Source organism: Ischnura elegans, chromosome 2 (genome assembly GCF_921293095.1).
Source record: "Ischnura elegans chromosome 2, ioIscEleg1.1, whole genome shotgun sequence".
Taxonomy (NCBI): Eukaryota; Metazoa; Arthropoda; class Insecta; order Odonata; family Coenagrionidae; genus Ischnura; species Ischnura elegans.
Window position 1 is genome coordinate 112,217,148 of NC_060247.1, and position 232,809 is coordinate 112,449,956.

The 232,809-nt window shown below is 40.1% G+C and overlaps 5 protein-coding genes across 7 annotated transcripts; 3 read left to right on the top strand and 2 right to left on the bottom strand.

Annotated features, from left to right (window-relative positions):
* The first annotated feature begins 18,897 nt into the window (after positions 1 to 18,897).
* On the top strand, positions 18,898 to 44,350 carry LOC124154419 (protein stoned-A). 3 transcript variants are annotated; one of them, XM_046528126.1, is made up of 2 exons: positions 18,898 to 19,161; positions 41,165 to 44,350. In XM_046528126.1, the coding sequence occupies exon 2, from the start codon at positions 41,200 to 41,202 to the stop codon at positions 44,248 to 44,250; it is 3,051 nt and encodes a 1,016-aa protein (XP_046384082.1). In that variant the 5' UTR covers positions 18,898 to 19,161; positions 41,165 to 41,199; the 3' UTR covers positions 44,251 to 44,350. The 3 variants fall into 3 exon arrangements, with proteins under 3 accessions (XP_046384082.1, XP_046384080.1, XP_046384081.1); XM_046528124.1 differs by having other exon boundaries at positions 18,899 to 19,153; XM_046528125.1 differs by lacking the exon at positions 18,898 to 19,161 and adding an exon at positions 19,168 to 19,339.
* Positions 44,351 to 44,381: 31 nt separating this feature from the next.
* LOC124154418 (protein stoned-B) lies at positions 44,382 to 82,030 on the top strand. The gene is made up of 13 exons (XM_046528123.1): positions 44,382 to 45,858; positions 47,709 to 47,895; positions 50,918 to 51,120; positions 52,939 to 53,143; positions 56,115 to 56,248; positions 59,316 to 59,542; positions 61,721 to 61,955; positions 64,994 to 65,162; positions 67,115 to 67,229; positions 69,549 to 69,715; positions 71,074 to 71,225; positions 74,863 to 75,092; positions 79,853 to 82,030. The coding sequence occupies exons 1-13, from the start codon at positions 44,388 to 44,390 to the stop codon at positions 79,976 to 79,978; spliced, it is 3,621 nt and encodes a 1,206-aa protein (XP_046384079.1). The 5' UTR covers positions 44,382 to 44,387; the 3' UTR covers positions 79,979 to 82,030.
* A 7,059-nt stretch (positions 82,031 to 89,089) lies between these two features.
* Positions 89,090 to 135,928, top strand: LOC124154420 (neurotactin-like). The gene is made up of 7 exons (XM_046528127.1): positions 89,090 to 89,330; positions 108,265 to 108,391; positions 111,957 to 112,083; positions 116,064 to 116,247; positions 129,220 to 129,636; positions 130,460 to 130,941; positions 134,273 to 135,928. Exons 2-7 carry the CDS (start codon positions 108,266 to 108,268, stop codon positions 134,875 to 134,877), a joined length of 1,941 nt encoding a protein of 646 aa, XP_046384083.1. The 5' UTR covers positions 89,090 to 89,330; position 108,265; the 3' UTR covers positions 134,878 to 135,928.
* A 2,075-nt stretch (positions 135,929 to 138,003) lies between these two features.
* Positions 138,004 to 178,426, bottom strand: LOC124154421. Its single transcript, XM_046528128.1, has 6 exons — positions 178,363 to 178,426; positions 159,095 to 159,192; positions 149,938 to 150,193; positions 144,548 to 144,747; positions 139,309 to 139,808; positions 138,004 to 138,525 (listed from the first exon to the last, which is right to left on the bottom strand). The coding sequence occupies exons 2-6, from the start codon at positions 159,186 to 159,188 to the stop codon at positions 138,169 to 138,171; spliced, it is 1,407 nt and encodes a 468-aa protein (XP_046384084.1). The 5' UTR covers positions 159,189 to 159,192; positions 178,363 to 178,426; the 3' UTR covers positions 138,004 to 138,168.
* A 22,017-nt stretch (positions 178,427 to 200,443) lies between these two features.
* LOC124174120 (helix-loop-helix protein 1) lies at positions 200,444 to 222,419 on the bottom strand. Its single transcript, XM_046553246.1, has 3 exons — positions 222,371 to 222,419; positions 208,835 to 208,942; positions 200,444 to 201,800 (listed from the first exon to the last, which is right to left on the bottom strand). Exons 2-3 carry the CDS (start codon positions 208,915 to 208,917, stop codon positions 201,533 to 201,535), a joined length of 351 nt encoding a protein of 116 aa, XP_046409202.1. The 5' UTR covers positions 208,918 to 208,942; positions 222,371 to 222,419; the 3' UTR covers positions 200,444 to 201,532.
* Between the last annotated feature and the right edge of the window lie 10,390 nt (positions 222,420 to 232,809).

Below are 232,809 nucleotides of genomic sequence, written 5' to 3' on the forward strand. Positions count from 1 at the left end.
ATGAGAACAATATAAAAAACAATGATATACAATATTTTTACATAAATAAATGTTGCGATAGTTTTTTACAATAATATAATTTTTTTAAATTTATAAATAAGATCAGAATACACAAATATTTTTGACATATTTATTGCTCATATTTATTGATATTACGTTACTATAAGCTATTGCCAAACCTAGTTACCATTAATTTTTGCCAAGGTTTTCAATGGCTGTTTTTTATTACAATAGTTAATTGATTTAGATATGTGAACCATTTCTTTGAAAAGTCTTTTTCTCAAATTAACCTCATGACCTAAAATTCCGGCGTTGTCAAAATCAAAAACATGGCCATTGCTTATGCTATGGCTTATGCTTGTGCAAAGCTAAGGTATGTCAAAATTTTTTGTGTAATCTGTTCTTATTTATATATGGAGCCAACAGGCATTCTCAAACACAGAACACCTGACATTGGGTATGGCTGTCGTGGATTTTTCAACACAAACGACCGGACATTGGCTCTGGCCAATGCGAGGAAAAGGAAGTGACCACTAAAGTGGCAATTGTCTGATGCATTCAGGCCCGGCCTGAGACCCAACTTGGCAGCGAGTACTAAGGGCCACTCCTCGTCAATTAAGCCCGACCCTCCCACACATTTATGATTATCCTCACTGCAGGACTCCGTTGCGTTAGTGATTTTTTTAAACGAAATTTTGCCATTAAAAATGACAAAATTCAGGAGTTTTAGCCTTATTACCTTGTATTTACTGTTCTTTTAAAATTCCACCATGCTTAAAAAAATGTTAGTAATTCTTTTAGAGGAGTAAACTATAGAATATCAAATAAAATGTTTGGTTGAAAAAACACTGGTAAAGCAATAAGTTTACCCCAGATTCGTGCTATGATAGGGTTAGAAGTTGTAGTCTTGTGGTGGGGGTAAGGGAAGGACCCCGTTGAGCTGGGTCCCAACTCTGAGGGATGAAAATACCAGCGTAACTCCAACCTTAAAAAAGAGCTCTGTACAGAGAGGTTTAAAATATTCTCATGCTAATTGTAGGAGGAAAACATTTGCCAATTGTAGAAGCTGGCAGGAAAGGATTAACTAGGCTTAGCAACGGATTCTCATCAGTTTCAACAGTTATTGTTTCACAGCTAAGTGGTAACATAGGTAATTAATCTGTAAAACTACAGATAACTTTGGCAAATTTTTGCAGTGGGACACATAACAAAGCATCAGCTAGACCCATTTTGCCTGTGCTGTGGTACTCTATGGTGTAATTCTAATTACTCAACATGGCTGCCCTGCGCTGCAGTCGTAGAGCAGTCACCTTTGAACTAACCCTATCTTGGGTAAACAAAATTTCAAAGTTGCATCATCAGTCAATAGAATTAATATCCTGCCCCACTAGAACTTATTTTCCCTCAGGGCCACTGTTCCCATGCCAACAGGTGAGGCATCACAGACAAGGACAATGTTTTTTTGGGATCAAAAGGTACCAGCACAACTGATGAGGGTAAGTTGATACTTTGCCAATTGGTCTGTCCAAGAGGGGTGGATGTGGTGACTGCCTTTTTCCTCATCCAGGACATAGAGCCAGTGGCGCCGACTCCATGGGGCCTGAGTGGGTCCGAGCCCTTGCAAAAATTTATTTTCGGGTGCAGAGCCCCAATAATTATAGAAAATTAAATAATTTGAATCCATGGCAATTTATTCTTTTAATGATAGTTTAGGATTTATTTAAATATGATTTCAGTATTTTCAGAGCTACATATTAACTCCTCCGTAATAGTCTATAAGCATAATTATTACTGTAAATTAAATTAGCTTTTTACCAAAATACCATGATTGTGTTTATGTTTTGTTTCTTTTTTTAAAGCCATAAAATGTGCCAGGCTTGTTGAGTTTTCCGAAGTGTCGAGATATCGAGAGTCAAGTTTTCGGGGTTCTAATGTTAATCATATGACTCTTCTAAAATGCTTCAAAAAAATTTAAAATCTCTATTTTTCATGTACAGTATTGAAAATTTCCCCGGGCAAGACCCGCGGTATGGCCTGCGGCCCCCCAAATATTTTTATAAGTCAGCACCCCTGCATTAGCCAAAGGTTGCCCTAAATTTTGAAAAAAGGAAGGTAAGAAAGTCATGATACAATTCTTTAGCACAGCGAAGTGAAGCGGGGGTACACTGAAGAGCTGCAGTGCTATACTTTTCAAGCATCAATCGCCCTCGCACCTATCTCTGTCCCTCTGTACTGCCTGCCGTTGATGGCGTTCTCCGGCTTGCTGTCATGGTATTGCCTCACTACTGGGTGGCTACCAGCCACTGGCTAGTGCTGAACTCTCCATGAGACACCATGTGGTCAAGGTTAGCTCTTCTATTCTAATTAAAGCTGCTGAACATGAATGAGAGAATCCAAACAAGTAGGGATTTGCTAGCCTCAGCGATGACTAGCCTTCCCAAATCGCATGTTTGTGTTTAGCAGAGTGGTTGTGCAAGGTTGGGCATGGGGAGTGGAAATACTACTGAAAGAGATTCTCCAAAAGGAGTGAATCCATGGCTCGGATTTGATATTTTTATGTAATTTCTTTGGCAACAAATGGAACACCTGCCTTCATACCTTTATTTAAATTGTTTTCTGAATTTTTGTAGGTCTTCTCAACACATATATTTGACTTTGAATTAGTGATTCGAAGTGAGTCAAATTCAGAGATAACCAGATTTTTGCCCATGAACTAAATGTCCATCAGAGCATCTTATGCCAACTCTTAATTCATGCCTTGGAAGGCACTTAAAAGATAGTGGACCAAAATTATTAATGGAGATGGGGCAAGAAGATACGCATGGAAGGAATTATTATTATCATTATATCATATATATTACCGATCAAGGTAGGTTTCCATGGAGTATTCAAGAAGTGATTTAGGAGCCTCCCTTTCCTTCCAGCACTGCCTTCTTTAATTCACTGTAAGGCTTACTCCCTTTCAATTTATCTAAAAATCCTATTCTTTTTCTTCCCCTCCCTCGTTTCCCTAACATTCTACCCTATAAAACCATTTTCAACATCCCATCCCCGCTAAGTACTCCCTCCATCCATACCTTCTGTCTCCTCCGTACCTCATCTAAAAGCTGCCTCTCATCACCCATCATGTCAAGCACTTCATCGTTCCTTTTCCTCTCTGTCCATTTCACCCTATTCAATCATCTCTATACCCAGATCTCGAATACTTCCAATCTTCTCTCGTCTTCTTTCCTCAGTGTCCACGTTTCCACACTGTAGAGAGCTACACCCCAAATCAAACTCTTCACGAACCTTTTCTTTAAACTCTTACATAATGATCCTCTCAGAAGCTCCTTACTGTTCATGAACGCCTCCTTTGCTAGTGCAATTCGCTTCCTGATGTCCTTGCAAAATGTGTCCGTTTTCTCTAATGTGCTGCCCAAATAGTTAAATTGCTCTACTTGCTCAAGTTTTTCCCCACCCACTTTTATCTTGAGTCTCACATTCCTCGCTCGCGATACTTTACAAAATCACATTACCTTAGTCTTCTTGTGATTAATCCTCATCCCATATTCCTCGCACTGCTCGTCTAACGCATCCACTAGAGCCTGTAGTCTCCTCGCTGACTGGCTAATCAGCACCTGATCATCTGCGAACCATACCAATTTCAACATCATTCCCCCCACTTTCACTCCAGCTTCCAACTCGTCCCACGCTTCTCTTACCATCTCCTCAGCGTATGCGTTAAAAAGCAGCGGCGATAGAGGACAGCCTTGCCTCACTCCTTAGCCAATACCTACCCAGATTCTCCGTCTGCTACCCTCACTTGTGCGGTCTGGGCCATACACAGATTACAAATCAGTCGCCTATCCCTCCAATCTACACCTATTCGTTTCAGAATATCCATTAACTTTACCCAGTTCGCCCTATCAAATGCTTTTTCTAAATCCACGAAACAGGAATACACATTCCAGTTGTATTCTTGGTTCCTCTCCATGAGGGACCTTATTACTGCAATTGCATCATGAGTTGACTTCCCTTTTCTGAAACCAAATTGATCTTCGCCCAAATACTCATTTGCCCTTGTCTCCATTTGTCTGTTCAATATCCTCAGGACCACTTTTGCCGCATGTGATATTAGGCTGATAGTTCTATAATCTCCGCATTCCACAGTATTCTTCTTTTTTGTAAGCGGAATTAAAACCGTCTTCACGAAATCATCCGGCCAACATCACTCCTCATAGATCCTGCGCACTAGTTCAAAAAACCTTTTCTTACTACCCTTCCCTAGATTCTTCAGACGCTCACACGGGATATTGTCCACGCCTACTGCTTATATACCTTTCATATCACGAAGTGCTCTCTCTATTTCTGAATCTAATATCCCCGGCCCAAGATTATCCTCCTCCACTGCACTTTTTTGCTCTACAGTCAATCTCTCTGGTCTGTTCATTTGGACATACAGATCCTCCACTTATTCCTTCCATCTACTCTGTCCCTCTTCTCGCTCGGTTAGCATCCTCAAATCTTTAGCCTTAATTTTAGACATGGCTTGTCCTGTTTTGCCGCCTGATAGCGACTTAACTTTGGCATACAACGCGCCAACTTCTCCATCCTTCTGGAACTTTTCCATTTCCATACACCATCTTTTCCACCAAGCCTCCCTCACCCTCTTAGTTTCACACCACAATCGATTATTTACTAGTTCCCTATGTATTCTTTTGCCCAGCTCTGTGTCTGCATTCTTCCACTTCCTTCTCTCCTCCATTTCGTTTACCATTTCCCCCATAACCCAAGGCTTCTTTATCCTTCTGCTGTCAAGATAGCTAATTGACTTCTCCGCTGCTTTCAGTATTCCTTTTGTCATATTATCCCACCCTTATTCTACAGTTTGTGTATTTTCAATCTCGTGGATACCATTTTCCACTAATTCCTGATATTCTCTCCTCATATTTCCCTTCAGCGCTTCTACATTTCATTTCCTCACCCTCCTGCCTGTCATGAGTCTTTTGAATCTTACGTTGCATTTCATAAGTACTACTTTGTGGTCTGAATCCGCATCTGCAGCTGGAGAGCTGCGCGAGTTTTTTACACTATTCATAAACCTCTGTCTTACCATAATGTAGTCTATTTGATATCTCCCCACATCCCCTGGACTTTTCCATGTGTACCTTCGCCCTTTATGATGATTGAACCACGTGTTTGTGATGAATAACTTGTTTCTCCTGCAAAATTCTGCTGCTTTCTCTCCTCGGTTGTTCCGAATTCCTAATCCAAATTCTCCTATTTCGTTTCCATCCTTCCCTTCTCCAACTGAAGCGTTCCAGTCCCCCATCACTACCAGATTTTTCCTACCCGGGGTTTCCCTAATTATTTCCTCGAGCTGTTCATACACCTCATCAACTTCTTCCTCCCTATGATTGCTAGTGGGCATGTAAACTTGGACCACCACAAGGTTGGTAGGCCGTGCCTCAATTTCTACCGCCAGAATCCTATCGCTTACCTGGTCTATACCTACCACACGCTTACCCATCTTACCGTTTAATACTAAAGCTACCCCTCGTTGAATTTCCTCCCCACCACTACATATATATAACCCTAAAAACCATCACTCCAGTATCCCCCCATCCCTTCACCTCACCTTGCATAATACTATGAAATCCATCCTCTCTTTATCCATTTCCCTTTTGATATCTAACCTTTCTAACCTCCCTGCCCTCATCATAGTCCTCACATTCCACATCCCTACATTTATATAGCCAATTTCTTCTTCTCCATCTTCTTGATTTTCTTATCTTCTGTCTTCATTGCTGCTGCTGCTGCTGATGATGATAAGTCTCTGCAAGGATTTTGCACGTTGACGACCCCAAGGACCTTGCCGACCTCGCTGCCGTGACTAACACCCGCCGTTTGCAGACGGGTCCCTGTCGATGAGATTTCGAGGCTCATGTGGTTGTACTCCATGTTTTCAGGGAAGAGATAGTTGGTCGGGTTTCCTACTTCCATTCCAACGGTGTTTTCACGTGACACCATCACATGGACTACCTTTCGTCTGGTTTCTACCTTTTAACCTATCGTGCATAGGTGGCCCTACTGGGAATAATTTAGAATTTATCCTGCCAGTGCAGCTCTAGGGGTCATAGGAACGCACAAGCGTTTCCACCGTAACATGGTTGTAGCCCAAGAGAAAGGATGGAGGGAATGAGAAGACCAAATTGCTTTGGATAGTTACCTAGTGACCATACTCCATTGATGATTTCTGATTGTTCTCTGTGTTTGTTCCAGGAAAATTTTGATTATCTGCATGTTGACCAATCAGTAACCTGAGAAAAATGGAGAAATAAATTTGCAATGAGATCACCGGAATAGGATAGGCGAAGGGAGAAAATATTGAAAATATATGCTTGCATTTTTTATATTATTTTTTTTGTAATTTCTATTTTGTATCTTAGATACAATATATGTCAGAATTTGGTATCATGTAACTAAAATATATTAAAGGAAGTATTTTGTAATTAAAAATTAATTTAAAATCAAAATATATGTTTGGTACCAATTTAGATCCAACATCAGGCCAAAAAGAATAAATGTTGTATGTATTTTGATATCAAGAATCTTAATTTAATACTGGTATAAATCCAAGCGAAATCTCCTCATTCAAAATCTAACATTTAACACATGCATGAAGCATGATATAAGAGAAAATTTCTGATATGATTTGATTGAAATTTATCTAACCAGATTTTGACTTGATTAGGACTAGATCACCTCCTGCTCCTGCAAATGCTGAATTTTCCATTTTTTGTGGTGAATGAATTTCATTTAGGGGAGAGTGGGGCAAAACCGACTGGGCGGGTCAAACCGACCCCTTTAAAATCACCTGGTATTTTTTGCTTTCAAGCAGCAATATTATAAATTAGTTGAAGTGGCCGCCAATACCAGCAGATAGAGCTTGTTTCCGTTTTCGTAGTGGCTGCCGTTTAGTTTCTGTGAATTTTTAAAATTTTATACAGTTTTCTTAAGAATTTTTATTACGTTTGTTTTGGATCTGACAGCTATGACGCCGATCTGATTCACCAACGGTAAGTTGATGTGATAATTTAGTGTTTTTAGCTGTGTTTTAAGCCCGTGTAGCCGAGTAGTTGATTATAGATACGCTTGTATTGCCATATTTCTGATGTTGTGTGTCGAGGGGCAAAACCGTCACCGGATAGTGGGGCAGGACCGACAGAGATTGGATACTCTTAAAGATAGGGATGACTGTAACGAAGGAGACGAGGAGGCTTGCAAATTTTGCATTTAGTTGTATTCCAGTTCCAAGAATAAAGTGGGTTGAATACAATTTTTGAACTGCAAAGGATGGGCTCACAAGGCGTGTTCAAATTGTGAAGAAGAAGATGACAATGTCATTTGCGATTTATGTACGTAAGCTCATATCCAACCTCACATATTGTTAATTTACTATTTCATGTTGAGAAATATCACACACGTGTTAAAAGAATGTTTGTAAAATAAATCTTTCAAAATTGTGCAATAAAGGTTTTGTAAATGCAAATTCAATGGGTGTCTGTTTTGTCCCACATATGGGGCAAAATCATCATTTTGTCAATGGTTGAAAAAAAATCATAAATACATATGATTACTATCATAAAATGCATTTACATTAATATTCTACACCCTATATGTAAAAATGCTACTATTAACCACATTTAAAAGAATATTAGCAATAGAAGTATCAAGTTTTAAATGAAAAAAGGTTAACCGGTCGGTTTTGCCCCACTTTCCCCTACATACATGATCAGGTAAAAAAATTGTGCAAGATCATTCATCGTGTGAAAGGGACTTTAGATCTTCGGTGACCAATAAGAATTATTATGCTATTGCTTTTAATATTTCTGGGTCTAAACTCTTTTCATTGACATGTGGTATGATATACCCACTTCCAATAAGCTATGCTATTAACATTACAACATAATAGTGCACTGAGGATGGCAGTAGAAGATAAAAAAGTATGATGATCATGTGCATTAGGGTGGGCCGAAAAAAGGTTTTATTTCCTGATCAAATTTGCCCTATGCGGGAAAGTTGCGAAATGATACAAGGATCTCGCACACAAATTTTTTTTCAAATCGGATAATATTAACCACTGCCGCCCGAGCTCTAAAGTTTAAAATTTTGCGAAAAATCAGGCTGATTTCAGAATCAAACGGCTATGAAGAAGAATTTTATGGAAATATGGGATGATGGATAATATTAAAGAGTGGATACATGTTTATAGTTTATGAAAATGAAATTTGAAGTTTTTCTGACAAAATCTATGGTTAAAAAAATGTCTATGAATTAACAACAAAATTAGAGTATAGACCACCCGCACAACACAACTCATTTTTGCCTACATTTCTAACACTCCATTTTGGGGGCTAAATTGCAGGTAAAGTAATATTTATTTCGATTGAATTTCATTTCTTATCAAATAAGTCATCATATGGTAGTAAATAATCCCACAAAAAGTAATAATAAGGTAAATTATTTGAAATTAACATCAATCATAATGACGAATAACGTACCTGTGGAGCTATTTTCAACAAGAAATTCAGCCAAGGCTGAAAAAAAACAGAACCTGAACACCAAGCATTTCACTAAGCAGCTCTCTGCTAGTTTCGTAAAGAAACTACCCAGAACTCACCACGAGGAAGAGGCTACCATCGAGTTCCACCCGTGTCCCCCCCAGCCAACCTTCCAAAGGATTACGGGAGGATTGACGCAATGGTTAGAATAGAGGGAAAGCGTACCAGGTGTGGAGTGGAGTGCGTGATATTTGTTTCACCCGAAAATTTCATGGGTAATGATTTTCCCACTTATGAAGAGATGATGAAAATGTTTTTGTACTCTCGGTACATTGAAGAAGAAAGTTAAAATACCATTATTTCTCTGTCGGGAATCGCGGAGACAGTGGCTTATGCCATTGAAGGCATTTGGCATAGATTCTCTATCCCAGTTGTTGGATATAGGCAAATTGTTTGACAAATTATTCAACATCATGGAAATAATCGCAATATTCTTCGATCTGTCAACAAGAATGCTTTCATTGATCTGAAGCAAGACTTTCTTCGTCACGCACGTCAGCTTTTTGATGTTGCGGCATGTAAATTGCTTTAGTGGGACTGATTCTGTTTGTGATATTCTTTCGAAAATGCCTTGTTTAGAATGGGAATTCCCTAAGGGCAGAGAATTGGCAGGAAAATGAAGATAGGCGCCATCGATGTGCAGGAGACCAAAAATAGGAAGACGAGGCTTTGCAGGTTGGAAGGAAAAAAGGAACACCCGAATGTTCCACCCCATTTTGTCATAATACTTCTGTTCGGAAGACTCAGGTGATGAAATGACATTGAACGGAGAGTTATGTGATGCAAGTGAAGGAGAAGATTTCATGGAAAAAGGTTAGTGTAAGTAATTTGAAATTGCCAAGATTTGCATCATCCTGTGAATAATTCTGCATGTCAAACCATACCTCTGCAGCACTTGCATCTGCGCACCTAATAGATATCTGGTTGGTTACTCAAGGAGTCAATGTACTTTTTGTTGACAAGAACAAAGTTAGAAGGGAAAGAGAAAGATTGCGCAAATCTCTTCGGAGGAACGTGGGAACTGTTAAACTGCAAGCGCTTTACTTCGACGAGAGGAGAGAGACTGCTTTCGTTTATAGTCAATCAAAGTGAAAAACAATAGGTGAAGAGCATGTAACTCTCGTTCAAGAGCCCGGTTCACGCTACTTATGGCATGTCACCCCATGTGTCATCAAAGCTATTGGCCTCTAAGATTCCATAACGAATTTTCTAGGGGAGGAAATGATCATTATCGATGGACTACAAGCAATTGTGTGCGATGGAACTGAGGTTAACACCGGAAGCCATGCCGGAGTAATCAGGAAAATGGAAATGGCCCTAAGAAGACCTTTGCATTGGTTTGTTTACCTGCTTCATTGCAATGAACTATCGTTCAGAACCGTCAAAAGAACTGATGACCCTGGCAAAATTTGTTATCGAAGTTTACGCTCCAATGCGGTTTTCACTAAAATTGAGACAATATTGAACAGAAGTCCCGAAGCATATTATGAACATGATTCTTCTTATGAAATATATAGATAGAGACATCAAATTACGCCGCTACTCTATGATTTAGGGAAATGTAATTTTGCTCACCCAGAGAATATTCCGCTTGCAATGTTAGCCGATGAACGCAGACAAATTCGTGCGATGGCCATCACAAATACATTGTAATCGAGAGAAACTCAACAGGAGAAATTGAGGAAATTCGAATTTTCCAAAGCTAACCGTCGATGGAGTGAAGAGTTCTCGGGATCGCCACCGAGTCAGGAACTCCATATCCGCCGACGTTTCGATGTCCGACTCGGTCGTCGTCCTCAGGGCTGTGAAGTGTTCATTATCAGCCCTGAGGACGACGGCCGAGTCAGACATCGAAACGTCGGCAGATATGGAGTTCCTGACCCGGTGGCGATCCCGAGAACTCTTCACTCAGTCCATTCGCCGGGAAAGCACAAAATCTTTCTAAACTTCGATGCTCAAAATTATATTGACTTGGTTGACTGTGAACCAATTGAGGTAAATCAACCACGAATAGTAGCTGGGATGACAAACAAAAACTTGGAAGACCTTGTTACGGAAAGATCTGCATTGAAGTACCTTTTCCCTGCCATACACAAGCAGTTGAAAGGATGGTACAAATGATAATGTTTGCATCAAAATCCGTGTGCAGTATAGAACGCAGGCATGGCTGCTAGGAAACTAGCAGAGAGCTGCTTAGTGAAATGCTTGGTGTTCAGGTTCTGTTTTTTTTCAGCCTTGGCTGAATTTCTTGTTGAAAATAGCTCCACAGGTACGTTATTCGTCATTATGATTGATGTTAATTTCAAATAATTTACCTTATTATTACTTTTTGTGGGATTATTTACTACCATATGATGACTTATTTGATAAGAAATGAAATTCAATCGAAATAAATATTACTTTACCTGCAATTTAGCCCCCAAAATGGAGTGTTAGAAATGTAGGCAAAAATGAGTTGTGTTGTGCGGGTGGTCTATACTCTAATTTTGTTGTTAATTCATAGACATTTTTTTAACCATAGATTTTGTCAGAAAAACTTCAAATTTCATTTTCATAAACTATAAACATGTATCCACTCTTTAATATTATCCATCATCCCATATTTCCATAAAATTCTTCTTCATAGCCGTTTGATTCTGAAATCAGCCTGATTTTTCGCAAAATTTTAAACTTTAGAGCTCGGGCGGCAGTGGTTAATATTATCCGATTTGAAAAAAAATTTGTGTGCGAGATCCTTGTATCATTTCGCAACTTTCCCGCATAGGGCAAATTTGATCAGGAAATAAAACCTTTTTTCGGCCCACCCTAATGTGCATTTCATTTTTCAGCATATAAAAATGCATATTTATTTGTAACTGCTCAATTATGTTATTTCTGCCCAATTATGATATAACTTTGTACCTAGGGAACAAACACATATCTTTAATACATAGAATAGCAATCCAAAATTTGGGTCATTTAAGGGTACCTACCTGACACAGTAGCACTGTCCTGATTTTGGACAGATTTAGGAATGCTATTTTCTGATGATCACCTTAAAGTCGTGATATCAATTGGTTCAATTTTCACTTCAAGCTTAGGTAGTAAGACTTCACAACCATAGTGAGTCAGCAAATAAGCCTGGTGGTACTAAATTGGCAAAAAGAGATGGATTGTTTAAATATTTGTTGTGTGTAAATCGATTGACTATCGGGAGGTTCGTCGAAGACGCATCAAGGGAACGGAGTGATGACTTAAGGAGACAAGTACAGTGGCACCAACTCCATGGGGCCTGAGAGGGCCCGAGCACCCTCAAAAATTCGCTATGGGTGTGAGGAAAAATTGTGTCAGGAATGTCGATTTTCCCTGGAGTGTCCATATATCAAGACTCGAGTTATCAGGGTTCTTTTGTTGATCATATGACTCTTCTAAAATGCTTAAAAAATTTAAACTCACTACTTACAATATATCATGGGGCAAGATCCCCGGTTAGGCCCCCCCTGCCCAATATTTTTTGTTAATCCGCACCCCTGGACAAGTAGTATACTCTATGACATGCCTTATTCCGCTGCGCAAACCAACTGCCACCTCCTCCATGCGCCTCTCGTCCATGCAACCATCGTCCACTTCGTGTATGCTGACCCATCACCAGTACCTTCCCACCCCCACCCCTTGAGGTGAGCAGTCACTCCAACCATGGGATTGCGAGTCAGCAACAGCGAGCGTTGAACGGAAGTTGGCGAGAGGTGGGGAAAATGCAGAGCAGTCATCACGTGTTCTATATGAAGAATACGGATTTTGCAAGAATGAAAGTTAGATGTGAGAGTTTCAGATACAGTACACACCCGATTATTGATGGGGAGAGAGGGCACGAATAATCGAAAAACACGGATAATCCAAACTTTCACCTTAATTACTTTTTATTTTCCTGGCCGCGATCTTTTTAGTGGCGATTACGCGATTGTTAACTTTCATTTTAATGTGCGGTAATGTTCATCATTCACGCAAAACAAAAAATATGTTATTATATAGTTATTCTGTTATTTAAGAGTGCTTCCCGGACTCGTTGAGATCTTTCTTCGCCAGTGCGCGATCTTTTTAGCGGCGATAACGTGGTTGCACTCGTATTATTAATGCTCCATGTAAGACCTGGTTTCGAAAACTATGCATCTGTGGCTGTGTGATCACGGATACAGAAAAGTGGTTTGCTCCAATGCTTCAAAACCACTGCTCGACGTCGGAAACTAAATTGTCAGGCACCACGCTACGTCATTGCGTCTTGCACAAGTTGCCCGGGTTGTAACTGCTGCGCGACGTGTATCCGTGATCAAGGAGCGCGGTCGCGCACTGCGAGGCTTGGAAAACAGGAACTCGGTGCTCCCGTGAATGCAGCTAGGGCGAAAATGGAAAGGAGACTTCGCTGATTTCCACAGATTTATTTCGTCCGTATGACATGTTTCGAACCGTAGAGGTCATTATCAAGTACAAAAAGGCAGCCAGAGCGTGATCGCATCCGTTTTACAAAGGGAATTCTAACAAAAATAATAAGCCCGGTGTATCCTAGCTTTAATGCCGTAATTCCGATGATTTTGCCTCTGATTTTTTTAATAAAGATCTTGGAAGAAATTGAGCGAGTGCGAAAATCATACACGGATAATTCGCAAGACCGGATATACCGCAGCCGGAAAATCGGGAGTCTGCTGTATTAATATGGATGGACTCCGTTTCCATTAGAATTATTATCACTGAAAATACCGATTCAAATATATGTCACTCATTTGGCAAAAATCATTGAAAATGGGAAAAAATGACAAAAAAGAAAGTTTTAATTTTCATTTAAATGATAAATTCAATTCGAGACTCGAACTATTAAATCATACATAATTCTTGATAGAACTCTTTGGTTCATTTCTTTGAAAAAGTAGTCATTAAGTCATGATTTTAGTGCTTCTGAATCGACGCAGTATCCAGCACATAAATATTTTCCACGCAAGTGAAATACATATCAGAGAATCGCAAAATCGATGAGTAATAAATTTTAACTTTCAGAGCAATGAAGAATTTGATTTTTCGTCTACAAATCAATGCATAATATATAAAAATATTTTTGTCATTGGAGTGCAATAAAATTTACAGAAACACGATTATAGTCCAAAAAAATTATTTTCAGAATAATGCACATACTAGGGGGTATGAATAGAATTCGGATTTTTTCTGTGATTTAATAGCTAAATTATAAAGAAAAAACTTTTTCATGCGCGTGAAATAAATATCAGAGGAACACGACATTAATGTGGACGAATTTTAAACTATCGGGAGGATTTAAAAGTCGGTGGATTGAATTGAATTACGTTTTTTGTTTACGAATTAATAGCTTACTAATCTACAAATTAATAGTCTTACGAAATTTATCTCAGGATTGAAATAAATATCAGAGGCACACTGCACCTGCGCAGAATTGTTTTTAACACTCAGAAGAATACCGAATCCTCGGTGGAATAAAGAGAAATCGATTTTTTGTCTGTGTTCATGCTGATATAAGTCATTCATTAGCATTTTTCTGTCGATTGAATTAATACTAGACAGAATGAATTATGAAGCAAACAAATTCTTATCTCTTGGAAGAAAAGATACCCTGTGGTGTGGATAAAGTTTTTTCTGCGGATTCATATCTTAGATGTACATAAAAAATAATTCATACCAGCGAAATACATATAACGGAATCACAAACACGAAGAGGAGTTTTTTTTTATTTTCTCATTAATCCTGATACCTACTCGAAGGCCTGAATAGAATTCTTTTTTAGTGAAAAAAATTAATAGTTTAGTTACGCATAAAAATTTTTCATTCGGCCGAATTAAATTTAGAAAAAACCGAAATAGCGTGCGGATTTATTTTCATTTTCAGAAGAATGTATAATCGGTAGCTTGAATAGAAGTGGGTTTCTTGTGTGCGAATATATAGCATATTTATAAATTGAATCGTGCATTACCAAAACGTAGTATATTCCAAAATTGGAAAATATTTTTTTCTCATACTAAAACATGTTCTATATAAGAATAGAATTTTTTTTAATAGAAGATACAATTCCTACTTAAAAAATTTTAATCTGCTATTTAACTACTTAATAATAAATTTTATTCTTTACAAAATATGTTTTTTTTTCTGAAAATTTTTACTTTTGGCTCTTACAATGTTTAGAAAATGCACGATTCAATTATCATTTTTCATACGAGCTAAATATATTTCAAAGAAACTTAATCTAATAATAAATAATAATTGAGTCTTCGAATAAGAAATACATACTTTTTCATTCGAGATAACAAATTTCTGACGAATACGATACCCTTTCCGATTAATTTAAAAAGAAATCCAAAATAACGGATTGTCGGCGATTGGAAGACAATTTGAAATTTGGTGTGCAAATGTTACGCTTCAGAGGAAAGGACGTCTGGTTATTTGAATGGACTTTGGAATTTTGTCTGCGAACTGATGCCTTAATTATAAATAAACATTTTTTATGCGAACGTAAAAAATATCAGAGGAGCCCGACCATGGTTATGAATAATCTTTGACTAACGGTGGGGTTTCAGTAGTTTAAAGATAATTCAGGATATTTATGTGGACGAGTGGTCGAATATGAAAAACACAAATTTTAAATACGAGAAAAAATATACATCAGAGGACAATTATAATGATGCGGCATCACTTTTTAATGTTTAGGTAATGGATTTTCTAAGAGCTCGCAAAGAAACTTAAAACACATAATGGAAATAATTTAACTACTTTACTTTTATTATTTTATATATTCATCCGCCCCCTTTTTAAATTTTACGAGGACACTGATTTCCGAATAAATTCCTGTGATCCTCCTGAAAGATTGGAACATTTAAATCAAACGCCGACCTTATTTGACTTCTTACGTTTTATATTAATCTTTTAACTACTCACACCAATGAGTCGTTTTAATCCTTGAGCCAACATTTCTACGAATAGTATATCATGTATGATATGATATCATATATTATGTGATATAATATTACTCTAGAGCCAATCTTTCTGTTACTTAGGGTAGTTACGAAAGAGTGACTCACCGTCAATGTTAATCCTTAATTCTAACAGGAGCCTGACGTATATTTGAGATCTCAGTTAAAATAATATGCCCGCAATTAAAAAATATACTGTGACAACTTGCAACTTTTATTTATCCTTTTAACAATACTTCTCTCATTTAACTTGCTTTTCTTTACCATCAAACAATATTTATTTGAATTCAGCCAAAAAATTGTACTTTGAATAAAGCTTGCATGTTTCTTATGCTCTCTTCAAAAAATATTTTTTATTCAGTGGGCACTTAACACTCCAAACTAAAGCTTTATGACTAATAAATCGATGAATATGGCGAAGAAATACATGTTTTATAACACGATTGAGAAGATTGGAGTTACTTGGCTTTGTGTCGATGCTTGAAATAATATATCAGTGCACAAAAAGTCTGGAATAGAATCCGTTGCGATGGTTCTGAGTCTGTCCGATGGTTGATCCATGTCCAAAATAAATGACTGGAGACCTATCAAAAAAGTAAAAAATTGAAACCTTCATAGGCCAAGATTGCAATTTAGACCAGAGGAATGCATTCTACTACAAATATCGCACTAATTACATAAAAACATAATAATTACATACATTAGTGCTTCTTGATGTGAAACGCTTTTTTGCAATTGTTCTATTGCCATGCCATTTTACTTGCTATTAGATTCGATTGAAGGCTGGTACGGTTGCGATACGGTTACGGTCTTATACATAATCTAAAACAACATTCGTAGCCACTCCTGCATTGTGACACTATAAGTTTCATGATATATTTTTGGAAAGAGCAAGAAATTGATGTTCAAGGTGGATATTCATTTGATATTACTAATTATCGTGAGGAAGTCCCAAGAAAAGTAGAAGAGAAGCCTCGAGAAAACATTGATAAGAAGACTGAACAACCTAAGCGGCCACATGGTGGCTTGATGAAGACAATCGTCGAGAAACAAGTAGATGAGGAAAAGGAAGACCTCGAAAAGAAAGTATGGAACAGGTAAAGAAGGATGTAAAATGAGAAGAAATACATAGGTGTGAAAAGATTGCGTGATATGAAAATGGATTGGAGAGCTACGTCGAACCAATCTTAGGATTATTGACCAGTGATGACGTGATCTTATCTTATGATGATGTGTAAAGTATTTAGCGAATAGGAAAAACTCTGCGAGCGAAAGGAAATCATTATACTCAAGGAAATGGCTAGTTAATGAGTACTTCGTAGGGCTGGGCGAGACTCTCGACCACCCGAGAGTCTCGACGGTCGAGGCGAGACTTCATTTCTCGGCATTGTTGGGACGAAACTCGAGAAATCTCGACAACCGTTGATACTCCTGGGTCATAGCAAAAAATAAAACAATTTCTATTTTAGACACTGAAAATACATTTACAAAAAGATTATTTAAAGACATGGTACATATTTCCAAACCAAAAATAGTTGTAATAAAAGATCGACATTGGCAATTTAAGCATTTGTTATTATTTAATTAACCAAAATTTTCTGGTAATCATGAACCTCAGTTACCATAAATAGACATTACAAAAAGGTAAGTAAAAATTATATAGACATAGGCTATCGTATCTTTTTTTGTTTATTTACAACTGAATGTTTCTTTTTATTATATTGCTATAATAAGAAACATTGATATAGCCCTTAAAATGTGTATGAATCATAATCATATGCTCATTTTCATATTAAGCCCTGATGATTGTTTGTAAATAAATGGTAACGTCGGAAAAATTTCAATTTAAAGACCTACTTTCCAAGATTCAAATTTAATATAAAATATAGAGGTCAGGAAAAGGAAATAAAAAAATTCAAAATCTCTTGTTGGGAACTCTATTAGCATCATGCGCACACATTTAAAAAATTGGATGCAGAGGGTAAATCATTAAATAAAATATTTTTATTGTGTGAATAAATCTGTAATAGTCGTAAGGAATACCTTAGTAAACTCTATTATCGACTGATTGCGGCATTCATAGGAAATTCGCGCCTTGCCCGGGAGTCTCGACGGGTATCGAGAAGTCTCGAAGGGGCGAGACTTCTCGAATCTCGTCAAGACTCTTGACCCAGGCGAGGCTCTCACCGCGCCGAGTCTCGTCCCGACAATGACGAGAAATCAAATCCTTCGAGACGAGACTCTCGCACAGCACTAGTAATTCGTCACTGGTGAAGGCGTGAGATTAATGGGTATAGTTTTGCTTTAATGCGGTAAGCCATTTTCGTCGTTGCCACGACTATTACAATAGAGTATTCTTCAGTCGGCCACTACGTGTTTTGTCAACCTCCGCGCGTTTAATCGGGTTTAAAAAAGTCACCACTCGCGTCGCTGATGGGCAGATCGATCCGAATTTCACTGAGAAATGAGAAATAATAAGAACTGCAGACCACAATTTCTCTTCCCAATGATATAGCATACCAAATTCATAACTTTAAGTTATTCCTTGCGAATGCAAAAACTAGGTTGCAAATAATGGCAATAAATCGACTTATCGGCACTAATCGAACATTGTAGACATATTTGGAAATCGATTAAAATAAGCCCAAAGTGACAAAAAATATCAAGATGATAAAATAAAATAAACTTTTTCGGATCTTACCGCGTGGTACAGGTTATCTCCCGGCGTTTCGCAACCACTGCCGGTCTTCAAAGGTGATTGAGCTGCTACCACTTTAGGTTGAAATATATACTTTTCAAGTCGGTGTGTTAGTATATTTAATGACCTATAAAGTTGAAAAGTATATATGCATTTCAACTCACACCCGCAGATGGATGCAGCTCAATCAAATTTAAAGAAGCGACCAGCAGGGGTCGCGAGAAGTCGCGAGATAACTTGTAGGTACCTAATAGGCGGTAAGACCAGAAAAAGTTAATGTCATTTTATCAACCATGAACCGCGAAAGCTTTAATGAAGAAATATAGAGCATCTTAAGGATCGAATGGGTCCTCCCCGTGGTACTACCCTTGATTGTTACATTGTATTGAATTTTGCGCCGATAATATCGAATAGATTCCAATAATCGATTATTGGATTCCATTCGATATCTCGCAAACATAGCGGGGTGCCTGGGGAGGGGTAAGAGCCGACAATAGCGATGCCAACGACGTCTTCAAGAACTCGCGCGAGAGATACAGAGAGCATCGATTCCTCCGCCCCCTCACACAGAGAGCTAGTGCGGGGGCTGGCCGGGGCGCGGCGCCACCGTCACCCCTTCGCGGCATGTAGCCAGATCGATGAGGGACCCATCGATTGGCGGCAGCGGCGAGATTGACGCGCGCTCTGGCGGCAGTTGACGGAACGAAGCGCGGCCGAGAGGGTGTTCGCCGTGCCAGAGATGCGCGTGACTCAGCCTACGAGTGACTAGTGAGGACTGCGGTGACCTGCAATTGGCTGGTGCGGGGGCCACCGGATGGTGCTGGCGGCCGCCGGGTGCTCGCGCTGGGACCATGGTGCACCCGCCCCGCCTGCAGTGGACCACGGTGAGTGAGTGAGTGTCGTGCCCGCGGCCATCTTGCCGCCCGCGATTCCTACTTTCGGGCGAATTTCGTGGGGCGGGGAGGCCCAGGACGGTTTCGGTTTGCCATCGCACGGAGCCGGGTTCGAATCCGCGAGAAGCCTCTGCACATCCCACCAATCCCCGGCCCAGGATAATGGCCCAAAGAAAGGTACCAGTCCCCCCCACACGATGAGTATGCATTGTACGCATGCCTGTAGCCACTTTCAGTTTTAGGGAAAGCTTTACCCTTTTCCTGTTAAGCCAACCCTCGGGTTAGAACGCAGAGATGAAATAGTATTTCACCCCACCCCTCACGAAGATGACCTTTGACCCCATTGCCATCTAGTGAACCTATTGGCAAGCATTTCCTCGAGCGTTAATCGCGGCGCTCTCCGTAACCGATGAAACCTAATGCCCTGCATCGAGAATCGATCCTCAGACCTTTCCGGGTCACTTCGCCCACTGGCGGAGTTGGATGCGCCCGAGAGTCTGGCAGTGCGAAAGACGCCTATGTTTCGCCGGCCGCCAACATCGCAGGCGCATCCCAGCCACCCTCATCCGAAGAGTGGCTCTCGTTTCTCCCTCTTCACGTCAACTTTTCGTTTCATCGCTGAACTATCGACTAAACGTCCCTCGCGTTACCGGCGTTCGAGTCCTTCCCTCTGCCCGAGGCTGTTTTCAGTTTCCCTAGACCACCGTAGGCTTTAAATGGAGGAATTTCGCATTCGAAGGTGCGAATTGGATGCTCTTCCGTTCGCCTAGAGCGCTCCCATCCCACGGGGCGCATTTAGGTGCGTTCCACTCGCGGCGCCACGATCGGCATTGGAGAGAAAAAAAGGCGAATCGAAATCTACAGATTGCACCACGAATATTGCAATAGAGGATTTGACCTCTATTGCAATATTCTTAATAATTTTGCTGTTCCGCCTCCAATTGGCCTCAAGATGACTTGTCACCCAGCGCGCATTGAAATGGGTTTACAAAAGTCCCCCGTTGCGTCAATGACGGTTACAGCGATCCGAATGTCACGAAGAGAGAAGCTATTATTAGTGTTGTTGACGGAAATGTATATTCGTGATAATGTGATCCATCCGTTTCCAAACTTCCCAGTGGTTATCCGCGCGATTATAAATATTATATTGCAGTTTTTTTTAGAATAAATGGATCCCTCCTCTTTCATCACAGCGTTGCGGATATTTTTAAATACCAATTAAAATGCGCCCAAAATGGTAACATAAATCAAGCTTCTGCGGGATGAACTGAAGCCACCTCTATGTAATCCCCTTGGATCCCACAATCTCTAGCTTGTACGTGATGACAGGTCTCTTTCTACTGCTTGTTATGCGACTGGCATTCTGGATTTGGCGGAATTCTTTTCTGAATCTAAATGCGAGTTCCACTTTCCGTGCATTCCGGTCAAATCAAGCGATACAGTTCTTTGAGATGATCGCGTTATGATATAAATAGCTGTGACGCCTTTCAAATGCTAGATATACATGACACCCAGCGAGCCACCTTAATGGTGTTTGGGTGGATAAATGTGTTCAAGAGGAAGCATTACTCCTTCTCGACCGATCTTTTACGGCAAGATTGTGCGCCCAAAGCTTATTCTATCACCATGGTATATTCAGGATATAGATATCACCGTTTTCAACATTTATATTTAACACAAGTATTTAAAACAAATGGGTTGCGAAAAAATGAAAAATCTAAGTTATTAAACGAAAAATACTGACAACGGTCATCTTTGTATGCACTGAAAAGTTAAAAATCTTAGCATAAGTTCTAGGCACGTAATTCGTCACAAAAACTGCATCCCCTTAAGCAATATCAACCAGCCATGCATTATACTCATTTTAAAATAATAGGCACTACGCCAAAGATTGGTTCATACCCACGGCAGACTTTTAAATCACTACGCGGACAAAATCCTAATGAAGCAATTGAACTGATGGCCGGACTAAGATTGTGCAAAAACATGATCGACCCCAGAGCATACTGGGCATCTTATTCATAAATATTAGTATAAATTAAAAAAAAACTAAAACAGAGCCTAGCGCAATACCATACTTTACTTTCCGGTTAGTTTATCTTATCGATTATTATCAATCGAGGGAAAGACAAAGTTTTGGATCCCTACGTGATTTTTACTTCACATACATAAGTGAGGCTTATCAATATGACCTCTTCGTTGCCTGAAAATATTTCTTCAACTTATTTCAATTTCCTTCAATATTGCTTCAACTTATTAAAAATATCGATTTTGAGATTTGAAAGGTTAGCTAGAGAGGTTCATCCTAGATGTTCTATTTAGCTCTAAACCTAGTTGTTCTATTTAGCTCTAAATCTAGTTGTTTGAATAATCATACCGATCTAGCTGATAGGTACCTTTCTGAACTTCGCTAAAAGAGCTCAAAATTGATAAGACAACCTTGTAAGGATCCCTAACACAGTTTGCTTTCTGTAAATGAATTTTCACGAACGAATCGTACTTGGTTTCTCCGACGTTAACACCACAAATATCAAAAATTGTTTGCAAAATTTCTAATGTTCGAATAGTCTGAACCGATTCTCACGAATGTTTTTTTTTCTGGTTACTGCAAGTAAATAATTAGTCATTCTATCCCCGCGGCATACACTATCCTGTGGTAGTTGCACTAATGGTTGCCTTCCTTATTTCAAACATTCTTGATCACGCATTTATCTTAATTTAACTCTAGGTAACACATCCCTAGACCACTTAGCAATTTCTTCTAAGCGGTCGTCTAGCTGTACCTAGTTTTCCTTACACAAGCTGATATTTCTGACACTGCGCATTCTACGAATGGTATGGCATGGTATTTGGAGTAATAGCTGCATTCATTTGCGTAATAAGAGAAGGAAGGATGGAATTAAATCCAGCATCGGCGTAGGCCTACTCTTATGGGAAGGCATCAAGGAGACCACGGCTTAACGTCACTTCCGATGGACGGAGTCCTGTACTTGAATAGCCCCCCAAAAGCTCTAAAGCAGAGATTAGGAGAAAAATATCTGCTACCACAAGGATAAAAAACCGAACACAGGGGGTAGATAGCCAGCACTCAATTCAACACAGCAATTCGATCCCAGCCTTCCTTAAATAACCAAAGTGTAATGACCACCGACATTACCGTATATACAAAGGACAAAATAGTGGTCTCATGGCACTTCTTTGCGGAACACTTGATGTAATACCGACGTCATCAGAACCAAAACCAACCAGCATTGACATTGTCACTCGCTGGCTCTAATCCAGCTAGTTATGCAAGCATCGAATCCTAACGGTTTTAATTCCCTGATTAATTTTTATAGTCTTTAAATAATTTATCGAACGCGTCATTAAGGTCATGGAAAACGTCACTTATTTACACGTTTTCCTCGTCGGCCACCAAAATATAACAAATAATGCTAACTTTGTCTCACGGGATCCACCATTTCTGAAACCATGCTGTGATATTATGAGGGCTATCGAGCTTTCTTATAGTCGAGTTTGCAGTTAGAATGTGTTCTAGAATTTTGCATGAGGCAAGCGAGCGATTCATAGGTACATAATTATAATTATACTTGCAAAGCTTCCTTGAAAAAAAGTCTTTCAAATATCGTTGTTACGTTTCTCCTTTAATGAACTTGTAGATTTCTGCCGTCGATCTATAAAATAATGCGCAAAAATAATGAGCTTGTTCCGGAGATAGATCCTCGAAAACGCGCTTTATATCGGGGTCCTAAAGCACGGCTAATATCTTTAGGTCCGGAGGACTCAATCTAGTTGATTTTTAATACATATTTTGAAAACATCTTAAAAAGATAGTGCGTAGCATGATTCATCAAAATAATTGGTTTACCAATATGATACTACTATCCAAATTGTTCGTGAATACGGTTTTAGCAGTAAGTTCAGCAAGTTGCATTCGTCCAAAACTTTTAGCGATTAATTGGCATTCTGCCTCATTTTTAATAAACTAACCATTGACCCATTTCCTTTTGTCTCTCTAACGTATGACCAAATGACTCTGCTCTCTAGTGGCAATTTTTTATCAAAAATCATATGAAAGAGTTCTTTTCGCCTGCGATGCGATCTCCAACTGCGATGATTCTATCATTTTACGAGAAAGTTCAATAATATGCGGCATGAAAGCCACTTGCAGTTGAACCAATAGTCGAACTAAGTGCATGAAAAAATATTATTGACCTCTAAGAATGCTGGGTAACTTATGCATCTATATGAATATGAAATTTACAAAGTTTCAACACTGCCTGACGCAAAACCATATTCTAATTTGTGGCGAATTTTTTTTATTACTATTATTTTGATTCTTATCATTCGAGGGAAAGATAAAGTTTTGAATCTCTACCTTAGGAAGCTCTTCAGTGAGATTTAATTCTACTGTAATAAGTGGCTCCCCTAAAAATAATTTCGACGTTGTCTGACAATATTTAACAACGGTAATTTACAACATCGATTCTCGGTTTTTAAACAGTATTAGCTAAAATCAGTGGCCGCAGGGGAATATGAATGGAGAGAAGGCCAAAACTGTATTTTATTAGGTAAAATCTTAAATCGTAAATAAAATGGATATTTTATGCCAAATATAATTTATTTATATCTAATTGACGTATAAATATTTGGTCATCATGGACCAAACGATTATTGTCTCGGCGCGCTCGCGAATCGTTTCGAGAAGACAATTCCATATCCCAGTCCTCTTTTTGCCGAGTCATCCCACATTGCAGCCGCTTACCGCTCAGTTGATGATAATTTTATGGGCTATCAATATCGTCGACGGTTCGTCCGCTATCCCACCGTCTTCTCATATGCCAAATGCTTCCAAAACACCGTTGAAACGATCGTCGCCCACCATCGCACGCCCGGCACGCGAAATATTCTTGTTTCGTACACGGCAGTTGCACTTCGGAGTAGGAATAGTGACGTCAGTGGGAAGTTGTGTGGAAGGGGGGGAGGACGATTACGTCAGCGGCAGTTTGCGAGGTTGTGGAACTGAGAGGAGGAGGGGGGGTTGCGGTGACGTCAGAGACGCACGCCAGGCACGCGAAGTGCCCTTGCCTCGGACACGGCAGTTGTACCCCGGAGAGAATAGTGACGAGTGACGTCAGAGGGGAGCTCTTAGGGCAGAGGAGCTTGGAGAGGGGGTAAGGTGACGTCAGAGACGCACGACCGGCACGCGAAAGCCCTAGTCTCGGACACTTCAGTTGCTTGCCGGAGAGAATAGTGACGAGTGACGTCAGAGGGAAGCTGTAGAGGTTGGGGCAGTTTGTCAAGTGAAGGAATTCAGGGGATGTTACGGTGACGTCAAAGGTGCATGCCAGGCACGCGAAATGCCTTAGCCTCGGACACTGCAGTTGCATGTCGGAGAGAACCGTGAAGAGTGACATCAGCGGCAATTTGTGACGTGGAGCACAGTGACGTCAGAGACAGTTTCAACCAACTCTTCATCGCCGTGATCGTCGATGTCAACACGGTCCCGGTGCCCAGTGACGGTGAGATTGTGAGCATAAAGTCGAGGAGACCACGCAGAAGAAGCCCTAGTCCGTCTGGGAGAAGCAAGATTAATGTTGCCACTTCGCGCGCATTCTTGTCAGTAATTTAAACCGTCTGCAGCGTAGCGATTCGTGCAGAGCGACACTTTAAAGTCTCAAAATTTGCAACACAGCATTCCTGCATCTGAATTATAGCATTGGAAAGATATAAATTCGATAGATGGCACCATTGCAAACATAAAATTCAGTTAACAACGGAAAAAATCGTTTCAGGCTTGATTTTGTGGAATATTGCCATGATAAAAACAGAAATGGTAATTTCCACGCTATTTAATTTAACAAATAGCGACCGACCATTGTTTCAAAAATTTGTGTCATTTTCAAGGTGTCTTTGACCTTGAAAATGACGCAAAGTGTTGAAACCATGGTCGGTCGTATTGTGTTAAATTAAATAGTGTGGAAATTATCATTTGTGTTTTTAACACGGATTCGGTGAATAATCCCAGTTATAGCTTATTTACCAGTGAGATTCAGATCCTCTGGCCGTCAGCGACGAAAGTAAGCGATTAAATGCGCGGTTAGCGCCAACCCGTTTGATACCGACCAGCGAGTCCTCTAGTATAATATTCATGTTTGGTGAGCAGGAAAGGTTGCCAATAGCATGCGTTCGCTGTAATGGAGGCGATATACCGCGAGGTGAATTCCCTTGGGAATAAATTGGATCGGCCACGTTCATTCTATCACAGCAAATGAGAGACTACGGCATACCGTCGCTCTTTCGTGGATTACTCGGATGGTCTAGTGGGAAGAAGTCCAGCGTGCCATCCGACTTTGGAGAAACCCTCGGCGATTCCCTTCACCCGAGTTTTTGCAGCTTTCATACGATTGCGCTTGGAGTCACGTAAAGTGTGTGTCATTCATCTACATCTACATAATACCATGCGAGCCTCCTCTAGGGTGTTTGGCTGGGGGTGATCAATCACCAGCATGCAGCATGCAATTGGACTCCAACATGCACACCACACGTCACACATACTAACAAATTATACTACTATATGCTGTTAGAAATAATAATAAAATTAAGAAACATGCATTAAGCTTTACATAGGTTAGTTGGCTACACCACAAGTCATGCAATCTATTTATGAGTTCTATCGCTGCCGTTATAATCTCTTATTGATCGTGGAAAAAATGACATTCTGAATCTGTCTGTTCTACAATCTATCTCTCTTATTTTATTTATATGATCTGATCTTCCGTAGTATGTTGGCGTCCGCAAGATGTGGTCAACTTCGTCAGAAAAGACACTGCTTTTGAATTTATCTAAAAGGTTTAGTCTATTTTTCAATCTACGGTCCAACAGAGATTCCCATCCGAGTTTATCTAAGAGGTCAGTTACACTAACAAGACTATCGTAACGACCTTTCACATACCTGGCAGCTCTTCTTTGCACGCGTTCTAACTCTATTATTAAGCCTTTTTCGTTGAGTTACGCTGACCCACACTTTCACTGCCATTCAAGGAAGCTATAATGCCATTACCGATAAGTATTTGTCATATTATTCAGATAATCGGGAACATATTATTTCACCTCCAGGGAAAAGGATTTTTAGAGCGAAATGCGCGTTTCATAAAAAAACTTCTACGAGCGAGCAAAAATCGTTATTCAGCTTATACGCGATTTAGGCTGCGTGTCGCTACAGAATCGGAGGCTATATGCTTGGCTAGATTGTGTTAGCTAATAAGAACTGATATATTTCATTAATCTATCACGGAGACTATCACCTAAGAAGCTCTTAATAGCTCTTAATTTCTAGGTCAGACAATTGATATTTTGACGCTCGGATAGGTAGAGAAATATGTTTTTTCCCAGATCAATAGAGAGCTTCAATTAATTACAGGTTGCCAAGGAGATAGTAAATACATTGAAGGCGCTGTATTCGGGTTTTAAGCGTGATCAGAATTCCGCCATCTTGGTTTGATCATTTTCGGACTTAGTCTCAAACAGTGTACATATATAATCAAGTATTCTATTCCTTATATCGCCTCTGCTCTATGAAATTAAAATGCAGCCATTACTTCTTGATTGTCGTTGGAGATTTCCGATCGTTCGTGATACTACTGTGTATATTAAACTGTATAAATAGTCAATTCGTGGTGTTGTGAACATACTTTCATAACATTATTGCGACCGGTCCGCTATCGCAAGATTTCCATTGGCTGTAGTCTTATTAATTACCAGTAGAAGTGCAAGGGAATGGTTCTCTTACACTTGTAACGTGTTATTTTCGGCTAAGCTAGTTGCACAGCGGAACCGTGGTGATTGACAATGATTTTTCCTCGGGAAAAGATATTCGAGGCATATTTTTACGAAGCCTTCCCATAATGATAGAAAAGAGGTTTACTTTATTCTTTTGCGAAAGGTTATTTTAACGTAACAACGATCATGACCGAATATTTCACCAAATAGGAAGCATAGACCCTTATGGGATTATCAATGTTTTGGTCAAAGTAGGCGTGGATTATCCTACCCAAGCACCCCTATTCCTGCCACACAGCGCTCAACGCTCGGGACCAGTTATGCCCCCTCCAGTATATATACAGCCTCCTTGCAGGCAGCAAAGGCATTTCCTTAACTTTTTTCATTCTCTTGACGCAGCTCTCCACTTCTCTCTCTTGTCAGCTAAGCTTCTCGTATTTTCATATTTCTTCTATTTTACATATTTGGCTTTAGCTCTCAGTAGCCCACTCAAGGTCTTTCTTTGCCTTTCTTCCCATCCACATGTCCTTCTACGATTGTCTTCAGCAGCCCGCCATGTCTCATTACGCGGCCGATTACGTTATCCCGTTTTCTACTTAAGGATTTAGGCGGCTTCTCTTTTCTCCCACTCTTCTTAGGATTTCCTCATTGCTCACTCGTTCGAACCATTTTATATTCATCATTCGTCTAAGGCACAAATTTTTCTAACCAACGACAGAGGCAGGGAAGTACATTCCATACTTCTATCGATGCCTAAGCCTCGCTCCCGTGTAGAAACACGTTCCTTGTGTCGAATCTGATGAGTTGTTTCCTCACTTTTATGCTTGTATTTTCAGTTGTACTTAGATTCTTATTTCTATAAAAAGTCTTCTTCACCTGTGCTATTCTGCTGACTGTTTCTTTCTTGCATCGTCCGTCGTTTGGTGATTCGGATTCCTTGGTGACAAAACTCTTACGCCTGTTCAAACTTTTGCCTTCCTAGATTAATGCTTGTCAAATCCTCCTCTCTTCTACTGCATACTTTGCTTCAGACCATTTTAGTTTTCTTCTTGTTGATTTTAGAAACCCTGCTTCTGTCGACGTTTAAGCCACTCCCTCATCTATAAAAAAGCTGCACATGTAACATTAGATGAATTGTATCGTTAAATATATCTTTGTATTATTGGCTGTGAGGAGATTCTTCTGTATGCAGTATGTCCTATTCGCCTACATCATCTTACTGACTATTTCTTAATTGCTTCGTGAAGCAATGATTTCTCGATTTCTTAGGCATAATAACTTTTGCAACATTCTATCTTTATTTTCTTCCCCATATATCTTCCAGGGTTAATGTTGACCCTGGTCTCCTCGCCTATGCTGCATTCTAGTATCTTATTTTTCTTTTCGTTAATTTCCAGTTGATATCTGGAAATTATCCTTTCCACATTTACAAGTGTCTTCTTAGTATCCTGCTTTATTTAGGCTATGTCGTCCTCGAATCGCAACTCACTAATTCTAATCCCACCACTCAGGCCTTCTCGTCTAGGAGTAAGAGGAGAATTTCGTGGGAAAATCATTTGGGGAGAGGGAGGGGGGAATTATATACGACATTCACTTGTTACTTTCTCACTTTCTTTTCTCATTTCTGCCTTCAATTTTCGATCTTCTTATAATCGTATTGAAAGTAATGATAAAATTTCAGCGATTTTTAATATTTTTGAAAGAACGGCTATGGTTAAATCGTTGAAAACAAAGAGACCCGCATTTTATATTTTCCATATCCTTCGCCTACTTCTAGAGATATTCGCCACGAAAAATCTACATCTACATACTACCCAATAGGCCACCTAAAAGGCGTGTGGCAGGCGCTGTTCGGACACCAGCCATTTGCACATAAAAAGGAAATGCTGTGACGAAATTACGACTGGAATTTATTAAAGTCCTTTATGGTTCGGGTAAAAAGGAATTCGCATATATATCCGTTCGGCAAAGCATCCCTCTTAATGTATCGCTTCTGTTGGACCTGGAAATACAGTGTGGCTCTAATATTATGTTCTCCGTGTGGATCTTAAAGATATCCATTCTCAATTGTTCAAACAATCTCAGCCTATCGCGCAGCCTTCGAGTCCCCAGCGGCTCTCAGCCTAATTTGCTTAACATTTGGGTAACGCTGTCTGTACGCCCGTAGCAGTTTTGACGAACCACGAAGCCTTCCTTTGTATTTTATTCAGTTCGCGGATTAAGTCTTTCTGCACCGGATCCCATACGCTCGCAGCATATGCAAGGTGCAGGTCAGACGAGTGCGAAATAGCACCTTTCTTTTACTTTCTCACCCGAAAATCTTTCCACAGTACGCTTGACGAATCGATGGCCGTAAGAGATTCATGACGTCATGAACTCTTGCTAAGCTGTTCAACGCTTCTCCGTTACTCCTCGAACTCGCGCATCGGCCGCACGTGGTTCATTGTTGTTTCCTCTGTTGTAAGCAAGAAGGTTGGAATATACTGGAAACGCTGTTTCCAAGTTTTTAGCATGGTTAAATTTCCGCCATCTTGGATTGACAAGTTTTGGACTTGGTCTCTGTCCGATATTTTGAGGTGGCTTAGTTTTGTTCTGAAAATGCACTATATTAAGTGAAAAATGCTACCATTAGTATTTCGCCGGTGATTGTCATCGGATTTTCTCATCATTCGCGATACTTCTATTAATGTATAAACTCTGTGTCTGTGAGCCACTTTACTGGTGGGGATATCCATGAAAATATATAAATTTGTACACAATTGTTAGATTTCCGTTGGATATAATAAAATTAAATACCAGTATAAGTGCAGGTAAGAGACTAGTTTACACTCGTAAATGTTTATTTCAGCTGAGCTGGTTGTAGAACGTACCGTGGTGATTGATGATAATTTTTCCCAGGGAAAAGAAATTTGAGTCATAACTTCGCGAACCCAACCATTGAAGTAAGGAAAATGGTCTACATTGCTCGAACCATGATTTATTTGAATTTATTAACGAGTTATGACCAAAAATTTCACCAAATAGTAAGCATTAATTTCTACGGCATTGTCAATGTTTTGGTCAAACTTAGCGTGGTTAATCCTATCCAAGCACATCATTCCTGCCACACTGCCCTCCACGCTCTGAGCCAGGGGTGCCCATCCAGATATTTACAACCTCCTTGGTTGTAAGCGATTACTTTCCTCCATGAAAAGTTCTCACCGATGAAATTAATGAACGATGACCACAATGTGACGTCACGAACTCACTATTAGTGGGCGGAAACTTTCACGTCATTTCATTTGAAAATTATGACAAAATGGCCGATCGAAGAAAATTTGCTCTTTCGTCACACCTGAGAAGTATTTCTCTTCCATCAACCGGATAGTTTTCATGCACTGCGATTTTTGGTCAGAGTGAACGACCGTATTCCTTGCATGCCTTTATAGAATAGATTCCTTGCAGATTTATAGAATATTCGTCAAGTTGCTATTATGAATATTATTTCACTATCAAGTTTTTTTTATAACAACTCAAGTCTTTGGGGTGCATTCCAGAACGTTTATCTAGTCTTGATCCTGACTCAGGCTACACCCGGTTGCCATGTTAGTATTACGAGACCTCATTCAAGTCCCAAAGGTCGCTCATACTACGCAAGTTGCCTAGTTGAGTCCCAACTACAATTAAGTCGCCTGGTCGCAATATGTCCGCTATTATGGCCTCATTTTTTAAACTGAAATTTATCTCGTAAAAAACATTAAAGTATAATAACGTACTCCAGTTAAGCTGTTTTATTATGAGCGGGAGACCAAGAGTGACTATAGGTTAGGTAGATTCATTACTTTTTAAGTTTAAATACTGAAATTACCACAACACAAAAGCTGAAATGAGCGGAGTTGAAGCTAGTATGGAATATATTAACACTAACTCAAACTCTGATACATATGCAGCATGTTTGTCTAAGGGAGCGAGGCATGGACGATGACAGGTGCAGAAAGAGTGAACATTCGAAGCGTGGTGCTACCGAAAATGGTGAAGAAGAAGTAAAATGGATCGACCAAGTAAGTGATGAGGAAGTGTTAGGAAGAGTGGGAGAAAAGAGAAGTCTCCTGAAAACTGAATGAGAAAACGGAAAAACTTAGTTAGCTACAGTGTGAGGCATGTTGGACTGATGAAAAGAACCGTGGAAGGACAGGTGAAAGGGAAGAAGGGCGAGGGAAAACTCCGAACGAGTTACATAGGACAGATTATAGAGGATGTAAAAGAGAAGAAATTTATCACAATGAAAAGGCTTGGAGATAGGAGAAGCATTCGAATTGCTGTTCGTTTTCTATTACTAAGTAATAAATTTATTCGCATGGTAGCATGTTCGTGTGTTTAGCACTTCCCTAGTTTCTAGTCTGACCGCGTATCGTTGTCCTGAGTGCTCGGCGTTGTCCGGCAAGCGAGCGCGTTTCTGATCAAGACTTGCATGAGTGCTGCATGCCTGGTGTAGAATCACCCCTTGCCAAACACCTTGGTAGTGGCTTGCACGTTACTCCGTAGATGTAGATAGGAGAGTAGATACAGAGCCGGTTTAACCTGTAAGCAGAGTACGTGGACACGAAGGTCGCCAAGCAAAAGGGAGCGCCTAAGCGCTAAGTAAAATATTTTACATTGTTTTTTAAGCTCTAAAAATATCACATTCAATATATAAGAGCAAGCTTGTTTTAAATTCACACTGATATTTGAGTATTGACCCTTATTATTAAAGCATTAGTATTTATTTTAAAAGGTTCTCGAGATAATCCCTGCAACCTCTCCGGCTATTTTTGAGGGGGGTGGCGGAATGTTGTTCGCTTACACTAGAAAAATGTCTAGAACTGGCCCTGAGTAGAAATGAGAGCGGAATGGAGAACTTCGTCAAACGAATCTTAGGCGCTTCTTCAAACAAAACTTAGCCGAGATTCGAACCCGGATCTCCCGATTGCCGGTCAGGTGTGTTAGCCAGTTACACCACCAAGCCATTTTCTCAGAGCGAACTTCGGGATGGGTTTTGCCGAACAAGATGTTGACGTCACAAGTCCACACTGTGGCACATCAGAGGCTTAGTAGGCACGACCCTCGCCACATGTGCCACAGTGTGGACTTGTGACGTCAACATCTTGTTCGGTAAAACCCATCCCGAAGTTCGCTCTGAGAAAAAAGAATCTTAGGATTGTTGACTTATGATGGCGAAGAACTGAAACTCAACTTGAAATCTGGAAAGCCGATGTTGAGTGAGGTCTCAAACTTGTGTCAAGTTCTTGAATGATGTCTTCGGTCTCCTCAAAACCATTTAACTAACCCTCTACTTCCTCCTAACTCTGAAAATTCATTGTGGTTAAATCCTTCGATGCTTCCTTCCTCTCTCTCCATCCAATCCCTTCCCTCTCTTCTAGTGATCTCAACATCACCCAAGCTTCACTCTTTCGCGATCTTTCGCACGCATATAACCGCGATCAAAGATTAGATCGCGGGGGGTGGGAGGGGTTGGAGGGGTTGTTAGAAAAATGTCCATTTACCCTTGATTTACGCTTTTCAAACTTTTTAAGTTTAACTGCTGGCAAATGATGAATATCCTTTGTATGAATCATTCCATTAGATACCAAATCAATATTAAAGCGAATTGCAACGAGATCTTTGATGCAATACAATGCTGAGAGAAGATATCTTTCGTTTGAAAAATAACCACACACCTTAATTTGCGCTTTTTAAATGTTTTAAGTTGAACTGCGGGCAAATGATGAATATCCTTTATACAAATCATTACATTAGATGCCAAATCAATATCGAAGCGATTTGCAACAAGATCTTTGATGCAATTTAAATCTGAGAGAAGATATCTTTGGTTTGAAAAATAACTACGCAACTTAATTTGCGCTCTTTTAAACGCTGTAAATTTAACTAAATGTACTTGATATATAGTTCTTGGACACTCATATCATAAGCTGTGTTGAGCGATGGCTGACAAGGCTCACGCACACAGGAGGCAACTTCCAGAGCAATCAAACAACTTACTCGTAGGTTTTCACGTTACACGAGAGCAGTCCTGTGGTTTTTCCAACAATGCGCGACAGCCATCTTCTTTTATTTTGCCAGGCGAAACGTAATCGAAACGAAAATGGAATTTGCTAAAATGAAAGGCAGGAATAAGTTTGTTATTCCACATAAAATGTATTAAATTAGGGCCCGAGGATAATTTTATGAGTTTAATCCGATAGGAAATAAATTTTATGAGGAATAAATGAATGGAAAAGCGATCGATTTCATTTATGCAAAATGGGATTCTTCATCTTGGCCGTGCTCACGGCTAGTTACCCTATCCTTGACGAGTCAGGGCTGCTCGTTCATAGAAGGGTCATAAAACCACTCTCTTCTTTTCAATATCTTTGCGATTCCTCCTCGTTTCTTTAAACGTCCAGCATCTGATTAACGGGTAATCAGTGCTTAACATCAGCGTGGCCGTTAGGATCCTGAATATCAACCAATTCTGCATTCCACGAATATTACAACACGGGGTCCTCCTGTCAGAATAGGAGAGAGTTTAGAAAGTGGCTAGTGGACCCCGACGCCTAATAGCCAAAGGGGATTAGAGAAAGAAGATCGGGTTCTCCTGTCAGCCTTAGATGAGCTTTCGCCCACGGCGTTTATAAATGGGTTTTCAAAAGTCGCCTCTCACAACGCTGACGGCAAGAGTAATCCGCATTTCACGCAGAGAAAAGTTATTATTAGGGCTGTTTTAATGGAAAATTACATTCCTGATAATGTGACCTATCAAATTTAGAACTTTTCAATGATATAATATCACGATTTAAAATCCCTCTCACCTCGTCGCCGCGTTGCGGTCATTTTTGGAAACTTATTAAAAATACGTCCAAATTGGCAAAAGAAAATCACGAGAGCAGTCCTGTGGTTTTTCCAACAATGCGCGACACCCATCTTCTTTTATTTTGTCAGACGAAACGTAATCGAAACGAAAATGGAATATGCTAAAATGAAAGGTGTCTGATCACTACCACAAAACGTGTGAAAACATGAAAATCAATGAGAGGAGAATGTTACGATTTTGCTGATTACTCGACCCTCGATCTGAATAGGCTTCTGTGAAAGAATAATATTCCTATTGAAGATATTAGTTGTAAGAAAAAGTCCATTTACCTTTAATTTACGCTTTTTAAACATTTTAAGTATATGGTTAATTGATAAAGATCGTTTGGAGAATCACCCCAAAATATACCAAGTCTTATCGATATCGAAGCGAATTGCAACTGATGCCGATCATTGATGCCGATGGAAAACATCGCTTGCATGAAAAATAACCATTCACCCTAATGTACGCTTTGTAAACGTTTAACTACATATACTTGATGCATAGCTTTTGGACACATCATTTCATTAGCAGGGGCGTGTTAAGCGATGGGTAACAATATATTTAGAGACCCACAGCGAATGTTAATGAAAAACGGGGGAAAACTTCATACTGCAGTAAAACTCGCTTATAACGATCATGCACGTAATAAAATTCAGCCTATAACGAGGTGAGATTCCGAACTCTCGACTTTACTACGATCGTCAATGTTGATTCCGCCGATTGTAGAGTTTGGATGATACGAAATCCCCGCTATTACGAACTATTCTTTGTTACCAAAAGGAATTATTTCCTCTTTTATAAAGAAATTAAGGCCATCTACGCTACAAAACCGTTCCTTACCTCATCATGAGTTTTTCTCACGCGTGGCCATTAATGCATAGTTCTTCCCACTGTTGTAGCCAGGAATTTCGTTCGGGGAGGGGGGGGGGGGGTCGAAAACTAGGGGGGAAAATTTTTGAAAAACAGGATACTAAGTAATGGTTTTAAAACTAATTTTAACACTTTTCATAATCAAAAAAACTTCATTTGTTAAGAAATATTTTGTAAATTCAAGATTTGTTAATATTTCGTTTCCTTTTATGAAGGAAAATAATTGTGTTTTTATGTTTCGGGGGGGGGGGGGGGGGCCCCCCGGTCCCTCCTGGCTACGCCACTGGTTCTACCGTTGATCTAAAAATCTTTCCCTTTACAGCTGTATGATGGAAAGGGCGGGATGATGGTTAATTTTTACGCATCGGTGGCTTAAATAAAGACGATTTACGGAGTATTAGCCAGAAATTATGTGATGTATAGAGCGAAATCATTTAGGTATTACTTACGGATATAACGAAATCCCATTTATAAAAAAATAGTAGCATGTCCCCTGAAATCCATTACAAGCGAGTTTTACTCTATATGGTTCCCATACTCCGTTCATTCAACTGATAGGCGCGCCCGAGGCAATGGCAACGCACTCCTTGCATTGCAAGTGTGGCAGGCGAGCGCATTAATGGAGACGAGGATGTGGGTCAGGGGGGGAAGGGTGCAGTGGCGCCGCGGCGCGGGGCGGCGGGGAAGCAGGGCTCATGCCTTTCCCCCTCTGTCAGCTGTCGGATGTTACGCCGATCGATCTGCGACGTTCAACCTACGCAGACGAGGCCTCAGTTCGTCCCTTAAAAAGATTTATTTTTGTTGCCCCTTCGGGCGCATTTTAATCGGTTTTCACGTACTATGCCCGCAGCACAGCGATAAATACATTTACTCTCAATATTAAACATAATATTAGGGATGGTCGGATCGGAAACCTCGGATCCAAATATCCGCGGATATTTCCCTTCATCGGATACATCGGATCCAAAGTCGCGGAAGACATCGGATCTGGATCCGAAATTTTAAATAATAGCTTCAGTGAATGCAACGCCCCATAAGGGTGGAAAGAGTTCCGATTCTCTCTTCTAATGTGCCGTCGTATACGATTCTTGTCCTCCGTCACTGGTCAGTGGTTTATTCGAAGATTTTTCATATTTTCATATCCAAACCCAAGCGTAGCAGTTTAGGTCCTGAGCATGTAAAGATGTTTAAAAAAAACAACTTGAAAGCCTATGAAAATGATTTTTAATTTATAAAAATATTTAATTGTGTCTGAAAATCTAAAAAGAAATCATTCGATTGTACGTACCCAGAGTAAACTTCAATAATTACTTCGTTTAATTGCAGGAATTTGAAAATGAATTTGGATCCGAAAATATCCGATCCAAAAGATCCGGCTCCGAAAATCAAGGATCCGATCCGAATCCGGATCCGAAAAAAATCCTGGATCCGTCCATTCCTACACAATATTACAGAAAAATCTTTACTGTCATTCCGTCTAGGCTCCGTTAATACTGCACCTTCAGTGATAAATGAGGTATCATTTTAAACATTTAATCACCGGCTTCTAAGAACAAAATAAAATCTCAATTTCAAATTTCACTATTTACCCATTAATTCGACTTAAAAGATTCGATTTTTCCATATCAATTACTCACTCGAGGTGTATCGACTCCACACATTTTATTATTCTAAACTTCAAAAAAATAAGGTTTTAAACCCGTTAAACCCATAACAAAAACAAATAAACCTGCCATAAGTAAGCAAAAATATTTCAAATAAAATCTAAACATGAAGAATGTTTAACGTTCTCTAAAAGAGACGTCGTGTTTGAGGAACTTAAAATATAAACTTGTTACCAAAAATTGCAGACGGCAACATTGTTACTATGTTGCCAATGAAGGAGTTTGTAAATTGCGTGTCATTATTCAGTAACAGAAGTCATGATATTGTATGTCATGTATTGTATTCATATGTTTAGTATATTTTTGCAAGAAAATGAGCATAAAGAAAGTACTTTATAATACACCTTCTTCTACACTTAAAACCCAATTATACCGTTTCCTGAACATACTTATTCCCTGATAGCGTGACTATACGAAGTTTTCGCACGGTCTACCTAGTATACTATGCTATACTCGCAACGTAAGGAATAGTATTGATTCAGTGTCTTGGAGTATAGGCCATAGAGAATTTTAAGTGCAAATTTTTGCCAAAGTTTCAGTGCATATACTATTCACCTTCATCAGGAAAAATTTATCAAAATTGATGGGTAACTGTGCACTTTATTTGCTTAGTTACTATCAATAAACAAATCCAAATCGTAGCAAAAAAAGTTATGTCAAAATTCTAGTCTCTTCTTTGTCATTAATTTGAAACTGAATTCTTTTTTATTTTATCATTGTAAAAAAACGTCCTTATAACATTTTATGTTCTTTAAGTATCAAAATCGTGTATTCAAATTCATTCATAACCCTGATGGAGGTGTATAAATATGATTCTATATCAGTAATTGAAATACATATCATCGCTTTCTCCGAGCCTTAAATATGGTAACGTTCTAAGATGATATTCTCCGCGTCGTTTTGAATGATATCTTTATTTAGCAGCTCAAGCTCTCCAAGCTTGGCACGTGTCCTACATGGCTGCTAGCGACTCGTAGGTGAATAGGCTGAGTATAGCTTTCTGTTCTCTCGTGGCAGTTTTTGACGAATCGCTCAGCTTTAAATCCTTTTTCCAGGATGTAAAACAATACGTTCTCAATAATCTAAAAATAATTATTAATGCTCATCGGTAAAAACGCGGTATCATTGCCCTGAACGGCAGTAAAAGCGCGCGACAACATATCTCAAACTTAATAGTCGTAAATAAGTGTGGGGGGGCGATATTAACCAAAGGTAAACTTTTGTCATGAGTGGATTTTTTTTTCATGTCTGTGGAAATTTTGATGGAAGAGAGATGCTCTCAAAACCTCAGCCAAGAGAAGCTACGGGAAGGGTTTCACTTATTATTAAGAAATTTGGGCTCATGTAAAATCTAAATAATCAATCAATCGACCAGGATAATTAATCGTTGCGATGGATGAAAGCTTGCATTTGATTTACATAAAAATAATAAGGCTTTATTTCATATAAATAAGTAATTCATATTTTTCATTTAATATGTTTATGGAGAACACTGTCGTGATGCTCTATTGGAAGCCCACTAAAATCATAAAATTGCTCTAAAAATCATTGAAAAAATTCCAATTTGAGAGATGTAAGAAATTGGTTAATATTTCATTTACATATATATATATATAACATTATCTTGCCTATGATCAATGTACTCTCTCAAGTAATTACTGCCGGGAGATTTGTACGGGGGGCTTGTTTACCAACGGAATATTTTACTCGAGAGAAATTCATCCTGCCATGTGATAAAACTGAGAGCAATGGTTGCGAACCCTTGGGATAATAATGAAGTGATTTCCCTGTTGCGTGGCATATTATATTAAAACATCGGTTTAAGCTTTTTTTATCATGTCCGTACTATAATGTGTCACACTGTACCGACCACTATGGTCTCCACCTTCAGACACCTACGGAGAATGGCTAACGCCCTCTAACCTAGGTATTGAGTGGTAAAATAAATGTCAGACTCTTGTCGCTGATTCGGGGCATTATCACAGTATTCGGTGTCGTTTAAATGACCTACCTTACCCAAGGTTTGAACAATACCACGTCTGAATGCCACTGCATTTTGACAATGACTGCTTATTCCACGAAAATAAACTCGCTTATTTTGCAGCTAATCCGCTAGAGCTCGTTCCAACATCCGCAATCCGGTGAATACACACGATGGCTTCAAGCTCAGCCGCGAACCTCCTTTTCTTTAGTTGATGTTAAAAATCACACTCAATGCAAATAATAGTGATTTAAAGTTAAGAATGTGAAGAAAATACACGTGGGAACTCGGGTGGGACTGGTAAGGTAACTTTAAAATCGGCTGGTAAATCGTTAATTTTTGTGTTCTTCAAGCATTTGAAGAATTGAATATAGCTTAAGTGCTAAGTCATTAGGATCTGGGAACTCAAAGTGGAATATTTCTAGAAGATAAAAACTTTTCAACTTGACGTGACTAGGGTACCCTGGTGTACACACCTGGGTAAAAATGAATTACGTGCATATTTTAAGTAACTTGCTGGGCATTTTTTGTATTGTATAAGAAATGTATTGCTAAGTTTTATTCAAAAGCATAAAAATAACAATTTTCAGTTCTTTATAAATGTGTCACTTGAGTTATCCCTTTACTCTTGGAAAATAAACGGGCGCGATACTAAGAAAATTAAGCATCATGATAATTGCATTGATAATTAAGTCCCTTATTCAATTGCTCCATTAATTCATATTTTTCATTTAATTAATTCCCTAAAATCCCTCGATTGCATCCCTAAATCTAGCAAAACACGCTGAAAAATGAATATAATAGGTGTCACAACCATTATCAATCAGAAAACATGTCAATAAAGGCTAACTTTGAAAGACATTAACAAAACATAACGCAGCGCCGCTGCGGAGCCGTAAATCCAACGACGTAACTGAATTCGTAAATCCATATGAGGTTTGCTCATATTTCTCATTTCATTAATTCTCTAAAATTCCTCGATTGCTCCTTCGCCAAAATATTCCTATAGGAAATCCCACATTTACACAATATGTCCCCTGATGCTCAGCTGCATTATCTTTCCTCCTAGAACCTCCATTATCTTAGATGAAAAATTACATTTAAATATTCCAGCCTCGGCAACTGACTGCTCTGAACTGCTTTTCCTGTTCACCTTTAGCTTAAAAACTCGATCCACCCTCTCGTACTCCCCACTCCATATGCTTGTTCCCGAGGTATCTCTCATCAGACACTCACCTTCATATCGCTCTCATCTCCCTTAAATTCACTCCCTCATTCTATCGATCCATTTTATTTGTCACGTAACAAATTAGCCTCACAAGCTAAGTCCCATATGACAGAAAATTAAATGTTTCCTTTCTCCTCAGGTTTGGAGCCAAAAATATCTTATTTTTAGAGTCCTATTTCACATTTTTCTAAATATTTAGGTATTGCAGTGCAAATTGGCACTACTGCTGTACGTGAAGAATCTATTAACAATTCTTCGTTAAAACTTTCGCGGGTGCTCGTCATTATAAATAAAAACTTTTGGGCTATGTCGCCGCGTCAATTCTTGGGTGGCCCCAACGTTTCCCGACCGATGCTGGTCGCTTTTTCAAGGGATTATGAAGAGTTGGGAATTTAGAATCTTTTATACAGGTACCTGTGTCAGGTGGTGGGGGGAGGGGAGCGGGAGGTTGGAGGAATGGGTTGCCGATTGTTTTTTGTCACTACGGGTAGCCAAGTACGGCTAATTTTAATGCCGGTGTCCCTGTTGAAGTTGTTCTTTTCTTCTTTGGATATTTCAATGGCTTCTCTGACGAGTCTCTGTTTAAACCTGTCTAAATCTATCAACACTTCGAAGACCAAGCCCGAGTGTACCGCGGGACGTGTACTTCCTATCAGGGACCCCAGCCCCAGTAGAGCTCGGGCAGTAATTTTAATTTCGAGGAAAGAATATTATATGATTTTTCTCGGACCCTAACTACGTAGCCTTATTCTGTAGGTATCTTTCCTTCTTGTATGGAAGGTACTGCCATTTAGCAGCTCCTAAATATACTTCCTTCTAAATGTAATGGATTTGATTTTTTTTAAACATAAAAAATCAGGGTTTCACACAACCTTCAAATGAAAATACCACGGGCTACAAAGTGTTGAATGAATAATTTAATGGATGAGGCCGATAATTTGTAATAATTCCGTACTTTAAACATGGAAAATAAAACAAATTTGTACTTTACGCAAGTTTATATATAATCCGATCTATTTCAACGACTAAGCGCATTTTTTAATGGGAGTAGTCAAGTCAGGATATTTAGAAAGCTGTGTGGAAATATACTTTTGGCATTACTTAGTTGAACTCCATGAATTACATATGATTAAATAATCACTTTAATAACGAAAAACTTCTTTGATCCTGCTTACTTTTTAAATAACAAGTGGTGGGTTTAAATTTAAATATTAATCAATGCACAAAAATGTTATGGTTAATTAAGTGATCATTTACTTAATAGCATAGAAATGTTTCAATAGCCATGTAAAATGATTGAAATAAATTCGATTGAATGCTTAAAATAAAATACTTTCGTTCAGATTAGGCTAATGTCAACCCCAGGTTTTTCTCTTGTCGAGTGACAATGAGCGACATATTGAAATTTATTAATCATGTAAAAAACCTAATACAGATTAAAAATTAGAAAAATAAAAAAAAGCATTAACTGGAATTGATTTTGTTTCCATTTACACCATGTTCAAAACCGCATTATACTTTTATGATAAGCTTGTACATTGAAAATAGTAGGAATAATGTGGCAACAGCAGACAACTGAAATCTCCCTCTTTCTTTCTTTTCCCAGAGGACTAGCGACCGAGGACCGCGCCAGGGCGGAATATGCACAAGATAAAAAAAGGCATCAAGAAGAAGATCAAGTCGAAGAAAGGCCACAAGGAGGAAGACGACCTCTTCGATCCCGCTGAGCTCGAAAAGTACCGCCGCGAGAAGGCGGAGCGGGAGGCGGCGGCTGCAGCGGCTGCAGAGGAGGCTGCCGAAGAGTGTGGAGGAGAGCAGCGGGAGGACGAGGAGGGAGGAGCAGGGGAGCATCAGGAAGGGGCAGGAGACGACGAGTGGCAGAGGTTCAAGGCCCTAACCGCGGGCGTCGACTCCATCCTCAAGAAGACACAGGGAGACCTCGACCGCATCAAATCAACCAGCTACTTCCAGAGGAAACCCCCAGGATGCAGCAGCAGTAGCGGTAGCGGAGGAGAACAGCGGAAGTCAGAGAAATCCGCACCACCACCCAGACCTCAAGCCCCAAAGTCCAAGCGGTGGGTCGGCTTCGAGGAAGGAGCACCTATAGACGAACCGCCGCCTCCGGAGCCAGAGGAGGAAGCGCCACAAGCCGAAGAAGCTGCCCCCGAGGAAGCCCCCGAGGAGGAGGCAGCCCCTCAGGAGGAACCAGAGGAGGAGGAGGAGCCGGAGGAGGAAGAGGACATCTTCGATACTTCGTACGTGGACGTGGTCGCGAGCGGAGAGGTTAAGCTCGCATACATCCCTGAGAGTCCGACAGAGGAGTACGGGGCGACAGAAGAAGACCCCTTCGACACCTCAATCGCGGAGGGGTTGATAAAAGAGCCGGAGAACAAGCCGTCGAGGCCCGTGGTCAGCTTGGGCTGCGCCGTTGAGGTTCTCACGGGGAGGGTAGACCGCTCTCAGGTACCCTTGCCGCAGTCTTCCACGGTCAAGAAGCGAAGGGTCGCGAGAAGGCCTCAAGACGTTGACCTATTCATTGTCGACGACGACGAAGGGCCGCGAGACCAGGCAGAAGGTGGAGCCCAGGAGGAGGAGGATTCGGCTCCCAAGGACCCGTTCGGGGCCCTCGACGAAGAGGTACCGGACATCACTCCGGTGGGTGGGGCGCAGATCATAGTGCCGCCTTCGACTGAGGACAGCAGAGTCAAGGAAGACGTGCTCAAGGACGGTGGCCTTAACGACGGGGGTCTCAAGGACTTGGTTGCAGAGTTCGACGTCATCGGAGGAGAGACTGTTGACGAAGAACTCGTAGAGAAGAAGGAAGAAGAGGAGGAAGAGGACGACGAATTCGCTGCCCTCGCGGTAGAGTCCGCAAAGAAGGCCCCCATCACTCCGTTGGTAGAGGAAGAGGATCCGTTTGACACATCGGTCGCCGCAGGGGTGCTTGCGGAGCACGGGGGAGCCCCCACTGATCTACTTGCTGACGCTGACGGCTGGGAAGACTTCGATCAGGACCGTGCCAAGGGCCCATCCCGGCCGCCGCCAAGGCCACCTCCAATCGTAGTCCCGACTCCAGTAGCAGCCCCACCAGCTCAGGAGGAGCCGGACCCATTCGACACTTCCTTCGCCGAGACAGCGGCTGCACCCGGCAAAGCCGAACTGCGCTTCATCGAGAGTGAGATCCTCGGATCAGCAGAAGAAAACTTCGGCACAGCTGAAAAGGGCTTCGGCGCAGCGGACGACGGCTTCGGCGTAGCGGAAAAGGTCTTAAGCGCAGCGGACGAGGCCTTCGGCGCAGCGAACGAGGACTTGAGCGAAGTTAAGTCGTCAGTAACCATCCACATATCGCTCCCGCAAGAGGAGCAGGGGGCCGAAGAGGTATTGGGCGAAGGGCTAACAGAGCGGCGAGAGCAGCTGCCGGACCTTTTTGACGAATTAGCGGACGCCCCTTCAACACTGCAACTTGCACACAGGGATCTGCTGGGCGGAAGCTCCACCGATCTTTCACAGCTAGGCCAGGATCCCATCACTCCAGACGAGCCGGTGGAAGAGGAGGACGTGCTCGAATACTACATAGACCCCTTCGATACGTCTATCGTTGACCCTAGGATAGCACCAGGTAAGGCGGAGCTCAAGATTTTGGAAAAGGAGTTACTAGGTGAGACAGAGGCAGTAGAAGAGCCGGCTACCATCAAAAGAACTATCAGCGATCCGGACTTCGACCCGAGGGGAGAGGAAGACGTAGCGGCGGATATAATACCGGCCGTAAACCCGTTGGAAGTGCACGGAGCCGACTCGGCGGCGGATACGGTACCGGTATTTGACCCGTTAGCTGTTCCCAGCGTCGAATCAGCCACCTCTCCGTCAACGCAACCAGACCTGCTGTCCAGTGGCGAAGCGGAAGCGGAATTTGCAAAGCCCTTGACGCCGTTAGCGGGTGGGACTGAAGCAGAGCTCGCGAAGTCTTTGACGCCACCTACGGACGACGCGGCTGTCGACCCCTTCGACACATCCTTCGCCGAGAACATCCTGCCCGGCAAAGCGGAACTGAAAATCATCGAGAGCGAGTTGTGCGCTCAGCCGACTATCGCACGCAGCCTCTCAGACCCTGACTTTGACCCGAGGGGCGAAGAGGAGTTGCGGCAGCACACCGAGCCCCGCATTACGCCACCTAGCTCCCTTCCACTGCAGCAGGTGGCTAATCCTGCTCCGGCCGATCTCCTTGCCGTAGACGAGGACGCTGCCGAGGCGGGAAAACCTCTGTCGCCGGCGCGGGAGTGTGTAGTGGACGACCCGTTCGACACTTCGACTGTGTCCGTTAGCGTACTGCAGCCGGGACGGGCAGAACTTAAGGCGCTGGAGAGCGAGCTTATCGGTGAGCAAGCTGAAAACCCTGTCACTGCCCACATCCTGGTGACAAAATTACCGGTGCAGCATCCGTTAGCACAGATACCGACACAGCTGCCTTTAGCGCAGGTGCCGACGCAGCAACCGTTAGCGCAGGCGACGACGCCTCCAGACCTACTGCACCTGGCAGGAGCAGCATCAGAGGGGCCGAAGCCACTCACGCCGCTCGTCGAGAACCTCCCGGACGAGTTCGCCATCGACCCGTTCGATACATCAATCGCTGAGGGAATTGGGCCAGGTAAGACGGAATTAAAGCTGCTGGAGACGGAGCTCATAGGTCAATAAAACCGTACACATTGCTGATGGAAAATATTCCGCCATGAAGGCACATTAAGCATCAACAATTTTTAGCAAGCACATTTCGTTCCGACAAAAGATATATTCAGTTTCAAATCAATAACCAGAGCGTGCCTCTTACAAAAATGGCGGGCGCAAATCCATTCCTGAGCGACTTCGCCAGTGACTACGGCAACGCCGCGGAAGCGGACGTTGCCGTCTCCCAAATGGGGGTCAACCCGTTCCTCAGCGACGGGGGCGACTTTGGCATGGGCGAAGGAGCCGGCGAGAACCCGTTTCTGAGCGGAGGAGGAGACGAGGACCCTGGAGCCTTTCTCGGCGGCGGGACAAACCCCTTCGCCAGTGACTTCGGTGGTGACGAAGGCGACCTCCTGGCGACGGGAGCGGAGCAGGAGGCGACAAACGCTGCCTACCAGGATATATTCGGGAGCGGCGCCCCGGAAGAGGAGGAGTTGCCCCCGCACCCTGTTGCTGCTCCCGAAAGGCCTCCGGCACCACCACATCCGGCGCCACCACATCCGGCTCCTCCACATCCGACACCTCCACATCCGGCGCCTCCGCACCAGGGGCCCCCGCACCCGCCCCCTCCGCGGCCTCCGCCCGCGCACCATCCACCTCCGGCAAGGCCTCCGGTACCCGAGCACCACGACCCCTTCCATCAGCAGCCCGAGGCGGACCTTCTCGGCGCTGACGATGATGACGAGGCAACCTCCGCGGAGACGTCGCAGATCATGTCGTCGGGCCCAGGTCGCCCGCCGCCGCCCCGCCCCGCGCCGCCCTCACGCGAGACGCAGGCGCTCATCCTGAGCGTGACGGGCGCCATGGAGGCCACATCCTCGCACCTCCTGGACCGTCTACGTGCCACCAAAACGCCCTCACCCACGCCCATTCGGGACCTGCACTCGCCTTCTCCAGATCCCTCGCCCTTCCTGCTGACCGACGACGAGCCACGGGAGGAGGACGGCGACCTGCTGGGCGAAGTCTGCGAGCCGGCGCAGGTTTCCATGCCACAGGCCGAGTCGGCGCAGGCTGAGTCGATGCAAGACTCGTCGGCGCAGGGTGACGCCGACTTTCTGGACATCTTCGGCGGAGGCGGCGAGGCTCCACCAAAGCCGGCGCCCGCCTCCAAGACCAACGCTGACTTGATGGCCCTATTCGAGGCTCCCCCTCCGCCTCCCCCGGTAGAAGTTTCTGCTCCCGAAGAAGAGCAGCCCCAACCCTCCCTGCTCCAAGAGACGGCGCCGCCTGTGGTCACTCATCAAGAAGTCTCCGCGGACTTCTTGATGGGAGACTTCGGCGAGGTCAGTGGAGGACAGCCTGGTCCACCGCCGCCCACGCCAGCAGCCGGGGTCACCGCCCCCGAAAACGTGGACTTCCTGTCGGAGAGCCCCAATGTGGAAGCACCAATTACAGCCGTGACAGCGGTACCCGTCGCTGCCGAGGTAGGCGGCGGCGAGAGCGACTTTGACGCCTTCGCAGCCAAGTTCGAAAGCGCGGCCAAAGAGGAGGAGGGGGAAGGCGGCGGAGGTGCCGGGGACCCTTTCGATCCATTCGCCGCGGGAGCAGGGGGCACCGCAGGAGGTGCGGCAGACGACGGTGAGTTCACTTCTGCTTGAAAATCTATAATCCTATAATTGAATGGTGAGGAAAAGTTGTCATTGACAAATCCATTCAAAATCCGGTTAAAAAGCTGAACAAAACGACCAATTCTGATATCTTCCTATAAAGTGCGATATATTTACACATCCAAAGTAATTCGGGGATATTTTGCCAAATGTTGAATAAATTATATGTGGACACTACTTTTTTAAGTGGCTGAAAAAATATAACCTTAAAAATACGAAAGCTCGGGTCGAATGCATGCTTAAGATGTTAAATATTACCCTTAGTCTGACTTTATAAGACCAACTCAGACAGAGGTCACCAGATTTACCTGCGCTGACCAAGAACGAAGCACCATCAATGACATTAACGCGTATTGAAGTTCCCGAAGTAATTCAGTGTAATATAAACTCTCGGAGTTTATCGGATCACATGTAAAACTTGCAACCGCAGTTATATCGGAAAAACGGGCAGAAAAAATGAAACCAGTATAGAAGAAAATAAACAGGCTATTAGATTGAGGTATGTTTATCTCTAAGCCATCGCTGAAAATGCTGCCAAAGGACATGTGTTTGACATGGAAAAAATATAAAATGTTAGCAAAAGAAAAAACTTGAAAAGCCATCTGATGAGGTAGCCCATTAAAATCTCAAAACACGCTACTTCGCTTCATTCCTAAAATTCCTTTCAAAATTCTTTTGCCTGAATTGATAAAACAATTCTGCCTTTTAAGAGAGGAAGTAAAATCTGAAATTTTCCCGGCTTATGATGTTGATGAATTGTTGTCGGTTCAGCCGGGTCATGGCCGAGTCGTTCATTGAAACGTCTGCAACAATGGAGAATGAGAAAAGTCTGCAAACTCACAAGCAATACATAACATTAGCCTCATCCACAGGTGTCAGTTTTTTCCAATAGTTCCCGAGTCGAACATTTCCAATACAATTCAATGGTATAAAAAAACAATTAATATTCTGATTTGCATGTTACTAATCCCTGTTTGAGAAAATATTCACAGAGATTGCATGATGTGCAAGAGCAAAATTAAATGTTTTTTCAATCGATATTGTAATCTTACTGATAATTTTTGAAAATATTTATTTGTAATTGTGATAAATTACAAATTTGAAAGCGTAATTTTAATTGAGGCCGGTTATATTTTTTCAAAACTTTTCCCATCACTGATAAGGACTATAAGGGACGACTAGCACTAATGTGCTCTCCGTTAGACATGAAGACGTGCATTTTGTGACCGTAGCATGCATTTTCGTGTATGAACCATACATGAAAATAAGATTTTGTTTCATCCATAAAGGTATATATCAAAATATTAAAATTCTTGTCACCAGCATGAAAAGAAGCTCACAGAAATAAATTTTTGTCGTTTACTCTACACAAAATATCATCATGTAAAAGAGGAAAATAAATGTTACGTAAAATTTAACAAAAATAGAAAACATTATGCTGCAAGCTCAAAAGAGCTGGTATAAAAAGAGTAAAATAATAATTCTATCTCGTTTGAATTCTTTGATGATATCATGTTCTCACGTGACGTAAATCATAGTACCTATTCAACTAATCGTAGATCTCATGAATGGCTTAAGTATCACTTTTTTGAATCACTTAAAAATCTATCACTTATGCTGTCACTCTTAGGGACGGCCAAAATCACGGGGCGATTCAGGATTTACAGTTTACAGTACAATTTAGACTCACAAAATAAAAGCATTGGTGTAAATAACCTTCACATGTCTTCGTAACAACATACCCTAATTGCTTGAGCGCAAAACTTTGGTCCATTCCGCAGGATACTAATTTATTTAACCTTTCTCCTCATTGGGAAGCAGCTTGGGGATCTTCAGGAGTGGGCGACGGTGGTGCCGCGACCGGTTTCGGCGGCGAAGAGGACCAGTTCGACGCATTCCTGTCCATGAAAGAGGCCCCTGCGCCAGCACCACCTCCGCCGATGCGGATGACCCGAGCGGAATCGGCGGACTCCGACGACGGTGGTCCCGACTTCTCAATATTTATCAGGTAACACGCCTCACTCAGGGACGCAGCAAGGAATTAAAGCTAGGGGGGGTTTAAGCGCAACTAGGCCTGGGGTGTGTGGTGTACCCGCCTTATATATAGCGCCTAGATATAGCGGGAGGTGCGGGGGCCTTCCCCCAGAATTTATTTCAAGATAAATGGTTCAAAATGGTGAGTTTTATGGCTTTCTGAGGGATATTTTATTAATTATTACACTCTCCTGTAAGCATATTAGGTAATCAAATGAGGTAAAATGGATTAAACTTAAAAGTTTCTCTGAGCTCTGGGGGGGGGGGGTTTATCCCCCAAACCCCCCCCCCCTCGCTGTGCTACTGGCCTCACTCACTCGTCTAATTGTGCTTGCTGCATATACGAAGGAGGTTATTTTTCAACCTTCGATAGCTCAGCATAACCACCATACAAGCGGCAGGTGGGTACTCCGCAGATAGGGCGATTGCGCGTCCTCTGCACTACACGCACAAGTCATTTCTGACCGTCTGTTAGTTATTTTAAGGTTAGTCGCAATCTCATTAACGACACTGCCTCATTTGATTCTCCCGCCAAGTGTGTACCACGGAGAGACACCCAGAAAATTCGCCGAATGGCTTCAGCATTGACATGACCCCTTCAGTGAAGTTTTCTCGGGTTTCGCTCCGGGTCAGGTCCTCCATTTCTCCTTCCAACGCTTCGACGGACAACTCGTCCATCATCTTCAGGGATTTAGGAATCCAATGAAGCATTGGATTCCTGAATGCCTGCTTCATCGCAATTGTTCGCCGGTAAAAAACCAAAAATTATACATGCCCTCTTCACCTTCATGCCAATAAAAGGAAAATTTTATTTAATGCTATGTGGCTAGACGATGAAACAGTGAGAATGATTACGTCCATTCCCATTCAAAACAAAAGAAGAGACATGCTGACTTCTGGAAGTGACCTGATCCATGACAACGACTGTCATCTCAGCGCTGATGCAGCCCAACTGCTCCTTGCGAAATTTCAATGCGACATTTTCGATCACCCGCCGTGCAATGCCGACCTAGTGCCGGGGTACTTCCATCTTTACGCTTTAATGTAAATCTGGATTTGAGGGAAGGGTTTTCAAACGGGCGATGAGCTTCAAGACGAAGGCATGATTCATTGGAAGTCATTTGCGGCAACATTCCATGAAGATAATATAGTAAAGCTCGTCCATAGGCACGACCAATTCCTCAATCGCCGAGGTGATTATGTCGAAAGGTCACCACAAGTGTGCTCAATATGTAGCTATGAAATAATTTTAATCTCTCCCTTCGTCTTCTTATCATGATCCATCATATGTTGAAAAAAAACGGTCGTCGTATTTTCACTTATGGTGGTTAACAGGCATCGTAAATACACGGTAATTATATAAGAATCCATGATGAAAACGTAAATAGTAATTTTCACGCTATTTGATTTAACACTCAATTACCGACCATGGTTACGACACTTCGTGTCATTTTCAAGGTGTCGAAACCATGGTCGGTCGTTGAGTGTTAAATTAAATAGTGTGGAAATTACCATTTGCGTTTTTATCATGGATATAATATTCCACAAAATCAAGCCTCAAACGATTTTATATATCATGTATGAATGATGCGATTTCAATAATTCATCGGAAGATTGTAGAGATTGGGTTGCTGAGATTTTTCAGAGGCTGACCGATCCCTACTTGAGTACCTTGATGAGGGCACTTGATGTGCGACACTCCGTCCGTCTGATGGGACGTTAAGCCGTGGTCCCCTTGGCGCCTTCCGTTAGGAATAGGCTAATTTGCACGCCGAGGTTTCTCTTTTGCCAAGCGACTGTGGGAGCAAAAATTGAAACTTAGTAATTATAAGACAAAGTAATTGAGAACACGAGTTTGAAATATTACAAAAATATGTATTGTAAGTAATTCTGCTTTTACCTCAACCATGTTCAAAACCTCACCATTCTATTACGATAACCCTGTATAGTAAAAGCGCTGACACTACACAAACACACGTCTTGCATACCAAAGTAATATGATATATTTTCCCCTCTGCGGCCCTTTTTAGTGACGGATTATTTGCGTATAACTTCATTCACTCACTCACAGTCAGTGATTAAACCTGAAGGATGTTTTCATAGGTGAGGGTAGAGTTCACCTTGAACTGAGCCACAGGCATATAAGACTCTCACATTCAGGGTCGGGGTGAGGCAGTTCCTTTCCTTGGGCCACCGCGGACTTCTAGGATTTTGTTTGGGGGTGTCTAAGGGCTTCGCGCGGAGTTTCAACCCGTGGCCCTTCAATCAGCTGCCAAGCGGCGTAAATCTTATGCTACTGATTCATAAAAAGTTACTGGAAATTTTACAAAATTGCTCACTAGTACTAATCTACGCTAATACACACTAATCACATAATTATCCGGTATTTGCGGAAAATTTTAATTTACTCATGCGTTAGAGTTCCACCAGTTCAAGCCTGAAACAACTATATGCCGTTGAAATTTCCTGAATGAGCAGAAAATTAAAAATTTTCAAAAATTTTCTATATCCCAAATATAAAAAAATTGGCTTGGCTTAAATAAGGATTATTATTAATTCCCTATCTAACGAAGGAGACTTTCCGAATTTAGGCATTTTAATGTGTGATTATTAAGAGATGTTTCCCTGAGCTCTGTGCCTTAAGCATGCATTGGTAACCTCAGACGATGTAAAACTCCTATCTACTCGTATAGAAACTAGGTCCATGTGACGTCACGTGGAGTGGAATCGTATGGGCGCCAATCTGGCCTTTTTCAAATGAGGTTAAAATTGACCATTATAAAATTCGTCTAAATTGGGATATATGCAACCAAATAATTTGTATATTGTGAATACACTAATGGTGGGTAACGAATCGCAATCCTCTCCTTGTTTTTTGATGAAGGAAACAACCCTAGTCAGATGATAGACCCGCAGCATATTTCTCGTTGATATGATATTTGCAAGAACACTAGGATTTCTTCTCAATTGCCTCCTCATCAATGCTTCCTCGGTAGGCCAAAAGCACAAGGAGAGGACGGCGCCGTGAGCACAGGGAACGAGTTCGAGCCGGCGCCAGTGCTGGCGCCTCCTCCGCGCAGCCCGGAAGTGCCCGCCTCCCGCTTCAACCCGTTCGACAAGAGCGGTGGCCTCCTCGCGGGCGTCCCGGCGCCGGACGCAGACGTTTCGCCCGCGATCGACGCCACAACCCCGCCCACAGGTATGCATCTGAAGATCTCCTCATTTACCTGTCTTTTTTGGTGACGGGTTAGGGCATACAATAGTAAAAAAATAAAATATGTGTTTACAAAAACAACGTTTTTATCGCGAGCTGTAAACAACACTGCAATTTTTCAGCGTGGAATTGTTCACATATACAACAACAATGAAGAATTTGACTTTTCAAAATTTACATTTTAAATATCCTACCTAATCTGTCTCCTCTTTTTGCTTCAGCTCTTTCTTCTTCATTTGCTAGTAAATTTTCGTTCAGTCAATGTAGCAATGAACTTAAGTGTAAACAAATTTGTTGCTATGACTCTCTATCATTGCCGTTACTTTAAATGATCGCAGCAAAGTCTGAATAGCAATCGAGATACAGTTAAAATATTAATGAAAATGTTAGGATATTGCATTATCATCTGGTTCCGAGTGATCCTGAAAATTTCAGCTTGATAGCTAATCGGAAAGTGGGTTAAAATTGAGTTGCAAGATTTTACCCGGACAAGCTGACAAACAACAAAGGGAGTTTATAAAAACATTATGAAATGAACCCTTATCAAAATTAGCTTGTGTCTCATATTCGATAATTTTACTCATTAAATTTTATTATTAAATAAAAAAAATTCAAATTGAAATTAAAATGAATCTCTTAGGAGAGAAATTATTTTCAAGCAATAGTACTTGCACATACGAGCACTATTAATGGAAATGAGTGGAATTAGGCTAAACAGCAATGCAGATGGGTTGATGGTCATTTTTAATGAATTGATCAAAACTTTCATCATAACTGTCATTCCAATTGGTTGTCTACTTCTGAATTCTGGAAAAGGTTGTTTTCTAGGAAGAGGGATTCTGGTATTTTAATCTCGACTCCGTAAAACATTCATTACTTTTTTAAATACGACATTTAAAAGTTCCTGATATGGCAATATTAAAAATACCAGAATACGTCTTCTTATAAAACAGCCTTTTCGAGAAAACAGGAGTCGAATCTTAATCGGAATAACAGATATGATCTCGTCATGAAGAGGATGCATATCTCCTCCCTGACGAGTCTTTTTTGGTAACGGATTACTTGCATCATACTGACTTAAAATATATGCTTTCATCTTTATTTTATAGGGACATGTCAAAGAGACCGTTCAAAATATGCCTGTGTCTCAAATTCGGTAATTTTACTCATTAACTCTACAATGTTTTCTCTTATACATATTTTTAGATTTGAGATACAGACAAATAATGATTAGTGTTTGCTCCACTTAATCCGAAATTTTAAAGATGATGACATAAAGATTACGCTGGTGATTCGACACCAAATAAAGACCGATCGATAGAATGGGGGAACATTCTCTGTTATAGAATGAAAGAAAAAGACAAACTGTTGGCCATTTAAATTTGTGTATTCCTGCATTTTGCGCTGGTGAGTACGAACGCGATGAAACTGGTCGCAGAAATTTATATATGCTATGACAGCATTGCTATTTTTCTTAAGGTATACATTTCAGCATTAAGTAAATGAACGAAGTCCCACAGCAAAACATTTATTTTACGATTTATCAAAATAAGAGGCGAAAATTCCAAATGCAATAGCAAACAAAAAGCTCTAAAATAACAAATAATGACGAAAACATATTTCCCTACGAAGGCTCCTCATTTTAGCTTACTTCTCCGAGAAATTCGGATTGTTCTGCTGTTATGGACGCGACTGCCGACTTCTGTAAACGTCTATTAAGTGCACGGAGGATGACCACACATCGGAAAATCCCCCATTGTTATATTCGTGTGTGTTAATCATTCCCTCTCTCCCATCGTGAAGGAACGCCGTGGGGCGAAGTCCTGCCGCCCGCGGGCGGAGAGCCGGGTCTGCAGCGCAGCGAGTCGCAGGAGACTCCGCCCACGCCGCTCTTCGACGAGGACGTGTCGCAGCCGCTAGAGGACTTCCCGCGGACGATCCACGACGAGACGACCGGATGGGAGATGCAGCTGCGGCAGCCCAACAAGAAGAAGATCACGGGGCAGAGGTGGGTTATATATATATATTCTTCGCGAATCCAATGGCTGATGTTGACAGCACAATTATCGATGCAAAGATGGTTTAATCGGCCATGCGTATCACGAATGAATGAATGCGAATTAAGGACTGGTTTAGGTATTACCATGAGAAAGTATTCCCCTGGATGGAGAATTGAACCACGGATCTTTGTAACATTTTGCACTTTCCCGGCTAACAATATGCATAAACTCTTCTCGGCATAACGCGCGGGTAAGATTTTGTAAGAGCGCCGACGTCTCGGATACCGACTCGTTGCCCATTCTCACGGCTACCCGAAACGTCGGCGCTCTTACAAAATCTTACCCTCGCGGTATCCCAAGAAGAGTTGATACTAGGGACGGACGGATCCAGGATTTTTCTCGGATCCGGATTCGGATCGGATCCTCGATTTTCGGAGCCGGATATTTCGGATCGGATATTTTCGGAACCAAATGCATTTTCAAATTCCTGACGCTGAGATTCCCCCGATGAATGTTCAATCTCTTGGAAAGAGTCACGCTATAAGCCAGTCGTATTTTGCCTTTTTTTATTTTCCACGACTGAAATTCTCCTACGTAACCTCTGCGAGAGCTTTCAAATAAAACTTCATGAGTGGGACAAGAATCGTATGCGACGGCGCTTCGAAGCTATTATTCAAATTTCGGATCCAGATCCGATGTCTTCCGCGACTTTGGATCCGATGTATCCAATGAAAGGCAATATCCGCGGGTATTTGGATCCGAGGTATCCGATCCGACCATCCCTAGTTGATACACGACGGATCTTTGGTTTTTCCGGATCATTGTACTATCCAGGTTCCTGAATGTCCATGGCAATTCTACCGAGGCTCATGTAGATGTTAGGTCCTCGCGGTCCATCAAGGATGACTACGCGAGAGAGAAAGGACTTCAAAGAAGCCACAACCGGTTCAGAGCCTCAAACCCGCGCTTAAGCCGCGCATAGGAGTATGTGTCATATTTCGAAGCCTGCCGCGTGAACGGCGGTGAAATATTCACGAATTGCGATGAGAAAAAACGACGACTGATGCTTAACAATTAAAACTTAAGGATGGCATTGATGATTCAAGTTTCCGAGCTCATAAAATTCATTAATTTTGGCCTACATCCTTTATCTGACGGCACGAAATCCTTAATTTCCGATCAAGTAATGAATCGCATGTGCTTTAAGTACTGGCTCGTCTGCAGGAATACCTTACGACGGGTACGTGCGTCAGAAGTTGCGTGAAGTTAAAATTGAAAAAATTAAGATTTTAGTTGAGCGTTAAAATTCAGATTATCTCAGAGAAGCATGCTATTTATAATGCAACGTATGGCGAAATTTCTGATTCGGGAAGATGTAAACATGTTTTTGGTGACCCCGGACGATCCTTCAGAAAGCACAAGTACCGAATGCTATTTCGCCATAACGTCATCGATTAAGTCAGCTGTAGTATCTTCTGAACATTGATAATATTACACACACATATAAAAGTGATGATCGAGAAAACTCCAGCCCATAGTCCTATAAGTTTATGTCTATTCCGAGAAAAATTCCATGAAGCATAGCTGCATCTGCGGATTTAGGGGAGGAGGGACGTGGGAACATGTCCCCCACAGACGCTTAAAATAAATAGACAACATTTTTATACGGTTATCATTACGTTCAATTTGTTTTGTGCATTACGGAGCCTCAATCATTTAATACCATATTTATAACTTTTATATTATAATAAACAGAATATTTCGTACAGTAATTGCTGTACGTTGTTTTTTATCTCAAATGTAAGAAGACGGTTTGACTGTCAGACCCTTGTGCCCCCCCTAGAAAAAATTCTGAATCCGCCCTTGCAAAGCTACAAGATCGGTCATATATCTCGATATTCTGAATGCTTAACAATTATTTAAGTTCTAGGATATAATACCATTTCACTCACACAATAACACTTCATTACACTCCAGCAAGATTTCAGATTTCATACCACGGGACGCGATTAGCAGTCTTCTCTCACGATATATCCAAGTTCGATGAAGAAATTGCCTAAATTGAGGGCATTTTTATTCCTATAGAGAACCTTTTCTTCACTTCTTATAAAAATCAAGTATTCTTCAATGTTAAAAATTCTTACTAAGAGCAGGTGCGGGAAGGATTATGGAGTCGCGTTTAATTCCGATATGAGTCAATTTCAACAGAGCTACGAATCGACTGCTAACCGTTCAATTTTGTGTAAGTTAGGTAGAAATACTCCTTGCCAGACACCTGGAGGTGATTCACTCTAGGATATTATGAAGGTGTTGTTGCAAATTTAGTAGGAGAATGTCCTCACCATTTTTTTTCTGCGGTGCCTTTTTTCATTTTAATCTTAAAATTTTTAAAAGTTAAATCCCTCTGAAAAGTCCAGCACCCAGTTTTCTTTCCAATGTTAATCTCCTATGATAGCAATCAGAAAATTCCAATTACCACCGTCAGTTATTTTACAGGTGTAAGCCACAGCAGTTCTTGAAGTATGTGTAGATTATATTTTCATATATGCTAGTGCCAACAGCCTTTGCACGCTAAGTATGCGATCAAATTCAATAAGTAACTGGATAAACAAAATCGCATTACAATTTATTTCAAAATATCAAGAATATCAGGCAATTGCAAATCTTACAAATGCGAGCAAATTATTTAAATAGTCACCTTTATAAAACTGCAAATATTTTTTAACTAACAGTTTGTAAGCAGTATTTTACCAAACTATTTTGTGTATCCATTTATTTAAAATGAGACTTTTGATATCGATGTTGATCTTTTTCTTTTTTGTGACTGTGCAAACAAAGGATATCATGTCCTGGAACTCATATACCTTAATGAAGTCTTGCGCCTCTGTAAGCATGAACTTGGTGAACGCTTTGATCTTACAATTAGTGCAACGGGAAATTCACTACAGCATGACATCGAATCTCTTAATCGCTCCGCAGGTTCTGGAAGAAGGTGTTTGTGAAGCTGGTAACCCAGGGAGACAACCCCGTGCTTCAGCTGTACAACACAAAGGACGACAAGGACCCGTTTCAGGAGCTTCCACTGCAACCGTGCTACTCTGTGTCCGACATAAGTGAGTGCATCAAACGCCTCAAACTCATTTAAACGCGGCAATACGATTTCTTGTTCACTACAGAGATTTTTACAGGTATTGTCTGGTGGAATTATGGCATATTATTAAATTTAAAGCTACTGTCAATTTTCCACAAAAACAAACTTTTTCACTTCACTACCTGTTTCAATACAATTTTTGTCGTATTTAAATAAATAAAATATTGTAGCACTTTTCCACAAAATCTTTTACTGCGTACAACGCATTTCGGCCCACATATCCATCATCTGGTACTAGACGCAGCAAAAAATTTGAAAATCACCTTTATACCTTTGAGAGGAGGAGGGGGGATTGGGGAGGATTTGACATGTTTGAAGAAGGGGGTGGGAACAGGCATACAGAGTGGAGACAGTGGGAAAAGATCTCTCCACTCTATACGCCTGTTCCCACCCCCTTCTTCAAACATGCCTTCCCCAACCCCTTTCCTCAAAGGCATAAAGGTGATTTTCAAATTTTTTGCAGTGCCTTTTACCAGATGATGGCTCTGTGAGTCGAAACGAAATTTTGTGGAAAAAGGCTACAATATTTTATTTATTTAAATATGTCTTACTTCCAATTGAAGCCTGAATCTGTTGAACGTATTTTGTGTCGTCTTCAGGAGAAGTCTTCCAAAAGCATTTCGTATAAGTATTTTGGAGGAGAGACATACATGGGAGAGGTTGAGGAGATAGAGATGGGTTGAATGATGGGTAATTGTTTGCGGGATGGAAATAGAGGACCAATATGTCGGGGAAGATGGAGAAAGCGTAAATATAGCGACAGTGTCCATCATCATCATCATCATTATCATTAGTCAAAAATCCTAAGGTTGGTCTGACGCAGCTCTCCACTTCTCTCTCCTATCCGCTAACCTTTTTATGGCGACTTACTTGTTCTCTTTTACATCTTTTGTAACCTGTCGTACGTAACTCATTCGGGGCCGTCCCTTGCCCTTCTTCCCTTCCACCTGTCCTTCTACGATTATCTACCGATTTGATCGATATATTTTTCTTCCTCATAGGAAAATCTACTAAAATTGGTAGCATATTAATTGCGTAAGCTTGGTTTCGTTAGTAGTAGGACCTGCCCGCCTTTGTGACGGTGCAGGATTCCTCGTCCCCTCCCCTTCTTCCCCGTCCTACCCCTGGAGGCGTCGTCGGGCTCCCATCGCGGCGGCGCCTCCTTTCCTTGTTCCTTCCCGTCCTTCCCCTTCTGGTGGCAGAGGAAAAAAGCTAATCGCTTATAGTCCCTGCCCCAGGAGTGTATCCCGCGAACCCGACCCAAGGGTTTCGTTCCTATTGTCCTTCTACGATTGTCTTCATCAGGCCGTCGTGCCTCAAAAAAGGCCAACTAAGTTGTCCCGTCTTCAGCTTAGGTTTTTAGGTATATAATAATATAAAATATTGGTTTAATGCAGATTCATCTCTCCTATCCGCCATACACTTCATACCTATTGCAACATATTTCTTCTCTTTCACATCCTCTATAATTCATTCCATGCCATCCCTTGCCCTTCTTCCCTTCCACCTGTCCTTCTATGATTGTTTTCGTGAGACCATCATGCCTCATATTGCGGGCGACTGTTGTCCCATCTTCTCCTCAAAATTTTTAGATTTCTCTTTTCACCCACTCTTCTTAGCACTTCCTCGTTACTTACACGGTCAATCAATTTCATCTTCATCATTCTTCGGAAGCACCAGATTTCGAATGCTTCCACTCTTGACTTCTCTGCTGCTGTCAACGTCTAAGCCCCGCTTCCATAGAGAAACATACTCCAAAAGGGTTTAAAATAAACACAACGTTAAAAAAAACTCATGACATTCCGGCCATCGGACCAAGGTGTTATTGAGCTGGCATGGAAAGTCAGTTAACCCATTATAACCCAATGTTTTCTCTAAGTAATTTCAAAAAAAGTATACATTTTCAGCACTACTCAGGAAAAATTAAAATTGCGTGTTCTTTTGTGCTGTAGAGTTTAATGGCGAAATATGCAGCTGCCACAATAATTATGATTGAGTAGATAATTTTCACAATTTAAAATGAGAAGTCTTGGAGTTAAATTTCTCCCATAAGTAGCTCGGGGTTAGAAAGGTTGTATCCCCATGATTAGCCATGCGTTTTGAGTATATAAGTAACTCAGGGTATTTATAAGAAATGTTTTGAGAAGTAGACAGCTGAAGATAATATAAAATACATTTAGGCCGGTCGTGAAGTTAAATTACAGAATATGTGGACATTTAGTGGTAACATGTAATTTTCTAATTTCTTATTCACATGGAATTGACGGACACTTGGATCCTATACCACATCTGCTCATATCAAAATTTCCGAATTGCAGAGATTTGAGCGTTTATTCTATCCTGGCATGGATTTGAGCCTGTTTTGCTCAAAGCTTTTTGCGCAAGGCATGCGCTGAAATTTTCATTTATATTTTTATGTATTAAACACTGCATGGAAGTTGCATCGATAGTATAGCAAAATTCATATAAAACTTGCCTTGGAAATAAATTTTTGAGAGAAATATCTAGTTTAAAGTTACTATGTAAGATGTTTCTATATACTGGTGGATAAATAATACCTATATTTTGTACACTTATTTTTAACTCATCTTATTTTATAGAAAAATGTGTGTCAATTGCAATATGAAGATATAGGTTATTGCCCTAAGGAAATTGCGAATTGCTGAAGTCACGTTTAGAATACTTTAGCTAAGAATAATGAGCCTAACGCCAGAAAAATTATCTATAACAATTTATCTTCTGATGGTAAAAAATAAAAGATAGTTGGCAAACAACAGAAAGAGTATCTCGCTAAATATACTCACCAAACAATTGAGAGCTTCACCTGCTTTGGGAAAGTTTTTATGTTTGTGTTCGCTCGAATTTCATCAAGGCAAGGAATTGAAAACTTTTGGTTCTATGCGAAGAAAGAATCTTTTGGAAAGATTTCGCTTTGCAAAGAACGGTTTGGTCATTTTGAAGGTGGCGAGCTCATATGGAGTCAATTTTCCATAAAATGCAGCCAAACTGAAGGCGATTGATCATTTCAGGTGCCCAGCAATACGATGCTTACGGGAAGATCTTCACGGTGAAACTGCAGTATGTGTTCTACAAGGAGCGGCCGGGCGTGAGGCCGGGACAAGTGACGAAAGCGGAGCGCATAACGAACAAGCTGAGTCAGTTCGCGGCCTACGCCATCCAGGGCGACTACCAGGGGGTCAAAGAGTTTGGAAGCGACCTCAAGAAACTCGGCCTGCCCGTGGAACACGCGCCACAAGTACGTAAACAACCCCCACCCCCTCAATACCCTTCGCATGACTGTTAAGGTCGTTTTTACGCGGGGCCAGTGGCGTAGCGAGGGTTAGGGTTAGGGTCCGGGGGGTCCGGACCTCCCCCCCTCGAAATATAAAAACACAATTACTTCGCTTCATAATTGAAAAAAAAGATTGAAAAATTATAAATTTACAAGATAATTCTTTGGAAAATAGAGTTTTTTTCGATTATGGAAAGTGTTATAACCCTCAAATTGGTACCCTTTTTTAGCAAGGGGGAGGGTCCGGGGGTCCGGAAAACCCCCCTCGAAACATAAAAACACAATTACTTTGATTCATAATTGAAAACAAAATATTGAAAAATTATGAATTTACAAGATAATTCTTTGGAAAATGGAGTTTTTTCGATTATGAAAAGTGTTAAAACCTTCAAATTGGTACCCGTTTTAGCAAGGGAAAGATCCGGGGGGTCCCACTCCTCACGCCCCACACCCGAAACATAAAAACACAATTTCTATGCTTCATAAAAAAAAACAAAATATTGAAAAATCATGAATTTAGAATAACATTCTTTAAGAAATTAAGTTTTTTCCATTATGACAAGTCTTAAAATTAGTTTAAAACTCTCTTATTATTACTCTGATTTTTTTATTCCCCCCCCCCCCCCCCCCCTAGTTTTGGACTCCCCCGAACGAAATTCCTGGCTACCCCACAGCCGTCAGTCACACTAGCATCAATAACACTATGAAACTAATTGCAGGTTCACAAAAGATTTTTTCGAAAATGTTGTTTTTTTATTGGGTTATTTCACTTCCTAGCAGCTTCAGCCAAAAAACATATCTATTTTCCAAAATAAAAGGACCCTCATATTACCCAAAGGTTCGCCACCACAATAACCATTCTCCAACATCGCAATAAAATATCTAAAAGTGCTACTTTCACTTGGTTTGTTACACCCTACCCACCGCCTATTGGCATCCGACATCAAATTTCTTCACTGCATAATGAATTGGTCCTTCAGATGCATTAATATCCTCCCATTCTTTTCACTCCACATTCCAGCCCGCATGACCCCGCAGTATAGAAACTTTACATCAGTCCAAATTCTTGCTATCAATTTCGAAGGGCCTTAGCGCTGTTTTTAGTGTTAGATGAATAAATAAATCTCTTCCTCATCTAACCCTCTCCGATCCTTTTCCTTCCTCATCCACTCCCTCCGTGACTTCTTGGGTATTCCTCCTTGGAGGGGGCAGCTGCCCCCCCCTCGAAGCGAATAAAGTTTAGTTAAAAACGAAAGTTTTGAACAAAATTTCTTTCAAAGAAAAATGATATTATTATAATACGGGGAACTAAAATAATACCATCATTTTTCAAGCAAATAATTATGTAAACTAATGAAATGTTGTCATAATTTTCTTAAAATTAAATAATTTATAAATATATTAATTAATAAAATAAATTAATTAATTTTCTTAAAAAATGTGTGGAGAAAGATATTGTGAGCTATATTGGGTTGTTTGAGTGTATACTTGCTTTAGAGAATGTTTTAACGCTGGAAGAAAATTTTGGTTCAGTTTTTTGAAAGAGTCAAGATCATACGTCATGTCCGTGGACAGGTAAAAATTATTCAGAGTAAAATCTTTCATTAATTACAATTAAGATATCTTTTGCAGCTATAAATTGCAAGTTCAGTGTGCTAAGGATAGTGTCCTAACTTATTGTAAGTCCCAACTATAACTTAATTTAGAGAATATCATCATGTCTGTGGACATTATTTCCGTGGAAGTCATGTCCGTGGACATTATGTTCGTGAAAACTTCAGTTCATGGTTATGACAGATAGTAAAGGACATGAAGATACCTACACTATGACTAGTCACAGAATTTCCAATGACAAATTTAAAAACATTTTCTCGTGAGTAATCCCAATATTCCTCTTCTGCTACGACCATGGACATATACATCATATCCGTAGACAGAAAAAAAGTAAAAATAAAAAAGTATACATTACTAACGATCTCTAACACTTTCGTCATTAGATAGTATGATTTACAAACTGTAATTACACAATTTTGGTTCTCACTGAACAAAAATTAATTTTTTAAATTTGCATTCAGAAAATGTACGTATTTTTAGAGATTGACCCTTTAGCGCGATGATCTTGACGAAGTACTCCTCACACAGATTTCTCAGCTGCTGAAACTGGGCTCGATGTGCTACGAGGACCTCAAAGTGTTCAGCATGGTGGTGGAGGAGGCTCTGTTCAAGCTGTCGGCACACAGGGACCGGGCGCTCAACTACAAGACGGACGAGGTGCAGATCACGGCCGTGGACGAACTCTACGTGGAGCAGAACAACGAGAGTCACGTCACGCGACAGATAGCACGCGTGCGCGTCTTCTTCCTCGGATTCCTTGCAGGTAACGCTCACTTCCCCCTGCAAGCCGCCTCGTTTACTCTCAGGTCCGGTTTTATAACGTCTCTTTAGAGTTAAACGGAACGTGACTGACCTATATAGTCTATGTCGTCTTAAGCTCAACTTTGTGGAAGTTCTTTTTGAGCAAACGAAAAGAAAAAAAATTGGTACTTTTCCATCAATTTATTTTCACGGTACTACTAGTTACGACGCAATGGCGCCATCTCCAGGTACAAGTCAGAAAACATAATATTAGAGCCACACTATATTTCCCGGTCCGATCGAAGCGACAAATTAAGAGAGATGTTTTGCCGAACGGATAGAAATGGGAATTCATTATTCCCCGAACCATAAAGGACTTTAATAAACGCTAATCCCAACTTCTTTAGAGCACTTCATTTTTTATGAGTAAACGGCTGGTGTCCTAACATCCCCTGACACACGCCTTTTAGGCGGCTTGCGGGGTATAATGAAGATGTAGATGTAGAAGTCAGGTTGTACCTAAAGATGACGCCGCTGCGTCCTAGTAGTAGTAGTAGTACCGTGAAAGTAAATTGGTGGAAAAGTACAACATTTTTCTTTTCGTTTACTCATGACTAACCTCTTCAAGCCCTATGTCCCCTATTGTGTGCATAAAACAGCCATTTTTCTTTGTCTTCTATCAGCATGTTTGGTAGGCAATTTGTAGTAAAATACAGAACAAATTAAATTGATGGCGATTCAACTTCGTGAAAGTACATTTCAACCGAATTTAAGCCTTAGACTCTCAAGGTGCCGATATCTTAACCTAGTGTTTAATCCCATGTGAAAAATTTTGTTTATAATATGTTGAGTTAGTTTCACTTTTATTCTGGAGATCATAAAAATTATTATCACCCCTGATGAAATGGTATTTCTTCTACAGTACTTAGTGTTTTATAATAAAAAAGAATATGTTTATGTAACGCTTGACGCGTTCTTGAATTGCGTTTCAGCTTTCTGTGAGATCGAAAGGGTTAAACACAAAATTTGCACTTTTCTAAGCATTTTTATTAACCTCGGTTGGTTGCATTGCCTTACCCGAGAGGCATTGTGGTGGAAGACTCCTGAGTTTGAGGAGGTGTATCATCCAAACGAAGCAATCACTTTCAATGCAACAAAAATCTTACAAAATAAAATTTATTTTACGTTTGATCATTTACTTTAAAAATCTTCGGCTTCATATTACTTCCTATACTAATTTTTTTCACAAAATTGCACCCGTTTCTTACGTAAATCAAGTTTCCCAAATTTGAGCCCCTGGAATTCCTGTAGTTTTCGTTCCAATAACTTGCAATTTCGATATAAGAAAACCAGATATAACAGTTTCAGGGACAACATTTTTTATACCACTAAAATTGATGTATTGGTTGTGAACAACGCAAATCTCTGCTAAATTTGAAACTAATTGGTCAATTGAAAATTGCTTGTAGATGTAAATGGTTACTTACCGATTGAAAAGTACCGTACGTGGTTCAATTTCTATATTGCTACCATCAAAAATAGCTCAACAACCACTCATCTGCAAGAAAAATGAATTAGGCCTTCTCGTAACCCCCACTTGAGTCTTTTCACTCACCAAATTTTAGCAACAGTGCTAACTTTGATAGTCTGTAGGGTAGAGTGCCTGAAAGGATTCTAAGAATCGCCGGTATTCGAAAATTTCTTCACTATGACAACCACGGGTGTAAGCTTTTTAAGTAAGTTTTGCAATATATACCGGCGTTTAAGTACTTTAACGACATTTCCAGAGCTAGATAGTAAAAAAAATTGCCTGCAGTCTGACGTAGAATCCTTAGACGTGCTGAAATGGCCCCTCAGAGCTATAATTTCCTTTAATATTAATAGGGGTAGCACGGTGATCGGGAGCAGTGTCCTGCACTAGTCAGAAAAATAAATATTAAATATTTTCATTTGATGGACGTGTCGAAATTATTTATTTTTCTTTGAATTACAGGGTGCCACTATTTTTGTTAGAAAAGTAAGATTTTGTGCTTTACAAATGTCACGTTTACGTATCATGGGAGCAAAGGGCAAAATTTTGGATGACAAGTTTGTTAAGGCTTGACCAAAACCTCAAAAGCTAAAAAGAAAGATGAATATAAGAGAATAAAAAAATTAAATATATCTTTTTTTATCTGCCTCCTCCTCAGTGGCTGATAGGTTGTTTTCTAAACAAAAAGGAGTAATAAATAAAATTTTACTGCAGAATTGCTGAAAGCAATGTGAAATTTGATGCATTTTCGCGCATTGTGATCAATAAACATGACCCAAAGTTAAAGGGTTTAGCGATCCTAGCAATAAAGCTAGCCATACTTTTATGGAAGAGGAGGTGTAATTGGATGATACATCTGCCCTTGAGGGTACGAGTGTCTTTTACGTATAATCATAGTATAGAACATAAATATACAAGTTGTGCCTGTGAAATAACTCCCGAACTTCAGTTCACAACTCTTTAAATTTAGAGTTCATTTTTAATAAATCCACTGATTTAACACCTTTTGCCATTTATATATATTTAATGCTAAACAGATATATTTAGGATGTGACGATATGATACGTTGCACTTTTCCATATAACTCTTTATTTCAAAGGAGTCAACACGTTTCACTACCCTGCAGTATCATCAGTACTTCTGTGTCCTCCTTTGTCTTCAAGAGTCCTGTTGATGATGAATGAAACATGTTTACTCCTTTGCAATTGTGTAGAAGTATTTGTGTAGAAAAGTGCAAAGTATCATTACTTCTTATCCTAGAATGGATTTCCACATTGTATCAACCTCTCCCATTCATTTCGTTATATACTTATAGAATGTGGTGTATTTTAAACCTGCCGCGTGAACAACGGTGGAATTCACACTAATTGCCACGGGAGAGAGGAACTTGGATAGCGTAGTGACTCAGAAAGCTTAAGGTTCTTGGTGCCAGTCTTGGTTCAGTCCCAGATTTTTTCCCATAGCCAATTATTGTGTATTTTTCCAATGATGTCGCTATTCTAATGTGATAATTATTTTATACCCTATAGGCATGCCAGATATCGAGCTAGGAGTCAACGATATGGTCAGACAGGGTAAAGAAGTTGTGGGACGCCATGATATTATCCCCGTTGTCACGGAAGAGTGGATTCGGTTGGAGAATGTGGAGTTTCACAGCTGCGTGGAAACCACGGAATACGAAACGACGAGAAGTATCAAGTAAGTGAAAACGCCAAACCAAGACTTAGAACAAAAGGGGTTATTTCACTTCAAATGGACAGGATATTTCATCAGCGGCCACTTTATGACATGTCTAAGAGGTTCATTTCCAATATCTTTGCGAATGAGAGGCTAGCCCAAGCTTTTTTTGAGGGGGGGGGGTGAGGGCGGATGGCACGTGACTTCCTGAAAACCAATCAAATCGCGATAGGCGGAGCCTTGCCTCTGGGAAATTCAGTCGCTTTCAGACCTCCGTGGTGTACGTTTCACATGGAAGCTAGCTGTGTTGCCAAGTGGGGAGGCGGTTTTTAACACAGTTTTTTGTTTCCATTCTCTGATAAAGTCTTTTTAAGAAACGTGGCAACGCCCGCCTCTCTTTCTCCTAATCCTTAGTGTCGGAGGTCCCACCTCCTGCCGCGACGACGCTCGAAATATTCCGAGCGTGCACGACTGGGTCAGTCGCAACGATATTTGAAAAGGATCATAGCAACCAAGGAGACAACATGGAGGAGATCCCAGAATGTCTTGAAGCTTGATTTATGTTGTCACTTTGGTCGCATTTAAGCCGTTTTTCAGGGATGTTCGCAGTGCGGCGCTGAGTGCAGAACGATCCATTTATTCTCACAGTTTGCAATAGAGTATTTGTATTAGAATGGAATTGAAAAGTTATGAGTTTGATGGATCACACCATCAATAATGCATAAATTTCGGTCAACAGCCCTAATAGGGTAGTTTCCTTCATCAAAGAAAACAAAAGGCATTGATTGCGATTCGTTACCCACCATTAGTGTATTCATAATACACAAATTATTTGGTTTTTGAAATACCGGTTTAGACGAATGGCAAGGGTCAAATTTTATCCTCATTTGAAAAAGGCCAGATTGGCGCCCATGCGATTCCACTCCACGTGACGTCACAGGGACCTAGTTTCTACACGAGAGGATAGGAGTTATGCATTGTCAGAGGCTACCAATGCATGCATGAGTCACAGAGCTCAGGGAAACATGTCTTAATAATCACCTATTAAAACTGGCTAAGGTCGGAAAGTTTTCTTCGTTTGATAAGGTATTAATAAACCTTTTTTAAGCCATGCGCTACCAGACAGGAAGGTACTCAGCTACCCGTTAGCATCCTGCGTCCTATCAGCGCTCAGAGCCTCGATCAAGGTCACCTACCAGGCGGGAGGGGAAACCAGAAATGCGTCGCACGGACTTTTTTCCTTCATTCCCACTTACGCGTCGCGTTTTCGCGCGCTTGAAATTTTTCACTTTTCATTTGATCGCGAAAAATAGATATCGTCATTTAAAAATCTAAAAGCGTGAAATACGTACTCCAGGAGTAATAATCTTTCGATTTAGGCAATAAAAAAATAATAGGAAACCACCCTATTGTTGCCTATTCATCCGTGAAATTCGGATCGCTCTGCCCGTCAGTGACGCTAGTACCGAATTTTGTTAACCCATTTCTATGCACGGTGAGTAACAATACATCTAAAGTCCTACTGGAGAATCTTCTATTGGAATATTCGTGCAAAATACCTTTTACTCCTGCCAAACCCTAGTTAGATACTGATAAAAATATCTGTGATTGTGCTGATAAAAATATCTGTGATAAAAATAATTGAGCTGATGGAATAGCTTCTAAGTAAAATTAAGATCTGGTTGGGCATGCGCCTAACCACAGAAAAACATTATCCCTTGATTGGCGATAATATTCGTATTGATGATTGAAAGTGCTCGTTTCTATGTGTTGCATAAACCGAATGTAAAATGTGCTACTCAAAACATTCTTGTGCATGATCTAACAGAACTAATATCAATTCACTGATAATAAGAGTTTGAATCTGCCTTACACAAATAACAAGGGCGTGATATTTAACTGAATTGTTGTTTCTAATGCATCCTGCTTTCTGCTTTACTAATTACACCTCGTTGTTTACCTAACCTGTGAAGATTCAAGCCACCAGATGCATGCTATATTGAGCTGATGCGCTTCAGGGTGCGTCCGCCAAAGAACAGAGAGTTGCCGCTTCAACTTAAAGTGACAACATGCACGACCGGCAACAAGGTAATCGAACTTATTCATCGAATCTTCCTACCAGACACTGAACTCAAAACAATCAGTTGGGGGATCAGATCTCTGTGGGGGCCCGGGGGGGGGGGGCGGGTAAAGGGGCTATAGCCCCTCCCCATTGGGTCAAAACAAGCACTAGATAAAATAGAACTGAACTCAAAACAATAAGTGATGGATTTATGGGGGGGCTAAGAGGGCTATAGCTCCCACCAACATACACTAGATAAAATCGAAATGTGTGTAGTTTGCCTATTTGCTCAAGAAGTATTAAGATTTCACGGTAAATTTACCTGCGAATTAAAATACGAATTAGTTTTAAAGTTAGGGCTTATTTTGAAGGATCTGCAACTAACAAAACGACCTACTACAAGTGCTTGGTTATGTCTTTTTTATCATAGCATAAGCCTAAAACCATCGTTTTTAAGTCTTGAAAATCCCAAATTTCCAAAATCACCAAAACAACCTTTTGACTTGGGAGGACTTCCCCAGACCTCCAATTTGCCCACGCCCCTTGGTCCAAGCCTAGATCCGCCACTGAAAACAATGGAATTGGAAAGAAACAATTTTGTATCAACTAAATGTGAAATATGTTACTTACAACATGTTTGTGCATGATTTTACGGAACTGATGTCTATTAGCTGTTACCATGGATTTAAATTTGAATGCAAGAGCATTGGAAAGAAAGATTTGATGTTTTCCTGCCGAACAGACTGAATGAGTATTTCTCAGGTTTTCAGTCAGGTTAGAGCGCACATTTTCTCTCATGTTTCGGGGTCCGATACATTCCTCGACACCAGGAAATGATGCAGGTGCTTGACCGTGACCGGAATACAAGTTTAAATAAACGGTCGTGGAACCAGCATCGTTCCCTGATGACTAAGAACGCGTCGGACCTCGAAACGTAGGGGAAAATGGACTCTCTCACTCGGCTGGAAACCCAAGAAAATCTTATTCAATTTAATGCCATGCACCGCGGACGGGAGCGGTCGAACCCAGGATGAAGGTCGTTCGGGCTCTCCAAACTTGGCCGACTCCCATGTGTTCTACATGTGGGTAAATGCAGAAGATACGATAGAAAGAATTCTGCATTACGAGGTAAAAAAAACAGTCACAAGGGATCCAAGTAATGTATATTCTAAGTCATAATCTCATCTTAATTATACGATTTGAGAAAAAATCAAAGTTGCACGATTTCCAATGTATTCAATTGGAGCTCAGTGCTAGAGGTCCCTCTCAAGATGGCCGGATGCGCAATTTCCTGGCTCCACTTTGGGAGGTTGTATCAGCGTTCTATTGTTTGGAGTTCAGTGTTGTCAGCACACGCTTCTCGAGTTTAGTTTCGCTTTGGTAGCCTCATTCATCACCTTATTTCATGCAAACCAGGAAATGGCAGCGGATTAAGGTCTGTCAAAACATACCGCTGATGATTCTACCAACTCAAAGCTAAACTCGGGATGTAGATCCACCAAATCCCTATCGGGAATGCCATAAATAATTATTATCAAATTTGATACATACCAAATAATATAAATCAATTAACACTCTAAATTAAAGATTTCTTTAGCCGCATGATGTCCTTCTCCTCCCAAAAATGAATATTCTTACTACTAATGAATGAGGCTGTTCCCCATCATTTGTATCCACAATCAAGGAGATACATGAGATCTAACTAGATTCAATGGTCACTAGCTTAGCTGCTTGCCAGTAACTCTCCGGCTAACAGCATGAAATATCGTCAAAATAACAAAACTAATTAACTCACATGTCTATGCTCCTTTGTAGCAGTAATATTTACCAGTGTTTTTCTGTGTGGACAATTATGTGTAAGAAGACCTCATTTGGCCTCTTGGGAAAACAATGTCGAAGATATAACATTTTCCTGTCGAAAATAGTAACGTCCACGTAACGTACACGTTTTCTTTTCCTAATAATGCACAGGTAGCGTATACAAAGCGTGAACCATTCTTACTCTGTTATTTTTATAACAAGGACGACACGACAATGTACGTCCCGTTCACGATTCGTGCCTATCTCGCGTACAGTTCCATTGTTGCCATTCTCATATGCTTAATATGGGCCAATCTATGTTTCCTGCACACTCTATAAGCTTCGTGTGTTTCTGGAGTATTCTTGTGATCAACGTCTGTTATGAGGTCACATGCTGTGTGCTTCATGTAGTACATCAAAAAGAGTTCAATAAGGGTACGTTGCAATTTTCGGCAGGGTATGTTTCTCATGGAAGATGATTAGCTCTGAAGTTAGGGGCAATACCGAGTTATTAACTGCTGATTCCCTGTTATCTGTCTCCGCAGATCGAGATAAAAGGCGACATCTTGGTGCCAGGGTTCGCCAGCCGGAAGCTCGGCCAAGTTCCGTGCGAGGATGTGGCCGTTCGCTTCCCCATCCCTGAGTGCTGGATCTACCTGTTCAGGGTGGAGAAGCACTTCCGATACGGCTCCGTCAAGTCAGCCCATAGGAGGTGAGTAGTCATTTCCTTACAGCACGATCTCATCGCCATATTCATCATCATAGGTCAACAATCGTGAAATATTTTGGAGTATTTCACCACTTCGCTCTCCCATCTGCTAACTTTTTCATACTGACGCATTTCGATGGCTAAGTTCTGACAACACGTATCTCAAAATTTAGCCGGTTTGAGACGGGTATCTTAAAAAAAAGTGTAATGACATTTAAAAAAATAAAATTGAAGCAAAAAAACAACTCTTAATTTGCAAATGTATGCTTCTTTTTCAGTTTTATGAATTTTTGGTTTTTAATTTCGGTGTACAATTAAAAATATAAATCTTTTCTTTTGCTCTCCTGAAAAGTTGCTATTATTGAGATACTTGTTGTTAGAACTTAGCCATCGATTTCTTCTCTTGTGCATCCCTAATAACTTGTCGTATGTCACTCACTCGGGACCGTTCCTTACCCTTCTTCCCTTCCACTTCTCCTTTGGCATGCCTCTTCATTGGGCCACTATGCCACATTATGTGGTAGTGTAAGTTATCCCGCCTTCTTCTTAGCGGTTTTAAAAGAACTATCTCTTTTTTCTTACTCTGTTTAGTTCTTCCTCATTACCTAATTAAACGATCCATTTTACCTTCATCATTCCTCGACAGTGGCGCATTTCAAATGCGTACACTGTTGATGTTTCTGCCACTGTCAACTTGTCAGCACCACCATTCAGTTTTCAGCGGCGGACAGCGGTGTGTTCCTATCCTTTCCTACTTTATCCACCAAATTCGCTTCCGTATTTCGAACATATTTTCCCATTCGGAGCGTGATATATTGTCTTGAGAACGCCTCTTGAATGCACAAGGCAAAATAAGACCCCCCTTCCCGTAATTTTTAGAAAAATTTAAAAGATGGTCATTTTTAATGTGGCTCTCCGATGAAAATATTTTATTTCACCATTTTAGAAACAATGCCTAAAAAAATTACAATTTCCTAAAAGCCATTTGTTCACCTATATCTGACCTCAAATGCATTATCGCCGAGACATATATCATACTAGGAAACCACGTAAATACCACGGAACAACATTAGATTCTGATCTCGCTACCATCCACTGTAGCTATAAGGCTACGGGCTCTGCATCTCCAAAATATCTCACTCTATTACTAAAGAAAGAGCTAAAGTCACATAGGCAACGTATCTAAATATCTTCAAAATCATAAATAGAAAGTTTTCTGGGCAGCTATGGGTTAATCCGCTTCTGCCTGAGCAGTGAGCAAAACGTCATCCTTAACTTGAATAAAAATGCGGCACTCAGCGCCCGCAATCGGATTGGAATTTCTAAACGCGTCGTTAACATTCAAATCTGTTTTCTTTCAGGACGGGCAAGATCAAAGGCATTGAACGTCTGCTTGGCGCCGTGGAGACGCCGGAGACTTCACTGATCGAGGTGACTTCGGGCCAGGCCAAATACGAGCACCAGCACAGGGCCATCGTGTGGCGGATGAGCCGACTGCCCAAAGAGGGACAAGGCAAGTTATTATTACCTACGACTCAAGCGTATGCGCATTGGTGCGGCAAGGCCATCATTCCGCCAACCCAAGAAAAAAAGATTTCATTTATAATTATTTATATTTACTCCATAGGTGATTACATTCTTTTAGAATAAATAATTCGGAGCTCTTGGCAGCTTCTAAGGAACCTGTATTGAGACTGCCTCCCGTAAATAAACGATTGAAATTGCATGTATTGTCATAAAAGTACTTAAATATTCCGACATAAACGGTGATATGTGACATTGATAATAGTGGGTTATCCCACTGAAACGTCTGCCAAAAATATTGTGAGGTCTCTCTTTCGGTGCCTCTATGTTTTAAAATCTTGTTATTTAATTGTGTATATGTCATCGCTAGGAGCATTTTATTTTGTCAAGATTCTTTATATTTAAAGATTCTTCAAGATTTTTTAATAAACAAAATGACCATTTTATTCGCGCCTCTGGCGCGGTCATTCAGTGAGATATTTATGCCAGTTTGTGAAGAAATAAAATACATGTGTATTTTATTTTACTATATATCAAACTATGTTATTTTAATGCTAATCATGGTTTATTAAAACTTGGAACCTAATTTGAGTTGCAAATATAATGCAAAAGTTCGAACCGTATTGGTAACGTTTCCCACGATCAGATGACTAAAATTGCGTTGATATCACCAACCGTCAGCTAATTTTATCCTGAAACCATCATCACAGCTTTCAAAGCAATGTTAGAAATATAACCTCAAGAATTTTATACTCAATTCATGTTCAATGCGTGGAGTTTTTCAAAGCGGTGTTCTTTTCCATTTAGCCTCCATCGCCCCATAATCTATTCCTGCATCAATAACTTTGAATCTAAAACTGCCTCGTCTAATTCATGATTCCAATTCAAAGTATATAACGGTCAAAGCTAGCTACTAAAAAATTATCCGTCATCAACATTCGTAGTTCTAAAAACCTTATATTCAAAGTTTAGAACTTTTCATATATTTATTTTTCAAAATTTCAACAAAAAATCCTAAGCCCTGATAATGGAGTTCATTTAACTCCGGAGCTCGAAGTTTGGAAGGTAACCACCCACTTGCCACTATCTACAACGGCTACTCTTGTGGGTAGGCAACACGCAGTGTTGGTTACTCTCCAGTGTTGAGTGCTCTCCTGGAGGGTAGGCAACGCCGTGGTCTTGTCAACTTCAGTAAACAACTCTGCATTCAAGGGAGGTTGGCCTGCAATATGATTTGTACGCTTGGTCTGCCTTCGGGTTCCAAACGATTATCGATCAAAATGAAACTAGATTTCAATTACCTCCCGCCTCCAACTACCTAAAACAATATTTTATTCTTCTTAATGTGCCGTCTTCTCATAGAAGGTTGTCTGTCATGATGACTATCCTCAGTCTTTACTTGGCTTATTGGAGCAGTTGTTAGTTAGTACAGTTGTGCTATTATGTTAAATTGTTCAACAAGGACGTGCGTCTTTTTCCCTCCTCCTTCCCTTTTAGAATACCAAATCTTCCCTTTTAGAATAACTTAAACAATATTATTCCTCTCATAATATCTTCTAAGTATCGTAGTTTTCATATTTTATTGGTTTCAGGATCTTTTAATGAATTTTTTTTCATCATGATAACTACCTAACTCATTACTAACTTTGTGGTATTCCATTATAACTTTTCTTGGATATTAACTTAACGTAATAGTTAACTTCCAAGAAAACTTATCATCATAATACTTTAATGAACTAAAATATTGCTATTGACTTTGAGATATATTGCTAGAGATGCGTTGAGATCGCGGGACAACTTCCAACTCGGTAAATGGCGGAAGTCAAACTGAACGAGATACGGTTACTTATCAATGGCCTATGCAGCCAATTATGGCGAACCAATCAAATGTGCGCGAAACGGCAACATATATAACGCTATTAAACGGGTTGGAGAAAAATTGTGTCGCGAAGTTTTAAGTGATGAATTAGCTGATGCCACAAGGAATTAAAATTATTGATGATGGTAGGTCAAAAACGCATAATTTTTAAGCAATAGAAACTTTGAGCCAAGCGCTCCTATTGGTCATGAGTTTGCCCTGTCGCCAAATACCTTGGATACATCGCGAGCAGTCAAAGCCAGGGATGGCAATTGTAACTAAACGAAAGTCAAAACCACTAAAATTTCAATAATTTCGTTCCTGGGATCGAAATGTTGTAACGAAACGGATTTAAACTCGGGGAGCTTTACTCAGGGTCGACATGAAATCGGAGTCAAAACTACTTTGGGTCGAAACTAAACTAAAGCTCTGGGACGAAAAGTGGCGCCGACTCCATGGAGCCGGAGGGGGCCCGAGCCCCCTCAAAAATTCCTTATGGGTGTGAGGAAAAAATTTGCCAGGCTTGTCGATTTTCCCGGAGTGTCTAGATATCGAGATTCGAGTTATCAGGGTTCTAATGTTGATCATGTGACTCTTCTGAAATGCTTAAAAAAATTAAAACTCACTACTTATACTAATTCCCGCGGAAAGATCCCCGATTTCCCCCCCCCCCCCAAATATTTTTTGTAAGTCGGCATTCCTGGGGACGAGTCGAGACGCAGATAACGTTTCGCACCGGAGGGACCACGTGCTTCACCTTCGAACGGTTTAATTATGACCCACACACCGAGTACGAAGTATGATTCAATGAAGTAGAGGATCGGCCTACCGCCATTAGATGAATGGGGCACTCGTATTTTTAGCACTAACAGGAGAACGGTGAACGCAAACTGGCCATTCGATTTTTAAGCTCAATGTTTTAACCTCTCCACACGTATGTCAAACGTAATGGGTCGAACCGGTCGAAACTATTCCCTCCTGTCCCTCTCCACTCAACTTTTGGGATCGAAACGTACCTATGAGCAGCGAAGTTCCGATTAATTAAGTTTCGTTCCAGGGAGTAAAGTTTCGTCCCGGGTCGAAACTGAACTCCTTGATGATTTTAATTCCGTGCGGGAACGAAACTAAACTTAGGCCTCGTATTTTCGTTTCCCTCTGGATCTAAACGAAACATTTTCGTATCGTTTCACTTGCCATCACTGGTCAAAGCATTCGAATTCAAGAGTTGTCCAGAGCATCCGGCAACAGGGCAAACTCGCGGCCAATCGGCGCGATTGGTTAAAAGTTTCAGTAGTTTCAAAATGGTTCGTTCTACCTAAAAAAATAAAACATTAGTAATCTTGGTTCCAACTGACACCAGCTATCATCTAGCGATTCGATCGTTGGATTATTCTTCCTCATAGAATAATTCTCTAGTATCGCTGGCACAGAAATGGTTTTCCAGGTTTCGCTGATCGTAGGACCCGCCCGCCTTTGTGACGGTGCGGGATTCCTCGCCCCATCCCTTCCTTCCCTATCCCGTCTCAGGACGCGTCGTCGGGCTCCTATCGCGGCGGCGCCTCCTTCCTTTTTCCTTCCTGTCCTCCCTCTTCTGCGAAGCAGAGGTGATAAGCAAACGCTTCCAGACCTCGGCACAGGAGAGTACCCTAGCGAGCCCGCCCTAGGGTTTCGTATCCACTGACACCAGCTATCCAGGGTTAAAATTCCGTGAAACAAGTTTTCTCTATCGTGCATATTTCATCGTGATCAATAATTATTTTCTCCGCAGGGGCGTACACGACGCATCAGTTCGTCTGCCGGCTGGCTTTGACGTCGTACGACCAGATGCCGGAGAAATTGGATCCGTACGTGTACGTCGAGTTCACGATGCCCGCCACGCAAGTGTCGCACACTACCATCCGGTCCGTGTCCGTTTCCGGTGGAGACAATGACCCCCCGGAGAAGTACGTCCGCTACCTGGCGAGGCACGAGTACCGCGTGGAAGTTGAGCACACTCAGGTGAGCCCACTTCAAATTTTAACTACTTAAATCACAAGCAAGGGCGGATCCAGGATTTTTTCTGAGGGGAGGAGGGGCACAAGAGTCTGACAGTCAAACCGTCTTCTCATTTTTGAGATTAAAAACAATATACAACAAGTACTGTACGAAATATTCTCTTTATTTCAATATGGAAATATGAGTAAGGTACACATATATACAGGGGCGCAGCTAGGAATTAAGGCTAGGGGGGATTTTAGGCGAAACTAAACTTGGTGTGTGTGGTATACCTGCCAGGATAAGCGAGAGGTGTGGGAGACCTCCCCTGGAAATTTTTTAAGATAAATGGTTCAAAATGGTGAGTTTTATGGCTTTCTGAGGAATATTTTATTAATCCTTACACTCGATTCTATAAGTATATTAATCAAATGAAGTAAAAGTGATTAAACTTAAAAGTGTCTCTGAGATCTGGGGGGGGGGGGGTTTATCCCACAAAACCCCCACCCTCGCTGTGCCACTGCATATATATAACGACAGTTCCCCTTTCCTGCTTGGGCGATTTTTTTTTTCTAGCGCTGACTAGGGAATGACCAATGACCGGAAAATCTGTCTCCTTGACTTGGGCTCAAGGCTTAAATGATTGAGAATCTGTGATACACCAAACGAAACGAACGTAATGATAACCGTATTGAAAAACTTGTCAATATTTTAAGTGTCTGGGGTGGAGGGGTCATGCCCCCATCTCCCTCCCCCCAAATCCACTTGTAATCACAAGTGCTTGCATACATTAGGTATTAAATTATTCCATGATGCACTGAGGCCTTAACCTTATAGAATTCCATTTTAAGTTAGGAAAAATAACATCAATGCTAACTACAACTCGACCTTTAATCATTAAGTAGTTTCTATACACTATAATTTTCAAGACAAGACTATCGTTCCAACACTTGTCTTGAAAATTATAAAGTGTACTGAAATTAGTCGGTGATTAATGGTTAAGTTGCAAAAAGCAAAGTTGTTATTTTTCCAAACTTAAATTGTTCCATTAATGATTTTTTAAATTAACACTTTGAATTCCATGTATGGGTTGCGTGAAACCCAGAGTGTTTGTTCTTTTTCTACCAAATCCAGTACATTTAGGAGTAAGTTAATTTAGGAGCTTTTAAATGGCATCACCTTCCATACAGGAAGACCAGATAGCTGATGAAAGAGGCTAATTAGGTAGAGGCAAGAGAAAAATGCTAGGAATTTTTTTCCACAGAATCAAACATGATAGCCCGAGATCTACTTGGGCCCTAGGCCTTGGGCTTCTCAGGCTAGGCCATCTCATCCCTAGGCCTTGGGCTTCAAAGTGTTAAGCCACTTCCAAATTGTATAAGACTCGAATTCATATCTCCATGAAACATCAATAAGATAACAAGTAAGGAACACACTTCACATGGGTTCAGGTTGACTAGAGTGATAAGAGCTTTGAATAGATTTTTTGTACAGACTAGATTTATGTGGTGGCTAAAGTGATAGCTTCACACCCAATGAGCCTGGGTTCAAATCCTGGCAAAAATTGGAAGTCTCCCAAAAAAGGCTAGGAGACTATAGACCAAGGACAAACGATTCAGGATACAAGAGGCAATGAGTGGTGATGAAACTGTCATTGGATGAAGAGAAAATGGGAGATGCAACCGTTGAATTTTATACCATACATGTGCCCTGGTGTCTCTGGCTGGCATTCATAGATCAGTGGCCGATTAAGGGGGTTAGCCATTGGCCTTTCCCCCTCAAAATTTCTGGAAAAAGCTGTAAATATAGTATTCTTGGAGGGGGATTTCAAATGAAAGTTTTTGTATCACCAGCTTAATCAACAATGGTGAAAATTATGGGATGAATATATCTGATATAAACTTGTCCACTGACATACATTAGATGTCAGACCCATTATCATTGAGAGGCATTTTATACATTGAGAGGCATTTTATACCACCAAGGTGCCATGGAGAGTAATGACCTGCCTTCCCCCTTGGACAATTCTGTATGTATGTGGTTCCGGCAATGATTTTGAATGTACTTTACTGAAATAGCGGAGTTTTCCTTAGCAACAATGCTTGGCACCAATACAACGACTATCTTCTCTGGGATACCAATGCATTTATTAGAGTCCAGTATAAGAGTCAGCTATCTTCGAAGGATGCTCTATTACTAAATGATGAATACTCTGTCACTAAAAGTATGTAAAGACTGCCAATTACTTTGTATGATGTGGTGTTTGGGGATGGTCAACAACAGCTCAGGTAATAAGTGCCATGTGGGAATGGTGGGTAAAATTTGTGGAGTGGAGAGAAACTTGGAGTCACAATTAGCCTGCTCTCGACAAAACACCTAAAGGGGACCTAAAGCTTAACATCCCATCCAACAGATGGAATGCTGCCCTAGAAGTGCCCTCCTCTAAGCACTCAAGGAGGGATCAGGAAGATAATCAAAACTTGAAGCTTGTATCTAGTGGAAGGGCTCCATATTATCAATAACAGATACTTTTCTACTTCCTCAAAATATTTATAAAAATTTCTATGACCGGTTTCGGCTGTTATAAATATTTTATTTATTTGATAATGGTGTAACTGCCGAAACTGGTCATAGAAATTTAAAAAAAATATTTTGTGAAAGTAAAAAAGTGTCTGTTATTGATAATAAGATCAGGAAGTATCAGAAAAACCTTCCCCACCACTAGGATTTGAGCCTGAACCAACTGAGTCGGAAGCCTTCACTCTAGAAATCACACCGACCTGATCCCCTCCATTTTTTTTCACTTAAGTACAGGATAAGTATAGTTATCACTTAAGTAAGAATGAATTTGAAGATCTGATGCCAACAGCAATTACTATAATGCCTGAACTGTGAACTTGGATGCGTTGCTGACGATTATTTTGAGTGGTAAATCCATGCCTCCTCCGAAACATGTCACAGCACAATAGGGGATGAGTGATTAGTCTGCTTTGTCATTAGTTTGCAGCTTTATGAAGCTTAGCATAAGGCCCCAAATCAATGGATGTCTACGTGGAAGAGGATTGAAATGAGAAGGTACTCTCAGCCTTGGAGAAGCTCTTTGTGAGAAACATTTTATGCACAAAGGCCCCTAACACTAGAGTTGAATCTTTTGAGCCAGTTTAAGTGTACCATATCCATACATCAAAATCGGCTTTGCTCCGGCTATCAAATAAAATCTAGTCTAAGCCATTTTGCTGCAAATTCTGTGTGTAAATGTCAAAAAACATTTTTCTAATGTGTATCATATACAATTAAACATGTTGAAAGAAACAAATTTGTACTTTTCGCAGCTTGTGGAAATATCTGCGCAGAGGTTAAAAGGAAGTTTCTTCCAACATGTTTAACATGCAGAAGTTCCATGAAGTCTCGCCTTCATTAATATCATTGAAAGAATACATTGCTAAATTCAAATTCTTTAATTTTCTTTAATTATTGGGGCACCGCCTCCCAAACAAATTTTTGCGGGGGCTCGGGCCCTCTCAACCCACTATTTGAGAATATAAAACATAACCTGATGATTTTTGAAATGGTTATTTTAGAAGTATTTTATATTTCAGCACAATTTCAATGAGCAACTTAAATAAATAGATAATAGAACCATACTACATTGTTAAATTTTATAAGCTGTGAAATTCTCACTCAACAAATTATTTTTCCTAGTGATATTGCTATTTTTGTAAACTTTTATCTAGTTTTTAGGGGGCAGAATAGGATCAAAATCTATTTTCGTGCATGCAATTTCCTGAAATTTTCTGGGGGAGGACCCCTGAATCCCACGTTAAAGAGGGCCCCAAATCACCCCTGATCACCCCTACCCAGAGCCTATTTCATCCTTGACTAGTAGCCTCACTAATCCTTTTTCCTAATTGAGGAATGACAGAGAAAAATTTTTAGAATGCTACATTATTCAAGTCTCATCAGTTCATTTTTATTTTTTAGTTTTCATTTTAAGTCTACAGCCTAAAAGACATACTGCGTCTAATTTTTTTTATTTAAATTAATTTTTTGATATTTAAGGGTGGATTTATTTTCTCAATCCCCATCAAGAAGCTTTCGTTCCATGCTACTCGTGGCACGGAAAATATTTTCCAACTGTAGGTACCGGTAGGAAAGGATTAAAGGCAGTGCTGTAGTTGGGCTGGTACGGCGTACCCCCTAAAATCCAAATCCATTACTATAAGCGTACCAGTAACAAATGTAAAAAATAGCCTTACTGCAAATTGTCCAATGGGTTTCAGAAAGAAATATCGGAAATGATTGTTTACTTGTTCAGAGCTATCTTGTGGCACAACTTGGAATGAATAAAAGAGTTGGAGTTTGAAATTTCAATCACAGCTGGATGTATAATACACGTTCAGCTGTTGGCAATTTTTGGTAAGCCTCACCAAAATTTTTTCCAACTACAGCACTGGTTAAAGGTGCAGTGGATTTGGATGACCTGACTAAATTGCCCTAGAAAATCTATGCTTAGTACAAAGGAGGATACAGGTCACAAAATGAGCAAGTCATGGATACTTAAGGGATACTGATTTAATGCACCATCACAGACACAACAAGTTACATTATAACAACTGAAACCAGAAGTCTTCCGACCACATATGTACAACGTTGCCAACTCACACAAACCACACTCATGCTAGCCAACCCACTAGATTGGCTACAACAATTATCGCTGGCTGGCACAGCCTGTAATCACTTATTGATAAAATGATTTACACCTTGACGTTTTATTTATCCCACAGGGCACTGGGCCAGGAGCATACGTGACAGCTACATTGACAGCGCCAAAGGCACCAGAGCCTGTCGCAGAAGAGGAAAAGCCGGACGATGTATCGGCCAAGGACTCGGACAGTGATTCATCCAGCTAATGAAGAGGACTGTGAAACAAGAGACTGCTCTAGTAGTTATCCCTAGCTTTTCCTTGTACATAATTGGAAAGATGCAAGCTTCTCTAAGAGGTAGCTGAGAGAGTCTGAGGCCAAAGCAAACCTAGTATATATGTATATTTCTGATGGACTACCAGTTGCAAACAGAGAAAACGATTTGAAATGATAAACACAGTCTGTAAATCAATGTAAGATAAAAATTGAGTGTTGTGTGATGTAACTGCCTTCCACTGGTGGAAGAGAATTTGTTTATATGGGAGTAAAAAAAAAATCACACTCTGAATCTCAATGAAGAGCAGGTGTGTATACCACAGTAAGAAGTTCCTGAAAAGTCTAGAGAGAATATATAAGTATCACACAAAACCAATGTGTGCATAATATAAATGCCCTTGGGTGATGTTGCTACTGCTAAAAACTTTCATATGATGCTGGCAACTTATTATCATCCTTCGCCTTCTTCATATAGTGATTTCATACAAGCTGGAGCTGCATTTATTCAAATCATATCCATTGTATGTAGTGAGTAAAATCATCTGCATACAATTTTACTTAAATCCAATGCTGTAAAATAAAAAAAATGAAAAATGTGTCAATATGAACGTCTGATTTGATGGACTAATTGGCTGTGCTAATGTTGAAGTAATTGTTACATTAGAACATTTATCACTTTAAAGCTTCACATTAAATGGTCTCTAAAAGACAGATGAGGTAGTTCAAAACATTTCTCCGAATGTAGTAAGAATTGTAAGTACTTTAAGATGTCTGTTGAATTTTGTTTGGAGGGGTGAGCTATATTAAAACCGATATATCGGAACCCCATTATTTTTCCACCTGCTCAGATATGAGAGGCAGGTGGCATGCAGCAATATACCAAAGACAAACGGAGAGTAAATATGTCCAAACAAAAGTAATGAGGGAGTGCATGTTATGATTGGCTGAGAGGAGTGCTTGCGGGTTGCGTGTAGTTGTTATATATATATATAAATATACAGGTGTACATAAAATACACAAAATTTATCATGTGTTGAGATGTTTGGAGAGAAGTAATTTTAATGTACATAATAATTGATGAAATTGTTTTTATTATTTAAGAATGTTGCCATTGAACATGTATAAATGAGTATTAGATCCATATGAAACTAGGGATATGCACAGGAATTTAAAAAAACACATTGTAACACTGCTACATGTCAATGTTTGTTGTATGTACTTGAAGCGAAAATGCTCAAGTCCCTCGGGCGAGTGCAATCTAGTCAAAAAGTGTGACGACTCAATGGAATACATTGGTCAAAACATTTTGTATATAATACCTACATTGAATAACATGAATGTTGTGTAGTAAAGAATGTACCAGATATTATTAATACAATCTAGTAAATGGCTGATTGTATAAAAGGGCCACACACAAAAAAAAATGCGAGACAATACTTAGTGCTGTGTTGTAAAAACTGGAGGGGTGAACGCTGTGAAAATCATAGCTAGGCATCCGTTTTAAACATTTATTTATTTTGCAAACACTAGAGGAGTAGATTGGCCATATTTTTTTGTTGAATCAGCCAGGTATTATCAAGTATATTGATATGAAAAGTTGTACAGTTTCATTTCATTTGATTCATTTTTCTCAAAAAAAAATCCCATGCTGTAGACAAATTGTAGATAAGAATAGATAAAAATGGATTAAACAAAGGTACATAATAAGAGATGTTACATAGGAACTACAGGCAAACAAATAGAATTCAGAGAACCTCAATGTAGAATTAGGGTTGCCAAACGAGAATGATGCTAATTTTGATGGTTGGCAATCCAGGGTAAATAAGTATTTTTTTGTTTAAATGTGGTGGTGTTATGTGTTCCGTAACAATGGGTGAAATGTTATAAAATATAATTCATGTGAAGAGACCAATCAGAATGGGGATGAAACACTCCCTTGACTACTGTATGTAAAACAAAAGTTTACTCTGTGTACAGCATCTATTCTTTTGTGCAATAAATGTGTGACATAATTATTTGAGCAAATAAACTTGCATAAAATAATTTTTTGTTACAATTTTGTAACTAAATTTTGCCACCGCCGTAAAAGAATATAGTGGAGTAAATGCCACCCTAAGCTAGTTTGTGAATGGCCTCCAATGCATTGCAGTCGATAGCTCTTGGTAAGATTATTACGATAGGACCTCTAAGCATGTTAAAACGTATATACGTTGTTATACAATATTGTTCTACCAGTTTATAATTGCCCGTTGAGGAAATGTACTTTGGCTCACACAAATACTACGTACTGAACATAAAGGCATTACACAGTAATTAGTATGTGGGAAGTATGATAAATTAAAACCTATTGCTCAAGTAACATTCAAATAGATATTTATCCATTAGATATTCCAGTTGATCCAGAAAATGTCCAAAAGATATCCGTAAGATATCGAAAATTCTCATACATATTTAGATAACTACAGTCAGAAAGAAACATTGAAAACCCGAACAATCAAGTACATCAATTTAATCCAGTCAACAAGAGCTTTTTAGAGGAAAAAATTCAACTTAGTCAAAAATTTTGACACAGCATTTAATTTTCACTGTTTCTTGTGCATCCAAGCCTCATGACTGACCTGTTAAAACTCCTTACTTCAGTGGGGCAAGCAGTGCTCTAACCCCACAAATGTGGCTATTCTTCAATAATAATATTACAGTCCAAAATGGTAATATGTCAATGGCAGATAAAAGAAGAGGGCAAAGAGTGGTGGCCACTCCCTCATAATTTCTGGAAAATTTGAAAAGTTGGCGATTATTACGGAGGCTCTACAATTGAAGTTTTTGCTTCACCAGCTTAGCAAACAAGGTTTTAAAACCAGCAGTTGGAGCTTCTAAATATTCACCTAAAATACCTACAGCTATCTATGAATTGAAATACCCTGGAATTACTTGAGGGAAAAGTAAAATAATTTTTATTCACACTGAAAGAAATTATTATAAAAAACATAAATAATGGTGGAAAATTGCATTGGTTTCTTTCAATATGGATAAATTCCACTCCATCACTCGAAGAGGTACTTCTGATTTTGACTTTTATTTTTCTTGGGCAATCTGTCTCAATTACAAGACATGAGGCTCAGCTCCGAGTGATAACCATCCTTCTCCTGCGTTCCTGTGTGACAGTTATGACACGAATTAATGTAAAATTCAAAACACTGCTTGCAAAAGTGCATTAATAGAAATAGGAAAAATTCAGAATAAATTAGAGGAGAATAAGGATTATCAAAGTCTTTATTTCACCTGCTTAGCAAACAATGCTTTAAAATGGCAGGTGGGGCACCTGAATGTGACCATCATCAATGACATCCAGAGGCTATCAATTAATTAAAATCCCATTCCATTACTGGAGTGAAAAGCAAAACAACTCTTCTTCGACTGTCTTGGCCAATTACGAGGCTAGAGAGTAAGCATGATCATCCCATTTCTGTGTTCCAGTGTCACAATTATGGCACAAACTCATGAAAAATGCAACACTTCATGCATAAGTGCATCATTGTAAACGGAGTAGAGAAAGAAATATAAGAGAAAAGTCAAGATTATTCAAGGATATATGATGCACCTCAAGCAAAAATAATTTTCTTGGCGAAAGTAAACATAAGACTTCATTTTACGAACGATGCTCAAGCTAATAATCACACAATATATTTTCATGAGACCCACAGGACATAGAAATGGGTTGTTGGGTTGTATGGAGAGTTAGCTTCACAGAAAGGTGTGGCTTATTTCTTTTTAGTTTTTTTTCGGATTCTTAATTTTAAGCCACTAAATATGTGCTATGGGTAGTAGAATAGATATGCTAAAAAAATGGGATCATCGTATGACTTTAAGAGGTTGCTCAAGTGCACTAAATACAATAACAATTAATTTTCTCAAATTGAGCAAATGAAAACATTTTTAGTGCCACAGGGATATATATAGCCTTTTGCTACATGGCCAAAAATTGCCACCAGCCCATACTTTGGCCGGAGCATTGACTGTATATGGGAGTTGTATACGTTTAATACGAGTTCATGGGAGTAATGAAATATAGCTTACGACATTTCCATGCTTGTATTAATGTCTCCATCGAAAATAGTGAAAGAAGGTAGGTACCCATTTAAAAAATGCTTCCAAATCCATAAATCCATTGGCCAGTTTCAAGGAACTATAAAATTGACTGTATCCACTTAATTAGAATTACCGATAACATTTATATAATTTATGCAGTACCATTATATTTATCATAGGCTTATAATATAGGTAAACTTTCAAATAAGATTCACTTAATATCAGATACAATCAAATATAAGAAAGGAAAGGTTCATTCCCAATAAATTGTTCAAAGATTGTCCAAAAAATAAACAATACAATTCGTAAAGTATATGCTTTTCAATATCTAATTCAGTCTTACAAGATAAAGAATTTTTATTTACTATCGCATTAATAATCTTAAATACCATTGAGTTTCTTGGAATATTAATTGTTAAAACAAAATTTGAAATAACGATAAAAGTACTGAAAATATAAGAAAAAACTTTTTTTAAATCCAGAATAAGCAGATAAAAAACAATGGAAATAAACCTTTGCATCAAATAAATACTATTACAAAAGCGATATTAATTTTGGCCAGCTTTTTTTGGTTTGGTATCACTGTGCGCTGGTTTCTCGTGAACCAGACTCATGCTAACCTCCCCCAGAGCCTCCCTGGCCAAAGGCCAAGGAAGCAATTTCTTGTCAACAGCAATGCAAAATGTCCATCATTCTGAAATCATGGAGAGTGGTGCAGCTAGTGGGGACTTTGGAGGATAACCCAGCTGTACATAAATCTTTTATCCATGGTATCATAATAAGCCACCAACTACTCTCTAAGTTTTAAAACATGGAACAGGAATTGTGAAACAAACCATTCTTCCTATTGGACAGCTTTCCGGGGAGGCATTGGAAGCCCGACACAAAGTACACAAGATGATATTGTACAAAACATACCAGGAAAGTTTCTAGGGTTGCCACAAATAAACACTTTTCCATAAGCTTCTGCTTACATCAGATCTCTTTATTTCTTTAAACAATTCTGATGATTGGCGAAAATATTTTAGGTATGAGTAGTCTTTATCCTCTATCTCAGATTAGGATTTAAAGTGGCACGCCTTTGTTTTTGAGCAATTCGAAATAAATATATTTGTTAATGGCAGGACCGGCCCTAGCAGGTGCGGGGCTAGGGGCGAACCTTCAGTGCGGGGCCCTTCACCTAAAATATTAAACTCTATACCCCTTCTACAAACTCGAGCATTTTGAATCCCTACCACTCTCTGGCTAAGTATGTGTTCCCCTCCCAAATTCAGACTTCGTAATTACGCCGTTATGATACCATCACGCAGTTGAGTTCAAATTAGTATAATACAAATAAAATTTATAATTATATTTATTCATAAAATTATAACGTAAAATTAACATAAAAACACTCGTTGTTATCACTCACACGACACAGTACTGTACTGACAAACGCAATTGCACAATAAAAATTACTGCATTATTATTCCTTTTTCATAATATTATTTTTTGTCTAGCACAGACTTAACAATACAGTAATAGGTAGTTGAAATTGCGTTTTCAAAACTATCGTATATTTTAATTTTTTTTCACGGACGCCGGGCCCCCCAAAGCGCGGGGCCCGGGGCGGTCGCCCTGATCGCCCCGCCGTAAGGCGGCCCTGGTTAATGGTATTAGTCTTTATTATTACGCTTCAATGACCAAAATTTAAGACTGAAAAGACCCAGAAGTAATTTTCAATCGTCACTTATCTTATGGAAAGCTATTAGATAGATTAAATGTTGTTAATATAAGAAGCAATTCTATCCTTTCTTTCATAGGCGGATCTAGAGGGGGGGGAAGTCACGGGGGCACCCCCAGACCCTTAAAAAATATGGAAGATTTTAATAAAGTCCCATTATCATTGCGTTCGTTTTGCATTACGAGGTATCCTTGTGCCCCCCCAGAACAAAATCCTGGATACGGCCTTGCTTGTGCCCCCCAGAAAGAAATCCTGGATACGGCCTTGCTTGTGCCCCCCAGAAAGAGATCCTGGATCCGCCCCTGCTTCCTTTGATATTCACGTATCAAATGGGTCGAAATTCTCCTGTAAACTATGCTTCCTGCGTCACTTTTTCTTATTTATATTTTTTAGTGCTCTCCCAAACAATATTGTGGACTACATCATTCTAAATAAGTTTCGTTGTGTCCTTAAATTATAAAATTCGTAAAAGTTTCCTTAATTTAGCAATACTTAAGACTACAGCGATTTTTGGCCAGATTTTTTCGATTTTAGCCCACTGTGCGGCGTGTCTTGCCAGCAGGGACGATCTGGAGTGAATGGGGGCCCTCGGATGGGGCTCATGTTGGGGCCGGAAAATTTTAGGAAATTGCATGCCCTGAAATGGATTTTGAAGTTTTTCGGGTTCTTAAAAAAAACTATATAAAAATAGTAATTTCGTCATAAAAAATACTCTAAAAAATGAGAATTTCACAGATTGTGAAATTTAATAATAGAAATCTAAATACACCTCTAAAATATGCTTTTCAAATAGCCCTTTCAAAACAGAATCAGATTCTCCTTATTTTTCTGATTCCATTTATTTTTATTTATTTTTAGACGACGTTTATTCTGCGATTATGTTGCAAATAAAGCAAATTAATGAAAATTTATAATTTTATGATTGCAATAAAATCATAGGTGCAAGTAATCCGATTCTTTATCAATTACACATGTTATATACGCATCACGATAGACGAGCGTTGTGGGGGCCCCCTAAGGCCGGTGCCCTCGGCGATCGCCCACCAGCCGACCTGGCCAGACCGCCCCTGCTTGTCAGTTAGCAATTTCTTTGGTCCAATCAAGAGCTCAGAGAGTAATTTTCCTTAGTCTGCGCTGATTTGAAGTTCACACACTGCGAGCCCAGGTTCAACTCCTGGCGGTGGCAGAGAACTCAGAACTATGGTTACCAGATCCTTGCGTGAGTGTTGTGTGGAGGACACTTCAAGTGAAACACTCCGTCCGTTAGATAGGACGTTAATCAGTGATCCCCTCGGCGTCTTTCGAGAAGAGAAGGGTGATTCCGAAGCCGGATTTTTTCCCAGCCTTCCTTCCCTTACCTTGCAGCTGTCTGTCGCCTCCTACAAATACTATGCCATACATAGATGACGTTTTTTTGTCGTACGTTTCTCATGACAACAACGCTAAGATTGGTTTTACCCAGCTCTCAATTCCTCTCTCATATCCGCTAGTCTTTTCACAGACGTATTTCTTCTCTTTTACATCCTACAAAACTCTTTGTAACATTCATTCGGGGCCATCCCTTGCCCTTTTCCCCTTCCACTTGTCCTCGTAGATTGTCTTCGTCAGGCCAACAAAGTTTTCCTGTGTTCTCGACAAGGTTTTCAGAAGACTTCTATTTTCTCCTACTCATCTTAGCAAGGGTGTACCCAGGATAAAAACTAGGTGGGGTAAAGCTATGGTTGTTCAAGTTATAGGTAAGATTTAAGCATGGAAAAGGTGAATGAAATCAACATTTTAAGGAAACTGTAACAGCCCTTTATTAGTTTTTAAAATTATTTGCTTGAAAAAATATTATTTTCCTCAAAGATGTTTGCGATTTTTGCTTCTATGGCTGCCCCCTCCTGCCCCTCGCTGGGTACGCCCATGGATAGACCACCACCCTAAAGCCTCAGACAAATAAAAAAATTATTTATAACTAATGCCTATTTTTGGCATGTAATAACTGCATCATTTGCTTACAGTTAAATTTTGAGTGACAAATGGTGTAAAATGTATTTCCAGGCGAGTCATTTTTCAAAAATTTTCCCGGAGCCCCCGTTTCCCCGGGGGGGGGGGGGGTCCCCTCCCTCGCCCCTCCATCCCCCAAAAGTAAATTCATATTTACGCAACTGATTTTAACTGCCCTTCTACGATTGTTTTCATCAGGCCAACATGTCTCATAATGTAGCCAACAAAGTTTTCTTGTGTTCTCCTCAAGGTTTTTATAAGATTTCTACATTCTCCCACTCTTCTTAGCACTTCCCCATTCCTCAGTCGGTCGATCCATTTTATCTTCATCATTCTCCGGCAGCACCACATTTCGAATGCTTCCACTCTTGACTTCTCTGCTGCTGTCATCGTCCAAGCTCGCTTCCATTGAGATAAATGCTCCTTACGTAGCACATGATGAATTGTCTCCTCTTTTTCTATGCTAGTACTCTCAGCTGTAATTAGATTCTTTTTTCGTAGAAAGCCCTTTTCGCATGTGTCACATTTCTATCCTGCTTCGCCCATCGTTGGTAATTCGACTTCATAGTTAACCAAAATCTTTCATCTCTTAAAGCTTTTATTTTTCTAGTTTATTGCTTGCCCAGGTTTCCTCTCTTCCGCTGCATACTAATACCGTTGTCTTATTTTTATTTATTTTAGAATCCCTGCTACTGTCAACGCCTAGGTTTCGCTCCCATAACAAAAATAAGCTCCATATGAAACATCAGATGAATGGTTTCCTTCATTGGCGGATCTAGGGGGGGGGGCACGTGCTCCCCCCAGAACCTTAAAAAATATGGATGATTTTAATAAAGTCCCATCATCATTGCGTTCGTTTTGTATTACGAGGTACCCTTGAGCCCCTCCAGAACAAAATCCTGGACACGGCCTTGTTTGTGCCCCCCCCCCCCCCTCCCCCAGAAAGAAATCCTGGATCCGCCCCTGGTTTCCTTATCTCTTATTCTCAGCTGCAAAAATATTCTTCTTTTCGTATAGAGCCCTATAAAGGATTAATAAGGAACGCCCATTGGTGGAAGATATATAATATCGTAACATTGCACCTGCCGTGGTAAGTAGGCGTTGGTACATGACTCTTTCATGACGAGGTTAGACTGCGAGCAGACGGATAAAATCGTATTCCGGCATTTGTTGCGACGGAGCGGTAACGGAGGGTGCGGTAAGGGGGTGCAAGAGCGCTCCCTCCACACCTCCCCCTTTTGAAAAAGGGTGAAAATAGATTCGACGCAGGCGCCCCAAGCGGCGAGAGGGGAGAACGCGCAGTCGCGGACCGGGGGTCCGCTTGGCGTCGCTGGAGAGTGTGGTGCGGCGGCCGCACCCAGCGCGGCACAGCAGGGCGATCCCAGCGGTGAGTGTGACCCTGAAGGAGAGCGAGCTGGTCGCATTGATTGAAGAGAGGGCGCGTTCGGAAGTGACTGACCGGTGCTCAACAGCCGGCCAATGCAGGTGGCGCCAAGCGGCCATCGGGAGAATCACCTCCTCATCACATCATATAATAAATAGGTACATTCTTAAGTAATTCGGACAACATCTCCTTATTCTAGCAATATTTCTCTATTTCCGTAGGACTGGGGAAAGAACAGAGAAGGTTGTTCAAATAAAGGCAGCAGGGAAGTTACTTTTTGTGGCGTTGAGTGAGTTCATCAAGGGATTTCTCTCTTATTTGGGGTGTGTTTACGACTCCCGAAGGCGTTGCCAAGTTCAACGAAAGACAAGACGGCAGGCCGCGCATCCTTCAAAGACAGTTGCTAAAACAAAGGCAGCAGAGAAGTTACTTTTTACGACGTTGAGTGAGTTCATTGTGGGACTGCGCTCTCATTTCGGGTGTGTTTACGGCTTCCGAAGGCGTTGCCAAGTTCAACGAAGGACAAGATGGCAGGCCGCGCATCCTCTCGCTCTCACGAGAACCCAGCGCTTGCTTCACTTGCATTTACATTTAGTAGGAACGCAATGCGTGGTGTCCTTTGCGTTTACACGCCCGGTCGCCATTAAACAACTGAATTCATTACATTCGGGAAGGTATGGATTTTCTGCTGAATCAATTAAAGCCATTAAAGCTGAATTCAACCGCTCACTCTGGTGAGTAAAAGCAACAGTTGGCAATCCGAGCTGTCTACTGAAACAGTTGGTGTCACCAGCTGTCAACCTATCCATTCGGTAATTAAGAAGAATCTGTCACGAAGAAAATGAATCTTATGCCACAGTCGCAGTGAGAAACAAAAGCGACTCGTGCGGAATATTTAATGTAGCTATAAATTTTGGGGGTTCCGGTAAATTTCCAAATGGCCTCGTTTTGTTTGTGGTACGGTATGGCAGTGGCGTAACTAGGAATATGCTTTGGGGGGGGGGGGGGGTGAGAGGGTAGTGGGGGCAACCCCCCTTGGAAACGGGGATTTAAGGAAAAAGTTTGAAAAATAACATTAAAATTTAACTTTAAGCAGGCGCAGTTAGTATGTATCAATTCCAGACAAGAAATTTAAATTATTTTTTGATTTCTCTGAGGCTTTGGGGGGGATACATCCCCTCATCCCCCCATAGTTACGCCACTGCGGTATGGTATTTGAAGGAGGCGACCGACAGCTAAGGTTATTGGCGCCTTTACACAATGGTAGAGAAACTTGGCCTCGGCATCAGCATGTTCTTAACGAAAGGGGTCAAAGGGATCACGGCTAAGCGTCCCATCCGACGGACGGAGTGCTGTACTTGAGGTGCCCTCAATATAGTAGTGTAGCAAGGGTCAGGCAGCCTCTGAGAATCTCCGCCACTGCCGGGATTTTAACCCGGACCCACAGGGTGGGAAGAAAATAATCAACTCATCATAGCAACGCCTTCCCCAAAGTATTCTGTTCACAAGTTGACGTACATCGTTCATTTGCGCGGAAAGTAATTTGGGCTTAAATAAGCCGAGGTGTTGGAAACAGCGGGAAAACTTCCGCTTCGCATTGCTTGTGACAGGGGACTGCATAGCGGCCCAATTCCATCCCACAGAAGGTTGATTTCTGTTGCCTCTTCGATCGCATTTTAATCGGCTTTCAAGTATGTCCGCAGCGCTGTAATGAGTGCAATGTGATTCACTTTTTTCCAAAATTTTGCAGTAAAATGTTCGTAATTTCACGTAAAAGCATTGAAGAGTTATGAATTTGATAAATAACATCATCATGTACAGAGGTGTCACGCCGTTCCGGCACTGGTTAACAAACGACATTATAGTAAAACAACACTTTTATCAATTTTTTTGCCTCAAAGTTTCAATGTATATTTTCGGAGCCAAAACAAAGCATTTTTAATGACATTTAAATCATAATTTGTCATAAAAAAAACATGCTGAGTAACTAAAACATACTAGGCAACGCCTTCTAAAAAAATTAAGTAAAATGCGTTCCGGCACTGCTAATTTTGCCATGACGTCACTGATCATGTATATAAATTTAGAATGACACCCCTAATTATACCTTATTTCCCCGCAGTGGCGTATCTAGGATAGGGACAATACGTGGGGGTTAACCTCGAAGCAGTAGTGGGGTCCAAACAAAATTACCTTTCTATCTAGTGTAAATCGGATACCCAAGGGGGAGGGGCTGTAGCCTCCTTAGATCCGCCACTGTTTCCCCGTGAAACTCGGATCAATTTGTTGCTAAGCGACGCAAGTGACGACTTCTATAAACCCATTTAAATGCGCGGTGGTTGACAACACACTTAGAGGCCGACTTGAGGACCCTCTATCGTAATATTCGTGGCTTGTGAATTCGCTATCAACTATCTACGTTCAAATTAAAAGTAAGTCAATTTTAAAGGAAGCCAAATTAAATTGAAATTTGTGACGTAGTGAAAGGGCTCTATGATAGCAATCATGGGTCCTTGTAAGTTCCACTGTTTATTTAAATCACAGAACGACCGGTTTCAGCTGTCGAGAAAACATCAGGTACAAGACCTCATCACGAATAATGACCTAATGGTCAGTAGCCCTTATGAGGTCTGTGGAGAGATAACGTTGGCCATTTTAAAGTCTTGAAGTTACCGTAAACGTCTCTGCTGTTGACCTTAATCCGCCTTTTTATTTGAAAATATCTCCATCCTATCGTTAGGAATGGAGTTATAATTTATGCATATTTTATGGTTAATATTCAGCGCTAATATTGATTTTTCGACTTTCTTATTATCATTCCGTATTCTACGAGAGAAAGTAAAGGGGACTGATGAAACTGTCCGCTAATCTTTTCACACCCACATATTTCTTCTATTTCACATCTTTCTTTACCTGTTCCATATATTTCATTCGATGTCTTCCTTTTCCGTTCTTGCCTTCCACTTTTCACTCGACGATTGTCTTCATCATGTCTCAAGATATGGCCCATAAGGTGGTTCCGCCTTATTATTATCAATGTTTTCATGAGGCCTCTCTTCTCTCCCACTCTTCTTGGGACTTCCTCGTTAATAACTCGGTCGATCAATTTGATCCTCATCATTTTTCTGTATCACCCAGTAGCGGATACAGAAAAAACTCAAGGGGGCCGCAAAAGCTATCTTGAGCTACCTTTACTTTTATCGTAATGAAAAATGATCAGTTCACATGTGAAGTTAAAGAAAGATTTATTTAAACTGATTATATATAAGACAATGCCATATTATGATATGAAAATGTTACAATCGTGGTTCTGCAATGTTAGGAAATGCGAGCGGACCCGCATGAGGGGGGGGCGCCCCCCAAATGCATCCGCCAATGGTAGCACCACGTTACGAAGGCCTCCACCCTTGATTTCTCCGGAGCTGTCATTGTCCAGAAAACTTGATACTTGAGAAATTTTATGCAACTGCTTCCTTAATAATTGCGGTCAAATTGCTACGGCGCACCTACTCGTGGGAGTGAATAGGGTGGTTTCCTATTATTTTTTATTGCCTAAATGGAGAGAATATTACTCCTGGAGTACGTATTTCACGCTTTTAGATTTTTAAATGGCATGCATACATTAGTTATAAAGCTACAGTACAAGTAATCTAATCTATATATGAGTTCTACCGCTGCCGTTATAGTCTCTTATTGATCGTGGAAAAAAAGACTGCCACCAAATTTCTTTGAAGAAACGTTTGACAGAAGCCGATCTTGCGAAAAATGTGGCGGATTTTGGTAACAGGGTCTATGGAGACCAAACAATAATAACCATGCCAGTTTCGGTAAAAACCAACGATGGCTTTAAACTTTATCACTACTCGAACGAAACTCGAAGCTTATTTTATAAAATCTATGATTTTCCGATGCGTTCGATTAGACAAAAATTAATATACTAGAAAAGGCAACCCGGATTCCATCAAAACCACTGTGGATGGTATTAATAGAAAGGCAACAGACGAAGTCATGGCAAGACATGGAGTTGGGAAAAATTCGAACCTATCGTGGGGAACACTTATAAGGAATAATAGCCCTGGTGAAGTTAGGATTCGTCAAGTGTCTCGTGGGAAGATTTTTGGATGGGGAAGTAAAAGATGATGCTATTTCGCACTCGTCCGACCACATCTTGAATATGCAGCGAGCGTATGGGATCTGTTGGAGATAGACTTAATCCGTGGACTGAATAACATACCACGGAAAGCTACGCGATTCGTGAAAAACTGCTATGGGCGTAGGTACAGATAGCGTTATTTAAATATTAAACGAATTAGGCTGGGAGCCGCAGGAGAATCGGAGGTTGCGCGCTAGGCTTGTATTGCTTGAACAATTGAGAATAGATATCTTTAAGAACGACACGATGATTATCGTACTAGAGCCCCACTATATATCCAGGTCCGACAGAAGCGATAAATTAAGAGGTATTTTGCCGAGCGTATTATATGGAAATTCGTTTTTACCCCGAACCATAAAGGACTCGAATAAATGTTAGTTATTTTGTTTGAGCTTTTACTTTTTAAATGTAAACGGCTAGTGTCCTAACACCCCCTGCCACACGCCTTTTTAGGCGGTTTGCAGTGTCGTATGTAGATGTAGATGAAAGCACCCCCCGAAGAAAAGATCTAACCACGTGGCTGTGATGAGCAAAGGTGTCATGGTGCCGCAACACCTTTCCGGCACTGGTTAACAATAATACACAATAGTCAAGTGACACCTTAGTCAATTTTGTTGCCTCTAAATTTCTAATTTATGCATTCCTAACCAAAACAAAAAAATTTGTAATGAAACGTAAATAATGACTGGTAATAAAAAAAACGGAGTAACATTTCACTTCTAAAGAAAGTTAAGGAAAGAGCGTTCCGTCACTGCTAATTTTTCCATGACGTCACTGGTGATGAGACATGAGTGGATGGAGGGAAGGATGTTGCACGAATTAAAGATGCCGAAGTTAGGAGAGAGAGAGAGAGCGAGAGAGCGAGAGCGAGTTGAAGTGCAGAGGGCGAAGCAAGCACTCGTGGATGAAAGTCGGTTTAGGAAAGGGCCGCCTGCTAGAGCAACAAGTGGGGGAACAGTATAGAAAGAGAGTTTACTCTCACTTGCTTCCGACGACGCTGCCGACATCTATCGGAGGCCATGATGGTTCAAGTAGGGAGGAGAATGACCTTTGACATTACCTCATTCATTCCTAGTAGTAGATAGTATTAATTTGGGTCCTGGATACGTCGACGGCTACGGTCATTGGGCATCACTCAGTTCTTTGAATCGGATTAGAAATTGGTTGCTGATAAGGAAGCATTGTGAGAAGGGTTATTTTATGCCATTCGCTACCCGAATGAAAGCTTAAATATTCGAAATTTGGCCGTTCTGTTAATACGCGTGGAGTTTAAATTTGCCATGCGGTTCGCGGATGATCGAGCGTTCGGCGTAAGGGTCTGCAATCCCTCATTTTTACAATAGATTACCGGTGCAAGGATTTTTAAATGAGAATTATTCACAAGGAAACTGAAGTAACGCGGTTTCGTAAGCCATTTCAAGAACAACCTTCCATTATTTCATAGAATACTCGCACTAAAACAAATGGTTTTACGTGAAATATATTTAAAATGTCAATCATTTAGATATTTTCATTTTTATCGTTTTTTTACAATTTTGCTTTAAAATGGCAATTATAACAATATTTTGGTAACACTTTTGAATTATTTGAAAACGAAGAAGAAAAATACTCGTCGAAAATGTGTGTTTGCATTACTTCTCGACAAATGTAGCGTCGAAAATTTGGTGTTCGCCAAAAACAGCCGCTTAGGAAATATTCGTCATAAAGCTGGTTCTTCTATTTTCACAAAGCATGGGAAGTTGTATTTTTTATTTGAGGAGGAAAGCACGTTTAACACTGTCATTAAGATACGAGAGATCAGGGGTCAACTCCAGTCAAAGTTGGTGGGGGATGTAGTCGAGACTAGGAGCGTCGAAAATGCCCGAATAGGGGAAAAATCGTACCGTATCGAAAACTTTTTGATGTGGTATAGCCTAGCCTAACTAACAACCCTCTAAAACCCCCGATCCCTAGGTGAGTGGAGGTCTGGGCCCCGCAAACGTGAAAAAGTTTTTCGGATATCATGAAAAACTTGAAATCTGCGAACTTAAGTGAAAGAATACAATAGTGCGGAATTAAACTATTTGTAATTTTCAACTTAAACAGTCCTCGTCATGAAATCGATCGATTTGACTTTCACAGAATGAAAATTCATGCATTTCACGTTTTTTAATACCTGTGTAATTTACAAAGGTTTTACAGTCCTTTAAAAATACAACTTCCACTGAGAAAATAATGAAAATCTTAATCATCTTTTCTGCAGAATTTGTATTTTACGAGAGACAGGGGATGTAAATTCGGATTTTTTTAATTTTATTAAAATGTTTTTAAATCTACGTTTAAAGATAAATTAATTTATAGATAACCGAAAAGTGCATGACTTATTGATAGAAAAAGACCTACTGCGAATCGTTAAAGTACTCGGCATGACCTAAGGTCATATCGGTACGATTACAGGGGAAAGTAAATGATTTTTCCCTTTATTAAATATTACGCTATTTTCGTATTCTTTGGTGAATCTGTGAAGGTTTAACTGTGGTTATTCCGCGGTCTTTACCTACAGTTAATTTTATTGCATATGACAGTGTTCATACGTCTTTATCACATATCAGTGTTCAACAGTTGTCCTTTCACGGAAACGTGGCCTCCTATGCGCAACCTTACCTTTTCAATACACTAGTTATATATTTATTTAGCAATTAAGAGAGTTATTATTCACAAACAGTGAGGTACCATATTTCAGAAGAACATATGCTAAGTATTCGTGAAAAATGACGTATATCTACTTGGAAGTGGTACTCTACCAACTTCGCAAGGTGCATTTGTCTGTTAGGGCGACGACACCGTTGTGCGAATATTTTCTGCCCGATATAAGAGAAGGCAAAGTGCAACTGCTAAAGTCGTCAATATTTGCGGAACAAACCGCAGTAAACCTTGGCCTGAAACTAGAAAAAAAACTATACCTGTTCCACCGACATAAATATTTCATTTAACTATCACTACATCGCAATCTCTTTATAAACTGTTCCGAATATGAGCTACCAGATTAATATCCTTTATGTTTTACATTTATTTTTATAAATTTCTGTTTCGTAATCAAACGGAGACTATAGATACACCAATATTCATCACCTCTTCCATGCATAATACCTCGTAAAGCCGAGGGATACCTAACTTAGTGGACAAAGTTATGCCAAAAAAATGTTTAGAAACATTCTTGTTAATTCTCGTTAAGTCGATATAATATCATTCTACTTAATACCTATCCCTCTAGACGAGGAAGTGTTTTTTTTTACTCTCGATACCTCCACTGCACAAGCGCTCAGCAATCGCTCACCGAATCAAATCCGCTCATCTAGTACTACTTGGGCTACTAGATGAGCGGTTTTTTATACGGTTTTATTATAGCGTATTTTTTATAGCGTTTTTGCAGTGGAGGTATCGCTTTGATTGACATTAGTGATTAATTGATTAGCTCAAAAAACTGCTCTCGGAACACTTTGTGGCCAGAGGCACTACACATAGTAACCTGCAAACCGCCTTACCAGGTGTGTGGCGGGGGGTGTTAGAACGTCAGCCGTTAACAGGAATGTGACAATAAGCTCTTATAAAAAAATTTTTTTTTTAAACCAGCCTTTATATTTAGATTACAGGGGATGAGCAACGTTTATATATGACACAAAGCAAAAAAACTCAGTGACCCCGAAAAACCAAAAGTGACGTATTAAAAAAGTCACTATATTTATTAAATTTTCAGTGAATGGTAAGCCCCCTATGTTTCAAAATGCCACCCCTATGCTTTTAAATGCCTACTATGTGGATATGCCTAAAGTGGATAACTTTTAATGTGGTCGCAAAACACGAAAATCGACCATTTGGAACTTCTTAGATCAAAAACATGTTTTGGGGGGCTATAGGTTGACTGGGGGGTGGTTAAAGGGGGGTTGGAGAGAAAAAGTTATATTTTCATGTATTGTCATCGGAAATGAAGAAGTGTGCAAAATTTCAGCGTTTTTGCTTCACAGGAAGTGAGTCAAATTTGAGTTACAAGATTTGTACCAGACAAACAAACAGACAAACAAACAGACAGGTTGGTGAGTTGATATGAAGGCTGGAAAAAGAGAAAAGAATATGCGCGCACTGAGTACCACTTAGCATTTATTTAAGTTCTTAATTTTTCGGAGGAAAAACGCATATCTCTAACTATCAGTTCAAAATATCTCCCTTAATACGCAGTTTCCTCCAGACCTAGAAGTGAGGTTATGGACCTACAATTAGATTATGACCTTAGATCTTTTTCCACATAGATCCTCTCCGTATGGAGCCTGCTGATTAGATGCTGCATTCAAAGTTCTTGTTCCCCTAAGAAACAAATTCCTTCATCGTTAAAAATGAAGAACAGTGCAAGCATGTTATGGAATATTTAATACCTCGTCGAATTATCTCCTGGAATTGAGTAGTAGTAGGAATTGAGTAACGGGTTTATTGGATTTTATCGCTGGATAATTCCCTTAAAATTGACTAGGTGCATTTCTCCTATCATTACTCCAAGCCATCGACCGAGGACGCATAGGACCTTATCCTACCAACGGAGACCTTCACGAGCAGGAATTTTCAGGCTGGGGAAGAAGAGGAAAATTTACTTTACAATGCTTAAATATGGACTCAATGTAAAGGAGCTTCAGTAAAATACGGAATTTCTGCAATATTTAATTATTATGCAATTACATGGTCAATTATTAAGCAATCCCCTCAGATGTCTGAGCTGGTGCTTGGCATATAGCCCCGCAGGGCCTGTAAAAAGGCCCCGTTGGCCCCTCTATCGATTTTTTCGTGGCGCGACGACCCGAAAATCAATGCTTTCGGAGAGTGGGTGGAGTTGAATCAATGGAGACCTTCACGAGCAGGAATTTTCGGGCTGAGGAAGAATAAAATTTGCATTAAAATGCTGCGATGTGGACTCAATACCGAGAAGCTTCTTGGGTAAACCGGAATATCTACATTTAGACGCTAAATTGAGAGTTCTTGTTCCCTTAGGTAACAAATTCCTTCAGCGTTAAAAATGAATTACGGTGAAAGTATGTCATGTAATACTTAATACCGTGGAGGCAAACAGCACTGTTTCAGCAACTAGTGTCATTGTTCGACATTGGGGTATGCCGGAGCTAATTCCTTCTTTTCAGCATAACTCCGTTGTACATAGAAATGTATTCATTTGTTGGATAATTGATTTCAACCACGTTATAGGTGGAACACTGCTTGAAATTGGGTGACTTCAAAAAATATTTAAATACATGATTTATTATTTAAATCTCGAAATATTTGCATATATATAGTGGTATAAATGGCGTAGTTTTAAATTTAGAAATGTTAAAAATTACTGAAATGTTATTTTGATTACTGAAGCAACTGTTCTGATCATTACAGTTTATAAAGTATCGCCCGTCATACATCTCATTTTAAGTGAAAGAGAAAAGCATTAGTCCAAATAGAGCGTAAAATTAATTTTTTATATTGATAAACAAATTTTTTAATGTGCAAAATTCTGATTAAGTTTAACTGTTTGCAAAATTCCTCGGCCTATACTGCGAATCGCCCCTGGGATGTTACACAGCATTTCACTCAATCTTTCCACGATATCTTTCATCCTTTCATTCGCGATATCAACTGTACCTTCATATTTTCGAACTATTTTCTAAATAAAAATAAACGAAGATAGATCAAAATATGATTAAGGATAGTGCCCTGAAGTTATTATAGATTAATCTCAATTTCCCCTTAAAATTTGATCGAAATAGCTCCGCAGGACATATCTAGATAAATGATTAAATTAGATAGATATGGGTAGCGAGAGACCCTTGTCATATTGATATTCAATTTCTACTCACTGCTGGGTCATCAATAAATTTTAGAAAATTGTATGCCCAAAATTAAGAATGTGAAATTTTATTTCAGTAGAGCAGAAAGGTATGTTAGTCCTGAAAATTGAATTGAACACCTGGTACCACTTTTTTCTGAGGATTAGCCCATAATTATTTTCACTATTTGGTTCTGCAAAATTCGGTTTGTCGCAAATGAGGCATTACTTTAGTGACCAGCCTAATCCTGCATCAACTCTTGTATTTTAAGACTTGGATGAAGACAAAAACGGTGTTCAGTGGTTAAGCGGTGCTTTATTTTCCCAATAGTTAAACTCGTACCAAAACATTTGGATGTGGACTCAATTCCTATTAGGTATGATTCGATTCCGATTCCAATTCGGATTCTTTCAAATAGATTCCCGATTCTCGATTCCCGACTTCATTGATTCTTTTTCATACTAACAGGTGGGATAATGATGTGACAGTAGCATTGCTGTCCTTAGAATTTAAGAATTTAATGGAATACAATGACAAAGTGGCCCCAAAAGTATAATTATTAAAAATAGCGAATTCGTATTATAGTAATATATCCCCGGTTTTAATAAAATAATAAACACCTGAAGTGTTTCAAATATGAATTTCTAAATTAATAATGTACGGTGTGCAGTAGCTCAGGTGTGTGGCATTTACGCTCTTAGCTTATATCCTATTTTCAAAATATTTATCTTCCTGGAATCGATAGAATCGGAATCGTCTTAGGGCGATCGAATCTCGATTCCGATTACGTGCCCGAGAATCGATGGAATCGAGAATCGACTCATCCCTAGTTGTAACGTATCGACATTCCCGACTGCCGCTTTTTATATTATGCTCGAATATTACAAAATGTATACAGTACTCCTGGCCGCTTGACTCGCCTCTACACGCACACCTGTCCCGCGTCCAGTCTAAAGGCCGTTTTACACGGTACACGGAATTGCGCAGTCTAACGTACGTGTGAAGGCGCAATCAAAATTGCGTCGTGTAAAGCGGTGAATTGCTAGAACACATGCGAGAATGCGTGGATGCGAGACGGCAAAAAAGGCCCTGTTCTAATTTCGTTCATGCATTCGCGCAATTCCACGCCATTTTAGAAATTAATGCAGCTCTAACCTGCGCAATTCCGTGTACCGTGTAAAACGGCCTTAATAGTGGCTGGCAAGGCTCGCCGAACAGCGACTAGTTCAAATAACAAGCGGGAACGACCAAAATGTCGAACAAACGGAAATGGTCTCCACGGTGTGTTCTAACTACGTGATCAACGCCTTCAAGAAAAAAAGGATGCCTTAGCTACGTAGATTATAGAGCTAACGTGTAGGCCAATTTCTGAAAAGACTATTGGATCAAAATGATTGCAGCGAGCGTATGGGATCCGGTGCAGAAAGACTTAATCCGCGAACTGAACAAAACACAAAGGAAGGCTGCGCGGTTCGTCAAAAACCGCTACGGGCGTACAAACAGCGTTACTCAGATGTTAAGCGAATTAGGCTGGGAGCCGCTTGAGACTCGGAGGCTGCGCGCTAAGCTTAGATTGCTTGAACAATTGAGAATGGATATCTTTAAGAGCGACACAGAGAACATAATATTAGAGCTACATTATATTCCCAGGTCCGATAGAAGCGATAAATTAAGAGAGATGTTTTGCCGAACGGATAGATATGGGAATTCGTTTTTTCCCCGAACCATTAAGGACTTTAATAAACGTTAGTCCCAACTTTGTTAGAGCACTTCATTTTTTATGTTTATATGGCTGGTGTCCTAACACCCCCTGCCACACGCCATTTAGACGACTTGCGGGTATTATGTAGATGTAGATGAAAGGAATGTGAAAGAATATTTTAATGGCTCGATCGTGAAATTTAATTTTAATCGATCTATCAAATTCATAACTTTTCAATGATGTTCCTCACGATTTCAAATACCGTATTGCAAATATGTATTGAGAATTAACGTATAGCCGAGCGTACGTTTCAGGAAAATATTTGAAATGTGCCCCAAGTGCAACATAAATCATGCTTCCATGGGAAGGACTGGGGCCCCCAGTGAGTTGTCCCATGATCAAAACATTCGTCAAATGTCTGGGAGCTAGAGGTCAAAAATATTATCTTTGGAGGCCAGTGTGTCGCGGGATTTTTATCAGATGTCACTAGTCTGATGTCCTACGGCATTCAGTCAGATTTGGCGTTGAGGCGTTTACCAACTATCGGGAATGAGGTCATAAACTGAGTTAAAAAATCGTGAATCATTGAAAGAATTCGGTAATTGAGAAAGAAAAAATAGTGACGACGGCAAGTAAATCTTTTAACCATTCCGCCATTCTCTCGTAAGCTTCAAATAAGAAACGCGAAAGTTGCGGACCACTTTTCCTGATTTAATGACGTCTTAAGGTAATTCATTTTATCTCTCAGAGAAAATATATTAAATTGAGGTAAAGGATCTTTCACAGGAGTGTATACAGCAATGAGCCACGCGAAGTCTATTCACAAGGCCGAGGAGTAGCTGAGAAGCGGCAGCATGCACGAAATGAGCTCATGACGTCATCAACTTATCTGCGAGAGGGTTGTATCCGTCGATTTTTCATCGCAAACAGTTCAAGAGTTAGGAGGCGCATCGAAAAACCGAATAATGATGGCATTATCAAGAAGAACGATGTCATCATTCCGAGGCATCGAGAGCGAAAAGGGATCGGGCATGAAACTTCAGTATTGTGAAACTAATTTTAAAGAAAAAGTAGTGAAGTTATTTGCAGTATAGTGCATTTTTTCATCTGATCATTTATATTCAGACGAGTTTCAAAACATCGCTTTACGATGACAGCACTAAGTTACCACATTCGTGTGAATGCTCGAAAGCTATATCCGATGTACCAACAGAGGTCGTGTGATCGGGACATTTCTCACGGTAGGGTGGACCACGTTGCACTTCAGGAATTTTTTTGAGGGTGTACGAAGGCTGCACCCGGGATTTAAACCCGAAACCTCTCGATCAGCAGCCAAGCACTCTACCCAATAGTCTACCACGCTACCCTTTGGACCACGGTATGTATGGTGGACACTGGATTGGGACCCTGGGAGCGTTTCTCGCAAGGATACGCTCTGAATGTTATTATCAAAGGGACTGCATGGAGGAGGCCCAATTCTATCCTATATAAGGCAGATTACTGCTGCCACTTCGGTCGCATTTTAATCAGTTTTCAAAAATGTCCGCGGCGCGGTAATGAATGCAATACGATCCACTTTTTTTCCAATATTTTGCTGCATAATGTTTACATTTGCGGGTAATAGCATTCAAAAGTTGTGAATAAGATAGATCACATCACTAGATCGTCCACTTCACATTCTCTTTTCTTCCGCAAACTCACATCTTGAACGTCTCAAGTATTCTCTCGTCCTCCTTCCTCGGTGTCCACGTTTCCGCACCATAAAGCGATACACTCCATATCACATTCTTCCCTTGTCTTTTCTTTAAACTCTTACTAAACGATCCTCTCATAAGCTCCTTCCTGTTCATGAACGCCTCCTTTGCGAACCCAATTATTTCCCTGATGTCCTCACTTACTATCGTATTCGATTTCCTCCAATTTTCCAATGTAGCTGAATTGCTCTACCTTCTCAAGTGATTCCCCCAGCTACTTTTATCTAGAGTCCCACATTCCTCGCTGGCAATAGCAGCGCGTAATACAAAGCAGCGGCTGCTGTTAGCAGTGGCATTTCCCTCTCCGTGCAGTGGCGTGGCGCTACAAACATGTGGCTGATGTATTAATACTTGCCGTCGAGCAAGGCGCTAAAAAAAGCGCTGCTGCGCCTTGGCTGGAGTGAACCGCAGCGCGTTGGCTGGAGAGAAGCGCAGCAGAGCCATCTCTGGGACGAAAATTAGACAATTGTAGACACGACGATGCAATTGAGTGACAAAATCCGCCAGATAAACACCAGCCAGGACATAAAAAAATATCAAATCGGCTCCATGAACTCAGCCAGGAATTACAAATAGAGCTTTGGAGGATTCTGCCCCAATTCCCCGGAATTTGTTTTGGCTTGCTGTAATAACTGCGTGCGATGCACCTGCGGAGGGGCCCACTAAACCACGGGTACCCCCGACATCTTATTTCCCGATGCAGCTAATAATTTCAGCCATCGAATTACTTTGATGAAGGCTATCGATAATTCTATCCCAAAACTTGAATTTTTTTAGGCTAGAATGGGGACCAAGCCATAAGAAGTAAGTCCGTTTTGGCAGCAAAACCGATGGCTTCAATTTTCAGCACAATAAAAACGAAATTTATAGGTTTTCAAATGAAATTCATGTTTTACTAATTGTGTGCGAATCGACAAAATATAACCCGTAACCCGTCTACCTCCAAAGCACCTCTCGAAGAAATTTTCTTGCTACGTTCCTGTATTCACAAACTCGTGAGGTTTTTTCGGTTTATCGTGATTTCCTCCCTTATCTCAGATATATTCAAATCCACGCCGACGCACTATGGGATAAAAAAGCTCTAAAATAATTTTATTCATTCTAAAAACTCACGTTAACGTTTTCAGACAAATTTTGTTTTGATATGCCGCACTAATTACTTCGCTATAATTGAATACGAATAATACATGTGTCGTCAAACTTCGGTAAATTTTTCAGAAAAATTTCACTCTTGACTCTCTCGGAAAAAATACCATTATTAGCTTCTTGCTGTCCTATAATCGTATCTAATTCAATCATGGGTAACAATCTATATTCCTGAAAAAATTCGGTTTATCATGAAGGGTTTTCTTAAAGTCATGATTGGTCCATGCTTTTGTTTAATTATTAACTGTAACTGTACAATAAAGTAGCTGAGCCTAGCTTCAGTCAAATTTTTAAAAACACATGCAAGAAAAACAGTAATTCGTGTCACATAGTTACGCAACCCTCGGTAAAAATTATTTCACGCCAATCCATGACTATTGTATATCAAAATTAACGTCCAGCTAATATTTGTGTCCCTAAGTTGGGCATTGGTTTTTCGGGTTCATAGTGGAGTCCGGTTAACGAATAAGGATTTCATGCTTACGGCGTTTCATGATTCATTTATTTTTCTAATTATGGAGGGGGGAGGGACTCTGCGCTCCCCTTATATTCGCCCTTTAAGGGTAAGTAGTTTGAAATTTCCTAATAATATGAGAACCCTACGTGTGGAATTTTCTAAGGGACGATTTCAACATGTAGTTCCTGAGATGGCCACATTTAGACGCCAAAGGATCTATGCGTTATTTTTTTCACAACACAATGTATTTTTCTTCGAGGTCGCCAGTCGTGGGAATTCTTATTTGTGTACAGCGGACTGCGTCAAGCGCTGCTGTTTACATTTGCGATGCTTGCTCGTTCCAATGTTTTTCTGAAGCTTTTGATTATTTTTTCAGTCATCAAAAAAACGGTGTTTTCATATGATATAACGTTTCTCATTAAATGTTTGGAGGAGCTGCTAAGTATTACAAGTTACGATGAAGATGAAGGTTGTGTGGTTACGTTGAAATGTACGATGCTTTTCTGCCTTCTCATGAGTTACGATACTTTATTCTTATTTTTTAGTCGGTGTCATATAATTATGATTTGCGTATCATTTTGTGTGTCTATGTATACTTCCGAGTACTGATATGGAAGAGGATGTTGAAATCAGTATGTAACACTGATTTCAACATCCTCCTCCAGATAGAAGGGTAAAAGTTTGGGTAAACGAGGGAGAGGAAGAAAAAGGATAAATTTAGTGGAAGCGTTGGACAAGCGTTGCGAGGAATGTGGAATGAAGATCAATCACAAGAAGGTTATGCAGTTTGTAAAGTATCGCGAGCGAGGAATGAGAGACTCAGCATAAAAATAGGTTGGGAAAAATGTGAGCAGGTAGATCAATTCATCTATTTGGTCAGCACATCAGAGGAAAACGAATACAGCACTAAGGACATCTGGAAGGGAATTGCGTTAGCAAAGGAGGCGTTCATGAATAGGAAGGAGGTTATGAGAGGATCGTTACGTCAGAGTTTAAAGAAAAGGCTGAGGAAGAGTCTGAAGTGTAACGCTTTACGATTTACGATGCGGAAACATGGACACTAACGAAGGAGGGCGAGAGAAGACTGGAGGCGTTCGAGATGTGGGTGTGGCCAAGGTGCGTATAATAGGCACCTATTATACGCACCTTGGGTGTGGCGAAGAATGGAGAAGGCGGAGTGGACGGAGAGGAAATACAGTGCTCGACTTGGTGGGTGATGTGATGCAGCTTCCAGATGAGATACGAAGGAGACAGAAGTTTTGAATGGAGCGAGTAATAAGCAGGGAGGGGATGTTAAAAAAAAACTATTGACGCTTACCTAGTGCATACTGTTTAACATACGAGTGGTAAAGTTTTCTGCTCAAGGGCTGGGATTTTTGAAATGTTGAGCGGCCATTCCCGGGGCTCCAACCCTGTCGTGTATGAAGTGCTTGAATGTGTTATTTCCGTTTATTTTATTCGTTTCTGGAATGACAATTTAATACTGTTTTACTCTCTACGCACAATATACCATATTTGATTTTATCTTATTTTTGACATTAAAAGCTACCTATTCAATGCAGTAATTTATTTCTATGTGCACTGGAAAATGGTACACGCAAACTTCAGAGCAAATCTTTATTTTTCTATGAAGCGTGAAAGTTTTTTTTTCAAATATATTTGCTAAAATAATTTAGCAAATTTTACATCAGGATCTTTGCGACGACTAGAAATATTGACGTTAATTTTTTTAATTTTTGTTAGCTCAAATTTTTACGTCTAGTTTATTTTTATGACGAATCAAGTTACTGTCAAATTTGTAAAATAATAAAATTTGAAAAAAAAACAAGAAAAGTCGAAAATATTGAAAATTAAATATCGCCTTTCATTAAAGCGGTCTCTAAAGCAATCCCTAAAATATACGTACGTTGGTAAAAGTTTTGGACTTCTGTCCGTCTAAAGTGGGGTTTGGCCCTACTGCGCGCCGGCCAGTAAAGGAATCCTTAATTATCTACCTTTATCGTGAATTCAAACCGTTGAACTCTCGCATTCAACGATACGGCCTAAATCAGACGTTCATTTTTTCCGTCCCTCCGAATGATAGTCCGAGCAATAGTTTTTCAGGGACTAACAAAATGATCGCTTTACCCATCATTTCCTGAATCACACGGTCATTCCCACCGTTCCTTTTTCCATAGCCGCTCCGTGCACATTATACGTTTTCGCCCGTACGGAAAAAAACCACACGGTTATAAATCGTGGCCAGTTGCTTTTCATACTGTTCGATTTTTACCGTACAAAAGGATTACTATCAACAGCACTAGAGACAGCTCCCGCACGACTGAACCCGTCTAGTGTGAAAGTGTGCATTTGTTTACGTAAATCACTAAGCAGAAAGACGATATGGTAGCCGTGTGGCCCCAGTGGCACTTGGACGACTGCAATGCGGCTAAAAATCGTGCCCGTGTTTTAGCCGTACAATGTGAAAGGTATCGTAAACTTCTTCAGTGGACTGATAAAAAAAGGCCCGTGCGGTTTTTTCCCGCACGGTCGAAAACGAGTAATGTGTAAGGAACTTCATTCCATCCATTTCTGCGTTTGAACTGTCATCCCATGAAATTCCAACCGTCGCGTTACATACGCTGTAAGCAGCCTTGCATTCTGATTGGCTGAAGGACGGTTCCAGCGATGGTTTCAGCCACGGAAAAAGGGACGTGCCGAGTGATGGAAAAAGGGATGGAAACCCCATCCCTCGAGCTATCGCGGAAAATATCGATCGAAACGGTCGTTTAATTCGCCATCGCTGAAGTGGTCGCCGGAGCTGTCCCTCCAAATTGATGGAATGAATGATAATGTGATTCAGGCTTGAGTATATGAATTTCCAAGACTGATTGTGCCATCCCGTAGTGCTTACAAGAATTCGAGAATCCAGACGAGCAATGCGCCAACTATCGGCCGAATTCGGAAGCAGAGCTCCGAGGATACCAAGCAATGCCCTAAAGAAACCACGTTGACAAATCGTTGGTATTTCTGGGAATTTACTGATTTTTATAATCATATTTTTTGTTTTAAGCTATCATAATGTCGTTGGTAATATATTTTATGCATTCATATTCATGTAAAATGCCTAATAGTTGTCATTGATTGCTACAGTTCATCATTTACTGGGACGGTGGTTTGTTTGCTTAATGCACTTGGGGAAATCGACGTATTGCACTTTTTCTTTTCTAGCCTCCTAAAATAATATTTTTTATCAGGGTCACGCATTTATGGTTATTAGGAACCCTTTGAGTAATCGCCGTGAGATAGTAGAGGATACGTAATCTAAAATTTATTCATTCCTTAATTTTAACTGCTATTTGTCCTTGCCCCAAGGACTCTAAATACCTCCTCAATGCCAAGAAATATCTTCCTTGATATTTTGTACTATAATTCTCGCAGTGGCTCGACGAATCATCCGATTACACCTATTTTATCATCACAACAATACCCCCGATGCGTCGGCCATTTTGACAAATTACGTCACTGCCTTCAGCGCCGCCATCGGTGATTTGAGACTCGAATAGTATTGCCTCGTACACATTACGATTGTCCGAGCGATCGTCCTAACGATAGTTAGCCCAACTAGCCATGTAAATGCATGTCCTGACAATAGTTGACGTAGTTCCGAACGTTGTCACTTTACGATGGTTAGGCGCTGGGAGACCGGAAAAGGAAGCGACAAGAGAAAGGCAAAACGCTCGTGAAGCTCTATTTTTTTCATGTATTTGTCTTAGGAAGGAAGAATATGAGCGGAAGAAAAATGATTCGCTTAATACACGTTAAACACAATAATATCTTGTCCCTGCATACCTTAACAGGTTTGCTAACCGTCAATTTCTCGTTCCCTTTAAATGTCAGCACTAGAGGGCAGCACAGGTTTTAACCATCGACGTGTGAATGCACGATAGTTCCGACAATCGCTGGAACAATCGTAATGTGAATGACGCATATGAGTGGTTGGGATTGGTGGAGTCAGTTTCGATCTGAATGGAGTGGATTTGTGCTTTTCTTGTTCGTTGCAGGATGGTTGGGCGCGGGTACGACCTGAGAGGCGGAGGACGCGCGGAGGCGGAGCGGGACAAGAGGCGGCCTCAGGTGGCCACGGAGGCGGACGACGGCGTCGAACCGCTCAACGTGCATAGATACGCGGTGAGTGCCCATCCATTAGCGATGGCCCCTTGAGCATCATCTCGAAAATCTGATCCTGAGTCTGATTCGCCAAACCAGGGGCGCAGCTAGGAATTAAGGCTGGGGGGGTTTCAGGCACAACTAATACTGGGGTGTCTGGGGGTGTGGAATACCCGCCAGGGAAAACGGGAGGTGAGGGGGCATTCCTTTTGAAAATTTTCAAGATAAAGGGTTCAAAATGGTGAGTTTTACGGCTTACGGAGGGAAATTTTATTAATATTTACACTATTCTGTAAGTAATATTAATCCAATTAAGTAAAATGGATTAAACTTTAAAACATTTCTGAGCTCTGGGGGGGTTTTATCCCCCAAACCTCCCCCCTCGCTGCGCCACTGCGTCAAACAGTGCGTGAACTGGGGCCCTATCCACTAAGCAGCGGTTCCGAAACTGGGGGTCGCGGGCCTTTCGGAAAGGGGCCGCAAGATGTATACAAACAATATGGTGAACTATGTTAGACAACCCTTAGACAACCATTTTTAGGGGGTCGTGGCTGAAACGTTTGGGATAAAATGGGTCGCGGAAATAAAAAGTTTGAGAACCGATGCACTAAGGCAATCTCTCGGATAGTTCGCGGTTGGTTCTCGGAAAGACGTCATAATTTCGGAATGAGCTATTCACTAAGGTCTATCCGAACTTTCCGTCACGGAAACTCGTCCGAGAGCGGCCGAAATGACGGAGGGTCTCGGGAAATGACTTTCCGTTTCTCGGAATCGGAAAGTGATGCGCCAGCTGATAGGTTATGGAATATTTTTACCACGAAAGTGGTGCTGCAGAAGCTGGTAAGAAGTCACAAGTAATTTGCAATACTGGCACGGTATGTGTCCTAAAAATTAAGGGTAATAGATGATTATGTGCGGAGTTAGGAATCAAATAAAGTTACAGGTGATACCAGTTGAAAGCGTTAATGCCTTGAAAGGCAATGGGTGCTTTCCATTCATGTGACTCACGCGTCGAATATTGTCGACTCACGGAAACTGTTTATAGCTCTCCAATTCCTGCGCGTAATCGTTTGTTGACTTGTGTCACAACAGTCTGCGACACACAGAATGGAACACGAAAACCGCGACGCAAGTCGACTTGTGTCGACGTGTGTCGATGAATGGAAAGCACCCAATGACGCTTATCAACAATGCAGTACAATGACCATAGTGGATAGCATGAAAGTGCCTCCTAGTGACGGAAACGGAATTCCGAGATTTCGGAATCGAACTTTCCGAATTCCATTTATCCCACCACAGATAGGTAAATGGACGGATTTAAGGTGGGGGTCAGAGAGGTTACGGCCCCACTCACATTTTTTTTTAATTTTCATTTTCGTTATTGAAATCCCATTATTCAAGTGTGATGGAGTGGATTTTTTTTCCATATGGAAATATGCACTTGCAGCTTTTTTCACAATAGCAAAATTTATTCCGACATAGGTTTGAATGTTACTACATCATATTTAGTGTACAAAGTACAAAGAAAGAAATTGAAAGTGTTTATTTCAATAATTTTTATCAGTTTAATAGTTTTTGTGCCCCCGTAAAAGATTAAACTCTGGAGAACGCCCTCTGTCTCCCGAGGGCTTATTCCATACTCCCCGGATCCAGGTCATGATCCCCCAAATTTGATGCTGAATCCGCCCCTGGACAGACGTCATCAATCATCAACTGGTTTTCTCGCCCTCTGACAGGTCCCAAATACCAAAGCTGTTTTAACCTCCTCCTTGGTGTCTGTGCACACTCTATTTATCCACACTTTTTCATATTCAGGCTACTTCTTCCTCCTTTCTCATATTCATCCAATGTTCTCTGAAATGATGTATCTTTAAATTTTTCCTTTAGCGGCGGGGATAAGACCTCACCTACCGTCGCGGATCTGAGTCCGCCCAGAGATGTTGCCCCTATCCCCGGCACCGATGTGTGTGTGGCGACCGTAAATGTTGTCATCATATTTTTTATTGTTGCCAAGAAGGCCTGGATGTTTTTTATGTAACTAAGACGGATGCTGTGGTTGTAAAGGGCCTTGCTTAATAAGTTCTAATAAATTAATTAAATTAACTTGGAGATCTTCTGACTTATCCATCTCCACATGTGTGATTGTCTATTCCTTGTTGTTGAAATTCCCGATGTAAAGGCCTCATCGTGCTGTTTCGTGGGTAGTTGACATAACTAAATAAATAAGCGTGCCCGATACGATTCTCCTTTATCTTGAGTATAGTTTTCTATTACGTCCTAACCTCCCCAACTCTTTCCACCACCTTCTTATTTCTCTCTTTATTCACTCGCTTCTCTCTCCCTGGCCTCCTCCACACCCATGCATCGAATGCGCTGCTCCTATCTTTGTCTCTACTCCCCAAGGTCCTTGTTTCGCATGAATTCAAAATATCACTCCCCACAATATTATTTCAGCATACTCTTTCTCAATCATAGGTCTATACCGATGTGCGACATCTTCTTCCTCATATTAAATGCTCGTTTTCCCAAAGTTACACTTGACTTGATTCCCACCTCACCCCTCCAATCTTCAGTCAGCACACTTCCATGTATATCTATGCGTTTGAATCTACTTCTCTTACCCATTTGATCATAGCATTCACGTTTCAACGACTGGCATATTAAGATTAATTGGCCCTTCGCTCATGTATTACATAAAATACTTTGCACGATAGTATTTTAATGTAATGAATAAACAAAAATTCAAGTATAATATATCAACCTCATTCACTTGATTTTAGAACCGTTCCATGTGAAATCAGTTATTATTTTCTTGCCTTTCAGCTTCTAATAAGCCCTGATTGAAATAATTATGCGCAATTTTTCAAAAAATAAAATTTAGATTCCGACTCAGGTTCCATGAATGTTTTCACGTGGAGACATTGAATTTTATTTGGAGAAAAATTCCATATAATTATTTCAGTATTGATAAATTCCACTCTGTATAGCTTGAACATATATAAAATAAGCATTTACATAAAATAAAAGAATAATATGTCAACGTTATCCCACATTTTCCCATCTACCACAGCACCGCTGTCCATGCCCTTTGTCAACCACGAGTTCCTATCCCTTTCTTTCTTACCCTATGAATTTATTTGTATGTTTGCGCTTAAGGTGTGAATAAATGAAGTAGTGAAATGAAAGAAATATATCTCAATTACATTGTAGGTGTTTCACTCCGCAGTAAAAATATAATGTCACAGCTATATAAATGTTGCCATCCCAAGTATTTCACTCATCAATTTCATTATAAATTTTTCATAAGACAAATGTCTTTGTTGTATATTTAAAAATGAAATTTTTTCTATTGATTTTTCTATTGATAATCTACGGCTTTAGGGAGGAGGTTTAATAATTTGGGAACTGTATGTTTTAAAGTCCTCCTAACGTTGACACTGTTGTACTTGGGTACCTGATATTGCTCAGATAATTGCTGTTTATTATTATTAGCCATAATTACAAAATAACGGAGCTCCTACAGTGGCCAACCCACCAATCATGTTTGAGGAAACGCTAATCATAACAATTTCGTCTATCTGCGCAGATATGCGCCGCGGACTCCATCGGATCTCAGGAATCGCTGAGAGCTGCCCTGGCGACGGGCATCAAGAAGCGGCGCCGTTGCAGCGAGAGGGTGAATGGGTGGCTGTCCATGCACGGACTCATAATCGGTGAGTGCACGAGTCACTTAAACGATTGGAACCGAGAAGAATGTGGGTCGGTTATCGCCGAACATTTTTAAAAGATACTTCAGATGAGAAATTTGAAGAAAGAACTGTTGAGCATAATTATTTGGTCTCCATGAAAATTCATTATTTGATAGTTAAAAAGGTAACGCTTGTAGCCAAATTCAACGGTGAAGTGTAAGGAATACATCGCTTCAGGCTCATTAGTAATCTTAGACTGCTGGCGAGGCTTTATAAATAAGGAGCTGGATGAAGCAGGGTACGAGTATCATCGGGTAACAATCAATCATGCAACTTCCTTGATCCCGACGACCCGGAGGCAGGGATGGCAAGTGAAACCAAACGAAAACGTTTCGTTTCGACCTGGAGGGAAACGAAAATACAAGGCCTGGCTTTAATTCGTTCCCGAACGAAATTAAAATCACCAAGGAATTAAGATACAACCCGGTACGAAACTTTACTCCCGGGAACGAAACTAAATTAATCGAAACTCCGCTGCTCATATTTAAGTTTCGACCCCAGCAGTTGAGTGGAGGGGAATGAGAGGGAATAGTTTCTACCCCATCACGTTTGGCATACGTGTAGAGAGGTCAAAACATTGAGCTTAATAATAGAATGGACAGTTTGAGATCACCATGATCCTGTTAGAGGTAAAATATGAGTGACCCATGCATCTAGTGGTGGTAGGCCGAACCTCTACTTCAATCAACCATAATTCTTACTCGGTGTGTGGGTCGAAACTAAACTGTTCGAAGGTGAGGCACGTGGTCTCTCTGGGGCGAAACATTATCTGCGATTCGTTTCGTCCCAGAGTTTTAGTTTGGTTTCGACCCGAAGTAGTTTTAACTCAGATTTTGTTTCGACCCTGAGTTTAGCTCCCCGGGTTTGAATCCATTTCGTTTCGTTTTTACATTTAACTACTGGGAACGAAACTACTGAAATTTTACTGGTTTTCACTTTCGTTTATTTTGATTGCCATCCCTGCCTGGAGGTGCACGCCCAATGCTTGGAGAGAATTTGGGGCTGGGTCAAGTGGCGGTACAAGAAGTAGCTAAGTAAAAATATACTGTCACAGCTATATAAATGTTGCCATCCCAAGTATTTCACTCATCAATTTCATTATAAATTTTTCATAAAACAAATGTCTTTCTTATATCTTTAAAAATGAAATTTTTTCTATTGATTTTTCTATTGATATTCTACGGCTTCAGGGAGGAGCTAAGTTCTTGGAACGTAGGAACGAAGCGCGAGTTCTTGGTCGCGTAACTGGCGGAGTTCATGGTGCGCAAGGGATGGAAGGATAATGATCCATTCGATTCGTCGTTGGAAAGTATTGCCAAGGTGTAGCCACCAGTTAAGAATCTTTAAATTTGATAAATGAATTAATTGCCCTCGATTTTTGAATTTTTGTGATGATTTTCAAAATTTCCGGCGATAACCGATAAGTACCGTAAAATGAATTCCAGCCCTTCTTAGTCCCTACACTCTCCTACTTGTCACACTGGGACAGTGGCGTAACTAGGCATATGCTTTGGGAGGGGGGGATGGGATAGCCTGGGGTGGCGACCCCCCCACCAGGCAACATGGGTTCCAGGAAAATTTTTTATAAACGACATGCCTGGAAATACATTTTACTTCATTTCGGCACTTAAAATTTCACTTTAAGCAGATGGAGTTATTACATGTCAAAGTTAGACAATAGTTTTAAATAATTTTTAAATTTGTCTGTGAATTTGGGGGGGGGGGACCATCCCCTCATCCCCCCCCCCATAGTTACGCAACTTTACAGGGAGATGTGCAAACCCTGACATTTTCGATGAAATTATTTACCTTTTAGTTTATCCGCTTTAGATAAAATTAGCGATGAATCCAGAAGCATCGGATGTAAGTTTTCCCGGCGTTCAGGTCCGCAGTTGTGGAAGACTTCCGGATTCCGTCTTCGCTGCCATTTTGATGGCGACCGACGTTTCGCCTACTGTGCTGTAGGCCACATCAGCCTGACCAGAGGACGCATACAGCAAAGTAGGTGACACGTCGCCATTAAAGTGACAGCGCGGACGGAACTCGGAAACTTACCCTAGTGCGAATCAAATAAGCACTTTATAAAATATTAACTGAATGGCTCTAGGGAGTTAATAAAGCATAGATCGTACTTGACGCCCCCCTGTCCACACATTTCCTGTAATTACGAATGACTATTCTACCTCTAACTAGCATTTTTCCGGGAGTTAAAAAAAACACTATTTATTTTAAATAGGGAGCATTGAATTGCATTTCAGGTAAATTCCATTGCATATGCCTCGGGGAATATATTTGCATGTAAATGAAAAGGTATTGGACCATAGAGTATTAAATAGCTGTTAAAAAAAAGTTTCTATTTCGTGTTAAAACTTACTCGTGGATTATAATTTCTCCATTACTTGGTCTGGTAGACCCAAAATAATGTATTTTGCGAATAATAGTTCAACTCAACACGGTTTAAAATCACCACGTAATCCTTTTCTTTCCAATGAAAAATTTACAGTACGTAGGTATAATGATTAACAGAAAATAGCTAAAAGACTGACAGGGTCATATCGAGGTGGGTGGTCCGAGGGGTCCGGACCTCCCGAAATGTAAATACATAATTACTTTTCTTCATAAAAGAAAACAAAATATTGAAAATCATGAATTTACAAAAGATTTCTTTGAAAAATTAAGTTTTTTTTTAGATGATGAAGAGTGTTAATATTAGTTTAAAACCTTCTACTTCGTACCCTGATTTTTAAAAACTTATCCCCTTGTTTTGGACAACCCCGAACGAAATTCCTGGTTACCCCACTGGAGAGGCTTAGGGAGATACAAAGTATTTTACGATATTCTCGTCAAGCACGGCAACGTTAGTTCAAATGTCCCTCGAATGTTGTGACGCCTTCAGGCCGTTTTACACGGGGCACGCACTTGCACAATCTGACGTGTGTGCGAAGGCGCATTCAAAATTGCCTCGTGTAAAGTGGCGAATTGTTAGAACACATGCGAGAATGCGTGGACGTGACATGGCAAAATATCCCCTGTTCTAATTTCGTTCATGCATTCGCGCAATTCCACGCCATTTTAGAAAGTAATGCAGTTGCACCTGCGCAAGTCCGTGCGCCGTGTAAAACGGCCTTTTGGTATTGTTCCGTTTCTTTGTAGACATATCGATGAAATAGTGAAAAAAACATGGACCATAATTTTTTTCTAATTTTCTTTCACCCTTAAATGAAATGTTACCCTCGACCACTTTTTAACTTCGCATATGACGGCTAACCACTATGTACAAAAAATTACGATAATCGAAGGGAGGGTTATAGATACACCATGGTGAGGATAACAGTTACACCTTCAGAAATTAATTTGAAAGTTTAAATTTGCCATTAAGTGCAATATAGTTAAAAATTCAAAATGTCATATATTTCATATCATTCTCATTTCAATACCTTTAAATTGAGCCATTACATATTTATCTAAGCCCTTTTCTCTGGACATAAAAAATTAAATGCGAATACGATTTCATAAAATTCATTTTTTTCAAATTTGCAAAATCATATTAACAATTGCATTCACCACTAGAAAATCTTGATATTTTCTTTTTGTAATCAAACTATTAGCCACATTTGGTAGAAATCCGTTACCCCAAGTTTTGCCTTATATCTTGTCGAATGTGGATGGATGACCATAAAAGTCAGATGATCTGGGGTAACTTAGGAAATTCTTCGTGACTTCAAAAGTGAAATCACCCTTCGGGTCATTTGATGGAGCACCATAATAATCAGTAATGCCTCACTCGGCTGAATGGTGTCGAAATATGACGCTTATGAATGTAATAGAGCATATTTTGAGAGCATGCACCCTTGGTTCGAATACGTGTGCCCTTTCGTCATGGCAGTATCGCAAAAAGAGAAAAATAATATCTTCTGCATTCTGACGCCAACATTACTTCCTAGGCAAAGTCCTCCTGTTCCTGTTGCTGCTCACGGCCACTGCAGTGGTGACGGCGCTGTCGGCGCGGGCCAGTAACCAGCGCTCGGCGGCCGCGGCGAGGGGTGAAGAGGAAAGCACGTTTCTGCTGCTCGACACGGAGAGTGGGAGCGCTGCCATCGCGTACACCTCGTGTGGCCCGGTGCAGGGGTGCGTCCAAAAAAAACTTGCTCTTCGCATTTAGTTGAGTCTTTTAAGGAGAACATTTTTGCCAAGCAACCGTCCCGGCATCCTTCTGATAGTACAGAATAGCTGGTGTCGCAAAAGGTATAAAATGAGAAACACCTTTGCCAAAGCTAAAAAATATTGCTCGCTTATTGGAGGTCTGTTTTACCTTTTCACATTAACTTTGGCATGGAATACTTCAATGACACCTGGTTTAATTGAGGAAAACTGAGAATTGCTAATCGTCGTCGTTCGCCTGTATTTGTGGACTTATTCTAGTATCCAAGGAGACAATAATTCTTCTGGACAAGGTCAAGCAAATGCTTGTTCCGGGTCTACTTTTCCTTGCTTTTCGTAATGAACGTGACCGTAGTATTATTTTTATTTCCTTGTCACCGCAAGCTATGTTTAAAATCGGCTCAATATTGTTTCATGCTTTGCTTGTGATCACAGGGACCTTTATGCTCGATTTTATTATGCACTTGTATTGCGAATAAATTGGGTAATGCTACATTTTTCCGGTGCGAATGCTTCGTTCCACAGCGTATTCGTAAGCACGAATCAGCCAAAAGAAAGAGGTGAAGATGGATAGTTTACCTCCATCTACAATGGGACAGAATCAGATTAACTTAAGCCATAAGTAAGCCAAAATGCTATTCCACAGAAGCCGTGGGACATTAGCTGTAAGACAGGTGGTCAAGTTCATCTTCTCTGGTATGGATTAATATGAAAATAAAGGATTATCGTTTAAAAAGAACGTAAAAAAATTTGGGTTCCCTCATCATACACGTCGTAGCAGGCAATTTTGCCGAATTTCGTGTTTTTCCGTGGTCAATATTGCAGCGTGAAAAACGAGAAATGAAAAATACGATGATCTTTTTAAATATCGATCTTTCTTCTTCGTAAATATGCATTCAAATGTTATGTGCATAGAATAACAGAGGCGTCAGAGAATCTGCCCAGACGTCTGCAGCGTAGTTTTTGGTCGAAGTATCCGGGAGCCTTAAGCACATCTGTTGCGTCTTAAGCACGACTGTTGTCAGTGCAGTCTCTCGTCATTTCGAAGGCATCTATCCTTGCTTTCTCCGCTGCGGTCATTTTCCATGCCTCACTTCCGTATAGGAGCATACTCCAAATGTTGGTTCTTATAAATTGTTTCTTTACTTCCATATTTAACCCTTAACCAGAGGCGTGAAATATTTGTTACACTACCAATGACGTGCGGTCTGGGAGACCGCAATAAAACAAAAATTCATGAAACGCTGTAACGGCATTTTTTTGCTTTGTTTAATTTTTCCTTGACTTCTCAACTATTGTAAAACTTACATTTAATATAATGCATTCCCAATATGAACCAACTTTTTCAGTAAAAAGTGTTATTTGATTAACGTACTTTTTTAAATTAAGTACTTAAATATCCGATTTATGCAACTAAAAATGCTTCCTTACAAATTATTTATTATTATCATTATTGAAAAATCACTAGGAAATGTTTTTAACAACTTTTTGAATAATTTCCACCAGCATTACGTTTATTGGTTTTTCCAATTTAATGACGGGTGACGGGATTAAGGTCTCACAGACCGCTACAAAAATTCAGTTGCAAATTTTCAGAAATAAATAATAAGAACGTTAAATTTTTAGAGTCCTTACTATATAAAATTATGACGCTGACGAGAAAAATAGATATTTTGAAATAGCAATTTTGAAAATATTCATAATTTCAGAAACGCAGCGGTCTCTCAGACCGCACGTCACCGGTTAAGGGTTAAAATTCCCGCTGTAAGCAGGTCTTTCTTTTGGTGGAATGCTCTCTTCTCCTGAGCTATTCTACTGATGATTTCTTTCTTGCTTCTCCCGTCCCTAGTTATCTTGCTTCCCAAATAACTACGGAGTGTATTTCGGCCCAGCCGAACTATAACTTTTGATTCTAGCCATAGAGAAGGTGTCATTTGGATATTATTGGCCAACTCCATCTCTCACAAGTTTAACGTTTCGTTAAATGGAATTAATATTCGATTATTGTTTTCCGGGTAGGTTCGGCTTTGACTCATTTTTGACGGAAATTTTATTTTTCTCCTCAGTATGTATGCAAGTAGCGATGGTAATGATTTTTTAATTATAAAAAAAAATAATTTTCGATCACATTGGCCCAATTCAAAATACCTACATGGTAATTTGCTTATGAATTAATTCAAATTCAATCGACTATTGGGTACACTGTTGAATAAAGATATAGAATTCATCTATCAAGAAAACAACACTGCTCAAGGCAAAATTTAAAACACCGTTATTTTCACTCCATATGCAATGCTTTGAAAAAACGTACACAGAGTCCAAAATTTTATCAATGAATTTTATCAAAGATAAGATTGCGAAAAAAACCACGAAACCACTGAAAATTGTCCCTGTTTAGTTACTTTTAGAATGCCATACGTAAGCATAAAATGCATTTTTCAGCATGAAATCTAAAAAATGGGATGAATAAAAACTTACAATGCAGTTTTATGAATGATAAAAATCATCTGTGAAACATTTTCTGCAGTTAATGAGCTCTCCATTTTTCCTAATTTTTGTGGAGTCTTTCCTTCGCTCCTGGACATCCAATGATCTTTTGCACAGTTTCCTTTATTCTTTCTTGATCCAAAGGTCCATTATTGTCTTCTGTATCTTCGATGGCATCAACTTTTAGCTCCAGGCATAGGGAGCAAGGAACTTCGGTGACCAATCCCGAAATGTTTGGTGGAATCTCCTCACTCAAGCCTTCCACCCTCATGTAAATCACCGCGGAAGCCTCCGTATGAATTATTATTTACTCCTAGCAGGTCACCCAGCGTTGCTCGGGAAGAATAGTACCCAAAGAAGTGGGAAACTTGGAATTCATGGTCACATGACAAGATTTTTAGGTAAAGGAACAATACAGGTGTTATGATAGTATGCATATATTGACAGTTTACAATGGAAAAATTATTTCCGTATACCGTTCACGGCATCAGCAGCTCATACCGCGCTCTACAAAATTGATCGCATGTGTATCCGTACATGTATGGACTAAAAAACGTCGAGTGAACGCAAGCCCCAGCAAAAAGGTTTGCACCAAAAGGATAAATAGTTGAGTGTAAAATCCTTTGAGCAGGGGCGCTGCTAGGAATTAAGGCTGGGAGGATTTTAGGCGCAACTAATACTGGGGTGTCTGGGGGTATGGCATACCCGCCAGGGTAATCGATAGTGCGGGGGCCCTCCCCAGAAAAATTTTAGGATAAATAGTGAGTTTAGCAGCTTTCTGAGGGATATTTTATAAATCCTTAGAATATTCTATCAGTAATATTAATGCAATTAAGTAAAATGGATTAAACTTAAAAATTTCTCTGAGCTCTGGCGGGGGGGGGGGTTTATCCCCCAAAACCCCCCCTCGCTGTGCCACTGCCTTTGAGTACTGTTTTCCCTTTGAGCGTGTCTCGAGGTGTGCCTACTCGGCAGAATATCCATCCACAGAAGTTGTATGACGTGACGTAGCAAACTGTAATCAGAAAACGACGCGAAGGACGCATTGGAAGCAACTTAAAGTAGCACTACGGGGTTTGAGAGCATGAGATGCGCCTACAGGTTAACTTTGGTCGCAATCCGTGTATACGAATGGAAACGCATAGCGGGCAGACAAACAGACATCCTCCTTTATAAATAAAGATTTCCATGCATTAAAATAAATGTATAAAGTATTGATTCACACGTTTAAATAAAAACTCCTTTCTCACATGCATACGTGCTTGCAAAGAGGGCATCTGGAATCCTTGTACAATTCTATGATCTATTCTATTCTATAGATAGATATTATTAACAGCTAAAACATCGCCCGAAAGCCAGTCGTCAGGGCCAAGGCGTGTATAAGACAGCTCTCAAGGACGGTGCTGAAAAGAGCGCATCCTAATGCAGGAGCGCAGCTAGGAATTAAGGCTAGGAGGGGTTTCAGGTGCAACTAATACTAGGGCATTGGGGGGGCATGCATTACCCACCAGGGTAAGCTGGAGGTGCGGGGGCCCTCCCCCAGAAAAAATTTACGATAAATGGTACAAAATTGTGAGTTTTAAGGCTTCCTGAGGGATATCTTATTAATCCTTACCCTATTCTATAAGTAGAGATGCGTGAAAATCGCAAATGCGATAAATGCGATATAGATGCGATGTGCGGAAATAAATGCGACATAGATGCGATGAATGGACTTTTATGATATTTTTACGCAAATTTGCCTTTTCGACGGCAAAATTCGTACATTTTGTGCCGCGCGCAGTTTAAATGCTACGCCGACACTCACCTCTTAAAGCATGTGAGCGACTGGCCAGCTGCTAGTTGCCTGGGACTCTACGTGGCCGCGAACTACAAGTGGGCGCGGGCAAGCTACACTTCCGCCACTATATGTCTTATTCCTTAATTTATAATTGTTCTACAACATAATTATTTTAAATATTCTGTATTTTGTCATATAATTGTGTTTCACTACATTTCATCGTCATCTACCTCATTATAAAAATAAAAAATAGACGCTACAAAATGCGATGAACTGTTATTGAAAATGCGATAAAATAAAAATTAAAGTGCAATTTTCACGTATCTCTATCTATAAGTAGTGTTTATCCAATTAAGTAAAATGGATTAAACATAAAATTTTCTCTGAAGTCTGGGGGGGTGGGGTGTTTATCCCCAACCCCCTCCCCCTCGCTGACCCACTGTCCTATTGCATCCATACCGATATCCCACCCATCCCATGAAGTCAACTCTGGATTAGTTGAGATAAGATGTTGATGCAATATTTCATCATTCGGAGACAGATTTTCCGCCAACACACCAAAAATATCGCCAAACGTCTGCATTGTATTCATTTGTTCATTTTTCAACTCAAGGGAGACTGGGCACTTTAAAAGACACACGAATAGCAATAAAAGGCACGGAAGATTAATTTTCATTACCTAATAGGGTCTTTAAATTGGATGACGTCCCAGATGTAGCCAAATATGGTTTTCTTGTATCTTTACCTGACGATGTCGCGGAAACTGGTCGAAATTAAAGTTATTTATGAAAAATCTACGAGGTTTTTTCGATTCAACATTATGCGATTTCACGATGTCACTCCTCGACTATGTCACTATTCGACTCACGTTAATTGTCAGCGCCGAAGGCACGTATAATTTGCTGTACCGGTGAGAACAAAACTCACTACAACCAGCCAGTTTACAAAAGAATTTAATTAATTGGCGCATGTGTGTCGTTGTCAGTGTAAGTGATTGTTGTGAAGAAAAGGAAAGATTGTGAAACAATTTTTTTTTACAAATTTATTTAAAGTGAATCGTATCATTTTTTTCTCTTGCATTGAGGGCAGCAAAAGATTAATTTATATTATTTTTTTAATTGATTTTTTCCATCACATTTGGAATTCCAGATGCAGGTATAGGAATAATAATTGTCTTGAATGCAAGAACAATTTAAAACCATTAAAAACCTGTGATTGGAAGGAGGTAAGACATGGGAAAGGCACATAGTCGTGAGTAAAATTAAGGCAGTGCAATTTGTAATTGGATAAAAGTCTGCAAAAGTTTTAATTTAGCCCTGTAGCCTGAACAATTTATTGGGAATGAATGATTAGCAGTTGAGACAGTAAAAACGATTTCTTTTCGGCTATTGTAGTTAAGGCTGACAAATGAGAATCCTCAAACTATTCATTAAAATACGGGCATTATTTGAGGGAATCTCCCACTCTTTTAGTGCTCCCTTCCATGTGAACGGTTCATCTATCGTGTTGTCAAATTTTCCTCAAGTAATGAATTGAGCGATTCATCTGAAGATCCAACAGTCGTATATAGTCTGAGGTTTCAGGCGAGATGGAGTGGAAACGTGACATAATGAAAATGAAAGAGCAGGAGCGATGATGCTGAAAAGCGAAACCGGTCGTATCAATAAATGTAAAATTGTGGATATTGCTCCTGCTCTTTCATTTTCATCCAACAGTCGTATTTCCGAATGTGGCAGTTTTCATTCGGAAATAGAGAAAGAAGTTATTTAACGATGTTACATAACTTATTTGCAGTTAAGCTTGGACGTCTGTAGATGCTATATAATCTTTATAATTTAACTTTGTTCTATAAATATTTGTTTTGTGACAAAACGCTGTTGAATAACAATGTTACATAACTTTTTAATGGTATCCAGGTTTTCGAAATAGAGATTATACAACAGTGTGGCAACACACAGTATTGTAATATAACAGAGTTATACGACAATACTACATGATTGTCATTTTAATAATTCACTTTGGCAAACCAAAAAAAATTATGTTAAACTGTGTTACATAGCATTGAAAATGTGTTATATAACAGTGTTACATGTCTCCCATCCGGTGTCAGTTAATATCAAAAGAAAAGATGTAACAACGTAATACAACTTTAATGCAGTCTAGTTTGGACGTCTAAAAAAGTTAAGTGAGGGGTTGAGAAGCCAAAGAGTACAAGTGAAGTTTTTTTTCTTCACAGAATTTAATAGAAGAAATATTTTTGAAAAAACTTGGTGGCCAAGGATACGAATGAGTCTCTGTCGTGTGCAGATATCGTGCGGAAAATCAAATGCACTGCTAAATATGTAGTTGATCTCGTGTTTTCTTTACCTAACTCTGTCAAGAGAAAAAAAGCACTTGTACCCCTTGGCTTCTCACCCCCTCGTATAACTTTGTTGTCATCTATTCACTTCATGTTTGCGGATGAGTTATCGTGAGAGCCCGGACACTCTCGGAAGGCTTCCCTTAAGGGGTGGGGGAAGTACCGAGAGAGAGGAGGAGCGAAGTTTACATTGCCAAATGTACATAGCCGCCCTACAGTCTAGTCGGCAAGAGTTGTCCGATGGCACTTTAAAAGGAGGGGCGGAGAACCCTGCGCCAACATGGTTTGCAACCAATCGCTGTCCCCCAAATGCACCTCACACCCTGACCTAGTCATACAACGTTGTCACGTGCATATGAAGCACTGATACATGCCTGAACCACAAAAACAAGCCCTTTATTATAATCACCAAAACCATGACCCTTATATACTGGTTGCTATTCTCCGGCTTCGGAGTGTTGCCTCGACGGACGATTTTACCCCTCAAACCCCTGCGCGACTGTGCCCACAGTTGTTTGAGGGGAGGCGTGTAAGGGGTTTGTGTTGGTATTTTATTGGAAAGCACTGGTAGTTGTAAATGAATTAAATGCAATAACTCTTCATATTTTAAAAGTTTTAGTAGTACCGTATTTTAACTTCACACACATAAGGATTGTTAACAAATACAGATCAATAAACAATCTTGGTAACCAACCAACAGAGACAAAACACAACTGAAAATTACAAATGTCAACACCCCCCCGTAATTGAAGATGTGCTGAAACAGCTCTTTAGCATTTCCATCAAATGAATTACAAATTTTTTTAAAATTATTTTTAAACCATGCCTAAACCTCTCATACATTTTTCATGTTTTATACGATTTAAGCCCTTGGTAAGTATGTCAGCTGTCATTTCCTCAGTGGAGAGAAAATCTACGTTTATATTACCGTTTTCTACTTGTTCTCTAACAAAATGGTATTTCACATCTACATGCTTCATTCTATCATGGAAAACAGGATTTTCTGCTAACTTGAGAGCGCTCTGATTGTCCTCAAAAATAGTAATAATTTCTTGTTCCTGAAATAATTCGGAAATAAGATGTTTTAGATGAATAGCCTCTCTAGTAGCCTCGGAAAGAGCAATATATTCTGCCTCACAAGACGATTGGGCAACACATTTTTGTTTTCTACTACTCCAGGAGACTGGTCCACCTGCACAAGTGAAAACATATCCAGAGTATGAATGCCTATCATTTAGATCATTTGCAAAATCTGCATCAGAAAAACCAAAAATAGGCTTCCCAGTGCATTTGTATGTGAGTCCCATTTCCATAGTACCTTTTAGATAACGAAGTACCCGCTTGGCCATCTTCCAGTGTATATCTGTATGCTTCTTATTAAACTGGGAGAGATAGCTAGTAATGAAGGAAATATCTGGCCGCGTGTTGACGGAGAGATACATGAGAGTTCCAATTAATGACTGGTACGGGACATCTATGATATCCTTACCCTTCTCTTTCATTTGACTAACGTCAACTGGGGTCGAAACAATCTTACAATCTTCCATGCCAAAACTCTTTAAAGCATCTTTAATGTATTGTTTCTGGTCTATCTTGAATACTCCCCTCTTCTCATCTCTTGTAAAATTCATTCCCAGGGCATGTTTGATCTTGCCAAGATCCTTAATGACAAATCTCTTCTTCAATTCTTCCTTCAATTTCTTCTTTTCTTTCTCATCATTGGAGAATATAAAGAAATCATCAACATATAATGTAATAATAACTATTTTAGTTCCAATATGTTTAAAGTAGACACAGGGTTCATGTTTTGATTTAATATACCCTATCTCATACAATAACTTGTGAACTGTTTTGTTCCAAGCACGACTAGCCTGCTTGAGTCCATAAATAGACTTCTGTAATAGACAAACCTTCTTCTCTTCACCTACAGCTATGAAACCTTCTGGTTGTGTCATATAGATGGTTTCATCTAAAGTGGCATTTAAAAAAGCAGTTTCGACATCCAGATGTTCAACATCAAGATTCAGTTCTGCTGCCATAGCCAACAGCAAACGGATAGTTGAACCTCTGACTACCGGAGAAAAAGTTTCTTCAAAGTCTATACCATGAGTTTGAGCAAAACCTTTAGCAACTAAACGAGCTTTGTACTTGATGATCTTACCACCATTGTCTCTTTTCAATTTGTAAACCCATTTACATGGTATTACACTTTTATTTGCAACTCGCACTAGCTTCCAAGTTTCATTTTTTCTAAGACACTCTAATTCCTCCATCATTGCTTTCATCCAATGCTCTTTGTCTTCACTTTGCATAGCCTCTTCAAATGTGGTAGGTTCTTTGTCAAAGAAATTTTTTGCTTGTAAAACAACATGATCAGGAAATTGTTTCTTGTTACGTACCCTTTGAGGATATCTAGGACTCTTAGCAGTTTCTTGAACATTAGTCCCAGCTTTATCTTCTGTTGAGTCTGCATTTTCACAAGGAGAATCCAAAAGAATTTTAACAGCAGCCGCAGCTTCATCTTTTGTTGAATCTGCATTTTCATTGTAAGAATCCAAAGGAATTTGAGCATCAGTACTGCTCTCACCGGAAAAATTATTTTCTAAAAACACAACATCTCTAGCATGGACTACCTTCATATAATTAGAAAGATCCCTAAATTTGTAAGCTTTCTTATTCTCACTATATCCTACAAATATATGTTCCTTGCTTTTGCTATCCCACTTCTTGCGTTCCTCCTTTGGAATATGTACAAAAGCTCGGCAGCCAAATACTCTTAAGTGTGTCAAGTTGGGACGCTCACCTGTCCATTTTTCTTCTGGAGTCATTCCTGTAACGGATCTATGAGGTGATTTATTCTTGAGATACGTAGCAGTTCTCACAGCTTCTTCCCAAAATGACTTAGGTAGTCTGGCACTATGCAACATGGAACGAGCCTTCTCCACAATGCTTCTGTTTCCCCTTTCAGCAACACCATTTTGCTGAGGAGTACGGGGTATGGAAGTCTGGTGAATAATTCCTTCTGACTTAAGATAATCTGAGAATTCCCTATTAACATACTCAGAACCATTATCTGATCGTAAAATTTTAATTTTCTGGCCAGTTTGCTTTTCCATGAGGTTTTTAAACTCTTGAAACTTTACTCTAACTTGATCTTTTGTTTTAATGAAATAGGTAAATATCATTCTAGAGTAATCGTCTATAAATACAAGTAAATACTTATTTCCTTCTAATGATTTTACACTGAATGGTCCACAGAGGTCAGAATGAATCAACTCTAGGCATTTAGTCGCCCTTTTACTTTTGATTTTAAGAAAAGGTTCTCGACTCTGTTTCCCTTCTAGACATGCAGTACATACAGTTCTATTTTCCTCAGGGGCGTAATCAACTCCATCAGCTAATCCATTTCTCAGTAGATTCATACCATAGCGGCAGAGATGTCCCAACCTCCAATGCCAAAGAGTTTGCTGAGAAGGGTTAGTTGTAGCAGCCAGGGACTTTTCTGATACCTGTGACTCTATCTTATATAACCCGTTACTGGGAAGAGCAGTCATTAAAACATTCCCTGAAATACTACAATCATTATCATGAAAAAATTTAGCACCTTCTTTCGTAAATACTACAATAAAACCTTTTGAAACACATTTTGACACAGATATAAGATTTGTAGCAAGATTAGGCACATGAACAACTTCAGAAATACTACTAATACTGTTGTTGTTATTACTTTTGTGAATCATGACATCACCTATACTGTCACTCTGCAACTTACGTTTATCAGCACACACAATCTCCAAACCAGAGTTACTTTTAACATTGAACAGAATATCTTTATGAGGAGTCATATGGGCAGTTGCCCCGGAATCCACAAACCAATCATTTTTATTGCTTTGAGCACAACCACCAACACCTAAATCCGAGAATAAAGTGTATTGTTTCTTGTGTAGCTGCTTGTGGGTTGAACTCGATGTCTGTGCCGTTTTCTTGGTCTTGTTTGGACAGTCTGGTTTTTTATGGCCGGGTTGGTTGCATCCATAGCAGACGATACCATCTTGAGAGTTGTTGCGTTTCGGGAACTTCTTTTTCTTCGGAATAGTTCGAGACGCATTGGATGCAAATGCAGTCTCAGTTGCACCATCATTTTTGGACATTTCATTTAAGAGTTTAGTTTTCACCATGTTCACCGTTACTTCAACTCCTGAATTCTCGAGTGCCATTACTAGGGGGTCGTAATGTGAAGGAAGACCTCCAAGCAAAATAGCAACTAAATCCTCATCAGGAATCTCCTTCCCAATATCAGCAAGCTTCTGAGCGGTATCCATTACGGCAGTTAGGTACTCTTCAATGGACGTATAATCTCCGAGGGATAACCGGTACAAAGTCTTTTGAAGGTTAAGTCTCCGGGCAAAACCCTTATCTTCATATGCATCGGCAAGAACTTTCCATGCTTCAGCAGCTGTTTTGCATCTTCTTACATGTATGATAGCGGAATCGTCCACGCACAAACAAATCTTAGCTAGGGCACGCTCATCCTTCCTGGACTTTGAAGCAGCATCAGTATGATCATCATTTGGGTATCCATCAACAGCATGCCACAAGTTTTGATCTATTAAATACGCCTTCAGCTTAAATTTCCAAGTTGGATATCCTTCACGCCCACACAACGGCTTAATGTGAGACGATATACCGGATGCGTCAGACGACATTATGAAGACTTCACTTACTTCTTATAATTTACCAGTGCTGGGCCCATAACCTCTGTTGGTATTTTATTGGAAAGCACTGGTAGTTGTAAATGAATTAAATGCAATAACTCTTCATATTTTAAAAGTTTTAGTAGTACCGTATTTTAACTTCACACACATAAGGATTGTTAACAAATACAGATCAATAAACAATCTTGGTAACCAACCAACAGAGACAAAACACAACTGAAAATTACAAATGTCAACAGTTTGAGGGGTAAAAGCGTCCGTCGAGGCAACACTCTAGAGCCGGAATATGTCGGGAGATTAGCAACCAGCACATTAGGACCATGACCAAAACAAAGGATTCTTCTTTTGGATCCTTCACGCTCGTCGTCATTTCTGGCTGTTTTCTTCACGGGACCCTTTTGTTTAAATGTTATGTGGGCGTTTCCTTTTCCTACCTGGCAACCTTGCCACCTTTCCCTTCTAGCTGTCAACGGACAACTCTCGGCGGCCGGACTGTAGTTTGTAACTTTATAAGTTTGAAAACCTATAGGTCATGGGTGGCCACAGGTATTTCGGACCCGGCGCCGAGATAATATACCTACTCATTTGGAAGGTATTGAGGATAATCCTTTCACAGAAGCCCATTACATTGTCAGCTACCACGCTGAATGAGGCACCGTTGGCGTAATTCATACTTAAAGACATTCAATGAGAACGCGTACGGTTTAGCAACACTGCTCCACGAGCAGATTCACGTTGTTAACTTGACGGAGGTCTGAGGACGACTGACTGAGACCACGCCCACTCTCTGCTGATTGGCAAAGGGAAAGTCACGTGTCGAGAAACTTTCCCTCCCCTCACACCCACTTGCTTTAGCCAAACCAGCTCCCACGCAGAGATAAAATGTACAGAGTATAAGGCCCAGAGCATACAATGTAACTGTTTTACAGCTACCGTTGCAAACCAGTTACGTCTGAAACCAGTTTGCAACTGAAAAAACATACTGTCCGCACACGGGTGTACTGGCAAAGAGCTTGTTGAAAATCATTTGCGTCTATTGTGCAATCAGTGGAGTGATATAATTTAGTGCAGTATGTGTTGTTTTTAAGGCCTTGGCCAAGCCGTGTGGCAAAATTAAATATATAATATCTTTGTTTACCTGGCAAACCCAATTCAACAGACACCTCTTTCCATGCTTTCTCCATCACATCTTGCCTTGAATATCCAGGCAGTTTGTAATTGTGCAGAACTTCATGCTTCTTTACTTCTCCAACGAGCTTCATGTTGAGTTCTTGATCATTCATTATGAGATCGACACTATACGGCCGTCAAAATACCACCAAAGCACCACATGGTCTCGTACAACTGAAGTCTGCAACACAACTTCAACCGCGGGCCCACGGTTGTATGTGACTGGTTTCAGACTGATTTAAGATCGTCAAAAACCAGTCGCGTCGTGTGCGCCTCCCCACTCCAATACATAGACGAGGTCACAAAACAGCTGCGCGCGTAACTGGTTTGCAAAGGTAGTTGTAGAACAGTCACATTGTGTGCGGTGGGCCTTACTGTCTCGAGAGAATGTGTATTGCATCGGCTTCGTTCGCCATCCTTGCTCGTAGGTGGGCCCAGGATGGCGCATTCTCGTTCCGCGGCATCCCGTATGCCCTGCCGCCAGAGGGTCCGCTACGATGGCGCCCGCCGCACCCCCTCAACCAGCTCCACTACTGCTGGAACGGCACTTTGAAGACGCTCAAGTCGGCGCCCAACGCGTGCTGGCAGACGTATCGGAACGGCTCGCTGGACGGCGCCGAGGACTGTCTCACGCTGGACGTGTTCGCTCCTCGGGCGCCGCGCGGTCAGCGGGCGCCCGTCGTGGTGCTGGCGGCGGCAGAGACGCTGGCGGGAGGCGGGGGGCGCGGCGCCGACTCGCCGCCGCTTCTCTCCGCCTCGCTAGCGGGCCGCACGGGGGTCGTGTTCGTGCGCGTCCGATTTCGCCTCGGCGTGCTCGGCTTCCTTACCTCGCCAAATGCCGCTACGTGAGTACAGACATGCCACCTAAAATCACTCAGTGACCCGTAACGATTACATTTCAGGTAGGTTTTACTACTCATCGTTACATTTCAATAAATCTAACTTTAACTTGCAATCTAGTCTTTACTTTATGGAAGTAATCGTTACTTTCCCATTATGACTGCAGTGACTAGGAAATGCCAGGAACTTTGTGTGTACTGACATATTCGCAAGCGCAAAACTCCGCCAAAGTAACAGCCAAAAGCAACGTGATAAATTTATATATTAAAGGAACATTCAACAGACCTTTATGCATGAATTTCGGAAGCAGTTTTCAAAAGGTTTTACGAATAGTAATAATAATACACTACGTAGTTATCCCTAATGTCCTATCCCATCCCCATGGTTAACCTTATACAGGTGCGTTTACACTATGTAGCATAAACAAGATGCATATAACATGTTTTTTATAAAAAGTTACATATCCGTGTAACAAGATACATGTAATATTATGTAAAAAACAAAATTCCTGTTATATAACAAGTTTTGGTTTCGCGCACGAAGTGAGAAAATGTGTAACATGTTACAGAAAAGAGGTGAGGCACATGGTGGGGATGGCCAGCTGACGGCTGGGCTGCGACTGAATCTGTAACATGTTACTTGTGCACTTTTGGCTCCGCTGGACTCTTGTTATAAATCAAATGTTACACAAAAGCAATGTTACAAATGACATGTTACTCATAACATGTTATATAACATGCTACACAGTGTATACGCACCTTAAAGAAGTAGTGTAGAGAACTGCCAACCAGAGGGCTATGTCCTGAACTCCTATGTTCTGCCTCCTAGCGGTGGCGGTGGCAACCACGGCCTGGCAGACCTGCGCCTCGCCCTCCTTTGGGTTCGGGCGAACTCGGCTGCCTTCGGAGGCAACCCGGATGACGTCACGCTGCTGGGGCACCGCGCCGGCGCCTCGCTTGCACTGGCGCTCTCCGCCGACCGCAAGCCGCCCTTCGCAAAGCTGTGGCTCTCTGGCCCCGGGCTTATACTCCGTCCCCTTCGGCCCCACGAGACGAGGCCGCCAGGGGCCTTCCTAGCGGAGGCGGGCCTCGACTGCGGAGAGGATGAGGAGGAGGAATGCTGGAGGGCCTTGGACGCCGAAGACCTGGTCGAGGCGACGCCCGAGCACTGGAAGTGGAGGCCCGTGGACCTTCCAGCACCCGATGAAGAGAGCCTCTCGCATGGGTGGCTCACGGTGGACGGGCGCGTGCTCATGCGGTCACCACTCGACGCCTGGGAGAGGGAAGGCGTGCAGGTGCCCACCGTCATAGGTGAGTTTTGACTGGGCGCCTTCGTTTCCGCTGGGTGATCCTCGTGGGCAGGAGACTCACATGAGACCAGTCCTTTCGCGTTGAACCTTGTTGACATTCACATCGGAAATCATCGGAAACCAAGATTTACTTATGATACCCTTATATACAAGATAGTATTAAGCTGGGCTTATTTTGGCTCATCGGGGTAACTTTGGCCGAGATTCTAAAAAGAGATTTAATATTTTCAAACAGTTTTTCAGCCAACACATGGTCATAGTGAAATCTGTTACCATTGGGCGACATAGTTAACTAGAGTTTTCTTCATTTTTCAAGGTTCCAAAGTATGGTAAAAGCATAGGAGATCTAATTAATGGGAAAACTTCCTTTATGGAGTAACATTGACCCATCAGACAGATGTAACTTTCTCCATGACTGTCAGCACAGATTCCGAAAAGGTAGATCATGCGAAACTCAGCACATGCTCTTCCTTCACGACATTATAAAATCTGGTGAATCGAAAAGACAAGTTGACGCACTATTTCTAGATTTTAAGAAAGTTTTCGACACTGTACCTCACAACAAACTTTTATACAAATTACAGTCATGTGAATTAAACGAGACAGTTGTAAACTGGATACGCGACTTTCTCAGAGATCGTAAATAAAAAGTAGTTCTTGACGGAATTAGCTCTGATGTTGTAAAAGTTACATCAGGTGTTCCACAAGGAAGCGTGATCGGCCCCCTGTTGTTCATTATATACATTAATGATCTCTGCTCCCGCATTAGCAGTAAAATACGTTTATTTGCTGACGACGCTGTGATCTATCGCGAAATTAGCGATCACTCTGACTAGGAAATTCTATCATCTGACTTAAACAACGTACATTTGTGGAGCCAAGAGTGGGGGCTCGAACTTAATCTGAGCAAATGCATGACGGTACATTTCTTGCGGAATTCGTCCAACTCTAACCATGTTTATGCAGTGGATGGTATTAACATAAAGGCAACAGACAAAGTGAGGTACCAGTTAGTTACGATAAGCTCGAACCTCACGTGGGGAACACATAAAAAGAATATTTGCGGCATAGCCCTGAAGAAATTAGGATTCGTCAAGCGTATTGTAAGATTTTCGGATGAAAAAGTAAAAGAAAGGTGCTATTTCGCTCTCGTCAGACCGCACCTTGAATATGCAGTGTATGCGATCCGGTACAGAAAGACTTATCTACCAACTGAATAAAATACAATGGAAGGCTGGGTGGTTCGTCAAAAACTGCTATAGGCGCACAGACAGAGTTACCATGTTGTTAAGCGAATTAGGCTGGGAGCCGCTGGAGACTCGGAGGCTGCACTCTAGGCTTAGATTGCTTGAACAATTGAGAATGGATATCTTTAAGAGCGACACAGTGAACATAATATTAGAGCCACACTATATGTCCAGGTCCGATAGAAGCAATAAATTAAGAGAGATGTTTTTCCGAAGGGATATATGTGGGAATTCGTTTTTCCTCCAAACCAGAGAGGACTTAAATAAACGCTAGTCCCAACTTCGTTGGAGCACTTTTTTTAAGCTGTCAACGGCTGGTGTCCTAACAACCCCTGCCACACGCCTTTTAGGCGGCTTGCGGGGTATTATGTAGATGTAGATCAGAAAAAACAAGCACCATAACCATGAAATATCATGCTTGGAACAAAATAATCCCAGTTTGGGGCATCACTGGCCCAATTTAAAAAAAATCACAAGGGAATTTCTATGTATTGCCGTATCTTAATTTCATGCATCACATATTCCTAACCATATAAAGTAATATAGGAAATATTTGATATCGCATACATTCAAATTTACTGATTTAAAAATATTTTCTGCACGCACAAGTAGTGAAATGGGCCAAGGTGTCTAACGGCAATTCTTTCTTTGATGGCTGATGATATCATCACTATGGACCCCAAGATAAAACGAGAAAGTGCCAAATTAACCTGCCGTTCCAATACTTTTGAGACAGGACAGGAGGCGATTGATATCCGCCTGAGTAAAAATATTTTTAATCGAGACACGGTGCATAACTTTGCAATTCGTGGATTACCATGTTAAATAGAATGATAAATGATGGAACTCCTCACTTTAATCCGGATTCTGAAGATCTTTCCGGCCAATCAGGAGTACCCTAATTGTTGTGACTGTTTATGGTTACATATAAACAGTTTTTTATTTACTCAAACTTATTCATTCTCCTAGACGACGATAAGTGAATCGTCAGTTAAAACTTTGAAAATATACAACACAAAGAAGAACTACTGGAGTCTTATACTGAAGTCTTGCCACTCATGGTCTACTTCCAAACAAATACCCGCATTGCTGGAGAACAATACCCCTTGTGAAAGTGTTTTTACGAGGTATACTTAGTTTCAAAATGCGAGGCGTAGGAAATCTTAGAACCTGGTGACCCAGTATCAGTTGTTACTCAACTTATTAACCTATGGTCTCTGTAAACTTAAGGACTAGAGTGAGGACTCATTATACCAACGTGGCAACTGAGTCCGTTGATGTAAGGAGCCAGACTTGAGCAACGCTCTGAAATACGGCCCTGACTCTCGCCTTTCGGACCCCGTGGCCTCGCTACTTCGTCACATTTCCTCGAAAATACGTGGAAGAGCTCCGATGGTCAGTCACGGTTTAACCACTCTATTCTACTGGGGGGATAACAATTGAGCAACGAATACAGCTAATTATATAGCTAATTCCAGTAGCCAAATTTAATTTTAACCTTAGCCAAATTTAATTTCATTTTAACCCTAGATAGCTAATTCCCGTAACCAAAATTAATAATGATTTTTCGGTCGAAAACGCACCATTTTTATACCACAGAGGCCAAGCGCTTCCATTGACCGCGAGTTTGCCCTGTTGCTCGATGATCTGGACTACTCTTTTCTTCGAATGTTTTGCCTACATTTTCTTTTGGTCAGAGTATCGGAGACAGGGGAGACTAGGGACCGATTGAAGCGCTAGCCTCAAAGTTTCTGTAGCTTGAAAAATAGTGCGTCTTCGACCTGCCCATTATTAGTAAAACTGGATTGTTTTCAGCGTGACTTCGTGAAATTGCTTCACATTGATTTGAAAAACTGTAGACCTTGTTGATTTCGCATACATGTGAAATCATATTCTATGGATCGTCATCACATCACATCGTTATTTCATATCAGGCATCAATCACATAGATGTGAAGGTTTTATGATTCAAAATCAACAGTAATTTTGGTTCCCATTGCCATCAGCTATCCAGGTAAAAATTTCGTGTCAAAAACTTTCTGCACCCCATAAATTAACCACCTAATAACTCTCATCATTTCCGCAGGCACGACGTCACACGGAGAGTCAACGGCCGAGCTCTTTCAGAGGCGTGACTGGAATGCTGATGGCGCCGTGCGGGAACACGTCCAGGGAAGTGCCCTGGGTTCCGCGGGAGTCCACGCCATGAGCCTCTACGATAACTGGACGCTGGGCGCGGACTCCCCCGTTGCCCGCCTAGCCGCCGTCATCACCGACATTCGCTCCATCTGCCCCCTCCTCTCCATGGCTCGCATGGCCTCCACTTCCAAGGCTTCCAAGGCCTCCCTCTACTTCTACGTGGCCGAAGCGTCCCCAGGGGAGGCGGGAACCCCCGGTGAACCAATAGGCCCAGGGGACGATCTGTCACAGATCCTGGTCCACCCGACGAGCAGGCCCGAGGAGAAATACGGGCCGGTGGCTCAACTCTTCTACGCCTACGTGCGGCATTCGTTCAGTGAGTCGGGGGAGCTGTGGGCTCCGGCACCGTGGTCTCGGGTGCCGGCGATGCCGCACAGGGTGCTGCTGACGCGACGGGACGGCCGAGTGGATGCGCGCAGCAGTTTGTACCACGCGTGTGATACCTGGGAGCGCTACGGTTTCGTCGATTGGAAGTTTGCGAGGACAGATTGACCGCCTAGCGGTGGAAAAGATCAGTGGCAAGGATGAGACATAGACATGTGAAACAGTGGGATTCTTCAGATGTGCTCGGAGAAGTTCAACCGATTCAGGCGTGATACAGTGGAAGTTCTACATTTTGAAAAAGGAAAGGTAGTTCCACTTCATTTGGTAATTAGCCATCATCTCCTGCAAGACTCGTAAGCTGAGATCAGTGAGCCGAAACACATCGTACACATTTATTTAGCGTGGAAATGTGCAACTACCTTTCATTCCAATATTTATTTAAATGATCGAGACGCTCCGTTGCCAAAATACTTCGCAAATTTAAAAACATTCTTTCATCCCACACGCAATCTTAGCGAACAGAATCATCGCCTCTTCTCCAGTTTTCCATCTGTCAGTTGAATTTTACTGACAACATTTTATTCCCGTCCGAGGGATGTCATTAAGTCGAATATCCAGGATAAGGAACGAAAATGCTGTCAACAAAAGTTAATTGACCTGACGAAAACCTAAAAGATAGACGATGATACTAGACGTCACGGGAGACTACTAAATAGCAGTGAACAGAATATTTAAAAAGTTTCATGAAGTGTATCCAAAACATTCATTTTAGTGTTGGAAAAAGGAACAAAGGTTGTGTGGGAAAGAGTGAGTATATTATGAAACGCAACTAAATTCTCAGGTGTGAAACAACAGGACTTATTCCCCAGCATTTCATTTTCATATGAAAATCATTCATAGCTTAAGTAAATAAGCACATACCTGGAATATTTTTTTAAAAGAGTTGACACATCACGAACTTTCAATCAGCTGCAATCTTGATTATCAACTTCTGCTCAACTAATATACGAAATAATTGGCCGGAATAAAATTTTTGTTTCCTGACCGATTCTTAACGCAAAGCTAGGCATGAGATGGTTTTGAAACTGAATTTTCAAAATACCCTTATATTTTCTAACTTTTTATGCAACGCCCATGAATTTATTTTCCTTTGAGTATACCTCCAAGAACTCAATTGTCATGATGGAACTTAATAGCAAATAAAATTAATTCCTGCATAGCACTGGTCCACCAGCATCATATCTTATTAATTAGATATCTCCCCACTCATAATTCATGAATTACAACATTTGGAATGGGTCCTACACATTACAATTCAAGAGTATTTCCCAATCAATAGTTTGGCGTCCTGTATTTTTGGTACAGAATATGACTGCCTCGATTTTTGTATTGTACTCTAATACTACGCATGCAAAATGGTAATATATTTCAGTACATATTCTCTATGATGTTATCCTCTTGGAAGAACTTAAGAAGAAGCAAGGAGATCTTTGAAATTTTTATAGTTGTGATTACTTTACAACGGAGAAATGAAATTTGTATTTGAAAGGGCTTACTCTCCTATAATTCCACTTCATTTGGTAATTAGCCATCATCTCTTGTATATATTACCATATATCTTATAATTTATATCTTGTACTTTTCTGATTGAAAAGTAAATAACACGGTAACAAATACATTTGTTGTCATGCTATCCTGATTCATGTGCGCGGCCTGAGGCTCCTAGCACAAACGCCGATTCTGAACGCCCGGAAAAAAACCGGCAGACATTTTATCGGTGGAGCGCTGCTAGTGAATACGCCGTATTAACCGGTCATACGATCACTTGCTTGGTTTCCGTGATCAACCAACTTTTTATCGGTATCGAGTCTTGGTCGTTCAGTAAGCAAGCTCCCATCCCCTCCAATGGTTCACTATTGGAATGAGAAAACTTTGAGTAGAACACCGATCGACCAAACTAGGTACCGATAAAAAGATGGTTGATCACGACAACCAAGCGAGAGATCGTTTAACCGATGCATATGCACGCAGCGCACCACCGATACAATATCGGCCGGTTTTTTACTGCAGATTCAAAACTGGTGTGCGCGCAAAGAGCCTTAGCCCTAAGGAAAGCAACATAGACCCGCGAGAGCCATAATCAAGAAATAGCCAACTCCAGTTCAACCACGACACGGCGTATAACCCGCCAGCAGTAGCTGAGGCAACCATGATCATTTTACCCGAAAAATCTTTTGTTTCAAACGAAGAGTGTCATCTCGTGCTGCTGAAGATTCCATTGCGATGCCTCGAATTTATAAACTTCTCGCATGACCTGTGGTGTTGACAATACTATCCAGTGTATTAAGACCCTAGGGCATGTCTCGAGTGGATGAAACTTTGACTTCAAGTTCACGAACCTGGGACATTTTACCATGTCCTCGGGAGGGTTAAGGAAGGGAAGGGTAAAAGTTTGGAGTCACAGCCGCGATTTAGGTGATTTACGCGATTAGGGCCCGACGACTCCTCCAGGTTGGGATATGAAACTTGAGCGAAGCCGATTAACACCATCGAAATTAAATTTGCGGTTCGTAAAAAAATGAAGTTTCATCTTAGGAGGAAAATGGTCCTGCGCTTTCCCTCACCATCCCTAATCCTTCACCTCAGGTTTATAATTCCTCTCAAGCATTGAATGTTATGGAACGCCAGTCAGCTTCTTACGAGCATCGCGTTCGCTAATCACTCTCTGCCATTGAAGAATCTATTTAAATTTATGCGGCATCTTCGCTAAGATACCGCATAAATTTAAAGAGAACACTATTGCAACAACCTTCGCTATGACTAAAGAATGCTGAACACCCAGGCATATACGCCCCAAGACAATCTTGTCAAAGCACGCTGATAAGATAATCGGGGCCACGTACATGGAAGGTATTTCCAGGGAAGTTGGCGTGCGGTGATCTTCGCGAGGTTATCGTTCTAAGCAGTGCAAGGCGACCGAGAAGATGGTCAATCTCTTCAGGCTAGTCGACTTTGTTTCACCACCCGATTCAGGTTGTTGCGATCCGCTGGCGCGTTGTGGAGCCCAAATATTTAAGGCAATTGGCCACGGGCGAAAACTTTTCTACAAACGTCACTCTTCTATCACACGATCTAGTGGGGAGTAATTCCGATAGATGGCTCTGCGATGAACTTAAATGATGCTTCATGAAAAAATAGCAATCGCAGCACCGATAGCAGGTTTTGGAAGGCACTTTACGATATTTCACCATGATTCACACGATGAATGCAAAAGCGTTGAAATCATAACAGAAATTAAAATAAAATATCTTTGTATTTTCACAGCCTGAGTGCGCCTCTTCTCCAAGGGGCAAGTAAGAAGTAGGGCCTGGTCGACAAATGCCGGGACCCTGGAGGGGCCACAAAAACAGAATGTGCGTAAAATTGTTCGGGTGAAGTGGATTCGGTCCTCGAAATGACCTAAAGATGTCTGCAATCTGTGCTCCACACGGCGCGCCGGAAGTTCCACGCAATGGCCCCCTCGACCACCTCGTTGGCGCGGAAGTAGTCCGTTGCGACGACGTTGGCCAAATGGCCCCAGGTGCCCGCGAACCACGTGGACACGTTGCCATTGACGGCGTTGGCCATCTTGCGCAGGCCGCCCGGTCCGTCGGTTATCACGTCCCACGCGTTGGGCGTCAGCTCCGCCATGGCGGCCCACGCGCCTGACGGAGGTGCGGCCAGCGCACCCGACAGGTAATTGCGGAGGTCGGACACTGTGCGAACGTTTCCCCACTTCTGCACAACAGCCCTCCAGATGAGGCTGCCGCCGCGGCCCTATAACAGACATGTTACGGTGAGTCACATAAATAGGTCAAATAAGAATGAAGTGATAGTAGTATTCACTTTATGGAATTCCATTTAATATACCAGTAAATTTTAAAATCCAGTATGGTCAAAGAAAAACCTTGCTCAATTCGGATTTTAATGTTGGAGCATCATTATCAGGTGCTATATTTCAAATGACAAGCAGTAAGATTTATCGATACCTTTTATGCGTAGGCAACATGGATTGTGCCTGTAAAAGTAATTTTTTATCAAATCGACCATGATGTCTCCAAATATTGGTTTTTAAACACGGTAACCTTTTTCCTAAAGGCTTTCATTAAAAGGCGTTGCTTATTTAAAGTTCTCCTATCGTGAATAAAGATTAAGTTTGAAGTTTATGGGAATGCTTTTACCAGAATTTGCGTAGATCTATAAAAAAGCTTCCCCACCGAATGAGCTATGAGTGTAGGTGCTAAAATGAGTTTATGTCAGTCAGTACAACACAAAAATAAATGACTTTGGCGTAGTAAAGGCAGAAGTTTAAAATTAATCGCAGCGTTTCAATAATTCTAAAAAGATAAACATTTCCCCATGCCCCATAAGAGGGTCCTAATTTGCAAATTCGCTCTTTCCTTCGGTGTTTAAACCCAGAATGTTAGTTTAAATAGGTTAAGGTAGAACTCCCCATAGGCTGAGACTCAGGCCTGGGAATTATACACATTCAGGGTACGACGGCAAGATCTTTTACCAATCTTGGGATTTTTAACCAGTGATGATGAATTTAGAGATTACCTTTCCCTCGGCTTCCGCGATCTCCTCCGCTTTCTCCCTCGCTTCGCTATTGTCGTACCCGATGATGAGTCGTCGATCCTCCTTCCAGAAGGTGTTAAGGGGCGCGTCCCACCCCGTCGAGACGTTCGCCGCCATTCCATCGAACTCCCGGCCCAGGTATGCCATCAGTCGCACGTGGATGTCTAGGCTGGTGAAGCCCACGGGGAACTCCTGCACATCGAATATCACAACCTCTTGGGTGGCGGCCACGAACCGCTTCACCATGTCGATCACCTCCTGCAGCGGTCGAATCCGGATCACACCATGGTTCAGCCAGAAAACGTCCTTGTCGTCGCCGGACGTCGGCCGCTCCGGATACATGGTGCCGTTGGGGAGGCGCCGCGGGAGCGAGGGTGGGTAGTAGCCCACCCGGATGTCCAGGTATCGGCAGCCGAAGATTAGCTGCTGGAACACGCTCTCTTCCTGAGTGTAAGTATACTTCGTGATACGGTCCCCTGTGCCTGTAATTGAGAGAACAAGGCTGGTGACCATTGGAGGAGTCAAATGGAACAGTTTAGGTTGTCATTGAAAACCGGGGGGAAGGAAAATTTGACCGTGCATTTTCAAATGGTAATTCAATTGACGAGGCATTGATTAACAGGAAGGAGAATACGAGAGGATCGTTTTTCTAGGAGTTTAAATTAAAGATTATTAAATGTAGTAAGTGGGTGGTGAAGAGCCTGATCAGGAGCGTAGCGCTTTACGGTGCGGAAATATGGACACTTAGCTAAGAGGAATAGATATGATCGGAGGCGATCGAGATGTTGGTGTGGAGAAGAATAGAGAAAGCGAAGTGGATGGAGTAAAGGGGAACGACGAAGTGCTGGACATAGTGGGTGAGGATAGGCAGCTTTTAGATGAGATACGAAAGAGACAAAAGGTATGGATGGAGCGAGTACTTAGCGGGGAGGGGATGTTGAAAACAGTGTTATAGGGTACAATATTGGGTAATCGAGGGCGAGGAATGAAAAGAATAGGCTTTTTAGGTAGAATGAAAGGGAGTTGGCCTTATTGTGAATTGAAACTGGAAATGCATGAAGGAAGGGGAGGTTGCCTGAATTTTTCGAACGCATTTCATGGAAACCTACCTTCATTGGTAAGAATACTTTAATAAAAATGTAATTGAAACCATATGCTTAGGAAAACGTGAAATTAATGTGTGTACCTTCCGTTTCAACAAGGTTCATACCAGTTACGGAAGTCATGGAAATATCAGGTAAATTCAGTGATGATGAAGGGGAAAGTGCAGAGGTCGGAGTATTAAATAGATAAGAGGGAAATTGTGGCTGACCGAGGAGCGTTGAAAGGGTTCGAGCGGTGCGGTGGGTGTTTATTGCTTTCTTGTCCTGGAGGCAAGAGACACGGCGACTCGGCTATACTTGACTCAATTAATACCATTAAGGCCTGGTTACACGGTACATTAGAATGTACAAGAATCTGTACATTTTTCTGAATGGTTTTCTGAACAGATTCTTGTACATTCTCATGGACAAGATCCACGAGTAGGTGGTTACACGGTACATTTTTTCGGACATTTTTTCGTACATTTTTAAATGCGCAACAAATTATTTCAACTTCAAATATAAACCAATTGGGAACATGCAAACTTTTTTTAAAGTACTAGAATAATAAGATCCTTACCTCAAATGTACTTGCCGAAAATTTCGCGGATGAATAATGTTTTATAGCTGAGATATGAGTCTTTAAAAATAATCTTCAATGACTGTTTGAAAACACGTGACGGAGCGTGCGCGCGTTACATCACGGCCTGGAATCCACTGATGACAGACTGAGGAAGTGGATAGAAAAACTGTCTATGTAGGGACTCAAACGCAAATTTGGCGAATATAATTGCTGCTTTAACGTCAAACTTCGGACTGTGAATATATTGGGTTGCCAAGGCGTTGTTGAAATAAATAAAGGCGATTGTTTGGGGGGCTTTGGAAAGATTAAATTAAATTAAGTTGATTGCAGATTGTGATCTACGTTACACATCTACATCATTTGCTTAATGTAGTAAGTATATTGCAGCACGGGCCTTCAATAGAAAAACGTGTGAAAACCATATAAATCGTGTATCCCATAAAACCATATAAAGTGCCCCGACGTCTAGTGCCTCTATTTACTCGCCGGAGAAGTTTTTTGCTTGTGTTCGAAGGGACAAAAATAAGAGGAATAAGTGGTTGATGATTCACAGAATGGAGTCAAATACATTATCTATATTGTCAACGGGATATCCTCAACGTAAGTACACTCTTAAATCAGGGTTACCGCAGGATTTTATCAAGTTACTTATTTCACTTTGTAAACACCTCTATAAATGTACCTATCATTCTACCCATTGTAGGATCAAATTATAAGGAAAGTGGCTGTTTACGAGAATAAATACTGATTACGATTAAACCACGGTGAAAAATAAGGAATGTAATGGGCGGCCGGCCTCTCGTCACAAGGAGCCCCTAACAAGGAATATTCACGAAGTGTCTTTCGCCGATATCGTTAAAATTTTGTTGGATAGTAGTGTTCCATAATAAAAGCTTATTTTTAAAATTTCTCGTGCCCTTAAGCCTTGTGATATAATAAACAGGACATAATAAAGGCAGTTGAATTTTAGACTTGAAAGCGAGTGTGTCGTGATTTCTCTCCATCCTTCTCCTGTGAATCGGCGCACGCTACAGGAATATACGAGAAATATGAGGTTTTTGGCAAGGTAAATTCAATATTTATTACTGCGATGCCCATAAAGTTCGCTGCATGTCAACGCAACACCTAAAATTTCGACTCGTTTTGCAGTCGGTCTCGATTCAAAAACAGGAACTTGAGTAAATGCAGCGTAAATAGCACTTGGAACTTATTTCTTTGCCTATCCAATGCTTTTTTATGGCCTTTTAACGATCATTTGGATCTCAATCTTGGACAATTCTCGCGGTTCATACATTCAGCGCCTTTCCATCTGATCCTTCCTTTCACCCATCCCCTTTTCTTGTGTTCCATTCTTTCGCTACCCATATCCAATCAGTGAGATATCCAAGTCAAGCAAGATCATATCAAATCGAAATAACTATCGAGGCCGTACGTAAACAAAGAAGTCGCCTATACAAGCCAGATGAAATGAATGTGTCGTTTTCGTAGTCTGCCACCAGGTGACTCTGAGGTCAAATTGTATGATTGTCTGAACGAAATTAGAGCAGGCGTTCAGAAATTCATACATTCTTACATTTTGCGTGGTTACACGGTGCATTTTCGCGTTCATTCTGAGATTCAGACATTCTCACATTTTCTTGTACATTCTCATGTACCGTGTAACCAGGCCTTAACAAACACTATTCCTTGAATTTGTTTCACAAAATCCCTCAGTAAAATACCTAAATTCGGCCACATTGTAAGTGAAAGATCTATGGTTTTGCCGGTGAATAGACTGAAGGAAGAGTTCTCGGGTTTCCAGTCGGGTCCAAGAGTTTTTCAGCACCGAGTTTCGAAGGCTAAGTCTGCCATCGTCTTCAGAGTGAATAATTTGACTTTTTGGAGAGGTGGATGGGTGGATGAAATGAAATAGCAATTACAAGAAATATATTTGCAATAAATAATGCCTCATTGTCCTTAAATGATAGGTAAGTAATAGCCTTTTTTAGTTTTGCCTTTAAACTTTTTCAAGTTAAATTGCTGTAGTGGTGGTTAAACCGTATACATTCAACCCTGGTGCGCTGTAGATTGCAGCAGTCCGACTCTACGACAGGGTGAAAGGTTCTTTAGGTATTTCCCTCTGAAGACGATGGCAGACTTAGCCTTTGAAATGTCGGCGCTGAAAACCCTTGTACCCGGCTGGAAACCCGAAAACTCTTCCTACATTGCAAGTGATATACAGGGTGGAGAAAAGTTATACCAAGAAATTTTAACCCCGAACACCTGAAGCCATTAGGAACCAAAATTACAGATGATATTTAGGTCAAGCAGACGTTCTGAGGCGCCGAAGGCGCATGAAAAATTGTCCCGGTAGCCAATGGCCACACTACCAATGTAATCAAAAATAATAAAAATAAAAATGACGGATGTTTGCCTGGCTTGTGTAGTGTGATGTTTGTGAGAAGAGGAAGCTTAAAATCTAAATAAATGTTCGTAAATTTGAACAACTAAAACAGAAAATAATTAAAAACAAAACAGTAGAGAAAAAACGTAACTTTCGCAACAATATTTTTGTGTTTTGGTTGCCAAAATGGTATTTTAAAAATTTTTTGGAGTTTAGATTAAAGTCCTTTTCATTTTTGGATTTATAAATTTTTTGCAGATTTATGATGTTAAGGTCGAAAAAATATCATTTTTAAACCAAAGAAACTCTTAGCCCAGCGCTCCCATTGGCCGCGAGTTTGCCTTATTGCGGGATGCTGCGGACAACTCATGACTTACATTTTTGCTTGCATTTGCCTTTGCTTTTGTCCAGAGCATCCGGCAAAAGGGAAAACTCGCGGCAAATCGAAAAGTTTGGCTCATAGTTTCTGTAGTTTAAAAATGGTTCGATTTCGACCAAAAATTCATCAGCAATTTTTTTTTATACTGACATCAACTCTCCATGATCAAGATTCTGTGACCAGTCACATAATCACCGGAAATCGCCGTAGGCGCGAATATTAGGGCTGTACCGGTGAGTCTAAACTCACCCTAACCAGCCGGTTGACAAAAGCTTATAAAAAGGGCGCATGCGTACCGTTGTCGGAGTAATATGTTGTTTATGTGGAATACGAAACTCAAATCTAATAACAAAAACAGCAGTTGAGCTTTGAGTTACAAATTTTTCTCTGACCTTTATAGATAAAAGGGTGAATGGGACCGGGAGCTGTTGCAAGAGTGACAGATGAAAGGGATGAGGGCCAAATAAATAGAAGTTGGGCCATTATTGTGGAGTAGTTTGGGAAATCGGATTAAGAAGATTAGCCGGAAGGGCGTAGTTTCAGGGACGGGGTGCTGTGACTTTTTGGAGAGGTGGATTGGTGGAGGAAATCAATTAGCAATTACCTACATGAAATATATTTGCAATAAATAATGCCTAATTGTCCTTAAATTACAGGTAAGTAATAGCCTTTTCCAGTCACTGCCTGTAAACTTTATCAAATTAAATTGCTATAGTGGTGGTTAAACCGTACACATTCAACATTGGTGCACTATAGATTGCAGCAGTCCGACTCTACGACAACGCGACCATTACCTTCGGCGAAGGAGCCGGAGTCGTGGGTCCCAGGGATGAAGAGATCCCGCAGCCGCTTCTGCCCGATCTGCGGTGCCAGGTCGTGCATCCAGGTGGGCCGGGTTCGAATGCAGGAGGAGGCCAACAGCTGCGGCGGCGATTCGGAATCATTTGCCGGCCGGAGGTAGCCCACCCAGTGACCGTAGCATTGCTCGGTAAACCTGCGGTTAGAGTCAGCCGTCGATCACACCAGTCATCAATAAGCTGCGCATTTTTGTCCTTCAGCTACGGCAGAATGAGCTGTTCCGAAAGGAGAGATGCCCAGCCAGCCGACATTTATGGGAACAACCAGTGATTTATAAAGGCGATAAAAGTTGATGAACGAACACTACATTGAAAATGCGGGAAATATTTGGAATATTACACGTCATATGGAGAATTAGAGGCTGAAACCTACCACATTGCAGTGAAAGTATTATAAGAGGTCAAGGGCCTCCAATGAAAAAATACGTAGTTTTTAAATACATGCTATGATTCATGGGCATACCCAGCGGGGGGAAGCTGCCCCCTTCTTCCCTCCGCTAGAAGCAAAATTAATTTAGTTCAAAACGAAAGTTTTGAACAAATTTTCTTTAAAGCCAAGAAAAGTAATATTAGTATATAACATGGAATTGAAATAAAAATGTTTTATTCTCAAGCAAATAATTTAAAATACCATGAAAGGCTGTTATAATTTTCCAAAAATTTTGGTTTTCTTAAAGTTTTATGTGTTACAACTTGAACGACCACGGCTTTTCCCCCTCTAGTTTTGAACCTGGGTAGGCCCTTGTTGTGATTATCTCAAGGTATGGCATTGATACCCCGAAAAATTATACTGTACCTGATTTCAAAAACAGACAAATGTTAACTAAATGAACTGCCCTCTCCGCACTGCTCGCCTCCCCATCACCAACATCCACCCCCACCGACTCCTCCCGATTTCATTGACCAAACCACTATGTCAATCAAACCGTCCCTGCTCTAACTCCTCAACCTCTGCCCCCTTTGCTCACATCCTTTGAATATATATACGACTGAAACTGTGTAATATCACCTTAAGATGAAAAAAAGAATCGAAATACGAGTACTGTCGTAGTTGAAACTCACGAGTGAAGTCTTGCTTTATTTCCACAGGCTAAATTTCAACAGAAAAAGCGTGTAATATTTTAGATTGGCTGGCATAATATGGATGCTATTTATTCAAAAATTATTTCCTAAATGTAATTGAGGTGTAAGTATGTATTCTACGTATGTCGCAAACAGTAAAACATCCACACCACACGAATACAAAATCACTTCTAGGCATTTAAACGTCAATTTCATACAAAATCTTTGTAAATATAATAAACACATGGAGCACATACATAGTAATTTAAAATAAGAGACGGTGATGGAGACCGTAGCTTTTTAATGAGACTATTTCCCTCAATCTCCCAACCTCAGCAGAATAAAGAAATCAAAGTGCCTATTTGAAACTGAGAGCAAAAATGAGGCTCATCTACTTGTGGAAATTGCTTACATATCCCTCGAACTTCAATTTTCCACTAGTGGTAGTGACTTGATCCTTCTGAACCAAACCTATTCCTAGAGTCACGGATGGAAAGTGAAACCAAACGAAAATGTTTCGTTTCGACCCGGAGGGAAACGAAAATACGAGACCTACGGGTTTGGTTCCGTTCCCGCACGAAATTAAAATCACCAAGAAGTTTAGTTTCGACCCGGGACGAAACTTACTCCTGGGAACGAAACTAAATTAATTGAAACTCCGCTGCTCATAGTGAAGTTTCGAACCCAGAAGTTGAGTGGAGGCGCTTACGAGGGAGAATAGTTTCGACCCATTACGTTTGACATACGAGTAGAGAGGATTAAACATTGAGCTTGATAATCGAATGTCTAGTTTACGATCACCGTTCTCCTGTTAGTGGTAATAATATGAGTGCCTCATGCATCTGATGGCGGTAGTTCGAACCTCTACTTCATCCAACCATACTTCGTACTCGGTGTGCGGTAGGAAACTAAACTTTTCGAAGGTGAAGCACGTGGTTGCTCCGGTCGTTTCGTTTCGTCCCAGAGTTTTAGTTTAGTTTCGACCCGAAGTAGTTTTAACTCCGATTTCGTTTCGACCCTGAGTTTAGCTCTCTGGTGAATTCAATTGATTCGGCTTTAACTTTGTGAAAATCCATGTTGAAATGAAAATGTACAACCTTGGTAATTTTTCACAGGAAAATTTATTCGTACGACGCGTTTCGACGCTGAGGCGTCATTATCATGTACACTCTTTGTTGGACATATTGGATTGTAGATATTACAAAGAGTGTACTTGATTATGACGCCTCAGCGTCGAAACGCGTCGTACGAATAAATTTTCCTGTGAAAATTTACCAAGGTTGTACATTTTCATTTAGCTCTCTGGTGTTAAATCCATTTCTTTTCGTGTCTACATTTCGCTCCGAGGAACGAAAAATTGGAATTTTACTGGTTTTTTACTTTCGTTTCGTTTCTATTGCCATCCCTAGCTAGAGTGTATCACGTTAGACTCTTGCCATTCCTCGATTCTCAATTACACCCGGTGAGGCCACCTATCCCAGATAGGTGAAAGGGTAGGAGTCGGATGGCAGGTAGTCCACGTAATGGATTCAAACAAATTGAATTATCGAAATTGACGCGGGAGCTCTATCAACTATTGCTTCGCTGGAAACATCGAGTACAATCAAATGAGAACTTTGGGAACTCATACTGAGGGCTGGTGTCAGTCAAGGTAGCGAATTCAGCCATATGATCCACGTTATCGCGTAAATCAAACCCGGGGGAAGTGATTGACTGACAGCTTCTTCCTTAGCTGCTCTATTGGATATTTGGCCCGTTAAATCATCCAGCAATTAACACCATTGCATTAAATTCACATTGGAGACAGGTTGGAAATTCCTTGGTCCGCTTGTTGAATATTACGAATGGCTGCCAGAAATTTTCCATTGCTCGCATACAGACGTGCACTGACGTAATTATATCTAATGATTTCCTTCGTCACTATTCTCATTAGATCTCCAGTTCATGGCTATTCACCGCCTTATGATCTATGTCACTATACGAGTCCGACATCCGTTCCAGAAGGTTCTTATTATAATGATTGCCTTCAATAATGGAATCAAGACTGTAATAAACAGGATGAAACACCTTAATCCAGGAAAGGGCGCACAGGGTGTATATCAACCCATGGTTCTTCTTTACTTAATACGAATAATTATTAGTATTAATTTAATTCGGTGGACCTTTTTAAAAAGAACACAGCATAACTATATCATTCCAAGGAAAAGAAAAAAAAATATATTCTTTGAGGTGACAATGATACCCCACGCGCCTTCTAATGTTACATTTCGCCGCGCGCCCTCTCCTAGGTTAAAGCCTTAATCATTCCATAAATTTTTCTATCCCGCTGAGTGATGACTCCAGTGATAGTACTTCAAGGACCGAAAAAGTGATCGCTCGACGCATTATTTTTTTAAATGCACAACCCTTTTTCAATTGTCTCTTCCGACGTTAAACGCAACATTTCCGATTTAGACTGCGTGATGTTGCACATACTCCTCTGGCATTCCAAAGAAACACAAACTTGGCGTTGAAATCGCTGTTACCGGCCGTGATATTTGATTGACCAGCGATGATACAAGCGACGAAAAAATGGACGAGCCCAATGATGAAAAAAGGGATGGATGGAGCCGTCGGGGGAAAATGATCGCGTGAAACGGTAATTTTTCCGCCATCATCAGAGCGATCACTTTAGGTGTCTGAAGGGATGGCAAAAATGATGGTGTGATAAAGAAAAGGGGACTTCATAGCGGATGCCCAATTCCAACCCATAGAAGCATGATTTCTGTTGTCACTCCGATCGTATTTTAATCGGCTTTCAAAAACGACCATGACGCAGTGATGGGTGCAATGCGATCCGCTTTTTTCCAATATTTTGTAGAATAATTTTTGTAAATGCGAGGAATTGTATTAAAATTTTATGATTTTGGTAGATCACATCGTCCTTTTAATACATTTCAGTTCACACCCCTAATTGTACCTTATTTCCCCGTTAAACTCGGATCATTTCCTCCGTCAGCGACACGAGTGGCGACTTTGGTAAACCCATTTGAATGCGCGGTGCATGACAACACGTTTGAAGGCAGCGTTTGAGGATCCTCTTTTATAATATTCGTGGATACAGGCTTAACCATAACGTGGTCGTATCGCGTTTGTATGACCCAAAAGGCATTATAAACAAAACTTTCGCTAGGCTAAACAATATGGTAATTTGGGTCCCATATAATATCATATCGTACTTTTTTCTTCCTATCTTTGCCATTCTATGCCATTTTCGTGTCCGTAAATAAACATCATGTATTATAACTCAGCGTTTTGAGCCGACGCGATGTGGGTGTTTCCGTCTTGAAAAATACCGCTCCACGACTCCGCCTACCGTCGAGAGCGATTGTAATAAAATGCATTTAAAATTTGATATGCGAAGAAAGCACTGTCAATGATTTGTAAAACAATGCAGCACACCACAAAATCTTATGCAAAAACAATACACGTAGAATGCCTTATATAGTTTCAGTTTCTCGTTTCCAAAACCCAGATTTATTTACAATCATAAGACCATTATTATTTTGAATGTTTAAAATCCGGGTAAATATTACCCGATGCGAGTAGTCACGTGTCTTCATCGCACGCGACTACTCAAAGGTTAAGCTCGCAGTCTCGAAATAGGGTAGCTTCCTTCATCAAAAAAAAAAAACGAAAGGCATTGATGGCGATTCGTTACCCACCATTAGTGTATTCATAATATACAAATTATTTGGTTTTATAATTCCCAATTTAGACGAATGGCATTGGTCAATTTTAATAACATTTGAAAAAGGACAGATTGGCGCCCATGCGATGGCACTCCACGTGACGTCACAGGGACCTAGTTTCTATACGAGTAGAAAGGAGTTTTACATCGTCTGAGATTACCAATGCATGCATGAGGCACAGAGCTCAGGGAAACATCTCTTATTAATCACCTATTGAAACTGCTTAAGGTCGGAAAGTAAGCAGGGTACTCTGCTACCTGCTAGCATCCAGCATCGCAGCGGCGCACAATATCCTCGCCCCAAGGTCACCTCACACGGCGACAGCGAAAACCATATTGACGTCACACGGGCTTTTCCCAGCATTCATACTTATCCGTCGCGTTTTCGCGCGCTTGAAGTTTTTCACTTTTCATTTGATCGCAAAAAATAGATATCGTCATTTAAAAATCTAAAAGCGTGAAATGAGTACTCCAGGAGTAATAATCTTTCAATTTAGGCAATAAAAAAATAATAGGAAACCACCCTATTACGTACCCGATGTCATCGTCTGGTACCTTGGAGAGCACGTCCGTCCTGGCGCTGCCGTCGGCCGATTGTGGCGCCACTGTGAAGAGTGGCTCCGTCTGGGAGATGGCGGGATCCGCTTCGAACACCGCCACGAAGTCTCCTGGCAAAGGGCTGGCGTCTTCCCAGCGCACCTCGAGCAGACGGGTGGTGCCATCAGTCGCGGCATCTGACGAGACCACTAGCGCCACCCTCACGCCCAACCGGCAAGCCGCTGGCGCTGGCACTGCGTCCGTGATAAAGAAATCGTCATTGTAATTATTATTATTATTCATTTGTTGTAAAGGAAAATATAATGTTGTATAGCAATTGTGTTAATTCCATATGTATGGTTGTGTTTTCTTACATATATTTGTGGGCGCTTTCATTGTGTATTCTATTGGATAATTTTCTGTTTAATGTTTGGAGCCACTTTGTACTTTGGAGGTAGTAATAAGGAATCTGCCGACAAACCAGGGAGGTTTGGAGATAATGTGCAAGATAAATGTATATATACGCTGTCAAATCATAAAAATAATAATATAAATAACTATAGGCACAGGAGTTACCATCAACGTTTAAAGTGAAGGTCGCATGATACAAAACACTGCAGTTCGCTGCCGGTTAATAATTAAAATAAAGTATTACATGAAAAAATAAGCTTTTTTTTGTAAAGATTTACCTGTAAAAAATGATGAGAATAGGCATATCTGTCGCGGCAGCGAAAAAACTGGTTGTAGTAAAAAGTCCACATTGGAAGAGGTCCGTGAAAACCCGGCGAAAGCCTTCTGAGCAAAAGGTAATGTGTGCCCAGAGAAAATAGAGTAGGGGAATCATTTCGCCATTCTCAGTCCAATGGTCACCATAGGTACCGGCAGCGAACTGCGGTGGTTTGTTTCATGCGACCTTCACTTTAAATGTTGATTGTAACTCCTGTGCTTATAGTTATTTATATTATTATTTTTATTATTTGACTGCCTATAAATACATTTATCTTGCACATTGACAATTATTGGTAATAATAATAATAGTGATGATAATAATCTTGATAATAAGACTTTGTTGAAAGAGGATTCATCCCCTATTTAACATTTTAACCAATACTAGAAATGGACGAAAGCGCTGCGATGGCAACAAAAATATATGAAGCATATGATCATTTCCTTACGTATATCATCATTAAATGTACTTCAGGGATGGATACCTCTATTGGTAATGCATTATGGTGTGGCTTAATTTTTTTTTATTCTTGTGATCAACTCCTTAAAATATTTTATGGGAAGCAGAATCGATGGGCTAAAACAATCATGTTGATTTTTAACAATTAGAGGTCTCTCTTGCGCATAATTTGCATGAAAAGTTACAGGCCATCAGGGCCGTAATGCACTCCATTTTTACGTCCATGGAATCGTATTCTAGGAATAGAATATTTCATCGTCCAATACCGTTAGCGTTATTTTTTCTATTTTTTATTTTTTCTATATTTAATTAATTATTTGGGATGATAATTCTCTCCTTTCTCACAAAAAATATTTTTCTTAACGGCACTTTCTCCAAGATTGAAAAACTCAAAATTATTCTGTTGAAGCAGTTTATCTTTTGCTTTTACTCACATTTTTGTATATGATATGATTTTTAAAGTGTATGCACAGTCGGTAGTCTGGAAAAAATTAATTGGTGGAAAACTGGTCTTTCAACTTACTATCATTGAAATGTGGTTGGAAAATTCGTGTCTGTTAATAGTGAACGCAGGTAGAGGTGGTAACCGTACTTATAACAAGACTGTGGATTATGGACTAATTTTATTCAACCTGGAATTCACATTTATTTATTTTTCACTAAGTGATCGAAGCTAATTTTTTTGGAATACGAAGTTATCAATGGGCTGAAAATAGCATTTATCTCCATCGCGTTGGATTCGGTTTTCCGGTGAATTTATGGTGATTTAGAAAATGCTTCGCTATCATCCCCGCGCAATGAGAAGCTCAAATAGTTGATTGTTTTTCGGGTTCATTCCGCGTTGACTCATATTTTGCGGACGACAGTTTCGGGCGCGTTCCAGCTCAAATACTTCTCAGCTTTCCTCAAAGTTGTACTGTTAAGGCTATGCGAGGGGGTTATCGACGTCTTCCTATCTTTCTAGTATGCTTGGGTTTCTTTGTGCCACTTAAATAGTCGAGTTCCACCATTCACCCAACGAAATTAATTCTAATTGACTCTCAGTTGACACAGAACGCATAAACAATATGTGACGGTCGAAAAATAAGGAGACAGCTAGGCCGGTTTTGTGGACCGACTTTCAAAACTAACAATGCGTCGTCATTCTGAGTTGCAGCAGTTCTCTAAATTGTAATCAAGGGAATACATTAAAGCACGTGATTCTAAGCGAGGTAATCAAGCATATCAGTGACAGCTGAGGCATTTAGATAGACTCGGATAATGTAGGTCAGGCAGGGACATTCTGGGATGTGTGGAAATCACAAATATTACAATATAAAACATTCTTCCAGGTGAGCTATCACCGACCACCACTCGCGTCCCGGACAGGAAAAGCGATCCGAACATTGCGGAGCAATACGGTGTAATAACGGCTGTGAAGGCCTGGTTACACGATACATTAACACGCACAAGTTAATGTCTAAATGTATGAACGCGAGAATGAACAAGAAAATGCACCGTGTAACCACCCAACTTGTGCGAATGCATGAACGGAAAATAGAACGTGTTCTAATTTGGTTCATGCATTCGTACATGTTCCGATCCGGTCCACAAAATTCAAACAGACATTAACTCGTACGCGGTAATATACCGTGTAACCAGGCCTTTAAAGGAAATTTATGGTCGAGATAACGTTTTCTATCAAATTCTAAACTTGTCAATATTATTCCTCGCGATTGCAAGATTCAAATTTTTAATATTGAAAACAAATGGATCTATCGGCAATCATCCAGAAAACACCTGAATGACCGCACCGAAGGAAGCACATGCATCATTAAACTCAATAAACATTTAAAACTAATTCACACTTGGACCCAAATAGGAAAATTACACATTAATGCTTCTAAAATTACACACAAGAACTTTTGCCGTAGACGGAGATTCGCACCACAAAATGACACCGCACATCCACAAGCAACGAATACCAAGAGCAACCTCTCAGAAATTCCTAGTCATGTATTTATATAATAAATTGAATTCGCACAATCACTAGAAATATTGCTCCACCTAAGCGTTATCAGTAAGGAAGGAGTTGTCTCATCCGACTGCACACCTTCACTCTCCCATAACTCCATCACAGCGAATTACATACCTGTTCGACCTACTCTTCTCTGTGGTTGAGAACTGTTTGCTCATATAATAAATGAATTCGTTAGAAACTTGATGTTTTTCAAAGTAAATCCCTTTGTATTCTGCCTGAACCTTCCCAAATTAACCAGGATTAATTTTATTATTTCCGTTCATAAACTTCCCGCAGTCGATAACTTCATCTCCTAGTTAATAATAATAATTTTAAGTCTGGAATAGAGGAAACTAATAACACTTTATTAATAGAAATTTGGAATTATAATCCATCAATTCCAGCACCTTTGAGTGCTGGAATTGATGGATTATAATTCCAAAAAAAAAATATTGCCTTATCGAGCTTCTCTTCAATGAGTCTTTCAACGTCTTTCCTTCTTCTAGATCTAACTGTCTTGAGTGTTGAATGAGTTTATTGTATCATTGAATATGTTCAAAAAATAAAAATATAAAATAAAATAAAAAAGATATAAAAGAAAATATAAAAATTAAATAAGCAAAATGATAATAAAAAATTGCTACTATCAACAGAAAAAATCGAAATAAAATTATTTGAAATGGAAAAAAATTAAAATTAAATAAAATTTGCAAAACAAATATCATTATTTTGTACATAATGTCCTCACTTTAATACATTAGCTTTAGCTATCATACCATAGGAGTGCCAATTAGTGAGAATCGCAAATACGGTTTTAGTCATACTGGTGCGAGTCAAGTCACTAACGCACACCAGGTAGCTTATTGTTGAAGTTTTTTTGCACATTTTTCGCGTTGTCAGTGCATAGTTTGGTTTTTTGAAAGAAGAAACTTATGTCTTACAATTTTGACGTTAAATCAATAATTAAAGTTTACTTAAGTAGCAGAAAATATGTTATACAGATTTTTTTGCTGTATAATTTGGCCTTATTTTTTCTTTATTAACATTGTCTCATTTTTTAATTAAATAAATACGACAAATAAAATAAAGAAATAGAAAAATAATGCTACTTGCAACGAAAAAAATAGTAATAACATCATTGAAAATGGAAAAAAAAAACAAAATTATGTAAACTTTGCAAAAAAGTAATTTCTTTTATCTTTATTAATTATAAATATTCTGTCTCAATTTAAGTAACGAGGTAGCCTGGTCGGTTGGCAGCTCGAAGGGACCTGGGGTCAAAACCCCGGGTGAGGCCGGGCGAGGTAGCAGCTAGGAAAACGAACTGGCCACCCTACCCTGATTGTGTGAAGTTTACACTCCTATAGCCTATTGCGAAGTGAGCTCTACCCTATTCTAACTATAACCAACCCTCGGGTTTCATCAATGAGTGAGCAATGTCATATTTTATACCAAGGGGACTGCATAGAGGAAGCCCAATTCCATCCCATAGGATGATTTCTTTTGCCACTTCGATCGCATTTTTAATCGGTTTTCAAAAATATCCGAGGCGCTGTGATGAGTCCAATGCAATCCGCTTTTTTCCAATATTTTGCAGTAAGTATAATGTTTGTAATTGCGAGGAATATCATTGAAAAGCTATAAATTTGATAGATCGCATTATCATGTACATAGATTTTGGTTAACATCCTTAATTATACGATTTGCGCCGTGAAACTCGGATCAATATGTCCATCAGCGACGCGAGTGGCGTATTTTGTAAACCCATTTAAAAGCGAGGTAGGTGACAAAACGATTAGAGACCAACTCGACATCGTATTTTGTAGTATTCGTGGATAAAGGCTTAACCCAAACGTTGCCGTATCGGGTGCGTATGACCCGAAAGGAGTTTTAAACAAAACTTTCATTCGGCTAAATAATATGGTAATTTGCGTCCCATATAATCTCATATCGTACTTTTTTCTTCCTATCTATGCCATTCTATGCCATTTTCGTGTCCGGAAATAAACATCCTGTATCATAACTAAGCATTTTGAGACGACGCTATCCGAGTGTTTGCGTTTTGGAAAATATCGCTCTACGTCTCGTCGAGAGCGATTGTAATAAAATGCATTTAACTTTTGATATGCGAAGACAGCACTTGAAAATGATCTGTAAAACCATGCAATATCCTCTAAATCTTATTCAAAAACAATATACGTGAAATGCCTTATATAGTTTCAGTTTCTCTTTACTAAAACCCAGATTTATTGACAATCATGGGACGATTATTATTTTAAATGTCCGGGTAAATATGACCCTATGCGAGTAGTCACGTGTCTTCATCGCACGCATTACTAATCGTTGGCGTATTTTGTAAACCCATTTAAATGCGCGGTGCTTGACAACACATTTAGAGACCGACTTGAGGATCCTCTTTTATAAAATTCGTGTTTTATACCAAATTCGTACCACGCGGCGAACACTTAAGAAAACCGATTGAGATTTGCGCCTTGTGAGGCACCAAAAACGATCTTCCAAGGGCCGAATTGGGGGCACCTCTATGCAATTCTACCTTAAAGGAAATATTATTGCGTCACTTGTTGTCTTATAATTAAGAAATTCGCCATTTTCTGTCACTATGAGTAGACTTCAAGTTCAAGCGATACACTATTAAGTAGGAGTAATATCTACGACAACTGGAAAAAAGCTAGGACCCCGAACATAGAAGCAATAACTATTGTATCACCGAAGTAAACACTAGCGGAAAAAAACAACACCGGCTGGATTTTGGTTGGCCAACAACTATGATTACCTAACAATTTATTATGACTGATGCTTGCAGACTGTGACTGATGTTTTGCTAGACCAAAGGAATTTCATGCTTCGTCACCACCATGGAAAATTCTACGGTAACATGGTTGAGGTATTGAAAGCTACATGTTTCCCATGTAAATTCGTTTATATACACAAGAAACACACTATTTTTGGTATTACTAGTGGAGTTAGCAGTGCGAGTCCAATTTGCATGTAGTTAGAATGATAGTAACACGATTACATGGTGAAAATATATTTTTTTCACAATTCACATCTTCATGTATTGCTTCCTCCTGCATTTTAAAGTAATGCAGATAATGCCGTATCACCCACAGTTTTGTCGCAAATCATATGTATCGCCAATATTGATAACACAAAGGTAGGTAAATTGTACCTACATGGCAAATTTATCATGTTGAACTAAAATATAGGTAGCTTTAAACCAACAACATATAAAAAATTTAAACACAGAGAACAGATTCAGGGGCGGATCCAGGATTTCTTTCTGGGAGGGGCACAAGCAAGGCCGTATCCAGAATTTTGTTCAGGGGGGGGCACAAGGATACCTTGTTATACAAAACGAACGAAATGATAATGGGACCGTATTAAAAATCTAGCATATTTTTAAGGGTCTGGGGGGGGCACGTGCCCCCGTGCCCCCCCCTGGATCCGCCTATGAACAGATGCATTCTAGGAATGTGGTATTAAATATTTACTAGCATCTTTCACCCCATTCTTTCTTAGTAATTACGGTATAGCCCCTGCTTTTTTTTCTTTGTGCTCACGGTGAAGAATGTAGCGATAGTCGCGATGTATAGTATGATACAAATATCCCTAATTTTCCGGCATCGCTGATCGATTTCTTTGATGTGGTGTTAGAATCTTTCTCCCGTCTCATTACTGAAAACCTATAAAATAACCTATAAAATAATATTAAAATATTTCTTTGCCAAAAATAAAAAATTAGCATTGTTGTGAAAAACTCTGTGTACTATAATATTTGGCCATAGTATTCGCATATAAGAGGTTGAAATACATGAAGGACCCCTAAAATTTCGAAAAAAAAGTTTTTGTGACCTTGCTGTCATAATCAAAGGTTTACCTAGAGTCTACTGAAGAGTTGCCTTAATTTTTTTTGGCTTCAGGAAAAAAATTAACAGGCAAAATATTGGCAAAAGGTGAATTATTAATCGTAATTTTTAATTTTGAAATATCCGAGCATTCTTCACAAGTAAATCAGAGACTGGGATTTACTTGGGATTGAAGAGTAAGATTATAACAAGTCTGTCCACGTGTAGATCAATTTAAGTGAATCGATTTAACTAGAATATTTCGATACCCGATAGGATTGCATTTTTGCATCTTTCGCTTTCGACCGACCTTCCCTCATGGCGCAAATGACCTAAGTTATCGGTCACCTCCTCCAATTACAATACAATACCATACAGGGAAAATTACTTTAATGCTGCGCACAGAACGCTGGAATACCCACATTTTTGCAATAGCTTAATTTCTAATATAGTTTCGAGCGCATATCTTTTCGACAACGGCGGGTCGACTCGCTTCCATTCAACTACCACCACTAACAAAACCACCGCCAACATATTGGCGAATGCGAATTCACACTATGGTTTGCGGCTGTGCTATTAAATGTGCCCGCGTACGTGCTATAAAAATTGCATAACGTGAAGAGGCAGACTTGGTCAACTACTTGCAAATGATCGTAATTCAAAAGCCAAACTAGGTATCTGACACCCAGCGGCCAAAAATCAAAGCAGTTGAAAGGTGATCGCCGAGTAAAGCTGTTTGAGCGCAGGAAGTTTTCGTGATTTTTGACAGTGTCCGTGAATATTGCGATTAATATTTTATTAAAAGGCTTTTCATTTAAGTTATATGATCCCATAAGTCACTTTTGACTGAAATGCATTAACATCCACCAACGTTGCGTTTAAATAACAATCGGAAAGCGTTCACATTCGGGGACCATCCGGAAACATCAGCAACATTTTTACCTGTAAAATGACTTGCGCGTTACTTTTAATTCAATATTGGCGCTGACTAGAATAAAAAACTCTGCCCCATAAAGTTTCCAATTAAATTCATCTGTCCGTATCAAAAACTCGTTAGCAGACGAGCTTTCTACTCTCACCGCATGTAATAAATTACTTTATGGGAATTGAACGATATCTTGCCCTCAATTTATAACTGTTGGCCAGTAAAAAAAAAGGATTTTACAAGCTCAAAGACTTTAATTATACAGGCCATCGCTAAATTTCAGTAAAAAATAAGTCACCAACACCTCTCTCCGTCAGTGACGTTGCTGACACCACGAATATTACAAGGGGATCCTCAGGTCGTCCTACAAATGTGTTGTCACTCACCGCGCATTTAAATAAAGGTTTACAAAAGTCGCCACTCGCGTCGCTGATGGACGAATTGATCCGAGTATCACGAAGAAATAAGGTATAACCAGGGGTGTTAACCAAAATCTATATACATGATGATGTGATCTACCCAATTCATAACCTTTCAATGATAATCCTTGCAAACATTTTACTGAAAAATATTGGAAAGTAAGTGAATCGCATTGCGCTCATCACCGCGCCGCGGACGTTTTTGAAAGCCGATTTAAATACGACCGAAGTGGCAACAGAAACCAACCTTCAATGGGATGGAATTGGGCCTCTTCTATTCAGTCCCCTTGCTCAAAGACTTGAGTAATTGAATGTATCGCTAAATTTTAGTTTTTAAAAAATAGTCACCAGCACTTCTCTCCGCCGGTGCACAGTTCCAATTGCGAATCTAGCGGAACAAAATTATTTTTCCCAGAAATCTTAGAGCTTTTGTCGCGTAAACATTCAGACTTGCCATATTATTGACATAAATACAAAATAACACTATCATAGGTCTTTTTAAGGTGGTTTTTACGAAAAAAAATTGAAGTGTAATTTACAAAATAATTTTCGTGTTACACAACACTTAGAAAAATACGCAGAAAATCGTCAATAATTGTGTAGCAATGGGCGGTGACGGTGCTGACACCATCGTCCATTGGAATCGCGAATCCCGTTCCAGTCTCTCAGTGAGGCTCGCACTCGGGAACGACATGTAAAACGGACCGACATGAGTAAGAGCCGTTCGAGATGCGGAACACTTATGAAGAGCAGCACATACCTGGATGCCGCGATCCAAGGGGCCAGGTGCAGGCGAGGTGCAGCAGGAGGAGCAGCAGCGCCGCCGACGCCACCAGAGGTCCGCGAACCGTCATGGCCCTGCAACGGAAGAGGGCCCTCAGCGAGGCCGCCACCACAACAAAGAAACAGCCGCCACTCGCGCGCACTCTTCTCTCGTGCCACGCAGAGCAGGCGACACACACTGTGTGTGTTAACTGGGACACACGCCCGCTGCGTCAAACCCATCCCCCCTACATCCCCGCCCCTCCGACCCCCACCCCCTCTTCGGATTGTTGTTGACGTCGAGCAGCTGGCGGAACCGGTCTCCCGAGCGGTCAGCAAAGAGCTGACCTCGCCTTTATCGCTCGCGTCCCCCTCCTTCCACTACCCTCGCACCAATAACTAATAATATTTCTATCTCGGAACTTCCGGTGGCGCTTCTGTACCGCAGAGGCGCCACCACGGACACTACAATCGAGGATTCCCCATTCACCCACAAAATTCCTCACTCTTCCGGCGGTGTTAAGTTCTCGCCTGCCAAGCAAGAGGATACGGGTTCGAGTCCCCCCTAAGTAGGTTGTCCTTATTCAGGGCATGGATTTTTTTTAAATCGTCCAGCGTTATCGTTCGTTGAGGCCGTTTTACACGGGGAATGTCATTTCGCAGGCTAGCACTGAAAACATTTTTCAGAATGCGATCTCGGATAATTATAGCAGGATTTATTTTGCCATCTCGTATCCATGCATTTTCGCATGTGTTCTAGCAATTCACCGCTTTACACGACGCAATTTTGACTGCGCCTTCGTGCATACGTCAGACTGCGCAATGACGTGCCACGTGTAAAACGGCCTTCAGCATCCCCCGCTGTAAAAGGCCTTAAATGAGCTGTTTTCGGGTCGTTGAACACAAATAAGAGGTTGCGGGTTCGAGGCCAGCCTGGGTAGGTCGTCCCTATCCAGGGCGTGGATGTTCGCGTACGAACGGAAGAGGGCCCTCAGACCCTGAAGACGATGGACAACTCACCCATCGAAACGTCGGCCGAGATGGAGTTGGAGAACCTGACCCGGTGGAAATCCCGTGTAACCTTCCACAATTTTGTACGATTTATTGATAAATTTTTGAGTAAACCCCATTGTAAAAGGCCAATATATTGTTGTTTTCGGTGGAATGGTAAGTAAATAAAAAGGTGGTGTCAACCACCGTGCTTTTAAACGGATTTATTAAAGTCGCCGATAGCGTCGCTGATAGGCGGAGCGATCTTAATTTCAGAGAAGAGACAAGCTATTCGAAAGCTTCGCGATTCATCAAAAACAGCCACGGACAGTCAGAGAGCGTCACACCGAAATTAAACGAGTTAGGCTGGGAGCCGCTAGACACTCGTGGACTATGCGCTAGGCTTATATTGCTTGAACAATTATGAAGAGATATCTTTCAGAGGGTCACGGAGCAGTGGCGCAGCGAGGGGAGGATTTTGGGGCATAAGCCCTCAGAGATCGGAGATTTTTTTTTTAATAAAAATATTTTAATGTGACAAAATTATTAACTAACATTAGAGGTACGGATGACTCACAAAAAACATCATCAAGCTATTCGCACAGCCGTAAAACTCACTATTTTGAACTATTTATCTTAAAAAATTTCTTGGGGGGGGGCCTCGCACCTCCCGCTTACCCTGGCGGGTATTCCATACCCCCCAGTATAAGTTGCGCTTAAACCCTCTCCCCCTCTTAGCCTTAATCCCTAGTTGCGCCCCATCATGTAAGAACCTCATGTAATATTTCCAGGTCAGACAGAAACTGTTAACTAATCGAATCGAATCCTATATCTGCCGAACGGGCAGGTATAGCAATTCGTTATTCTCTTGAACAATAAAGTACTTGAATGAATACTAGCGGACCCTCGTTTATAATTTTGTCTTCATTTGTAGATGTCTGTTGTCCTGAGACACGGTGGCCACACGCCTATCTGACAGACTAGCATTGACAGAGTGCTGTTTTCAAGCGGGAAAATAATAACTCACTCGTGACGAGAAACTGTACAGATAAATAAATTACATTCGCATCGACCCATCAGCTCGATATGCGCATTGTGCTCGAACTATTGGCAAAATGTAGAACACCTTCGTGTTTCGTATCCCTATTTGGTGGAATACCTGTGTGCGATAAATTTGGTGGGTTGCCTATTTAATTCCATTTTGCTTATCATCAGGGCCGGATTCATATGAAAAGAGATCCAAGGCTATTCCACTCATAAGGCCCTTTCAGCTCTTATTTTTAAGTTTGAAAATTACGTGAGAGATAATAAAATAGATCATATAATATCATAAGATAGACATATATCGATATGCTAAATGAAGCACCTTGTGATTGGTACTTGATTTTACAAAAACAATTAAAAATGTTCACTGTTTTTTAGAAGAGTGCAATTTTAATTTTACCAACAATTAAATGTAGGCCATTCTTGATCTTGAGGCCGCAGACTAGTTAGCCTATAGGAAAATCCGTCTCTGCCAATGAGAGATCGTCTATACCATCCGCCTTGTAGATGTAGATGGAGCTATATTTATACATATTAACCGAAATTTATATTCGTGATGCTCCATCTGGTCCATCGAACTCAGAACTTTTCAAGTGTTGTACCACACGATTCCCCGCGATTGCAAATACGACATTGCGAATGATTGGATCTCCCTGAACTCATTGCTGCCCCGAGGAAATCGACTGAAACACAACGCAACAACGCAAGTGGCAGCATAAACCAATCTTCCACGGAAAGAACAGGGGTCTCCTCCATGTGCAGTTCCCTGGGTCGCCACCCTTTAACGCAAAATTGATGTTTAAGTTTCGAAAGGAAGATAAAGAGGAAAGCACCTAGGAGAGATTGAGAATGATATGGGGAGAAGTGCCTCAGGAAAGTAAAATAACCAGCTTGAGATGGGGAGATATGTTGGGCTGCAGTGTCCTAATCTCAGGATCTTTTGAACTTTCTCAGCGTGAAGCGATTTCATATCTCAGGTAATAGGGTGGTTTCCTATTATTTTTATTGCCTTATTCGAAAGATTATTACTCCTGGAGTAAGCATTTCACGCCTTTAGAATTATAAATGACGATATCTATTTTTCGTGATTAAATGAAAAGCGAAAATTTTCAAGCGCGCGAAAACGCGACGGATAAGTATGAATGCTGGGAAAACCCCGTGTGACGTCATTCTGGTTCCCGCTGCCGCCAGTCAGGCGACCTTGGGGCGAGGCTTTGATCGCTGATACGACGCAGGATGCTAGTAGGTAGTAGAGTACCCTGCTAGCTGGTAGCGCTTGGCTTAAATAAGGATTATTAATACCTTATCAAACGAAGGAAACTTTCCGCCCTTAGGCAGTTTTAATAGATGATTATTAATACATGTTTCCCTGAGCTCTGTGCCTCATGTATGCATTGGTAGTCTCAGACGATGTAAAACTCCTATCTTCTCGTACAGAAACTAGGTCCCATGTGACGTCTCGTGGAGTGGCATCGCATGGGCGCCAATCTGGCCTTTTTCAAATGCAGTTAAAATTGACCATTGGCATTCGTCTAAACTGGGAATTATAAAACCAAATAATTTGTATATTATTAATATACTAATGGTGGGTAACGAATCGCCATCATTGCCTTTCGTTTTCTTTGATGAAGGAAACTATCCTATTAGAGGGATAGCGCCGATCGAATGCAAGGGACTCGAACCCGCGCCTCTCCAACCTCAGTGCGTATCTTCGGCGACCGAGTATTTTCTTTGCCACGCCACAGGCGAGATAGTCGGAGGGAATGGCGACGTAGTGAAGTTATATAATCAGTGAGAGCCCATTAATTGACAAATATCAGATGTCCTGTCTTGCAGCGCAGCGCTATGCCGGGGGAGTAAGCGTTTAGAAAGCACAGACTTTCATAAAACTACGCTTGATGTCAAGGCGTGTTTACACAATGCGTACATACTCGCGCGAGTTAATACGTAAACACGTGAACCATCAAAATTTCAACACTTAAATACCTAACATTATGCACAACATTCCCAGGAAATAGCCCCTATTCTTACAGTGGCGTAGCCAGGAATTTTTTTCGGGGGGGTCCAAAACCAGGGGAAGGGGGGAATTAAAAAAAAACAGGGTACTAAGTAGAGGGTTTTAAATTAATTTTAACTCTTTTCATAATCGAAAAAACTTCATTTGCTAAATAAATATTATGTACCTAAATTTATAATTTTTCAATATTTTCTTTTCTTTTTAGAAGGAAAAATAATTATGTTTTTATATTTCGGATGGGGGACGGACCCCCTGGACTCCCCCCCACCCCCGGCTGTCCCACTGTATTCTTACTTCTGTGCTTCTATCCGAGAATTTGATCAGTCACGTGTTGGCACGGTTAAATTCTTGCAAACTTCATTTAAATTTAGTATAAAAAAAGCGATTGGTAAGGATCTTTTAGAGAATGCATCATTAATAATGGAGTTCACGACCTATTACCAATTAAATTACTTCCAAAATTTTGTTGACGTTAGAGTTTTCAATAATAATTTACACAGATCAGTGCGAATCGACTAAAGTCAGGTGGCGCTGTATGGCTACATCAAAAGATACCCAGCGAGTCCTATTAAAAACACAGTCGGAGGAAATGAAAAACGTTGTGAAACATAAACATAGATATCAATATCACCGATAAAATTGTGCAAACGAACCTCGTCAATGTCCATGCTTGCATTATAACGCATTTCTTATTTAATGCCTGTATGTTAAAAGTCAAGGGTTTAAACAACTCTTCGATAGGTGACAATAATATTGTTTTGGTTACTGCATAGGAGAAGTAAGGACAATATGGAGCCATGCAAGTAAAAGAGAACACGGTGGATTGGCTTGCAGACATAAGCATATATGATACATGAGCATATATATGGTAGCATAATATGATATGAGACATAGCAGTTACGTGGGAAATATAATGGAAGAAATAATTGATGCAAAGTTAGCAGAGGATGAACAGTGGGCAAATACCAACAGGGGCGCAGCTAGGAATAAAGGCTAAGGTGGGTTATAGGCGCAACCAATACTGGGGGGTCTGGAGGTGTGGCATACCCGCCAAGATAAGCAGGAGTTGCGGGGGCCCTCCGCCATAAAAAATAAAGATAAATGGTTCAAAATGGTGAGTTTTACTGCATTCTGAGAGATATTTTATTAATCCTTACATAATTATATAAGTAATATTAATCCAATTAAGTAAAATTGATTAAACTTAAAAAAATTCTCTGAGTACTGGGGGGAGAGTTTATCCCCCAAAACCCCCCTCGCTGCGCCACTGAGTACCAAGTAAGACAGATCAAGAAAGATACGGAGAAGAAGAGTTTCAGGGAGGTGAAAGAACTAGCTTAAGACAGGGAGAGATAGAGTACTGCGGTATCCCTATCTCAGGATTTTAATTTGACGTGTGATGGTACTGCCTTGAATGCGCTTCTTTACGTTCGCCCTGAAGGCCGACATCGGTCGAGGCTCTTGTTTCAGCTTGCTTGGAAGCCTCGCTTGAGTCGCAAGGCTGTCACAGCTCAATTTCGAAAGGGATTCCATTCTTCCCTTTTTCGAGGCTCACCTGTCGTCAAATTCTAGCCAAACTGTTTCAACAACGTTTCAGTGACAGCTGGTCGGCCCGCGAGGAGGTTATTCTGTATTTACGAATGAATATGGACACATTCGGAGAATTGTCGGATCTTCAAATAAATCGTTCATTGCTTAAGGCAACAACGATGACGCGATGGTTAGAAGCTACTCCTTTTTTATGAGTGTTAAATTTGATGGGAATAGAATTTCCAATCGGATTAATTTTTTATTTTTTTATTTTGTTCTCAAACCACCGGATACATCTCTTATTGGCCATTTTACACCGTGGTTTTTAACAAATGTAATAAGTAAACGTACACAAACAACCATGCCCTGGACCGGGGATACCTACCCAGGCGGGACTCGAACCCGCGACCTCTTGTTTGGCAGGCAAGGACGGTACCCCGCCGTCACCGAATAAAAAGAAAACATTCGTTATCCTAAAGTCCGCCATACACGGTGAATGATCATGCGAATGAAATCATTCACCGTGCATAACGGAAAAATTCGCGAATGAACCGTCATGCGCATGATCATTCAGTAAAAAATTAGAGCATGTTCTCTTTTGCTCGCATGATCACGTGAATGATGGCATGACCAATCAGCATAATCATTCATCACCACCGTGTATAGCGGCCTTAAGGCGGTCAGATCGATCGGGAAATCTTGAATTCAGTAATTTAAATCATGGTCGCACTTCGCCTCTCGCATGTTTTTATTCAGACAGAGACCACGTGACATAAGTAGGCTATGAAATATTTTGTGAAATAATATCACAGAAGGATAAATAAATTGGCCATACAGTAAATAAAAAATTCGTGATCTGTTTACCGCGTCATGTACATGCAGGACGTTGCATCCCAGAAGATGACGTATTGGCGTTGAAAGCTTGGAGGAATTAAAATTTATTTATGTGAATAATTGCACATTATGATTCCTTATGAGTAAGCTCCACCCCACTTCCATTCATAGAATCTTCAAATTTTATAATTTATCATTCATTTGAAAACCGTCATCGTTCATCACAGTGCTTATAAGACGATAGACCTCTAAGGGAATGCTCTCAATTCCCGAATAAGATTACTACATTCGCAGAGCTGCAACATCTTTAAATGAATCGTTCAATGAATTATTCATTGCTCGAGGCAACAACAATGGCACGGTGAAAAGAAGCCGTTCCCGTGGAAGTGAGCACTTTTAGTGAGCTGCTACTTGAGCGTCGTAGGCGGTCACTTGTTGAACTGCAAACCATTTTTCGTAATTTGAATAAATCTATGACGTCATCCGAACTCGAGTCAAAAATTCAAAAATTCCGAATGATTCCTCTGGTCCCTCGTGATACGATCGGAGTGGTGAAACGCCGCGTGACGTGGTTGGCCTTCGACCGGCACTTCACCTCACGGACAATTTTGGCGTTCCATGTGTCGACTTCCGTGCGGGCATTGTGAATTACGGTGGCGTCATTGGCCGACTCACACACTGCGTCAAGGCCAAAGTGATAAGTAAACGCGGATTTGAAACGTCACCGAATGGCTGTCAAGAGCGAAGCTCCACACTTGCTAGAAGTAAGGAGCAAAGGATAATAAGCAGCCGAGTGAACAACAAAGAGATACTTACAATGCACAATAATAATATTTTTAAGTCATCCGCAATTAATTCAGTTGCAAAACCGTGTTTTCCTTTAAACGCTTGTTTACACTCTTCCTTAAAAGTAACTTTACGTCCATTCCATGGAAGATTTACTCGAGTGATACGTAAAGACGGATTTGAATCGTCACTGAATGGCCGTGAGGAACGAAGCTGCACACTTGCTAGAAGTAAAGAGCGTAGGATAATGAGCTGCCGAGTGTACAACAAAGAGATACTTGCGTTGCACAGTAATAATATTTTTAAGTCGTCCGCAATTAATTCAGTTGCAAAACCGTGTTTTCCATTAAACGCTTGTTTACACTCTTCCTTAAAATTAAATTCACGTCCATTACATGGAAGATTTACTCGAGTGATACGTAAAGACGGATTTGAATCGTCACTGAATGGGGAATTCCACTGAAAATGGGTGATTATGCAATAAAAAAGTATCCTCCACGCTAAAAATTATAGTGACAGCAGTTCTTCTCTAACATGCGTATTACTCGCATAATTCCACTTTGAAAGTCGTATAGTAATCTTGCGCTTCAAACGACACAACGCCATGTTGGCTGAGCGTGACGTCAGAGTCCAGTAAACAAAACGTTTACGTGGTGCCAGTAGACTGTTTGCCCCATTTTTAGAAAAATCTATGTATCTCTCGTAGCATATAAATCTATTAGCATATGCATCTCAAAGCAATTAGTAAATGACAGTAGCTAAATGAGGTACAAAACGAGCTCTAGATTGCTAACGAACGAGATAGATCATCAAATGTATCTTACGTTTCAATTTTCCGGCTTCTCAATTCCGCGAAATCTTGAGCGTTCCACATTTAGTTGACAGTATGGGCTCTTATGGAGAATCGTTTCCCATGTTAATCTCCATAAGGCCAGGAGCGCGGTGTTGTCAACAACAGCACGAAAATTAAAGTTGCGTTATGCACTGATTAAAAATTTTATTCTAATGTAGAAAAAGGTGCTGCATTCATTGGCGCCAATAGTTTTTCGATAAAAATTATAACAAAAGCTATAAAAAACATTTCCGTAAATTTCCGTCAGAAACGTGTATTTTTTTACTTTATCTTCTTCTCGCAATTTCTGCCTGACCGTTGACTGTATTGAATTGAATTTTTTTGCAAAAAATTTTTCACACTATTTTCTGCTTGAAGATCTTCACCAATTGTACAAATATTGAGTTTTAATGTTGTTATGCCGACGTAACACACTTTAGGACAAGAAAATTTTGATTTTTGCAAGGTAAAAAGTAGTCGCTTACTAACTTACGTTTCTTACGTCGTAGGTCCCTATATGCTGCATACCAAATGTGGAGAAAACTACAAGGTTATTTTTGGTGAAAAAATCATTGACTTACATCAATTCTGAAGCGAGTTACAAGGCTTTGATCTTAAGAAAAAATATTACGGTGCCGCTGGGCGGGCTTCTTGCTTTTTCTTGCGCGCAGAGGGAAAATTCTCGGGCGGAAAAGGAGTTTTTTGTCAATGCATACTATGAAATGTATTTATGTATTCGTTTGATATCCTAAACAGAGAATACCTACTTATACGTCGTAACAGCAGTGTTTTTATCTGAATACATTGATACACGAAAGTAAGCAAGCGGCTTGGAAGTAAGACTCTTTCGCCTTGGGTGTTTAGGTCCCATCGGGGAAACCAAGAAAAAGAATATCTCATAATCTGTACCAAACACTACCCCATCCAGTGCACGCATTTACAAAAGGGGGCGTGGGTTTTTTCTGAGTTCCTTTCATAGGGTACCATAAAACCTGCCCCAAAAGCGACCCAGGCCGAAGGGGCCGAGGGAAGAATTTACGAAGGCGTTCAGTTTGTCATTGCATTTTTTTGGAGTGAACAAGTGTTGTGTGGTGTATTGAACTTGAGAATTGTGAAGTGTGTTTTACACTTATCTCTGCTGTAACACGCCCAATCAATATGTCCGATACAAAGAAGAGGAGAAAAGGTGAGAAGCTCATAAGCCACGAAAGACAGTTGGTGCTCAAAGTCTTCTCGTACATAAGGAAATCTCTCAGCATTAGTGAGGCCTGCCGAGAAGCTTCGAAGGCTACTGGGTGCTAGGAGTTCACTATTTACAGAGTGAGAAAGGAAAGCTCCCGTGGTCCATTGGTAACTCCTTCAAAAACTAAAGAAATAAGACAGTCTTACAAAAATTCGAGGGCAGTGATTTTCGACGGTTTGGTGAGATCGGGAATTAGAAGGAAGGTACATGAATCCTTCGTGAAAATTATTCCTCCGACCTTAAAATCCATCTGAAACCCGGTGAATATGGATAGTATTCTCCCAGATTACAAAAGGACAACACTATATCGTCTCCTTTTGGACATAGGCTTCGTGTACGAACGCAAGGGGAAAAGAATCATCCTTATCGAAAGGGATGATATTATTCGTTGGTGGCACAATTAATTATTATTTAAGGCAGCTAAAAAAATATCGTCGCGAACACAGGACGAGAGTATTAACAGGCGAAAGTTGGATTAATGTTGGACAAATAGTGAACATTAGTTTGCGAAACAAACAATTAGAAAATCCGCGTCAAGCTTTCCTTGCTGGACTAAATACTGGGCTTGGCCCCCACTTCCCGAGGAGGACGATTTGCAATTATACACGCAGGAACGGAAAATGGGTTCATAAAAGGAGCATCGCATGTGTTTCTGTACAAAAAGAACTCAATGGATGAGCATGAAGAAGTGGGTGGCGAGTGTTACGAGAGATGGTTTGAGCACTCACTTCTTGCAAACTTACCCGAAGGATCAATTATAGTGGTAGATAATGCCTCTTATTACTCAAGGAAATTGGAATCCTTGCCTACTACAAGGTGAAAGAAAGAGAACATTAAGGAAATTAGCTTTGGAGATGTCAGCTTGAAAAGAGATCTTTAATTAACAATAAACCAAGTACGGGAAAATTTAGAAAAATTAAAGATTGATGATGTCTTATACAAAATCGCTTTTCATGTAATACTAGCTAGAGCCAACAAATATTGCATAATATGGAAGGAATAGAAATTTTGTTTCATTCAGGAGCGGCTATAATTTTTATTATCCTTCAATTTATTGTTATTTTTTACATTACAGATTATTCATTATTCAGTTTGTGCATTGAATAAGTACGTACATGAAATAACAAAAGACTTTTCCTTTTATACTGCCGCAAAGGTATTGTAATATACGCTAAAAAAATTCCTTAATTTACGCAGTCTTTCGTGCGATCCCTAACTCCTTTTTGAACTAAACCGTTTTGGCAACATATTATGTGTGGTTGCATACGCTGTTAGGATGCCTGCCGGCGGAGCGGAAGCTTGGCAACACTGTTATCCATAAGGCCCGTACTGTCAACTAAATGTGGAACGCTCTATACTTTCAAAATGTTCCTAGAATGCGCCTTCACGAAGTCGGATTCAGCCATCGCGCAGTACGTGCATCGTAAAGTCTTTAAAACCATTCGCAACTGTTTTTGACGCACCCTTAATGTTATGTCTCAGTATTGTCGTAGATATTTGTTATCGTCGTTATTGTTTTGTTATTGCCATGGATCGAATCTGCTTACTCACACTCTGACGTCACAGGAAGTTTTTGTAGCGCGAAAGAATTTAGTGATTTCCGCGAACTTTGAAGCTCCGAAATAACAAGAATATTGAGAATTATGAAGTCATATTTTGCAAACCTTAATAACTTCAACTTACTTATCGATACATGTAAAAAAAATAGCTATTTTAATTTTATGAGAGCACCCCATTGCCGTAAAGAGCGAAACTCCACACTTACTAGAAGTAAAGATCGAAGGATAATAATCAGCCTAGTGCACAACAAAGAGATACTTACGATGCACAATAATAATATTTTAAAGTCATCCGCAGTTAATGCAGGTACAAAATCGTGTTTTCCTTTAAAAGCTTGTTTACTCTCTTTCTCAAAAGTAACTTCACGTCCATTCCATGGAAGATTGACTCATGTCACAACTTCATGCGCCATTTAAGGCGCGATCTGAGATTCATGGCAAGTGCTGTCGAAGTGTTCCGTGATCAGCTTGCCGCGCAGAAACCTATGACATCGCTCAATTGATGTTGTTTTGGGCTGCTGCGGCCACAGAACCGCAGTAATGGACGGCATTTTATCGACTTAAGGGATCAAACGGGTGATTCATCTTCAATTGCTCATTAAAATGAAGGTCATACTCTTGGCAATTAGGGCGTCGGGGGAGGATATTTTCATAACCGTAACGAGAGAAGATAAGGATCCGAAATATCTTTTCCACTTGTAAACATTGGTTATCTTATTCGCATCTTTCTGAATGAGTACCCAAAAGGTTATGATTAAGATGCACAAATACATATAATATTTTTCAGTTAATTCAGCTTCAATCGTGTTTTCGTTAATCTTTTCACGTTCCAATAAACTCTTGCACAAAATTAACTTCAGTGATTTCACATAGGGGCATTGCGAGGTCGGTGTCTACTGAACGCGCTGAAGACGCGATTCAAATCTGGTTCCGGTGACTCCAATACTCACCCCAACCACCTAAATGACATTTGAAATTTAAAATTGAAAAATATAGCGCATATGTTAACGCTGACAGTGTAGTGAATTGAGTGAGTGTGAAGAAAAAAAACATGTAAATGCAGTTTGCACAATGAAAAACAGAATTTGAATAATTTTTCCATTGACAGAGTTGTTTTTTCTTCTTTTTTATCATTCAAAATCTTTTTTCGTAAACCATTCTTGTAAGGAATATATTTTTTTTCTTTTATGTTTGAATTGAAAAACAACAATTATAAAACTGGAAATTCATTTGACTGGAGAGATATAGGAAAGATTCATCGGCAAGCGATTAATTTATACATTATTTTATGTTTTTATCGTCAGATTGCCCGTCTTACGTGTAATAACTTTTGCCGTCGGCCTGGACCACCGTTTTGTGTAAAGGAAATTGAAAGAGTGGAATGAAGGATACGAAGATGCGTTAATAATAATATTTTTTGGTCTTAACCCTTAGAGGACCAAGGGAGGGCTAAAAAATGTCCACCTTTTTATTTTTTCGATATTTTAAGTACTCATTCACCCAATACAGATTTATAACTTCGTTATATTGTCAAATATAGGTTTAAAAAGATAAATACATCTTGATGTATATGGAAATTTTTTTTCATACAACGTTATGATAGTGTAAATACGCGGTGGACACAAAGTAACCCTCCCTTGGTCCAACCTGTGACATATTTTTCGACCGAATGGAATCGTGTAAAAGGACAAATATTTTTGTTTGGCATTATAATTTATAACTTAATTAGTTTAAATTAAGTATTAACGTTTATTTTAATTCAATAATAGGCTCCATACTGCATTTATGTATTTAAACTATGGGATGTTATTACTTTGATTTTATTTCACAAATTTCTATTTTACATAGTTTCGATTATTATTCTCTTCTAAGAAATCAGAATTCGTAAAAATAGTTTTCAATCTATTTATCTTGCATATTGATTAATTTTCTTTAAAAATTTTGAACTGCATGTATAAATAATTACTCTCTGTTTCTATTCACTTTGCTTACTCTTATAGGCTCTGCTTGGATGAATTATAAACTGATACATTATATCGAAAAAAAGTTACTGAGTACCCTTCTGAAATTTTGAATATTGAAGTCATTCCTTGTTAATACTTTCAAAAAAACCTTTTCACTGTATTTATTTTATTCATTCATGAACAGGAAAGGGCGCAAAGAGCTCTATCCAGCCATTCATGAAGCATCTTTTACAAAATGAATTTTTGCATACCCCGGAAACACTGGTTACCTATCTAATCAGACTCGCAAGAATTCGAAGTATTTTACCTTCTTGTCAAACTGGAATGTCATTGATGCGAAAATATGAGTGCAACAAGAACTAGCCCACTTTCTTACCGTGATATTAGTGTTTTTAAATTTATGACACACCGGCTAATTTACTCAATACCTTCACCCTCACCCTCAGCTGCCGCGTGATTTGAACTCAGGCCATTCAAGATGCAATCTGTGTACAATATCATGCAATTTATACATTCAGGATACAATCCTAAAATTACCTATCATACGGTAAGCATTTACGATGCATGGCATGCCATCTGCAAAGCTCCTGTGAAATTTTGGTCCTCCTGTTGACATCTAGGGCTACTATGCGGTGGCTTTTGAGTGAAAGAGTTTATATCTTTGAAAAGTTTTCCTATCTGTTTATCTACTTGACTGAGAGTGACAAGTAATGAGAATTGGAAATTACAAGTGACACAGAATAAATCAGTAATGAAGAATTGAGTGATACTGTAGTCCATTTTAGTGAAATCAGTTCAAATAATGACAGTAAGGCAGGTGAAGGAAGTGACTTTTGTAGGAAATAAGGCAGCTAGGAAGATATCGAGTACGTTGCAAAAATGGCAAGGAAAAACCTGAGTGATCCTCGTCGCGCGACTAGGCGAACCATTCAAAATACATTGCGGAAAAAGCAATGTTTACTACCTGCTGGTAAGGAAAAGGATATGCACAAGTCATTTGAAAAAATTTCAACCCTGACATTCTTGGCATGATTTTACGGCAAACAAATGAAGAAGCAGAACGAGCTCAAAGTCTAAAAATGATACGGTAGAACTAAAATCCTTCGTAGGAGTTTTGATATTGTTCGGTGCAAACGGTGATAGCAAGTTAGAATTGCATGATTGGTGGTTACAAAGATTTGGAATGTCCTCCTATATTGCTGCGAAGAGTTGAAACTGATATTACTATTGCCTTATTTGATGAGAAGTCTACTCGGGGAAAGACAAAGATGAAAAGATAAAGTTGCGCTTATTTTTCGGTATTCCAAATGGTCAATGCGATATCACCCAAATATTACATTTGTGAACCCGATACGTTCGTTGATATGATAGTTGATGAAATGTTATCATTGTTTAGGGGAAGGTGTAGATTCATAGTATTCATGAAACAATAACTAGGGTAGTATGGGATACTTATAAGAATGTTCACCAACTGTTATGAGAGGTATGTGCTCAACATGGAAATTGTTGCCTGAGAAAATAATGAACCATCAAAAAGCAGAGGTTCAAACGAAATAGTGAACGCCTGGTGGTCCCAATCAAGAATTCCGGGGAAAATGTGTCAATGGGTAGATACTATAATTCTGTGGAGCCAGCAGAAGAACTTTATGGATTGACTATGGTTGGAAATATGCAGAGTAACAGAAAACGTATTCCTGAACAATCGAAGGGAACAGCTAGTCAGAAGATTTTTTCAAGTTTGTTTGAATTTACAGACCCGAGATCTGGGAGTCCACCGGTGACTCTTATCATTCATCACCAAAGAGAAGCCTAAGAAAAATATCGTTTCTCTATCCACACAGTATATTGAAATCTGTTCATATCCGATATAAATGTCAATAATTGTTTCAAAAATAAATGTGACGCAAATTTGCTCTACTACAACACCAAAGGAGGAGTTGATGTTATTGATCAGATGCTATGAAAGTATTCCACCAAAAGATCAGCAAGAAGTTGGCCAATCTGTCTTCTTTGCACTAATCGACATTGCTGCCGTAAATGGATTCTCTCTTTTTATCCTCATTTTCCTCAATATAATATCAAATTAATTAAAAGGAGACATCATTTAGGCATATTTGTTGGGCCTTGAACTTATGCGGCCACAATACAGTATTAGTTGGAAAAGACAATAGATTTACAGAAGCACATTTTATTGATGATGGAAGGGGTCGCGGATAGAAAAATACAGCCGTCATATGTTGCTGTCAAAGTAATTGGCACAGGAAGTTTCCACACGTGCAGCAACGCACTCACATCAAAAAGAGAAAAACCAAACAAATAATAAAAACTATGATTATATGTACTATATGTAACAGTTATATTTGCGGTAAACATGGCATAAAAACTAACGTATACAATTTAGGCAATAATGCTGCCTTATCAGAATATTCGAGTTGATTATTCATTAGTGATTGCTAATGTTAATAATTTTATAAATTTATCGGAATGATATGGTTAATGATAAATAAATACTACGAACAATGAAGAACATAATTTTTTTAATTAGGAGACGTATTATGATTTATCATGTACTTTTAAATTAAGTAACTGAAAATGGAGTGGAAAATTTTAGGTTTATTTTAAATAATTGTTAAATTGTTTTCCTGGAGTACGGTTGCTGAAAATTGACTTAAATTTGAAATACTATTCCTTATTGTTATTTTAGATGCACAGTTATCGGTGATTTAGAAACTTAATTTTCAAATAAGAGCATGAAACCCGGTACCTCTGTGAAGAAGTTTTATCATAATTTCGTTTATGATCAGTTTAAAAACATTTGAAAATTTCAGTATTTTTATTGCGATTTTATGGCTTTCAGCTGGATAAACAACTTTTAAAATGTTTTAACAATATAAAAACACAATTGTTGAAGATATACTCTGTTTCATGATTAGTTAAAACGAAAAAATATAAGTGGACATTTTTTGACCCTCCCTTGGTCCACGGTGTAACCGGAAAAAGGTTGGTCCTTTAAGGGTTAAAGAGATTGAAGAGCGTAAAGTTGTGGAATCATGCCCTGATCTCTCATTGGGTCATTGCGAGGTGAAGGTACGTTACGTTACGTTCTTTTCCGTGACTAATCCGATCCAGTTATATCTGACGAACTCACCAGACGTGAATGTAAGCGCAAGCGGCTTACAATAAGCCTGTGATGAGCTAGAACCATCTGTTTTAAATTTCATCCAGATGGGGCGCCATGGCGTTGGATCGGTAATTACCGAAGCAAGGGCGGAACTATGAGTTTTGCCAGGGGGGGCAAATATCAGTTTGCCGCCCTCAATACTCTCCCCCACCACTAGTAATAGGCGCTGGCGGCTCGTGAGTCAAATGCTGGGAGGGGCACACTCCACCGGGGAGTCAAAATTTTTTAATATTTCTAGTATTTTAGTGAGTTTTTCAGGCAATCTTGTGACCACTAATACACAAAACAATCGCTAACACTAAAACACAAACAACTACTAACTAGATTTACTCAACTACAGCTAGGCCTATTTACATTAAAACAATTTACACATAATAAGTAAACTGGTCACCAAAACAAGGTATTCTGCAACACTGCAACACCAAGATTATACGGCCGCCGGCCGGCGATGCCCTCAACACATTAATTAATGCGCCGCAGGCGCGTTCCCGCTGTCCCGGTGAACTAGTTCACCCTAACCAGCCAGATGACAGTTGATTTATATCAGCGGTTCCCAAACTGGGGGTCGCGACCTCCAGGGGGGTCGCGGGCCGTTCGGAAAGGGGTCGCGAGATGTACGAATAATAAAGTGAACTATGTACTTAAACTTAGACAACCATTTTAGGGGGTCGCGGCTAAAACGTATGGGCTAAAATGGGTCGCAGAGAGAAAAAGTTTGGGAACCGCTGATTTATATTGAGCGCATTGTTTATGTTGTATGGGTAGTGTTAAGTTTGTGTGAGCAGAAACTTATAACTAATAAATGAGGAATATAACAATAACATTTTTTGAACTTCTGCCGCTATTTTTGCGCGTTTTTCCTACATTTTCGATGTATGCGATTGAAAAAACACCTTGATTAACAGATGTATAATTATAATTTAATGGGTATTTATTTTTTTTCTTTTTTCAAATCTTTGGGAGGAGCGGCGTCCGAGAGTCCTTATGGGCAAGCCGCCACTGGATATGGGGAAAAGTGCCTCAGGAAAGTAAAATATCCAGCTTGCGTTGGGGAGATATGTTGGGCTGCAGTATTCCAATCTCAGGATCTTTTGAACTTTCTCAGCGTGAAGCGATTTCCTATCCCGGGTAATAGGGTGGTTTCCTATTATTTTTTATTGCCTTAATCGATAGATTATTCCTCCTGGAGTACGCATTTCACGCTTTTCGATTTTTAAATGACAATATCTATTTTTCCCGATTTAATGCGAACCTCTCGCGCTATTTTTGCGTGTTTTTCCTACAATTTCGATGTATCAAATTAAAAATCACCTTGGTTAACAGATGTATAATTATAATAGAATGGGTATTTATTATTTTTCCTTTTTCAAATCTTTGAGAGGGGCAGCGTCCGAGTGTCCTTATGGGCAAGCCACCTCTGCTAATATGACGCAATTCTATCTGCCAAACTCGCCAGTGATTTCGGGACGACACGGCGAACTGCCTCGTGAATGGCTCTCATCAATATCGCTGGTCAAGTATCATAAAATAGGCTTGTCAAAACCCTCCACCCAGATATCCTTTTTATTATAGAATAAAATCAAATTACTTTGTTCTATTCCACGCTCTATTTTAAATAGCGCGACCCGGGTTTCAACATCTAATGCTATCACCTGTTTAAAATATAGTGTGGGATAGGACAAAGTAATTTTATTTTATTCTATGATGAAGCAATTCCACAAAGTAACGCCTGAGACCGTGTCTTATATCTTTTTTATTATTTATGTTCATCAACTTTAAGGCAACAGACGAAGTGAATTACCTCGGAGTAACGATAACTTTAAATCTATCGTGGTGAACACCTATAAGGTATATTTTCGGCATAGCCCTTAAGAAATTAGGATTCGTCAAGCGAATAGGTTATTGAACGATCTACGGCCGTTTAACACACGAAAGAAAATAAATTCCCAAACGCCGTACTCTTTGCTAGCAAAAGGGTGGGTGGGAATTTGGAAGGATGAAAGTGGGGTGATACACTGAAATTAAGCAGAAACACTATGAAACAAAGAATCGCGCTAGCTCACTGGGTTAAAGAGGGATGTGAAAGAGAATAATTTTATAGGTGCTAAAATATTAGCTGACAGGAGAACTGAGTGGAGAGCAGCTTCAAACGTATTTTATGTCACTTGACCAGTGATGATGATGAGAGCCAATCATGATGTGGTTCGCCGCCTCGTCCGGAATCACTTGCACGTTTGGCAGAAAGCCGTGAATATGCGTCTGAAATCAAATCATGCCCACTCATCTTCAAAGGTTTCCCAAAGTCGGCGCGGCGCGGTTCCAAGTGCGTCCACGGCGGTCTCCCAAACAACATATCGATGGCTAAGTTCTAACAACACGTGCCTCAAAAATAGCAACTTTTCAGGAGAGAAAAAATGCGATTAACTTTTTTATTTGTACACTGAAATTTAAAACCAAAAGTACCTAAAACTGAAAAAGATGCACTCATTTTCAAGTTGTTTTTTGCCAGTATTTCATTTTTTTAACGTCATTACACTTTGTTTAAGATACCTGTCTCAAACCGGCCGGATTTGAGATACGTGTTGTTAGATCTGAGCCATCGATATCCACAATGTCAAATTACTAAGACTTTCGCGGTCAGTGTTTGTCAATTTGGTATGGTGGTATGGTATTTGGAGGAGGCGACCGACAGCTGAGGTCATTTGCGACATGAGGGAAGGGTATGGAAGGAAGGGTGGAGAGAAACCCGGCGTCGGCGTTAGCCTGCTCTTAACGAAAGGCACCAAGGGGACCACGGCTTCACGTCCCATCCGACGGACGGAGTGTTGCGCTTGAAATGTCCTCCACACAACATTCAAGCAGGGATCGGGCAGTCTCTGAAAATTCTCTGCCGCTGCCGCGATTTGAACCCGGGCCCACCGGGTTGGAAGCCACTCTAGCCACCACACCAACCCGATCCCCAGTTTGTCAATTTTCAATTGTTTTTAGTGCGTTACCAGCGTCAAGACTTTTAAATTGCCAGCGTTTCCCTTCCAAAGCCGAACACCTCACCAGGGAAAATAACCTTTTTTGCCCTAAAATTGATGGTTTGAGGCGAAAATAAACTTTTTGCCCCGATGAGATCTCCGGCATTGGAGAGGAATTGTTGGGCATTTAAAGTCTTGACGTAGGGAACGCAAAATATCCGTTATTATTAGGCATATCTACAATGGTCAAGTTGTTAAAATGGCATCACGTGTACATGGCTCTATTTAGGAGACCTGGTATCGGACCACGAACTACTCACTCGACGTTGACTCTTTTTCTGGGTTCTCCCGAGAGGTCTTGGCAAGAAAAGACAGGCACGCTGCTCAGCGAATGGCGATGAACTGAGGAGAAGACACGCGCCGTGGCCTAGATAACCAATCGCACAGTGGGCGGAAATCGGAAAAAGCCGGACAAAATTACAAAATTGCATTTTTTGAGTTAGAAATTTTAAATGTCGTATGTTAACTCGAAAATGATTGAAATTTATGGAAATGTACCTGATTTGATGTGATTCTAGCCCGTTACTGAGATACAGAGGCTCAAACACGAGCAAATTTCCATAAAAATCTTCAATTTTCTCTGAAAATCTTCCAAATGAAGTAGATGGTGTAGTTAAAGTTAGATTCTAACGGAAAACAACTATATAATCTGTTATTATGGTATTTTTTCTTTTAATTTCCGTAATCTTAACGAATATCTTCTATAATTTCTTGCCATGCAGTTACAAAATGGCGGACACTGTTTTTCGATAAAATTTCACATTAAGTAAGAGTTTCAAATGGATTTTCGTCAAAGTCACAAGAAGTAACTTATATGAGAGCATTATTGGAGAATTCTTGAGGTGTATACGCATTTAACTTTGAAATAAGTTTGCTACGCCGGAAATTAAATAGATTTTTCGATCGCGCGGCAGAGTTCGTCTCCGCGCGTCGGGAGCTTAATTACCGGCGACGCGGCAAGGAAACTGTCGGGGTTTAATTGAATTAACAATTGAAACTTGACGCGTATGTCGTCAGAGGCAACATGCAGTGGCATCCAAGGCAAATAGGATCCGAAATTTGCCGAAAACCTCTCAATGGCAGTGAAACACGTGCTGTTCTTTGGCTCTTAACGGAGCGCTTTCCAAGCCGGTCTTTTTTTAGCGTCGAAACGCTCGCGCAATGCTTATGCTATCGTCTCAACATCCTCAGGCTAAAAATATAGATTTTTGTCAACATTTTCCAGTATTTCATACATTTTTCAGATGACAATAGAATTAATAGGTGAAAATTAAGATTGAGAAATTTGAGATGCCGGCAAACTGTCAAAACCGTCTGCTTCGTAAGACCTGAAAATATCACTATCGTTATTGCCATGAAATATTAGGATCATTATTTTTTCACCAAATCTTCTTTAGTTTTCACAGTGCTTAATATTCTCACCAAAGCAACTCTTCATTGTTGTGTAGAGTTCATGAATGTTCTCGACATTTGGAAAGGCGAGATAATTAACTATATATAAACTATATTATTCTCATGCACTTAAAATAAAATGCAATGTTAAATAAAATAAAACTATATTAAAAATTATAATTATTATCACCATCACCGTCATGATTACTATTAATTATTATTGTCATTATTATTATTATTCATATTACTATTGACGTATTTTACCGGTTTTAGAAGATTTATATGGAGAATTATTCAGATTTCCCATCACCAAACTTCTTCAACTATCACTCATCTTTCTAACACTGTTTCAAACACTTCCCCTGCTTAGTATTTGCTCCATAAAAACATTCTGTATTCCCCGTATCTCATCAGAAAGCTTCCTCTCATGACCACCTAGAAGGCTAAATGGGAGTAGAAAGAGAATTTCAGGAATAAGCGTAAGAGCATCAATAACTATTATTTAAAATATTATTTTTCTCAATTTTACAATGCCTTCAATGGACTTCAGACCATGAACTTTCATATAATCGACATCTCGACCATGCTAACATTTCATGGCTGCCTCAAACAAAATTAGAGCTGTTTTTTCTCAGTGCTGCCCAACGGTTTTATCTTCCAATCGTTGTCATTCTTAAGAAACATGCTGATGTTTACCGCTTGAGATCTCCAAACTCAATAAAACAATGCGTGAAGAAAGATAAATGATCTGAAAAACGTTGATCCAGGCTGAAAGATAGTGTCATCAAAGCATATAATCTTGATGCTGCCAAGCAGAGAACAATAAAAACGCAAATCCCGATAAACTCGCGCTCTGCTCCGCCCAAAACCCATTTCCTAATCACTCTTTATCCTCAGGAGTGATTTTTCCAATGAGGAACTTGCATGGGTCGTAGATTGCTCTAAAAACTATTTTGAATAAGTCAAATGGATACATTAGCTCGCAAAAATACCTTCAGTTTCTCCATTCAACATCAAAAGAAATAAAAAAATTGCATTTAAAATCGAGAAAAATGTCTCTGAGCCGACCACTGCGCGAAGACACCCGAGCGTTGCCGAGGCCAGGCGTGACGTCATAGGTGCCTAAACAACCGTAGGGAGTTGGGAAATACGCTGAGCGCATGGTGTAAAATTTGTTTTGAGGGAGTATTTAGCCGCTCATCGTCACTTTATTTTGTTCTGTTATTCTTGGGCAAGTTTTCCTATTGCTATTGTGCCTAGCTTATTACTTGGGATATTAATAATGCGGCATCTGGATGATAAAGTACAAGCGTTTCACTTCGTATGTTTTAGTAATCAGAAAAATGGATGATAACGTTACCACTCGTTCGAATAGTACACCTGAAATTCATCTACATCTACATAATGCCCCGCAAGCCGCCTAAAAGGCGTGTGGCATGGGGTGTTAGGACACCAGCCTTTTTTTAGGACACCAAAAATTGATGCTCATGGAATTTTTTAAGACAAATTATTGCTATACGTCGGCGGCAAATCGAGTTGTAAAAGAAACTTTTAATACTGGAGGATAACGATCGTAAGCTGTGCTGTTGACATTAGAGTAAGCTTTGCTCTTGAATTTGGCAACACCGAATTAACGGAGAAGGTAGTCCTATCCGTCCTACGGTACGAATTCACAGCAAAACAGTCTGCACACAATCCACATGTGAGATCGCGAATCGGTTCCGCTGCCAACACACACACAAACTATAACCTATTTCAATAATATAGGTAAATCCGTAAACAATATACTAGCATATACCATAAAAATATAGTGGGAAATAGGCAAATACTCTCATCAAAAACTGGATGTCACTGTCACATTCTTATATTCATCACGTACAACTTACAATAACAGAACTCGTTATGAGGAATACAACTATTTATTCACTGATTTAAACCCTTAAATTAGCCCACACAAGTGACACAGGTGACTTTTCTCACTACTATTCGTTGAAATAATGGAATAACAAACTTCACTCACAGTTTTTATTTCAATAGCGTGATCGTGAAATGTCATATCTACGGTGAACAACGGAGACTAATTAGCACGCCACTGACAATTTTTACACTACTGTTAGACATTTATCGATAGCGTAATAGCACTTTTTACAATTCAATCACGATGGAACACTGATAACTCTTGGCCGATATTTTTCAACCTTGTCAAACTTTGTGCATTACAACCACTGGCACTGTGATTATTAGTAGTGGCTTAACGGGAGATGTCACGTTGAAAATAACACTATTTTGGCACAAAAATGTTCCTAGATGTCTCCAATCAGCGAGCAAAAGTTGCACTGACTGGAATTCACCCCATAATACAAGCACATACAGTCCTAAACGACGAATTCTCCGGTACCTACGAATAAACGGATGACGTTATGGTATATAAAAGCTAAGCGGACATTAGTAAACATCAAAATCGTTCTAATTACATACTTAAATGAATGATATGCCGTCGATAACATCAACTTACAATTAACGTATCCCCCTTCCAATGGCCGTGGCTCAGACTCCTACAAGGATGTTATTTAGGTATTATAAAATTTTTGGTTTAACTGCTCCAGTTTTATATTTTATGCCCGTACTCAGGTATTAATATTATAAATAATGCAAAATATGAGGGCTTCCAAGCCTCTATCGTCGGATATTTATCTCTAAATATAAAATAATCAACACGTATAACAAACGAAGCTCTCACAACTGCTGGCAACTATTACAAACAATCACAACAATAGCTTCGCGTGATGTTTAGGCACCTTTGACGTCATCGAGGCTTCGTCGGCAGTGGCTTGGAGGGTGAGGGAGTTTTTCCCGCGCTTTAAAATTCATTATATTTATCATTAATTATCTCGCAAAGGAAAACTCAGATTTACATGCGGTTTTCTTTGTTGTATTCAGAAAATAATTTTCTGTCCGCCTGTGAAATAAAAAAAATTCATGCAAGTTCCCCATTTCAATCGCATGGCAAGATTCTATTTTGTTTGGTTTCTTGGTAAATTATCATATAATCCTTTTAAATCTTCCTTTCGCCACATAGTTGAATGATCGTTCTACGGCCGTTAAATGGTTGACAAAATTAAAATCCTGAACTTCATTAATAATAATAATAATAAAAATAGGTAGCATAGCAATGGGGGGATGAGGGTATAGATTCCCCCTCAAGACCTAAGGGAAACAAAAAAAAATTAAATTATTGTCTAATTTTGGCATATAATAACTCCCTTTGCTTCAAGTTAAAGATCATTTATGAATATCGTGGCAGTAAGTCTTTTGAGTCATTAATATGAGTCATTTTTCAAAAAATAATCCCGTACCCCGCGTTGCCTGGGATGGAGGATAGACCTCCCCTAAGGCCCATCCATCCATATTACTAGTTACGCCAGAGATAATAACGATTTATTTACTCCCAACATTTTGATTGTACAGCTGACAAAAACAAAGGAGAGGAAACAAGGTGGTCTCCAAGGTCATCAGACCAGAATTTAGCCACCATCAAATAACAAAAGTGTAGGCCAAAAAAATAATGCAGTAAATATTACATAAGTTTTGTTAAAGAATTAACACCAGAATAAATGCTAAACCATTACTTGATAAGAAAGCCAGTCTTTAGCTAATCCTATGCTTTGGAGTAATAATGTAATGGCATAAATTAAATGTAAATTATTTTCCGCTATTTTAGAAAACATAATGCTGCACGGATCAGATACATGGACCAAAAACGAAAGTTGGATAAATACTTTTTGAGCCACTAATGGTGGGAAGATGGGAGTAAATAGATGGTTAGGAAGGGGTCGGAGCTTGGAGAGGTATTTCAAAGCGATAATTGGAGAACGGGGATTGAATGATGAATTCACTGGGAATATAAATGAGATTAATTTTGGAATATAATTAATGATTGCAAATATTTTTCGACTTTTTGCAAGAAATTTTTGAATGACGTGTTCCGGATTCTACAGGAAATGGCCTTCAATATTTCGTACAAGTCCCGTGTGATAATTACTTTTACCTGCGTGACCCGCCAAATATGGGCATGTTGAGGGCAAAACATCCGATGCGTAGAAACAGCCGACTTAAGGAAAATTCAAATACATACATGACTATTTTAATTCGTTTTAATTTATTTATCAATTCGTAATCGGTAGCTTAGCACTTTTTATCGCAATATCTCGGTAAACTTTATCAGTTTCATATTTTTATTACAATAACAATAACATTGATTTTGGAAGGTGGATATGTTGTATCGCTGGTAAAAACTGCTGAAAATTGAAATATTACCAATAAAAAACAATACAATGTCCATATTGTTATCTTACGATCTCCACGACTGTCTGTGATTACTGTTTTCTACATTAAAATCTATTTGTCCATTTCAAATATTTTAATGTTATACATTGCCACTAAATTTTATTTTTGGAATTATAAGGTAGAGTCTAGATTCAAAATCAAAATTGAAATTGTTTTTTTGCTCCATGGTGCTCCTCGATGATTTCTTTGCAGAATCCTTTGGAAGAGTATATTCAACAAGATAAAGAAAAAAATCTCACCTATACTTGTTTATTCGATACCTAAAAGGTTTAAACTAGAGTAAGTTTTAAGGCGGCCAACCGCGCCGCTGAAGGCGGTTGGCCGGCATGCCGGCTGAAGACCGAATGCCTTTATCGCTAGAATACTCCTATATCGGTGGTTGAACTCACGTGGTGTATTCTTCATATGATATTCCATACTGTGAGATTTCAAGCATCAGGTTTTTCACGTTTCTCGTTTGTTGGACAGTCTCCTGAATATATTCATTAAACCAACGAGAGCCGGTTTTCATGCTCTGAGTGAGACAGATTATGCATATCTGAAACGACTAAATAAGTCAATACGCGAACGATTGGCAGTGACTGCCACACGTTTTCCTCTGCAAAATTTTCCTCGTATTTTTCTAGAGGGAAGTTACCTTACCTGAGGGTAAGCATTTTCACTACGTTATTCCGAAAAAAGGTCTTGGCCCTAGGGGCAATAAATGTTCCATAATTCCATTGCCGAGGCTTTGATGAACAGGAAGGAACTTATGAGAGGATTGTTACGAAAGAGTTCAAAGAAAAGGTTAGCGAAGAGAGTGATCTGGAGTGTAACGCTTAACTGTACGGAAACGTGGACACTTAGGAAGGAGGACGAGAGGAGAATGGAGAAGTTCGAGATGCGGCTGTGGAGAAGAATGGAAATGGTAAAGTGGAGGGAAAGGAGGAGAAACGACGAAGTGCTGGACATGGTGGGATAGGAGAGGCAGTTTCTAGATGAGATGCTGAGAGGTCAGACGGTATGATTGTAGGGAATACATAGCGGGAAGGGGATGTTAAAGACAATGTTAGAGGGTAGAATGCTGGGTAAGCGAGGGAGAGGAAGGAAAAGAATAGGATTTTTAGATAGAATGAATTGGGGTAGCCCTTATTGTGAACTGAAGGGAAAGGTGCTTGAAGGGATGGGAGGCCTCCAATATGCTTCTTAAGTACTCCATGGAAACATGGTTTTACCGAATAAACCTGCGTGAAAATTAAAAAAAAAACATATTTCTGTACCTATGGGATGAAGGGCCCTAAGTTCGTTTTCCTAATTTTTAAGGAGATAAGTTTTAGGATATTTAAAAATTTAACCGGTAATTACTAGAAGACTAGGTTACAATACCAATCACATTTTGATATAAAAATGTTGTAAATTTAGATCGAAACTTGAAGCTTGTACGTGGTGGAAGGGCTCCATATTAGCAATAAAAGACACTTCGTTACTTTAGCAAAGTGTCTTTTATTGCTGATACAAAATTTAACCGGTAATTGCTAGAAGGTTAGGTTACTATACCAATCACATTGTGATATAAAAATCTTGTAAATTTAAATCGAAACTTGAAGCTTTTAAGTGGTGGAAGGGCTCCATATTAGCGATAAAAGACAGTTACTTCCACAAAGTAACTAAGTGTATTTTATTGCTAATGTTGTAAATTTGTTACCTAACCTTCTAGTAATTACTGATTTAATTTTTCAAAAATCTTAAAATTGCTCTCCTGAAAAGTTTGGAAAACGGACATAGTGTCCTTCACCTCCGAGGTACAGATTTATAAATATATATCTCAAAGACCTCTCAAACCTTGTGGATTAATTGACCCTTTGAGGTCCAAGGGGTATGCACGTCCCAATTTTTTTTTTAATTCTCTCAAAATTAAATGAGAAGGTGTATGATTGTAAGAATTAGTTCTATTGAAGAATAGGCCATTGGCCTCTAGTTTTAAATTGTTTTAGTGAATTATTTTAGTTTAGTGAGTTATTCCTTTCGACATCGTTGTTACCACGTTGGTAAGAACTTTCACTTAAAATGCTCTTCACGAAGTGGAAATTTGATAGTTTATAACAAATAAATGAGATGGTCAATAATAACAGGACTTTCGGTTTATCCTTTGTGTGTACCTATTCTGTGAAGTTAGTGCGAAAAACTCAGCATTTGTACCTTAATTTTCAAGGAATTAGTGTTTTTATGTTATGGGACACTTATGTCCCTGTGGAACAAAAGGGAGCGAGAATAGGGTGGTTTCCTATTATTTTTTTATTGCCTAAATCGAAAGATTATTACTCCTGGAGTACGTATTTCACGCTTTTAGATTTTTACATGACGATATCCATTTTTCGCGATTAAGTGAAAAGTTAAAATTTTCAAGCGCGCGAAAACGCGACGCGTAAGTATGAATGCCGGGAAATCTCTCCGTGTGACGTATTTCTCGTTCCCGCTGCCGCCCTGTGAGGTGACCTTGAGGCGAGTTGAGCGCTGATACGACGCAGGCTGCTAGCGGGTAGCTGAGTACCATGCTAGCTGGTAGCGCTTGGCTTAAATAAGGAAAAATAATACCTTATCAAACGAGGAAAACTTTCCGACCTTAGCCAGTTTTAATAGGTGATTATTAAGACATGTTTCCCTAAGCTCTGCGCCTCATGCATGCATTGGTAACCTCAGACGATGTATAACTCCTATCTTCTCGTATAGAAACTAGGTCCCTGTGACGTCACGTGGAGTGGCATCGCATGGGCGCCAATCTGGCCCTTTTCAAATGAGGATAAAAATTGACCAATGCCATTCGTCTAAACTGGGAATTATAAAACCAAATAATTTGTATATTATGAATACAGTAATGGTGAGTAACGAATCGCAATCAATGCCTTTCGTTTTCTTTGATGAAGGAAACTACCCTATTGGCATTATTTCACGTCAGAGACTTTATCTCAGAAACCATAATAGATATCGCTTTCATATAAATCTTTTTGGAATCTACGCATTAATTTTAGCCTAAAAACGTTTTTTATTCAATCTAACGGCTACAATATTTATGGGCTTTATAAAGGGTTGAGGGACTAACTACCAGATTTCGTGGAGAATTTTATCACGGCCCTTGTGCAAAACGACCATTTTGCTCCTCTCCCCAGAGTGCCTTCGCAGATACGAGCCGAGAAATATTACGAAACACAATCAATTGAATTGGAGGAATGCGGTGGAATTAAGATAAGCATTGATTAGTATATCAGAGACTGAGACGACGTCAGCGATGGAGGGAAGGGGCTCTTATCGAACAGGGTGGTGACGAACGCTCAAAAGTGAAAGCTCAACTCTCAAACTCTTCCTCGTATTTTACGAGGAAATCCGCCACGACCGTCTAGGGCAGGGGTCAGATGATTGTAATTACGCTCTCAGCATGATTTATTTTCAGTAGATTCATTCATGGAAGATCTGTTTTCATGAAGGAAGAAGGGAAACACGCGAGCGAATTATTGAGCCATTAAAATCTTTGAAAACTAAAAACAAAGGATGGAAGTTTCCAGCAGAATTCAGTATCTTTATCTTTATTACACCCTTTGCACTCCCTAACCTCTCTCAGTTGTTAGAGTACGAGATGTGTTCAGGGAAATTTCGTTTTTTCAACAAAATATTTATATAATCGTCCACATTAATGTTGCCGCCTTCAATATAGTCCCCAATGTATATTATTCACTCGTGACATTGCTTCTTCTAATCCTCGAAAGACTCCTCAAACTCTATCTTTGGTATACTATAGCCTTTAGCTCTGTAAGCGATTTGCTATTAATTTCATCTATGCTTCTGAAACGACGGCCCTCAGAGGTTCTTTTTTTAATTTTGGAATTAGGAAGGAGCCACAGGGAGCCATGTCTGACATGTATGGAGGCTGGGGCATCGTCGCAGTATTGTTTTTGGCCAAAAATTCATATATAATCCACAAATTCAAATATATTCTGTAAAAAGACAAGCCTTTAAGATTGTATTTATTATTGAAAATATGTAAAAGTCACACGGAGCCATGTCTGGCAAAGTATCACTCTCAATTGGAGAGATCAAGTCAACGGAAATAATATAACTGGGAGACTACGATGTAAGCAGTATATTTTTCCTGGAAACAGCCATCTAAAATGGCCAAAAAAGCGAAGGGGGTAACCGCGAAGTCCCTCGGCAAGTTGGGCGGAACGGAAGTCCGGCGGGAGAAGGGGGCGTAACCAGAAACTGATCTTTACAGGGAATGTCACCAAAAAGAAAAATATGACCCATACCTTCTTTTTTTCCTTTTTGAAACATTACTTACCTATCACAAAGTTCAGTTATTTCATTTGTCTCAATAAAAAAATACTTACGGCCTAATTGGGTTACCCTTAGGTCTTCGCTCAAATGTGCCCAAACCAAATTTATTGGCGTATATATTTTGTTTCGTCGAATGCCTATGATGGCCAAATTTGTTTTACAGCCTTAGCCCTGAGTTAAATGAATATTGTATAGTATATAAACGTACCAGACATGTGAATTGCACTTAATATTACAAGATGAATGCTAATAAATTTGTATAACTAAACTGATTAATAAAATGGAATGATATTAATATGATATAATGAATGGATTTAATAATCTCTTATGTGAGATAATTACGGTTCTCTACGGCAGAATGTGTGATGCCATTGAATCTAGAAGTCCAGAGGAATGCAACTGAAAAAATTATATACGTTCACTCTTTTGATCTTACTACTCGTGACGTACATACCCTTTTGATCTACGAGAAGAGTAATTGTCAGTAGGTGGTAATGTTCGCATACTAATTACTTACCTGAGGGAAATATGCAAAAAAATACCACGAGTAAAATTCCGCCAGACTATGTTAGATACCTGACTTTGAATTGTGAAATGCCAATTATAGGTGTAAATTTACTGGGAGTGGGGGTAAAATTAAGTTAAATCATAGATTGTTTACGATATATTGATTCATGGCAGGAATCTTTGATTGTTTATGAGATAATGATGCATGCAGTAGCAAGGAATAAGCAAAGTGAGAACGCATCGGATAGAGCAAAAAGGTTGATCTAAAGTTAATTCCATCTTTGGTGTAATAGGAAATACAGGAAGAGGGGAGAGTTAGCTCTAGTAATTAAAAATAATGACATGAAATTAGCATAAATAAACGAAAACATTTCTTTTTAGTACTCGAGCAAATGCACGTGATTTCCGGAAAGCCTTTAATTTGATAAAAAAGGCGGTTTGATTCAATATATAGTTTTTTATAATTTTGATGACCAGCCGTGTGAAATATGACAACGGCATTTCGGAAACTTTCTTCCTCCATTATGTCAAGTAGTAGAGGTTTCAGAAGGAAAATTCTACTTAATATATATAGCTCACAATGACCTTGGTAATCCAGTCTTTTATGCTTGCCCGACGTGTTCATAGTAAATGTCTGAGACTACAATTATTTGCGAACCTCGAGGCACCCATAGAAGAACTACAGCCTCACTACTCGCTCGCTTAGTCTCTTTACTAAGAGACAGCGCCAGTGTCCCGACTTGTGCATCCATCATCCTCAAAAACGCCTTCGCTGAAAAGGCGCGGTCGCAAGGATCGATACGGACAAATCACGGATGTGGGCGGACGATGGAAGGAGGAGGCTGATTGGAGGTACATACTCGAAGAAAAATGAGAATCGATAATGCCAACCTGTTGTTCGGACATCCGACATATATCACGGTCATACGCAAGAATTTCAGTGATGAAATTTTCCTAGCAAAAATTCGGGCCGGGATTCGAACCCGATTCTCCCGGCCTTTTGTACTATCAGTTACGCCACAATATGCCTTCTCTTCCCCACAGGCGTGAGTAAGAATTTATTTACTCCTAAATTTTGTTTTTACATCTGAATAGAAAAAATATCAAGAGAAGGAGCTTTAGGTGGTCTCCAAGGTCATAGTACCAGAATTGAGCCACCATCAAATAGCAAATGTATGCCAATAAAAAAATAATAATAATTCAGTAAATGATACGTGAGTGTTTTAAATGACTAGCATCAAAATAAATTTTCAATTATTTCTTGTGAGAAAAGCCAGTCTTTAGCAAGCTTTAACATTACATTTGAGGATTTTTTTAAAATTCCTGCGTGCAGTAAATGAAACAAGGGTGTGTCCGAACATGGTGTTGACGTATCAAGTCCACACTATGACGCCGTAGACGGTGGTCGTGCTTAATTGTCGGAGATAAAAGCCTTACTTTGCTGCTATTAAGCGATGGGCGTTGTTCAAAGTAATCAGTGATAGATGATATAGGTAATATCTTGGGGGCAATATCAATAATAAGTTATTAGTTATCAAAATAAATGTTTTACATTATTTTTTGATAGTTACATTCAAAAAGTACGTAAAAACAAATAATTAGTAGGTTCATCGTTAAAATACTATGCTTTAAAAAGATATTATCATTGCGTTACTTATTTCTCACGTGCATTATGTTCATATTTATTCAGATTAATTCACTTTTTCCGTTTCGGAAGAGGGGAGGCACTCTTCCTAATTAGCGCCCTTGAATGTAATACATATAACAAGAGACTGAGAATTCGATCACGCAAAAAAAGAGCACCAAGGGTGGGATTCACCATGAGTCCAAATCCATGGCTGTCAAATTATTATTATTATGATATTTTACCAGTTTAGTGAAGGATCGTTTATTTGATTCGGAAGGTAGGGAGGCTGAACGTCGAGGAAAATAATGATTAGGGAATATAAAGTCTCATGCGCAAAGAGTATGTATTACAGTATGTTCTTAAGAGATACAGCACCATCTGTTTACCTAGATTCCGTCGTCTAAATTAGCGTCTTGTGAAAAAAATTCGGAAAACTGCCCACTGGATTTGTACTTCGCTTCAATGGGTTTTTCTAATTCTCCACTCGAATTTAATTCACTATGATGGCGCGCAAATATCGACCTGGTTACTCTATTCCACGCCAGAGGGCTTCCATGCAGCCGCTTTGAGTGCCTCCAAACGGTGGACCGGGGAAATAGCGCGAGTAGCTGTCGGGGCGGGAGGGAATCATAAGCTGGCATAACCAATGCATACTTATCATTTTTATCTATAAAAAAGTCCGATTAATGAATGACCAAAGATTAATTACAAATAGCCATTTTATTTTTTATAAATCATCTAAAGTAGCAAAACCAGCCGGTATCGTTTCAAATTGACAAATTAATTTTAGTGAAAGATCGTTTCCTTGATTCGGAAGGTTGGGAGGCTGAACTTCGCTATGTATCGGCATTTTTCGTAAAGATCGACTCTTACCTTCACTCGTGAAGCATTCAGCTATTTTAAAGTACTTTAAAAATGTTATTTGCAATTATTTTTATAAGAATATTGATTGTCATTATTATTTTTCTGTAGTTATTGAACATGTACAATAAGGAGAACATAAAATAACCTATATTACTTTTTGGTAATTTTTTACTCAGCGGAAGTAACCTTAATGAGTCATACGAGACTCGTTCGAAATATGTAGGTATATTATAAGATAACGAAAAATGTCAACAACAGGCCGGCTTTATAATGTTTGTTTAAATCCCCCCTGACGTGGAGCTTAATGAGATGTTGAGTGTTACATAAAAAATTCCACGTAAGCCGCTGGAGACTATTGTGAGAGAATAGGGATAACGTGTCATAATATATCTTCGCTGTGATTATATTGGTATAACACATCACTAAATTATGACTTTTATCTTCGTATACACGTCCACAAATTCATATGCCATTCTTAGCACTTGTATTATCTTGTTTATGTAAATGTACATTGAAAACCATTCTTTGACTATATGAATTGAGAAAGGATTATGTTCCACGATGATAGTATGTTGCACGAATATCAATTCAAGGAAGCATTAGCCTGGATTGGATATTTAGGTATAAAGAATAGGTAGGTAGTCCTCAAGGGCATTTTCACATAAACTTCACGAGTATTCTTTCATTCATTTAAGAAACTCTTACAACATCCATTTATTTTCACAGAGATATCCTCAGGTACCTTACATAATAAAACATGCATGTAATAAAATTTGTGCACATAATTTCAATGGTCTTACATGATAGGGGGATATTTGACGAGAAAAAAATTCTAATCAGTTGCTGTCTGCTTGTTCAACTCCTAGAGGTTTATCAGATTTCATCATCATAATTTATCATAATTTATTACTTCCTGAATTTTTATTGCATTTTTTATTTCCCCTAAGTATAGAAATACCTCCTCAAAACTAAGAAAAATCTTCCTTGACATTACGTAGTTTATTTTACGCAGTGGCTCGACGATTCCTCCGATTATACCATTTTTATCAACACAACACGTGCACAAGATTGTCCACGCTGCGAAGGCCATTTTGGCAAATTACGTCAGCGCCTTCAGCGCCGCCATCGGTGATTTGAGTCTCGAATATAATTTGGTAACTTCCTTAATTCACTCAGTCATTCGGGAGCTAGCTTAAATATTCTTTTATGGGTGTCATGTGCTGAAACTAATGAGAAATAAATTTGGGGACGAGAATACTTTTGCTGATGTGAACCGGAGTTAGATTAAGAGTGCTCACCTACAACTGCTTAAAAAGCTACAAATAAAGGAACGGCTACATGTACCTAACAAGCTAAGAGCTTCTCATTTATACTACAAGCAGCAGATTATGGAGATAAAAGTATCAGTGCATCCTCTACGCGATTAGTAGGTGGCAGACGCCCTGTCCTACTGTGGTGAAAAAATAATATGACGATATAAAAAAATAACACGTTTTATAAAAAAAGAAGGAAATAACTTCCTGCGGCCCATTAAATTATTCATAAAATTTCAAATATTATTAATGAGAAAGTTTACATAAGATTTAAGAAGAACATTTCTAATGTCAAAAAAGAAAAATATGGTGCTCCTGTAGGTCTTTTGAAGGTATTAGCTAATTTTTGTTGTAAAAACTTGTGTATGTTCCTTTTGATGTATTTGATATTATTTCAATATAATTCCTCGGTCTAGTCAACACACCCTGTTACGATATTTCATTCTTACAAACGAAACAAAAATTAACAAGCACTCGAACAAGTCTAAAAATATCAACACTAATTATAAACAAAATACTTTGGAAGTCATGCTACCTAACGTGTTGAAACATCCTTCCAAGAAGGCGTCCTGTCCAAATCCTGGGATTTAGGTGCCTAACTGGGAATCATTGGGACACAGCTTAAATCTACATTCACCGTAATTCTGCGTTCAGTGATGCAATTATTCAAAAAGGCGCCCTTTAACCCAACATAAACAGGTATTTTTTTCAAACTGGGATATCGCATGAAATAATTCATTTATCTCGAGGATGGTAATTTTGCATTTTGAGTACTTTTAAACCTGATTATTACGCTCTAGGTCGTGCCAAATAGGGCATCTTCAGGATTTAGGCATGATCGGCTGCAATCAATTTCAGCTGAAGGAGTTGAAGGGGAGGGCGAGGTACAATTGGATTGCTGCCGGAGCAGGATAATTGGCGGGGTTTAAGGGGGAACCCCTCCCCATCCCCCAAGGGACCCCCGGGGACACGCGGATGCTGCCCACCGAGGACCAAACACGCCCCTTGCGGTCGTAGGGTGTGAAAATCTGCACACGTGCTGCCATAAGGGAAAACGTGTGTAGAGCACCACATGCAACCCAACGCGCATTTGGGGAAACGCCCAAAGTATCTTGTAATTGCCCACATGTGAGGAAAAAAATACCCATTGATGCCTTATTCACCGTGATATTTTTTCCATCACTGGAAAATGTTGGCATTTAACGAGTATTCCAATAGATAGCTGTCTTTCGATGGATTAGGTATACCATTGGTCCGTGTGCTATGACGAGAAATAAATTCCTAGATGCATTTTCGTTACTTTGAAATGGTAAATTTCGTTAGTTCTTCACGAAATTCAATGAATTGAATGTCGCGCTGGTCAGTTTGTCTGAAGTATCGTCGCGGTTGAGCTGAACGAAAAGAAGAACTTAAAGTGAACTTAAAAAGTAAAGAAAACCTTTTTCTATGAGAGTCCATTTACCACGTCCATAAAATACGATGAGGCCAGAGATACATGTTGAACAGGTATTAAAAATTTAAAAATACTTATAGCGACGAAATGGAAGCCAGGGAAGAACTTTACTTGGCCCCTCAAAAAGATTCTTATCTAAAGGAAATTAATATTCACTTGCAGCGTGCCATACTGATACTATACCTCCGAACATGGTTTCGACAATAGCATGCCATTAATTGAGGTCGTACTATTTGGGAAACCACGGTCGAAAATAAAATATCAGTGTGAAACGTACCAAGTGAATTTTCATTTTCGATGTCGTGGTTCCTTAGAGCACAGCAGCAAACCGTAAATAAAATCCATATGCACCACTGTGGCCTTCTTAACTTAATATTATATTCTTCACTTTTAATAATTATTAGGCATACCATTGGTTCGTTTGTTATGCCGGGAAATAAATTCGTAGACTCATTTTCGTATTTTTTGAACGGTAAATTTCATTAGTTCTCGACGAAATTCAGTGATAATCGTACATCATATTTTATGCTTATACATACTCCTTCATCCATTAACTCTTCGCCGCGTTGTAAGCATAAACAAGCATCGACATTAATTCACAGTGTATTTTACGCTTTATTTGTAACTTAGAATTAACAAACTCAATTTATAACGTAATTATAATTCACTTTAGTCTAAATATACTTGATACAGTTATTATTTTTTCCTGTTTAAATTGTGTACTCTATATATTTGTGACACTAGATAGTGAACCGTAATTTTCCTCACCATTGTAGAGTGCACATTGAACAAAATTTAAAATGTGCTTACTCATATGTTTAAAATTTCGATAAAAAAATCATTTATGTCACCAAAATCGTCTACTTTTCGCTCAGAGGGAAAATTCGTTGCTAGGCTGGGACTAACAAAGGAATTTAACGTAAGGTCCACCTACCACTGTACTGTAGATAGCATAACATAATGCAATATAACAAAGAAGAAAACTGGAATTATCCCCTTCCTTCATGGAATTACCTTAACACCACTTTAAACATCCCTCCACCCACTCATTACTCGCTCCATTTTTATCTCCTGTCTCCTTCGAATTTCATCTAAAAGCAGCCTCCCTTCACCAGCCATGTACAGTATTCCGTCGTTCCTCCTCTCCGTCTGTTTCACCTTCTACATTCTTCTCCACATCCGCATCACGAACGAAATGGAGGACCAATGAGTTGGGAAAGAAGGAGAAGGGGTAGTTGCGGTGGAAATATCTGTTAAATCGGTATCCCTCCCTCAGCAACTTCCCCTAATTCTAAGTGCCTCTACTTGCTTCCTCTCCTGACGATAGTATTTAAGCGAAATGCTTTGAAAATAATCAACTTGAAGGTAATGCTAAATGCACTGAAACCAGCCATGCAATAAAAATATCCATGGAAAACACGATCAATTACACTACTTCTATGTGCCACCTACCACAGTACTGTAGATAGCATAGCATAATGCAATCATGAATGAAATTTAATTCAAAATGCAGCATTCGCATAATCACTCAAGCGGACTTATTATTATAAAATATTCTGCCGACTGAGGTAGAATATCATGGAGTATTTAAGAAGGATACTTGCAGTGTGCCCTTCCTTCATGGATTTACCCTAACACTGGCCTCATCGTACAGCCGTATGGAAATACCTAGCGGACAGACAAACATACATCCTCTTGGAATAAAAAGATCTTTGGTTTAAAAAAACAGCTATATATCTGTGTTCTTCAGCCTAGTGAAGTCATCCATTCTGCTGCATGCAGGCAATGAGGGGATTCCAATCGTCGAGAGACGAAAGTGGCGCCTCTGGTGGGGGTTCTCCTCCCTCCCCGAGGGATCATTCAAAGAGGACGCAGCTGTGTTTCGGGGCGAGCGATTCAATTTGTGGGAACGCAGCCCTCGGGGCCAGAGGTGCCCTCGATCGAAGTAACCAAGGGAGGAGGGGCGCCCTCAGACACTGAGCAAATAGATGAGTCGGAAAAATGAGATACACTCGCGAGAACGTATTACTTTTGTTACGCGTATAAAGAGTCGGATTTCAACGATTTTTCACCATCTCGAAGGGTTTTTGGATCTGCTGAAAGGCCTCACCATTTCCTTATCCATCGCCAATATTATTATTAATTTAAAATTATAACAAATGAGCGTAAGCTTCGAAAAATCCACTGCGGCTTCTAAATGTTGACCTGTAAAACGGAAGTGATAAAACGGCTTGGGTAAGAAATCATGCACAGAAAGGATTTTCGAGTTTTCCACCAAGTTATTGGCTGCACGCCTCCCGACGTTTCGAAGAACGACTTGTTTCTCTATTACAGGGCACCTTGAGAATTTCATTTTATAGGATCTCCATTCAGATGATTCCCTGAGGATGGAGAACAAGTTGCTCTTCGAAACGCCGCGCCGGGAGACATGCAGCCAATTACCCGGTGGGGACCCCTAAAATCCTTTCTGCAGCTGATACGCCGGGATAATCTAAGAAATTATGCGTTTAAGTAGTTTAAGCACCAAGTACTAATGTTTCACTGTAGAAATAAAAAATTATCGTGAGTAACAAGGAATAGAGGAGAAATGAGATAGGTATGGGCCTCTCTTCAAGAAGACGAACGGGAGTCGATTTTATTTAGACCTTTTTGGGTACAGCCCGTGTACCACATCGTTTGTTGCCCGAAGTTTTGCAGCTGTCGCTGGTCACTTTCAGGGAATATGTCAGCTTTTCAGAGGAGGGTATCCATAACGCGTCATAGAGGGGTAATAGGTTGGAATTTGAGGGGTAGAGGGAGTTTTTATTTCACTAAAATTCAAATCAGGATCCATGCAGGGCTAATTTTGAGGCCACAGTCCCCGTTGGAGTCGTCTTCTAATTTCCTCATGCCTCGGCTCGTGGATAAACAGGGGTATATTTTTTTCACTAAACAACAATTTAAAACAAATAGCTCCAACCAAGCTAGTCAAGTTGAATAGTTCAACGAAAATAAATAGATAAATCGCTCTTCAGCAAACGTTTTCTTTCAAGTATTCAGAACAAAATACACGGGGAGAAAGAAAATGCAGTTCGTATATTTTGCGGATTATAATGTCATTAAGTTAGGGAGCGAATTTTAATTCCAACTGCAACTACGTTGCATTCCTTAACGATTTAGATGTCACGACAACAGCACGTGCATCCATGACGAGGGGTTCAGCTGTCACCGATAATATGCAATTTATTTTGCGACATGATGAAATAAACAATGATTTGTAAAGATATTTGGGAAATGGGATAGAAAGGTGTAAGATAGAAGCTAAACTAGGAAAGAAGAAACTCTATAATCACCTTACTTGCAGTATGCTGCTTGCTTGTGAGACCTTTATGACGTAGAATTGATAGCTGAATTCACAGGACATAGAGCAGAGCGTCTATATTCGTGATTAGTAGTTGCGACACAGTGCAGCGTTTCAAAAATGTTCGCCGAGTAAGGATGGGAATCAAGGGCGAACCCAGGATCATAACTAGGGGGGCAAGCCATGGTTGTTCAAGTTATAGGTAAGATTTACGCATGGAAAAAGTGAATGAAACCAACATTTTACGGAAACTGTAACAGGTCTTTATTTTGCACAAAGTGTTAGAAAAAGACCACAAAATAAACAAAAAAATTATTTTGTGGAACAGCAAAGTCTTTTTCTTACCCTTTGTGCATCATGAAAGAGTTCCACCATGTTACGCCACCCACCATTGGAGCTCTATTAGTTTTTACAATTATTTGCTTGAAAAAATATTATTTTCAATGAAGACATTTGCGAATTTTGCTTTTAGGGGGGGGGTATGTGCCCCCTCCTGCCCCTTGCTGGGTACGCCTATGATTGGAATATTTACAGGATCTTAAAGCAAAATACAGGCAATATTTATCTATCAAAATCGGTGAGGAGTTTATACCAGAAGATCGGAGAAGAATTAATCGATTACCAACGTTCTGTCGAGTAAAGTATCACCATAACAAGATACATAAGTAAACTGCAGAACAGAGATTTATTACCTTACTCTTTCCTCGAAGGAAAAACAGCCATCTCTCAATTCAACAAATTAGCCACAGTACTCGATAGAACTACTCATTGCAGGTTTTTCTGTTTGAAGTCCTATTTATTGAATGTGCAACGAATTTTTCTCACCTTATGACCTTTGGGTTTACCTTGCTGAATTAACAACCTTCATAGAAAGCTGCAATCACGTTATATTGTAGCATTCTTTGCAAATCAATTTTGCTACAGCATTGCGCTGCAGTGAACGATAAATTTTTGGCAGGGGCTCACCGCACCTGCACGAATATTTTACTGTTTAATACATTATTTAAAGTATCATTTGATGCTCATTTTAGGTACCAATTGCCTGCATTCTGTATGGTTGTGATTACCTACCTCCTGCCAAACACCTTAGAGGTGTTTTGTTGGGTAAAAATAATGTCAATTGGTACTCACCCGTAATTTAAGAGCCAAAGGTGAAATGAGCATGATTGCTTATCGTCAAATATTTTCCATAGAGAGGCTGTTTAGTCACATAATTGGCGACACTTTGGTGAGCGTCGTATCTTTTTGGAAAGCAATTAAGGTCGCGCAAGTAACCTTATCTCGTACGCACTCTGACCTCCATTATTGGCAACGGTTAACGGATATTATTTGGGCGATAGGGAGGAGGAGATTAAACCATAATAAAACAAATCCTTTTTTACAGAGACGTATCATGGGTTGTCGACAATAGTAAGGAAAAGAAGCTGATTACCTTCGAAAATGAAGTGTTAAGGAATGTTTTTGGACCCACAAGAGAAAATGGAACTTGGAGAATTAAAAATAATAAGAAAATCATGGATCTTTCTAACAATATATTAACTAATGTAGTAGCTGAAGCCGAGAGCCGTGGATTGCGATTGGCAGGGAACATGAAGATACGATAACAAGAGAAACAGGGGCGGATCCAGGATTTCTCTCTGAGGGGGACACAAGCGAGGCCGTAACCAGGATTTGGTTCCGGGGGGGGGGGGGATACAAGGATACCTTGCAATACAAAAACGAACGCAATGATAATGGGACCGTATTAAAAATCTTGCATATTTTATACGTGCCCTCGTGCTCCCCCCCCCCCCAGATCCGCCTTTGAAGAGAACCTATTAAAATAAGCCTGGACAGAAACCCGATAAAAGACGACCAGAAAAAGATTGAAGGATGAGGTGATGATTGATATTAGGAGAATGAGAGTCAGCGAGGAAGATGCAGAAGTTGGAGGCAACCAGTTGGCGAGGCCAAATGCCATCTAGGGTATAATTGGGCATGAGAGTAAATAGTACGGGGAGGAGGAGAGGGGTGGAAGAAAAAGTCGGATTTTGCTTCCATGTTGCCAATTTTGTGGAACCCATCGACCAAAATCTTGACATTAATTTTAATTGTTACTTTTTATCGCAGAAAAAATGATTACCTTCACTATGGAATACATCTACGCTCCGTGAACATCACCAAACCAAAGATGAAAATGATGAATATGGGATGCCATGAAGACCTCCATCACTACTATAGTTTGCAGAAAAAATTTCTCTAGAGAGCCGTGGCGCTCTAAAAATCAAATTGATTGGATGCTCTTTATATATCCGGATGAGTATTGCATTCACTCTCAGGGCGCCAAAGCAGAGTAGCTCAATAACTGGAGTGAATCCCATGAAAAGGTAGTGCATTGTTAAAAAACGTTATTGATAGACCAATTCTATATGTCGCCATGCTGTGAAATAATTTTAAAACATTTTCAAGAAAAATTGTGATACGAAAAAATCTGAATTCAGGCAGGGGTTTGACGACTGCATGTTCTCCTTAGACGTTATTGTGGAAAATATTTAGTGAACGACTCTTCATTACAATGTAATACAGCAGATCAGATGAAAGTAAAAAAAAACCACTTGCGCAAATTTTCCTTTTTTGCTAATTCTGTGAGGATCACAACATACTTTTTATTAGAAAATAGCTACGGGCAAGCCGGTAGTAATGCATCAAGGAGTCACTCGCAAATTCACTCTAAATGCGAAAACTCCGTAGAGCAGAAACCATTCTCCTTGGCATGAAATTGAACCAGAACATACCAATCGGATTAAGAACAAAGGTTTTAATTATACCTTGAATTCCTCTTCATAGTCTACAGTGGCATTACCAGACTAATTATTGCTGGTTTGCGCTGCCGAACATAAGATAGCAAGCTTGTGTACGCATAATTATAGGTCCCTAAGTAGATACTGTGCCTTAATATGATAGATAGACAGATGCGTGTGCCTTCCTATTGGTTTTAGGGTTATTTAGCATTTATTTTTCATAAACCATATTTCCCGGATTACCCACGAGAGCTTTAAGTGGCAGGGCTGTTAAGGGACAGTCAAGAATTGTTCAAAGCTTCAACCGGGATTTGAACGTGGGACCTTTCAGTTGACAGGTCGCCTCACAACTCCTTTTTGTTCACGATTGGATATTTGTTAAGGTTAAGAGTGAATCTACAGGAAACACATAATGGTGAACGAATTCATTAATAAACACGACATTGAACAATAAATATAACACTTGTTGATGCCAAACATCTAAAGAACAATGTATCACTCATAAATAATCAAGTTTTCGAAGAATAACGCTGCTTTTGTCCATTTCCACTGAAATGTACAGACCAAACAAAAATGTCGTGCGTTGTTGTGCACACTTGAAGTCAGAAGCACTCACTACTATCACAGTCTAAATTTGCAAACAGAATACATCGCTGCGTCAGTTCGGTAAGAAGCCACGGTCGGCGTAATGGTCGCTCACCCTTGGCACACCCAGAAGCGAAACTTCGCTTACGTCACTTCCGTAATGTCGTAGTTCCAGGCGTCACCACTTCCTTCCAACAATTGCCGATCCACGTATTTATCGAACACTGGGCATGCTAACAATAAGATTTCCCGTTGACCTTTCGCCTCCCAAAATTTAACTGATTTGTGTTGCAAACTTGTGTATTGTTTTCTGCGTATTTCACGCCTCCAAGCTTTATTTCTCAGGTTAAACTTCGACGAAAGGTAGGAATCCAGCCACTTCGATAGCCTCCGTCATTGACGCACTGAACCCTAAACAATGGAATGCTTATACCCCGTCCAATAGGGACACCGATGAATTGCGCATTCGGCCATATTGTGGACATCTAGCATTTTGCTCCATTAAAACACATGTAAAATCGTACAAATTTGACATTCTTTTCACAGCTCATACGATTCAGATATGGTTGTGCCTTACAAGATAAATTTCTTGGATCTCACACGAATAGTATTTCCCCTCAAAATTGAACAGCCATAAAACCCAATTCTGCTCTTTTTCCCATTAAAAGTGCAAGGGAGTCGGTCGTGTTCGCAGGGCCGGGATGAGCTTCAGCTTGGCTTTAACCGCTCCCATGCGCGTTGCATAACAACCAGCATTCCATTGTTTTCACTCCAGTGGATTGACGAGTACAACGACCGATAGTCGTGGTAGACGGAAACATCGACTGCCGGTAAAGACTCCGGGTAGGTGGCTCTGGATGTACATTCTGTCCTGGAGAGGGCTCCCAGGATGTAGCTGAGTGAGAAAAGAATAACTAGGCGTCCAGGACGTGGTTAAGGTAAGCGATGTAGCAGATGGCGAGCCGAAGGATTTCGATCTTGGAGAGCTTCTTGTCCGGGGGCAGAGTGGGCAGAAGGCGCCGCAACTCCGCAAATGAAGCGTTGAACGCCTCCACGCGGACGCGTTCCCGCGTAGCGTGGGCCGTGCGGTACTTGGCGGTGGCGCGGCGGCGTCTTCGCCGCTCCTCGCGCGACAGGGCGCTGCCGCCGGCAGGAGGAGCTACGAACTGCGCCTCGCGGTCCCTGAGACGGAATAAAAAGAGACATTGGAGTTAGGAACAGGGATGCCGGCTTACAAAAAATATTGGGGGGGGGGGCAAACCGGGGATCTTGCCCCAGGAAATTTTACAAGTAGTGAGTTTTAAGTTTTTAAAAAGTATTTTAGAAGAGTCATATGATCAAAATTAGAACCCTGATAACTCGAATCTCGATATCTGGACACTCCGGGGAAAATCGACAAGCCTGACACATTTTTTCCTCACGCCCATAACGAAATTTTGAGGGGGTTCGGGCCCCCTCAGGCCCCATGGAGTCGGCGCCAATGGTTAGGAAGGGGTACCCGGGAGCATGGGCGTACCCAACGAGGGGCAGCTGCCCCCCCCCCCCTAGAAGCAAAAGTCGGATAAGTCTTTAAGCAAAATCAGTACTGAATTGAAACGAAAGCATTCAACAAATTTTCTTTAAACCCACGAAAAATGATATATATTACTATAAGATATGTAACTAAAATGAAACTATTTTTTCAAGGAAATAATCTCATAAACTTATGTCACAACTTGGTTTGCCCTCCCCTATACCATGGCTTGCCCCCACCTAGACCATGGCTTGCCCCCCCCCCCCCTAGTTATGATCCTGGGTACGACCTTACCTGGGAGCTTGATCAGAGGGGTTTTCTGCATTCCCAAATGAAAATGACCACATTCGGAGAGCTGTGGGGCCTTCAAATGATCCGTTCACTTTTTTAATTCATTGCCTGAGCAATCAGCAACATTAACGATATGAATCCATGAATCAAAGAACCAAACAAATGCTCCAATCCCGTGGAAATGAGCTCTTAAAGTGAGCATAGAGTACTCTGAATTGCTGCTAATACGCTACATAATGAGGGAAGTTCTGGAGTGAGTAGACTAGCTTTCTTGAAAAATTCTCTGTTAAATGCTCATATTTTTACACAATATGAGGAGAAGTGTAGATAACTGCCATCCAGAAGACTCTGAGTGCGCCGTTATTCTCGCGCCATAGGCGGTCACATATAGAACTTACAAACAGAGCACGTAGGTAGATAAATATATGACGGCATTCGAACTTCAGCTCAAATCCGGAAATACAGGATAACCCGCCGGAGCGGTAGTCACCTTGTCAGAGGGCTCACCCGGGAGCGGAATAATGGATGTGAGACCATCCTTACAAAACAATATGAAATGTTTTAAAGGCGTCTCCTGATGATAAACATGAGACACACGAACAATGCTGTCTTCTCTACCGATTGCTGAGCTTTTGTTAGACAGATGCGGGAACGCAGAAGCGCGCCATGACCAGTGTTTCAGTGGCAACAAACGGTAATGTTGTCCCGCCTCTAATGCAGGCCTTCAGCTCAAAAAGTTCTTATCAAAAATAGTTTGATAGACATTATAAAGAGTATTTCGAGACTGCACAAAAATGTTTACATCTCTGCACAGAATTACAACTTACAATTACAATTATTGTTTCCAGAAAAAATTCTTATGATGAACCAGCTAAAGAGCAAGAAAGCTCCATAATCATGCAGTATGAATTAGTTCTGTAACTTTGAGTTCCAAGGAAAGTCCTTTTTAAAGTAATAATGTGATGAGAAAAAAGTAAGATGTGAGACCTTTCTACTCAGGCATTTACATAAGTTGTGACTTCGAGGTATTGGTTATAGGTCAACGGTAAATATTATTACAGCGAGTAGCACTGGGAAGAGCATAGCTGGTAACAGTTACCCACAACACTTTCATCGTGTTCACATCAACTAAAATTTAATCATCGATTGAGGATGGTTTTATCTACATGGAATAGTTAAAATGGAATAGTTGCTTAACACTTCACTGAGCGCAAACAATTTTAACCAATCTAAACGGTAAAGAAACGTTATGCGAATTGTGGTAATGGTCACTGCGTATACCGGCGAGACATAAAAAAGCTTAAGTTTGAATGGGCCATGCTTTCTCGCAAATGTTCATTAAAGTAGATAATTTTAAGCGATAACTTTGACCGGATAATTTATAATAGCGCGTGGCTTGAATGTGCGCAGAAGTAAATTACAGATTATTTACACCAAAGAAGAAGTTTGCCATAAAAAATTGGCTCATCCGGGCTATTGCACACCGGATGAGCCACCACCGGGGTCGTACCCGGATGGTGTGCAATAGCCGATCGGTGCGCTGTGCAGTTACACCAACAAACCGTCTTCTCAGCGCGAACTTCAAGATGTCATTCTTGGTGTATATAACTTTGCAACCGTGTGAGTGACTACGTATAAAGTCACCTGTTCCATGCGGTGCTTTTAAATTACCGATGTATGGGGCTACAATTTTCCGTAAATATTTCACATTAAGTCATCGTTACCTTCAAGAAATCTCTCCCTCGGTTCTCGCTAGGAAAGTGGCGGCGTATGGCAATGAGGGGCGCAGGACCATTGACCAATCAAGTTAACCGTAACTACGCCCCGCGAGTACCCGGCGCCGCGGTGCGGCGTTTAGTGGGGATCTCGCGGCCGTGTTCACGACAATTGTCCTCGCCTGAGGAAGCTGTTCCGGTGAGGCCAAATTTACCCCAACCAGCCTGTTTACAATGGTACATAAAAATGGCACATGTGTATCGTTGTCGGTTCAAAGTGATGTCTGTGTGTAAGAGAAGCTTAAATCTAATAATTTTTACAAAATTCAGAAACAAATGATCAGAATAAACAATTCTTATTAATAATTGAAACATTTAAAAAATATATTTTCCATTTTTGTAAAGTACTATGTTTTGGTTACCAACCAGTTCACTTTCATTTGGATTTAAATTTTTTTTCTCACTACTTCCGTTTGAAATGCCGTTTTGTTTTTGTGTTTGCCGAAAAGTTTTTGATATTTTCCTTGATTATTTTTATTAATTGGAAACTCCGCGATAAAATATTTCATTCCCCAAATAACGGTAGCCCGAACGTAAATACGGAGAGAATTTTGGTCTCCAATGGCTCTTAGTTTTAATTTTATTCCTAGAAATGATGTTTCTTTGTCGATTTGAGAAAATTACTTGCTATTGCATTTTGGATTCCACAGCGATCTCTAAATGTATGACAACATTTTCAGCTTCATATCATAGTTTACTTTGTCCGTGGCAGCCGCTAAGGTAAAATGTGTTTTCATGAGGTCGGCGATTCTCGGCTCACTTAATTGCTGGTTAATGATTTTTTGGCCAAAAGCAATACTGGACCTTTGACCCGATTTTTAAGTATGTTGATTTTATTCCCCGCTGAACACCATTCATCTCTGATTAGATAAAAGATGGTATTAGCGGTATATCCATGAAGAAGCTAGGATTCGTCAAACGTGTAATGAGAAGGTTTTCGAAAGAAAAAGTGAAGTATAGCTGCTTTTTCACATTCGTCGCGCCACATCTTGAATGCGTCGCGAATACATAGCCTCAGTTTCAGAAAGACTAAAAGAGGTTGAAATTAAAAATGCAACAACCACATCAATTGGTAATTCAACCCGGAGTTTGGTTTGGATAGGTGAGGCTATAGCTCATCCCGACCTGAGCCAATTGCGTGTGAATTTCACACTGCCCCGGGAAGTAAGGTTACGATTCACGCCGAAATCACAGTTAATCCAATAAGGTCGCTGCCGGAGAAAATACAGCTGAATTGTCACAAGCATTATTCAATACCTATTAAGTGCAGCTGCTGATGCTGTAAATAATAAAATAATGGATTATTATCATATTAACTACTACTATATTAACATTTCCTGTAGACTATTTGTACTCGCGAAATAGCATTGATAGATCACACCATCGCGAACATGAATATCGGTTAAGAGCTATAATTAGAGTTTCTACGAGACGTGTTCCGAAAATAACAAGAATTATTGAATTTCGCGATTTTGGAGTGTCCGACTGTCAATTTGTTTTTATTGTGTTGGTATACATGCTCTTAAAGTATGACAAAATTTTCAGCTGCACTCATGGTTTACTTTGTCTGTGGTAGCCGCTATGGTTGAAATGTGTTTTCATGATGTCGGTGATTTTCGGGTCACACTTCATGGTGGTTAATGAATGTTTGGCCAAAAGCAATACTGTAGAGATACCCCAGCGTCCATAATCGCCAGATATGGCTCCGTGCGACGTTTTCCTCCAAAAAATGCAAATAACCTAAAATGGCCTTCGTTTATCAAGCATAGATGGCATTAAAAGCGTATCGCTGACAGAGCTAATTCCTATCCCAAAGATCGCGTTTGAGAAGTGTTTCGAGGAATGAAAGAAGCACTAGAACAAGTACATGATATCTAAAGAGGACTATTTTGAAAGTTAAAAGGGAAAATAAATGAAAAATTGAAATAAAGTAACCAGATTGGCACAAAAAACTATTAAAACAGAAAAATAACTATAAAAATATCAAATATTTGCATTAACTCACTATTTGTTCAATTGTTTCTGAGTTTTGTTAAAACTTTATTAGTTATAAGCTTCTACGGCGTAGTCATTGATATTAGTGGGCTATTTTGAAGGTGCCAAAAATAATTTAGACGAATAAATAAATATTTCTTTAAAAAAACTAAAAATTCCCGTTATTTTATGAACACACCACGCAACTCCGTGAAATTCGAACCCCTTTGAAGCTAGGCTAGTGGCGACTTTTGTGAATTTAAATGTGCGGCGGCGGGAGACATCACTTCTGGAGGCCGCATGAAGAATCCTCCATTCTACGTAATATTTTTGCGGTGAATAGGTATTCTTTGACCAGCAGCATATCGATTGTCGCGGTCGAATGGGGCAATCCATTTCTGAGAGGGCTCCCGCAGCGCTCGCCGAAACATGAATAGCAGAGTAAGGGGCGGGGCGGGGTTTTTACGAGCCGGAGAGGGAAGTGGCCCTCGATGGTTTTCCGATATCCTCTTCGCCCGCCCGCGGTCGCCTTGCATATTCCTCCGAAGCAATACCAGTGCCCGTGAATAATTAATCGCTCTGTCGTGATAGGGACGGATCTTCCTTGCTCTGTCGCCTTTGGCCGCTCTGCTACCATCGCCCAAGTTCCGAAAAAAGCTTCATCTCTCGCAGTTTATTTGTTTATTTCAAAATACCACGAAAACAGTTCGCAATGGCTTAAAATCGAGAATACCAACAATTAACCACTGTAAAAGCACGAACACCCAAACCCTGGATAGAGGTAACTTATCCAGGGTCTCGAACCAGCGACCTTCGGATTAGCAGGTAAGGACTTCACCGAGGCCAACATGATATTAGTTTTGTGGCCACATACAGTCAGTTGTAGTAGTAGTAGTATTTAGTATTCAGGAACGTCGACTTCATCGGTCACTAAGCAACCTTCGTCACTTGTAAATTTATGCCTTCATTAATTCCTGGGAGAATTAATAAAGCATTTCGATTTGGGTTAGAGAAATTTGGAAATGTCATAAACGATATTTATCTTTTCATAGAATTTATCTGGCTCTCGAAGTGATACAATTATTTTGCCCAAATTTATTCGCCCAAGATTTATTTTAAATTTCATGGGGCATAAGTAAGCGTGTGTAAAGCGTTTAGTAAAACAAAAACTTAGTAAGTATATACTTAACCGTTAGGGGACAACTGTACGTTTGGGTGGTTTTTCTTAGGTTGTAATTTGTCTAATCCGCTATGTAGCTAGTACCAACACTTCTAAACTTACATTCCTTTATTTTTTTTACTAGATTTTTGCTTTTTCCGAATATGAGCATCCTCTTGATATACGATCGAAATTTGCCCTTAGAAGAGTCAGCAATCCTAACCAGTGTTAATTATGGAATCTTACCATTTCTCCGAAGAATTCTAACAAATATCCGACCGAGACTCCTATTTTCCTGTGGACTTAAAGACAAGATCATCTGCATACTACACTCCATGCCGCTTCAATAGACGTATGGAGTGGGGTGTTAGGACACCAGCCGAAATAAATAAAAAGGAAATGGTTTCAAGAAATAACACCTGCCCCTATAGAAGTCCTTCATTGTTCGGGAGAAAAACGTATCTCCATACCTATCTGCTCGGCAAAATATCTATATTAATTCGTCGTTTCGGTCGTACCTGGAGATATATTTGGATTCGAATATGATGTTCTCAGTTTTCGCTCTGAAAGATGTTTATTCTCAAACGCTCAAGTAATCGAAGCATAGCGCTCAACCTCCGAGTTTCTAGTGGCTTGCAGCCTAGTTATTTTAACACCCATGTAACGCTCTCTGAATCTCCGTAGGAGTTTTTGACGAATCGCGCAGATTTCCTTAGTATTTTATTAAGTTCACGGATATAATCTTTCTGCGCCGGATCCTGTATGCTCCAGGTCCAACAGAAACCATTAAAAAGGGAATTATTTTGTTGGTGGTTGCTTTCGGGAAATGCTGAAGGTAACATTATCTGCTCGACGACGATGATTATTTTATGTTTAACGCTACGGGTATTGGCGAAGACGAAAGAATATCATCCGCGTCTTATACGTGCATCCGTCGAGATAGCGAAAAGGCCAAACAATTTCAATAGGGAGGATGGAAATAACCTCAGCCGCATATGGAGAGGGTTCCTGGCCCAATCTAATGACCAACGGCTATCGCCTTCCGCGAAAATTCAAAATCGGGTCAACAATGGGTTAGTGAAACTTATATAAGCTCGGGACGAGAACGGTTTCCCTTCCATTCTCTTGATAACGCTCCCAGTACGAGGAGTGAAACGTCGAGCGGATAATGTTACCTGAGCAGCATTTCAGGAAAGCAGCCACCAACATTGATAAAAGTAGCTGTGAAAATCTTCATGCAAAAAAAAAGGAATTATTTCGGCAAGCGGATTGGTAAAGGAATTCGTTTTCCTCCTCAAAAATAAGGTAATTTATCAATTACTAGTTGGAAGTCAGTGCGCTTGTCTACTTTTCTTTTTATCTTCTTTTTCCATTAACGGCAGGTGTCTGAACATCCCTGCCAGACGCCAATTGAGGCGACTTGCGCTGTATTATGTAGGTGTAGATGTAGATGAATAATGACTCTGAATCTCTGGACTCTTGTGTCCATAACCAGCGGCCTCACCTTCTCCTGAGCGCCGATAGGTGGAGGTCGAACGTGTGTCGGTTCTCGCCGTCGGACGTGTCCATCTCGCCAGCGCTGTCCATGAGCAGCGACAGCGACCGGGAAAGACTGGGAAAGAGAAAATGAAAGACATGTTATCACCGCAGAAGCATTGAAGAAAACAGGGGTTGTCAGTTATGTGTAAGCGGCATTCTGCTTGATATAATAATAAAACGCATTCATTTGTCAAGATAGAGACTGTGATGTCCCGTCTTCTATCTACACCTACATAATACCCTGCAAGCCACCTCTAGCTTGTTTGGCAGGGGATGACCAATCACCTACATGGATCATACAAGAGGACTGTCACATACACACCGCCCGGTTACAAAAATATTACGCATATGAGCAAAATATACATGCATCTTCATGCAAAGACAATACTTGCCAATGGTTAGTAATTCCTATAGAAAATCCATGGAGGGTTAGAACTATGGAAAAAAACATGCAATGAGCCGTCCTAGCGAGATACGCCATTTATTCTATTAATTGAAACACCGTTGCTATCCTTAACAGTACGAGGGAAGAATGACATTTGTCACTCCGTAGGCTGAAAAATAGACTAAACTTATTACGTTAATTCAAGAGCAGTATATTTTCCGACGAAGTTAGCCATATCTTTCGAGCACCAACACCCTACGCTACATCTACATATACACAACACCCTAGGAGCCACCCATAGGGCGCCTGGCTCCTGCCCCTCGTCATAAAAGTTATCCTAAATACCAATGGCAATTTGAACATTCAACTTAAATAATACATTAAAATTTTTGAAAACTGTCACCATTGGTGTCATGGTGCAAGAACGCCGTTCCGACACTAGTTAGCGAAAGACATAATACTCGTGCAACACTTTTATCAATTTTGGTGCCAAAAAATTTTTAATACCTACATTTGTAACCAAAATAAAAAATAATTGCGCTAAAACGTAAATAATAACTAGAATTAAAAAACACACACTTCTAAAAAAAAGTTAACGAAAGTGCGTTCCGGCACTACTAATTTTGCAACGACGTCACTTACTGTCACAAGTAAAAACGACTGATGAACTTGGTGAAAATAGTGGTATAGGGAATTACGAACATACGAAATTTGAAAATATACTGATACAGTACAAAATAGTAGAAAATTTCTAAAGATATGTACCTCTCTGGTAAAACTCAAGGATTTTGCTTTACATATTCTCTTCGGAAAAAAAACCCATTGAAGGAAAACATCCAAACAAGAAAAAGGGTACGAAAAACCTAGCCCTTAAAGCCCCTGGAATGACACCTTGATTGGACATCGTAGCAGAACATGGGAGCAGAAATACAAGAGTATTTTCGAGATTCAGGGGAAGGGCAACAGGCTGGATACGTAAGATCATTCGACACGATCCTCCGCTATAGTCTTCAGTCGTAGGCGTTGAAAATTGCTTGTATGCAACGCATGGGAAGTGACCGAGTCTTTAGACAAACTAAAGTAAGCAACACATTCAGATTTATCATCAACAGTAATCGCTCCTACGATTGGTTTGACGTAGCTCTCCACACAATTCTCCCGTCGCCTTATCTTTCAACTAACTACACACATGGGCGGACCTAGCGAGGGGCATGACGGGGCAGCTGTTCCCCCTAGAAGCTAAAATAGTTTTAGTTCAAAACAAAAGTTTTGAAAAAAATTTCTTTTGAAGAAAAATGATATTAGTATAATTCATGAATAAAATTAAAATAATCTATTCAAATCTATTGTAATTAATATAATTCATTTTTAAAATTAAAATAATTATTTTTTTTTCAAGAAAATAATTTTATAAACTAACAAAGCGCCGTCATAATTTTCTTAAAATCTTGGTATCATTGACCTTTTCTGTGCCAAAATTCTACAACTTGAACGACCACGGCTTGCTAGATCTGGGTACGCCCATGCCTACACAGTTCTTCAGATTTACATGCTTCATCATCTGCTCTATGTATCTAATCCGTGGCCTACCTCTGCCGTTCTTCCATTCCATCTGTCCTTCAACGATGAATTATATCGCATGATAATTTTCAATTATTATATTGAAAACTACTGGGGACATCGCACACCCTTGTCCTACCCCTTTCTTTATTCAATAAAAAAAGTAGCTTCTCCTGATTGCGGGACTAAACTATATGCAAATAAATACCAATACACAATGTCCACGTCTGAAGGTCATTAATTTGGTTTCCAGACTCTTCGGGTAGATGGCAAAAGAGTGCAATCTTGAATCTCTGCCAGGCAGCGGAAGACAGGAATTTCGTTTGAAACATGCCCATACTAGGAAAATCCGAGTCACCAGTAATTCAACTATTTGCCTAGCACACTAGAGGTAAACGGACAGGACAGTAAGGACGTCATAAAAAGGATTGAATCAGCCCGGGAGACGTTCATGAACAGGAAAGACCTGATGAGAGGATCATGACTATCGTGCATTCACATGACGATGGTTAAAACCTGTGCTGCCCTCTATTGCTGACATCTAAAGCGTACGGGAAATTGACGATTAGCAAAGCTGTTGAGGTATGCAGGGACAAGATATTACTGTGTTCAACGTGTATTTACCGAATAATTTTTCTTCCACCCATATTCTTCCTTCCTAGGACAAATCCATAAATACTCTACACGTAAACTCTATGGACAAATCTATGAAAAAATAGAGCGGAGAGAGCTTCACGAACTTTTCGTCTTTCTCTTGTCGCTTCCTTTCCCGGTCTCCCAGCGCCTAACCATCGTAAAGTGGCAACGTTCGGAACTACGTGAACTATTGTCAGGACATGCATTCACACGGTTAATTCGGCCAACTATCGTTAGGACGATCGCTCTGACAATCGTAATGTGAACGAGGCATAATTTTAAAGATAAGTGTACTGAGGTGTCCGATCCGGAGTGCAACGCATTTCCGGTGCGGAAACGTGGACAGCTGGGAAAGAGGGCGAAAAAATATTGGAGGCGTTTGAGATGTGGGTGTGCTGATCAAAAAATGGAAAGGGGACGGAAGGATGCATAGTTAGAGGAAGAGGAAAGACGAAGTGCTGGATATGGTGGTCGCGGAGAGGAAGCCTCTAGATGAGAGACGGGGGAGACAAGATTTGGATTGAGCGATTACTGGGTGGGAAGAAGATGTTAAAAAAAACCTGTCAGAGGAATAACGTTAGGCAAGCGAGGGATGTGAAGGAAGAGAATAGGATTCATAGATAGAATGAAATGGTATAGGCCTCATTATAGATTCAAGAGGGCAGAGGCGTAGCCATTAATTTCGTTCGGTGGAGGTCCAAAACCAGGGGGGGAATTTTTTTTAAAACAGGGTACCAATTAGAGGGTTTTAAACTAATTTTAACACTTTTCATAATTGAAAAAACTTCAAAAAATCATGAATTTACAAAATATTTCTTTGAAAACAATTTTCAAAGAAATTTTTTGTAAATTCATTATTTTTCTAATATTTTGTTTTCTTTTATGAAGTAAAGTAATCATGTTTTTATATTTCGTGGAGGTCCGGATCTCCTGAACCCCCCTCTTGCTACGCTACTGGAAGAGGGTAGTCTAAGTTGGGAGGGAAGGTAGGTCTGGAAAATCTGCAAAAAGCTCGTGTAAACCTAACTAAAACCGGTGGAATACGTTAATAATAATATTAACCCAAAATGCCTCGGCAATCAAGACGTTTGTCATCACCTAGCGGACCTCATGGTATCTGCAGATAGGATTGCGGCGGATGCGGCGGGGAAGACGCCTCGGCGGTGGTGAAGTCATCGTAGGTAACACGTGCAGCAAGGCGAGGGGGAAGCGACCCCAGGGAAGGCGGGAGCAACCCATGGGGATTTGGGGACCAATTTGCGGGCAAAAAGTGGGGGACGGGGGAGTCCGAATTTCGTTCAACTCTTGTTTAACAACTCTCATATAAGTTCAGGAGAAATTGAAAGAACATTGTCTAAATGGAGATAAGCTTGGTTAACGATGAGGCCGTAATGGTTTAATTTATACATCAGTATATCGAAACTGATACCTATCTGCAGTATTATTTTATAAAAGAATATTATGATACTATTGAAAGAAAATAAAAATAATACAGTGCAAATACCCTACGAGTAAAAAAATACAAATACAACAAAGAATAAAACTCAGAAGTCCATAAGCAGCCATTGATTTTATTGATATTGGAGTCGTTACTAACACTGATAGTAAGAGGAAAGAATGACATATTCAGTATCTGCGTTCTGCCATAGTACGAATATCACAATTAAAAAACAGCGGCACTGTACTGTCCTTACATACGAATAGACAATCCCGTTTTCGTTGAAATATTCGCCCAATATTTCAGTTTTGAATTCATGCTAGGTTTCCTTAAGAAGTTTATTTTTCTCCGTATTACATTTTTTACAATTTTCGCACCTTTGTTGTTTCTTTCTCGCTATTAATACTCAAATTTGCCTTTTATTTTGCCGTGGCATGCCTTTCGTTGCGTTAGATTTTGACTGATTCTTGTACTACAACACTTAGGTTCAGCATTCAAATATTTAAATTCACTGCGTACCTATCGTCTGATCCACGGCATATAGTGCTATGTAACAAACATCTTCCAAGCATCATTACTCCCATGGTTTCAAGAGGTATATACGGCGACATTATTCCTCCCTTCCCCCTATTACATAGCGAATTTCGTAGGTGAGGGCGGGTGTATTGGAAAAGAGCAGCACTCACACATTGCCGTTGGTGGCTCGTGTGCAACAAGACCTGGGGGTTTTGTAAAGACTACCATTTGTATCACACAGTAAAGCTATCATAATCCAGGGGAAAGCAACATATAAATGGTGTGCGTAAACTCTTCTCAACCGGGTGAATGGCTCCAATGCCAACTGACTGCTAACTCTGTTGCCGTCGTAACCGTATACAGTTGTATCCACTTCCCAAAAGTAGACACACTGTTCCCCTGAAGAAGAAAGCAGAGAGAGATGCCGGAAAGTGGAATATAGAGCCATTCACCTGGTTAACAACCCGAGAAGATGTTATGCATACTACCACCGAAGATATCGAAGCATGTCCATATTTAAAATATTCGTGCGGGCAGTAACAATCTAAAAGTCAGAAACATGGACTACTGGAAACTCCTCACCGCATCGGTCAAAAAATAAAGCCACCGCTTTACAGCTACTAGTGGTGTTGGCGAAGAATATACTGAAGATCAAATGAACGGATACGGTGGGAAACGAGAGAGTAAACCCTAAAATAGCAATTTGAAAAACGCGGTGTATTGGTCACGGTGATTACGAGATAAATATGATGGAGGAAGAAATTGAAGGAATCCTTCCTCGAGGAAAGCTTTCGCTGATTCAAAAGTTGAATGCATATGGTATCGATAACATCGTATTAGATTGGATGAAGAATCTCTTAAACGATCGTGAACAGAGGGTTGCTTTGGATGGAGTTAGCTCGGATACTGTACAAGTTGCCTCAGGTGTACCCCAAGGCAGTGCTACAGGTCTTCTTTTGTTCCTTCTTTACAACATTGACCTTAATTCCGTATAAAGCTGAAGAAACATTTTCTAAAGAAAACAAAGAGAACTATTTGGGTCAGTTGCAGAAGGTTAGATAATCGCATAGAAGAATGTCGGAGTGAGGGGAGTGCGGCCAGCCGGCAGGGGGCCGTAAATCAAAGAGAATCGAGACGAGCGGATAGGGGCAGGGGGACTATGATAACAAAGGGACTACTCCTCAAATACGCACGCGATAAATCATAGCGGGACATCGGTAAAATACTACAAGCCAGCGTAATCCCTTCAACTGAGGCCCGTATCCAAGAGGGAGGGCGGCAGGGCTTTGGGGGCCTTAAGCCCCCACCCCTAAAGTGTTTTTTCCTTGCGGCGACCGCGCGCGATACATCCGCTGAGGAAGCCACAACCCCATTGGCACCTAACCTCCCTTTGGTTTCGAAACTGGTACTTGCTTTATTGGATTCATGAAACATTCTCGAGCTTCCAGCCGGGTTAGAATCAGCTCCAAGCCGACGTTTCGGCAACTCGCTCTGCGGTCAACCCAGGCCTGAGTGCCGTGACGATTGCGGTTAGGCTTCTTATTGCTCAGGTCGGTTGAAGAGACACCACCTGATTGGCTGTTCTTTCTCATATCCTTCTCATGTTGCTCATGACGTTTTAAACCTGATAACGAAAACACATACTCCAATAAACTTATTTTTTTGTAAACTGGCTGATTAGGGTGAGTTTTTGACTCACTGGTACACCATTTGGAAACGCGCCTTACGCGCGAAAAATAGCCGTAAGGCGTCCTTGAGGACTACAGCACAGTGATCTGTTGAAATGTCGGTATGGAGCCAACCCAAATACCGTTGGAAGCCCGAAAGAGTTTCGTCGGCATTTTTTCATCGGTAAAACCTTGAGTCATTCACGTCTTAGGTCCTTTTACCATCGCTCTTGTTCGAGCATTTTCCCGCGGACTGGATCCTACGGAGTGTGTGGGTGAGAGAAATGTGAGAATGTATTTTAAGCAGCCTTAAACAGCCTTAGTGGGGCCTGATAAACTGTCTCAAAGTCACGCTCCGAGTTGATAGCACGCTCGTGAGGGTTTCCGGTTGAGATTCTGCGGTTAGTCACCGCTGCGAATTATCCCATTCCATCTCTAATATCACAATAAACTGATTTTTACCTAATACGAGGTCCCAAAAACGTTGCGGCCATTGGAGTGTATCTTTTCTTTTGACCCTAGACCCTTTCCTGATGCGTCTAGATCCACGACGAACGACAACCCGCACGGCAGACCTCGATTCGACGCCGACCCGATCGTGATAAAGGCCTCTGGGAGAGCCGTTACATAGAACAGCATTAAAAGGTGGCGCAGGTGTTTTTTATTATCACGGCCCAATTCATTGTTTTATTCACGGGAGTGGAGGGGGGTGTGGGTGAGATAGTGCGTCATCAACTATTCATCTACGGGGCGGGTGCGGCTCATTGAAGGCCCATCTGTATTCCCGCGCGTCCCCAAATAAGTTTCCAGTGGCAAAGAGGGGATGTGGTCCACGAGCAGCTTCCTTGGAGACGCACTGATTTGGCGGAAACAGATGGCATGAGAATAGAAGGGAATTCGACTAGACTGGACGACTGAAGAAATCCCAGTAGAATGAGGGCTATAATAATTGTTATAAAAATAATATATATTACTTCTTAAACAATTCAAATATTTAAATATAATATAATGACTAGAAAACCGATTTTGGAGATTTGTGATCCCAGAGGTTATTGCCTGTTAGTGGGATCACCTTCAGAAATACAACCGCAATGCAGAGCATATTGTTGCGTAGCAAAAAATTCCTTCCATATTGACTACTATACATAAGAAATATACAATAAAGGTTCATTAAAAAACAATGCAGTTGAAATCAAATTAACAAAATTAAAAAGAGAATATGGTTTGTAAATACTTCTATGAGGTATCCCCTATGATATTTTTGCAGCAAAATAGCCAGGTCTTCACATGCTTCAAAAAGGTATATATGTTGTTACTCTCTTTGATTTTTTTGGATATTATTTGTAAATGTTTGGTCTCGAGAAAATAAAGATTTATTTATTCTAATTAACATTTAGTTTGGGTAATGCAAATGAAGTATTTTTTCGAACGATATTTAGGGCTGGGAGGAGATGAAATATTTTGGATGATTCCTCCGATATAAAACGAATGAGCAAGAGTGCTACAAAAGAGAATTTCCACAGTCACCCTCTGGATATGTTGTCAACCACCGCACGTTAAAATGGGTTTGCAAAAGTCGCCACTAGTGTCGCTAACAACTAATCCGAATTCCACAAAGAAATGAGCTACTATCAGGTCTGTTTCCGATGTTTACATTTTTGATTATATATTATATCGAATTCATATCGCTTCAATGCTATTCCTCGCGATAGAAAAAGCTACATTGTAAATATTGAGAATAAATGGACCGCTTAGTACTCAACCCCACGCTACGGACATTGTTAAGACAAAGCCGATTAAAATACGCCTAAATTGATAACAAATATCATACTTCACCTGAACGGAATGGATTCTATTAGGTCGCCTTGCAAATGAGAATGGCTAGGAGCTTGCGTAAAAATGGTACGCGAGCATAATTTGCTGCAAAGAAAAGCTGAAGAAGTCCGGCGGCTTCGAAAAAGTTACAGAATAGACTTCCTCGTACACTTAAGTTCGTCCGTATAAGAGAAATAAATTTGTCCTAAATTGTAAAATTGTAGCCAGAATGGTCTGGGAGGAGAAGGTTCCTCAGCCACCGTCAGCGGGTCAAGCCCACATTGCAAAATTCAAAAGTTTAAATGTTTCAGGAAAATGGTCGAGGTGGTGACGACATTTAGAGAAATTCATGCTAGCCAAAGCAGGGTATGTACGCACATATGAACTTTTAATTTTAGATTTCCATGACTTTTCCCTGATATCCAGTCCTAATTTGTAAAATTTGCCTGGCCTAATATCAACGCCAAACCAGTCGTACATTGTTCATTCTCGTTCAATCACTCGTTCAGCCACTATTCTCATCTATTTCATTCAATATCACATCTCTGGAGTTCTTTTCTGACCTAATTTCCCTGATATGACCACTATAACCGCCCTGCAAAGAGGCGATTTGGACGAGAAGAACGCGTAAAAATGGTTCATTGATTAGAAATTAATCTATGGATACAACTAAATTATGCATTTTCGTATTCAACGGCAATGCTCCATAGAATATAATGGGTTTGACCATTTGCAAGTGAGTGCATAGAAGTAAACACAGGAATGGACCAGCAAGACACCCTCACCCGGCAAGTGACTTCGGTGTTACCTTCAGGGTGCTTAAATTGACCTCGTGATGATCAGAGATAAGAAGACAGTGACAGAGAGGGGAAGAGGTCATAACAGTTGATAAGGATGAGCTATTACCTTTACATACAAATATCCGTAGAGGAGAGTTCGAGAACATATGAGATTAGGTGTTAAAATTCAAGGTATGAATAAAAAGTACGATTAGATTTGATACTAGGTATATGATTATAATTGAGGAAAAAAAGAGATTAGTAAGAAATTCTAAATTAAATGTACAGATTATTAAGAGAATAATTGAGGACCTTAGAAGCCAAGGGGTTAAGTGCAATTTTTTTTATTTTTGGACATAATTACCTACAGAATATGGTTGGTGGGGTACACAAAACTGTTGTGGCAACGGGATACAAGGGAATCACTGATAAGCATATACATATAGATTCAGTGATTTACATGTATCTCATTTTTGCAACAGTATAATGTACTCCACCAATCATTATCTATACTTATGTCCAAAAATACAAAAATGCAATTACCCACTTGGCGTCTAAGGCCCTTATTTATACATAGAATTAAATAATCAAAAGAAAACAATTCTCCTGTGAACCAATAATCAATTGAATACAACTGAAATAGCAACAGATGATGAGATTATTCAAGAAACAGATTAATTTCAATGCTTAAGGAGCTTACTTACAAAATATGGAAGAAGTAAACGGGAAATAATAAGAACATCACTAGTCAAAAATTCCTTTAGCAAAAAGAAAAATTGTTAAAATGAAACTCTGTAAGCATAGAAATGATAATGCAATTATTGAAAACCTATGTGTAGAGTGTTTCTCTATATGGTATTGAAATGTGCACTTAAAAAAAGTTTAGTTAGAAATACCAGTTTTTTTATGAAATTCATCGAAATTTTGGGTTCAAATGGAACACTGAATATTTCGGTAACATTTACCACACCAGTTTGATAATAGATACTATCGACATGGCCGCAGAAGTTCGATAAATACTACTAAGATCAACAGGATAATAAAAGCGACACAGCGCGCGCTTATGAAAGATTTTCCATCCAGAAAACTTTGTTCTTATTAAAAATTCATAACGTTATGAGTTAAACATAAGTTTCCCACATTCGTAAAATTAATCATGACATCGATGAAAGCTATCACTAACTGATTCGTATTGAATTTATGCAGGTATTTTTACCTAACTCTTTCGTAAAATTGACCCTATTATGAAATGCTGAAATATTCGATACAATTCAGCAAAAACTCTTGATAAGATAAATCAAGCACTTTATTATTTTCATCAAAGTTTAAGTATACGTAACTTCGTATCATATCCGTTTTATTGCATTTACGAATCTATTTTTCCTTGTGAACATTAGGAAAGGATAAATTAAGGGAATAGAGGATTTTGAAACAGAGTGCAAAAGAAAAATATTAAATTAAGTTGTATGGAAAGAGCTACAAATGACGATGTATTTAGAAGAGCTGGGGAGGATAGAGGTTACTTACATCAAATGAAAAAGAGCTATATTCTGATACCATTTTTATATCTATAAAACGAATTCTAATCAGTTTTTAATGCTCGAAAAGATTTCTCTAGCTGTAGCTAAATTAAATTGTGACGCAGTTCTTTTGTTCCCATTTGCTTATGAGAAATACTTCTCAGAATAGGTTGGATTATACTAATCATCATACCTGAACATCTTGGCTCTCCGTAATATACAGATTTAGAATCGCTCGTAATGGTTAGGGTTCATAAAATACAACGTCACAGAATTTTTTCCTCTAAAAAGTCTAATTATAGATATATTTTGATCTGAGGTGTGTAGTGCTCACCACTTCTCTACAAGCAACGATTTTTCTGAAGCCTTATGTACCCTGATGGAGGTTTCTTCTGGCTTATCGGAGATGCATTGATTGAAAATGGTTTATTCTGTGGTTGTCTCTGCAAGAGTAAAATCCTATCAATGATTACTAACCGACAAATACAAAAATATATTGTTCCCTTGACTTTTGAACCATCCACTCTCCATTTTAATTCTTGTTTTCCACTTAAATTCTGGCTTCCATAAATGTGACCAACCGCCACATATTGCCTATAATAGTAATTCGTTGAGAACTAGTGTGGGCGTACCGAGATTTTTGCACAACGTTCACATGGCCGTGATATTATGTCTACAGCAGAGCCACGCGCTTCTTAGAACATCAGGGAATTGCAGGAAACGAAACAGAAAGGATCTTGAAATTTTTCTTGAGGCCGCAATACATTTTCAGCTTTGATAGAAATTTTGCACTATCGGACAGAGAGGCAGAGAAATGCAGTTGCACTCCATGGGCAATACAAAACCATAGTAAAAACTTAAAATAATAAAGATCTAACGAATATATCGTGTGGGTAATGAGGGAGTTGTAAAAAGAGTAGAGTAGTTGATAGGTCTTTTGAGAAACTTGGGAAGAAGAAAGGAAAACTTAATCGGCCTTATCATGAAATACGATGTACTGAATAAAACGATAGTCGAAGCACAGGTGGAAGGGAAGAACGCCAGAGGTAGACTAAGAATGAGATGCAGGTGATGAAGGATAGAACACAGAAGGTGTTAAAAGATAGAAAAATTTATGGAGAGCTGCGTCAAACCAATCTTCGGATTGATATGTGATGATGATAATGAGTCAAATTTTTAATGCTAGACCCGTAATCAGGCGTGGATCTTCGAGTGAGACATCGGACCAGCTGCGATATCTCACTCAAGCTGGTCCGATTTTTCTCTCTCTAGAATCCACGCCGGCTTTCGGGCCTAGCCTTTCAGGCTCTGCAAGAACTGCGAAAGCTAATTGAATTTGTATGCGATTTGAGAGTAAAAATTTATTCTAAAGCAGAAAACTATGAAGCCACACCGAGAATCATTATACTTGCGCTCTCTCTCAGTTCAAACGCCAGTTCACAACATGTCTGTTACATTCTTATTGAAGGAGATTGAGGGAAAATCTTGTAAGTGTGGAAGGGACTACCCTTTGTCAGTGGCACCTAAAACGAAACAGCAATTTCAAGGATTGGAAGAGACAGATAAAGACACGCTCGAAATGAACGGAAATCACGAAGCACTCATCGTCAAAGCACATTTAATAGAGCAACGACAATCCATATGGAAACAAACCTATGTGTTTCTTTACACACATTAATAAAATGCGAACCAGCATTATAGGAAACAGATGTCGGATATCGCTCTGAGTGACCGAAACCGCGGTCGGTAATTATTAAAGTAGCATGGAATTATAATTCCTGTTTAAATATAAAATTAGCAATAGATTTAATTAATCACCTAACAAAAATTATCCCAATGGCTCTAACACGTTTATGAAACATTGACTCGGAAAATATTGGTCTCCATCCATCATCTTCAACTAATCGAAAACTGCGGAACACAATGTATTGAAATTGAGTAGTGATTTCTTAGCTGCTTCGATGTCATTTCCGGAGAATTCTTGTCCATTCCAAATTATACTCGTGTATCGAATTTTGGAGTAGCAACGATTCCGAAGAATGATGAAGATTTTGAGATGAATTGATCGACAGAGTAAGTAATGAGGAAATTTTAAGAGGAGTGAGAGAAAAAAGAAGTATTCTAAGAACCTCAAGAAGAAGAAGAAGGAATGGCTTAGTTGGCCACATGATGAGACATGATGGCCTGATGAAAACTATCGTTCGAAAGATAAGTGGAAGAGAAGAAGGTCAAGGGACGGCCCCGAACGAGTCATATAGGATAGGTTATAAAGGATTTAAAAGGGATTAAATACGTCACTATGAGAAGGCTAGGGGATACGAGAGAGGAATGAAGAGCTGCATCAAAATAATATAAGATTTGTTGACTTATGATGATGATTGAATTTTTTTTAAACACAGGTGAAAATCTCTTTTTTTTAATACTGTGACACTACGCGTTCCTAAACTTTCGCAATAAATCTCCCGTGAACCCAAAATCGACCAAACCCTGAGGTTAATTTTCGCGCATATTTCACCACGTCCCGCGACAATGTTTACTACGAACTCCGCCAGACACTAAAAAGAAACACAGGTAAAAAAACTCACGAAACATTTTAAAAAAAGATTAATACGACCTTGCGCGCTTCTAAAATTCCACAATAAATTTCTCGCGAATCCAAAATCGACCAAACCCTTACAGCCCCTGTTACCAAACCCTTGTTAGCTAAGTTTTCGCGAAAATTTATCCACGGTCCGCGATAATTGTTCCTGTGATATCCGCCATTGACGCTTAGGTTTCTGCAACCTCACGCTAAACGCTCCTCACGAACAATTTGTCGTAAATATTTTTTCCTTATTCCTGGCTTTTACTGGTGAATTTTCACATAAGTAATGCCGACTTCCTATATCTAGTGGGGCTGACGCGGGTTGCCATGAGAACCATAGTAAAGCTTAAAATTATAAAGATTATATATGAGAAACTTGGGAAGATGAAGGAAAAACTTAATCGGCCTTATCATGAAATGCGATGACCTGAATAAAACAATTGTCGAAGCACAGGTGGAAGGGAAGAACGCCTGAGGCAGATTACAGTATAGACTAGGTACAGAGGTAGACTAGATGCAGGTGATGAAGGATACATATCTAGTGGGGCTGACGCGGGTTGCCATGAGAATGCAGGGAGGGCAGGCGGGGAGCAGCACATACCTGTAGGGTGGGTGGTTGCTGGAGAGATGCGGTGGCGATCACAGATGAGACGAGAGTGTGGAGATTGATGCAGAAGAGGGCGCAGCGGGATGCTGCGAATCGAAAAGGGGCGCACGCGCATTGCACGCGGGGGAGGAGGGGAGGGGTGAAGGGGAGAGGCTGACTAATTGCCCCCCACTCCTCCCCAAGAGATGATAAAATGGACGATGGAGGATCGAAGCGAACACGCACATATCCATGAGGAACATATACGACAAGAATAGCAGCCGTGGAAACGACGGAGCGAGGCTTCTAACGAGAGGACGGGCGATAACATAGAATTTACAGTAATTCATTAAAGTTGAGTCATGCTTTTTCGTACCATCTAAACGTGTGCCTCGACTGACTTTACTCGGCCGAATTTAATTATTAATAGTAAATTAATATATTATAACATGATATCATATCCCCATGGATGTATTAAAAATACCTCAATGGGTAAAGTTTTGTAGATTTATTTCTCCATTTCCAAGGCTTGAACGAAAATGCGATGATATTTATTGATACGAACAATGTACAAATTATATTATTGTCAATAAAAATTAATACACACTCTAAATAATTTCGGCATGGAGTTTTAGAGCGGATAATGCCTATATCAGGCCTACAAATTCAGATCTCTAAGTTAGCTTATCTCCGTCACATCATGGTACTTAACAACATCACAATCAACTCTTTGAAACATTCACGCCAAAAGTGGGTGAATGCGCAGGACACATGTTGTTACGTTAAAAAGTTACATTGTAGAGTATATTTGATAATTTACATTTTGGGAATTATGAGCACTTATTTTAAGTCATTGTATCTCAATGACAATATTGTCTTCGAAGAGTGAAAATTACATGAATTTCATTTTGAAAATTTTCTCGCATTTTCACTCGAGCCTTTAAAATGGAAAAGCTAATTCACAAAATAACAGGTCTATTCATTAAAAAAATATATTAACTTAGTGGTCGAGAAGTACACCGACAGGAGACATATTAGTAAGTTGTAGCATCCCGTACATATCAATGGATGATGTTTGATCTACTTTTTCCAGTCTGCATCACTATGACACCGGTCTCTTTTGAGGAAACTCTTAATTAATTCTCGGAAAGGATTTTTGGAATTCGAGAGAATGCTTTTCGGGATGGTTTTGCAAGGGGTGAAGCAAGACTGCTGATGAATGTGTTTTTCCGATGAGAAGATTTTTAAAAAATTAAATGCTGCTTGAAAACAATTTCCACTATTTCCCCTATTCCCAAATGTTTGATCAACCCCTACAAAACACCCTAAAGTAGGCTCGTAAGGTATTATGTACATGTATGTGAATCAAGCCACGCCCATAGAGAAACAAAACCAATCAAAACTCTTGTTAATCGCAAGAGTATTTTAACATACGTGAGCAAGTAAGGCAGAAAATATTTTATTTATGTTTATTAATAGATGATAAATGTAAATATGGAGTAAGAAAATAAAATATTACTTGCACATGAGTTAATTTAAACTAGGCAAAGAAGCTCCTGCATTTTATAGACTACAATTTTATATTGCCTTGGCTACGTGAGACGTACCTACATATCTGAATTCTCGTGCAAAAATATAACATATAAATAATAAATTCAAGACGGTAAAGCAAAACAAACTCTTGATAACTAATTTCGTTTTTGAAGGTGCTAAATTAGCTGTTTTCTGCGATTTTCAGCTTAAAGATCATTGAATAAAGTCCAAGAACCGATTTTGAACCCGTTTTATTGCAAAATCAAAACCGGTACTGCAATACTTTTACACAAATAGTGGACAAATGCGCAGGATTTATGCGAGTAAATTGAAAAGCTACATATTTAAATATTGTATCGGGTTTTTCACATTTTGTGCATTATGAATACTTCTTTTAAGCAATTGTATCTCCATGACATAATCTCACTCACAGAATAAAATAAATTTGATTTAGAAAATAGATAACCGTCACAAGATCATTTTTGCGTCACTTCTGCTAGCAGAAAGAGACATATTTGTATGTGTTCGGCTACTATCACCAATACTTTCAACGTTCTATCATCACAATTTTCAAGAAATTCTGAGTTTGTCTTCCAAGTCAAGTTGTTTTTTTCAATTCACAAGATACCTTCAGCATATTTCCGTAAAATACTCGTGGGATCTTTCCCCTAACCCGTCGCCTCATACTCCTCCGTTTTGAAGGTCCAAACTAAAAATAAACGTTGAATTAGCATACATCAGCTGATATCCAAGCCTAAATCTTGGTTATCAATAATCATGATGGCCGCAATTTTGTCCATCGGGATCATTTGCGCTTCTCATAAAATTTTCAAACTTCTTCCTGTTCTAGTTCGTCACAGTATAGGGGCTGTATAACAGATAGATTTAGGATGTCGTTTTTCCGCGATTGATAAGAGAATATAACGGCAGTGTTGGGACTTAGAAATAGGTCAGTTGACTGATAGTGTAGCTTACTAACTCATATATTATTTTATGTTTTGCTTGTTTTATCTTCATAGGCAGATTTCCTTTAGAAGTAGGGTATAGTTGATTATGTGCCATATACATGTGCGGTGTGCATGTGGAGCTCTTCTAGCATGCTGGTGATTGATCACCCCCTGCCAAACACCCTAGAGGTGACTCGCAGGGTTTTATGTAGATGTGGATGTAGGAGTCTGCAGCAGGGCACAGGAAAGAAGGGAAGTCGCAGTTTGCAGCCTCACCAATCACACGTTTTTCCTCTTCCATTCCCCGCTCCCTGACCCATTACGGATAATCCTCAACAAACCCTCCAAACAACGTTATCTACGAATTCAGTCCCGACTATATTGCAGTGCAATGAAACATCTAATTTGTTTTTAATGTATTCATTGGAATTTGCAAACGTTTCTTTACTTTACAGTTACATGTTTTTGTGTCCAGCCGATGACGGCGTCATCGTCATCCTGAATCAACAAATCTAAAGGCGGATTTACACGGGGCTCGTACTTGCACAATCTGATTTGTGTACGAAGGCGCAGTCAAAATTGCGTCGCGTATGAAGCGGTGAATTGCTAGAACACATGCGAGAACGCGTGGACTTGAGATGTCAAAATAGCCCCTGTTCAAATTTCGTTCGCGCAATTCCACACCATTTTATAAATCAATGCAGTTCTAGCATGCGCAATTCCGTGCCCCGTGTAAAACGGCCTTAGGATTGGTTTGACGCAGCTCTCCATTCCAGTCTCTTTTCCATGTTCTTCTATTTCACATGATTAATAATATGTTGTAACTTCAGACTTTTTTTGTCCCAAATCCTCTTTATTTTCTTAAAGATACTGTTCCTTTTAACGTACTACTTCGAGCAACTTTCCTTTTTTTCCCTCTCCTCACCAATCACCCCCCTCTTCCCAATCTTCTATTCCAATACAGCATTAACATCAATAATTATATATCAAACGTTACACAGCCCTATTCAACTCATACGAGGCCATACATTGCCCTTCTTCCCTGCCACTTGTGCGATTTTTTTCATCAGGCCATCGTGTCTCACAATGTGGCCAGCTAAGCTGTCCCGTCTTCTCCTTAAGGTTTTTGGAAGACTTCTCTGTTCTCCCACTCTTCGAAGTACTACCTAATTACTTACTCAGTCCATCCATTTTATTCTCCATCATTCTCCCGTAGCACCGTATTTCGAATAATTACACTATTGTCTTCCCTGCAGCAGTCAATGTTCAAACCTCGCTCTCATAGAGAAACATGCTCATGTGTCGCATATTATGAATTATTTCCTTACTTCTAAGCTTATATTTTCAGCTGTAAGAAGATTCTACTTTTTCTAGAATGTCCTTTTCGCACGTGCGATTCTGCCGGCTATTTCATTCTCGATTCGACCGAAAATCTCTGCTCTTTATCAAAGTGAGGGGGGAGCACAATCTAATCAGAGAGAAAAACCTTCGAATTCAAAGTTTTCCCATATCGATTTCAATCGGTAAGCGGTTTCTCGATAAATAAATAAATAGTGTCACTCGCTCGAACGACTTAATGCATGTCATTGTTTTTCCATCGATATGTTCTTTTGTCCTTACAGCATTTTCTCTGCATTTTTCTTTTCCTTCATCATATTAATTTTAAGCAGCTTTATTACATTTACTGCACCTATTTTTAAGAGGTATTTATTCATAGTAACTAATTTGGATTGTTCAAACCTTTCAAGGATATACGTACAACATTTATTTCTAACCTTTGACAAAATTTGGCTGTCTATATGAGTTTATTAGTGATTTGGTTTCGGGTTGGTGATGTCGGCGTTGGCCGCTTGGTAGAAGCTCACAGCATCTGCATGAATGTGCACGCATTGATTTTGTAATTATTTGTGAGTTTTTTATGGCCAGCATAGCAGCATACTGATAATAAGAAACATAACAAGTTTGCAAACTATAACCAGTAACTATAGATAGAACACAAAAAAAATAAATAGAAAGCTGAACTCAACAAGTAATAAATAACAGTTATTTATAAAAATGCCAAAATAATCATAGGGTTGAGATATGCATGCACCCAATCAATATCAAGCCAATAACGTAAGAAGTTCACCCTTGTACACATGACGGCATTAATTCCGAAAAAGTTAATGTGCGATGCTGCATCTCCACCAAGACGAAATAGTCTTTAAAAACCATTGTTTTAAGTATAGATGACAGGTTGGTATTTTCTGGTAAAGGTTGTCCTGGAATGAGTTCCTGCAGATATCTTGATGTCAACCTTCCATAGGTGATTGATCATTCCCGCCAACCATCCTAGAGGTGGTTCGCAGGGTATTATTCTGATGTAGACATCGTGATTGCAGCTGCTGTAGCGTGCACATTATCATCACCATCATCATCGCTTAGGCATTCCTTGCGAAAATCACGCTCGTTCTCGGCCGCGCATCCGCTTGCTTCATCGACTGGAGGCCACGCCCCCCCGACGCGGCTCCACCAATGAGAGCGCGTCCCTCCCCTCCTCGGATGCTGCGTTTGGGCGTGGCGCCAGGGAAAGGGTTCGGGGGAAGGGGGGAGGCGCCCCTCGTCATAATATCCATCCGACGCGTCGCGATCCACGACCATCTGTCGCTGAATAAGGCCGATATACCCGAGTTTGAAGTATTGTGTATGTAACCATTGGGGGAATGAGGGGATGTATTTTTTAACGACATTAAGATAATAAGATCTCTTATAATCGCTAATGAAAGATAATAAGAACTCTTCTAATTGGGTTCCTGCAATAGTAGATACATTTTCGTTCCGGTCCGCCAAAATTATTCATGCATTAATATATATTTACTATTATGGGTCATTGCATTGTGTAACTATGCCTTAATTTATACCCTAGAATAGTCAGTAAACTTACTGAAATATTCGTTAAAAATATACCCCCTTCCAAAGCCTCAAAGAAATCGAAAACTTATTTTAAAATCTTGTCTGTATTTGATACATAAAAACTGCATCTGCTAAAAGTTGGATTTTAAGTACGAAAATGATAAATCATGCATTTTTAAGCATGTTATTTTTTTAAATTATTCCGAAACTCCCCGCTTCCCGGGGGGGGGGGTAGCCCCCACTAACCCTCCTCATCCCCCTCAAATCCCCCTCAAATCCCCCTCATACCCCCCAAAAGAATATTCCTAGTTATGCCAATGAAATACTCCATAGATTGCAATGAAAAGGGGATCGGTCCATGATAAAAACTACAAATGGTAATTTCAACACTTTAAAGCTCAACTACCGACCATGGTTTCAACATATTATGTCATTTTCAAGGTATTACAACAAGTGCTCTATCAGTATTTGTACCCAGAGCCTAGGTAGGAGGAGGGGGTATATGGAATTCACGTGAGGGTATTGGGAGGGGGAACACTTTGGGTGAGCAAATGATATAAGGCCGATAACAAGAAACGGACAACAAGTGGGGCGTGGGAGAATGTCAAGGTTTTGTCGTCATGGAGATGCTTAACTTTAACAAAGGTGAGTCAGTACAAAATAAAACATCAGTAGAAAGTAAATCTATTGGCAATTTCCAAATTTTCCATAAAATCTAATTTAACCCCTTTCTAATGACAATGTAAAATATATATGTCAAAATTGCTAAAATGAAAAGGGGTTTGGGTTGGTGTGGAGGCTAGGGTGTTGGCTTGCCACACCGTGAGCTTGGATTCAAATCCCGATGGTTGCAGAGAATTTTCAGATACTGTCCTATCCCTGCTTGAGTGTTGTGTGGAAGACATTTCAAGCGCAACACTCCGTCCGTCGGATGGGACGTTAAGCTGTGGTCCCCTTTGTCACCTTTCGTTAAGAGCAGGCCAATGATGACGCCGGGTTTCTCTCCACCCTTCCGTCCATACGCTTCCCTCATTGTGCAAATGACCTCAGCTGTCAATCGCCTCCTCCAAATACCATGCCGTACTCGCAATGAAATAAACTTGATAAAAAAGGAAAATTATTTCTACGGACGATGGCAGAAGCCAAGAAATTGAAGTGGAAGTCGAAATGTGGTGTAACAGAAGAATGATGAAGATCAAAGTGATAGATCGTAGGTATGAGTAATATAGAAGTTATAGGAAGGTAGGAGAGGAAATATGTTTTGTGACCACCTTGGGTAAAAGGCGATAAACTTTAATCGGCTATATCATGAGACACCAGGGTCTAATGAAATCTATCGTCGCAGGACAGGAGGAATGAAAGAACGGCCGAGGTAGGCCATGGATAGGATACATAGAATAGGCGATTATGGCTGTAAAACAATAGACTTATGCGCGCGCTAATTTTTTTTACTTTGCAACACCAAGGTTTTTGGGATCGCTTCACGAAGTAAGCTATACAAATAAATCTGGAGGATAATAACTTCAATAGAGACGCATGGTACTCCATCAGCCGGTGGCGCAGCGAGGGGGGGTTTTGGGGGATAAACCCCCCCCCCAGAGCTCGAGAAAATTTTAAGTTTAATCCATTTTACTTATTTGGATTGATATTACTAATAGAATAGTGGAAGGATTAATAAAATATCCCTCAGAAAGCCGTAAAACTCACCATTTTGGACCATTTATCTTATAATTCCTCAATTTCTTAATATCGCACCTATCACTTATCCTGGTGGGTATTCCATACCCTCACACACCCCGGTATTAGTTGCACCTAAACCCCACCAGCCTTAACTCCTAGCTGCGCCCCTGCCAACAGCAATACCTGGAAACACGTTCCACATAAGATATTAGAAGTTAAGGGAAGTGAAATGCACTGAAATTTAAAAAAATAAACTTTTCATCAATCGGAGAATAAAGAATTTGGGCTGATTAGGGTGATTAGAGATAAGTATTGATGAGCCCGTTACGTGAGCAAGGCTGCCACATAATCACCGCGCCGAAGGCGCGAATATTGGGCTGTACCGGTGAGTCAAAAACTCACCCCAACCAGCCAGTTGATGAATGCAATTAATAAATGGTGCATGTGTACCGTTGTCAGTATTATATTATGTTATTTGTGTGTAATAAAAAACTTAAATATAACAAATTGTAAACAAAAACACCTACTGTGTGTTGAATTCCAATTCTCTGTTATTTACTTTGCTTTTTTCCATTTATTTCTTTTAGTTCATTTTTTTCTTCCTTTTCCTAACAGGTGTGGTGGCCATTTCTATCCTTTTCTTATCTCTGAAAATGGCATAATATTTCGCTGCAGTCAATGCAAATGCAACGAGGAAATAGTGATTAAACTTTCGCAAAATCATAAGGTAATAGCCAGTAATAACGCATAATTAGAGGAAGAAGACATGCATGAGGGATGAGATGTTAGGTAAGGAAGAATTGACACTTAATATTAATATCTAAAACTACTAGACACCGACGATTCATTTTCCGAGAGATCATTAGCTTATTTTCTACTTTTTAGCGTATTTTATACTTTTTTGGGAAAAGCGTGTTTTTGAGAAAAAAATTATCATATTTTTATTTTCTACTTTTTAGTTTTGAATCATGTAATCGATTAAACCAGAGCTGTTAAATAAATTTCTGCCGAAACATTGTAACTGTCGCCATCTAGTGAGAAATTTTAAAACTATTTTTTCCAATGGAATTTTAGTTAATCAATTAGAGCTCAATGGAAGAAAATTTCAGTTGCCAGATTATTGAATAATGTATTGTCACTAAAAACAAGGAAGTGGGCTGGACTACAAGCTGATCCGTTAATGGGAACAGTGGCGCTGCAAGGGGGGTTTTAGGCATAAACCCCCAGGCCCAGAGCTCAGAGAAATTTTAAAATTTAATCATTTTTCCTTCATTATAAATATTACTTATAGAATAGTGTAAGGGTTAGTAAACTGCGCACCTGAATGGGAAGTTGGTTAAAAATCAACAACAAAATTCCATATATGAAAGAGACAAATAGAGAAGGCAAGTCAAGAAAAAGCGTGTAAAAGGAGGAGGTAGCTGTTTCAGTTTCAGCCGTAAGGGATGGCACACTGTGGAGCTGTTTCGTGAAATACGCGGTCACCAGAGCTGCGACCCACGATTTGAATGACACGCTCACGGAAGACAGACGAATCAGAAAGAGTTCCAAAATTGCGAGACGAGGAATGCGGCCTTTTAGGTGACACACATTATTTCGCTTGACAAAATAACAGATAAATATACCTTCTCAGCTGTCACAAGAACAGCATACGAAAATTAGAAGCCCACTTAAAAGTTAGACAGGCTTCAAGTTTCAGAAAATCGGAGTTTTCCCCTGGTCCAAGGTCAAATGATTACGAGCATTGCTCTAACCCTGAGCGCTTTGACAGAAATCTTTGTTTTCTTTTGACAGGGTTTAATCGTCAACCACCAATATTTGAAGCCTGACAGTCCCCAATGAAAATTTCCTCTCAGACAGATACGGAAACTTCTCCATAAAGGCCCTCCAGTGAATGAAAGGTATATTTCCCCCAGAATCAAACCTGACCTTCACCCAAACAAATGAAGGTTCGTCCAACGATTTGAGGATGCCTATCAGTCACGAAATACAATTTCTCACCCGTAGCGAAGGAGAAACGAAGAGAGCTGTTAGGGAAAATGCAATGATACAAAGTTATCTTTAAAATGCTGTTTCTTTTCATTATAGCAACAAATATTTTCTTTCTTTTTAAACTCAAGTACAGTCCCGGATATGAATCCTTATGTAAACTAATTCTGCGGATTATCTATCGCGGAAGGACAATATCAAGACGAGTTTCATTGGCGTCCAGAACCCTTTCTTGTGGCGATAGGCAGAATTATTGGCCGCTCGGATAATAAGAGAGAAATGAGTGACTCAGCAAGGCTGAGGATCACATCTGAGCTCTACGTAGTTTATAAATCGTTTTCATGTCATAATTCGGATGCAGGCAATACACCAGATGTTGCAAAAAGCTTAAAATAAAATATTAAATATTCAGTGCATTTAGAGCTAGATGTTTTGTTATTAGATATTCCCTCTTTTGTTGATGCAAAAATTTCATTTCCGTACTTACTCCAAAATTTTCTTACTCCAAGTTCATCAGTAAAAGGAGTGCGACAGTAATTGAGGTATCATACATATCACTGCCTCTAACATACGTGAGTACTTCTTAACAAGATGACTTTTATTCTTGTAGCAATCTTCATGGCTGTAAAAAAAATGCCAGTAATTCTTACACGATTTTGACATTTAAGCTACGCTTCCTATTCAGTTTGAATCTTCTTCCATACTAATTATTGAAAATAATATTAGATCATTTCAAAATGTATAAATATTGAAGATTCTAGCTTTGCTAATGTCCAAATTACAGGCATTTTAAAAATTACAGTTTTCTTCCAGCGCGTGAAAGGCTCATTTTTTGTGTTTTATTCAACGGCTATATTATAAAGAAGTATTAACTTAAGCTGAAAAAGCAAGTCAAAATAAATAGTTTACGTAGGTTTACAACATATATTTTTATACCCCGCACAGCCTATAAAATTCTCTACGGAATGGCCCAGTGGAGAAACTATAAGGGGGCAGTCACGCAATACGCAGTCGCTCCAAAGTAATGTAATTGAGCAAAAAGACGCTCTGTATTCTATCTTTATACCGCGAATTGAGTTACAGATGTTATTTGTAAACAGTTTTTTATTATTGTGGTTGTTTTCGCTATCCTTAGAAGGAAGAAAAATAAACCTGTGAGCGAAAGACGCTGTGCATTCTATCTTCATACTGCGCAATTCCAATACAAAGTGCGCATTTAGTACTGGCATGAGATTGATAAAGGGTCTTGAGTCTTTTTTCAAGGCGAAATTTCCGTGGCCGCAACCGTAGCGAAACAGTCCGGCAATGAAATAGAATGACGACTGAATGACTGTAAAGAATTCATCTGCATCTAGACTACTACGCCGCAAGCCGCCTAAACAAGCTTGAGCCGGGAGAGTTACGATCTTAGCT

What these genes read in the sequence shown, in the direction of transcription:
- LOC124154419 (XM_046528126.1), top strand. Translation starts at nt 41,200, where the DNA reads ATGCACAAGATAAAAAAAGGCATCAAGAAGAAGATCAAGTCGAAGAAA.
- LOC124154418 (XM_046528123.1), top strand. Translation starts at nt 44,388, where the DNA reads ATGGCGGGCGCAAATCCATTCCTGAGCGACTTCGCCAGTGACTACGGC. An exon ending in CGCCACAACCCCGCCCACAG is followed by an intron (nt 51,121 to 52,938) that starts GTATGCATCTGA and finishes CCCATCGTGAAG; the next exon opens with GAACGCCGTGGGGCGAAGTC. An exon ending in TGGAAGTTGAGCACACTCAG is followed by an intron (nt 75,093 to 79,852) that starts GTGAGCCCACTT and finishes TTTATCCCACAG; the next exon opens with GGCACTGGGCCAGGAGCATA.
- LOC124154420 (XM_046528127.1), top strand. Translation starts at nt 108,266, where the DNA reads ATGGTTGGGCGCGGGTACGACCTGAGAGGCGGAGGACGCGCGGAGGCG. An exon ending in CATGCACGGACTCATAATCG is followed by an intron (nt 112,084 to 116,063) that starts GTGAGTGCACGA and finishes ATTACTTCCTAG; the next exon opens with GCAAAGTCCTCCTGTTCCTG. An exon ending in GCAGGTGCCCACCGTCATAG is followed by an intron (nt 130,942 to 134,272) that starts GTGAGTTTTGAC and finishes TCATTTCCGCAG; the next exon opens with GCACGACGTCACACGGAGAG.
- LOC124154421 (XM_046528128.1), bottom strand. Translation starts at nt 159,188, where the DNA reads ATGACGGTTCGCGGACCTCTGGTGGCGTCGGCGGCGCTGCTGCTCCTC. An exon ending in CTCCGGCTCCTTCGCCGAAG is followed by an intron (nt 139,809 to 144,547) that starts GTAATGGTCGCG and finishes TCTCAATTACAG; the next exon opens with GCACAGGGGACCGTATCACG. An exon ending in TCGCGGAAGCCGAGGGAAAG is followed by an intron (nt 138,526 to 139,308) that starts GTAATCTCTAAA and finishes TGTCTGTTATAG; the next exon opens with GGCCGCGGCGGCAGCCTCAT.
- LOC124174120 (XM_046553246.1), bottom strand. Translation starts at nt 208,917, where the DNA reads ATGGACAGCGCTGGCGAGATGGACACGTCCGACGGCGAGAACCGACAC. An exon ending in CTATCGGCGCTCAGGAGAAG is followed by an intron (nt 201,801 to 208,834) that starts GTGAGGCCGCTG and finishes ATTCCGTCTCAG; the next exon opens with GGACCGCGAGGCGCAGTTCG.